The 244,935-nt window shown below is 54.5% G+C and overlaps 9 protein-coding genes and 1 non-coding gene across 25 annotated transcripts; 5 read left to right on the top strand and 5 right to left on the bottom strand.

Annotated features, from left to right (window-relative positions):
• The first annotated feature begins 17,075 nt into the window (after window positions 1–17,075).
• LOC119107307 (uncharacterized) lies at window positions 17,076–28,524 on the top strand. The gene is made up of 3 exons (XM_037230731.1): window positions 17,076–17,223; window positions 26,130–28,089; window positions 28,464–28,524. Exons 1-3 carry the CDS (start codon window positions 17,148–17,150, stop codon window positions 28,522–28,524), a joined length of 2,097 nt encoding a protein of 698 aa, XP_037086626.1. The 5' UTR covers window positions 17,076–17,147.
• A 2,009-nt stretch (window positions 28,525–30,533) lies between these two features.
• On the bottom strand, window positions 30,534–50,252 carry LOC119107528 (uncharacterized protein KIAA2013 homolog). Of its 7 annotated transcripts, XM_037231000.1 has the most exons (16): window positions 50,145–50,160; window positions 49,806–49,860; window positions 45,048–45,110; window positions 44,307–44,431; window positions 43,624–43,976; window positions 42,447–42,583; window positions 41,879–41,996; window positions 41,418–41,543; window positions 40,953–41,141; window positions 40,266–40,436; window positions 39,227–39,366; window positions 38,647–38,796; window positions 38,187–38,311; window positions 36,591–36,762; window positions 33,534–33,558; window positions 30,534–31,852 (listed from the first exon to the last, which is right to left on the bottom strand). In XM_037231000.1, the coding sequence occupies exons 3-16, from the start codon at window positions 45,101–45,103 to the stop codon at window positions 31,820–31,822; spliced, it is 1,920 nt and encodes a 639-aa protein (XP_037086895.1). In that variant the 5' UTR covers window positions 45,104–45,110; window positions 49,806–49,860; window positions 50,145–50,160; the 3' UTR covers window positions 30,534–31,819. The 7 variants fall into 7 exon arrangements, with proteins under 7 accessions (XP_037086895.1, XP_037086893.1, XP_037086894.1 ...); XM_037230998.1 differs by having other exon boundaries at window positions 49,806–50,252; XM_037230999.1 differs by lacking the exon at window positions 49,806–49,860 and having other exon boundaries at window positions 50,145–50,243.
• A 2,256-nt stretch (window positions 50,253–52,508) lies between these two features.
• LOC119107122 (DNA polymerase iota) lies at window positions 52,509–55,356 on the top strand. Its single transcript, XM_037230494.1, has 2 exons — window positions 52,509–52,528; window positions 52,676–55,356. The coding sequence occupies exon 2, from the start codon at window positions 52,702–52,704 to the stop codon at window positions 54,961–54,963; it is 2,262 nt and encodes a 753-aa protein (XP_037086389.1). The 5' UTR covers window positions 52,509–52,528; window positions 52,676–52,701; the 3' UTR covers window positions 54,964–55,356.
• Window positions 55,357–55,388: 32 nt separating this feature from the next.
• On the bottom strand, window positions 55,389–80,218 carry LOC119107123 (uncharacterized). Of its 3 annotated transcripts, XM_037230495.1 has the most exons (13): window positions 80,069–80,218; window positions 79,034–79,417; window positions 78,105–78,229; window positions 77,611–77,754; window positions 62,686–62,896; window positions 61,787–61,822; window positions 60,458–60,597; window positions 60,274–60,309; window positions 59,515–59,553; window positions 58,766–58,846; window positions 58,302–58,353; window positions 58,035–58,093; window positions 55,389–57,549 (listed from the first exon to the last, which is right to left on the bottom strand). In XM_037230495.1, exons 1-13 carry the CDS (start codon window positions 80,214–80,216, stop codon window positions 57,469–57,471), a joined length of 1,536 nt encoding a protein of 511 aa, XP_037086390.1. In that variant the 5' UTR covers window positions 80,217–80,218; the 3' UTR covers window positions 55,389–57,468. The 3 variants fall into 3 exon arrangements, with proteins under 3 accessions (XP_037086390.1, XP_037086391.1, XP_037086392.1); XM_037230496.1 differs by lacking the exon at window positions 61,787–61,822 and having other exon boundaries at window positions 79,034–79,423; XM_037230497.1 differs by lacking the exons at window positions 59,515–59,553; window positions 60,274–60,309 and having other exon boundaries at window positions 79,034–79,423.
• Window positions 80,219–80,373: 155 nt separating this feature from the next.
• Window positions 80,374–92,437, top strand: LOC119107308 (tuftelin-interacting protein 11). The gene is made up of 15 exons (XM_037230732.1): window positions 80,374–80,455; window positions 82,300–82,540; window positions 82,777–82,870; window positions 83,381–83,396; window positions 83,433–83,616; window positions 83,973–84,240; window positions 85,008–85,200; window positions 85,874–86,095; window positions 86,438–86,646; window positions 86,860–87,101; window positions 88,022–88,233; window positions 88,620–88,721; window positions 88,974–89,085; window positions 91,343–91,554; window positions 91,946–92,437. Exons 2-15 carry the CDS (start codon window positions 82,342–82,344, stop codon window positions 92,189–92,191), a joined length of 2,511 nt encoding a protein of 836 aa, XP_037086627.1. The 5' UTR covers window positions 80,374–80,455; window positions 82,300–82,341; the 3' UTR covers window positions 92,192–92,437.
• Window positions 92,438–95,297: 2,860 nt separating this feature from the next.
• On the top strand, window positions 95,298–126,153 carry LOC119107681 (uncharacterized). Its single transcript, XM_037231212.1, has 4 exons — window positions 95,298–95,653; window positions 105,659–105,803; window positions 118,389–118,523; window positions 124,265–126,153. Exons 2-4 carry the CDS (start codon window positions 105,718–105,720, stop codon window positions 125,889–125,891), a joined length of 1,848 nt encoding a protein of 615 aa, XP_037087107.1. The 5' UTR covers window positions 95,298–95,653; window positions 105,659–105,717; the 3' UTR covers window positions 125,892–126,153.
• Window positions 126,154–126,449: 296 nt separating this feature from the next.
• Window positions 126,450–137,265, bottom strand: LOC119107680 (serine/arginine-rich splicing factor 7). 6 transcript variants are annotated; one of them, XM_037231211.1, is made up of 6 exons: window positions 137,157–137,265; window positions 130,127–130,207; window positions 129,646–129,778; window positions 129,150–129,362; window positions 127,364–127,471; window positions 126,450–126,814 (listed from the first exon to the last, which is right to left on the bottom strand). In XM_037231211.1, exons 2-6 carry the CDS (start codon window positions 130,170–130,172, stop codon window positions 126,766–126,768), a joined length of 549 nt encoding a protein of 182 aa, XP_037087106.1. In that variant the 5' UTR covers window positions 130,173–130,207; window positions 137,157–137,265; the 3' UTR covers window positions 126,450–126,765. The 6 variants fall into 6 exon arrangements, with proteins under 6 accessions (XP_037087106.1, XP_037087101.1, XP_037087105.1 ...); XM_037231206.1 differs by having other exon boundaries at window positions 129,646–129,799; window positions 137,157–137,264; XM_037231210.1 differs by having other exon boundaries at window positions 137,139–137,249.
• Window positions 137,266–137,591: 326 nt separating this feature from the next.
• On the top strand, window positions 137,592–149,332 carry Rpn9 (regulatory particle non-ATPase 9). Of its 2 annotated transcripts, none has more exons than XM_037231214.1 (9): window positions 137,592–137,652; window positions 139,138–139,247; window positions 139,516–139,629; window positions 140,268–140,457; window positions 140,977–141,113; window positions 143,989–144,103; window positions 144,785–144,973; window positions 147,950–148,147; window positions 149,128–149,332. In XM_037231214.1, exons 2-9 carry the CDS (start codon window positions 139,150–139,152, stop codon window positions 149,224–149,226), a joined length of 1,140 nt encoding a protein of 379 aa, XP_037087109.1. In that variant the 5' UTR covers window positions 137,592–137,652; window positions 139,138–139,149; the 3' UTR covers window positions 149,227–149,332. The 2 variants fall into 2 exon arrangements, with proteins under 2 accessions (XP_037087109.1, XP_037087108.1); XM_037231213.1 differs by having other exon boundaries at window positions 137,630–137,766.
• A 196-nt stretch (window positions 149,333–149,528) lies between these two features.
• On the bottom strand, window positions 149,529–177,264 carry LOC119107683 (nicotinamidase). Of its 2 annotated transcripts, XM_037231215.1 has the most exons (9): window positions 177,095–177,264; window positions 172,662–172,791; window positions 172,372–172,428; window positions 170,662–170,766; window positions 168,796–168,930; window positions 153,432–153,560; window positions 151,963–152,131; window positions 151,027–151,169; window positions 149,529–150,590 (listed from the first exon to the last, which is right to left on the bottom strand). In XM_037231215.1, exons 1-9 carry the CDS (start codon window positions 177,193–177,195, stop codon window positions 150,513–150,515), a joined length of 1,047 nt encoding a protein of 348 aa, XP_037087110.1. In that variant the 5' UTR covers window positions 177,196–177,264; the 3' UTR covers window positions 149,529–150,512. The 2 variants fall into 2 exon arrangements, with proteins under 2 accessions (XP_037087110.1, XP_037087111.1); XM_037231216.1 differs by lacking the exon at window positions 153,432–153,560.
• On the bottom strand, window positions 168,232–168,305 carry TRNAN-GUU (transfer RNA asparagine (anticodon GUU)). Its single transcript has one exon. It is a non-coding gene; the product is annotated as a tRNA-Asn (tRNA).
• Window positions 177,265–244,935: the final 67,671 nt, after the last annotated feature.

A 244,935-nucleotide genomic window follows, 5' to 3' on the forward strand; every position in this document is an offset into this window, starting at 1 on the left:
GCAACCCAGAAACTAGAGGGGTTTAGGTCCTATGAAGGTCAGGGCTGTGAAGTGGGTCCAGTAATCAGGATGGTGTTCAGTAGGTGACAGAAATATGCTATAATTTATACTTGCTGACATTTGCAATGCTGATGTCACATAACGGTGGTGATAAAATGTTTTTGCAATGCCCCTTAGATCAGTGCTTTCCACAAACTTTTAGTCAAGACTTACCTCGCATACTTAACAATGTAAAAACCAAATAGCTAGGCTTAGGCAAATACCAGTGGTAAGCAATGTGGCCGGCCGCAGCATCTTGCGACGAGCAATCAGCCGGCTACACGGCGTTTTAAGTTGTGCCATGTGAGACCGATGGCTTGAAACGCTCGCCACGCGGCTTCGGTTTGTGTTATGTGTACACTGCGCCGGGCGCCTACTCGACATCGGTGCGCTGAACCTCGCGCTCGCGTGCGCCGAGCTCAGGCGAGGACACATTGCGCTGAATTTTCGAATTACTTGGGCGTGAAAAAGTGTTCAGGGGTAATTTTGTGTTAGATGTTCCTCGTAGCGTCATGATTCCTTGAAATTATGTATTGCCACACACACACACACACACAGAGCCATTTTATGCCGTAAATTGGCTCTCCGTGGGCTGGAATTGCGGACACCGTCCATCGAACTCCGAGTGCTGGAATTTACGCCCCATGTGCACTGAAATTTCGGCCGCGATGTCGCTGCGTCGCTGCGGCGCGTTATGTGTTCAGCGTAACCGTTCAGCGGAACGTGTACTTTTTGCGGTCCACCCTGTCGGTAGCGCTAGGAAGCCCTGCCGATTAAGCAGACTTGTTATCTGTGGATCCTCGAACTTTGCCCTGAGAGGTCAACGGTGGACGTTAAAGCGATACATGTAAAATGCTCATACGAGGCTTTTGGCTGCCGAGAAGAATAGCGGCTTTAGGGTAAGAGTACGGGTATTGGTGGCGTAGGTCGCGCACATTGCCTGCCGCACCGTAAACTTAGTGAACTGACCGGTGACAGGTGTGAGATAAAACGCTTTTTACTGTCACATGTTGTATGTAGAGCTAAATGAAGGTAATAGGGTTTTCAAACTGTATTTTGCATCTTCTAATATCAGTACTGTATGAGTTTTACTGCTACAGAGCGTCTGTTGAGACCCTGCCAACCTGTCAGTTCGCTGAATCCTGCGGCGCGACAGGCGGCCGTGGTTGGAGGAAGTGCCCGTGTGCGAAATTGGCGAGGACAATTGCTTCCGATGTTTTTTTTTGGCGATCTGTACAGCCTTTTTCAGCAAACCATGCCCTATTTCATGAAAAAAAATTGCATTAAAATTACGGCGAAACGGTATTAGGGCCACACCATACACCCACTAACCGGACGTTGTTCATTGATCAGCGCCATCGTTTGATGCCGTGGCGCACTGCGAACGCCATCGCCAGTATGAAATCGTAACCGGGACATGCGCACCGGGGACACCAGAGGTACAGAGATCGGATTCTCCTCCGTGTCCACTCTTTCTGCGAGGATGAGAAGCAGGTGAAGCCATTTAGCATAACGTCTCAGCAGCTCTGCGCGACCGTTGAGCCCCGATGGTAACATTCGGTCGTGGGCCGCACTGACCTCTCGACCCTCTGTGTATTCAGAGCCACTCTGGTCGTTCAAAAGCCGTTTTTGCTGATCAGTGTACTTTTGGCTGCTGAAGAGTCCCACTGGGTACTGACGAGCCTCTTGTGGGTGGGATGTATCTCTGAAAGCTTAGGGACTTAGCTGGTCGTTCAAACTCCTGGTCAAGAAGGGAAATTTTGAACGTTTGCGGGCCATTCCGGCCATCGAAGTGTTTGGTTGCTGATGGCCCACTGGCCGCTCAGCGACCCATTTGGCCGCCGGAACATATATCTTTAATCAAATAACTTGGACACCTGTTTTAGGGGGGGGAGGCGATAAGTGATTAAGGGCTTGTTACGCTACTGAGGGCCGCCCTCGGGTCACTCAAAAGCCCCCGGACGAGTGAGACGATCTCTGAGTTCTCAGAGCTCAAGGTTCGCCCAGGACCTCATGAGGAACTCAAAACCCTTTATATCCGCGTGACCCTCTGTATAGTTGCATGAGCTTCTGTATGTAAGGGGTGATAGAGGCTAGGCTCACCGATGGCTGGTTTGTATTATATTAGTGGAAATACATGCCATTTCATTGTTCAAACGGAGGGAAACCATTAAGCGTGAGCCCGTAATTTCTGGTACCTTCGGTTCGTTAAAGCATGAAACTGTGTTCTAAAGGTGGGTTGCAGCCGTAAATGCTTGTTTTTTGTGTTTTGCTCCGCGTGACAAGAATCTGAAACAACCGACATTTGTATTCCTCAAACAGTTCTGTGATCCCCTTTTCCGCAACTCCGATGCATCATTCTTCCAGCACGCCTCCACCACCTTTCGCTCAGCACTTGTAAAGTCGCCTTCACCTCAATCTGAGCCCAACCCCGAGCCCAATACATTCCTCCTTCCTTTCTAGGCAGCCCAGAAACCCTTTCCAAACCTGTACAACCAATTGCTGTGGCGCATCGAACGGCGCCCACCAGGCAGCACATGCCGTACAAGGTTTGGAGCATGCGTTAAGTATGGTGGAGAGTATGATGATGGTTGGGGTAGGGCTCTAAGCGCACACGTGGTTGCCATAAGGGAACATGGTTTCGAGGAGGCCTGCACGTTTCACGTCATCCCTCAGTGAAAGCCGCCACCGGTTGCTTTTGTGATTGACTTCCCCATGCTGTAGGGCCGCTGTGCCTACGTTCTTCGCAGCAACAGATATTCCGGCACTAGCTGAATGATATTGTATAAATGAAAGTTTCGGTTGTGTGCATGATATGGCAAGTCGCGGTGACATAACAGGCTTTCGGTGATACGCCGATTTCTGCTTACGATGGTGGGCATCGATGCCATTGCCAGTTCTTGTCATATATTATCGCGTTAAGCTGCTGTTGACAATTTTGGTCGCAGAAATTTGGTCGGCGACACAACATGCATTTTTACCACCCCTGCTCTCCGACACCAAGCGGGTCGCCCCATCCTGCTGAATTCTCTGATATCTTCCTCAGGTTGAAATCTCGGATTACCTCCCTGCGGCTCTCTGACACCAAACTGGTGTCCCTGTCCTGCTGAATCGCTGTTTGACCAGTTGACCAGTCAAGGGTTCGCATGCCCCTCTGAGGTATACCACTACGGTCCGCTTCGCAGCTCGAGGACTCCCAGCAGCGGACGTTTTGAGCGCGGGGCTAACGAGGCTCCACACGGCGCAGTATGGCGATGAACAAGCGCAGGCTGGATGTCGATGTTGGATGCAATTGTGTTTCAGCGCCGAGGAATGTTCTATGCCAGCTCACCAGCGAACGGTTCATGTTACCGCCCAATCACCGTGCACTTCAACGAAACGTTTTCTTCATGGTCTTTGCAGATTTGAACATGATTCTTGGGAAGTCACAGCCACCGGAGCAACTTGTTTATTTAGACGTTTTTTCCCAGGTTCCATGCTTTAAAAAATAAGTTGCAAATAATCGTTCCAAGAAAGGCGTCGATCACAGAACCAAGCAGAATGAGGCGATAGGCCTCAACTACGACAAAGTGTGACATCCCAGAATGTTCAAAAATAGATCAGGCATGCGTAGATAGATAAGAATCTGATCTAAATCGAAAAATATGCCAAAAAATTACAAAATTCGAATTACACAAAGTTTTGATGGAAAAGAACACGACACATCCCCGGCAGGTCATCCTGCAGCCTGCCGAGACGACGCAGCACAGCAGTCTCACTTGAACTTTCAACTGTCGTTCCCGCGCCGCCAGTAAACGGGAGCCGTCGGTGGAGCCGCCGCCACCCGCGTTCCTCGCGACATCTCTCTGAGTTTTCTCAAACTTCTGCTGCGCCGGCGGCCATCTGGCTCGGTGTCCGTTGACGCCACGGGCCGCCGGCGGTTTGGGGGTACGGATCGTCATCACTGGCCTTGGGCGCGTGGGCTTTATCGTCACGTGCGTTGCCGGAGCTGGCGCGGGATATGCGGGTGCGTGTTTCTTCCGCCTCCCTGTCCTACATATGTGGAGTCCTACGCGTCCGACGCCCGCGCGCCAAAATAAATATTATATATGGAACGATTTAGGTGCGCATTTTTTATAAGACACCAATTAGTACACGTTAGATATACGTCATATATATATATATATATATATATATATGTATATATGCATATATATATATATATATATATATATATATATATATATATATATATATATATATATATATGCACTTCTATGTATGCATGATATTATCGTGCCGCGTAATACTCGCCCGAAACACATGCCGGAACTTGCCGGTACCTTTGCGAAGCTTACAGCCGAATTTTAAAGAATCCATATTAATGAGATGCACAGCAACATGTCGTTCCATCCGTGCTATCTTATTTCTGCGTATTTTGTATCTGTCAAGTCGCTCATTTTCAGCTTATCTGCCTCCTACCACGCACTTGGACGCGAAAACCCCGAGGAAGCTCCGTCCCGATTTCATTACTTGGCAGCGCGCTCTTTTCCCCGACTAATCGCGGGTCGTGGGTTTTTAGCGACCGCGGCTGTGCGGCCAGTCGGGTCGTGCCGTGTCGTCGTGCGGCACTTCAACAAATCGTCAATTAATTTTTTTCTTGGCCTTGATCAGCTCATGGCTTATGGAATGGCAGGGTTTTAATGATGTTATTATGACGTCATGACCGTCAAGATGACTAAAATAATCTCCCCGATGTACTTGCCTCCACTTTCGCGGGCGTGTAGCTCAGAAACTCGAGGGGTTTACGTCTTAAGAAGGGCAGGATCCTTAACAGCATCGCAAGGTCTTCAAGGTGGCTATTTCAGTTCAAAACCGCAGAGAAATGTGGAACACTCCCTTTAACCATAGCAACGTTAAAAGCGGTGTTCCAAAAATCCCCGAACACACCATTTGTTCAAATAGGTATTGAATGTTGTGGTAACCACTTTGTGTGATTCTGACGGCATCCACTCGTTCTCAGAGCAGCTCTTTCAGAGCGGCTGTAATATTATGTTATGTAATGCTGAGATGACCAGAGTCGTGTTCGACTCCGGCTTCAGTCGGAGCCGCACCAGGAAGCAAGTACATTTGCATGGAGCCTGAGTACGGCGGATCCCTCAGAAAAAATTGTGAGTTGGAATCAGCGTTGAGGCAACCGAGACGTCGGTTAGTCGACTGAAGAAGGCAAGGGATGGAGGCAAGGCAAGGGATGTAGGTAAGGCAAGGGATGGAGGCAAGGCACGGGATGTATTCACAGGTTGCCAGGTGTTCTATGTGTAAAATTGGACGTCAACATCATCATCATCATCATTAAATAACGATTTTGTTGAAACAGATGTCTATATGGGTCTCCATGAAGGCCATTGTGCGGGTGATCTACAGCGGTCAGATCAGTGATCTGCACTAGACTTGACTCCGTCTGAATCCCTTTTGTGAAATAACTACAAAGTTTCGTTAAAACCGCTCCCAGTTCTGCTGAACCCAGATGAATTGGAGGCTGTTTAGAAAGGGTAGCTGCCTTTTACTATTTCGCGTCCAGCACGCATCAGACTATGTAAAAAGCTAACATCTTAGCTATGCAAATAAATGTTTCCAAGTGGCTTGTGTTTTCCAGTGCGCAAATTGGAGCCCTTGAAGTTAGATTGTCTGTATCAATTATTCTCGAGAAACGCCTCTTGAATAACACCAAGGCCGTGTAATACGGTATGACCATCCGGCGATTTTTCTGGCTCTTGCCCTCACTATTACAGTGACGTCATAAAGTCGCGGCCTGGCATCGCCGCACAGCCCACATTACCGTCGCGTCCACCACACTGGTATACCTACGAACATGTGCGTCCGGCGCTCGTCACAGCGCGCTTCAGGAAGCGCTCCCAGAAAACATGGAACGAGAATCTTTGCCACGCTTGGTGTATAGCAGCGAACATAGGCGTAGGAACCGAGAGCCTGTGTGCCATGACACCCCCACTTTCTGAGAATGGCAAACATTGGGTCTATGGCGATGCATTGAAGTAAGCCGGCCTACAGCTGCTCAGATTCAGCCTGGCGAACGTGCCCAAGGCCGGGCCGTCGCCAAAGCAGGAGCTGAGCGACACCGGTGCCATCATCTGGACTGTCAGACTGAATCTCAGCACTGTGCAGTGGCGGCCGGGTGACACTGATTGAGTTGCGATGCGATTGAGGTAGTTTGAGACGACGGAGGTGGTGCGCTGTCCTATGCCTGGTAGGAAATGGAGCATCGTGGACATTGCAGTATTTCATATTGCATTAAGCATGACACGAAGCCTTCGGAGGTGGCGGCGCATGGCGTTAATCAATACCAGCTCTGTCACGCCATCCTGCCACTTCGCCAGCTCCGCGTATGATGGCGAAAGCACAAAGCGAACAGGGATAGGAAGGGAGAGAAGACGGGGACACAACTACATATTTTTGAGCTTAAATGTGTAGTTATGCGACATGATAACCCCGTCTAAAATAGCCCAAACGTATCTGAGGAGCTGTCTATGGCTCAGACAGGCACATGTGCATGCGAGACCAAAAAAGAAACGCACAACAATAGTCACTTCGCAGTGCTCACGTGCAGTCGCACCCGTTTAGCTGTGCGCCTGGCAGCAGTCTGCCCAGTCCTAGCCTGATTAGTCAATCTGAGGTGCAGATGGATGCGCGTCGTCACCAGTTTCTTCGCGATCCGCTTGTTCAGCCCGGAGTATTATTCCAGCAGCAGCTTCGTGAGGCGGTTGACGACATCAGTGTCTCGGTCCATGCCTCTGCCCATCACTGGCTGGAACACGACTTCAGAAGCATCAACAACGCTCATGCAGACCGGTGACGGTACCATCAGACCAGCCCCACTGATCGTGCGCATTCAGCTGTCTTGCATACAGCTGGACAGCGCCTCTCGGGTCGATATCGTGCACACTGTAGTGTTCCATACTGCGTCAACTATGCCACGAGGCCTCCAAAGGTCTCGGCGTATGGCGTTAATCAATGGGTCCTGGTCGAGGTGTTTGCAATTGGCCGCCACGAGCCCGGCTACAAAGGCCAGTGCCTCGTGTTCGATGTTAAAGGGAGCGTGTCACATTTGTATGGGTTTTAAACTAAAAAGGCCATCTTGAAGACTTTCGGTGCATTTTCACCCAGACAACCAAGACGCCATAATAGCCCATTCGAATACTGGCATTACATTAGACATGTGGCGATCAAGGCAAATGAAATGAATTGTCGAGTCGTTCATATCTGGTGGTCGTGATCATGAGCTCCTAATTTAACGGTCGTCAATTGGCCCGCAACAAGTTGTGTAGGTTGCGATGATGCAATTGAATAATGGCGTTATGAAGAACACATTTACTAAATAGACAAATATGTTGTCAAGAGCAGCCTTTTCCACTTAGAACTAAACCAATAGTTATGAGTGAGCTTGTTTCATCATATCTGATTCTTGCTTTAATATATTCGAATGTGGAACATTCGCTTTAGCCTCGTCCACCGCGTCGCCTCAGCAGAGGCCATTCTCGTTCCCCTCGCCGTCACCGCCACGGAGTTTGTCCTCGTTCGACTCGTTGACCCCGTCGTCCTCACCAACTTCGATGCACCAACCTCAGGGGGCTGGCGCGGCCACTGCTGTTTCCTGACGCGAAAACAAACAAAAATACACGATAATAACAGCACGACCCCCTAAGGCTCGTGAAGACCACCTTCTCCCTGTCAGGTAGATACGAGGCCTAGTTTTTAGGCACAGTGAACACAGCTTTTTACCTTGATATTGTTGTATGTAATTCCGGGGTTTGGAGATCAGGAAAACTAATTTGGTTTGAAATATCAAATACTACCATGGGCAGTGACATGAACAGCAAACAGCGACTATTTAGTAACAAAGCTCGCACACAGTCGATTGAACATGCACGGTACACTGCTGAAGGAATTGCTTAAGGCACAAGGACAAACCAACATTAATAGCTCATTGATACAACTGTGACCATCGTAAAAAATTTAACTCCCCTCCCCTCCATCGCAAATCATGGAAGCCCTTCCACGTCGTAAGTTCTGGATGCGCCTCTAAACCGTCTCTTCCCCAGTGCAGCATGGATAGCTCTGCCGCCTGTGTGGAAGTCAGGCCCACTTTGTAAACAAAATTATGGTTGAAAAAAATATCGTTCAAATTTTGCGCCGTAGTCCTCAAACTGCACAGACCGGCATAGATCGTGCATGTATCAGTGACGGTGAATTGGGTTCAACAAGGTCATTTGATAAGACAGACGGAAATTTCCTTTTTAATCATATGCATACTCGCTTAGGTGTGCCGGGGATGTCCAGTTGTATCGCAGGAACTACACCTGATCGCAGGCGTGGTTCCACATGGGGCACAAGATTGGCCGTATCCAGATAACCAGGGTCATACGCATTGTCTTGAAAATTGTCAGAGCAGATCCCCGCATTCTCCGCTTAACTAGTGTCAGACCTACAGCAACGATGCACCCGTGTTTTTAGAACAGTTGGAACATTTTTTTGGAAACGTGCAAAATAAAATATCTTTTTTGTACCGTTTAAAATTCCTGCACGAGGCTAGTGCATAGGATGGCATCTTGCTACTAAGAACGGTTTCATATGCTAACTGTTGCTCAACGCTCAAATGCCAGTTTGAATTTCTCCCACCCGCGACGTAAAAACACGCACCGAGGCCACCTAACAATACAAACTTGATACGACACTGTACGATAGTAGACAAGACCAACTACAACATTTCTGCGTGACAGCTGTGTTCTAAGCGACGCAGCCGACGTTGCCATGCAACGCCGCGGGCCCGGGCGACTTTGTGGCGTCTCGCCTAACATTTATGAACCGCCCACTCGACCAATTTCTCAAGCAGTGATGACAAGCCCCCGGACTGACCGAGATTTGCCTGTGCCCACGAGGGGCCCATGGCGACCGATTGGCTCGGTTTTCTGGATGTTGTTTTCCACTGTAGAGAATGTGCCATAATGACTTCCTAACCATTCGTTTTCTTCGAAACATTGCTGATGACAACATGACAACGCTGGAGGTTTCTTCGGCCGGGACTCAGGGAATGGAGGAAACACCCACGAAATCACCTTACTGATTTTATCGCCTTACCTTATCACCTTACTGAACTTAAAAATCGAGCTAGGCTACGTTGTGTGCTGACTAGGAATAATTATATGGGTTGTTTTGCTTTCACTGTATGCTTATTTCAATGTACGATAGAACGAACGTGCACTGCGAAGCGTGCACACCCGCTTCATTTTGAACGTTTTGGAAGCAAATATTCAGCTCCGTAGCAAAGCAAAGCACTTATGTTGTTTCCTTCGTACCACTTGAGCACCACCGCCCGTTCCTCCTGTCACTTGGCGATGGGCATTCCTTTAGTTTAAGCGCCTGCCCGTGGCTACAATGACTAAGAAACCAGTCGGCTGCGTCGGGTGTGCGAGATTTCCGCCTGCACGGGTAAGGCGGAGCTTGTAATGAGGCATGCTACTCTCACCTCAGTCACGGCTTAAGGGCCCGAGTCATAGTCTCGTGCAAGCATGCAGCAATGCCGTGCGCTTGGGCGGAGCCTCGCATCGATTCGAGGTCTGAAGACCATGTTTTCCTGGACCGCCAGTGTAGAATCAAAATCACAAAGACGCCAGCAAACCATAAAAAAACAGCATAAGCTGCAGATTGAGCTGCTCCCCAGTCTTCCCAAAACTCTTACGAAGCGTTCCTTGTCCCTGGTCAAGCTTTACGGCGTCTGAGTCTGTTAAACCAAGCTTCTTTGGCGCGGATAAAGATTAAAGATAGATGTGTTCACAGACTGCCAGGGTCGCAGAAACCGATGTTTGGCGGTTCCCGATGAGCACGTACGGGAATAGAACACATTTAATTTGTGTTATCATTCACGTTTGAAGTGAGTGACGAATACATCAAAAGGAGTGCGCGCTGTTATCAGCAATAGATGGGGAAATGGGCCGACATCATTCCCATTGACAGCCCGGGGGGGGGGGGGATGATTGAGGCAGACCACTCTAATAGACATGCAACATAGGAACAGCATCGACACCCATGCACAGAACCTGGGCTGGCCCCGCTTCCTAGCGGCTTGATGGCCGAAAATTGTCCATCGGTCCATTGCTGTTGCATGGGAATGTTAAAGGAAATGTGCCACGTCTGAAGATATTGAAGCGAGTATCACGTATGATAAAACAAGCTCAATTTTGACTATTTGTATACTTTTTAAGCGTAAAAGGCTGTTAAAGACAGCACCATTCTGTGTTGAGTAAATATGCTCCTCAATACGTCATGGTTCGATTACGTCACCGTATCTTGCACAACATTATTTGAGAGCCAATTGACGGCTTTTTTACCTGGAAATGGCGCCCACAGACGCCTGACATGAACGCCTCGGCAATTATATATTTGGCCTTGATCGCCGCATGGCTTATGGAATGCCAGGATTTGAATGATGTAATCATAACGCCCTGAATGCCAACACAACTTTGAAATACTCTCCCCGATATACTTTTCCCCACTTCCGTGGGCTTGTACCCCAGAAACTAGAGAGCCTTAGGTCTTAAGATGGGCCGGATTGTAAAGAGCACCGGAAGGTCTTCAAGATGGCCCTTTTTTATAAATTTGGTCCGAATCCTTTGAATGGATGGATTTCTGGGATCAGCGCTCACGCTAAGCAGTGCTTGCTGTGTGAGCCCTGACCCCCACCATCCGATCGCGCAGTTCCAGGCAACGGCAGAATTTAGTGGCGAAAGCTTAACGTGCCGCAATGCTCGGCACGGTCCGTCCTGCCCTCTGACGTCAACTGACCTTTAGCGCGACCGCTGCCACCGGCCGCAGGCCATACCTGCCAAGGGCAAATAGCGAGCGCCCTAAAGCGACTGGAACCCATCCCACCACGGATGGGTGGGTCGGAATTGCAGGCGCTCTAACCAACTGAGCCACCGGGACGGACCTTTCAGCTCAAAACCCCATATAAATGTGGAAAACCCCCTCTAAACGAAAAATTTCACAAAACACGTCTTGAGACCATCCGACACACACAACGTCTTGAGATTAGCATGAGACTAAAACTGAAACAGCCCAGCTATTTACGTCACATGCCGGCTGGTGATGTCACTAGACGGTACCACATGTCAGCTGGTGACATGTGATGCCGTCTGGTGACACAACGGCTCTGGATCGATAGCGCGTGGCGCGTTAGCACGCCAGATAGTGATATTGTGCTCTATCGTGTTGCATTGGTTCGTGGTTTGCTAGTTCAAGGTTTACTGGCTCACTGGTTTACGGCTCACAATAAGCGTTGAACAAATAAATTACTCCTGGTCAGTAATGTGTTTTTTCATGGCCCGTAGAGTGTGTCGGTTTCGATTCGTTACAAAAGTTATCCAAAGCTCAGGCCAAGCATGCATGTTCAGTAGGGTGTGTCATCAGCAATAAAACCAAGTGAGACAAAGATTTCCCTTGGCGTTGGAGCCCAAAAGTACACGGCATAGCAAAAGTTCTTCCCAAAAAACTTAGATTAGTGACGCGCAAGGCGATCGAAATATCGCCTTAAACTGACGCGCAAGGCGATCGAAATATCACCTTAAACTGACGCGCGAGGCGATCGAAATATCGCCTTAAACTGACGCGCGAGGCGATCGAAATATCGCCTTAAACTGACGCGCGAGGCGATCGAAATATCGCCTTAACCTGACGCGCGGCGTTGCAGTCACCGTGTGCTGGGCGGCTCCGGCCGCCGCAGTTAACACCCATCCGCAGGCGGCAAGCGATGCAAATGGCTTCGCGTGTGGAAGCGGTGTTACTGAGCGCTTTTTAAGCCGTCGCACTAAAACGTCCCCATCTAAGGTCAAATATGCGGATCAGGCACTGCCCCATTGATTGTCATGCGGCGGAAACTTTGTGTTGTTGATTATGAACTCGTACAAGTACGTTTGTTAGTATCGCTTTTGGTTTGCACTTCTCTGAGCTCACTCACGAGCTGCAAACAAAACTATACATAGCGTGTGACTCAGAACATATTACCTGACGTACAACTTAAGACATCTAGCAAGGTCTTCAGTCTGCACCACGAGCGTGGACGGGGTGTAGGCCGACCCCGTGCACGTCTTGCTCCTTGCCGAGCTTGCGTATTCGATGCACCGGCCAAACAACAGCTGCTCAGAGACCGGAAGCCCGAAACGTGTGTTTGCGGAGATCGCACAGTAACGGAGGTGCCGTCGCAGCTAGATTGTTCTATTGTCGAAACTCCAGCGCCAGTCCCAGACGTCCTCGGCTCTGTGATGGGGGTCTCGCTCTGCTCTGTGACGCGTGCCGGGGCACTGCTGCACTAGCCGCTGCCAGGCTTGTTGACACGCGGCGCTGCCTTCCCCATTCGATGGGCTAAACGTCTCGAACTTCCCTGCCGCCGTGCTGCTGAACCAGAAGGCAGAGACATAGCACGCGTTGCCTGGGGGAGCGCCGAGTGCTGGTCAAGCGGTCCGCTCTCCGATCTCCCTCTTTCAAAGAACTGTTCTGCATTCGGACAGCGGGCGGACGGCGTGGTGCGGCGGCGGCGGCGGCGACAGCGGCGGCTGCCTTACCGTGACCTGGTTTTACAACCGCCTGCGCCAGACGCATTTAAAGGGATGTGATAGAAGCACAAAAATCATGTAATTGCCGAAAGAAGACAGAGTGCGTTTCAAAATAACGCATACAGTTTCAATTTGCGTATTGATCAAATAAGAAATGAACATAGATAAAGATCCGAACGATTGTATGACAGATTGAGGTCAAAACGGAAGTCTGATACTTTGCGGATATGATAAGTTAATATTTGCCAGCTTACCTTCAGGGCAGATATTTCTCAGAGCTTACGCTGGGGAAAATCTGGCGTTGCCGGAACTTGGCCATGATGAGGTCATATCGCGTCTCTTTCCCCATCTGCGCCGAACACGCCCCGGTGGCGGTGCGCACGGGCGGTGTGAACTGGATAGAGCGGGATGGCCAGCGGAACCTGCACTTTATCCCGCTGCTCGCCGACGCTGAGGTCTCGCAGTAGGGGTTGTGTGACTGGTCTGCGCCAGGAGTTCAGTACGGTGTCCTTACGGCCTCCAAGTTTATCACTGGGATGGCGAAGACCCTGGACTGAAGAGAACCCTCGGTTTGCTGCTCACGCGCGGCGCGATAATAAGAGCCGCCTGTCCACGGACCACATGGTTCTCGTCCCCACCATGTTCAGTAGCAGCTGTTCCGGGGGGGGGGGGGGCAAGTACCCGTTACGCTGGAGGAATGGCTGCACCGTGACCTGTGTGTGCCGCGGCAGCTCACGGAGCAGCACGATGCTCCGGAAGAAGTCGCGTGAGCCCAAGTCGCAGCTGCTGTTCTGCCGGATGGCAAACCACACCGGCACATAGTGGCCAATCGCGTACTGGACAAAGTTCTTGAGAGCGCTGCTGGAGGTCTCGGTAGAGATGTAAGCAACGAGTAGGCGAGCGGCCAGTACCAACCATCTGAAAACATCAGCGAATAGATAGGGACAATTCTTGACGAAGTAGGCTTTGGATCGCATGAAAATTATTGCGCCTCTTTGGTGTATATAATTATGACTATTTTCAGTCGTTAAATGTTGCAGAATACATAACAGCAAATATGATAGTAAGCATGAACCTACGAGCAAATGATACGACATACCATGGCGCAACGCGAGATAACAAGACAATGCTCAACATTGTCTTGTTGTCTTGTCATTGAGCGCATGAAATATCAAATGATGCGTCATAAAGTTTAATCATGCGTTACCATAAGCTCAAAGATAATGCGCTTTCATAATTACCTGGCATGGTTTCACGGCCCAATTCTTCGCCGGGTTGTGGCGGTTCAGACGGAGTGGTTTTAAACGCCGGGGGCCAGCAGGTACAGCAGCTGCTAGTCGGTGCTCAGCTGCTGGATCATGTCAATCGGCAGGTTCGTCACGTGTTCCGGCATAGGTTCGAATGTCACAACATCTCCCTCCCAGACCTCTCCGGCGCGGGTCCTGCCGATGGTCCAGAGAAAAAATTGGTCCCGTGATCGTGCCGTCCAGGCTCAGCAGCGGGTGCCGAATGTTCAGCTCGTTGCCGTGCAGCTGACAGATGAACCAGTGTACGAGTGACTCGGTGGCTAGCTCAAACAGCCAGAACACGCTGCCTGTTGCCCCAGTATTAACGAGTGTGCCATCCCATTTGAGCACATTGACGTGACCGTCGCACTGCAGGCTCACGGAGTGTCGTTCGTTGAGCAAGTACATGGCGAGGCCGGACTCAGATGTGAAGTGAGTCACGCGGCGGCTGCCTGGCTCAGCGATGACAACGACGTGTTTTTCGACGGCGTTCGCGTGTGTGGCTTGTGTAGGTTTTGTCTTCGCGGCCGTCTAAATAGAGGATGGTCAAACCTGATTCGTAGATTGATTCAGTATTTTGATGAGCAGTCTCTTCTCTCACTCTATCTCTTGCGCAGCAGATCTTCTTAGTATCTACGATATTTGATTTCAAGCGGCCTCTGCGGCGGTCTCTGCTGTCGTGTTGGAAGGCGTTGATGATAGTAGCAGCGGCCCGGTTCGAGCCACCGTAGCTGTCAACCGGTAGAGTGGTGCTGGTCAGATCGTTAACGTTACGATCTGCAGTGACAGCGGTCTCACCCGGAGCGAGCAATCGGCATCGTCGCTACCTTCTACCCTGTACGGAGCCGTGGCATAATCCGTTATCCGTTATCCCTCATCCGTTAAACCGTTATTGCCCACACAACAAGCATATAAACTGTAAATCAGCATCACAATGATGCGTTAACAATCGCAACCTTAGACTTTTCCCCGGTCTACTGAAGCATTTTCATAACTGCACGGTTTCGGTTTTTACCAAAACTTAATGCTTTTTAATGAGAACAAAATATTCGCTGTTTGCGCAACGTCTTGGTAGTGATCTTCGCGATATACATTTCATACTTAATCCGCCAGGTACCAGTAGTGTGTAAAGTGGAGAGAACGAAAGATTGAGAATTGTGGGAGGATGACTCAGCGCTTCATGTAGGTGGCGGTAGTATGAAATGCGATATTCTTGGCCTATCGAAGAAAGAGTGCTTTTGCTTCACGAATATCGACATCGGTGCGGTGCGACAGACCTGAAAGTTTATTATTAATCCATGTGCCAAGGAAAAACCTTGTCGCAGTTGATTGCAAGAGATCCTCCCCCTCGATGACACATCCAAATGTCCAGTCTGCATCTAAACACGTGATGAAACTCCCCATGCATTCTGAGGGCTTGTGACCTTTAACGTGTGACCTATAAGCTTCTGATGGGATAGATTTCTGAGATCAGTGCTCACCCTAAGCAGTGCCCGTTGTATGAGCCCTGATCATGAAATTCTGGCTCAGCGACCGGACTTTAAGACGAAAGCTTTGCGTGCCGCAATGTTCAACACGGCTTGTCCTGTTCTCTGACGTCAATCTAACCTTTAACGCGGTAGCTGCCACCGGCGGTAGGCCATCTCAATCAGGGGCAAATGGCGAGCGTGACGCGGAAAGGGAGAGGGGAAGGATAAAAGGAAGAAGGGAGACGGGAGGGGAGAATGGAGGGGATGAGGGGGATGAAGGAGAGGTAAGGGATGGAGGAGATGGTTAGGTAGGGGAGATGGAGAGGGAGAGGGAGGATGGAGAGAGAGAGAGAAGAGAGAGAGAGAGAGAGAGAGAGAGAGAGAGAGAGAGAGGAGAGAGAGAGAGAGAGAGAGAGAGAGAGAGAGAGAGAAGAGAGAGAGAGAGAGAGAGAGAGAGAGAAGAGAGAGAGAGAGAGAGAGAGAGAGAGAGAGAGAGGAGAGAGAGAGAGAGAGAGAGAGAGAGAGAGAGAGAGAGAGAGAGAGAGAGAGAGAGAGAGAGAGAAGAGAGAGAGAAGAGAGAGAGAGGAGAGAGAGAGAGAGAGAGAGAGAGAGAGAGAGAGAGAGAGGAGAGAGAGAGAGAGAGAGAGAAGAGAGAGAGAGAGAGAGAAGAGAGAGAAGAGAGAGAGAGAGAGAGAGAGAGAGAGAGAGAGAGAGAGAGAGAGAGAGAGAGAGAGAGAGAGAGGAATAGAGAGGGAGAGAGCGGGAGGAAGGGAGGAAGGGAAAGTCCGCGCCTCTGCAAGGCGTTCCTTAGCTGGCCACCGCATCAGAAAAGAGGCATGAATGTCAAGGGCAGCGAGTTTTGCGCCCGGCCTCACCACGTTTACGTGAGCCACACATCCCAGCAAAGTGATCGGACATTCGGCGCCCTGCGCTCGCGGCATGGCGGAAGCCGGCGTCAAGCCGCCACCTCGGCAGTGAACGTTCGTCGGTGAACGTCCGCCGCGCACGCCGCGCTGACCTCGGCACCGACTGTTGCACAAGGTGAAAGACGTGGCCGCAGGTCCGACGTCACCGGCCGCCGAGAGTGTTCGGGCTAGTGGGCTGGTAGCGGCGCGGTGCGACGTCTGGGCGTCAGGAGGGGTCCGTTGGAAAGAGCCCTCTTCGTCATACATCGGCGACATCGACTTGATTTGGACGAACGTGGAAGGAGCGACGTGCACGGTATATGCACATTCAGCCGTGTGCTACATGTCACTACATGGCGCAGTTTTGTTCATCGCCTGGCTCAGGAACTTTGCAACTTACAGCCACGTTAACATGGATATAGTCCGTGCCACAGCAGCCTCCAAACCATTTCGAATCTAAAACGTCATCAGCAGCGCGGGTCGGCTCGATTTGACGGACGACACCCGCACACAAAACGCACGAGGTCGCGGATGCAGCAGCGCGACGTTCTCCGACATACCGGCGAACTCTCGCGCTTGGCGGCTTATCTGCCGCGACGCCTCTCCGCCGTCACCTTGGACTAGATGGCCTGCCCACGGCGGCGGAGCGATGTCAATGTCGGCGTTGCCTAACCTCGACCGGCGCCCCGTCGAGCGCCTCCCGCCGGCCCGCATGCCGTGCCGGTCCAGCGACGAGCCCAGAGGTGACAGCTGCCCCGCCATCCGGTCTGGCCGGCTGCGGGCGGGGGCGGGGGCCGGCAGGTCGGCCAGCCGGCGGAGTAGTACCGCGGCCGGCACTCTGTGAGGATGGCGCGTCACGTCCGGAGCCCGCCCCTGCTGCTGCTGCTGCTGCTACTGCTGTCACTGACCGCACCCTATGGAGGTGAGTGCCGTCTCTGCGGCGCATTTCTAGGACACATGGTAAGCATCAGTTCTGTCAGTGGTACTGCCTCGTTCATGCTGAATTCAAACTGGGAACGTGTAATTTTATCCGTGTTACAGTGGACCGGCTTACCGCAGACCGGCAGGCACATGCATAATATACAAATAAGGTACGACACAAACATATTTTACAATGTTGTTTTGTGGCCTTTTTGTCTTACAAATACATAACAGTATGAAAACCAATGTACGGTAGCGATAGCGAAATTCCTGCGTCTTGTAAACCGTTTGGTAACTGTCGCCACCCTATATCTGGAGGTGCCAGAAGCGCTGGAGGCACGAGCGCTGAGATGTGCAAGTGCATGCGGCGTCGGTACAGCAATCGGAAGCGTGCAAGTCGGCCCCGAGACATGCTCCTTGCATTTATGACACGTTCCCCCTGACTTGGGTGATCCACACTAAAGATGTAATATTTTTATCAAGGCGGTTTGAAGCGAACCTGTTGTGGTAGCAACAGTTTAGATAATGCGTGACCGGGGCCAGGGTGGGATTTTATTTCCATCTTTACGTCTTTATGTATTGCTGACGCTTTGACAAATGCTCGGACACAAGGTCGGGGAACCACATGAGGAGTGAGGACTGAGACTGAGGAACAAGTCTCAAATTATCTGTAAAATCTGGGTTTGCGATGACATCTGAGTTCGCAAACAGCGAGGTCAGTGAGGTTTTCCTTGCACGTCTTACGTTGTTCATTGATTAGCTTAGCATAGCCAAGGTATCTAATAAACTTTCTTAATGTCATGGGCATAGCCGTTTACAATGAGGCCGTACTGCCGACGTTTTCTACATTGAATGAAAAAAACACGCACTCAGGATAGCAGAAAAGCTCGAGTCTCAAGCGGACGTTGGGATCACTGACTGCATGTGTCAGCCCCATTCAAAACGCGCTCAAGTGTGGAGGAGAAGATACTAGATGCGGGCCTTCACCACCCGGTGAGCTTTGACCAAAAGATATAGTTATGAAGTTAAAGAAATAAGTATGCACGGTATCTTTGTCCGGTCGCCCATATATGGCGTTCACGAACACGATTTCCAGACATAGCGGCCGTCAATTGGCTCTCAAATCAATGTTATGCGAGGTGCGATGGCGCAACCAGACAATGACGTATTGAGGAGCATATTCACTGAATAGGGAAATTGTGTTGTCTAGAGCAGTTTTTCTCACTTGCAAGTATACTAACAGTTATAAGTGAACTTTTCATCATTTTTGGTGCTTGATTCAATATCTTCAAGCGTGGAACTGTTCATTTCAGTCCGCGGGCTCGTAATCTGCGCTTCAAACAGCTCAAAAAGTGTCTCTAATTCGTAATAGCTGGTGCCGGCCCTCGGCAGATGCCGCCATCGTCATGATGACAGCCGCCGCGACAAGTGCAGTTTTCGCGGGCTCAGGACGCACCCTGGGGTCAACAAGAAAGGAAGAAGTATAGTACTTTTAAAAAGCGTTGAAAGCGTCATTTGGACATGAAAATAGCTAAATTCATCTCATTGTAATAGCTTGATGGTGTTACGCCGGCACTACCAAGCGCTAGCGCCAGACGTAAATGATCCAGAGGTGTCATCAGAGTATGTTTATGAAATATTCCCCAAAGGCGGGACACTCACTTTAAAGGCAATTGAAACCTGTCAACTTGTCGCCCGCATATCTCGATGCCCCGTCAGAGAGGTTTGACGGCTGTTATGATCATGCATTGTTTACGACAACAATGTCAATCACACTGGCGCGTGTGCATATTTGTGTGGGGAGCGGCACCGTTTCGGACACAGCAATGGGGGTGGCAAGGTACTTGTGAGCGGATAGCGTGTACAACATGTCAGAGCTTTGCAATTTGGCACTGCATTGCATGAGCATGACATTTTTTTCGCTCTAACATTTCACCGGCGCTCACCGGCCAAGCGAGTGGTCTTTACTAGTAGCCACAAATCAACGAATGAGCAAAATACGAATGCACGAAATTCGTTAAGCATATCAATCGCTCTGCTGTACCGGTCATACGATGCAGGGATGCAAATATTTTCATAGTGCAACAGATGGCATGGTACAATATAAAACATTATTTACGGCACGCAAAGAACAAAGGTCATCAGAGCTTCAACGTCATGGAAGTAATGGATGGACCTGCTTAGACCCGAAAACTGTATTGAATTATGTATGTGGTATTGACTTTCAAGCATTCATTATTAATACCCATATTAGTCCTACCTGTCCCGAACAGTAGACTATTACTTTGCTGCCGAGCGTACAGTGATCCGTAGCGCATACGAAACGCGACCATATGGGTCAAGCCTTACCACTTAGCAAATGCAGGAACTCCGTGGATGGGGGAACCGCGAATAATGACGCCCGAAATTCGCTCGCTTTGAACTTGTTCATCGCTGCGGGTTAGAACACAAGAGGATGAGAATCCAGAAAAGTGCATAGATGCATGAGAGGCGGCATCTGAGGCACAGGCGGGGCCACCAATGATGCATGTTGCTGGTGACAACCACGAGGTCGGAGCCTTTTTCTGTCAAAAGCCCTGTGTGTGCACCTGTAACGGACGACGTGTATGGCGCGCCCAGCATCGCGCATTGTTCCCCTCCCTCCCCCTCCCCCCCCCCCCCCTCTGTACCACCGTCGGGTTGTATGGTTATCTCAGGCGGTGAATGTAGCGATTGCTACCAAGCGGCAGCCATAAAAGGGCCGTATGGACGGAAGCCAGGCTTCAGGAGTTCCGTATGACCTCGTTTGGCTTGGAGATGCTGTTCATTCATTTTCACATTCACATTCACACATTCACATTTCACATTCATTCACACATTCTGTAGGCTCTCTCGTCTAGTACGCGACTCCGGAGAATCTTGCTGTGAGCCGGTGACGTTCCAACCAGATATTGAGGGAGTGTAACAAATCCCGTCCTGGCTGGGGGGTGTACAGGATTCACAGGAGAGGGTTCCCTTGGCGCGCCGCTCATCCCTCGCTTGCCTGCCCGCTCGCCGACAGAGAACCTCTTGCCCTTGACGTGACCTCTATAGTCACAGTGTGCGTAGGTACTCGTTGCGCCGTGCCTGCCGGAGGATGTTGACGCTGTTTCCGCGCCCTGTTGCCTCAGCTGCGACCGAATTTCTCCTCTCCGGTGAGCCCGGTCTACTGAAAACCGCCGGTCACGGTCGACAATCGTGACACTGGCGAAACCCACACCGTGTCCTGGACGGCAGACTCATCAGGGGCACGGCGAGCGTGCAGGCCGTCACCGCTGACTGCCGCGAGCAGCGCGATCTGGGACAACCGGAGCGCCGGGCCGGGGACGAACGCTGCGCGCGCGCCCAGCCGCACCACGGCCTCGGTGGTGAACGCGCGCCGGCTGGGGGAGGGTGAATTGACAGTAGTTTTCCGAAAGATGAGCACGCTATAAGAACAAGCTCAAACAGAGAAACACATACGAGCTTCCCCAGCACCTACTACGCAAGCAGAACGCTGGCATTGCTTTATTGCGTTGGTTACATTTTGTCTGCTGTTTTCACCCAGAACTAGCTGGAGTTCGAAGCAAATAAACCAAGCTCTGCGTATAGAAGATGATTTTTCGCAGTGATGTTGGAAATAGACAACTTCAGTGAATTTAAAGGAAGTGTCCCAGCTTTGGGGCAATTTTCAAAAATATACCGTGGTAAAATTTCAAGGTCATTTAGTGTAAAAAAACTGGGTAGCGCCATTGCAGTACTGTCGAGATTTGATCAAGATATAAATTACAGTTATTTTTTAGTCAAAATTACGCTGTCAACGCTATGTTACACCAATACACTTCTTCGCTTGGCAGCCCCAGACATATCATTTATGCAGCGACGAGCTCCAATTTCTCTGAAAAGGTTTCTGAGGTGAATTATGGCACGAGAACATCGAAAATGGCCTTTAATTTGCAACATTACGTGACCTTCAAGGCTAAAAGCTGGGTAAAAGGATGGAGAACTCGATATCACCAAAAAATTACCGGCCGATTTGAAAGCTGCAGACATCAAAATATTAACAAGCTAGTGGCTTGTTATTATAAAATAGTATTATATTATATTAAAATAATTATATAAAATAAAAAAGTGGCTTGTTGTTATAAAATATTAAAGGCTAGTGTCCGTCGAAAAGTCTTGACCTTTCAAGGTCACCTTTTAAAGTCAAACGCGGGCTCAAAGGAAAAGCTCATTATCGCCCAAAAACTACCGGCCGATTTTAGCTTGCAAACATTAGAATATTAACATAAGAAAGAACTAGCGCCCGTCAAAAAGTCCTAACCTCTCAAGGTGACCCTTCAAAGTCAAAGGTATGATCAAAGAACGGGGAACTCATTACCACCCAGAAATCAACGGCCGATTTTTAACTTTCAAATATAAGAATATTCAGCACAGAAAGAATTAGCGTCTTCAAAATGTACTGACCTCTCAAGATCACCCTTCAAGGTCAAACACAGACTTGGAGAACGGGAAACTTAATATCACCCAAAAATTACGGTCCGATTTTTAATTTGCAGACATCAGAATATTCACCATAGCAAAAATTAGCATTCGTCAAAACGTCCTGACCTCTCAAGGTCAACCTTCGAGGTTAATTCAGGCTCAAATGTCACCCAAAAATTACCGGCCGATTTTAAACTTACAAGCATCATAATATTCACCACAGACAAAACTGATGTCCGTCTTAAAGTCCTCACATCTCAAAGCCTCCCTTCAAGGTCAAACTCAGACTCAAAGAACGGGGAACTCAATATCACCCAAAAATTACCGGCCGATTTTAAACTTGCCCTGACCAGAATACTCACTACAGAAAGGACTAGCGTCCGTCAAAAAGCCCTGACCTCTCAAAGTGACTCTTCAAGGTCAAACGCGTGCTCAAAAGACGGAGAACTCAATGTCGCAAAAAAATTACCGACCGATTTTAAACTTGCAAGTATCAGAATACTCAACACAGAAAGAACTAGTGTCCATCAACAAGGCCTGACCTGTCAAGGTAACCTTTCAGGGTAAAACGCGGGCTTAAAGGACTATACCAGTTTGACGGACGCTGGCTCTTTCTGTGGTGAATATTCCGATGTTAACAAGATTAAAATCGGCCGATAACTTTCGGGCGATGATGAGTTTCCAGTCCTCTTGAGCCCGCGTTCGACCTTGAAGGGTCACTTTTAAGTTCAAGACTTTGTGACGCATGTAAGTTATTTCTGTGGTAAATTTTCTGACATTTGTAAGTAATTTGACCTTGAATTGTGTCAGAACTTTTGACAGACACGAGCCCTTGCGCTTGTGAATATTTTGATGCTTGCAGTTTTCAAATTGGCTGGTATTTTTCTAGTGATATCGGACTCCCCGTCCATTGACCCAGCTTTTGACCTTGAAGGTCACATGATGCTGCAAAATAAAGGTCATTTTCGATGTTCTTGTGCCATAATTCACCTCGAGACCTTTTTCAGAGAAATCGGAACTCGTCGCTGAAAAATCGATGAATAAATCACTAACTTAACGGACATGCCCCAGAGTGTTTTCCGAATTCCGAAATTCGGCAGTTGCGACGGCCGTCGTTATAACTGCATGACGACGGCAGGATATGCTGAGGGCTGTTGTCAGTTGTTACGGGTCAGAGGTACTGCTCTCAACTGTTTAAACCGGTGAAATGCGGGTCTACAGGCTTAAAAGTGACACCTCCACTGGTATGAATACCGTCAGTACAACCGATCGCTTGTGATTGACACAGCGGGTGCCAGGGGCCAGTCACCGAGAAGCGCATTGGTCGAAGTTTGAACCACTTGCGTAACTACAGAGCATGCGATGCTTCCTTACCCAAGACCAATGTGCGCTTCGAAAATAGCAATTGTGCTAAACGTCATAGAAGACAAATCATAGACACACCATAACGTTTCGTTGAGTTCTCAGGTTAATAGCCTCATGTTTGCATGACTTGTCCCCTGAAAAGTGTTTCCTGCTTTTGTCGCATTCTTACACAATCGTTTTGACAAATTAGTGTGTTACAAACATTATAGAATAAGCACGTTGGAAAAAGAAAGCAATTTAAATGCATCGCTTTCACAGTGGTGAGCAGTGAGTCCAGTGAGGTTCCTCCGGAATGAGCGGCTACTCTAATTTGACATTCTGAGCAATGCAGACGGATTGCAAGAAACCCGGTATTATCAATCAAATCGGACACGTCAGATGCAACAGTAAGAAAGAAACACAAAAAGGTGGCATGCACCCTTTAAGCGTTTCGATACGGACAAATCATAATGCTATCGAAAACCATGTTGTTATTTGCCTGATGGAATTATCCTCCTCACTTCTATGTCATTAAGATGCCATTCGCTCCTGACACGTTGACAATGATTGAGTGGCTTGAACAGGCCGACCCTAGATTGAGCGCGCCAAGGCACGCCCTGATTACCACAGGTAACGGGCGCCACCATTTCGCACAAGATGAGCTGGCATCGCGGTCTGCGCTGTGACCACACCCTGCACCATCCCCAAATCGTGACATCGCGGTCTGCGCTGTGACCACACCCTGCACCATCCCCAAATCGTGACATCGCGGTCTGCGCTGTGACCACACCCTGCACCATCCCCAAATCGTGACATCGCGGTCTGCGCTGTGACCACACCCTGCACCATCCCCAAATCGTGACATCGCGGTCTGCGCTGTGACCACACCCTGCACCATCCCCCAATCGTGACATCGCGGTCTGCGCTGTGACCACACCCTGCACCATCCCCCAAATCGTGACATCGCGGTCTGCGCTGTGACCACAACCCTGGCACCATCCCCCAATCGTGACATCGCGGTCTGCGCTGTGACCACACCCTGCACCATCCCCCAAATCGTGACATCGCGGTCTGCGCTGTGACCACACCCTGCACCATCCCCCAATCGTGACATCGCGGTCTGCGCTGTGACCACACCCTGCACCATCCCCCAATCGTGAACAGAATCCAGTGATGTATACGGAAACCTGTGGAACAGGAAATGTTTGCAGGCTGTGGTTTTACCGACTGTGGTTACCGGTGCTGTGGTTTTACCGACGTGCGACCTGTTCAAACTTGCAGCGCTTTCCGGCAGAACTGCAGAGTAGCACCGAGTCCGTCCCGGGGGCTCAGCCGGTTAGAGCGCCCACCTTCCGATCCGCCCACCCACGGCAGGGTGGGTTTGCGTCGCTTTAGGACGCTTGCCCTTAACAGGTATGGCCTGCGGCCGGTGGCAGCGGTTGCGGGAAGGGTCAGTTGACGTCAGAGGGCAGGACGGACCATGCCGAGCATTGCGGCACGTTAACCTTTCGCCAATAAATTCTGCCGTTGCTTGGAATTGCGCGATCCGATGGTGGGGGCTAGGGCTCACACAAGCACTGCTTAGTGTGAGCGCTCATCCCAGAAATCCATCCACTCCAGGGGTTAGAATCAAATTTATGAGAAAAAATGTACCGGAGCAAGCCAACGGCCTCGAATCTTTCGCTGAACAATTCACGGCAACGGTTCTGAAGCCGCGTCCTGAAATGGCAACAGCCGACCAAAGCATGCGCTCTTAGCAACTCACTATCGTCACGTGCAAGCCGGACCTGGTCCTTTTCATTCAGCAGTGTGGGTTCCTTCTACCGTCGACGCCTGGCATCCACGCGGGCTCTCCTTTCCGGTCGGGCGGCGGTGTGGAGCTGAGCTCTCGACCCCCCCCCCTCCCCTCTCTCCCTCTCCGGCCCGGCGCCGCGGATGCGGGCTGTTGTCGGTCTCGCCGCGGAGCGCGTGTCGAGCTGCTGACGCTTCACGCGGGCGCCGCCGTTTTTCCGCGTGGGTAAGCTGTGGGACTGACTGCGCTAATCCCCTTACGAGACGGGTGTGTGTGCGGGAGGGAGGATAAGCGGGCCGCTCGGGAGCACAGCCCACCTCTAGCGGATTCCAAACAAACTATGCCCGGGGCCGTCACGTGACGGTTGTGCCTCTGGGAGACTGCTTGCTACGGGCTGTGTGGGTGAGATAGAGAAAACCGACGTGGAGACTGAACGCTTGAGCCGCTCCGTTGCGCGAAATTTCAGCGCGGCGACGGGGAAACCGCGTCAGATTTTGCGCCCAGTGAACTCGTAAATGGCTGAAACGCGTCATTGTTAACCTTGAACGGATAAAAGGCGGACTTTGGTAACCTTGAATGTGTTGTGAAAGCTTCTGTTCGTCCACAATACGATGCAAGCCCATATGTATACAAGGAAGGTTGCGACACTGCCAGCCTTAGCAAGTAGCGTAACGTTCCATTGTCAAGCTGACGGTATCACAGGCGGTCAGAGAACAAACTCCCACCCGAGCTCGCGGGTGACCACAATCCCAATCACGACGCGACTGGAAGACGTACTGCTTGTTGACACTGTGTGGTGTGGTGGCCGCGATCTCACTGGTGTTTTCCGGTCTGCTCGGACGACAGGCATACTCGGACAGGCCGTGAGCTCGTGCGATGACTACTGGCTAACTCCCACTGGCCGCCAGGACCGATATCGGACCAGAGCGATGGTCAGTGACGAGCCGCTGGTTTGTTCCAACAATGAACCCCACAACAGACCTAAGTGGCTCCCTTGTTTCCAGGTGTGGTCAGAGCCCAGAGCCCGCCACTGATTAGTGACCAGTCTCCCTTGTTTCCAGGTCTGATCGGAGCCCAGGGCCCGCCGCTGAGTTCGGACCAGTCTTCGTTATTTTCAGGCCTGGTCACAGTCCAGAGCCCGCCGCTGAGTAGTGACCGGTCTCCCTTGTTTCCAGGTCTGATCGGAGCCCAGAGCCCGCCGCTGAGTTGGGATCAGTCTTCATTGTTTTCAGGCCTGGTCACAGTCCAGAGCCCGCCGCTGAGCAGTCATCAGTCTTCCTTGTTTCCAGGTGTGGTCGGAGCCCAGAGTCCAGAGCGGGCTTGCGTGGTGAGCGGCGCGGAGCGCGCCTGCCGGGATATCTCCGCCGCCTGCTCGGCGCTGAACTGCGGCACCAGCCGCGTCTGCGCGGTAGCCCTGAGCGGCGCTCTCGTCTGCCTGCCGGCCAGCGCGCGCGACTTCAAGAACTGCGGACCGGAACGCCTGCGGCTGACCCAGCCCTGCCCGGCCGACTCCGGGATCATGGGCTTCGGACAGGGCTGTACCTTCTGCCGCGGCGGCAACCCGTTCTCGCCGGGCCCGGCTCCCCCCGGCGGCGTCCAGCCCGCCCCGCCAGACCTGCTGAAGGTCTCGCCGCAGCCGCCGAGTCCGCCGCTCCTGTCACGACGGGCGTGCGTGGTCCGGCACGTGGGCAACGGCGAGTTCAAGAACGAGTGCGTCGATATTGCGGCCCGGTGCAGCCGGAAGGGTTGCCCGTCGGACACGGTGTGCGGCCTCGACCTGGACGAGCGGATTCAGTGCTTCCCACGGTCTGTGAAAGACTTTGAGAACTGCGGCTCGGAGGTCTTCCGACTGTCACAGCCGTGCCCCGCGGACGCGGGGATCAAGGGCTTCGGAATGGGCTGTAATTACTGTGTAGGAGGCAACCCGTTCTCGTCAGGTCCGCAACCTCCCTCCGTCCCGCCTCTCGTGAGACAGGCAGCGGAAGGGCCAGGGACCGGGCCGCGGCCCCCCAGTCCCCCCACATTTGGAGCTGCCAACAGGGCGTGCGTGGTGCGTCACATCCGTAACGGCGAGTTCAAGAAGGCATGCGTTGACATTTCCACCCGATGCGAAGAAAGGAAATGTCCGCGAGGCACCGTTTGTGGGCTCGACTTGGACGAACAGGTCGGATGTTTTCCAGAGTCTGTGAAAGAGTTTGAGAACTGCCGGTCAGAATCATTCCGACTCTCCCAGCCCTGCCCCGCGGACGCCGGGATTAAGGCCTTTGGCATGGGTTGCACATTCTGTGTGGGCGGCAACCCGTTTTTTCCCGGTCCCGTAGCCCCCTCTCCGCCCAGTGGCCGACCTAACGGGAGGCAGCTGACCGGTGAATTGAATACGTCTGGATCTAGCCCACTGCAGGCAGGCACCGCTTGTGTGGTGGTTTACGACCGCGACTGGCAGCGGAGGGAAAGGTGCATTGACATTTCGGAACAATGCAGTCAGAAAGCCTGTCCGCAAGGCAGCGTGTGTGGACTCGACCTGGATGAGCAGATCCAGTGTTTCCCGGCGTCGGTGAAGGAGTTTGAGAACTGCGGACCGGAGTCGCTAAGGCTTTTGCAACCGTGTCCGGCGGATGCTGGAGTGCGAGGCTTCGGCATGGGCTGCACCTTCTGCAGGGGCGCCAACCCGTTCGAGCCAGCGGGCCCGCCCCCGCCCGAGCCGGGTCTCCCCACTCCCACTCCTCTGCCACCCACCGGCGAGCGGTCTGGACGGGCGTGCCTGGCGACGCCGACGGTCACCGAGTGCCGCGACATCTCGTCCGAGTGCCTCGAGCGGGGCTGCCGGGCCGGCTCCGTCTGCGCGCTGGGGCTGGACGGCACGCTGCGGTGCCTGCCGCCGTCGGCCACAGAGTTCCAAAACTGCGGGTCCGAGTCGCTACGCCTCTCGCAACCATGCCCGGCCGACGCGGGAATCCGGGCCTTCGGCATGGGCTGCACCTACTGCGTCGGCGGCAACCCGTTCGCCGCGCCGACGGCGTCGCAGCCGCCGCCGCCGCTGGGCGAGCGCCCTCTAGCCTGCGTGAGTCGCATCACCGGCGCGGGTGAGATGCGCCGCGGCTGCCTGGACATCACCGAGCTGTGCCGACGGCGCGGCTGCCCGGCCGACCGCACGTGCGCGCTCGACGTCGACGAGCAGCCGGGCTGCTTCGCCGCCAGCCAGCTGACCGTGCGCAACTGCGGCTCGGCACGCGAGCGCATGGCGCGGCCGTGCCCGGCCGACACCGAGGTGTTGGCGTTCGGCGCCGGCTGCACCTTTTGTCGGGGCGCGGACGTGCCGCCGCCGCCCCCGGCGTCGGTTGCCGCCGCCCCCGTCCGCGCTTGCATCGTCACCGGCGCGCTGCGTCGCTGCGACGACATATCGGCACAGTGCGAGCGACTGGCCTGCGCGGCCGGCAAGCTCTGCGCGCTGGCGCCGAGCGGCGCAGCGCGCTGCTTCGAGTCGGAGCGCCTGGCTGACGCCAACTGCGCCTCGGAGCGGCGCCGGCTGGACCAGCCGTGCCGGTCGGGCGCGCGCGCGATCGCCTTCGGTCCCGGCTGCACCTACTGCGGCCGGCCGTGAGCTGGCGCCGACGCCCGGGCAGCGGCGGATTTGGCAACCGGCTGCCTTTTACGGTGCAGCGCAGTTCTGGAAGACAGGACTGACTTGCTATTCGGCGGAGGCGTACGGGACGGGCTTCTGACGCTCGGTGTGTGTTTCTGACAGGCCCGTAGCCGCAACAAACTACCACGGGGTGTCTCAGCGTCTCAACAAAAAGCGGACGTTTGGTGTGAGCAGTGCCCTTCCTTAAACTTTTTTGACAAGAACATTTTACCCGTGCACAATTTGCTGTAGACAGCCCAAGAAAAGATTATATTCGTAAAACCCGATTCCGGTTGCAACGGTTGCAAGTACAACGGTTGCACGAAAGGCTAGGGATGCACCCCACATCCCAGAGGTTGCACGAGCACCCAATGCCACCGTCTGGCTACGAATCTGGTTTCTGAGCTTCTCAATTTGACACGACGCGGCGAGCTTTCTGCCGGCCAAGACTTTACATTGACTTCTAATGGGATTGACACAGGGCGGGGCGGGACGAGGTTCACGCGGGACATGACTGGGCACGGGGCGGAGCACAGCTATCACGGGGAGCACCATACTGAGCCGTGACAGGGATGATGCCGCGTCACCGCCCGGCCGTGGGGAGGTGATGTTCCTGACTTTGGATAATAAATGCTGCTGATGGCCTGACAGGCGCGCGCGCGCGGCGGAGCGTTGCCGCTGGCAAGGAAGACGGCGGGTGTGCCGCTGGCATGTTCGGGCAAGCCGGGCGGAGAGAACGCCGATCAACGTACCGGCTAACAGTGTTGGATAGGGCACGTTTGTATTCAACACTCGTAAGATGTGGCTGCATGGCTAGCGCACACGTGCTCAGCACGACATGCGGCGACAACAATTTAACATTATTGAAAACATCGTGCTTTGGTCGGACATGTGTTGCTTGTGACGTGTTCCCATGTCGTTGGTAATACAATTTCCAATCACTACATCAGCCTTACCGATCCCGTTGAGTGGTAGTTGAAACGAATGGGAGTGCATTTGAGTTTGCCATTCGGTACGTCTATTGGTTTTAATGGTCACATCTGTGGGCTGGACAGCTATTCCCATCATCGCAAAATGACAGGTCGGATCTTGGTGACTTGTTTTGCAATGTCGTGAACGGAACGTTCCAGCTGAATTCATGCATCATAGTGATTAGCGTTTCTCACGCCGTTTGAGAACGATGTCGCGAGTTGTTACGACGTGGAAAGCATTATAAAAGAACGGGCCTCATAATTTTTCGTTCTGGAACATTTCAAACGTTGACACTCAAAGCTTGCTCTCCGGCCCAAACATTTTAAACATTGTCACTTTGAGCTTGGTCTTCGGTCGTAGTGCTGCGACCTAAAATGGCGCAGAAATGAAAGACCCAAAATCGCCAATTGCTCCATTGACCTCTGATAATGTATTTTCTTCTCGGGTAAGCCCGTTCACTCTGTGCGGTAGATAGCTAACCTACCGTTGACGCTACTGCCGACGAGGGCCATCCCTTACTTCGCCACGGGAGGGAGAAGTGTGCTAGGTCATGTTTACATTGCAAGGCATAGCACCAACCACTGCGTGTTTTCTTTCCATATCGAGCAAAAATAAAAACACACCGATGCGTGGCGGGGAAATACGGATGTTTTCAACCATGCAATGGGGGCAATAACTACTTGAAATGATGCACACAGGCCTGCGCTGCTGCAGCGTTCCACACATTTCCCTGGACTGAACCAGACGGTTCACTTCCACGTTTGGACTCGGTGTTCCCCAACGCACCCGTGTCGCACTTCCTGACGCCACCTGTATTTTCCTCCATGTGACTCCGTGTGTCATGAATAATTGTTTTCGGATGATGCGCGGCTCCTACCGCACCTGTAGCATGGCCAAAACTACGCGGAATTATGACGGCGTAAAGAGGAAACTGTTACCAAGTGGAAGCGCGCGGTGTTAACCAGCAGCCTACGTCTTAATGTTGTAAACTCTTCATCCAAAACGACTTTTTTGCTGGCTCCAATCTCTTCCTATTCTTAATTCCAAAGTCCAAGTTCTGTCTCGACGACAGCAAAACTCGTTTCAAGGCGAACAGGATTCGTTCCGAGAATAATGGCCGCTTGCTGGCCTTTCACATTCCGATAGTCAAGGCGCACCAGCGATGTTAAATTTTAAGGGTCAACTGGCTTCCAAGGTCCCTTCATAGTCCATGCTATGATAACTGTCACGTTTGCAAAATGGAACATGTGCCAACGCTTGCTTCAACCCAAACGCATTCATGACATCACCTCATAAAACACAAGTTTCCATGAACGAAGTAATATCCATAAAATCAAAAGGGTCATTCACCAAGCATCATATTAACAATCGAGTCATCTGCAATACAAAACCAACCGCAATGGTGCGAAACCACAAAACCGGCCGCAGATAATACAGGAAATAAATACAGAAAGAGTTAGCAATAACATAAAGGACACGGAAACAAACGCCACATTCTCCTCGCAGCATTCCGTTCCAGTCAAGCACACCTCGGTTACACCTTTGCATGAATTGCATTCGTACTAATCACAACGCAGAGGCTCTCGGTGAAATTATTGGTGTGCCCAGCCCGAGACCACCGGCCCTCGGAAACGTGCCGCAGCTGCGTGCATGACCCCTCCCATAAGCGAGAGATTGGGCACGTGGAATGGGCGCATGCGCAGATTGTGAACTGGCACATGGCAGGACGGCGAGGATGCGATATTACTGCACGGCGCCGGCCACTTAAAAAGCCGCTCAGCCCCAACCTCAGCGTTGAGGGGCCTGATAACCGCGCACCTGTCCCTAAGCTGCCTGCAGCCCACCTCCACCGATCCCCAGCCTCGCCCACAGAGCCGTGGAAGCTCCACACGTGCCTTCAGTGCGCTCAGGACACGCCAAGCGCAAGTCTAAGGCCTCGCGAACACGCCGCTGTCCTGTGCGGCGATCATGACGGCAGCATGTACATTACCAACATGGCCACACGTCCGGGCACGGCCAGCCGCGGCTGCCATGCCTCGATCCACGTCACACTCCCACTCAGCCACCCCCACCTCGCAGTGTACGCAGGGCGGCGCACGAGTCGCGAGTGAGCAAGCGGACACCGCAGATGTGCACCCCGGCGCCTCCACTGCACAACAGCCAAAACGCACAACGCAATCTGGAAGATGGTCAGGCGACTGTCGAGTGCCAACCCGAGAGCCGCGCCGGTGCGCGCCGGAACCGGGCTCGCCGCGCCCCGTTCTCGTGACGTCACAGCTCGATCTCCCGCGGTCCGGTCCGGCGCCCCGGGCGGTATCACAGCAGGGCCGGACGGGCCGCGCGAACGCTGCCGCTGCCGCCGCCGCCGCCGCCGTCACCGACATCTCATCGCACCTTCACCGATAGTCCGAGTATTTGCTGCGGGCGGCAGACGGCGGGTTGGTCAGCTGCGGCCGCCGTCGGCCGCTGCGGTGCGGCGGCGGGGGGGGGGGGGGGGAGGGCAAACAGTGACGGCGGTTGGTGGCAGCGCGGGGTGATGTGACCGGTACAGGGGGCACACGGCCCGACGCATGCGCACACAATACGATACAGACTTATGTGAAGAGGTCCACCAGCCAGCACAGGGCCGTGCCGCACGGTACCGGGAAACGGGCAGGCCGCGGCGTTCAGAGACCACCGGATGCCACGGGGGCAGCCGAGAAGGTACAAAGGTCGTACAGGGGCAAAATATCAGGTACATGAACGCATACGAGGGGACAGGGGCACATGAGTGTGTGCAGGGACATAGAGACGGTGCAGCGACACATGACACGGTATGGGGGGGGGGGGGGTACGTGATCAAAGTCAGCCCGTCAAGGTCAGTTCATCGCGTACAGAGGTGCAAGCAGTGGTACAGGGACACACCAACAGGAGAGAGAAAGGGACAACAGACGGTAAAATGAACTGACATAGGTCACAGGAGTTCAGACCATAAACGGCACAGGGGCCCAGCAAGCGATGTCGTACAGGAACAAGGCTGGACGATAAAGATAATAGGCCAGTAAATCGGTCGGCGGGAGGGTTTACCGTCTACGCATGGCTGGGCAACCCCATAAGAACGGAGCGCATGCAGTGGAATGCCACGTCCTGGACCAACCGCAGTGCAAACGCGACGCGCAAGGAGGAACGGGTGCGGCCGGGCACGCATATCGATTGCAAAAACACGTGTAACTAGGTCTGAGTCGGGGCATACGTGAATGAAAAATATAACAGACACCATACTTTAATCACCGTTCAATGTTCTAACATTGTCTCTGTTTACTGCTACGTACGACGACAGCCAGGTAATTCCGTATCATGAAAATGCTTCAAGCTTGTGCTGTTTTGCGGCAATGGCAGTCGGCTGTTACATGAAGCGCGGCTGTCGCATGTGTAGCAGACGTTGTGCGATACGGCAGTGTTAATAAGAAAGCAAGCGTTCACCACCGGCTGACTCTGACCAATGCTAGCAGTGTTCTACAAGCAAATTTCCCAATTGTCCAAAACGGCGAAGGTTGTTGACAAAGAAAGGCATTCGCATTTTGCGAAAAAAACACGGTAACTACTTCCAGCCACGTTTATGTCAAGGAAATAACCAAGCCAACATGAGTCCATGTGAAGTTTAATTAATTCAAGAATAAACTTCTGAGGAAATGCTTTTAATGTGAATCCTAGGAGCAAAATAGTCGTGATGCAGACGAAATGTGTCCCGAAGCGACCAGATGAGTTTTATCCTCGATCCCCCATCCACCAACGGAAATCCTTCCACAAGTATGGCCGATTTCGTCCAACAGTCGTACAACCGGACAACCAGCTCGCCAACAAAAACAGCCAGGTAGCCCAACACCAAGCCAGCTGCAGCCAGAATAACGCGCCGACTACGCCACACCCAGCCAACCAGACCAGCGCCAACGTTCTCAAAAGCCGATCCTGCCAATGCCCGGTTGTGAGTGTACAGCCCGGAGACGGCCCTCGGGCCCGCCTGTCCCCGCCGACCCTGCCAATGCCCCAGTGAGTGTACAGTCCGGAGACGGCCCTCGGGCCCGCCCCCCCTGTCCCCATGCGCGGGTGCATCACGTACCGATCTGTCACCGCGCCAGTACGACCTGAAACAGCAGCCGGACGACGCGTCTGAGAGGCATGCACGCGTCCGCCCGGCCCGCCGAGACAGGGGAGAAATCAGCGGCCAGCCGGAGAGGACCAGTGCCGAGACAGGGGGAGACATCAGCGGCCAGCCGGAGAGGGCCGGCCCGCCGAGACAGGGGGAGACATCAGCGGCCAGCCGGAGAGGACCGGCCCGCCGAGACAGGGGGAGACATCAGCGGCCAGCCGGAGAGGGCCGGCCCGCCGAGACAGGGGGAGACATCAGCGGCCAGCCGGAGAGGACCGGCCCGCCGAGACAGGGGGAGACATCAGCGGCCAGCCGGAGAGGGCCGGCCCCACCGAGACAGGGGGAGACATCAGCGGCCAGCCGGAGAGGACCGGCCCGCCGAGACAGGGGGAGACATCAGCGGCCAGCCGGAGAGGACCGGTGCCGAGACAGGGGGAGACATCAGCGGCCAGCCGGAGAGGACCGGCCCGCCGAGACAGGGGGAGACATCAGCGGCCAGCCGGAGAGGATCGGTGCCGGGAATATGGGAGATAGGGGAGACGGGGGAGATAGGAACGGCCAGTTGGAGAGAGCCGGCGCCGATAAAGGGGGGGGGGGGGGGGCAAGGGAAACAGGGGTGAAAGGGGGAGACAGAGAGGACAGGGGGTGACAGGGGAGACAAGAGGAGACCCGGGGAGACACGGCGAGACAATGTGAGATCGAGGGAGACAGGAGGAGACTGAGGGAGACAGGCGCGGCCAGTCGGAGGCCGGGCGCGTCGAGCGGCGCTGGGCATGCGAGAAGACGGCGAGAGCGACGAGGCGGCGTGGCGGAGGCGTGGGGCGGCGTGACAGAGGCGCGGGCCGGCGGTGCCGCTGGCGGTGACCATGCCCTGGGGACGGACACCGTTGCTGTGCTGAACCACAAGGCCACGGCATCAGTCAGCTGAATAGGGAAATATGTCTTCTTACCGGTTTGGAAATCGGCTCTAGTGTATGGGACCCGATTTCCTGTCATCATAAATAAATCCAACAGCTGAAAAACTTGCAATGTAGAGCTTACAGGGAATGCTACACATTTCAAGGCATTGAAGCAAGCATCAGATACAAAATAAGCTCACTTATGACTAGTGGTTACCTTTAAGCGGCAAAGACTGCTCTTGATAACGTGAGTTCTCCATTTACTAAATATGATCCTCAAAACGTCATTGTTTCGATTACGTCGCCGTACCGTGTACAAAGGAAGTGGGGAAATGGAATATTCCACATTTAAATATAATGATACAACCATCAGATGTGATCAAATGAGCTCAGTTACAAATGTTGGTATATTTCTAAGTTGAAAAGCCTGCTTTAGACAACACCATTTCTCTTCTTGGCAAAAATGCTCCTCTAGACGTCACCAATTGATCGCATCATCATGCCTTGCACAACATTAATTGAAAGTCAACTGACGGCCGGTATGTCTCGAAATCGCGCTCACGAACGCCAGATATGAACGACGGGATAATCCAATTTTCGTTTGGCCTTGATTTCACGATGATTTGAATGACACGGTTATAGCGTCATGGATGCCTGGGTGCCCATAAAATAATCTCCCGGAATAGCCTGCCCATCTTCGCGGGCGTGTAGCTCAGAAACTAGGAGGGTTTATATCTTTAAAAGGGCAGGACTAAGAACTGCACCGCATGATCTTCAAAATAGCTATTTCAAATCAAAACCCTATACAAATGTAGAACATTCCCTCTAAGTTTTCTCAATATTGCTTAAATATCAACGCAGCTGCTTTACACCGGTGCCTGCAGAAGAAGCACCGATAGCGCAACCAACAGTTACGGATGCGTGTTTTCCTCACGCCCTTGTTTTCACAAGGTCATCAAGTTGACACTAGTATGCGGCAGGCGGCACGACCATGCGCGCGGCCTGGGCCCCGGGGCGAGGGCGAGGGCGAGGTATCCCCCTCCGGTGTCGCGGCGCCGCGTCCCCAGTGAGGCGACAGCGTGAGCCGCCGAGCCGAGACGGCCACAAGCCGGGCTAGCGCGCCCGCAGGCCCGCACCCGTGCACGCGTCGTTCACCGCACGCACCCGGCACGCACACACACACACACGCGCGCGCGCGGCGGGCGGGCGCGTGCCCGCCGGCAGCGGCGGCTCACCCCGGCCGACCGCGGCGGCAGCGGCGGCGGCGGCGGCGGCGCGCCCGGGCTACGGCACCACACCGGCACACACGAGCGCCAGCAGCACGCGCAGGGACCTGGCGGCCGAGGGCAGACGCGCCCGGCCGGCCGGCCGGTCAGACATCGGGAACGGCAGGGAAGCGGCCAACGCTCGGCGGCCGGCCGTGCGGCCCTTTCTCGCTCGGGGAGTGGACCCTAACCGATGGCGTGGTTAAAGGTGACCATTAGTCTTGTTGAGATAAGCAAGCGGGCTTCGAACAAAGCCAGGCATGCACCGCGTGTTACAGAACACAATTCCGATGCAGGCGCAGAACATAATTGTCTCACAGAACCAAATGAAACTGCAAACGCCGAAATTCAAACGAAAGATGCTAACTCGGTACAAACGCAACGGCACCAAATCCTACAGTGGACATTCTCCTTCAGACTTCTAATCCAATCAAGTGAGCCCAGTCAACGTGATCCAGCTCGCAGGCCACATATCAAACACACACACACGCACCCACACCCACACGCACGCACGCACGCACGCACGCACGCACGCACGCACGCACGCACGCACGCACACACACACACACACACACACACACACACACACACACACACACACACACACACACACACACACACACACACACACACACACGCGCACACACACACACACACACACACACACACACACACACACACACACACACACACACACACACACACACACACACACACACACACACCACACACACACACACCAACACCGGCGCGTCGATGGGCGCCAACTGGTCAGCACACCTGCGCTGATCACGACGAAGACGTACGAGGCAGCTCGCTGCTGCCTCTTCTCTACGCCGACAGAGCGCAGCCCATCCACTCACCGCGTGCGGAACTTATCCTGGCCGCCACAGTACTCATTGATGACGAGCTTGACCAGGAACAGGTGGAAAACGCCGATCAGCAGGAAGATGGACACCCAGAAGAAGGTGGGCAGGCCGCCCAGCGCATGGCCGTGCCGATGCAGCGCCATCAGGTGGTGGTCGTGCGCCGGCGCTGCCGGGCCGCACACACTGCTGTCACGGACGTCTCCCGGGGGCGGGGGACGGGGAGCGAATACGGCAGCGTCTCCCGGAGGCGGGGGACGGGGAGCGAATACGGCAGCGTCTCCCGGGGGCGAGGGACGGGGAGCGAATACGACAGCGTCTCCCGGGGGCGGGGGACGGGGAGCGAATACGGCAGCGTCTCCCGGGGGCGGGGGACGGGGAGTGAATACGGCAGCGTCTCCCGGGGGCGGGGGACGGGGAGCGGATACGGCAGCGTCTCCCGGGGGCGGGGGACGGGGAGTGAGCACAGCTGTCTCCCGGGGGCGGGGGACGGGGAGCGAATACGACAGCGTCTCCCGGGGGCGGGGGACGGGGGAGTGATACGGCAGCGTCTCCCGGGGGCGGGGGACTGGGAGCGGATACGGCAGCGTCCTCCCGGGGGGCGGGGGACGGGGGAGCGAATACGGCAGCGTCTCCCGGGGGCGGGGGACGGGGAGCGAATACGACAGCGTCTCCCGGGGGCGGGGGACGGGGAGCGAATACGGCAGCGTCTCCCGGGGGCGAGGGACGGGGAGCGGATACGGCAGCGTCTCCCGGGGGCGGGGGACGGGGAGTGAGCACAGCTGTCTCCCGGGGGCGGGGGACGGGGAGCGAATACGACAGCGTCTCCCGGGGGCGGGGGACGGGGAGCGAATACGGCAGCGTCTCCCGGGGGCGGGGGACGGGGAGCGAATACGACAGCGTCTCCCGGGGGCGGGGGACGGGGAGTGAGCACAGCTGTCTCCCGGGGGCGGGGGACGGGGAGCGAACACGGCAGTGCCTCTCGGAAAGTCGTGAGCACGCTGGCGCTGGTCGGGTCAGCTGAACCACGAGAGGCACCGGACTCCGGCCATCATGGCTGTTTTGTGCGGCTGCTTCACCATTTCCACTGTCGACCTGGCCTAAGCTAGCACGCTCTGACTTGACGAAGGCTCACGGGCCGCACAATTGGATGCGACGAACCCATCTCTAAAGGCACACGGACCGGCGCGTAACCCATCGGTCGCCTAAGCAACGCCTCACCAAGTAATCACCCTGAAAACATAACTCCCACATCAACACGAGGCAGGGGCGCTGGCGCCCTCAGACCGCCGCCAGCGCCCATCGGCCAACGGGGGACCGACGCTGGCGCCCTCAGGCCGCCGCCAGCGCCCACCGGCCAGCGGGAGACAGATGCTGGCGCCCTCAGACCGCCGCCAGCGCCCATCGGCCAACGGGAGACCGACGCTGGCGCCCTCAGGCCGCCGCCAGCGCCCACCGGCCAGCGGGAGACAGATGCTGGCGCCCTCAGACCGTCGCCAGCGCCCAGCGGCCAACGGGAGACCGGCGCTGGCGCCCTCAGACCGCCGCCAGCGCCCACCGACCAGCGGGAGACAGGTGCTGGAGCCCACTCACCGACGTTGACCTCCTTGACGTGGATGGTATGCTTGAGCTCCTCCAGGTGCTGCCAGTCGGAGGTGATGTACAGCACCGGCGTGGGCGGGTCGGTCAGCTTTACCGGGAACCGAGTGGGCTCCGACCTGTCGCCGCACACAGCACGCCACCGTCACCACAGCTACACGCACCACCAGGCCGAGTGAAGCTGACAATTCTGCAGCCGGGTCCATACAAACGCACGTGCGGGGCGAAATAATACGACTTTTAGACAGTGAGCGGGTATTTAAAGGCCAGCGCGGTTTGAAAGGCCCAGCTAGTCGCTCATTCCACCAGAGCGTGCCTAATCAGCGTGACAACTAAGGTCCTGAGAACACTTTGGCCCTGGCTGTGCCCGACTTCCTACTCCTAACTCCGACCCATCCCGCCTGTTCAGCCACCATATGCCCCCCACCCCTTCCCCTCCCAGCCGAGCCCGTACCCGAGCCGGACGGGCACGTCCAGACAGCCGGCGTCGCAGCCGAAGTAGGACTTGTCGCTGCGGTCCAGCGTCACGTCTATGTGTGCCTTGTTGTCGTCGTCCACCGACACGCGCAGCGTCACGTGCGTGCCGTTACCAAAGTTGAGCCGCCTGCCGGAGCGTGCGGGGAAGGCTAACGAAGGGTTACGTGGGAGAGGGGGGGGGGGGGAGACTGGTGGCCGGAGCTGGAAGAGCCATAGGCGGCCCGAGCGCCCACAGGGCGGCCGAAGCCCACTGGGACCCATTGGGACCCGGCGCTGGAGATGGCGCCGGACACGCGGGGCCTGCTGATGCCTGCGCACGTAGCGCAGAGGAGCCGACACCAACGCTACAGCAGGGCCGCGACAAAACGCCGGCGGCGGCGGCCCGCCTCTGCGCGGCTCCGGCGCGTGTCGGCCGCGACAGAACGCCGGCGGCGGCGGCCCGCCTCTGCGCGGCTCCGGCGCGTGTCGGCCGCGACAGAAGCGCACCGGCGGCAGCGGCCTGCTTCCGCGCGGCTCCGGCGCGTGTCGGGCCGCGACGCCGCAGGCCGCCCGCTCACCGGAACACGTAGTCGCGGTGCAGGTCCTTGGGCTCCATGCCGAACTCCAGGTGCTGGTTAGAGAACTTGAGCGCACCCATGCTGAGGATCATAGCCTGCATCACACCGTCCGCGCCCGCGCCCAGCATGTTGTGGCAGCCCTGCGCACGCGCGGCATGAGTCACATGGCGCACGGTTTCTACGTACGGCTTGATCTACCCGCATTACTGGATTCAATGGCGCAGGAATTCTTCATTGAATGTAAAAATTGCATTACATTTGAACTACTCCACCCTCGTGCCATACGCGGTGCAATGCACCTTAGCTATAGCACTCCCACATCGCTTAATATGACATTGCAATTATGACGACAAAATCATAGTTGTTAGTGTTGGAACTGCCTGTCATTACGTAATATAAGGCATCCGTTACATGCGAGCCGCATTTTAACATTTTACTGTTCATGGCATGTTTGTAAATGAGCAAGGACGGTCTCAAAACGCTACTTCTCACACTTTTCCACGTCAAAATAGGCCCGGTTAAAGATGTGAAGAACCCATTGTTGCCACTGCCGCCTGCAGTCGTCAGAACACCCAGGAGAATCAAACACATGAGAAACATGTCTTACGCGGCCTCATCGCAACAAGACATCCCTCGTTGTCACAAGCCACAGTGTACAGCCTTCCGTGTCCCAACAACAACCGATCATCCCGGCCTCCCCCCCCCCCCCCCCTCCCCTCCCTACGCCGACGTGTCCGGGCCAGTGCTCCTGCCCGCGGCACTTCCCTTCCGACCTGCCCGTGGCGCTCCCCTCCGACCCGCCCGCGGCGCTCCCCTCCGACCCGCCCGCGGCGTTCCCCTCCGACCCCCCCGCGGCGTTCCCCTCCGACCCGCCCGCGGCGCTCCCCTCCGACCCCCCCGCGGCGTTCCCCTCCGACCCCCCCGCGGCGTTCCCCTCCGACCCGCCCGCGGTGCTCCCTTCCGACCCGCCCGCGGCGCTCCCCTCCAACCCGCCCGCAGCGCTCCACTCCGACCCGCCCGCGGCGCTCCACTCCGTCACCTTCTTCTCCAGCAGCATGAGCCAGAGGTTGGCCGTTTCGAGCACGTCCGTGACGGAGCGCAGCGGCGACCAGAGCCGGTGCGCTTGCAGCGTGTGCAGCTTGTCGCCATAGCAGCCCTCCGTGTACTGCAGGTGCGCCCGGTGCTCCGGCAGGCGGGACAGGTCCGTCGTCTGAGGGCGGCGGCACAGGGGCGCGACGCTGGATGGTGCGCAAGGACCGGTGACGGGACACCACAAAAAAGCAGGCCGGGTGCGAGGTGCAGAGGCGTCGCGCCACAGGACGCTTGTCTCGAAGATGCGGGCATTGCGATAGAATATCCATCACTTAACAGAACTGAAGCTGTGTCGCAAAATGTTTTTTAATCGCGAGCGAGGTAGGGAGCTGGATGACTTGTACGAAACCAAATGGAGACCTGAAGTCTCAGTGCTCGATGATACTCGATACGTTTATTACTCAAGACACCTTACGACTGGTTTACGACGCTCGCATAGTGCTCTAGTGCTTAGTTCCACGACAGGGAATCAGACTGCAGCAAAGAAAGACAAAAATCTGGCACTAATACGGCACACAAATTCCGCAAGGAAGACACAAGCACTTAAGTACCGTAACCCGATGCCCCCCCCCCTCCCACCTTACACCCCTGCGCAGATCCTGATCAAAGGGGACCTCTGAAAGCCGACCCTCACCTTCTCGTGCAGCGGCGCCCGAGCCTGACTCATGACGTAGTAGAGTGTAGCGTTGATGACGTCGCCGTTGATGACATCATCGGCCAGTGAGTGCGAGATGGCAAAGCCGGAAGTCCAGAGGCGCCGCCAGACCTCTACATGGGAGCTAAGCAGGCGGCTCGGATCCTCAGAGACACCCTCCGTGTACACCTGACGCACGGAGAGTGGCTGGGGTCAGTGACGGGTCACTGACGGCCATCCTGACCGCGATGCCAAGTGGGCGGAAGGGCAGACATGAACGCGCCTAGTTGTCATTACTGACATATGCTACGCGCGTGAAGTGCGTCACCAACAACACAACGACCGCCACAGCAGTCGAGCGTCAGGCGCCCACTTGCCGACCTTGCTGACGCCCAACATCCAATGACCGCCGGCGTCTGACGCCCGGCCGCTCCGCCGACACCAGCGGCGGCTGCGCCCACTGACCGCCACGGTGGCCTGCTCCAGCCGCAGCTCGGTCAGTTGGCGTCGGGCGGCCTCGTCCGATGTCTGCGGCTCGGTGTAGTTGACGGCAGTCAGACAACGCACTGTCACCAGGCTGGACCCCTTCACCTGGCGGAGGAGCGGCCGGGGCGGCGTCACAAGCGCGGGCGGCGTGGGACGGGATGGCCGCCGGCACCCGCCTCCTCTCAGGCTGGCGAGAGCAATATTTCCCGCGAGGGGGGCGCACCACCGACATGGCTACCGCCATGCCGTTGGTGAGCCGTTACGCCGCATCACGGCGTAAACCAGGCCAGTGAACGCGTGGGATGAAACGCAGGACCTGATCAGCAGTCCAGCACGGCGACACACAGCTCCTCAACAATGTCCCGGCTGTGCTGACCGACCACACGCCCGTCCGGCGGCCCACAGACGGGGGCCAGCGGCCGCCGCCGGGCGTTACACACCGTCACGCTGCCTTCCATCGTCGACGAGACGACGACGACGCCGCGGTGCTTCTGGTCGGCCGTGCGTACCACACCCGTCACCACCACGTACGGGTGGCTGTCCTGGCCGTGCACCACACTGAAGGAGGGGGGGGGGGGGGGGGGGGAAGCGAGCGTCAAAAGCGCCACGTCCTGGCCACGTGACCCGGCGCCGACAGCTGACGGAGCCGGCAGTTGGACCGTCTCGTTATTTTCTATTTGCTTTGCCTGCGGCTCAACAAGACAGTGCAGTTACCATGACCGACAATATTTTACAGCTGGCACGCGAGCCAGTTGGGAAATAGTATACTGCCAGTGCAGAAGAGAAAGACGCGTCGGCTCCGGCACCGATGTGGCCTGACCTGCCTCGTGACAGCCATCTTCACCTGCTGTTGTTCCTTCTCTCCTGTTCCGAAGACTCGCTCCGTGTCGCCCGCGTCCGAGCCTCAGTCGCCCTGTCCTACCTGCCCCGGTGCTGACCAGACCCCTGACCAGACCCCTGTGTCCCGCGTGACCCCGGTGCCTCTCCGCGCGCGCCTCGCCGCCTCACCTGTCGCGGCGGACGGCGGCGCCGCTCCACTGGGAGACGCCGCGCTGGCGCAGCTCCAGCATCTGGTCAAGCTCGGTTGGGTTCCGCACTTTGATCTCCTGCACCAGCAGACCCGGTAGCGTCCGATGCGCGAAGTACTGCCGGCCGGCGGACAGACGGACGGCGGGTCAGGCAGCAGCGGGGATCACACGGCTGAAAGGGGATCACACGGCAGGCGGGGGATCACACGGCTGGCGGGGATCACACAGCTGGCAGGGGATCACACGGCTGGCGGGGGATCGTACGGCAGGCGGAGGATCACACAGTTGGCAGTGGATCACACGGCTGGCGGGGATCGTACGGCAGGCGGGGGATCACACAGTTGACAGTGGATCACACGGCCGGCGGGGGATCGCACGCCAAGGCAGGGGATCACACGGCAGGCGGCAGATTACACGGCTGGCAGGGGATCACGCGGCTGGCGGGGGATCACACAACTGGGAGGGAATCACACGGCCTGCGGGGGATCACATAGCTGGCAGGGGATCACACGGCCAGGCAGGGGATCACACAGCAGGCGGGGGATCCCACGGCCGGCGGAAGATGACACAGCTGGCAGGGGATAACACGGCCGGCGGGGGATCGCACGGCAAGGCGGGGATCACACGGCCGGCGGACGGACGGCCGGCGAGTCAGGCCGCAGCGGGGACCACACGGCCAGCGGTGGATCACACGGCAGGCGGGGGATCACACAGCTGGCGGGGGATCACACGGCCGGCGGACGGACGGTCGGCGAGTCAGGCCGCAGCGGGGACCACACGGCCAGCGGTGGATCACACGGCAGGCGGGGGATCACACAGCTGGCGGGGGATCACACGGCCGACGGACGGACGGCCGGCAGGCCAGGCCGCGAAGTTTTGTTTTTCTTTGACAATCTGAGATCTATCCCAAAATCTGTAATTCAGCATACGACGACGCACAATCTCACTTGAAAAATCACCAAAAACGGCGACATGCAAGGCATTACGCGACATGCGTGACAAGTAGGGAACGCCGGAGGAGCCTCTGAAGAGTGCACCTACTCGTATATAGCCACACCACCACAACCCGCTCCAGGCTGCGCTCGTCACTACCGTGGGTAACCCCTCCCCCCCCCCCCTCTGTGGACGATTGTCCAGCTCCTAACCCAGCCGCGTACCTTGTATGTGACGTCCAGGGAGCGGTCACCCATCGGATAACACTGCAGCCGCTGCACCACGCCGTCCACGTACTGCACCACCACGACCTCTTGCGGCGATTCAGTGGCGCCATCTAGCACGGCGCTCACCACTGGCATGAACGGCACGCTGGCGTTCAGCGTCCGCTGGTCACGCGCGTACACGGGCGAGTCCTCGCTCGCTGCCAGCGCCACGTGGCCGTTGCCCACGTACGGCACGTGCTGGTGGTCGCCGGGCCGCGGCGGCACGTGTGACAGCACCGAGTCGAGCCGGGCTAGCTCGGCATCGAAAGCGTACAGCCGCTCACGGATACACTGCCGAGGTCCGTCGGCGGCTGCGGCGGGACGACGCCTGGTCAGCCGGTGTCCCCCGATGGAGCAGTCATTCCAAACCGCCACACGAGACACTAGTCCCATTGCGGGCACGGGCCGTGCCTTAAGTGTAGTGCACCACAATCAATTTGAAAGAATGGAATACTGCCGAGCACTCAAGTAAAGCGCCGAACAACAGGTTGAAAACACACATCTTGCGAGCAGAGAACATCTCGACCGCTGATACTGTTCAACATCACAAACCCCCAACAGCTGCGAAAAATCCACACGGACATCAGTACAGCCAACAGCGCAGCCAGGCAGGCCGGGCCGGGCCCAGGCCGGGCACTTACAGTGCACGTTGGGCAGCGGGAGCGGCCGCGGCCGGGATGAGCCGAGCAGCCAGCGCAGCATACCAGGACCCACATACAGGACGAACGCCGAGGCCACGATCACCAGAAACAGAGCCCGCCGGGACCTGCAGAGCACCGGCGGCCAGGAGAGCCCAGCACAGCGAGTCCCTGTCCCCAGTGGGAAGAGGCCTTTCCCGATTCGTACTCAGCGCAGTAAATTAAAAGCGGCACGCGTGAATACTAGGCACAGCTGTGCCCATCACGAGCAGCCAGGTGTGGGCGCCGTTCATGTGAACACGGATCGATACTCGCCATTACACGTAAGCTCGAACCGAAAGAACACGTGGTCGCCTGTAACACCTGCTGCCGTCGCGACCCGTGAGCGGTTTTGGGGGTCACGTGGCATGCATCATTGAAGCGCCGTCAGGTTTTCACAGATATCACGGCCTAACAATGTATGGATGTTAAGTACCGCGCGCACATCCAGGGTGTCTGTTTGCGTTGGCCACGCCCCAGGGCTGCATTCTTTGAAGTCAAACAGTCCCCATCATCAAACGATACCGACGTCGTTTGCTCGCGCTATCTGGCGCAGCACCTAAGTTTGTGTACGCAGGTCGACGTGAGCTGACCTTGCAATGCTGACAGCATGGCAGCCAGTGTGCATCGCATCAATCACACGCCGATGTGGAAGGCGGCGGGAGGCACGTGGTGGCTCGTGACCATGTATCCAGCACAACTTACGAGATGTTGCCCTCCACGAGGCGCCGGCCAGCCTTGATGATGTCCTCAATCGCCATGATGATGCTGCAAAACACCGACATGCCCGGTCACTGACCTGGCCACCTACTGGCAAAGTTAGCACAGCGGGGCAGAGGAGCGATACACGCGTGTCATAAGATCTGCAGCACCCGGCACTGGCTACACCACACGCACCGTCAGAACAGCGGGGTAGAGGAACGACACACGCATGTCATAAGATCTGCAGCACCCAGCACTGACTACACCACACGCACCGTCCAAATAGCGGGACAGAGGAGCAATACACGCATGCCATATGATCTGCAGCACCCAGCACTGGCTTCACCACACGCACCGTCAGAACAGCGAGGCAGAGCAGCGATACACGCGCGTCATAAGATCTGCAGCACCCAGCACTGGCTTCACGGCAAGGTGAGAAATGTTCTATGGCTTTCTGGCTGTGCATGCGTTTTTTATTTCATGAGTGCCATGAGTGCTAACGTGTTGATGAGCAGTACTCATGAGTACCACATGAGTGCGAAACTATCCGAGGCGTAGCGGGGGGGGGGGGGGGGGGGGGGGGAGTGAAGACGTGTTGGTTTTCTGAAAAATCTGCGACGTTCCTCCACCAATATGCATACAGCAGTATTTGCGGATAACCGATTTAATGTGTTGCCACATGCGGTGTCATTAGGCAGCATACTTTCTTTAGGACCAGACGTCATTACAACCAAATCGAATAATCTCAATGACGGAATGCTTCCCTTCGAAATTGAAAACATTAGTATTCAGGCCCTTCCATGATACTTTGTGCAAAGTTTAAGACGCGCCTAACATAACGGCGGATGCTTCACAACAGTACACCAAGCTACCGCCTTAACCAGCCTTGCGTGGCGGCAGCATCGTCAGTTGAAACAACCCTGCCATCTCTTACTTTCTCCCTGAACGTGGCCGGGACTTGATGCCCCTGAGATGAGACATCAAAAGCGATGGCAGCCACGAAGATAAAATTTCCATGATAATCATATTTTTGTCACGCGAAACAAACTTCAGAATGCTTTAAACGCATAAGTAATACACATAAGCGCATTAAGATGCTCATCAAGGTTCGCAAGATCTCGACATGATTACAGACCCATCCCGTCTCCCCGAGGACCACTACCGAACAACTCATCATTTCCACTCAGCCAACCGCTTGTGCATACCCTGACACCCTGTTTCGACACAGCAGAACACAATGCGTCATGCATTCGGCTTCTAATGTTCCCCTCGTTAAAACAAGGCGTCAGCGAAATTGACAAAAGTGGCGCGGCAGACCAGCATAATTTGGTGATTTGTAGTTTCGTTGTAAATATATATATATATATATATATATATATATATATATATATGTGTGTGTGTGTGTACGCGTGCTTTAAACTTCGACAAACGAGACCAAAATATTGTGGCGTGTCAATTTGTTCAACAATTCACGAATTTTGCAATGCATCGCGCGCAGGCAATCTCGTGAGTAACGTCCCGAATTGAGAGAAGGATCGTTACTTTCGTACCGGGTGTCCCACAAAACGTGCGACATTGGTTTTATCAATCAGAATTTTAAATAAACACGACTGCCTAGAGCAGGGTGTATGTAAATATATTGATATACGAGCGTGGAACTATCACTAAAGCTTTACACCTGCGAGGGCAAGCACTCCATGCGCTCTAATTTCCGTTGAACACGCATGACTGCACATGGCCGCGTGAACATGTATGTCCAACGACATCCCGCACAAGAAAGACTGATCGCTCACTTCAGGGGACCCGGATATGATGTACCCACACATAGGCATCATATCTACGCCCCAGATGTGGAACACACTCGATGTCAGACATGGTATATAGCAAATGTCTGGCTTAGAAGGCGAATCCGAAGTCAAGACAATGACATCAAGCTCAAGTAAAAACCGAAACCAGTGGCTTCAAAGTTTGAAGCCACTGGTTTCGGTTGAACTGGTTGAAGCCACACAACGAAACCGAAACCAAAGTCAGTGCCGCCCAACATGGGACACGCGGGGTAACGCCGAACGCACTGTCTTCAAATTCCGAAGTCAAAGCGGAAGATGGGCCTTGTGCACCATAGGGCTTCGCGAGACGAAAAACATGTTAAGTCTGCTAAAACCGCATAGGATCAGAGACGTGATCAGGGTTTGGTGGAGCAGCTGAGGGTCATACCATAACGAATCGAGTATTTTTTCGAGCTATCGACTTCGTCTTATGTGTTAGTGTTTGTCCATGATGTAAGAAAGCAAGATCTTCAGTACCTGGTTCTTTCCGCATCGTGATCTCAGAGTTCTTAGCTGAGTTCTCGACCTTCGATATACAGGGATGTGCTGGTTAAGCGGCGTTATAGTGCAAACATTGATATATTGGTGGAACTGGACGTTGCAAGTCAGGCGTATGATCATAACCCAAGCTTCATACGTTGATTACTGTTAACATAACGAACGCTCGCGCTGTGACGTCGTTTAGCCAGTCTTTCCCGCCATATTGAAGGTCGTCTTCCCCGCAGCGGAGCTCTGAGCCGATAATATCAGTATTTGTACAATGTCTCAGACAGCTATTCCTTCAGCCATTGTCCGGTGCTGATTGGTCACGGCACGACGGGCTGGTGTTGGGCCTTTTGCCATGTATACGCCGCAGCGTCCAACAATAGCAATGAAAAGTCCGAGTTACGGCACGGAAAAAATGTCTTTATACAGTCAAGTCATAAGTGCAGTGAAGCAATTACTATGATGAAGGCAAAGTTGAAGATTACATGAAGTCCCAACTTGAGCTAAGATTTGAAACACTTTAAAGCTGAAGCAGCCCTCAAAACGGCACAACACCGAGGCAGAACCTAACGGTAAAAATGGCGCGGGAACCGTAGTCAAACGCGAAGCCATTGGAGAAAAACCCCAGCTTCGCGAAAGCGAAGCTGATCCGCGAGGCCGGGTTCGTTGTCATGCCTGCCAGCACCATGCTCCCTGTCTGATGTCAGTGCCAAAGCTGATGCAAGTCTCTATGAGCTGGCTACTGACAAAACCCCATCCAGGATGGAACATATTACAATCAGCTGACACCTGTGATGTCTTGTGTATCCACTCCAAACCCAAGTCATAATGTCATTGCACAACCATTTGGCCATAATGTCTGAATATCTGCAAACCAGATTATTTGCAGCAGCCCTTGTTCATACAAGGGCTTCTCTTCCAGACAAGATCCTCCAAGATCCTCAGATTATTTGCAGCAACCTTTGTCCATACAAGGGCTTATCCTCAAGTTCCAGACAAGTTCTAGATATTTAAATGCAGAGCACATCCTTGGAGACAACAGGAACTCTTGTGTTTGAACAAATGAACAAAATGGAACAAAATTAACAAAAAAAAAGACAAAAAGAGCAATTGATTCCCATAGAACCTCAGTGTTTTTAGTCTGGGAAAGCCCTGCATAACTATGCCAGAGATGTAGACCACAGGTAGTGCATACCATGGGTACCCTGTAGTGACTGCCATCCATGACAGGATGGGAGGTGAACAATGCCATGCAGCCTCAGCAGCTGAGAGTATTACAAAGCCTCAATGGTAAGTGCATGCATCTACAAGTATATAAGCAACCTCAAAATGCAGGCATAGGGAAAAGTCTATCTATAAATGTTGTGGCAAGCAACACACAAAGGACAGTATAAAAGTATGTATATGATGCTTGTAAGGCATGTTAGATCAGAAGATTTAAGAAAATGATAACACACCTCTATTCTAGATGATTTTCAAGTTCCCTGGCTTTGCTTATATCTTGCCCAAAATGAATTACAGTTTACAGCTAACTTCTACAATTAATCACAGCATTCATGCTCCTGAAAGTAACAAAATGAAGGTTTGTACAGACTCAGCACATTAGAAAGAGCTAACTTTATGACCTACCAATCAAAGCACACCCAATTGGGGACAAGGTGGCATTGTCTTGGTGCACTCAAGCTGGCCTGCTTCCTGAAAAAATTACTCACCACTTAAGCAGCAGAGCTTTGGCTTTGTTAATTAGATGTAGGGAAATAGTTTTTATCCAACTTGATACCCCTCCTCAAAGCACAAACATACAACATTGAGATGAAAGTGTGCCAAATCTGTAGAAAACTTGTTTTTGCATGTCAACTTATGATGATCTGTCCAACTTTCCAACATTACATTTAAATAGAACTCCTATTTCCTTTGTTCTCCAATATAATGCCTGGAGCATTGTCCTCATGCTGGGACAAGTTTTGGTCATTGAAATTCCTTGAATCTGTCATCAAGACCAAAGGACAATATGGCTTTTTGCAAAGGAGTCACTTATCAAAGTACTTATGCACTATGATGCACATGCATATACTCCCATCCTGATAATTATTGGTTATAGCCATTGGAATGTTATAATCTGATGACTAAGCCTAGTACCACATAGACCATGTATATATGCATAGACCACATAGACCATGCATTATATATATTATGATTTTTATTAATATTGCCAAAATTATTTCCACAATTAAGATAGTAGATACCTCTGACACCTTATGGGGAGATGGAAGACCCTTAACAGGTGCATTATTTTATATAGTTATCATGCCTTTGGTAATCTTTCACAATGTCATCCCACCTCTTTATAAATTATTTCCATACTCTTTGGCACAAGTAGTGGCGAGGAATAGAAACACAAAAGGTCAGTTAACAAGTTAAAAGCCCAGCACAAGCATCATGGCCACACCTCAATGAGAACTTGTGATGCGTTCATTGGTGGTCATTGCGGGAGGCAGACAGCTCTGGAACCAGTAAGATGAAAAACACTTGTAGCAATGCAAGGTATTTTGTTATGCAAGACCATGGTTTCGTCCGTGAATCTCCGAACCGATTAATGATGAAATTGCGTTGCGACAAATGCCTGCTTGAGGTGTCGGCCAAAATGTGGACTGCTCAACTCCAATTTCCAGCTAAATACCATAGAATTATCCGCACTGATGACAATACATTCATGAATTTGTGGTCCAAACCGCCAGGGTTTTGTTAAAAAGTCGTTTCCACAGCGCACGTGCAGCTCGTCACGAACCTACGTAACACAAGCGCGCTTCAATTTGGTCTGAGCACGTCCACCGAGCGACGATTACTCTGCTGTACACATTTCAGCGCAGATAAGACAGCGTGGCGCGATTTTTCATTTACGGGCGCTGATGCCCTCGTGACCCGAGGTGTAGTGGCCAACCCGTGGGTCGCGGGGGGTGTGTAACGCGGAGGGCATGCAATAATGGTAGCGCGGGGCCGGACTTTTCTATTGTAATGCGTTACTATGTTGCTGGTCTGATTTTTAATATGTTGTGAGTCTCGAAGTGGCTTGTGCTTTCATGAAACATGCTGTGCCTGTAGAGCAGTTGAATGCATAGGTATAGATTATATAGTTATACAGTTAATTTATTCAGGAGTTGGAATTTTCGGTGTAGGTGTACTTTCCTACCTAACGTTAGAAAAAATTATTGCACACCATTCGTCGTGTTCAAGGCGGCACATATCGTAAATCATCTCAAAACAGGTAGAATCATGCTCCTACCTTCGAATTTCAATAACTTCGATGGCGAGCTCCCGAGCGCCGCGCGCACCGCACCGCCTGGACTCCCCAGCGCCGTTTCTGCGTTGCCGTTGCGTAAATACAATATTTCTGCTTACCAAGAACTTTACAAAATGTACGGGACCAGGGTAAACCATTCGTCGTGTTTAAGGCGGAACATATCGTAAATAATTTCAAAACAGATAGAATCATGCTCCTGCCCTCGAATTTCAATAAATACGATAGCGAGCTCCCGGGCGCCGCACGCCCCGCACCGCACTGCCTCGACTTCCAAGCGCCGTTTCTACGTTGTTGCGAAAGCACAATATTCTGCTTATCAAGAACCATAAAACATGTACGGGACCAAGGTAACAATAATAAAGCAACCAAAATCGTTTCTTATCGAGTTTAGATACATTTATGGAACACGCAGGCCAGAATAGTCCAGAACATATCCTAACCTAACCTAACCTAACCTAACCTAACCTAACCTAACCTTACCTAACTGAGAATAGACCAGAACCTAAGCTAAGCCAAGCTAAGCTAGCCTGACCTGACCTGACCTAACCTAACCTAACTTAACCTAACCTAACCTAACCTAACCTCCCCACCCTATATCCCCTTCAACCCAGCATCTCATTAGGCATCCATGTTCCATGCCATATAAAGGTGCCATATAGTGAGCTTTTATTTAGCTGCCATGTTCTCATTTTGCTTTACATTCCCCACTCAATCCCCCTGCAACCCATGGTCCCGTTGGCGTCGAGGATCAAATTTCATGGATTCTTGCTACCTTGTCCCGGTACATTTTTATGGTTCGCAGTAAATATGGTTTATAGTTATAGTATGGTTTATATAGTATAGTTTATAGTTATAGTTCTGGTTTATAGTATGGTTCGCAGTTAATATGGTTTATATGGTAAATATGGTTATGGTAAATATGGTTTATGTTTAGTAAATATTTTTATGGTTCGCAATTAGGTTATGGTTGTCCTGCCTTAAAAATGACGAATGGTTTACTTTGGTCCCGTACATTTTGTACAGTTCTTGGTACGCAGAAATATTGTATTTACGCAACGGCAACGCGGAAACGGCGCTGGGGAGTCCAGGCGGTGCGGTGCGCGCGGCGCTCGGGGGCCCGCCATCGAAGTTATTGAAATTCGAAGGTAGGAGCATGATTCTACCTGTTTTGAGATTATTTACGATATGTCATGCCTTAAACACGACGAATGGTGTACAACGATTTTTTCTAACGTTAGGTAGGAAAGTACACCCTGACCGAATTTTCCTTTTCACTTAAGCTGCCCACTCCCCACCCACCTTGGAATTGAGCACCCCCAACTTTTGGGGGAAAGCAGGCTAAATCTTAGGGAAGCCCCCATTTGTTGGCATATTTTGAGGGCATGTTGAATCATTTTTCACTCTGCCTCTCCCCCCAATCATTTTGGGAAGTTACACCACTAATATTTCATGCCTATGAGTGCTACCTTCTAAAGCAGGAGAGTAAATTGTTAAATCTGGGTGGTCAGGGCTTATAGGCATAGGCATTCTAATGACTTAGGGTGTCTGTACTGATCACCAAGGCTTGATTGACCACTCTATGTTTCTGCCTTTTGTTGTCTATGTACCATACTGGTGTTAAGCAGGCATTTTTGCTTCATTTTAGTGATATAGTCTATAACAGAGTATGGTGCATCAAAAACTGACAGGAATGGTGTTGTATGATGTGTGAGGTCTCACTGATTCTGGGCAGCAAAACCCCACTACTGGGCAGCATTCTATAGGGCAGCATCTATATAGGGCTTCAGGTGTAAAATATGAAGGTCAAATTGTCATGTTTTAGAAACTACACCATGTTAGCATACACAAGCAGGGAAGGATTACAGACAGAGGTTTCTGGTTCTGACAATCTCACGAGAACTTTGTGCAGTTACAGTCCATCTGCATTGCGGATTCTGCATTGTTCCTCCTGACCCATGCACCATCCCCGACAAAACCATAAGTGCACTATTGGTGCTGACACATCTTGAAATTTTCAGGCATTTCCTCATTGCTACAAAAAAGCATGGCTGAACCATTTGACAGTCTGCCCTCCGACGACGATTCCGCCGAGCCAGAGGAGGTTTGGGGCACGGCGGCCGCCGGCGATCCCCGTCCCTCCCACCGGCGCTGCATCGTGCACATCGACATCGACTGCTTCTACGCGCAGGTCGAGATGCTGGAGCGTCCCGAGCTGCGGGAGCTCCCGCTCGGCATCCAGCAAAAGAACATTGTCGTCACCAGCAACTACGTGGCGCGTGCACGTGGCGTCGGCAAGTGCTGTTACGTCGCCGAGGCGCTGCAACGCTGCCCCGACCTGGTGCTTGTGAACGGCTCCGACCTGACCCGTTACCGGCGCATGTCGGCGCGCGTCCACCGCGTGCTCACGCGCTTCTCACGCCGCGTCGAGCGGCTCGGCTTCGACGAGAACTTCCTGGACGTGACGGAGGCGACGGTGGCGCGGCTGGCGACCGAGACGCCGGCCAACGCCGACGGCCACGTGTTCGGCGACCGGCGCGATGGCTGCGCGTGCGGCTGCGCGCCGCGCCTGACGACCGCGTCGCACGTGGCGGCCGAGGTACGGCGCGCGCTCCGCGACGAGCTCGGCATCAGCAGCTGCGCCGGCGTCGGCTTCAACAAGCTGCTGGCCAAGCTGGCGTGCGCGGCGCACAAGCCCGACCAGCAGACGACCGTGTTCGCCGGCGGCGTGGACGCGCTGCTGCTGGGCGCCGGCGCGGCGCGCGGCCTGCCCGGCGTTGGCGCGCGCATGGCCGAGATGCTGGCCGAGCTTGGCGTGCGCTCCGTGGAGGACCTGCGACGCGCGCCGACTGAGCGGCTGCGTGCCGCGCTCGGTCGCGGCGCCGACACCGCGCGCGCACTGGCGTTCGGTGCCGACGAGGCCGAAGTGAAGACGTCGTCGGCGGCACTTAGCCTCGGCGTTGAGGACGGCTTTAAATGCGTCGACAACGTGGGGGAATGCGAGCTGAAGCTGCGGGAGTTGGCGCGCCGCGTGCTCAGGCTGCTGCGCGAGGACGGCCGACCTCCCACCGTGCTAAAGGTTTCCGTCCGGCGCTACCACAAAGACAACTATTACCGCTTTCGCGAAAGCCGACAGAGCAAGGTGCCGCCTTCGCTGTTCCCCAAGGCCGTCTCACACGCCGATGACATCGAGGTGGTCGACAGGGTCGTGGCGGAGGCGATGGTCCTGCTGAAGAAGATGCTGAAGAACGAACCCTTCCATCTGACGCTGCTAGGCCTGATGGTGACCGGTTTCTCGGAACCGAGCGAGTCGGCGCAAGGAGGCATCTCGAGGTTTGTGCAAAAGGCGACCTCGGTACCGGTCAAGAGGAAGAAGTCGATCGACTCGGCGGAGGATGATGATCCGGCGCCCGGAGGGGTGGACAGGGCTGTGTGGGCTAGCCTCCCGTCCGACATCCAATCGGAGCTCCTCCAGGAGCAGAGCTTCGGTTTCAGCAAGAGGCGTAAGCAGCAGTCGATCGCAAAATACTTTGACGGAGCCTCGAGTTCGACCTGTAAGCTGGAAAGTAACGCAAATGTGGTGGCACTGGACACGGGTCCCGACGTCCCGGAGACCGTCTGCAGGTGCCCTCCTCGACGCAGCAGTGCGTCGCCGGTGGAGGTCATAGAGCAGCTCGACGGTGGTGACAGTGACCTGGACGACCCGGGGTCGCCGGTGGTCTCTCGCTCGGCCGTCAAGCACGCAGTGGACGTCGGGTCAGTCCCGTGGAGCCCCGCGATTCCTACCAAACTCGCCGGCACGTCTGAAATAGCGGAGAGAAGAGACCCGCCGGACGTCGCCGCTCCCGGGACTGGCACCTCCGACAATCCGTCGGGCAGGTCCGGACCATCTCACTCTTCGGCGTCAAAACGCCGTGCCGCAACGGACCCTGCTGTCGAGCTTGTCGACCTCGCGGTGCCGGAGCTGGCGGACTCGACGCCTCCTGAACCCGACCCCCCGGCAGAGAACCCCGCGTCACCGGCAGACCCATCCGACTCCCGGGCGGTGGCGCGCGGGCCGTCCCCGCCCGGTACCCGGCGGGAGGTGGGGTGTGCGGGACAGGCACCGAAGGCTTGCGGTGTGCCGGCTCCGCACCCCTGGGACCAGGACGTGTTTAGTCAGCTGCCGCCCGACATCCAGTTCGAACTCAAGATGGCGCAACGGGCTGAGCGGCGGCGGTCCTGCGCGCCGTCGCCAGCGCGGTCCAAGGACAGGACGCGCACCGCGGTCGCCAAGAACGGGCTCATCATGAGGTTCTTCAAGAAGTGATTGGGTGTCTCGAGGCCGTGGACTGGTCGGGTGGCCAGTTCTCATGCACGTACTCTGCTGTCTTTACTGATCGTGGAACATGTGTTTTCGATCTGTTGGAGGCGTCGGACGATCGTCGATAACCTGCCGCTGCTGCTGGAGCGGCCTCGCTCGCCAGGTCGCTGGCACACCGGTCTTTCCATACAAGTGCCATGCACGCGTCATGCGTTTGTCATTAACGTCATGTCACGCTGATAGGCATGCCGCCGCGCTTTGAAGCACCGGCGAGGCACCCACGGGACCAGAGCTTACGCATCTTGGATCCAGAGGAGTTGAGAATGAACGCTTTACTTGTCGATCCTTGTTTGTTGAGCCTTTCCCTCTAGTCTGGTATGTCCTCAACACGTGTCTTGCCAGCGGCCTTTCGACGGAAGAGACAAACGCTGTCGTGGTTCGCTATCTGTATTGCACATCCGACTAGATTCCTTTAAATTCGTGTTGTACAACCGACATATATGTCTGCATCCAGCCTTAATCGGACGACCACGTATACGAGTCAACACGCCACATATCGCGTTCGTACACATCAAGAGCAAAAAGGTTCAAAACAAAATGACTAAGTACCGACTGGATCCGATACTTCTCTACGAGGATCTGCACACTGGTAGCACTACTGTGTTCCTCAAGCGCGCCTTACGCGTATGGCACGTCACGTAAACTCGCTGATGGCCACTTTGGCAAACACCAGCAACAACTGTAAACAGTCCATGCTACAGGTGAGGACACAGCTACGGCCAGATCTACAGCCAGCACCCATGGTATCTACGGGTCACAAAATATTTGATCTAGGCACAATGAGAAAACGGGATTAGTAACATTAAGCAATATGAATGTCTCTCGCAAAAACGGGTGGCGTAATTGGGTAGGAAATGGACAAAATATAACAAAACTGGACAAATCACTCCGGAGCCTCGGCACCATCGGAGCAGCCCCGAGCTACAAAACAGGACACATCCTACAGCAGTTGACCGCACCTTCAGCTGTAAGATGGTAACTGCGTTTGCCAGGAGCATTATTCACATAGATAAGACAGTAGTAATAGTATTATTCATCGGAGAAAAATCACGGGAATGGAGATATGCATGGGCTGATTGACATTTCGACGACATGCCTTTACCGAGACAAGAGCAGAAGTGAATTCAAAATTGCTTGCCAATGATCCTACTCGATTTTTCAGTTTTTTTTTAAACACCGAGGCACAGTTTTTACGGGATACCAACATTGGGGGAATTAAACGAGCAGCAGCTGCCAGCCATTACCACGATACAGTGCACAGCCAGGAATTAGAACGCGCGAACATACGTGTACACGCAAACGATTTCTAGTGAACACGCGTCACGCATCACGCTTCATTCAAACATGCAAGCGAGTTGAAGTAAATAGACCTCGCACATCACGCACCAATTGTGCGTGCAAGCGATTTCAATTGAACGCGCATCGCGCATCACGCGTCGGGCATGTATAATTGGTGTGTGAGGCCTGTTTACTTCAACCCGCTTGCATGTTTGAATGAAGCGTGATGCGTGATGCCTGCTTAGGTGAATTCGTTTGCATGTACACGTATTTTCGCGCAATCTTATTCTTAGATATGCACTGTATCTGGCTGATGATTATATTCTTAGATATGCGCTGTATAATGGCTGGCAATTGCCCCTTATTTAGTCCCTGAATGTTGGTGTCCTATAAAAGCCATGGCTCGCTGTTTCAGAAAAACCTGAAAAATCGAGTAGGATTATCGGCAAATAATTTGGAACCCACTTCTGTTATTGTTTCGGTAAGGACACATAGCCGAAATATCAACCTATATACATCTCCATTCTCGTGCCTTTTCTCCGAGGAATAAGGCTATTACTAGTGTTTTATCTATGTAGCCCCCGCTGGTCCAAACCACCGGCCAGCATCTGCACAGATCTGCAACATCTGCAGCGTCCTGATGTCACCGGCACGTCAGGGATTGAGTCACGCCTGATGGGAGAGTCCGCTAGGCCACGCAACAACCAAACGCTACATCCGCCCACGACCTTTCTTGCTACTCTCCCGTTGCGTAACCTCACGGGTTTCGGTGGGCAGGCGAAGAAAGACCAACGGTGCGTCATATAACTGGTGCAGACGGGATGCATAGAGGTGCGCGGTGCGGCGGGTGTGAGTGACGGGACATCCCTCATGCCCACCGACCTGCCGTGCGTCACTCAGCTAGGGCACACAAATCCTGCTGTTCGTGTGGCACTCGGCCGACCTCCATGAGCACCAAACATTCGAAACAGAGCCCGATCCGCCGCTCGTTCAATAACCAGACCAGGATCTACCCGTGGTCCGGGACCAAGGGCGGTCCGCCCGTGGTCAGCGGGCCGGGCGGGGGTCCACCGGCGGTCCCGGACCAGGAGGCGGGCGTTAGCGGCACAGTCGGACAGCTGAGGCCCGGGCTCCGCTAGCCGTCCCCAGAGGCGGTCTCGCCCGTCCGGCCGCTCACGAGTCGGACGCACACTCCCGCACGCCGCGTGCGCCGGTGCCGTCAGCCGGGTCGGCCGCGGTGCCGCCGACCGGCACCTGGTGAGACGCGCACCCGGTCAGCGGTCCGTCATAGGGGGACAGCACGGCACGGGTCCGGGGGACGGGTAGCCGGCTAATCAGGAAAGGTGCGCACATACACTTACTGTAGGAGGAAGCGTACTTCACGTGCGTCGCAAATTACGAGACGCGAAGAACACATGCTACGTGTAATGCTGCCAACCTCACACTCGGGTCGCTGGACAGTCGGGGGAGAGCAGCATGTGGCACATACCCAGAAGGGGTGTTCTAAGACCAGTTCCGCTTCCTTAGACATCTCACGTGCATTGGCTACGGCAATGTTTACGGACAAATCAACTTAAGAAACAGCAACACTTTAAAACAAAGCAGCAAAACATTACGGGCAGAGCGCATTAGCGGCATCACAGGAAGTCTGACCACAGTCACCACAGGCCAGGCTAGTGGTCCCACGAGCCAACAGCACAGGCAAATATGAAAATTAACCATACGGCAATGCTACCAACCTTCTTATCTCCATTAGCCGTGCCCGCCCTCTGGTTCTTCCCTGTCTTCTTTTTTGCCGCTGCGAAACCATTCGGTGCATTAACTTCAATAGCGCACATAATTAGGTCACAAAAGAGCGAATTACTCAAATAAGCGCTTCCATGCCAGTTTCCGTGCCGCCGTTTCCGTTAGTCACTATCACTGCACCGCAATGACAGCTTTGTCTCGTCATTATACCCCTCCTAACATTGCAACAAGGCAGATGTGGGACCTGCGCACGGACTAACCCTGGGCTGCTCTGTCCACATCATCCTCCAGTGAAGCCAGCGAAGCCTCCGTCTGAAAACAGGAGCTGGTTAGCACATCAGCTGGTCGGCTGTCAGCACATGAGCTGGTCAACTGGTCAGCACATTAGCTGGTCAGCTGGTCAGCACAGTGGGGCTGGCGACGTCCGGAAGCGACGCAAGAGCCCAGCTGGTCCCGGCCGAAGCGAAATCAAACGGCAATCAAACAACAATGTAAAAATCAGGCCACGCCCCTCACCCATCACCAGGGCGGAGCGCTACGCTTGTGAAACATTGAGAAACATCAGCAGCGTTGCGGGCTTAGGCTGCGCTCGCCAGCTCTCATCAAGCTAATCTTCACCAGAGGCTGGCGGTGTGTTTTCCACAGCACAACAAACATGACAAGCAGGGCCCAGCGTTCGCTGTGAGGGACGGGCGCCAGTGCAGACCTCTGTTGCGCGGCGTACCTGAGCGAGCGACTCCATGGAGAGGGAGCGCTCGGAGGCCATGCTGTCCGAGGCCACCGAGTCCATCGAGCCCCACAGATCCTGCCGCATGGGAGGCCGGTCAGTGACACGGGTACGGAGAGGGAGAGGGAGAGGGAGAGGGAGAGGGAGAGGGAGAGGAGAGGGAGAGGGAGAGAGGGGAGAGGGAGAGGGAGAGGGGAGAGGGAGAGGGAGAGGGAGAGGGAGAGGGAGAGGGAGAGGGAGAGGGAGAGGGAGAGGGAGAGGGAGAGGGAGAGGGAGAGGGAGAAGGAGAGAGGGAGAGGGAGAGGGAGAGGGAGAGGGAGAGGGAGAGGGAGAGGGAGAGGGAGAGGGAGAGGGGGAGAGGGAGAGGAGAGGGAGAGGGAGAGGGAGAGGGAGAGGGGAAGAGGGAGAGGGAGGAGGAGAGGGAGAGAGGAGAGAGGGAGAGAGAGAGGAGAGAGAGAGAGAGAGAGAGAGAGAGAGGAGAGAGAGAAGAGAGAGAGAAGAGAGAGAGAGAGAGAGAGAGAAGAGGAGAGAGAGAAGAGAGAGAAGAGAGAGAGAGAGAGAGAGAGAGAGAGGAGAGAAGAGAGAGAGAGAAGAGAGAGAGAGAGAGAGAGAGAGAGAGAGAGAGAGAGCCGGCTGACAGTGCACGCAGTATCGCCGCGGGTTCGCCACCGCACCCATACACACGCCCGCACCGCAACACACGAAAGGCAGCGGCTCTGCGCGTCGCGACGGGGCGTGGTACACACCTCTGGGTCCGGCTGCTCGACCTCCAGGTCAGACGGCGGCTTGTAACGACACGGAACATCTCTGTACACTGATGGCATACACACTAACAGTTTGCGCGGACAGTTCCGTTGAGACCACACGACCCGAAGGCGGCCCACGAACTGGAGGCGCCGATCATGGCCGGGTCCGAGGTAATGTGATCATCACAGTCTACCAGCAGATGCACGATTGCCCGAGCTGACAAACGGGCTAGTGACAGCACGCCCTCACAGGAACACAGACGTAGACTCTACAGAACACCATCTGGTATAAAAACCGATCACCACAATCTCAATATCTAATCACCACAACTAAAGCGTTTCTCCCGCAAGTCAAACTTGGGTCGTAGCTGTCAGCCATACACGACGATATATTGGCTGCCACGCCATTGACCCAACCTTTAACAATGTGCAAAGCAGAATACTTCCCTGACATCAGCGATCACAGCGTACAGCGCACATAATAAGGACTCATCCGTTGAGCCCGCTTCTTCAGCTCTTTCCGTGTTCGTGTACAACTATTTACAACTCGTGTATGCAGTATCAGGCATGCGTGACTATATTTGCAGGCTGTACGTCATTTCTTGGGCCAATAGTCCAAAAACTACTGATAGCACCAGGTCAGTTTACCCTAACCATCCTGTAAAAACGTACTTAACGACAACCACACCAAATTCAGCGACTCAGCTTGTGGACTATGCAGATACAACGGATCCACAGATTCGAGTTCATGCAACTCACCGAATCCCCACCAAACTGATCCTCCTGGACCGCGTCCTTGGCCGCGTGCGCAGACAGACAAAGGTCAGTCAGCCTGCCCAGAGCCAGCCACGGCAGGGCGCCAGCGGATCGCCAGCTTACCATCGACTCCTCCCACGCTTCAGACAGGGGCGACACCAAGCGCTAACCACATCACCTGCCTCACCTGCTTCAGCGCCTTGATATTGGAGCTGATCTTGGCGACGTTCAGCTTCTCCGACACAGTGCTCATCTGCTTCATGATGCGCTCCATAGCCCTCTCCGTCTCCTCCAGGCGGCGGCGCAGCTGGTCAATCTCGGCATCCTCTGAGGACACCGAGGGCACGGGCGCACGCTACAGGAGCTGTATGATGACAACAATCAGTCTTGAGCATTCTCTGGGGTCATGGCCCAGTTACGATACCCCCTCCAGGTAAGGATCTTCTGAAGGCATGGGGACACGGCCGTTCTGCATTCTCTGAGAACACGGAAGACACCGGGTGAAGCATCGGCGTTGTATGAAATACAGAAAATATCTCACAAAGGCGAGATCCGTCAAACAAGCCTGCGTTAACCACTGCGCGTCTGGGAAACCAGAGGTCTGGGTTCGATTCCCCGCGATGCCCGTCCTTCCTGCCCGGGTAAGAGACAGGCAACGCCATATAGCCTCAGCAGCTGAGTGTGTCGTAAAGCCCCATGACAACGACGACGATCTGAACCTTCCGAAGATATAACAGCTCGACGCTCCTTGAGGACACGCACGTATGTCAACATCTTAGCACATCAGCAACAAACAGGATACCGTTGGAGCCTTCCAGAGGCGACTGTATTTCATTAGGAATAAACTGAAATGCGTGAACAAAACATTAATCAAATGAAGAAATAATATAAATTAAAATGAATAAATAGATCAATGAAGATATCTGAATGAATTAACAAAATTCATGCACGTACAAAATGAATGGATTTATGTACAAATGCAATCAAAGAATGAAACCAATGAAATATCTCATATCAATTTGAGCAGTATCGCATGCCTCAAGCACATGTGAGCCACGGCATCTCGCCACCTGAATCGGCGCCAAGCAAGACCACTTCATGTTTGGAATATAGTAATTGGAATTCCAACATGAAGCTCTGCTAAATTCAGAGCCAGGTGCAACGTTCTGTTCTGAATTACTCACGCGCAACACAAGTGCGGGAACAGTAACAGGTAATAACACCACACGACGCATCCATCCGGCAACGATCAAAGCGACTTCGTCAAAACAGGAAAAACCGGCCTTCGCCTCCACCATGCGAGCACTGTACAGCAGAGGTGTATATGGAACTGCGTACCCAAGCGAAACCAGCTAGCCACGAGCTGCGCCTAACTCAAACTTCCGACGCAGATGCGCCACAAGATGAGCGCACATCACGCGTTATGTGGAGCTGATCCCACACGCAGCGTGTGGCCCAGCCCAAGGCTGACCAGCGGCCCGCCTCCGCGTCACCGCGTCACCCCACCCAGCCTCACTTTCATCGGACGTCTGTTCGGCGACGGTCTCCAGCTCTGAGCCGCGAGTCAGAACAGGCGACGGGTCAGAGCGCTACGGTTTCCAGCAGGATACACGAGCACGCTGACACACCACGGACAGCAACGCCAGCGGCACCTCAGACCGGCAGCGGCCTGAGTCTCGAAGCACGTCATCTCAGGGAGGCAACACCAGTCCCCCTTCCCCCCCCCCCCATGCCACACATCATCCATGAGAGGCATCTGACCCGATCCCTGTCCGGGCAACACTGCACTCTGGTGGCACACACCGAGCAGCCATAGACCAGTCCCCCCCCCCCCCTGCCAGACATCACCCAAGAGAGGCATCTGACCCGATCCCCGCCCTGGCAACACCGCACTCCGGTGACACATGCCGAGCAGCCACAGATCCGCAGCCCAGCCCTCCAGCTGCCCCCGTTGGTGTGTCGGTGACAGATCTGACTCTGCCTGCCGCGGCGCCTTCATCGCTGGTCCTGTCCTACCCACCTCACTCCAGCCCCAGCCGCCTCAAGCGTCCCCCCAGGACCGCGGCGCCGGCCCAAACCTCGCCGGCTCGCGACGGAGTGATCCGACCTCAGCTGGTGTTGGCTCGTATCGGCAGCGGGGAGAGGACAGGGCTCGCTCGGCAGCAGGGGAGGGCGTGCCAGGGACACTGCACTGGCCAGCTTGGTGCATTGCATTTGAATGACGCTATGACGAGCGGGAGCTGGATAAAGTAGCGACCAACCGCGTCGACCAAGTTCGACATGACCTGGGACCGTACCCGCAGAAGCAAGTCTGTACAGACGGCAGATCTGCAGTCACAATGGAAACCAATAGCGGGGGACCTTCCTCGTACCATCCCACCCCCGGCCGCGCCCTGACCCAGCGGTGCTGCTGACCTGCGGCGGCGCTCGAGGCCGGGGTCGGGGCCGGCGCCGGGCGGGGCGCCGTCTCGGCCGGCCGCCGCACCACCACCGGCCGGTGTCGCGGCGCCGCCCCGTTGGCCGCCGCGCGCTGCGGAGTGTACGGCCGGTACTCGGTCGTCAGGTGGAAGTCCTTGATGACCGGATCCTTCGTCGGCTCGCCGTCCTCCGGGTTTTTAAACATCACCTGCCGAAGACAAGTTAGCGGAGCCCCCTCACACACGGCCGCAGGACAGCGGTCTTTGTATACCGAGCGGCGTCTCGCATTAATGAGTTGCCGGTGTATGTTGGACGACTGAATTCAACGAGGTTTTAAGCCTGCTGCCAGGTCGTTTTTTAAGCGATATGGGCTGTCTTATACTGTTTATGCGTGCATGCGTTTATATGTTGCTCGTCCCTGATCATTTTCCGTTGGTTTTTGACATACAGCTTTATCTTTCAGACTAATGACACGCAACACCCACGTATGTATGTGGAGTGTCAGGGGATGTCAAATAAAGTGCAAAACAGAAATTTTGATGATAAAAAATATATTCGTACCGCTATCAGCAATGCCCGGCGCAGAATTCCTGGAACGGCAATGTGATATAGGGGGGGGGGGGGGGGGGGGCACGCCATCGGGGTATCACAGGAAGGAAATAAGCGGGCCGATCGATTGGCTAAGGAAGCATTGGCGTCCCCTCACATCACACATTTTCTTCTTCACCTATACTAAAGCTACTATAAAAATGACCATCCACAACTTGGAAAGACAACTTCGGTAACGACAATGGCCACAAAATGCTGGAACTCAACTTCATGCCATAAAACTTGAAATACCACCTTGGCCATCAGTAAACCAGACAGCCCATTTAAAAGAAAAGGTATTGACATGCCTTCGAATTCGACATACAAAGATCATACGTGGTTATTTACATTTGAAACACCCGCGTCCCCTGTGTCATCAGCGTGGTCGTCCCCTTTCGGTTAAACCTATTTTGCTTGAATATGACAACCTGCAGCGCCAGCGGGAGACACTGGAAGTATATTGTCGTCAACACGGCGTTGCGTTTTCGTTACAATTTCTTCTAGGTCATGACCATCCACAGCCATTTGACCTTTTATTCAATTTTTCAGCGTACCGAAATGCTTCGATTGTTGTGAAGGGGTGACGATATAGTAGGGTTACTCCTCCCCCCAAACACACCTTTTATGTCATTGGAGCTTTACGACGCACTCAGCTGTTGAGGCTATATGGCGTCGCCTGCCTCTCACCCTGGCAGGAAGGGCGGGCACCGCGGGGAATCGAAACACATATTTTAGTTTTAGTTGAAATAGACCTTGTTGAGGCGTGAAATGGTCAGAATTGGCCAAAACGCCTCAAACCAAATAAAGTAAAACAAAGTGAGATATAATACACACTGTACAACCTGACAACGGAGTGTTTCTCACTCTTCGTGATCCGTCCCTCTCTGGACGCATTTCACTTTCTGTCAGTCTGGGCCGGCGTCACCTTGATGCTGGCACCCATGGTTCACACCGGACCAGCACAACCACCGCAGCAGCGCCACAGGGCAACTACCGCCATCTTTCTCTGGCGCCGTCGAAAACAGTGACGTGTGCGACATTGCGAACCCGACGTGATCTACCGACGCGTCAGCTTAAGTTGGCCGAGAGCGAGCCAGATAGTGCAGCGATGGACACGGAAGCCTAGGGCCGTCGCACCGTTTGCCATCATTTCGGGCTTCCTGACTTCTCAACTGAGGAAGCAGAGCTGTGGCTGATACAAGTCAACTACGCCTTCGACGCGTCCGAATCGACGATCCCGCCTCCAAATTCAAACCGCTTGTCGCGAGTCTTCCGATGTCCGTGGCTGCTCAGGCTCGCAATGTCATCATCGAGCAGGCCGGAGACTACAGAGCCTTCTGCGAAGCGCTGCATCAGCGATTGGCCATGTCCCGTGCCAACCGTCTGGACGACCTCTTACGCCATCAACAGCTCGGGGACCAGGCTCCATCCCAGGTTGTACGTAACATGCGTGGGCAGTCGGCGGCAGGTGACGCCCCACCCCACAGCGGTCTTTTGAGAACGTTGTTTCTACAACGGCTTCCCCAGACGGTCCGAGCAGCTCTCGCACTGCTCCACATCCCTAGATGATCTGGCCCGGGCGGCAAACCGTTTTCTCGAAGCCTCGCTCTCCGCAGCTGCTGCCGTCGCCGCCCTCTCGGTGTTGCAAACCAACGCACAGCCACCCACGTCGCTGTCTACCGGTCATCCAGCTCTGCATGACGTCATCACCAGCCTGACAGCCGTGGTTAGCAGACTGGAGACGTCGAGTTAGCGATTGGAAAAGGCTGTAAGCCGGTCGCAGCAGGTCGGACCCACAGCTGATTGGAATCGCCGACAGCAGTCCACATCGAGACGGCGCCGTTCTTCGCAGGTGGAGGACCGTATCTGCTACTGCCACCAGCGCTTCTTGTGTTCAGCCCCGTGCGTGGAAGTCCCAGGCGGAAAACAAGCAGGCCTGAAGCCGCTGGCGCCCGCAACTTCAGGCCGACTGCCGCTGACGCAGCTGTTCTTCGCCGAAGACAGCCGGCTTGGTCGGGCGCTGCTAGTGGACACTGGGGCATAAATTAGCGTACTACCGCCTGCCTCCCTGCCACCCGGTTCCGACGTGACGCCAACACAGCTCCCTCGGTTGGAGGGCCCCGCAGGGGCACCGGCTTCGGTCGGTGTAGGGGACCAGCGCCCCCTCGGGTCCCAGCTCCGGTAACGGGTGGACAGCGCAAGCTGTTCCTCTCAGGGCGTAGCGACCCTGCCGGTACGTGAGCCCCTTCTCCTTGTCCCGCTCGTTCCCTCCCCGTTACTCATTTTCCTGCATCCGGCCCACTCATCACTCCTCATCCTCGTTTTATCGGGGTCGCCGTGCCCCCTCGCCCACGTCCCCGGGTTGGTCGGATCCTGGTGGCTGAGGGGCGCGTCGTGCGGGTCAGTCACGACGCGTCCCAACACTCCACTTTGGCCAGGATATCCGGGGGCGTGGGGGGCCCGTGGGGCCCCACACGGGTCTAGCGGCTTGTCGCTCGCGTTGCGGTTGGGTGCTCCTTGCGGGTCTCCGCTTGGGGCGCCTGACCGCGCGCAGCGGCTGAAGTGGTCAAGGGGCGGCGGCGCTGAACCACGGTCAGGACGGGGAGGGGTCTCCCCGGTTACACCTGGCCGTGTGGGAGGCGTCGTTCGCCGTGTATAGCACCGGGGTAGCCCTGGCGGTAACCAACTCCCGAGGGAGTGTTGGGCCGTCCCCCTGTTGGGCTCCGAGGTGGGTGGGGAGCCCCGGCGCCGAATGCTTGGAAAACAAATTGCATGGCTTCTCAAAACCCAACAAACACCCGGCCTCCGAAAGGAGGTCGGACAGCGCTGAGGCCCAGGTGCGAGGGGGACTCGGCCCCCCCCCCCCTTGTCCTCGGATTCTGATCTTCTCCAGCGGAGATATAAAGCTTTCCACCCTGTCACCGTTCCAACGACGCAACGGTTGTGACAAATTTGGAGACATCACGAGGTGTGACAAGCTGAGGGATGGCAACATCGAGGTAGAGTTTGCCAGTGGTCTGGAGGCCAAGCGTGCATTAGGAGCGAAGGAGTTCATTTACAGTATTCGTGATGAGAACGGGAAACATAACAAAACCTTATCTTTGATAGTTACACCACACAACACAAAAAACTCATCTAGAGGCGTCGTAAATTGTTTTGACCTCCGTGATGTAAGTGAGAGCGAAATCGTCGAGGAGCTTTCGGAGTTCGGCGTAACCGCCGCGCGTAGAATCCTGGTCAGGAGAGGACGAGAACTGAACGCTACCAACATCATTCTCACTTTCAATCGTCCGGGTCTACCATCAGATATCCGCGTGGGCTATGCCCGCGTGAAAGTCCGTCCTTTTGTTCCCAACCCAATGCGCTGTTTCCAATGTCAACGGTTCGGCCATACAAAACCCCATTGTCGCAATAATCCAGTATGCATTAAGTGTTCATCCACCACTCACCTGAGTGACAACTGCGCCGCTGACCAGCCTTATTGCGTCAACTGTGGTAAGGACCAAACACCACACACTGTGTTTGACCGTTCATGTCCAGCGTTCGTCAGAGAAAAGGAGGTACTTTCGCTAAAAGCGTCCAAAAACATATCTTTCCGAGAGGCCAGAGACCTGTACGACGCGAGTCATCCTAAGCTCTCGTATGCATCGAAAGTGAAGACTGCTTTGCCGCACAACGTCATCGAGCAGATGACTGTCATTCAGTTCGTGGGACTCTTGAGATCTTTTGGTCTCACTGTTGTACCATCAGCGCGTACACCGGACTCCCAGCCAGCAGTCCGGACCCCCTTCTCGCCGGCCGACGACTCTGTGGCGGATGTTGGCGTCCGGGCTAAGCCCCGTGCTCCATCCCCGGCGTCTGGCCGGTCAGCACCCTCCGTGTTGCCGACTCCCCCGGCGCCGCTGTCTCCTGCCGGAGAGGAGGGTTGGACGATGGTCCGGCGCGTCCGTGGCCCGCGGGCTCCACCGGCCTCCACATCGGTTCCCTTGCCACCCTCGTCCGCCTCCGCCTCGCGTGCTCCGCTGCCTTCGTCACCTCCGACACCACTAGCGAACGCATGCGGGCTGGCGATAGAAACGTTGGAGCGGCACGAGGCGGACAGGCGCGCCCGCGATGCCAAGCGGGCACGCCTGGCCGAACAAGAACGGGCAAAGGCGGCGAACCGTACGTCTGGGGCGGGCAAGGAGTCCGTCCCTCGCAGCGGTGCTCCATCGCCCCGAAAACCAGTTGAGCCTCCCGCTGGTCCTCAGATGTCTGGCAGGGCTCCATCCCTGGGTCCTACCCCTCCACCACCCAGGATTGGGCACGCTGGCACAAAGCGCCCCCCAGCCGGTCCTCCGTCTCCATCCGACGGAGGAAGCGCAAGGATTCGGCCCAGAGTGGAGCACCGCTATGCGGAATCGAGCCGTACCTCCCAGACCCAGGTGTCCGGTCCTGCAACGGGCGCAGCCCAGTTCTTTTGAACCATGTCGCGTCTTAAGGAGTGACTTTGACCCCTTTTTAGTGCGCCCCTTTGCAGGCTTATTGACAGTGATATTCTGCGCGCTGTGCTGGTGAGCTAGGTGTGTAATGGCTACCCTCACTTCTTAGCTTTATGACAAGTATCTTACAGTGGAACTGCAGGGGCGTGAGAACTAGTCTACACGATCTCAGAATCATTCTGAATGAGCGCTGTCCCGCCATCGCCTGCATACAGGAGACCAAACTGGCACCTGGCTCTCATTTTACTATACCGAGCTACACCGTACTGCGTCGGGATGCGCCAGCTGACCCAATTGCACATGGCGGAGTTCTTTTGGCTGTGCACCACAGTGTCTTTGTCCAGCGCGTCGTCTTACACTCTGACCTGCAAGCTGTTGCAGCTAAGATACTTTTCGGGCGTCGTGCAATAACCGTCTGCTCGCTGTACCTACCTCCTGGTATTCCATTTCCGACGGCAGAAATGAGATTTCTGGTGACCGAGCTTCCTCCGCCCCTTCTATTGCTGGGTGACTTTAATGCTCACCACACATCTTGGGGTTGCGCCCAGACCAACACTCGCGGCAGGCATTGCGAAACTTTTTTACGTGATGAATCTCTCTGTCTTTTAAACACCGGGACCCGAACTCACATGCCGCTGCCGTCAGGTCAGACATCGGCGCTGGACTTGAGTTTTTCAAGCCCCCAACTGGCGGTACACCTGAACATGGTCCGTTGACAACGATTCCTTCGGCAGTGATCATTACCCCATCTGGTTGTGCTACCAGAACGGAGCAGCTCTCGGTTCCAGGCCACAACGGCGGAATCTTAGAAAGGCTGACTGGGATGAATTTCAGGCACGGGTGGAAACCAGGTTGGCTTCCGTTTCGGCGGATGTGCCTGCATCGATAGAAGAACTCACCTCCACAATCTTACGATCGGCACAAGAAAGCATTCCACGGGCATTCCACTCTGGTGCCCCACGTCGTCCCCCTGTTCCGTGGTGGACGGACCAGTGCCGCGACGCTATACGTGCGCGTAAAAAAGCCCTGCGAGACTTCGATCGACACAGCACTACGGACAACTTAATCGCTTTTCGACGAGCTCGGGCGGCAGCCCGACGCACTATCTTGGAAGCCAAGCGTACGTCTTGGCGTTTATATGTGGGCCAGCTAAATTGCCAAACGCCGACTTCGGTGCTTTGGGCGCGGGTGAAGCGTTAAGCAGGCCAACACTCCCCAGTGCCGCACCCCGTACTTCATATGAATGGCCAGGACATACTGGACCCCCCTAAGGTGGCGAACGAAATGGCTCGTGCGTTCGCGGAGCGTTGTGGGCGGACAACTGCCGCTCCTGATTTCATACGCCATCGTGCTCGTTGCGAAGCAGCCCAGATAAACTTTCATACAGACGAAGAGTTTTCATATAACAAACCTTTCACAATGTTTGAACTGATGTCTGCCATTAGCTCTCTGCGCAGCGTGGCGGAAGGCCCGGATTTAATTCATAATGATATGCTCCGGCGACTTCCACTAACAGCAACACAAGCTATGTTGCTGGCATTCAACCAGTTGTGGGAGGCAGGAGAATTCCCCACCTCTTGGCGGGAGTCGCTCATAGTTCCGTTGCTGAAACCTGGCGAGAATGGGAGGAATCCATCTGACTACCGTCCAATTGCGCTGACCTCTATGTGCAAACTCCTGGAGCGGATGGTTCAGACACGGTTGTCTTGGTTTTTAGAAAGCAACAGTATCTTCTCGAGCGCGCAGTGTGGTTTCAGGAAAAACCGTAGCACCGTTGATCACCTTTTAGCCTTGGACTCAACTGTGCGCGTTTCTTTTAGGGAAAGGCGACACGTAGGAGCTGTGTTCTTCGATATTGAAAGGGCTTACGACACCACCTGGCGATATGGCATCTCAAGGAAGCTGTTCCAGTATGACATACGCGGAGCTATGCTTACTTTTCTTGCGAACTTTCTTGCTGACTGTTTCTTCCGCGTCCGTGTCGGTTCCGTATGCTCGAAAAGATACACACAAGAGAACGGCATACCCCAGGGCAGTGTACTAAGTGTTGCGTTGTTTGCCGTCATGATAAATGATGTTGGGGACAGTCTTCCCCAGGCGATTGGTCGCTCGCTTTTTGTTGACGACCTCGCCATCTGGTGCAGCTCTGCCACAGCAGCGTCCATGTCGCGTCAGTTGCAGTTGGCGGTGGCTCGCTTGGAAAGATGGGGCATGCTCAACGGGTTACGGTTTTCCACCTCGAAGACAGTTTCCGTCCACTTTTGTCGACGAAGTCGTCAGTGTCCCGACATGATGCTTAAGCTTTATGGACAGTCGATCCCCTGCAATACGGCGGCACGGTTTTTGGGATTACATTTTGATAAGCGTTTGACCTACAAGGAGCATCTTACCACTCTACGTGACAAGTGTTTTAAGACACTGAACATACTGAAATGTGTGGCACGAACATCGTACGGAGCAGATCGGAAAACACTTTTATCATTATACCGTTCACTGATACGCTCCAAACTGGACTATGCTTGTTTTGTATATGATGGCGCCTCTGAGTCCGTAAAACGCACATTGAATGCGGTCCATCATGCTGCGTTGAGAATCATTACTGGTGCATTTCGTACGTCTCCGACAGCCAGCTTGCTTGTGGAAGCCAACGAACCTTCGCTGGCTGCCCGAAGACAGCTGTTGGGGATGCGGTACGCTTGTAAGCTCGCGCAATTCCCGAACCACCCAACACATGACGCTGTGCTCTCACGCCACATATCCCATGTTTTTCAGTCCGAACAAGCAACACGTGCGGCGTCGTTCTGTGTGCGTGTTCGTAATGTTCTTCTCGAGAGTGGCTTAAGTTTTCGGGGTGTGGCACGCCCACGTAGCCTGCCGACCGCTCCGTGGGTGATGGTATCGCCAACTGTCGACGTCTCATTGTCGGAGGTTAAGAAGCAAAATATGATTCCGTACGTTGCCAGGTCAACAGCTTTGAAGCATATCGAAACATATCGGGGGTTCAAAATTACGTATACAGACGGCTCGAAAACGGATACGGGCGTTGGTTCCGCTTTTGTGTGTGGTCCCGATACGCGATCATTTACACTGCCAGCCCATGCGTCCGTGTATACTGCGGAGCTTGTGGCCATCATTAAGGCTCTTTGCTTTATAGAGGTGGGCGAAGACAGTCTGCACGTGACTTTATCGGATTCACTACGTGCCCTTTCGACACTAAGGCGTTTTAACCCGGTAAATCCCCTTATCCAGGATATTTTACTGCGTCTCGACACTCTGTACCGGGTTGGCAAGACCATAGTACTTTGCTGGATTCCGAGCCACGTTGGCATTGAGGGAAATGAGCTGGCTGACTCTGCTGCAAGGCGTGCTACTCGTCGTCCCTGTCGCAGCATTTCCGATACCCGCCACAGACCTGTACTCGGCCATCTCTTCCTTTTTGCGCGGGGAATGGCAGAACGCATGGGATGCGATGGGCACCACTAAACTGAAAAACATCAAGCCGATTGTTCAGGAATGGCAGTCATCCTATCGAAAGTCTAGACGGGAGGAAGAAATCCTGTGTCGCTTGCGGATTGGCCATACTTATGCTACACATCGATACCTGCTATGTCACGACGAACTACCACGATGTCGCCACTGCAACACCACGCTCACAGTGGAACATGTGCTCATATGCTGTCCCATACTACGCGTCGAGCGTCTGAGGTTCTTTGGCCCGGCGGCGCCGTCCCTGACACTCTCCGATTTACTAGGTGACGACTCGCCACATATCGAACATACCCTCAGGTTCGTATCGCATGTTAAGTTCTGCACTTTATATACACCTGCCTGAATAGTTTATATCGCGTTGAGGAAGTTTTTAAGCTGCCGAAAGCTTCGTATCAATGACGCGTTCCTGACACAACGCAGCCATTTTCATTTCCGAGTAATATACATTTTTTTAGTCATTTACCGCCGTAGGCCGTAATATAGCTGTTATGGGCGCAAAATGACCACAGTAGTCGACGCGCCCTAAAACTCCAATTAACAACAACTCGGTTGGAGGCTGCCAATGGTACCGCAGTGAAGACATTTGAATGATGCCGGCATGCCGTCCAGCTCGGCGGCGGGTCCAACTTTGAATGGTAGTTAGTTATCGCCGACGTCGCCACTCCGATCCTAGGCGCAGACTTCCTTGCACCTCACCAGCCGACGGTTGACATGGGCCTCCGGGTCCTGCGGGATGCACCAGGCCAGGCTTGTGCCCGCGAAACTCCGGCCACCATCCGCTTATTGGGACTGAGAACCGTCTCCAGTGCGGCACCTGAAGGTTCCCTCTACGCCTAGCTGCTTCGACAGTTTCCGCGGCTGACCAAACCCCCAAGTCCAGCTCCGGTGCGCCACTCTCTGACTAATCACATCATCACAACTGGACCGCTGTGTGTCGCGCGACCACGGCGCTCGCCCCCGGATCGTTTCGAGATCTATCGGGAGGAATTCAACAAGCTGCATAAGCTCGGCGTCCTGAGGCCATCCAAGAGCAGCCGGGCCTCACCTCTGCACCTGGTACCGGAATCTACTCCCGGAGAGTGGAGCCCTTACGGTGTTTGTCGTGCGCTGAACGCTGCCACCGTTCCGGACCGATAACCGGTGCCTTACCGGCAAGACTTCGCCGGTCACCTCTACGGCTGCGAGGTTTTTTCCCAGCTAGGCCCGGTCCGCGCATATACCCAGATCCCGGTGGAGCAGTCGGATGTGTCGAAGACCGCTATCACAACGCCATTCGGACTTTTCGAGATGATCCGGTTGCCGTTCGGTCTTCGTAATGCCAGCCAAACCTTCGAACGATTCATGGATGAAGTGCTGCATGGAGTGCCAGGGACATTTGTCTACCTGGACGACATCCTGGTCGCCAGCACGTCGGAGCACGAGCATCTCGAACACCTTCAAATGGTCCTCGAACGACTCGACAAGTTCGGGCTGGTCATCCATGAAAATAAATGTGTGTTCGGGACCTAAAAAGTTCAGTTTCTCGGCCACGAAGTCACTGAGCTCGGCATCGCCCCTTTCCAGACAAAATATCTGCGGTGCAGGATGTTCCGGAACCAACTAAGGAGAACCAGCTCCGGCGTTTCATCGGAATGGTGGCGTACTACCATCGTGCTGTGCCCGACGCCGCTGCTCTACTGGCCACACTCATCAATCTGCTCAGCAAGAACGCTTCGAAGAGCCCCGCCCCATCGCATGGTCTCCCGACACTGAGCAAGCGTTTCGTCGGGTTAAGCAGCATTTGGCGCATGCTACCCGACTCGCGCACGCGACACCGGGTGCGCCCCTAAGTCTGCAGGTCGACGCTTCAACACTGGCGTCGGAGCGGTTCTTCACCAGCTCGTAGCTGGCCGTTGGGAGCTTCTGTCGTTCTTCTCGAAGAGTCTCAAGCCGGCGGAGACTCGTTACAGCACTTTCGTCAGAGAAATTATCGCCGTGTACCTGGTGATCCGGTACTTCCAGCACAGCGTCGATCGTAACTTCGCCATCTTCACGGATCACAAGCCCCTGGTGTCCGCGATCGGGTCAAACTTATTACTCGCGCAGGGAGATCCGGCACCTCGACTTCATCGGGCAGTTCTCCACTGGCATCAGACACGTACCGGGCAAGGACAACATTGTCGCTGACGCACTTTCACGGACCATCGCCATGCTGCAGGCACTGCAGCCCCACTGGACGACCTGGATGCCCTGGCGGACGCTCAAGGTCAGGATGACGACCTTCCAACCTTCATCAGCTCATCGCATCCACCGGCCCTGCGTGATGTTCCGCTGACGAGTGGCTGCAAGCTCGTGGTGGATGAGTCTACGGGCAGGCACCGTCCTCTAGTGCCAGAAGCTTTCGGCGGCAGTACTTCCACCTTCTGCACGGCCTGGCACACCTGGGAGTTCGCAGCACGCCAGAACTCGTCTCCCAGCGCTTTATAGGGCCTTCTAAGCGTCGCGATATCAAGGAATGGACACGGGCGTGAACCTCGTGTCAACGTGCGAAGATTCATCGGCACACACCCGGGCGCCGACACACGGCTCCACGCCACTGGACGCTCGATTTGGCGCTGTCCACATCGACACTGTCGGGCTACTGCCCCCGACGGATGGTCACGCATACCTGCTTACGTGCATCGACCAGTTCACCCACTGGGTGGAAGCCATCCCTGTGGCGGACATCCGGGCGGTCATGATCGCCCGCGCCTTCGTCGCCGGCTGGGTGGCTCGGTTTCGAGCGCCGGCACAGGTCACCACTGACCGCGGCGCCCGGTTTGAGTCCGGCCTGTGGCGACACCTGTCGGCGCTTCTTGGCTGCACCAGGCATGGCACCACCAGCTATCACCCGCAGAGCAGCGGCATGGTGGAGAGGTTCCACCGACAACTGAAGACAGCTCTGCAGGCGGCAGATGCGACCACTCGTTGGACCGATCTCCTGCCACTGGTTCTGCTGGACGTGCGTTCAGCTCTAAAAGAGGACCTGGGTTGCACGTCTGCGGAGCTCGTCTACGGTACGACGCTCCGGCTCCTAGGGGAGTTCCTCAGTCACAACCCAAGAAAGGTACCGCTGGATCCGGCGTCCTACGTCGACCTCCTCCGGCGAGCCATGAGGCAACTCTGCCCGGTATAGCCAATACTTCTCGGACTGCACCCATGTTTTCGTCCGGCGAGACGCCTCCCGCGCACCGCTAGAGCCGCCCTTTGACGCCCCATTCCACGTGTGCAGTCGGTCATCGAAAGCAGTGACCATCCGGCGCAAGGACAAAGAGGAAGTTGTCTCTGTCGACCGCACCCAGCCAGCTTTCCTGAACGCACTACCGAGCTGCGAGACGCCATCCGGGCCAGCTCGCCCGCCGGCTGCAGGCGCAGTTCCTGTGGATGGCCCGCGGCTGGTGCTGCTGCCGTCACCAGGGCGGCAAAACCAGACCACTACTCCGTGCGTGCCTACGCGGAGCGAGATGCGTTCGGATCTCCCCGGACACCAGACGCCGCCGCGCAGCGAAACCCAGCGCTTCCCGCCAAATGGGGACGGTCCGACGCACTCAGTTCGTCCGGCCGGCGAAGTGGTCCCCCCCCCCCCCCCCCCCCCAGTGCGGTACGGCGTTCGACATGTCACCTTCCGAGAGTGACATGTCAGGGGAGGAGGTGATGTAGCGGCGCTAGGTCAAAACTGTGACGAGCGGATAACCGCCAGGTGCTTTGAACATCCGTAGTGGCAAAGACTACGCATGTCTGGTATTCCTTGATAATTGTACGTGTTTAAAGTTTGTTCTTACGATGTGTATGGTGGACAGTTTGTTCTTACGATGTGTATGGTGGACAGTTTGTTCTTACGATGTGTATGGTGGACAGTTTGTTCTTACGATGTGTATGGTGGACAGTTTGTTCTTACGATGTGTATGGTGGACAGTTTGTTCTTACGATGTGTGTGGTGGACAGTGATGTAAGCGTATATGTCAGGGACTGGCCATCACTGTTTGGTGTTTGTCAGTCCGCTGAGATCTGGGAGACAAGCAGACCTCTGGAGGATGTCATCCCTCTCCTTGATATGTATGTGGGGAGTTGTCCAACATACAACAAATACTGTGCAGCCTGACAACGGAATGTTGCCTACTCTTCGCGATATGTCCCTCTCTGGACGCGCTTCCCTGTCAGTCCAGGCCGGCATCACCTCGATGCCGGCACACATGTTTCACACCGGATCAGCACAACCACCGCAGCAGTGCTGGTCCCGGCCGCTCGGCCGCAACCAGCCGGTTGACAGCACGAGTCCTGAGGCGCAGGTGATTACGCGTGTGTCGCACTGTACGGGACTGTCAACTGATGAAAGCAACAGGGCAACTACCGCCACTTTTCTCTGGCGTCACCGAAGATAGTGACGTGTGCAACAGTGAAACAGGGATTCGAAGACAGCAGTCCGATAGAGATGGCAATGCGACTTATGCCACGTCTGAGCACAGTCATGGGCATCCTCATATGGTGTGGGGAAAGCCGGGCCCGGCAACACCTTCCTGTGTCGAGTAACCATCGCAGATGAGAAATGATTTGAGTGCCAGGAGCAAAGTGATAATATCCACCAAGGGGCACAGACGCGGCCAGCAGGAACACAGGGTGCCAGATCCCAGAAGGATCGCACGAACGAGGCACGAGGCCCAAAAGGGACATGTCACCAGTCTTAGAAATTAAGTCAAAGTGCGGTGTAAAATTCACTTTTCCTCGGGTGTTGTCATAGGCTTTATATATGCAGCTTATCATACGCTGCAGACGTCGCCACGCTTGACTGATGGAGTCTTCAATGCGTCGTCCGCCTCCGACCCTTCAGACCACAGGCTGACCCTCGTGACCCTACCATGACCCAATGACCCCCTGACAGTGCCGTCGCGAGGCGCCCATCACGTGCCGCGCCGCCGGTTGCATCACAACCTCGCGTCCCCTGCCCAGACCCTCAACTCTCGGCAACAGGGCCCAGTATCTGCCTGGCGGCGGTATTTCGGTGTCGGCTGGCGACAGGCCAGGAAAGCTGAACCGGAGACGGAGGGCCGCCGGCGGTGACACGGCCCGGCACGCGGCCGTGCGTGACGACCGGGGACTGGCCGCTCTCGAGGGCCGCGGCGGGCACGGGCCTCACCCACGGCTCAGGGGGCCGATGGGCACGAGCCTCACCCACGGCTCAGGGGGCCGATGGACACGAGCCTCACCCACGGCTCAGGGGGCCCAAGCGCGGTGCGCCACAGGGCGTGACGAGTGCGTCGCCGGCGCCACCATCAGAGGTCATGCTGCAGACGCAGGGCGCTTCCGTCCGACAACAGCACTCAAATCAAGGACATGGATACAAGGTTTCATTCGATGGCAGGTGAAGCCTACCTCATTGAAACACGTGGAAGTCAGAGCCAGTTTCACTAACTTCGGTTTGTCATGTAGACAGCGGCACATGCAATCTGGTGAAATTGCAGCCAAACAATCCTTACGACTTTTCCAACGACCGCCAGAAGCTCCCAGACAGCAGCGCTGCCAGATAGCCTTCGCCGTGACCCGCTCGGGAGGCGGCGGCGGCGCCTAGAAGCAGCGCCGGTACGCTGCTGCCAGTCTATTCTTGGCATCGCCCGTCGCCGCGGACTACATATCGGCCGCAAGCAAACAACTAGCGCCTCCGTGGTGACTCTCCGCGTCCCGAAGTCGTCAAGAACAGATCTGAGCACCGAGACCGAGCAGTGTCAACAGGGCCTCCGCAGAGAAGCCCCACCGCAGCGCCAGGGTTCGCAGCACGTTTCAATCGATCAATTTCAAACGGCCGTGCCGGCATTTGCCGATGCATCTGTCTATAACGAAGCGGACGTGACCGTCCGGGCCGGATCGTGTGGAATTCGTGCCGGTATGCCCGGCTGGTCGTTCCATTAGAGGACGCCCGCCTTCTGCTGTGGCCCTCAACCGCTCAGTCGCGACCGCGATCAATGCCAAGACAATTTGACGCCTTCCTCTCGCTTTGCCACAGCAAAGCAGCTGGATATTTATGAAGGAGACGCGCTGGCTGGGTGCCAGATTACAGATGAACCATGCACCCTGCTCTTTGTGCCAGCCACAATGAATTTGAGAAGCTTTTGCCAAATGTATGGAATTGGTATGGGCGACCGGGTCTAGTCACATCAATACAGCCATGCGGCCTGTCCACTTCGGCGATCTTTCACTGAAACCCACACCCACCACTGCGTCTCTGGTTGTCGTTACCGTCGCATTGAGTACGGGCATATTTGTGCTGCCAACCATCACTGTGGGGGCACGTGATTTTCTGCATACGGTCAATGTTTGACGGGACGTCCCCACCGGCAGCTACCGCTCCCACCTTCATGATGGTGTACACGAAGAAGAGGACGATGCCAATGGTGTAGATGGGCATGATAATACCCATGGCGCCGGTGGCCTTGGTCGACTGAGGCACAGCGCCGTAGCCGCCGGGCGTCGGCCGGCTGCCCGGTTGCGGTCCCGGCTGCCGGTACAGGGCGAAGTGGGGTCAGGTGCCGATCCCAGCGACGGCAGCCGGGGCCACACGGCCGCCCGCGTGACGACAGGCGCCGAAGATGCTTCGGGTGTTTCGTACGAGTTAGAGCACGTGTTAAATCACTCTTTTGAAACGCCATGACTTTCAGGACCGCAGGATACAAAACAATAGCTACGTTACGAGTAAGGTTGACCTCAAGATGTCCGATAAGAAGCATCCATCACCTTACCCACAACTTAATTCTCGTCAAAGGCCTCATACCACCCACACACAACTAGCACACACCCCACCATCCGCACACCACCCGGCCGCCCGCCCGCCGGCCGCTTGCAGCTCACCCTAGCCATGCGGTCCAGCACGCGCTTGGGCTGTCGACCCATGGCGTGTGCTGGACCGTGCGACGCGTGCGGCACGTCCCGCATGCTCGGGTGCAGGGCGGCGCGCCGCTCGTGGTGTGCCTGACCTGCGGACAGGGCCGGCACAGCTTAGGCAGGGTCAGCATGAGCCAGCACTCATCAGAGGCTCGAAATATCGGTCAGGCTGGCCTGGACAGGGGGGCGACATTTGCCGCAGCTGCAGTGACGGCAGTAACGGACAGAGTGTGCTGGAGACACATAGGGTCTTCATGTTCAGACTGCGACGATGTCGATGTCCAGACTCTTCATGTCAGCAAGACCGTCGTCGCCAATGCTCACGTACGTTAAATTCATATGTGCGAATGCATGTTATTTCAAGCATGTTCACTCAAACTCACTCAAACTCAAACTCAAACACACCCAAACAAGGCACAGATGACACGCTGGAGGTTAGTAGCTGGCCTTGTAGTGACTGAGCTACAGCGGCCTATCTCTACACTCTTGAGGTATTGTCTAGAACATCATGCGATATGGCCCGAACACAGGCGCAGGCTCAGAACACAGACCAATGTAGAAGGGGGGTGTTATCGAGGCATGGTCTTAGAGAGCACTCCACGCCACCCGACCTGGCCATGTCATGTCCAGGCGTGTCTCGGGACTGCCCACGTCCAGCACAGTTCCCCAGTCATGCGGTATGTCCAGGCGTGTCTCGGGACTGCCCACGTCCAGCACAGTTCCCCAGTAATGCGGTGAGTCCATCAGGCCGCCTGGTCTACACCACCAGGGCGCCACGCCACGCTGTTAGCGAGACGGCCCGCCGTCACCAGTCCCGCGAAGGCGGGGGGGGGGGGGGGGGGGCGTGCGCGGCCGTGCCGTGCGGTGAGCGCGCGCCGCCGAGAGTCGCTCCCTGCCTGCGGCTGGCTGCAGCAGCGCCCGCGGCGGCCGGACTTCCTCCCGCCGCACGCCGTACGTCGTCTCCAGGCAGCGCGTCAGGTTGGCTGTGGCCGCGTCGCCGTCGTCGCGGCGGTGCATGGCGCGCCGGTACCGCTCGAGCGCCGGCTCGTCCAGCAGAGTGCCGCAGGCGCGCGCAAGCTCGTCCCGACACCAGCCGGCCAGGCCCGGTGTCCAAATGTCGTGACGCGGCTCGGGTGGGAGCAGGAGGCGCGCTGTGTCCTCCCGCCGCCGGTCAGCCCGCCACTTCAGCTGGTTACACAACTCGGTGAAGTAGAGTGCATTCAGTTCCTTTGTGAATGTCACTGGGTGACAGCATGGAAGGATGCTGGGCTGGTATGTGCCTGAAACTGTCATCCAAGGACCAGCCATACTTAAAGCTGTTGAACCTAAACATAGGCTGTAAAACATAATTGTAAAAAACATGCCTGCCTAACTGAAACCAGTAAATATATTGCATATGCATCAATCAGTACAAAAACATCAGCAAAGTTCTAAGCAGCATTGTAAATGTCATGGCCACTGCAAACTTACCAATCATATGGCTGACAGGAAAATGGTTTTCCACTCAATGCTTTGACTCACTTGATAAGAAAGCAAAAAAGGATGCAAGGTATGACCCAGATTATGCCCAATGAAATTTCATATGACTGTCAAACCTTCAACTGCTTTAGTACTGTATACACCAATCATACCTATATCTAAAAACAAAAAGCTAGGGAAATGGTTAAAGATCAGCTGCAAATTGGTGACTATGCAGGTCATAAGGCAACCTTGCTTAATTTTGCTGGTGCTTGAAACATTACTCCCAAAATTGGCTTAGCACGAGAATTAAACACTCATCGCTTGAGCACCTAGTTTGAGCCCTATAATTTGTTCCTCTACATGGAGCAACACGACGGAAATACACAGACATTTCATTCCTCCTATGGACAACAGCGGCCAGAATGGTGACGCGCCGCGACAGGCCGTACAGTTGCCCGCCTCAAACTCACCTTCTTGAGTCGCAATATCCGGCGCGGATGCGAAAGACGTTTGCAACATCGGGTAGAATATCCTCGGCCATAGCAAAGCGAAGCAACCAACCACTAATGACAATATTAGAACACTTCTTCCCGAGCTAGCCCCGCCACCCAAATCCATCTTTCGAGTGACTCGATGTTATGATTGAGAAGAGCAGCCATATCTGAGGAGAGCCAGGATATAAGCCTCTACACAGCTAGCGACTTTCTAGCAAGTCGGATATGGAATCATCACGTCGCTTGCATCTATGGCGCAGTCGATGCTAAGTTTGCGTAGTAGTACAGTCCGCCGACGTTCGAGATTCCAATTCCGTGGGTCTGGGGCGGTTCAATCAGGCTCGCGGCGTTGATGGTGGAGCCAGGTGAGTCGGCTTTGAATTGGTGTTGTTAATTGCTAATGAAGGTTCTTGCAGACATTCGCTCAGCAAGGCAACAAGTCACTGAGGCGAAAAGCTGGCCATTACTTGTTTTGTTCGCTGACTTATCTGCTTTCTTCTGTTGCCAATCCCCCGGTGGTGCTACAAATTTTAATTCAGTTTTTGAACCAGGCGTAGAGAGCAACAGTCCGTCCGTCTTCCTGTCAATATCTGGTCTGGAATAATCAATTTGTTTGTTGTGCAGGACACACACCTTACCCTATGGCGGCCGGGAATTATAAAAGGCCGCTGGGCATGTCCGTTCCGGCCCTGTCAGGCTCCTGGTCCTGTAGAATCAGTGTGGAATATCATGCATGATGTTAGCCCAGTGTATGAAAAGTCTTAACTTGGACTGTCCAACCAAGGTTGATGAGACCGGGTGGGAGAGAGGGTTCCATTTGTGGATGACCTGCATGTTGAGTGAGCTACAACTGACAAGAGTCCTATCTGGGGGTTTTCTTATCTTTCATTGGCATTCTTGTCTTCTCTGAGTTATGTCTCATCAGGAACTCCTCATCTGACAGTGACATACCTCATCAAACAATAGTTGGCATGCTGAAACCATGTCCCCCTGTGACAGTAGTGCAGTGGAGGGCAACTGGAGGAGTCTGAGCTTCTCAGGGCATGGTGGTGCCTTACATCATGGACAAGATGGGTATCACATTGCTGAACCTGTTCCAACAGCCTCTGGTTCAGCTGGTCTGGTCCTTCAGGCACATGCACATCATTGGTGCATTGAACTTTGTGGATGCTGGTATCAAACTTGAAGCAGAGCAAAATTCATCAAATTTTCACATTCTTTTCAATTGAAGTAATGCTTTGAAAGCATTTTTGCATGCAGTGATAAATGCTTCAAACATTTGCTCTCTAGCACTGAAATTGGTGGTTTTCTGTGTGTCAAACTCCAGAGCACTCAAGGGAGCTCGGATTTACTGTGTATCTGCATAACTGCTACCCCAGCATGTGTGGTGTGGCATGTATTTTTGTATTGCATATCATGGAGCTTCTTTACATAAGCTGAGCTGAGCATAAACTGAGCATTTACACAAGCAGTAACCATTGGGTGAATGTTCTGAGGTCTAGGGCTAGTGTTGAAAAATTAGTCCTGTCATGCCAGATATCAGCATGCACTTTTTGTATGACCTCAAACAATTGTTGTGCAATGAAAGTGCTGTACTGTTTTGCCCTTTCGCCTGTGTGATAAACCAAATTCTGATTTCTGGGTCCAGAGTCAGACCCGCAACTCCAGTAGTGTTAATGGCTGGCATAGTATATCAAACATATATTGATTCTAACCCTACTGACCTAGTTAAGCAATTCTGAGTTGGAGTGCCATTTTGCCAAAGATACTGGTATATACCATGCATTACATTTCATAACACAGCTGTGCCATGTGAGTCTTATTATTGCAGATGTTGTCGAGCACCATTTGACATTTTTTGGTGAGTCATGTTAGAATGGTTTTTGGTGTGCACATTCATCAGGCAGAGAATGACACCACTCCATTAGGATGGGTATTAGAGCAGACTGGAAACTTCTTGCCATACAACATAATCACAAGCCTCTTAAACATGCAAAATCCAGCCATGGTTTGTTACCCATTCATTTGTGTGTGGCTTAACTTTATTCCTTTGTTTCTGTAGAAATGAGGATGCATATAAGACTTTTGTATGTGGAGAACAAACTGATCTGTTGATTGGATTGTCTCCATAACCTGCCATCAAAGGATTGGTATCAGGCATCTACCCCTGGAAATTAAGTTTCCATAATAACATTTTTGCCCTTTCAGATTTAACTGCATTGGTCTCCAAGCTGAGCCACTGAGCCAGAATGGGGGACCAGATGGAGGCTTTTGAGGTGACTGACCAGGATATTGAGTGTGAGTTTAACCCCAGCATGCGTCGCGGCTTCCGCCAAACCCGCGAGGAGCAGATCTATGGCGTGTTCGCTGACGATAGCGGGGATGACAAGCCAGGCCCCTCCAAGATGGCCAGGAAGAGCTACACAACACCAGTAGGTTTTGTCAAAGGTGAGTTGTAGCCATATACTTGTGCCATTTCCCTGTCTGCAACATTGTTAAGCTCTTGGAATCAGCATTTAAGCATTTCAGGCAGGATGTGAAGATGTGTGGTTGCATGAAACCATAGGTGCTGAATGCATCTTACATATGTGCTATTTGTATTTTGGGCATGTGTTACCTTTGTTTCTCCTTGTGGTGACAATCCCCTGAAATGGCTTAGTCTCTGGATTGGACTGCATTCACAGGAGGTGTTCACCAGGTGGGAAAGAATGAGGAGCCAGCAAAGAAAGAAGAGGATGATGAGGATGATGAAGGTTTTGGTCCTCCCCCTGGCTCAAGGTTTGTGGTCACTTACCAGCTGTCCCCATTATCTTTGGCACCTCCCACATTGAGATGAAATCATAATCATTCCTTCAGAATTGGCCTTAAGCTCTCACAATTATATGAAGTTGTTGTGCTTGGTATCAACAGTTGTGCTTGTCATCATCTTCCTGCTCGTGGACAATCAGTCCATTTTTGGAGAACCACTTCCTGCTTCCCATGGTCTTTAGTAACTCCTCAGCTTCTGGCAGCCTCAGTTCTTAAGCCCATAACTGTCATCAAGTATCCATCAAGGCCTCCCGCACCCACCCACCCACCCATTTCCAGCAGTAATTGCTCGCCCCAGAGTTTCATTGGCACCCGCCTTCTTGCATCAGGGATTTCTTGTGGTACTCGCCGCCGGCCCTTGCCCAGCTCTCGCCACCGACCCTTCGTGTGACCCCAGCCAGTGATTCCGATCGTCTCGTCGGCGACGACCCTCGGCGACCCTCATCTGCGCCGCCAGTGACCCGACCCCGTCGCCGGCAGTGACGAGGACGAGGCGGCGCCGCGGCTGGGCGCCGGCCTGCCGCGCGCTTTTGGCTCGGCGCCGCGTCAGCGCCGCTTCCAGACGGCCAGCCGCGAGGAGGTGGCCGGTCTGCGCAGCCAGGCCGGCGCCGGCCCCACCGCCGGACTGGGCGACATCGGACACTGGGAGAAGCACACTAAGGGCATCGGCGCCAAGCTGCTCAAGCAGATGGGCTTCCGCGAGGGCGGCGGACTCGGTACGTGGGCGTGGCGGAAGGCATGTGCAGCGGTGGGCTGAGAAGTGGGAGAGTGCGGGATGGCGTGCACGCTACTGTCGTGGGAAGGGGCACACTGGGATGAGCACGGTGTGTGTTATGCCTTCCGTGGTGTGATGTGGCCATCAATAGCTGTACTCAGCGACCTCCGTTGTTCGCGCGACCCAGTTAGTTGTGCACAGTCAGATTTCATCGGCTCAATGAATTCCAGGTTTTCACATGAGAAGACGACGTAGCAGTCGGCACTTAGCATTCGTACGCTAACACCGCTACGGCCACCTCACCGCTACCGCCGCCCCGTCCTCTTCGCATCTAACCCCACACGTCGTCGCCCGTAGGCAAAAACTTGCAGGGCATCTCCACGCCGGTGGAGGCAAAGCTGCGCAAGGGCCGCGGCGCCATCGGCGCCTACGGCAAGGAGAAGCCGGCGTCGCGCGCGCCGGCGTCCGACGACGCTCCCGACCAGCCGGAGCGCGAGTTTAAGGAGAAGCTGGGCCAGTGGCGACGTGGCCCGCGCCGCAAGAAGGTCGACTACGTGTATAAGACGCTGGACGAGGTGCTGGAGGAGGGCAAGACGCGGACGCTGAAGCCGGCCGTTGCGACAGGGTGAGGGACGACTGCGGGCCGTGTGTGTGGGGGAGGGAAGGTGGGAGGAGGCGACTGCGGGCCGTGTGTGTGGGGGAGGGGAGGTGGGAGGAGGAGACTGCGGGCTGTGTGTGTGTGGAGGGGAGGGGAGGCGGGAGGAGGCGACTGCGGGCCGTGTGTGTTGGGGGAGGGGAGGTGGGAGGAGGCGACTGCGGGCCGTTGTGTGTGGGGGGAGGGGAGGTGGGAGGAGGAGACTGCGGGCCGTGTGTGTGGGGTGAGGGGAGGTGGGGAGGAGGAGACTGCGGGCCGTTGTGTGGGGGGGGGGGGAGGTGGGAGGAGGAGACTGCGGGCCGTGTGTGGGGGGGGGGAGGTGGGAGGAGGAGACTGCTGCGCAATAGTGGGAGCGAGGACGGAGCAGGGGATATTTTAAAGATTGATCGCTGGACGCCGTGGTTCGGGGTTTTGTTGTAGTGTTATGCGAGTTCGGTAATAACAATGTCAGTACAGTGCTCAGCTAGCCTGGTCACGTGACCAATTAAACTGGCGGTCGAGACATGTTCAGACGGAGCTGCACAGGTTTTGGTCCAGATGCGTTGGCGGCTAGTGTGTTCAAGAAGTTCCTCTCGGCGATTTCCGCCGGTGTGTGTGTGCAGCGGAGTCTTGTACAGCCGTCGCGTCGCTGCGCTGAACGAGCACGGCCTACTCCCCCGCACCTCACACCGCCTCCGGGACCGGCTGACGGCGACCTGGCGTGACCCGCGTGCCGCTGACGCCCCGCCCGCACGCAGGAGCGGTGACCTGGCGCGCGTGAAGGTGATCGATATGACTGGCCGGGAACAGCGCGTGCTCTCCGGATACCACGCCATCCATGGCCAGCGAGCGCCGGCTGAGCCGACCGACGAGGAGACGGTCGGCCGGCGCGTCTTCGAGATGCCAGAGCTGCTGCACAACATCAACCTGATGGCGGATATCTGCGAACAGGTCGGCCGCGGGCGCGTGCATGGCAAGCGTTGGTGGGGAGCATTGTCGGACCGTGCTGCGTGGGGTGGCCCTGACTTGGTGGGGAGCATGGCCAGGGCGTGCGGCACGGGGTGACCCTGGTTCGCGTAGGTTGTTTTAGCCTGTCAGTGGTTGTTGTCTTGTTCACGTGGTAGATGGTAAAAGTGAATCAATTATATCTCCCCGATTATAATCGCTGTTATAATCGGGGAAATATCGCTTATGCGACTGTCGATATCATTCGCCGTGATTCGGCATTAAAGCACATATCAAAAACAGGAGATGGAAGGCATTGGTGAGGTCTCCTTTCCCAGTGCACATCCGTCTTGTTTGTGTTTTAGGACATGAAGTAATTGAATAAAAAAAGGAAATCTGTCAGTTGTTGCGCTTGATTCTAATAGCGGCTCTTATTAGACCTCTGCATTCAGTTTGACCCTCAAGGCCGTGTTTGACCGTGTTCAGACCCTGAGGCGGTTCCTTCCAGTAAAACGCATCTTTCAAGGTGATGATCTGCTAACTCGCCACGTGACCCCGCACAGCGCATCTCCTCAGCACGCAATGTGCGTACAGCCCTGTGTATGGTACCCACGGCTGTCTTGCGACCGTCTCCACCGTGTGGCCGGACGCAGACGGCTGACCCCGCGTCCTCCGGCAGGACATCCTCCGAACGGACCGCGCACTGCGACACGAGCGGGACCGCCAGGTGACGCTGGAGCACGAGGAGGCCGAGCTGACCGAGGCCATCAGCCGCCAGCAGCACCAGGTGCAGCGGGTGGAGGAGGTGGCACGCGCCGTCGACTACCTTCAGGAGCACCGGCCCGGCACCGACGCGCCCAGCTCGCTGGACGTCGTCACCAAGCTGTTCAAGAAGCTCAAGGTGCGGATGGAGACGGTGCTGACACCGGCGCTAGTGGCGTGGGGGGGGGGGGGGGGGTTGAGCGGGCAGTGGTAATAAATACTCCCTGGCCCTGTGGTGGTCCACATATCGGCGGCGCATCAAGCTTGCCAGGTTTTTGCCGTCATAAAGAGAAGCGAGCACTCGTACTATGTGTAGGCTTTCATGGTTGCGTTTAGTACACCGTCACGTGTTGTTTCAAATGCGCTCGCGTAGCCGTACTATTTATGGACTTACCGGCTTTATGTAACTTGGTGCGTGGAAGCCGCGTCAGCGGGATCACGTGCCCGGCTGATATGACTCTGACTCTGACTCTGCCCGCAGACCGAATATCCGGTGGAGTTTGACGTGTTCGACCTGGACTACCTGGCGCCGGACTATGTGTTCCCGCTGGTGCGGGACCACCTGCAGCACTGGAGCCCGCTCAACAACCCCAAGTTTGCCTCGGACGTGTTCTCCGAGCTGAAGGAGGCGCTGGAGAACAGCGACCGCGCGCTCATGGAACAGGGCGTGCCTGTGGACGTGTACCACAGGTGGGGTTGGGGCGCACGTACCGTCGACGCACGGACCGGCGGCGGGCGGCGACGCGACGCAGCGCCTGCCTTCGGGCACGGGTGTGAGTGGATGCACCTGCCTGAGATTGTTTGATGTCTGTACGTGACTTTTTCGTCATCAACCCCTTCAGACTTCTGCGTGGCCTGTGGACATATTCTGAAGCGCCTTCCCCCTCCCCCCCCCCCCCCCAGACTGCTGTGGGAGGTGTGGATGCCACCGGTGCGCTCGGCCGTCAGCCTGTGGCAGCCCAAGCGGCAGCCAGAGCTGACTCAGCTGCTGGAGCATTGGCGGTCGCTGCTACCGCGCTGGATCTTCGAGAACATCTGCGACCAGATGCTGATGCCTCGTCTGCAGACCGAGGTGGACGCGTGGAACCCGCTCACGGACGCCGTGCCCATCCACAGCTGGATCCACCCCTGGATGCCCATCATGGGTAAGGCGGACTGCCAGGCTCACAGACGCCGTGCCCACCCACAGCTGGATCCACCCCTGGATGCCCGTCATGGGTAAGGCGGACTGCCAGGCTCACAGACGCCGTGCCCACCCATAGCTGGATCCACCCCTGGATGCCCGTCATGGGTAAGGCGGACTACCAGCTCGGAAGCCGCGGCAAAAAGGCAGCTTCGAGCGCCGAGGTGCCGTGCTCATGCTGGAAAGTGCTCGTCAGCTGCGCCGAACGCTGCCTAAGCTGCAGGCAGCACTACAGCTGGCGTGCAGTTCTATGGATGGTTAAGCTGTATCGCACTTGTTGGTTGTATTCGTGGTGAAAGATCTGCAATCAGTTCTGTTTGCGGAATGCAAGCTTGGCAAACAATAATTTTACGATGACTTGTGCCATCACAGATACACATCCTGCCCACAAGAGATACCAGGCGAACGCTATCACACATAGTTTCAGCTTTTCAAGACACAGTGTGATGGAGTATTGCTCTGTCCGAATGGTTGGTTTTTTCAGGCGGGGTCTCCAAACAGCACGGAGCTGTTTCTTTAGTCTCCGCTTTCGAATTCACCTGACTTCAACCGATGCTGCGTTGTTTTGACAACGGCGTCAGTTTTGGTCCACGGGCTAGTTGTGGGCGTCCGTGACGATCGTGATGCGTCCGTGACCATCGTTATGCCTCCGTGACCGTCGCGAAGCCTCCGTGACCATCGTGACGCCTCCGTGAGCATCGTAACGCCCCCGTGACTGCCGTGACGCCTCCGTGGCCAACGTGATGCCTCCATGGTGGTCGTGATGCCTTCATGACGGTCGTGATGTCTCCATGACGGTCGTCATGCCTCCGTGACGATCGTGGCGCTTTCGTGACGGTCGCAGCGCGTCCGTGATGACCGCCTTTCTCCCCCCACTGGCAGACCAGCGCCTGGAGACGGTGTACCCAACCATCCGGCACAAGCTGGCGAACGCGTTGCTCGCGTGGCACCCGTCTGACCGTTCTGCGCGCCTCATCCTCTCGCCGTGGGTGGGGGTCATGGCGCCTGGCAGCCTGGAGGCGTTCCTGGTCAAGAACATCCTGCCCAAGTTGCAGCTGGCCATGTCCGAGTTGGTCATCAACCCGCACCAGCAGGTGACGTTGGTGGCGGGAGGGGCGTGGGGAGACGCCCGTGCGTCAGGGCACGGAGTGGTCAGGGACGGTAGCTGTGTTGTGTTGAACAGTGTGCTTTGAAAATTGCTGCACTTCTTGAGTGGATCGTGCTGCGACTCTGAGTTGGTATAGTCCGGTAGCTTTAGAAAAGGACGTATGGTGCAGCAGGAGATTTTGTGCGCGTCCTCCGCAGTGGCCGCCTCGGGAGTCTTTGAGTCCTCTCCGAATCCGAGGATGTTCATGACGGGTCGTCACAGCTACATGGCCTTTTCACGAAGTCATGCTCGCTGTTGTGTGTAGTGCGATGTCTGCACAGACATGTCTACCACTTCTCCTGATTCACCCTTTGTCAATTCGTGTGTGGTCAGGTTTTGGACCAGTGGAACTGGGTGATGGACTGGGAAGATCTCCTCTCGCCTGTGCATCTGGTCAGCATCCTCGGCAAGATCTTCTTCCCGAAGTGGATTCAGGTGAGGAGCACCTGAACTGGATGCACGTTTTGGCTCGTTCCATGCTGATAATCATTCTGGTGTCAGAAACTGTTTTCTGTCCCTGTTTTCGAAAGTTTCCTGAATCGTTTGACGGTCCCTTTACGCGTGGTACATAGCTGTTATCGTTGCGTGTGGTATAAAGCTGTTGCCATCGTGACCACATGCCATGCTGTGACGCGCCCCTGACCTGGCCAGCGTCTATCCTCGGTGACCGTGTCGCTCGGCCGCCAGGTGCTGGTGACCTGGCTCAACCACGGCCCCAACTACGAGGAAGTGACCAAGTGGTACCTAGGCTGGAAGCAGCTCGTGCCCGAGCGGCTGGTGGGTCACGCCGTGGTGCGAGGTAAGGCCGCCGCCTCACCAGTCTGGCGGGCACACTGGGGGCCGAGGGACGGCTGGCGGCGCGCGCGCCAGGTGCCGATGCGCGCAGGCGCGTGGGCGAGCTGGACACGTTGGAGCTGCAGCGTTACGCGAAAGGTGTGGGCATGCGTAAGCTGTACGTGCTGCGTACAACCTGCGGACCCGTTGCTATTCAATTGTTAGGGGTTGAAGAAAGCCAGGCTCGCAAATTAAGGGGGTTTCCCACATTTGTATGAGGTTTTGAACTGAGATAGCCATTTTCAAGATTGTTTGGTGCGGGTTGTAGCCATGTCCTTTTAAGAGTAAACCTCTTGACCCTCTTGTTTTTTAGCTTGACGCCGCGCACTTGTGCGGACCACGTCGCGCAGACTATCTCAAGTTCACCAAAACACGCAGGATGCCATAGAAATGTCACGCGAATGCTGCCGCCTCACTGGCCACGTACTGTCCAAGGCCATGACAATACGATTGTCAAGTCATTCGTGTCTGGCGTGTGTCAGCTCGATTTCTGCATCAACGGGTACTGGGACGTTTCACCTTCGTGATCAGCGCTCTTCTGTTCGCTGTCCATTAAAAATGTAGGTAAGAACGTTGTCTATATTCGCCCACATGATAGTCCAACTCGCTCGCATTATGATGTTATGCAGAGTCGCGACGCTGGTCGTGGTTGGAACTGGTCTGGTGCTACGCAGCATGCGTCGGTCTGTATATACTGCGGGGCCGCGGGCCGTTAGCGAGTGACCTCGCTCCAGAACGTTCGACGGCGCGCAACTCTCGTGTGTACGTGCTTGCATAACAAAGCAGCAGAAACGCCTTATGCAATTCATCAGTTAGGTTATCTAGTACAGTGAATAACACAGACCAGCTACGAATGGACAACAAGGTATAAATTGCTTCCCCGATAGCGAGCAGAGAAAAATACGCGCAACCTCAGGGATCAATTAATAAACAAACAAGCAAACAAGTCGTTGCACCACACAAGCATTGCAGCGTCCCGCGTTATATCAGTTGGTCTTCGATTAATGGATGTGTTGAGCGCGAGTTTCGAACACGATTTGGTTGTTGTTTACTTAGATTAGAGTGCTGTTGGCCAGTAGCGACTAGTTCATGGCTATGGAAGGAAGGAGAATGGATAGCGGTCTGTCGTGCGTGCTCGTGCGAGCTGCGTGCTCGTGCGAGCTGCGCAGTGACCCTTCTGCAGGTTGTGTGCTTTGCGCTTGGACTAGCACGAGTCACGCTTTAGGCTACATAATGCAGGAATTATCATGTTGTGCGCTGCGCAATACAGGGCAATGGGCAGTGGTACGAGTTATGGCAGGAACCAGTCTGGGAATCGTGTAGTTCGAGAATAGCGCCACACCCGAGGATGTGGATGCAAGTAGACGGTATAAAATCACGGGAAAATATACAAGAACGCCACGGGAAAGGACGAAAACACGAGCAGATAACGTTGTTGAAGATAAGCAAACACGCTCCATCGCACACCACCACCTTTCAGCAAGTTAAAGTACTGTAACTGGGTCAGCTCGTCCGCTGCAGTGGCGATTCTGTCACGACCAGTCTGGCAGCGACTCTGACGTCATAAAGACGTCCGTGACGTAGTCAACCGACGGCATATCGAGGAGCGTGGTGACTAAATAGTGAAATGTTGTTTAGAAAAGCCTTTTGTACTTTAAGCAAGCCAACAATCACAAGTTAAAATGTCATCGTATCTGATGCATGGCTCATTATCTCCGGATTACCATATTAATGACATGTGGAGCATTCCATTTGACTACAGAATCCGTTCGGATTGTTGGCTCCTTTAATAGGTGTGTTCTCTTCATTAGGGCCTTACGACGCGCCCAACTGCTGAGGCCATATGGCGCCGCCTGAATCTCACTCCGGTAGGAAGGAAGGGTACCGCGTAAGGTTGCACCTCGTGCATCTGATTTCCCATACGCGCAGCTTAGCCACTACGCTGTCGATACCCCCTTTCAATAGGTAGCTTTCCGTAGTCATTTTGGCGAGAAATAAGTGGTGGGTATCAGACATTTCTGTGCTCGAATCTGTGCTGTCATGCGCTGAATCTGTACCCTCATGTGCCGTCCTGTCATGCGTGACAGACCAGGCTCACATCCAGCACATCGATCTACGCGCACGCTCTGTAGGCACGCGTGATATTCCATCCCCAGCATTGTCTTACGCCCGTGCACGCCGAATTAGAGACCCCATTCAGAAAGCGTTGTGTCCGGTTCCAGAACACCTGAACACGGGCCTGCAGCTGATGAACCGCGCCGCCAGTAACCCCGGCCAGACCGTCTCATACAAGGAGCTGAGCCAAATGCTGGCCAGTGAACAACCGCCGCCGCCACCACCGCCGCCGCTGCCGCCGCAACCGCCGCCGCCGCCGCCTCCGCCGCCTCCGCCCCCGCCGCCGCCGCCCTCCACCACTGAGCTGCGCAACAGAGGGGTGAGGCGCGGACCGCTGCCAGCGCCGGTCGCGGCCGAGCTGCGTGCTGGCAGTATTAGTTAGGGCCGCTAGATGGCGGGGCGCTGTGCGTCGTGGTTGTGCTGATCCGCCGGTTGAGGCGGGCGCCTGGCTGTCAATCACGTAGAGTGATGGACCACAGCTGGTCAAACGTGGTTGAAGTCAACCCGCAAATACTTTTCCACGTTGATCTGCACCCACCAACGCCCATCATTGTGTGTTGAATCCAGATGGCAGGGTCTACGTCATGGAGCGATTCCGCGTGCTTGCGCTGACTAAGGCAAGCTCACGTGGACGTGTGTGCGTGCTCTGACCTGGCTTGCATTGTCTAAGCATGACGTGGCGGGTTACACTGACCGCCATCCATCGGCAGGACCTGTCGGCTGCGGTTCGCGCGTCGTCCGGCTCGGTACCGCTCGGTTTCCGCGACCTGCTAGAGCGTCGATGCGAAGAACGTGGCATCCTGCTGCACCCACTGCCGGGCAAGTTCCACGAGGGCAAGCCCATCTTCCGCTGTGGCAGTCTGCACATCTACCTCGACCGCAGCGTCATCTTCATCAGCGAGGGGGGCGTATGGGTGCCCTCCTCCCTGCAGTCGGTGCTCGACAAAGCGTCCTGAGGGTGCCCGTGACGCGACCGGTGTCTGTGACTGTGCGAGGGAACACGGAGCGTACCCCGACCAGGCCGGCGGCTCGGGTGACGCGCCGTCGACCGCGGAGACGTGCTCTCATCTCGTCACGTGGAGCACGCCCCGCTGTATTTGTTATGCGTTTTGAGTGTTTAATGTCATGACTCATGTGCTGGTCGGCCTCGGATGACGGCCGGGCCTCCCAACATAAACGGCGCGGGACGCTGTCTCTTCGCGTGCCGGCGTCTTCCGCTGCTAATCGACACGAGGAACGGAGCATCACAGTACGCGGTCCGGAGAGAGCGGGGGCGGGCGGGTGGACGCTCCCCGGTCCAGGAGAGCGCGAACTGACCGTGAGGGACCTTGACCGGACCTGCTGTGTTTGTGCCGGAGCGGCTCAGAAACCCTGCTGCGTGTCACGGGCGGCAGGATCTGTGACGGGCGCGCTCCATTCCCGAAGACCGGGTCGAGCGACGGCTCGGCGCACTGGTCGAATGCTCCTCGTAGCGCGCCTTCGCTGCCGAATGACGACATCGGTGGAGAGTGTCACGTCGGCTCCCAGGTCTCCCAGCGGTCTCCAAAGTCCCACGCCTGGAATGTGGCCGATCCGGGGCTTGCCGGCTCCTGGCTGCGCCCGGACCAGTCAGCGAGCGAGCATCTGTATATTTTTGCCATGGCGCCCGTTAAAGCGCAGTTAGCGCGGTGAGTCGCGGGTCGGCGCGGCTGGCTCAGAAACGGCCAGTCATCGTCCCCGGTAGCTGGGGCGTGGGCGGCGCTCGGCCTCGCGCTGCCGTGAGTTCCGGATGCCGTGCAGCGGAGCAGTGCCGGCCGCCGGCGACCTTGGCGCGCGCTCTCGCCGCGCCGAACGCAGTGGGGTCAGAAGGTCGACGGGCCGCACGGACGCGGTCCGACATCAGTCAGTGGCGCGCCTCGGGGTCCCAATCAGCACTCCATCATCGCGTCGCCGCGAGCTGACACATCTGACTGACGGCAGACGCCAGCATGGAGCGCTTCAGAGCCCGAGCTTAAACGGGGCGGAAACCGCGAGCACCGGGCGCCCCCGCCCGCCCGCCCGCCCGCCGGCCGGGGCCGGGGCCGGGGCGCCCGGCGGTGCTACGTTGCCCGTGCGCGCGCCGTCCGCCCGCCGGCCGGCCACGGGGGCGCCCGGCCGTGTTACGCTGCCGTGCGCGCGCCGTAGTCGCAGTCTCTCGGTTTGCGCGTGCGGCGCTGCCGGTGGTCCCCGCGCGGCTGCGTTGAGATCCCCGCGGATCGGGTTCCCGCGTTTCGGTCGGGCGCGCTCGGGCTGGACTGGATTTGACCGCTGGCCGGCCGGTGCACCGGAGGGCAGAGACGCAGGCAGCTGGGGCGCGTGACCTGGTGCGGGCGGTAGACATAGCAACGTGCCGAGGAAAGGTCGGCATGCCGCGAATCGACCCTGCAGCTCGGCGCGGAGTCTCGCAGACGGCCCCAAATCAGCTAACAACACATGTTCCCTTGCGTTGTTCGCAAGAGTCTGGCATGGCACAATTCGTATTTGTGCGCAGAGGTCTGTTTTGTGCTTTCTTTTCCAGTGAGAAAAGTTGCTTTTCTTGTGCATATCCCGTGCATGAACAAACTGGGAGAACAATACTTGTGCTTCGTGGGATTTCAAGCATAGGTACATGTATTTTAGAGCTACTGCTGATGTTTTCGGATACAACCTTCGCTTCAGTCATGACTGTCGGCGCCATGTCTCATCCTGTTTTGTTCTGGCAGTTTCTTTAGTTACCATTATTTAAATTTTCGGGCTAGTGACTGAAGAGGCGACGGCAGATGCATACGTTTTCACACATTCAGCCTACTCACCGACGCAGGGCGCACGGAAGGCAACTACTCTTCCCAGCCACGAATACAGGTTTTGTGCCGAAGCTTAGTAAGCGTGTTTGTGACAAATGACCTCTCACTGGTCAGCGATTTTCGCCGAGTCTAAAGGGGCTTCAGTTATGAAGTGAAACGTCTTCCCAAGCGATGAGTCTCCCCGGTGTAAGTTCACGCGATGTAATAAACCAGTGGCGCAACAAATGCACGGCGGGTAATGGCCTGAGAAAAGATCAGAGGATTCGGCGATTTTTTACAACTTGGGCATGGTTTGCGGACCGCGCGTTACGAGCCGTGCCTGCAAGCACTGCGCCAGTGCAGCGATCGTCCGCCGCTCCTGCCAGCCGGCGGCCGGAGGCTGCCGCAACCTGGGTGACATCACCGCCGTGGCGCCAGTCACGGCGACTCGTGACGCTGTAAAGCTTCACGAGAGCAGAGAGAGCGGCTCGTGACAGGTGGGCAGGCCGGGCCACTCTGCACATCTCAGCCAGGCTGCCAGAAGCTGCACTTCTTCTGGACGACGTGGCTGTGACTGACAGCATGTAGGTGTCGCCCCCGGCGGCGATAACGGCGTGGGATATGGCCACAGCCGGATCCAGGACTTTTGCACCGGCTGGCGCGGCCCCAATTATTACACGGCGTCGCCCAAGCTGCGGTCATACTGACAACTTCCTGCATGCGTGTCGGTCGTGTTATTCAAAGGACGGTGCGCGCTTCTGTGCCCTTTGAACGCGTTGCTGTCTGTAGCGGCCTCTCGTGCGGCAGCCGAGCGTCTCCCACGGGTGGCAGAATCGCTGTTGCTCACAGCAAGCTCGCGGGGTGGACGCCGGATAGGTAGGGTCGGCTATTGTCGCGCCTCTCCGGCTTGGAGAAACCACTGCTCTGTAACAGCCCATTCCGCGGTATTTTTACCGGCGTGGACTGGTTTCTTTCTGCGCTCACAATGAGACAATCGACCACAGGTCCTGTTTTCCCCATCACTCGGAGTGACGCGCCTAATCCGCCCCTTTTAGCCGGCGCCGCGGACAGAAAACCCGTCGGCACGATCACCCCCCCCCCGCCCGGATGTCCGGGGGCATTCCTCCCTCTCCCGCCTAACGCCCCCACTCCCGCCCCCGCTCCCACCCCTCCCGCCCCGACCCGCCCGCGGCCACGGGCGACCATGAATAATTCGAGCGCGCCATGTAAACGAGCGTGCCGACCTAATACGGCGGCGGCGCAGACGGCGTCGGGGAGCCGCGGTGATCGGCCGCGCCGGCTCCGTCGGCCGCGTCGGCTTCGACTCAGCGCCTGCGCACGCGTCGCTCGACCGAATATAGAGTTGTGATACTGGAGCCGGCGGCCGGCTGCGTGCAGGGCGGTCGGAGCGGCGCAGACGCGCGCGGTGGGCCGCGAGCAGCACGTGGGGCGCGCCGCCTCGGGTGCACGGCCGGCGAGTGGTGCTGCAGTGCGGCGAGAGGACTGGTGGGGCGCGGCTGTGGGGACTGCTACAGCAGGACGTGTCGGTGTGGGGACAGAGGAGAGATGGCCTGACTGGTGTGCACCGCGGCAGCAAGACGTACCCGAAGGATGACCGCGCTGGCCTGCGCTACATAGGTGAGTGGGGTGCGCAGTGGGTCTGGGGGACACATGCAGCCAGAAGTGTCGATGAAAGGCTGTGAGAGACTAGCACAGGTCATGTCCGTTTGCAACAAATTAAAGGCACTCAATAGTTTCGTGTTTTTGTTAGAATGCTGCACTGCAGACGCACTGCAAAGCAAATAGTGAGACGGTTCAGAAGGAAAAATACCACAAGAGGATTTGGGGAGTTTCACAAATTAATGTCGCGTCGCTATGCTCGATTGAAAGGAAGACTTTCTCATCATCAAGGAGGAGATTGGTTCAACCGAAGGCTATTTTAAGGCTGATGTGTAGACGTCCGAGAATCTCCCGAGAATTTAAGAGCATCTTTATTTTTGCCATTCATTGGATCCCGATGTAATTCGTCTGCAGAATCGGCTTTCGTGCTCGGAGAACTGAGGGCTAGTATGCCTTATCGCAACTGGTTGTATGTCAAAACTTCGTGCTCAACTGTTTGCCCTCGACGTCGACTGAACTCACTTTTCTCCCCTCTCTTTCCCTCACCCATTTCTTTCTCACCTGACCGTAACTGGTTATTTGTCAAAAATTTGGGCTAAATTTTGCCGTAGACGTATCTCGAAGGAAATAGCGAAAGGATGACAAGAATGAAAGTTATTACGAGGGAATCAAGAAAAGTTTCTACAACCATCTTTTTAGTAACTGTGCAATTCAAAAATGTTAACCGCTTGTCCCATACGCTTAAATGGTGTTGGAATTTCAGAATGGTCGATACTCCCGAATAAGTCAGCATTGATTTGCATAGTGCGCCTTTCCATGTTTATGAGTGCAATCCGTCTCACCATTCGCGTCTCCCATGTGTTACGCTGCAGAACTTTCCCTTTGCCGCACGGTCTGCATATGTGCGTGCGTCACCTTAGCCATCAGGTAGTGCTTAACTGCGCGTCTTCTCCAGCCGGCCCATCTGGTTGTCGGCCAGTGATGCTCCCACCACTTATAAGGCGCATGATACTGCCGGGTAGGTATAACGGTCGATCAGTCGGTCAAATTTCATCAACGCATGCCCCGCCGCACAGGTGATGTATGTCAAAGCATGAGCCCATAGAACTCAAACAATCAGGACCAATCCATGCATTCCGTGAACTGCAACTCGACGACGATGGGTGGCAGCTAGTTGTTCAAAGGGAAAAACTATAGTGTACCATGTACCATGTTAAGTCAAGCCTACGACCAAACGCTCGAACCTAAAGAGAGGTGAATTGCTTTTTTCCGATTCACCAAAGACACGAGGATAAAATTTAAACGAAACGAATATGTTTCCGGGATACACTTGGGATACACGGGATACATTGCCTATACACCGGGATTCAAGAACAGCTTGATCGCTTATTGGCTACTTTTTGGCTACCGTTGCATATATGTACACCAATAGCTGTGCCCTCTAGACTGTCCACTATCCACTTGCGACTGCTCCTGATGACCGGGGGCAGCCAACCCTTTGTCCGATTGCCCCTCTAGACTGTCCACTATCCACTTGCAGCTGCTCCTGATGTCCGGGGGCAGCCGACCCTTTGTCCGATTGTGGTGGGAAATACCAGACTCGTGCTAGCACCTTTGATCTCAGCTCGTGATTGTGACATCAAGAGGCCATTCAAAATGTTCCAGTTGCTCGCTTTCAGATTGGTGATAAATGCTACTAATCTGGGTGCGGTGCACGCATTGTAAGTTCAACGGCGGCCGTAAAACCGATTCAGGAATCTCAAATGACATTCAGCTAAACGTTTGGCATCGGTCAGCTCAGTTTTTGAGATCATCTAGTGCCGTCCATAGCATCCGTCATGGATAGCCTGCAGTCCGCATAACCAATGAGAGAATCTATGAACATGGTCAAGGATGCATTGGATAACGATTTGTTGGGCAGACATCATGAAATAGAGCAAAGTTCAGGGAAAAGGCTCCTTTTAATTACCATCGATGAAGTTGGCACACAAAGAAGCCCTCCAATCTAGTCGGCCCATTCAATGCGAAAACTCGAACTACGCTCAGCGCAGCGCCACTCAGCCGTGCCGGTCCACGGCTGCACTGACGGGCCATCCCTGCCACGTTCCAGTGGGCGCGCGTCCCGTGCATTAGACAGCGATCAATCGCCTCGACGGTGTCCTTGGAGCCTGTAACCAGCCCGCTGAGCGTCTTGTGTGGGATGCCATGCGTTGGGCGGGGCAGCATGCAGAGTGGCTCGGTCGGCGGCTCCCAATGGTCGTGGGAGGATCCTGCGCGACACGGCGAGGCCTCCCGAGCCCGCTCAATACTCGGGCCACCTCCGCAGCGGGTGCGACGGTCAGTTGACTCATGCTACTTGCGGACTCGCGGCCCTGACGGGCGGCGCGTTCTGACGGCATGGGCACGTGCGTGAGTCGCCCGGTCTGAGATGCAGACTTCCACGCGCGCATCAGAGACCCTTTCTGCGTGCGACGAGAGTGACGCCCCCACGGTGGCTGTGATGTCGTTCCATGTCTCTCAAGGGAGCGTGAACGGCGCGATGGCATCTGCGGCACAGCTGCGACACAGGCCACTGTGGGGTCAGCTCGTTGGTTGCGGCGTGGCGCTGTCAACACGTGACAGGAGAGGGCGGTGACGCCGTAGCACGTGACCAGGTTAGCTCCGAAAACGAGCAAAAGCACGCCCCCGCAACCGCAAGGACAGTGGAACGCAACAGGCCGTTGCATGACACAAGATGCGCCTGGCAGAAAAACGTGCTGACAGCCAGTGGACGGGTTGAGCGTATTTGGGGAGTATGACCATGCAGAGGCAAGCCGTGTTCGCGGCCGATGCCTGTCACGATACAGATCAGCGCTGAAGGATTTATACAGGCACCGTCCAAAAGCGTCGTCCATAGAGCACAGAGCCAGTGGCAACATCCGTAAAAACACGCCCTTCCGTGTGCAAGCCGACAAAGCTTGTTGATTCCGCCAAACTTGTTAATCGGGCATTCCTGGAAGGCGGCCATGCCGGCTGCAGTTGGGGCCAGGCGCCGCCTGCTGTCTTGTGCGGAGTTAGGGCTCAGTGCGCAGAGACGTCAGCTGTGGTTAGAGGACAGCCTCGGCACGGCATGGGCAATGGGGACGCTGTCTGCCCCACTGACACTCGGTCGGGAAGAGGAAGCGCTGTCTGTCCCACCGACGCTCTGTCGGGGAGAGGGGACGCTGTCTGTCCCGCCGACGTTCTGTCGGGGAGAAGGGACGCTGTCTGTCCCACCGACGCTCTGTCGGGGAAAGGGGAAGCCGTCTGTCCCACGCACGCTCTGTTGGGGAGAGGGGACGCTGTCTGTCCCACGGCCGTTCCGTTGGGGAAAGCGGACGCTGTCTGTCCCACTGACGCTCTATCGGTGGGGGGGGGGGGGGGGGGGCTGTCTGTCCCACCGACGCTCTGCCGGGGAGAGGGGATGTTGTCTGTCCCACACACGCTCTGTCAGAGGGAGGTGACGCTGTCTGTCCCGCGGGCGCTCTGTTGGGAAGGGGGAACGAAACCGTTGCTAGACATTGCTAGAAACGGTGAGAATTATTCTCAGGCTCAGAGGCGAGGGACGTTTTGACGGCAGTACCGATGCACACTTAAGTCTGAGTCTTAAGTGTCAGTGTGTCAGTGCCAGTCTGACAATCAGTAAAAGTCAGCGACAAATGTCAGTCACTGACAAATCGTGGGTAGAACACGTCACTAAGAAAGAGAAGATTGAGGAGGAACTAACCAAACAAAAAGCTACCGAAGAGCTGAGCGGCAAGTGCTGAAGAAAACCGTACATTGGACTAAAACGGACAGTTCATGACCTGCATATACTCATGGTGAGTTCGAAAGTGGGTCATCATTTGTGTCAATGCCCACGACAGTTACTGGACTATTACGGTCATAGCGTGAGTAATACTGCCTTTTTCAACGACAGGGCACCGGAAACCAAGTTACTTGGCTTGACAAGCGTCACGCGAGGCTCGATTCTTGCGGAACCACTGCTGAATATCGAGCACATCTACACTTGCTGACCAAACAAAACCATGTGCTATGCTGTTCATGTGGTGTCAGATCCCCGTTTCTGGGCTGTCTTCTTAGCGGGGGTTCGTGGCGAACCGAACACGCGTGAGCCATAATTTTTTCAGGGGGGGTGGGGGCGGAGCTCGGTGAATAGCAAGTATGAGTCACGCCGATCTTTAACTTTGGTCGGGAGTCCTGTTTTGGGGCTTGGAAAGGGCGGGACCGCCCCCCCCCCCCCCCCCCCACCACACACACTCTCCCCCTTTGGCCGCAACCGTGATGTCAGCTACGCATTATGCACTGAGAATGGGATGTCTCATGTTCCGTGATCGAGCAATATATGAATAATTGGGCAGAGCTGCCCGTGATGCATATCCCGTCCGTCACATACAAATGATGAAACTGTCATATGCAACGGCACTCCATTACACGGTGAATATCTTACATGCGGCCCGACTCATGGGTCGGTGATAGCATCTGTGAGCTTGTCATGCTTTGTCCTTTCACTGCAATAATGCAGCTGGAAATCCCATGTCGTATCCACTGATAGCAGGAAGAATATCGGCGGCTGCCCCGGACTGCCCGCCAGCTGGCGGAGAAAGGCTCCAGCGGTTCGTGCTGCGGCTCCGCTGCTACTGCCGCCGCTGGCACCTCTGCTGGGGCTGCTGCTGGGGCTGCTGTTGCCTCCGCAGCTGGTGCCGCTACTGCTGTCACTGTCGGACTTAGGCGAGTGCCGTCTTTCGTTTAGATGCTCCTCGTGCGCGCGCTCGAATTGCCTCTTTTACAGCTGCCGTGGAGACGAAAATAATTTGGCCCGAATTAAAAACAATAATCAGTCCATAAATGGGAACCAAAGCTAAGAAAACATTTCTGAGAGGCCAACGTTCTAGGATTCAATCGACTGAGAGGCGCATTTTCTGTTTCAAGTCGATTTTCCGATGTAGGGAATCACTTTCCTCTCGTAATGTTCAATTTCGACACCCTGCCACCATCCGCTGTCAGCGACGCCGCCTGCCGTCTGTAATATCACCATCAGCACCACTGCCACGGTCGCTCCTGCTGTCTCGCTGTGGTTTCGCGTCAAGCGTGGCGGTGCCCGCCCGTCACCTCTCATTTGAGGACTCGCTCCAGGTAACCCCACCCCAGCCCGCCTCCTGCGACATAGAGCGGCCGCCTCGAGCCCCTCGCGCGCAGGGTGCACCCCGCGGCGTAACGAACGGCAAGTTTAGACCTTATCAGATGAGGCCGCCGGCGGCAGCCCGGTCGGTCACGTGACTCCTGCCGGGGGAGGGGCCGTCCGCTGTCCAGTGCGACAGACACAGCATGGCCACGCGACTGTCGCCCAGCGGCGGTCGTTCTTTGGTGGCCAGCCTCCGGTTGTCCGCCGACTGTCAGTCGACGAAGCCTCCGGTTGTCCGCCGACTGTCACTCGACGAAGCCTCCGGTTGTCCGCCGACTGTCAGTCGACGAAGCCTCCGGTTGTCCGCCGACTGTCCGCCGACTGTCACTCGACGAAGCCTCCGGTTTGTCCGCCGACTGTCACTCGACGAAGCCTCCGGTTTGTCCCGCCGACTGTCACTCGACGAAGCCTCCGGTTGTCCGCCGACTGTCACTCGACGAAGCCTCCGGTTGTCCGCCGACTGTCACTCGACGAAGCCTCCGGTTGTCCGCCGACTGTCACTCGACGAAGCCTCCGGTTGTCCGCCGACTGTCACTCGACGAAGCCTCCGGTTGTCCGCCGACTGTCACTCGACGAAGCCTCCGGTTGTCCGCCGACTGTCACTCGACGAAGCCTCCGGTTGTCCGCCGACTGTCACTCGACGAAGCCTCCGGCTGTCCGCCGACTGTCAATCGACTGTCCGCCGACTGTCAGTCGACCAAGTTTGAAATCCTTGGTAATGCTTTTGTTATGTCTGTGAATATTCCACCATTGCCTGGCCCTCACCTTATGTGCAACAGAAGCGTGGCATAACCGAACATACCACTGTACAAACGTGCCCATATAGGTTAAGGCTCTATGACCTTTAGGCCGATTGCTGGCTCATCGAATAGCCAAGATTAACTGCCACTAAGATGCCTTTCACTTCGCTCCTGATCTTTTGAGTTGGGTGTAGGTCACAAATGGGGCTTCTTTCATGGGACCTCTCAACTTGTTGAAACCGCCGGAACATAGGGATGCGGCCGGTTTTTTTGGTGGTGTGGGAGATAGACTTGAGGCGCGCGCTGGTTTCGTTACATGACTTTTCTGAATGCTTGTCAGCGCTAAGCGGATTACCGGCTGAGAACTTAGCTCGTAGATGACCTGAAAGCAGAAGACACCACAACTATTTGTAGGTCAGATATCCTTGAACGTAAGAGTGCTGGCAGTCCGACCGAACATTTCGGTAGCAGCGACGGGGCATCCCGAGCATTCAGTGCTGAAATTCCTCGAGCTGCTTCAGCCGCGCGCCCCGAAAAGCGCCCGCCGCCTACATTACCGTTGTTCATGCATGGTGTAGATGTGGTCCGTCGCGTCCCAAAACAGGCGGCGGTGTTGCAGCGCTGATCTGTAGGGCGGGGGATGCTCCCGGATGTCTGCACTGGCCGCGGCGACAGTGACCGCCCCAGCCGCTGGCGCGCTGCGCGCCGGGCTCCAGAGATGGCGCCGGCCTGCGCCGAATTAGTCCCGATTGGTAATCAGATGCCGACCGATCCGCCCCATATGGTGCTGGAGACGCGCGCGCTCGCGGCAGAACGGGTCCAGACCGCTGGCCGTGCGATGGCTCGTTCAGGGAACTCTCGACGGTGGGGAGGGGCCTCGTAAGCCTGTTGAAAACCGTGCACGAACGCTTGAGCTCTGCAGGGTCGTTGACCAGCTTACCAGCTCTTTTGTTGACGATCTGTGCCATTTACATAACTAAAATGTAAACGCGACGTGATTGTAAGTGCGAGATGCCCCACGAGGACGTAGGGAACCCCCGCTGGGCGTCGGCTCTGGCTCAGAGAGAAGGTTCAGAAGCCCACGCGGTCGTCCGCCTTGGCTCAGCGAGAAGGCTCAGAAGCCCACGCTGGCGTCGGCTCTGGCTCAGATAGAAGGCTCAGAAGTCCACGCGCTTTGCGTCGTAGAGGCGTGTTCCACCTGGATGTGCGTTGGGAAACGGGGCACATCCGTCAGCTGTCGCCGCGATAAGGAGTCGGATATGTCTAACGCCTGTGCACGAGACAGCGGACACCTTGGCCCGTTCGCAAGGCGTCTGACAGAGACAGCCGACCTCCACGGCCGGCGCCGGACCCGAATACCGGGCGACCAGCGCTGTCGACAGCGCACGGGCCAGCTGGCGGCCTCGGGCCCGTGGTCTCACCAGTCAGCAGTCCCCACGGCGCATGTCAACACGGGCGACAGGAGGTGCGATCATTCACAGGAGATGTGGTCGCCTGTAAGGGAACCATATCGTTATGGATGGAGAAAAGTTGTTGATTTCAGGGAAGGAGCTGCAGCCTCTGTGCTAGGGTAGTCGTGACTGCTCGCGTCTTGCCAACCGGAGGAGCCGATGACATCACCGACTCACCGCTGCCAGTCTTCACGTCCCCATGTGACGTCACCGCTCCTCATGGCTGCGACGACGCCGGGTCCGCGGCTGAACATGATCTCTGCCACGCCGCGGCTGTCCGCTCAGACCGCGCCTGGCTCGCGGGCGGGGTCGATCCCTTACACGTGTGTGTATGTTTGGCCTTGAGGCGTCTGGCCAGTGAGCCCGGAGCTCGGCCGATCCCTGCCGCGACCCGACGTGCACCGCCGCGCCCGCCGTATTTACAACGCCTGCGCGTCATTGCTCAGCAGTTCGCGATTACGTCGGGCAGGCACGCGAAACGCCACGCGTTTAATGGGACCTCCATCTGTCGCGGCGGGGAGCGTGCCCAGTCCTGAGACGCGGGGCACAAAGGCCAGCTGACCGGTAGAGACATCACGCCGTCATCACCGATTGCGACGATCTTGGCGTGCCCGGAATCCAGCGATTGCCGGAAGCGATGCTCAGTTTGGAGTCCGAGCCATTTTTTATGAGGACATAAAGCCGGCTTTGGCGTGGCCGGTCGCGGGGCGGGTATGACAGGCACGCCGCTGGCCAACAACCACTGCGGTCTCCTGGGCGCCCGCTGCGCCCCGGTACTGTGCCGCAACGGGGAGAGAGAGAGAGAGAGAGAGGAGAGAGAGAGAGAGAGAGAGAGATGAGAGGAGGAGATGATGAGATGAGAGAGGAGAGAAGGAACGAGAGAGAGGAGAGAGACGGAGTGGAGAGAGAGAGAGAGAGAGATAGAGTCTGGAGATGAGAGAAGGAGAGACGAGAGAGAGAGAGAGAGAGAGAGAAGAGGAGGAGAGAGAGAGAGAGAGAGAGGAGACGAGAGAGAGAGAGGATAGAGAGAGAGAGAGAGGGAGGCCATTTAGAGCACGTCCTGGCGAAAACAGAGGGGCGAGGTGGGCCGAGCGGTCGCCGCCCATGGGCTGGGCATCGCGTTGTCCGCCGACAAGTGTCCGGTTATCTATGGCGGCTGCCCGGCCCGACGCCACACTTACAAGAAACCGTACTCGGCGTCTGCGGGTCAATTACTGTAGCTGGCCGCTCATCTACATAGAGAGCCGTCAGCGCCCGGCGGCGAGCGGGGCAGCCAGCGCCGTGGCACTCCACCCCGGTAACGACGCCGCGCCGGGGCGAGAGGGAAGGGGGGGGGGGAGGGGGGTGCGGCCAACCGCCTGTCCTCTTCAGCGGAGGCCAGTGGCGAGGGCGGACATGACAGCCGCCGGCCGAGGATAGCTTCGTCGCGTCCGGGTCTTGGAGGCGGGAAGGCCGGGGGGGGGGGGGGGGGGGGGGGAGAAATGCGACGTCGTAGGTTAGATCCTGGTGTAGTGGACAGAACGAACGTCTGCGGCTCGACCCTGATAATAAAGAAACTTTCGCCGTGTTAGTTTCGGGGACCGAGTTTACAGGAAGCTTACATGTAACATCTAGCGTACCTTCCCTGTGAACCCCTGCCGACCGTGGCCAGTGTACAATCAGCCTTACACCGTTTAGAGTTGTCTGTTGTTGTTGCCCTCATTACCGGATGTCTGTTCCCATGATAGGTCCGCCGTCCACAGATTGGATTGTTAACTCGTCGATGTGATGGTCTGCGTGCACGATTATCAGCTTCTCCAGCTTTCCATGTGTCTGCTCATCGAACCAAGATGCGTCACGGGGTATCTTACTGCCTGTCCGTCTGCTCGCGTTTCCGCCCGCTTGCCTTCGCGTGCGTCTCTCCACATGCTCTTCTAATCACATTCCGTCCCCCTTCACCGGCCGGGCTGTCCGCTGGCCAGTGAGGCCGCCTATCCGCCTCTGGAGACGTACGTCTGCCCATCTGTCCACCCGACTGTCCATCTACACGACCGCCAGTCGACCCGTTCGACCCCCCCCCCCCCCCCCCCCGTCCGACTGTCGTGACAGACGCCCGTTTCGCCCAGCCCGACGTGCTTCGCCGTCGGCGACCGCCGCCAGCGTTAGTGGGAGTCGCCTGACGGCCATGTTTGACACCACGAGATAGGCAGCCGGCCGGCGCGCGACTCATGACCCCGGACCGAGTGTCCGCACGCTTTCCTCGATCCACCGTGTGTGGTGGATCGAGTTTCCTCAAACCGCTGTGCACTGCAGCGACGCCCCATCCCGACCGACGGCGGCCGCACAAGCCGACGCCGCTCGGTGCGGTCAGGCGAACTTTTCTCGGCATGCAAATGGCGCCGGCGCGCGCGGGGCGGAGTCACGAGCGTCTCCGTGTGGGGAGACGCCGCTCCGGCCGCCTCCCGTTTTGGGAGGTATGCAACACTGCACAGGCGGAGGCGCGCGCCGCGATCGGCACGGCTGCCCCCTGTGACGGGTCGTGTGCCGGATATGGCGGCGGCTCGGCGGTGTGACCTGCTCGTTTGCGGCACGAGCAGGCGTCGCCGGGTCGCGGGGGACGCGAACTCACGGTCCGCCCTCTCCTTTTCAGGAACTATGCAAGATTGCGATGGCGACGGTGACATGACTATCAAGAGCACACACGCTGACATGGCTCCGCTGGGCTTGCGGTTTCCGCTCGACTTTGACCTGAGTTTGGGTCAGATGACGCAGGACGAGACGGAACTCAATTCGAGGTGAGCGCTCTTCGTCCACTTGTTTCAACAGACCGGTATCTAACATCGGTGACAGAATAAAATTGAAACAACGAGCTCAGATATTCCATCAGTAGGCATCTATGGCCACCGCCCATTCCCTAAATGGGATCGGGTTACCGAGCGCGGTTGAATGCCACCTTGGATATGCATCGGCTGGGTTCAACCGAGTGTCCTGGACGGTGGCTGGCGCGTTGCCATAAACACTGATCGGCACTTCCATACTCCGACTGCGGGCTTCATCGACCTGTCAAGGAGTGACACAAGCACGACAATTCTCAATGAAAACCGCACGCCACAGAACTGAATAACGCACCACATGAATAGGTGGACTTGTTGGCTGATGACAGACTCGCATAAAGCGTGGTCGAGATTGGTCCACCTTTGCCAAGTCATTGACCGAGGTTTTGCCGTGGGCTTTCGTCTCGGCGGCTGCCGTGGCCACTCCAGTGATGGCTGCTCTTGGTTCAGCGTCGGCATCTCATGCGTTGTGGCCGGAAGCTATTAGTGACCGCCTTCAGAAGCCACCCGGGCGTCAGCAACTCTGGCATGACGAGAAACATGGAGCGCCGATTTTACGCCAGCTCAGTGGCTTGTCACGAGACATTCCAAGCATAGCGCCTGCGCAGGACATTTTGTCCACCGTAATGCGGCGTAATCATAATGAGCAGCTTGACTTGACTGAGGAAATTTCCTGTGAATGAATGGTGCTCGTTGCTAGAATCCATGGATATCAGGCATTTCAAGTGTGGTTTACTTTTTAAACTGTTAAGTTGTTTCGGTTAATGTTAGTATTTTGTTTGCTGGATGTACAGATAAACAATATGTTTCGGTTAAAGTTAATAATTTGTTTGCTGAATGGACAGATAAACAACACCCGCATCATGAGACATGAGCGACCACGAAAGGGACATGCTGCGTGGTGATTTGGCTAATAGGCCGCACTGATACCCAGATCAACGACTTTCTGTGAAAGTGTTCGTAATTTTGCGGTCATCGCCGTTTATGTTTTATTTTATGACATGCCTTGTGGCCTTTGACCTTTTTATGACCTTCAACCTTCTTTATGACCTTTGACCTCCCTTATGACCTTCCCGGAGTCCACCACAAGCCTTCTGTACCTTTACCTGCGAGTTGGCTGTATCTGCACCTGTTAAATCGCCGTCATGCAACATCCACATCAGTCTGTGCACCGCAGCTTGCAGACCCAGGTATCTGTGTGTGGGCTGGCTGTGTCGCCTTAGCTAGAGTCGCCAGTAGCGAAGAGCCGAATACGGTGTTTAACGTTCTCACAATTGAATGGATCGGAAAAGCTAGCCGATCACAAATCAGATGTTTCGGTTTTCATTGTTCTAGCTCGAGTTTGCAAGGAATGTTGGTGTTTGTCATGCGACAATGATTTCAAAGGTTGATTTAAAGATATTATGGGGTTTGCCGGTTTAAGCGGATCAGTTAGACGGTTAAGGAGCCTAGGAATATAGTTATGAGTGCGACCGCCGCTTGTTAAATGTATTAATCCGGCTTATTGCCTGCAACCATAGGATTACGAGGGCTCCCCAATCTGTACAAGTATTCCAAGCGCGATCTGCCTCTGAATTTTGATGTTCTTGCCTGAGCTCGGTTGCCTTTGTACCGTACTGCGCGGGTGCGGGCCACCAGGCACCGGAAGACGGCAGCGGCTCAGACAGCAGCGGCGGAAAATGTGCTATGGTAGGTGAGACAGTGGCCAGACCTGCTTACATTTCAATTAACCAAACCAATGCTGACAATCACCACTGAAAGGTATCTCTTATAGTGAACCATTTTTCAATGGCGAAAAATACATGTGGCACAACTGTGTTTCACTGGGAGACGTGTTAGTAGCCCTATGTCCACCATACCGAAACAAACATACCGATAGCTATATAGATATACACTGTGATTTCGTGGCCATCACTGATATGCTGATGATGGTTGATATCTCGATGAACTGACAATAACGAAATATAGCTATGTAGGTAGTGTTGAAAACGATGTTGGTTATCACTAGCGTAAAGCTACTAATACATGTCTAAATGTATGTAATAATGGCCAGCAACACAAATCACCACACCCAAAGCAGTCGTGTTTGACAGCAAAGAAGGTGGTGCAGCAGCACCGGCAGCTGCGCTTGTCTAGCTCCTACGTGTTCACTGCTCGTGATTCTGAGCGCTACATTCCCGCTGACTTTTTAACTATCCGGCTGCAGATTTTCTGCTTTCCCGGCGCTACACCCCGGCGCCCTTGTCAGAAATGGGCTGAACAGTAAGAAAGTGGTGACCGATGGAAACCGTACATTCCTCGGCGTCGCGCCGTTCCCACGGTCTCCCGACACAATGCGGTCAGTGGGGACGGGCACCGAGACCGCTTTCCACGGAGCCTTGGCTTAGCTCTAGAAATCGATGGCTCACGGGAGCGGCGAGCCGATCGGGCCTCTCTCCGCGCGCGCTGCGTGCTGAGAACCGGTCGCGCGCGGCGAACCTGTCCAGCTTCCGCCAGCGGCGGCCGGCAGCGGCGCTGAGGGCTGATTCACGCGCGGTTACTCACTCGCTGACCACCTGCCGGTCACCAGCGGGGTGGGCCTGGGGACGAGATCGGTGAGTCTGGGCCCTGGCACGTGACGCCGTGGCCTGGGAGGCTCGCTCGCTCGCTGTCCGTTCACGGTCTCGTCGCCTCCGGCCCTCCGGGACGTTCTCTGGTCCTCCGGGACGTCCTCCGATCCTCCGGGACGTCCTCCGGTCTTCCGGGACGTCCTCCGGTCCTCCGGGACGTCCTCCAGTCCTCCAGGACGTCCTCTGGCTTTCCGGGACGTTCTCCGATCCTCTGGGATGTCTTCCGGTCCTCCGGGACGTTCCCCGGTCCTCCGGGACGTCCTACGGTCCTCCGGGACGTCCGAACCGCGACTTTGCATCGCTCTGCAGGGCCCTTCCGTCGCTCGAGGATCCGTCTGCCAGTCAGCCCGGCACACACAGGAGCCGAAGGAGCACCAGCGACCATCGTGGTGACATCAGCTGAGGATTTGTCACGATCCTGGCAGTTCGAGAACGTGGCGGTTATTTTGTTGAAGTGTCGGGCTTCATGATGCATGCACTGCGGTAGCCTACCAGCATTGCTAATCCACCAACAAAATGCACGAGATGCGTCGAATTCTTGCTTCGAAATTCTGCATTTCAATAGCTAACAAATGCCAAGGCGGAAATATAACCACTATCTGTCACCTACGCTTGTATTTTATTCATCCACATGCCACGAAGACATTGCCGAATGTTTGGAAGCCTCACATGTACAGTCCGCTGACTCGGCATTGAAAAATACGCCTGCATTACAGAGGTGGCTGCCGCATCCATTGCTGTTCTTCCTGACAGCAGCCGCGTTCCGATCCGACCGCGGCGCGCGAGATCGTCGCACGTGCCACCGCCACGCGCAGTGTGTGCGGCCTCTTGCGCCACGGTCGTGCCGACAGCGTCGCGTCATTTGCGGACATCGCTGCTGTCACTAGCTGCAGGAGCCTGCGCCGCGCGCACCATTACCAACACGGACCGGGCGAGCGGCCGCCGCGCGGTGGAGCGAGGCTGCTCCGGGGGGTCCGCGCGCCTCTCTGCAGCCAGGGTGCAGGCCACTCGGCCGTGCTGACTCGCATCTCAGCTCCGGCGTGGACCCCAACGGGTCTCTGGGCGCGTGGGAACCTCGCGCCGACCCGGCGGCGCTGCAGCCGCCAGTCCAGCGCGGCCGCGCTGGGCCGCGCCGGGGCTGTGTGATCCGGCACTGATCTGCAGATCAGATCTGGCGTCCGCGGAGGTGCGCTGTTACCGGCCGGAGTTGCAGCTAATGAATACAGCTGCCGGCCGGTCGAACCCGACGCACTGTCGGAAACGTCGCACACTTTCGCCTCGGCCTCCGCTCCCTCCGCTGATGCTGCCAGCCGCCGACGTCCGCCTCCGCCTGCGCCGCCACCGCCTCCGCTGATCTTGCCGCTGCCTCCGCTGATGCTGCCGGCCGACGTCCGCCTCCGCCTGCGCCGCCGCCGCCTCCGCTGATGCTGCCGGTCGACACCTCCCCGGATCGGGCCGCCGCCGCCGCCGCCGCCGCCGCCGCCGCCGTCGGCGGCGGTGGCGGCGGTGCCCCGTCTCAGACCACTGCACAGCTCCGCTCTGCCGCGGCGCGTCTCTCCGTCGCGCTGCCGCTGACGCGCGCCCGCTGGCGACGGACCCATTACAGGCGAGCCGGCCGTCACGGCTCACGTGGCGGGCCGCCGCGCCGGCGCCGCTGGTCCAGCCGCCGGCCCGCGCACCCTGACACACCCCAGCTGCAGGTGATTTGCCGCGCTGGGTGCGGGCTCTGCAGGGACACGAGCAACCCCATCCACCGCTCCCGGCGCTTGTGAAATCGGCGATGCCAATGTGGTGCTGGTCGGCCTTGGTCCGCTCAGGTGCCTGGCTCCTTCTTGATAAGTGCTGTGGCTGCATGTTTGGAAATAGTTTCATTTGCATTGTTTCGGATACCTAACGTATTCCAGTCGGGATGGGAATCGATGCTGTGTCCGTGGCCTGCATTGCTAAGCATTTTACTGCCTGGGTAATCCGTTGGTCTAAAGCTTGCCGTCACGAGACTCGTCTACTACTCGCTGAATCGATCACTTCCGTATCTGCTTAAAGTCACATATGCTCACATTTCAACGGCCATGGTAATAGCTTGCTATATTGGTGACCATATAGCCCTTATGCGGGACAATAAGTCATCTAGCCCGGTGAAACTGACATATACAGGCTTTCGGAGACCAATGACTGCTAGACAGAAGTTGAAACTCATTCGCATTTCAGCGGTGATTCCGGCAACAACTGCGTTGGAGAAGGCTGATCGCTGGTGGCTCGTTTAAGATGCAACCAGGTGTCGGCCATTTATTGCTTGCTCTTCAAACCACGAAGCCCAGCCTGCGGTGCACGGTCCAAATCCTATGTTTAACGTCCAGGGCAGGCTCCCTTCAAGCCTGAGCCCAAGATCCGGACGCTGGCCGGCCGCCGTTGCCGGGTCAGGACGCCAGGTCACTTCAGCAGGATCAGTCGCAGGATCCCAGCCGCTCATCTCCGCTCCGTGCTCCTCGCCTCTTCCCGACCTCGAACCCGCTTGCTGCGGTCCCCGGTCCGACGTTCGAGTCGGTGCTCCGCTGGTGCCGCCGCCGCCTCTCGTGGCGCGGCCGGACCGCCGGGACGGACCCGGCCCGGCCGGCTCGGTCGCGATCCTCTTCAGGGTGTAATAACGGCCAGCCTTGGCCGCCGGCGCACGCTGCAACGCACCGCGCATTCCAGTGCTGTTTGCCGTTTCAATTACCGGGAAGCTATTTGGCGGCGGAGATTAGAGACTGTGTATTCTGAAGTCACGACGCAGTGAGGATTTGTTGACTTGCATAACGGTGCAGTGACTCGTTCGTAAACAGTACGGAACATGCTGCGCCTGGTAGACAAAGGCATATGCGGACATGTCACTGACGCAAATAGAGAAAGAAGCTTGCATTGTAGCCAATCTCTGTAGCCAATATCCCTGCTGACAATGCATGTGGTCTCACGTTTACGAGATGATGATGGTTATCGCATTTGAATGGCAAGTTGCGGCATGCCGTTTTTAAGCCTGTTGCGTCAGTAAGTGCCTCTCCAACACAGCATGCATCCCTACCGCGACAACGCACGATGAAGTCATGTGGTCTTACACATCGCTACATGCGGGATCAAACAAATTACGCCCCCCTCCCCTCCCCCATTGCACGTGCTGGCATCGCTTTAACCCGGTGTCATGCGTGACTGGCGAAAGACAGTGAGCTGGGCCGACGGGACCTCGGGCGCCGACCTCGGCTGACGACACACGCTGTTTCTCGTGATCGGCGTCCGGGAGAGGCCACGCCGCCTGTCCAGCAGTCACGAGCAGGCCGGCCCGGGCGCGCCGGCCGCCCCAGCCGCGCTGCCAGCCGCCCCTAATCGCCGCTGCACGAAAACAGCCGGCGCCTATCGGCGGCCATCAGAGCCTTTCTTTCCAGCGGCCGGCATTTGATATGTCCTTAAATGGCGGCTCAGGGCCACGGCGGCTGTTTACAATAAATCTATTTGGCAGTGTGGCCGGTGTACGCCCTGCGTTTACAAGCGGCGGTGGGCGGCGGCCGAGATTACGTCCGCCCACCGCTCACACCTCACCTCCGCCCGCTGCTCACGTACCTCCGGCCGGCGCTCACACCTCATCTCCGCCCCCTGCTCACGCCTCACCTCCGGTCGCTGCACCCCAGCTCGCTGCTCACAGCTTTCCTCTGTTAAATGACCACACCTCACCATCGCTGAATGCTCACGAACCGCACATCACACATCTGCCCCACATTGTCGGTCTGGAAGGGGTCGCCTGGCCACTCAGGTCATCATAGCTGACCTTGGGTCGTTCCCGACGCAGCCAGCGGCGCCGAGCGGCCCGACCGCGGTGGCCGGCCCATTACACGCGAGGTAACCACGAGTGGGCCTGCTTTGATAGGCGCGCCGATAGTGGGGGCGGGGGTCGCGTTAGCCTTTTATGGCGCCCGGACGGGCGCAACGCCTGCTCAGAGAGCGGGCGCACAGCGGGCGTGCATTAATTACCCAATTAGACAGGCAGATCGGCGCGCAGGCTGGCGATGGACGACCCGGCGGCGCCGTGTCCGCCCTGCTTCACTGCCCCGGCCGGCCGGCCGTCACGGCCGGCCGGCGGCCGCCACCACCACGGCGTACGCGGCGTCTTCCGGACGCGCGTGACGCATGGTGGCCTCGTGCCATGTCTCGCAGTGGGGATCTGTGGGTCGGGCGTGTTCTCCGGCTCAGTCACGACTTAGGGCCGGTGTTGCGGGTTACAGGTCATGCTATGAATCCTGATGTGTGTTACGCTTCCCAACCACGTTGTTGGCTTTCCAAGCCCTGGTCGCATCTTCGACCCGCCTCAAGCACTCATCCCGGGCCACTTCTCCACTTTGCACGTCACGCTCCCAACCCAATGTCAAGGAGGCCATCGATCCCACTTTTAATACCCAAGTCACGTCTCCATGTGCCGTCAGAGCAGCGCGCAGACGTGCCGTGACGGCCCTCGACGCTTCCGTCCGTCCACAGGAGGCGCTGACTACACAGCCCCGCCCGGGAGCCGCGGCGCCGCCCGCGCCGCCCGCCGAGCCGATTAATTGCCGCACCATATCTGCGGCACCCCATTCTCATCCGCGTGGCACGTGCATTCATTGTGATGCGGCTCCTGGCGCGAGCATCATCAGCTGACGGGTCGGGGGGGGGGGGGGGGGCGCTATGCTGCACGGCCAACTGACAACCGGTCGCCGCGAGCAGGCAGCCGGCGTCTACGCGGCCGCCAACGGCTCCGCGATCATATGCTGCGTTTCTCACCGCCCGGAGGCACAGCGCCGCTGCACAATACAGGGAGGAGTGCGCGGAGCCGGCGCGCTGTCGTGCCTATCCTCGCCAGCAGCCGGTGAGGACAGGAGGGCGATCGGCGCCGATAGCGGCCGTGTTTGTGTGGCCGCGGATTTGTCATGCCCGGCTCGGCCGCGAGCAGGTGTCGCATACCAGCCTAGTCTCGATAGCCGCCGAAGGTGCGGACCGGACGCAGCCGCCGCTGTACATGGCGCGTGACGTCAGCACAGCCGGCCGGCCGGCTCCAGGTCACGACACGGCTGCATCGGCGTTTGGTAGCGGCGGCGATAACAGCTGGAGAGCGCTGCAGGCAGCGAGCGCGCCAGACGCCGCGGCTGGAATGGTGGGCCGGCGGCATGACTTCGAAGCTGAACGCCAGAACACTGCGCCCAGCACGGAAATATCCGTCCATGTACTGTGACCAGCTCGATTTAGGGAGATCGAATTTATTTTGTCGCAGCAGGAAATACTGCAACTGTCTGTTCAAACCAGCTCCGGCTCAATTACACGAGACGACTTCCAGTTTGGTCTACTGGACGCACCATGAGGCGCAGTCTAACCCCGGATGCCGGCACGTGATAAGGCGCCATTCATCACGCTGGTTCAGAACTGCGGCCCGTCGGAGATGCATAGCATAGAACAGAATGGTCGACGCGTATCATGCCTGGGTTTACCATGAAAGGATGGGTGATCCAGTATCCTAGACTGTGGTAAATGACTGCTCATAGCGCATGACGAAGCAGCTGAGGGTGCCAGACGGCTGCAAGAGTAACCGCGGAAGATGACCACTCATCTGACCTCAGGCGACGGGTAATCGCCCGGGTGACCTCATCTCGCTCAACCGAGCGCCGCCGCCGCCTTGTTGCACCGGTGACCTCACCTCTCGTTAGCCATATCTGTCTCTATCACCCGCTCCACCCCGGCGGACCCCGCAGCGCACCGACTGGGAACAGGTTTGTCCGCGATCCTACATACGGCGCAGCAGTCACGACGTGTGGCCACCATGACCGCGACAAGTGTCCCAGCCCCATTTCCAGCCCCATTTCCAGCCCCATTTCCCCGTTGCCGTTTCTCGCCCAGCTGAGAAAAGTCATACAAAGTGCCTTTAAGTCGCCCGCCGGGCCTCATCCAGCTCGCTGCTGATCTCCCCGTCCTGCTCCGCTCGGGGCGGGCTTCAGAACCTGCCGCGCTCCATCGCTCCCCAGGCGGGTACGGCGCGCCATGAGCCCTCACCAGCTGCACCGATTCGGCCACAGACCCAACCAGTATGGCGGCGCGATTTTTCCGCGGCCAACTGCCATAAGCGGCGATAGGTGTGCCGCTGAGAATGCCCACTAATCCGGCCGGTATTCGGATGCGGCGATAAGCTGGGTAGCGCCGCCCGCTGACGCCGCCGCGCGTTAGGTGAGGTCGGAGGTCAGGCGAGGTCACTGCCTGCGGCCGTGGGGCATGGAGTACGTTGGTGGTTAGCCCGGATCCCTGTCAGTCTCGGCTTTTTAAAGTAATTGTCAAACTCAAAGAAAGGTTGCTAGTTGGACCCAACGTGTCATCTGTTACCATTTCTGGCCGAAAAGGTCTTCTGAGCCGTTAGACCAGACAAAGCAAAGCAAGCTTCCTCCTCTCACAAATAATCCTGTGCGAATCGTCGTGATGTCTAGCTGTACGGCCATTAAGTGAACACGACTGTCGTCCATTTTTGGTGCGCGTATGCCGATGTACGCGCCGATAGACATCTCAGCGTGTGCTGCAGCTGTCATCAGAAGCCACGCGAGACGAGCTGGCCGATGACAGCCGCAGAGAGAGCGTCGCCCGTCTCGCAGCAGCTGTCGCCGCTGCCGCCGTGCTCAGCTGCGTATGACGTCATTGAATGCCGCGCTCAGCTGTGTGTGACGTCATCAGATCTTGCCGGCAGACCACAGTGCACTCCACCGTGCATGCGGAAGAGTGTTGAAGGCAGGGGTCAGGAGTCAGGGCCGTGTACGCTAGAATGTCCACCATGCCGCCGCTCCTGGTCTGCGGACGGCTGTGTCTGCAGACAAAGTCGTGACAGGGGCGTTCGGTTGATGAATAACAATGCAATAAGTACACGCGTAGCCGCCGCCGCCCTCTACCCGCCGCTCGTACGCGCCTGGCCCACCGGTCGGCGTTCACCGCCTGTCGCGGCAGCCACCACCGGTGCCCGGAGAAGCACGGGTACACGTGCACCACGCGGCTTCCAGTCGGCAGACGGCGTCTGGTCACGAGATGGTCCGAGAAGCGGGTCGCCATGAGCGCCGCGGCGTCGGCTAGCCGCGCTCGGCGGCCGCGCCGGTGCGCCCCCGCAGCGCGATCCCCGGCGTGATGGCCACGCACGGACGCCCTCCGCCGTCTGTCGGGCTTCGTTGGGGCGGCCACGGGCGTCGGTTTTGGCGGCTATTATGCGATATCGCGGGCGGTGATGTCACAATTGATCGTCCCCTGGAGAGCTGTCTATGGCTAGGTCGTCTCGCGGCTCATTATCATAGCTAACTGATGGGATGATCATGCCGTGCCATGCAGTGTTTGTCCGCCCACGCCGCTCAGTCGAGCAGCGCGAGTGGAACGGCCGCTTTGGCATGCGCTTAAGGTGTCGTTCATTCGGTGTAATAGCTAGATCAGTCCGAAATACAATTCGTAGCACATTATTCATTGACAATCCATAAGCATACCCATCGCCGCTGACTTCTGCAGGTGGTCCTTACACGCAACGGTGTGTTGTAATTCAGTATATGCGAAGTGCTCATTTTGGCGACCTTTTAGGCTTGCACCGTGATAGTGGTCGCACTTTGTATATGAACCACAACTGATAAACACCCCAAAGTTAACACGCAATATAGATTTGTGGTTCTGTGTTTGACATCATACTGTTTCAAACGGTATGATCTCAGTCCCGGAACCACAAATCGCATGCGACCAAGAAACCCTTGCAGAAACACATGGAAACAAGATCGTTGTAGAGAATACTAAATCGAGTGCATCTCGATCTCCGTGAACCACCCCAAGCGGACATGACGCCATGAAGTCTGCGAAACTGCCTTAATCATGTCGTGTGAGTGACAGGCATAGCTGGGACGCCAGCCGACAACCTCCTGGCCCCTCGCTCGATCATGTGCCGCCAGGTCGGCAGCCAAGTTAGCCTTTTCCAGCGGCGCTGCATCGCATCACCGACTTCGCCGCCAATCTGCCGTCAGACAGGCATCCCAGTCGTGCACAGGCGCCGGCTCTATCCGAACGGCAATTGCCAAATACGGGCCAGACCATCTTGTCCGCCGTGACCTTCAGTTCGCTGTTTTGTGAAGTCGGCTAATCGGCTTTGCTTTGACAAACGACAGGCCGCATGCTCGGAATGTGTGCCGGCATGGCCGCTGTCACCGGGGACAGGCGAGGTCCGCCCATGGGCCCGTCCTGTCACAACACGGACCACCCATGGCACAGGAGGCCCGGCTCCCTGACCTGCCCCGGCGGCCGGTGGTAACAGCCAGCTGGTCACGGGCGCCGCGCTGTGGGATTATGGACAGCTACTGGGCTGCTCGCGCCGCACCAGCCCGAAGCTCCAGCCTGGTGAGATTCCCTCCACGCGAGGCAAAAGCCACGACGGCCTCTCCCAATCGTCTCAGTTGGCCACCTGGAGGGGAGCCCTTCCCGGGCGCCGAGTCAAGTATTGGGAGCCCTGCTCGGCGCCCAAACATCACGCTGACGGATCTGCTGCGGGTTGACGTTCCGTTGAACTGAGCGGATTAACACCATGCAGGGGTGTACGAGGTCCATTTGCGGAATAACAATCCGTCAGTTCGGATCAGGCACTGTTGCGGTGACGACGTCGAGTTTGGGATAGGACAAAAATACACGTGAACTAGTCGGCTGCAACCATAGCTTTTTTCGCCCGCAACCGTTATCATTCGCCCCCGAAATGGCGGCCCCCCGTCTCCAACGCAGGTATTTGCCGAAAACTGGATGCGTCGAGCGACCTTCTTTTTCATTTGCTGCACGTTTGTTTGTATGCATGTATTTACTTCGTGCCGCCATTTCGAGCAGCTTGTATTTTTGCACTGCTCGATACATGGGCAATCTGAAGATCTCAGGCCTTATTCAACAGCAAAACTGTCAGAGCTGCTCCGCTTGCTGTTCGAATGTCTACGGCGCTTCAGTCATTTAAAGTACGGCCGTATCTGTTAGTGCTGTTCAGCACCTGGTGTGCCTGCTGCAGTGTCGTGCCCAGCTCTCCCACAACACCCCTCTCTCCGGGCCTGCTCCCGATGTCATCGCGTTCCGCTGCGGCCCGGCGCCTGGCGCGCTGGCGCGGGGCGGCAGACGCGTGCGCGCCAGGCGCGCCCGTGTTGCGTGTTGTCGCTGTCGCCTTGCCAGGCGGCCGAGGATTGCCATCGCCGCCCACAGAGCCGCGACCTGGCGACGGCTCAGCATGGGCTTTGTTCGACGCCGATCGGACCGCGCTGGCGGCCCGGCGCTGTGGCGCAGCTCCGGAGCAATGAGACATTGTTTTGTGTTGTGTTGACGGAGAGCTGGAAATTGACAGATAAGATTCCAGCTAGTACCTCCCCACGTAGGTCGCTCGTACCTTCCTCACGTACCCCGCTCGTACCTCCCTCACGTACCCGCTCGTACCTGCCCCACGTCCCTCGCTCGTATCTCCCCCCACGTACCCGCTCGTATCTCCCCCACGTACCCGCTCGTATCTCCCCACACACCGGCTCGTACCTCCCTCACGTATCCCGCCTGCATTTTCCTCACGTGCCCGCTCGTACCTCACCCACATAACCCGTTCTTACCCCCTCACGTGCCCCGCCCGCATCTTCCTCACGTGCCCGCTCGTACCTCACTCACATACCTCGCTCGTACCTCCCTCACGTACCCTCCTCGTATCTCCCTCAAGTATCTGCTCGCACCCCTCTCACGTGCCCGCTCGTACCTCCCTCACGTGCCTGCTTGTACCTCCATCACGTACCCGCTTTTGCCTCACTCACGTACCCCACTCGTGGCTTCCCTACGTACCCTCTCGTATCTCTCCCACGTACCCGCTCGCCTCTCAGCCTGCTGCACTCTCATCTGCCCCGCTCGGCAGGTGCTGACGTCCGTCCGCGTTCCGTTCCAGCTCGTCCATGAAGGGCTACTCACAGAAGAACTACCACATCGGCGACGGCACGCTCTACAGCGTGATGATCCCGCACCAGACCAAGCAGGTGGCCAGGACGTACCGCGGATCGACGCCGGGCCGCGGCAGGGGCAGGTGAGCAGGCGCTCACCACTCGCATCCAAAGCCGCTGCTTACCTCCGTGCTTACGTCGGCCGCGCTGGCGGCTCTCAGTGGCGACATCCTGGTCTCGAACCAGTTCATTTGCTCTCAGTCAGATGAGCGCTTGCGGCTCACGCGTGCGATAGCTGATCGGCATCGGCATGTTGATAAAACACCGACATTTCGGACCGGATCAGCACCGCACACCATTTTCCGCTGGACTGGAAACGGGACGGTTTTCTCCGGAACGGTTTTCGGGACATGAAAGCCCGACTTTCAACAGGGTATGTCTGACATCTGACATATCAGGACATCTGACATATCAGGGCAACGTCCAGACATCGTCTAGTCATGACCCAGTTGCTCTCCATGCGACTTCGTCCGAAAGTTTAGGACTGCTCGGCCATAACGCCGCGGAATTCGACGTCAAATCATCACATCAGCCCGAGACGTGTCTAAACTCGGCGCGACGACCAGCACACCCCACTCCCTTCCCAGGCTTCAGCCGGGGTTAGGCCGCCAGCTCTCCGGGTCGAACGCCCGACTTCCGGCACTGCCATCGGGATCGCCGCGGGCTCGGCCCAGAATAGCCCCTTGCGACTCCTTTCCGGAGAGGACGGACTCCCGCCGCCTCCCTCGCGCGAGCGCTATTTCAGCGCACGCGCACGGCCCGACGGCGCGCTCCAAAAAGGGCGCGCCGATTGTCGGCGGCGCGAACGGGCGTGCCGATTGGTCGAGACGCCGGCGCGTTGGTCTGTGGCGCCGCGGACGTTCTCGCTGCGTGGAAATAGCCGTGTTGTGGAGCGCACGATGAGCGCGCTGGATCCCGCCACGTGGACGGAGACCACTGGGACGGGGGGGGGGGGGGGGGGGGATTCACTACGGGTCAGGAGCTTAGTGATATTCATGATGGTTTTTGTAAGTATTTCCTTTCCACGCAGCGCCATAGCAATATTTATCTACAATACAACATGTAATTTGTACATGATCAGCATACATTCTGGAAGTGCACGTGTCTTTAAACACATAAAACCTTTGCAGACATGATATTACGACCTGCAAATGGTGGCGGAGGGGCATGGGAACATACTAAAATGCCGGAGGCCGAGCCTATCTTTGAGGCTCATTTTTTTGGCATGCATAACCATAAGATGGACCATATCAAACTATAGCATCATTAACCATATGCATTGCCATGTTAAGCTTTAGCCGAAGGTGCAAGGAAAATGACCTCCTGGTCCCCCGGATCCTGCGCTTGTGGGGTTTGCCGGCTCCCCATGCTCAACCTCCCGGGACGCGGCTTGATCACCAGGGAGAAAGCTGATGTTCGGGGATCGTGATGTACAGTGGTGCGTCATTTGAACAAACAGGCGTTTTACGAATAGTGTTTACAACCTCCCGCAGCTTCCGGGTGGATCGCATTGCTGCACGAACTTCCTGTCGACGCAAAATCATCGCGAGGAAAAGCCCCAGTGGATCCTTGTTCGGCCGCGCCGCGATATTTTTAGACAATCAATAGACGGATATGACACAACCACGACGAATTTGATCGCTTCACAGTGTTGTGACGTTCGCCAACGGGAAAGAGTTCTCGTGTGGCCGTCAGGGAAAGTCGCTTCTTAGCCAAAGCATTGGGCTAACGCTAGCGTCTGGCTGACGCAGGCTGTGACGCCAGCCCAACAGCGGGGGCTTGGTGGCCTTTCCCGTCGCCTCGGGACACTGATACGGACGCTCACTCGCCGGCACTCGCCGAGCAGTCACCACCGCGACCGGCGCGCAGAGCAGCGCGCCGGTCGTGCGGCGCGCCGGCCGCTGCGCCGGGGCGCGTCCGGTCGCCAGGCCCGCGCCCGATGACACGGCCGGAAATGCCCTCGCCGTGGGAGGCGGGCAGAACTTACCTCTCGGCTGCGCCGGTACCTGACTGAGTCACCGATGGAATCCGGAATCGCCCGGGGAGCCGGAGCTCGAGCCGCCCAGGGCGGGGTTAGGTCAGCAGCACCGCCTCCGCCGCGCGCCGGGCTCGTCTCAGTGCGTGCGGCGGTGACGGCCGCGCGCGCCGCGGAGGCGGTCGTTTGGCACCACCGCCCCGCCGCGCGCCGTTCACGCCATTTCGGGTGGCGCGCCGCCCGCTATGCATACTATTACGGCGCGGCTAATTATGGGAGGAGCCGGCGAATGACTTAAAGAGGCAGCTGAACCAATGGCATATATGGCAGCGGATAGAGCGGTCCTCGGTCGCCGCTCTTGTGGCGTTCCCTCGGACGCTGGCATATTCCGAGACGCCCGGCTTCCACGCGGCACCTGCCCGGCACCTGAGCTACCGACCGCCTGTTTATGTGCGAGTGGCTTCTGCAAGGGCTTCAACACATGCTTACCGATTCAAATAATCTAAATGCTCGAGCAGGCGGTTGCACTCAAAAGGGGGAGGCATCCGTGATAGCCAAAGGAAGGCAAAATGCGCTGGAACTTGCCAGACCGTCAACTTAACTGCAATGCCACCCTATTTCATTGTGACACATGTCGCAACCAGACCACTTACCGAGATGGGACTATGGCCCACATATTTACGGGCGCAGACAAGGTCGGCCTTCCTCCCTGATGCCACGCCATCAGCTGGCGAATCCGTGTTGGGGTAAGTGTCCGTGTCCGTATCTGTGTCCGCTCATAACGCTATTGGTTTCAGCTCTGCCTCCATCAAGCTTCCCATTTTCCAGCGGTCGTGATGGTCTAGGTAATCCCACGCCTTTGCCTTCCCACGCCTCTCCAAACCGGCTCAAACCAGGCCAAAGGAAGTTGGTCCTTATCGAACCCAATTCTTGACAGGGAACTTGAAAGGTTTATGCTACAACATACTGTTTATGATCGTTGATAAGGACTGTGTTTAACTGTGGTTAAAGAGTTCCTGGAAAGGAGATTACGATTAGAAAGTCGTAATCCTGCTAGCGGCTCGAGGCATTTCTTCAGAAACCGCCAACTTATCGCAACCGCGCTGACTCAACCGGATCCGACGAAAGATGATCTGACGTTATTTGAACACATCAGCTCGTAGTCTAAGCAGTGTGACATCAATGTTACGCTGGTTATACAGCTAAATTAAATGCAAAAGAGAAAACTTTGACGGAGCTGTGTCAGTCCAATGGCAAAAACAGCATTGTATTTAAAAGTACGTTTTTTTAGCGAACGCGTTCCACAAGACGCGCGATCCCACTGCCGCTGTGCGCGCCTCATGGATGTCTTGCATGACGCCCCGCCGCGCACCGCTTGTGCATCGCGCTCCCGACCGCGGCGCGCCACGAGCGCAGCGATCCGCGGGCTCCCCTGCGCCGCCGCCGTCTATTTCGATCCGTGCCGCGGGGCTCAGGACGCTTCCCGAGCCGTGTCGTCGCGAGCGACGCGTGCCGTGCACGTGCGACGACGCCGCCGACGCTGCCTGGCTGCCCTCCAACCGCCAAATACGAGCAGATCGTGTAACCGCCGGCCGACCAAAATAGCGACTTTACACCGGGCAGGCGCCGAGAATAGGCCGGCGGTAACAGCCGGATACGGACATCGCCCGCGGCGGCGGCGGCTTCGGTTGCAGGCCGCCTGCCAAGTAGTTCCGCCGCGTGCCGCTGGGCGGCGCGCCGTTCGCCGATGGGCCGAATCCGGCCGCGATGAACCGACGTATTGTGTTTCGTCGGGAGGGAAAGAGGTTGCAGGGTGGGGTTCGAGGGAGGGGGGAAGATCTGGCAGGACGAGGTGGCGACGGACGGAAGGAGCCGTTGACAGCTGGATCAGGTCTGTTATCGAGGAGATCTCAGATGACAAGCTGGTGCGCGATTTCCTCGGGGTTACAAAGCTCTACACGCTTGGAAGACGCGCTCCGATCGTTCGCTCCGTCACGGCTAGACCGTTGGCAGCCCAGGCATAATCATGTTGTAAAAGTTGAATAATCGTTGATATGTGTGACTATCAGATTGCAGCCCACACACTACCGTCAGCGATAAATGGGGCTTCTGAATTAGAAATCGTGCCGTCCGTGGCCCGGAAACCCTACCTCCTTTCTGTACCGGAACGGCTGTGCAATGCACTCAGTGAATTTATGATGTTCATGACGGTGGCACTACACAAGATCGCACGTAATACTTCCGCTAAGGGCCAATTCAGTCCACGCGAACTGGTCAGATCAGAATCGGAACTAATGCGAAGAGCGTGACATATAACGGTCGCGTTTGTGATGAGACCCAGTTTTGTTCACGATGACCCGGAAAACAGGCGTTACCTCAGTACCCGAGTGAGGTTGCCGTTTTAGCTATGCAATTATTTTCATGCAAACCGTTAAGTCAACTGAAAACTTTGCCGAAAAAAGATTGTGGACTCTAGCTGATTTAATATACGACGCTGATTCCTCATGAGAAGCTAAGCCCGCTCCCGGTCCAGAAGATAGCACGGACACGTATAAGCACATCCCGGATCTAGCACAGTTAAGACAATTGGCACGCGTCCAATTTCACGCTAGCACCTGTATGCAGAAACACCGGCCAGGACATTTCTCTTACATGCTACGCGAGTAGGCGCAAGTAGCATAACACAACTTGTAGTCCGGGCAGCATGAAGGTTTGTGCCATGTGCCAAGGAAGAGCGCACGCTCCCCATTAAGATCGTATGCGAGAACTTCGTGCCTTTTATTGCAAAGCATGGCGTTAGCCAGGAGATTGCAAAGGAAAGAGCGAATACAGAGAAGACATGTATTTGCATTCCGAAAAAGAATCTGACGACCCAAGGTCGGGATCCTATCTCTAGCAGTCCGATGAGGTTCCTGGATCCAGCCTTGGAATGCACTCATGTCTCAACCAGGGATAAACGGGTTATTGCTCCAGCCAGCTCGTGACCTGGGGGGTCTTCACCTTCGGCAACCGGGGTTCAAGTGTGTTGGGATACACGGCCTGTCGGACCTTTTGGGGGCCAGACAGATCCTATCGTCTGCAGATCGTGTGGTCCGTGCCACGGTCGGACGCGCTCGACCACACTGAACCTGTCACCTCGGTTGTTAGGCAGCAGCACCGCGCACCCGACCCGCTTGATCACATCAGATGCGCGTCAGGCAGCGGGAATGCGCCCGGCATGTCAACAGCCCCGTCAGCACGCCGCCGTTCGCCCCGCCGGCGATAAGGGGACAGGCAGTACGTCAGGGCCGCCAGCTACGGCAGCGCGCGCGGCATCCTGCACCTTCAGACTACAGCACGCCACGGGGGATGGGACGGCGGCATGACCGTATGCACGGGATTTGTCGGGACCCGTGCATTAATTCAGCGGCGCGCCAGCATCCCCGACCAATCGCCTTTTGCGGACGACGTCGGCGCCGTGGATAACACGAGCTTCAGATGGAAATGAGGATCGATGAGCCCGCCTGAAGGTGCATCAGCTGCAGCCGTACTTGATCGGTTGGCACTCGACGAACTTCATCTCACGGCAGGTCGACCTTTCGGCCGCCCAACCGGCCCAGTCGGCTGGCGCCGCAGTCACTTGGAGCCACTTGACAACCCGCGCATTTCCCTGACAGCAGGCAGTGGGCACAAAGTTGGCATATTACGAGCGATAAGATTCATCCAGGGCGGCATACGCATCCCTAGGCCGCTTTCTGTGCAGAGCACATTGGTACTTTTCGCTGAGGTTGATGGCCCAGCACAGTTGCGCGACCTCAGCACAGCCGCGCCCTCTGCCGCCGCCTCTCTAACTCGCGCCTCCTCCGGCAGGGGTCGCGGCCGGGGCCAGGGCACGCGCGGCCGCCGCCAGCTCAAGTTCCACCATCAGGCGCTGCCGCCTGAGTACCTGGACCACTACGTGCAGCGGCTCAACCAGGAGGCGGCCTCGCGGCTGGCGCAGGAAGTGACGGCGCAGGCGGCGCGCGCGAGCTCGCCGCCGGCGGCGGCGGCCGGGCCGCATCCGCACCTCACTCCCGACGTGCTGAGTGCCGCGTGCCAGGCGGGCCGCCGCCACGGCGGGTCCACCGTGCGGCCAGAGACGCTCAGCAAGGTGGCGTCCGTGATCGCCGCCAACTCCAAATACCGTCAAATCCTGCCGCGGCCGGCGCCGAACCGGGGCCGTGGGCGGGGCAGAGGGCGGGGGCGGGGCCGGGGGCGCGGCTCGCGTGCCATCCCCGGCTTCATCCAGGAGGTGCACGGCAGCATGAACAAGGGTCAGGACAAGATCCTGGTGGAGAAGTCGTCGTACGACGGAGGCAGCCTCTTCCCAACCTCGGTGTCGGCGCACCTGGTGAAGGCGATCCCAGGTGCGTCGACGCCGGCGGCGGCCGGCTGTGAGCCGCCGGGCGCCGCCGCGCCGGACGTGCAGGCGGCGCTCGCGCGATTGCAGACGCTCGAGGGTCGCCAGCGCAGCCGCAAGCCGCGCAAGGCCGACATCTGCCACATGGTGGATGGACGCCGCTCGCCACCCAGCCCGCCCATGTCCATGCTGCAGACGCTGCTCAGCGCAAAGCCAGAGCCGGGCGATGGTGCCTACGGCTTCTACAGTCGGCTCAACGAGTACCTGCCGCTGTATCAGCGGCTGGTAGCCGGCAGCGAGCCGCTGCAGCAGGAGGAGCCGCTCAACCTGTGCATCCGCGACCTCAGCCTCAGCGAGCGGCCGGCGCCGGGCGTCAAGCGCGAGCCGTCGCCGGACGAGGCGTGCTCACCGCCGCGCTCGCCCGAGCCCGCCTGGGCCGGCGACTACGTCTTCTGGCCCGAGGCCGGCGTGATGGTGCACCCGCTGATGCTGGAGCACCACTGGCGGCAGCGGCGCCGCGACGCCGCTGCCTGGGCCGGCGACGCGCCCGCCAGCCCGCCGGCCGATGGCAACGACGCCGGCTCGAGGCGCAAGAAACGCTCGCCAGTCCACCTGCCGGCCGGCGCCGAGCCCACCGACTCGGACGTCAGCATCTGCAAGTTCAAGTTCAAGGGTGGAGCCAACCCCAGCCTGCAGGAGAAGAAGAAGCTCTCGCTGAACAGCGACGGCCAGTTCCGCTTCTTCCAGAACGAGCGCACGCCGCCGGGTGAGCCGCCCCCGCTGCCGCCGCTGCCGGTGGCGTCCACCAGCAGCGAGCGGGCGGCACCCAGTCCCGAGCGCAAGCGGAAGCGGCCCGGTCCGGCCGACCCGCAGCGCCAGCTGGAGAAGAAATTCTGCGAGCAGGGCTTCCTCATCCAAACGGCGCAGACCGAATCGGCCGAGGGCGCCACCTACTGCAAGTTTCGTCAGCTGAAAAAGTTCACACGTTACCTGTTCCGCAGCTGGCGCGACTACCTGCCGGAGGCGGGCGCCGCGGCCGGCCTGACAGCGCAGGAGGCCGACGAGGGGCCGCCGCCGCTCGGCGGGGTCGACTTGTGACCGCCTGCTGTCGGGTCGGCGGCTAGTCGCACTGGAGACGGGGGTAGGGGCTCGGCAGCCGCAGGCGGGAGTGCGGGCCAGTGAGCGTCCGGTGTGTATTATGGAGCGAGTCGACGCGGGCGAACGGACCAAGCGAGCGGCGCGCCGCCGTTGTCATTTGTTACTGTTATCACATGCGAGGAGGGACACATGTGCAATGCCTAGTCACGCGTTTGCAGTGCCATTTCAAGCAATAAACGGTCCACTGTGGCTTCACATAACGCCCGTGCCGTTTCCACCGGCGGCAGCTGCCGGGCTCATTCACCCCTGCTGCGGACAGTCGCCTGGCAAACACCAGCTCCACCGCCGGGCTGGTTCACCCCCGCTCCGGACAGTCGCCTGGCAAACACCAGCTCCACCGCCGGGCTGGTTCACCCCCGCTCCGGACAGTCGCCTGGCAAACACCAGCTCCACCGCCGGGCTGGTTCACCCCTGCTGCGGACAGTCGCCTGGCAAACACCAGCTCCACCGCCGGGCTGGTTCACCCCCGCTCCGGACAGTCGCCTGGCAAACACCAGCTCCTCGTCAGCCATGTATTGACACCGAAGAAGGGCGCACGCGCGGGACGGCCGGCCGGCGCGCGCCGTGCAACTCGCACGACGCTCGCTCCGCGGGGCTGCTGCCTGTCGCCAGGTAAGGACGACGCCGGCGTCAACATGGCGAACATAAAACGCCGGCCGCGAGAGGACGCGTCGGAGCCGGGAGTAGTGCGCCTGGTGGCCGCCAGGGGCGCTGGCGACGCCCGATGGCGAGCGATGAAGGCGGACCGCCGGGGGTTGGTGAGCCGCCGGCCGCGGGTGAGGGCGAGGCCGGCGCGTGCGGCACCGCCGCCACATCAGTCGCGGCGCGAGTCGCCGTTCGCTCGCGGCGACCGCGAGCGAGACCTGCAACACGGAGGAAGGGTCACAGGGCTGGCGCGCACAGCACAATTGACACAGATGGACACTGGTAACACACTCGACACCGATGGCTCGGTTACACACATGAGCTTGACTCAGCGAGGTGCAGTAGGCTGCAGCACAGTAAAACCATACAACGTAGATCTCCCCAAACAAACGAAGTTCAGAAACTCAGGGTTCAGAAAAGCCCACTCCACATAGCATTATCACCGAGCAGCCAGCACGTCACAAACGGTGGGCATTCTTGAACTCAGCGTTCAGCACTTGAGTATTCAACATTTGTAGTTCAACAACGGCATTTGAGTATTCAACAATGTTCCACAACATTCAGCTACAAACCAGCTTATTCTATTCTGTTTTCTGTACCAACCAGGACAAAACAGGATCGAACTTCAGCGGGACACTTTAAACACATCTCTCCGAAACGCCCCCGCCGTAGGCCGACCAATACTAATGCGCCGGCATGCTCAGCGGCGCCAGCAGGCCGACAGTGCGGGGTACCGTTCCCTGCCCTCCTGCCAGCGGTGCACTAACCTGGCCCGATCGCGGGAGCGACTGCGCGTGAACGAGCGCGTGCGCGACTTCCTGTCACGGGAGCGCGAGCGGCGGTCGCGGTCCCGGCTGCGCGACCTGGAGCGAGACCTGGCGAGCGGCGCGGGTCAGTCGGTCGGCCGACGGAGGCCGCGGCCACGCTGAGCGAGCGCCAGGCGGCGGCCAAGTGCGGACCGCCGGCTCGCGGCGTGTCGCGAGCGCGGCGGCGGACGCTCGCCGAAAGGTTAGGCTGCGCCGCGCTGGCGGTTGGCTCGATGCACCGCGGCAGCCGCGCTGCTGGCTGCGAGGAATGGTCGCACGGAAAGGGTCATGGAGGTTTGGGTTGTCACGGATCGGAGAACAGCAGAACACGGTGCAGTCACCGCAGAACACGTCAATGCTGAGACTTGGCTCTGAACAATGCAAGCCAGCTGTATGACAAATATGGCATGAGATCCATCGATTGAGACAGGTTGGATCGCGAAGTGCTACAACTATTTTTTTTCAATACGCAACGAAGTGATGCACGAAAAATAGTTGCAAACTAATCCCAGCTTTTGTGAAGAACATACGAACAGCACGATCACGCGTTCTTTTCAAGAGGCTCTAGTGCATCGAACAACCAAGACATCAAACACTGTAAATGCTTCCAAGGTTTTTTATCTAATGAACCGCACTTCATGTCTTTCTAGATGACTCTGTAACACCCATAAGTTATATACAGAACTCGTCATACATACCATAGCGGAGGAACGCACCCCTCAGTACATTTTACATCTCCGAATACCCTTACAGAAAATTTGGAATGCTGCCGAGACTAAGTTTTTAGTGGAAACCTCTGGTTTACATCACAACCACAAAGCAACTACCGTTGGTGGAATCCTTCCAGCGGCGATATCTAGACCCGCATTAATCCCACACCACGTGGTGTTCTTATACCATCCTAGATTGAACGAGGACGCTACGAGCATCGCTGTAGGTGTAAAGAAAACATTACACCTGAAACGTCCAGAAAACGAGAAATAGCCGCACTGCTCCTGACGATTCGTGTCAGGTGCGCTGCTAGACGTCTCTTTCTACCGCAGCCTTCCCTAATCTTTTGACTGTTCACCCTTATCAACTGCAACATTGATTCTGCAAACAGTAAACAGATCAGGAGCAAGCTAATCATGCTGTGCCTATAAAGTCTGGGGAAAACACCGTGGGAAGTAAACAAAACATCACGGAGCTTGATTTTCAAACTTTAATGCTCAAAATTCACAGTTGGGATAGTGCCCCAGAGTCCAAACAAAAGAGACAAACGCTGCAAATCCCCGTTCCGACACCTAGCCACCCCCTGGCCTCTCTTTCCGTCTACATTCACTACCTCCGTTCGACCAAGAGTCCGTCAGCGCGGCGGCCGCCGCCCAAGGCACGCCGCCCGCCGCCGGGCACCGAGGCGGCGGGCGGCCCTCTCACCGCCGGCAGGGCGGACGCCGGACGGCCGGCCGGCGGTCCGTCAGTCAGCCGTGCTGGTCTACAGCCGCCGCTCTGCGAGCGAGCGAGGCGGCAGAAAGGCGTCGCGCGCGCGCGCGCGCTGGCGGCAGGGGGTGGGTGTGGACTCGGGCAGAGGGCGGCCGCTGCCGGCTGTGAGTGGTGAGGCGACTGTGCGGCTGACAATCATCCCCTACAAAACGTCAGAACAGCACGTCAGCAGGCAGGCGGCCGACACCGGGCGCCACACATCGCTCACGGCACGACCGACTGTGACGGGGCAACACTCTGCGGCCGCGCGCCGGCCACCACGCACCTGCGACTGCCGCTGCCGATGCGCCGCTTGCTCGGGCAGTCGTAAGCGTAGTGACCGCGCTCGCCGCACTCGTAGCACCGGTCGTTAGGGTTGTAGCCGCCGCCGCTAAAGCGGTTAGTGTTGCCAGCAAAGCGGCCACCGATGGTGCCGCCGCCCCGGTTGCGGGAGCGGCCTGTAGACATCTCGACTGAGATGCGCCGGTTGCAGACGGTCCTGCGCGGTGAGAGCCGGGTCAGCGCCGGTCACGGCCCGCGGTGAGAGCCGGGTCAGCGCCGGTCACGGCCCGCGGCACGGACAGAGCGGTTAGCTGGCTCTCGAGCGTACGCCGGCGACAACTCCCAGGAAAACGAACAAAAGCCAGCAAGAACCTCACTCATGAAATGCAAATGCAAATCTATGGCCACTAGGTGACCAACGGGGGTCTTATAAAACAGCAACCAAAACTTAAACTCCACAAATAAAATGGGATATCACCAGTTCATCGTTCTCTGCTCACCTTCCATCCAGGCCCCGCACGGCATCACGGGCGTCTCTGGGGTCCTCAAACTCGACGAACGCGAAGCCGGGAGGGTTCCGCGCCACCCACACGCTGTTCAGCGGCCCGTAGTAAGAGAAGGCATCCTCCAGCTCTGTTTGGGAAGCATTGCTACCTGAAATTCGACATGAGATGGCCAGATGACCATGATAGCCTTTCCCCATTAATGACACTATATAGCATGGTGTGGTCCACCGGAAAAGCTTTGCAAGAGCACACCAAAATTATGTAAAATACTGACAATGCGTGGTAATTGCCTAGCATTTCAAAAATCCCTGCAGCGAAGAGAACCTGAAATTTTGATTTTTGATCTTTGAAACCAGCAGACAGATAATAATAAAACTTATCACAATATATACATCTGCATGAGAACAAACCAGTAAACAAGCACCCAATGTGGCACTGCAATAACTATAGAACTCAGTGACCCCAGAAGCCTTACCTAGGTCACCAACATAAACCTTGCAGTCTATATTTGAACGGGACATTATTTGTGTTCAGCCACTGCTGTGCCCAATTATGTCTGAAAAACAGAAATACAGTTAGCTACACAGGGACAAGTGACAGTCTGCACACCATCAGCAGCTTACAGTGGCCTCTTGACTACTTCACTGTTTTGATCACCCAGGAGATGGATAGGTATCCATGCAAATACTTCACCATGAAAACAATGTATTTTGGGCAAATTCAAGCAGGAAAATGCGTTTCTACAATTAACTTTGTCATAACTTAACCATTCACTAAGCCAAATTAACCATTCTACCATTCATCCTGCCATTAACTGAGGTTAATGCATTTTAGCCAATACATGCAATTTATCCTGACATTCTCTCTAAAATCAAATTAAAATGTCTTAATGTATTCATTTATTTACCTTTGTATCATAAGAACATCTATAACATACAACAAAAAATAGTCCTGGTTTACAGGTGGAACTCTGCATGTCATGGAGAGATTTTGATGCCAATGTTTCTGAACATTGACATCAGAGCCATGGGCACTTTGCAAAACAAAAGCAGCCTTCAAATCATAACATGCCTTCCTCCTATAATCCTATATGTTAAAAAATGCACCTCAACCCAAATTTGTCCAATAATTTTTCTGACCATGTTGCACCTTAGGGTAGTTGAGATCAGCTTAATACAAACTGTTTCGCTCCTCAGCCAGTCATGTCAGAACTTCATGCAGTATCAACACAGTACTGTCCGCACAGTCAACCTCAACAGTGTCAACTATGCAGTGTCAAACTCAACACTGGCTTCCCTAGTTTAGAAACCAACCTCTGTATTGTTGCTGACAAACTAGTTGCCATATGCAAAGGTTTTATAACTGATTGAGAAGTGTCCATATGAAATGGAACTGCACAAGTTTCATATATTATATTATTGTTATAGAAGCTTATTAGAAGGTACCTAATCTCCATGAAAGATTGGGACAGATTGAAAGGGAGCACAAATTAAGCCCATGATGGGGGATCTTGGAAGCCTCCATTCATCACTTCAGTCTGATCTGCAAAAATTCATCCAATGCATTATACACCTATGCAACATTTGTGCACTAAACCCTATGCTTGTGCCAAATTCCAGCCAAGCCAAATTGAAGAAATTTTCAAATTATTTTTGGAAAATGCTATTGCTATGCTATTTTGGGATGAAATTACCTACACAGTACCACAATATCCTAAAACATTGGTGGACTGTGTGCTGAAGTAGGTGATGACTGCACAAAGCCCTGGGAGCCTGCATTTATGGAATACATGCACTGTAATTTTTTTTTCAGTGGTGCAGCCAATACACCAGACATGTTCAGCACAACCTTTTTGTGCTCTGAACAGTTTTGGAAACTTTGGTGTTCCTTGCTGTTTTTAGCCCCAAGACATTTTGTTCTCCACAAACATACACTACAAAGAATACAAAACTTGTTCTCCATGAGCAGTGTGGGATGAAGGCAACTTGTTCCTGAAACTTCGACAGCGTCGTGTTACAGTCACACCACCAAAAGAGGGACACTGCTTGCGGGTTTCAGCCAAATCTTTCTACCATATTACACACAATCTTTCCTATCAATGCATTCAGTGCCCAGCTCCATTGTTCCTCACCAGCACATGCTTAACCCAGCTACCATCCATCAACGCACTCAAACACTGGGTCCGAGCCCGCATTCAAAACAACAGTGTCTAATGACGGACCGGGGAGGAATGAGGGAACAAAGAACATCTTGTATATGTCAGGAATGAACTGTTTCTGGATTGCACATGGAAATCAATGTAACACAATAACAATGAATACAAAAGTACATGATGTCACACTAAAGTACACCCCAAATATAGCATGAGCTGATCATACATTAGCTGACAAATTATTTTCAATCCTTTTAAATAACATTTTTATCAAATTTGCATTTGAAGCTATCAAATCTGGGGATTGTGTGAAAGGTATAATGGCGATGTTAAACACCATGCCAAACACTCGCTTTGGGCACGCGGAAACCCACAGCTCCGCGAGTCCCTGGCTCTTGGGGACGATTTAGCATACAAGAAAACATATTCTTCACCAAGAAATCCGAGCTGAATACATGATGAAAATGCATATCAGGGGCATCAAATACAAGCATGGAACTTTTTCTACCAATCTACAAAGCATCACCAAAGAACATGACCTCAGTATAAAGCTTAGGCAGGGTTTCTTGTTCTCCATTGAGCAGAACTTTTGGTTTGTATTTATAAATTGTTTACATTTATAAGATCTTCATTTCAAGTCCAACTGGGTTTTGATAATGAATAATTTTTATAAAATCATTAAGGTCATAAAAAGCAATATCAAAACTGATTAGTAACTTACGGGGGCTCCAACATTTTAGACTGCTATTCTGTGCACACCATTCATGTAGCCTTCCAGTGTTTTTTTTTTTAAGGAGCCACATGCGGAACCATGGTGGGTGGTGATAGTGTGATTGGTTGATAGCATGGATAAAGGCAACATATGAATTCAGCTCGGTGTCATACACTGAGAAAAGTATTGTATCAGACTCAACATCAGTGAGCAGATGTGGCAATACTAACTTTGTACAGCTGGATTACCCCATAAGGGGGAAATAATTCATCCCCCCGGTTACATTGACCTGGGAGCCCGATCACACAGCAGCTAGACATCCCAGATGGTGTAGTTTGGTACATAACTTAATGGAAAAGATGAGCAGAGAAATTTCTAACCAGTGTGGGAAAAACCTCCGTTTTCTGGTGGATGTGACACCAGGAAATTTTGTACTCCAGGCTCTTGACCAGGTAAGAATGGACAATTTTTGTACTCCAGACAAACGCTGCAGTCGCCCCACAAAGCAGACACCACTGCAAATGTATGAGCCTGAGTATAAGTACCAAGGCAGACAGTTTTGCTTTCTTGATAGCCAGGAGGGTGCATGAACTTTGCTTTCACAAAGTGAGTTATAACTTTTATCTGATTTCCAGGGACCAAACATATGGAGCACCAAGAAATGGAGACAAGCATCTGCAATCCTGCAGGAGCTGGCCAATCCAGGGCATTCTTGTTAATGTCCTTCATCATTGTATTACATGGGTTAGATGCACTTGTACAAGCCTATGCAACTCCTGAATGGTGATGACAACTCATGTGAGTTACTTCTGTGGGAATGAAATAAACTGAAATATGAAATGTGCTTGTTTTAAGTACCTACCGCTGCCACATACCTTGCATGTCATTACCTGTGGGGAAAATAGATGGCGCACCTGAGTAAGTAAGAAGACCGCATTCTCCACGACGCACACACCCACCGATAACTTTCAAGAAACGGGCAAACATATCACGGCTCTGGCTCCCACCACGCGACGAACCCATCGCCTCCCGTACCCGAAACCAGCGGCAACCCAGCCTCCTGCAACTGACGAGTTATATGGCGCACCTGAGTAAGACCGCATTTTCCACGACGCACACACCTACCGATACCTTTCAAGAAACGGACAAGCATATCACGGCTCTGGCTCCCACCACGCGACGAACCCATCGCCTCCCGTACCCGCAACCAGCGGCAACCCAGCCTCCTGCAACTGACGAGTGCATTTTCGAGCAGTGAAGGTCCGCGTCGCAACAGACACCTACAACAATATTCGTTCGACCAGAAACCACTAGCAGCACCAAAATCACCGCTGGCACATCTTTTTCAACTAGGTCATTCAAAGACTCGCCGAGCAAGTCCAGCATGCCAACTATGCTCTTAACTTACCTCATATTAAGAAAACGTGTTAGCGATTTTACCAAAGGACGTGCATCTTGCAAACAGTTTGGTGGGAAAATTCCAAAGATTGCAGCATTGCACATCCTTTTCAAAGCGCTTGTTTCATTCCTGCTCCTGCTATACCAACCACCACTCACCATCCAACTTGCAATTAAACTCAAAATCATAGCATTCAAACACACCACATATCGGCACTTTTGAGATAGAATCATGACATTAAATGGCACCCAAATATCACGTTTGTGGGCCGCACTTTTGGTGGTAACGGCTTCTTTTGGGTTCTTAAATGTCATCGGGAATTACGTTCCCAAAATCGGGAGTTTGTGGCATGCAGCATTCCAAAACTTATTACTATTGTATAAATGATAGTAAGTCAACCACTTTTTCAGAAATCGGTAGATGCCGGTCTTTGAAGATTCGAGGATATCTTACTTATTTAACAAGGGTATCATGTCTCCAGGCTCAACCAGTACCTATACTTGTACGATAGAGATGGTCCATAACCCGGTGGGAAAAAATCGCAGTACTTGGTTGCCCCTCTCACAATGGGGCCTATAGGGAGACCCGGGGAGAACAAGCTGGAGTACAAGCCGGAGAACAGCAAGTTTTTAGCAAAGTTAGCCAAATTTAATTGAAAAATTTACGTGTTTTGGTATCGTCCAGATACGGGCCTTCCTCAGAGGGTGTTGAAATGGCATGATATGCCTTAGAATGAGAAATATCTATAGATTTGTAGTACAGGTACTGCATTATCTCGGCGTTGTCTTGCGCCACCAGAAGATAATATATATTTGTAGGTGGAAAATAGCAACTTTAAATGCACGACTGTAAAGCTCTATGATTTTTCTACCACAAACTTAACAATTTGTGTTGCTGCAACTGCATAAATGGTTTTTCTTAGACTATTCATCACAGCCTGTCATTTCAGGACCAACCCGTGGTACTTGTACTTGGTTGCCCATTGACGAGTGCTAGAATGCCATCACAATGTCTGTGAATGCACCAGAACTCCTGTGCATGGTTTGGTTGTTTGTCTTGATGTGGTGGGAGTGAGGAGGGCGGAGGGTGAGTGAAGCTGCTTCGGATTATGTGCATGGTAGCTGCGAGGTTGAGGTATTCAGTGAGACAAAGTGGAATTGGTTGTCTTCAATTTTCACACAGCATGTATCCACACTTCTAAAGTTACTTGGGATTTAGTTTTGGACCGCTATTAAGTCATTCCAAAAAAGGTAAATAAATACTGGGGGACTGATCTATAAATGTTTACCACTGCAGGCTGGTGCAGAATCACCTTGGTATAACCTGCTCTACCTACAGCATGGTGGGTAGGTACGTAGGTACTAAGGTATCTATATACAACATAAATGCTAGGCTTGGGTTTCCCATGTGGGATCAAATATGAGGCTGGCCTCTTTTCAGCTTGTGGTTATAATTGCTGTAACCTGACAGGAGGCAATGCTGCCATGTTCCTTGCTGTCAGGCATAAGGTCTTGCAGTGACAGTATTAAAATTGTCCCTACATAAGATCATAGGGAACTTGGAGAAGAGGAGAGGGATAACAGGAGGTGCAGGAAGAGAGGAGGAGCAGAAGTGGAGGAGGAGTGGAAGGAGAAAAGTGACAGAAAGAGAAGGTGAGGAACTGAAAGAGGAGAAGAGCAGAAAGAGAAGGATAGGAAGAGGAACACTTTTGGTATGTTTATATTAATTATGTAAAGGCCAAAAGGACAACATGTTAGTGATGTCACATACACAAGGCTTTCATAGACAGTTGCATCTGCCTAAGACTCATTAAAAAACCAGGGTGTGATGCACAGTGGTTGTCCGCAACTTAGTTTGTCAGTAAGCAGAGGATGCACCTGATTTATCATTTCGACTATTGTGTAAGTTTGCATGTAGATAGATAATGATAAGTAACTGAGCTTTGTATGATGCACCTGTGAATGCATATGTATAAAGTTTTGTTGTTAACCTCTCAACTGTATATTTCTTATTAACATGTACCATTAAGCAATCTTTGCATGTATAGGTGAGCTAGTAGCACTACAGAGATATGGATGGGATCAGTGTGGCACCCTCACTCACAAGAAGTGCTCCATTCCACGGAAATGCAAAATTGCATGCTGACACTAATTTTTGCCAGACAAACATTGGGAAAATGTTGACCCATTAAAGGCAGTATGTGATGTACTCCAAGCAAGGCCCATTGTGCAGACACTCATTCCACATTAGACAGACCTTTGCTTGCAGGCAAGTTTGTACTCCGACCACAACAATTTTTGTACTCTGCCACCAGCAAAAAAAACTAAATTTCCCACCCTGTTTCTGACCCCAGGTAAATGGTGCAAACCATATTCTTGCTGATTTTGAACAAGTTTCTTCTCAAAGTTAGGGAAGGGGCTGGCATCCCATCCAACTAAATGGGAAACTACACCCCTGGTCCCAAATTATATGTGTCTAGGTCAGTAAAAGCTTAGGCAGGCATCAGCCTGAATTGGCACTCACATCTTTATCATAGCACTGTCAATATCAACCAATTTTGATCAGCTTCATGGCCTGAAAACAATAACATAGGTGTGAGGTTCACTCATACTGTACTTTTGGTTGGTTTGTGCTCAGTCTTAGTCTCTGCTCATGCTGTGAGCATAGACTTACACAGGAATCAATTACTCAGGAAGCAAGAAAATTAAGGAATTGCAGGCAGCCAATCTCTAATGATCTTTGGCAGTCACTGAAACTAGAATATGGTGTTTACTGCAATCTGCTGCCAGAAAATGTCCTCCAGTGCCAGCTGTGAATATGGTGTGAATTTACCTGGGTTATCTTTTCTCGCTTCATCTGTGGTTTTGTTATTTTGTTCTCTCCCTAAGAGCCAAAACCAAAGTTCAGAGACTCTAACCCTCAGCCCCCCAAAGAAAAGCAACACTTAGACTACACTCTCAAGGATGCTGGGCATGTACCCTATACACTGCTAATAAAACAAAAAGCAGCCTGACAATATGCAATATTTAACCGAGCTGACCACAAAAGTTAAAACATTATTTTTCATGATTTACGGCTGGCGAGCGAAGCAGCCATGCATTACAGACGTATGACTGTCACTCTATCGCAAATCATGTAGCCAATATGGGGTTGACCGAAATTTCATACGCACAGAAAACATAGTCAAGAAATTCGCACACAATTAAGACAACCAGCATACCAACCGATGCAAGATTACGCACGACAATCCCCGGCGGTCCACAGAACGCGCGCGCACGGCTGGGAGCACGCATTCATCGATTATGGCGCAGCGTCGATTTGCAGTAAACAAGAATGGTACAATAATGCTATTGACATTTCCTGCGATGTTCGCATTTATCTAGAAAGTAGAGTTATCATGATAAGGCAACTTTTAAATTTGTTTATCAGAATTTAAAGGCATCATTTCATCAATATAGAACATATAGTTGAATCATGTTGAGCATTAGATATGACCTGGCTGGTTAGGAAACTGAAAGTCAGATATCATCATTAGAGCCATCTGAAGATAAAAGCAGTTTTTGAAGATTTTTCACAGAAAGGAATTTGAAGTCAAAATCGGAATCTTTATCACAAGGTATGTTACAATCATTCACCAATGCTCTTGAGAGTGATGCTGATATGCTACAAACATGACGCTGCAGTTTCAGGCGTAAAAGACAAGGCTCCTCGAGAGTAGAGACGACGGGGTTTCGTGAGGTAAACTGAGGCGGTGTCAGACGACGTTAAAGCGTTGGGCAATTTTTGGCAGATACGCGGTTGCGGTGCAGTGAACCTGACCCTCGTCTTTAAATCATTTGGTCGCAGACCGAGGTAGGTCAGAATAATCGTTCTTTAATTTTCTCAATGCAATCTGCAATATACTGACTGAGTCTAAACCTGACAAATTTTGAACGGACGCTTCAAGTGTTAGGGGCGCTCACCGAAGAGCCTCGTATTTTGTTCGTATTTGCTGGTACATAACCATTTCTGCATGACATGCATACTTATACGAACGCTTGAAGCATCAGTTAGCTGTAAGAAATGTGGTAACGTGGCATAACCTGTATGGCAGGGTGTGTATGTCTTAAATCAGACCATGGCAAGTTGGGGACATGTTTGCTACCAATGTGAGGGCTTAGAGAGCTGATTTTTCAAGTACTTATGATAAAAAGTTGATTTCCATCAAGAATGCTTCACAAATCATGTTGCAATGATATACAGGTTTTGTACAAATTGACCCTGTATGTGTTTGGCATATAGGAGCACAAGTTTTCAGGTACTAATGATGCACGGGCATTTGGCACAGTGAATGGCTTTGTTGCAGAGTAGTATCAGACCTAAGTTACTGAAAGTATCACAAGATCTGAAAATTTTACTTTATTTAGCTGTGGCAGAGTAAATTATTATCAAAGGTTTATTGTAATCTTTGCATTTCAGCAAATGGAAATATAACCTATCATCTTGAATGTTGCCTCAAAAGTCAATCATGGAGACCTTGGTTCTGCTGTTTCAAAAATTAATTCCAGTCCAACAGATAGTTATACAATTTGCTTTTACATCATGCTGCATGTTATATTTTGTTATATTTTGGATGCACAATACCTTTGAAACAGTGCATCATTTTAAGATTGGGGTTTGTGTACCTACAATTTTCAAGTGTTTTTCTTGGAAGCTACATCATGGTGTGCTGTTACCAGTTTCATGTAATGCTGTTGGCATCCCTGATGATCCTGTTTAAAAAGTATGTCATGTTGACAGACTATTGTGGCTGTACATGGTATTTTGAGATGCATGTTTATATTCTGAGTCATATGATTTGGACAGTAGGGAGATTTGAGTTGTTTTAAATTGGGCTTATGTTTTAATGCCTCTCAAAGGGCTGAAAAATTAAACATCATTGTGTTGCAACATTTGGGATATATTAAAATCATGTTGAACATAGTATTGTGCAGCCTGAAAGGTTGGATCTATGAAGCTTGCTAAACTGCACAACAGCCAAACCAGCAGTCAGAGTTTGGACTAGGTACTGACCACTAGAGAGAGAGAGAGTTTGGAGAGTTTGGACTAGGTATTGATGTATAATTGATTCATGTCTTCTCATTGTATTGGTGATCTGATCATTTTTACCTGGACCAGTCTGCATTGATGTGTGTTGGGTTTATTTGAATGTTGCTGGGTAATTATAGCAATTTTGTGTTTCAGTGAAGTGTGAATATGTCTGCTAAGGCACTTAAATACCTCCTGGAACAACAGACTGCAAACAAGGAGCTCTCAGAAACCTGGACCAAGCTGGAGGAGCTCTACAATAAAAAGTATAGTTTCTGTCATCTCATGTCTGATGAATGTATCCTGATTGTTTTTTGTGGGTGGCTCTTTGTTCAGGGAACCTGCTAAGCTCAGCTTGTTGCATCCACCCTAAAACCACCAACTGTTGATGACCAATATGGTGATATTTGGCTGGAGGCAGTATTGGTGTGTGGATTATTGATTAATATCTAAAAAGTATGTTGCAAGCAGTTTCGATCATGGGCACTGCTGTAACATGAGAGACTGGTGATCACTTTTTGCCATTGCTTGCAGGCTGTGGCATCAGACAACACTTCTCCTGCTGGAGGTCATCAAACACCCCAGTCTTCAGAAAAATGATGAGCTGCTCAAATTGTACCACAATTTTGTATCTGACTTTGAAAACAAGTAAGTATGCTTTGTTTCTTGAGGGAAAAATATATTTGCAGCCCTGATTGTGGTGAAATGATGGCCATGTTACTGGGTTTGGACAAGGATAGCATTTGAGACATTGAAGGGATAACTCATGGTTTTGTCAATAATCTGTGGGTAGCTCATAACTTACCTAATTTATGATGCCTATGTGTGTTAAGTTAAATGTGATGTGTGTAATATGGCAAACATCAATCATTTTCCACGAACCATGGACAGCTTGTGCTGACAGGCATGCATGGTGTGATAAACCCCATCCCCGCAGTTCATTGTATCCCCCTCTCGCCCTGTGCAAACGTGCCCTGACGCAGTCCTCACCCTGTGTAATGGTGCCCTGGCACCACCCTTGCACCATGTTAACGTGCCCTGGCGCCTGCCTTTGTCCTGTGTAACCTTGTCCTGGCGCCGCCCTCACCCCATGTAACCATGCCCTGGCGCCACCCTCGCCACATGTAGCCGCGCCCTGGCGCCGCCCTCGCCTCGTATAACCGTGCCCTGTCCCGCCCTCGCCTCGTATAAGCGTGCCTGGCGCCGCCCTCGCCTCGTATAACCGTGCCCTGTCGCCGCCCTCGCCTCGCATAACCGTGCCCGTGCCCTGACGCCGCCCGCGTTAGGATGAACCACATCTCGCTGGTGGAGATCTGCGGCGCCGCAGTCAAGCAGCTTGAGGACTCGGCCGCCGCTATAGCCTTCATCGAGAAGATCGAAGTCAAGGTCAAGGCCACTCCGGAGGCCGTCGTGCTGTGCAAGGTCGTCCTGGGCAACATCCGATTGTACAGCGGCAAAGACACGGCCGCGACCAAGGTCAGACGGGGGCTGCGCGGCGCGTCACGTTTGACGAGGAGTGGCGCGCCCGTTACCACTCTGGTGGGCGACGTTTGGTGGTGGACACTGGTTGGGATCCGATCATATGCATGGCTGATGTGTAGCTGCGTGACGGTCCGTATGGTGGGTAGTCATTCTGCACTTTTTTACTTGAATTGGAATGTCACGAAGATAAGGAATAGGAAGATGCATTATGTATGAGTTTGAACGTTAACGTGACGGTATTCTTAGTTAAAGCCTGCTGATGTTGTGCATTCGCGATGGATGGTATTTTTATTGTCTTACGTCGTTTCATATAGAAGCTCAATAAAACATTTATGAGGTGCCGAGTTATCAATGAGATGTCGACTCATCTCGCCGCGTCGCACTTGCTGTTGTCGCACTTGGACGCGTCGCACTTGGACGCTTGGATGCTATGATGCTGTATGGTCTGGAAAACGACGCACCCTTGAGCCGCATCACATCATGGTCGTCGGCTGACGCTGCCGCCGCCTGCAGAAACTGATCGAGGACGTGGAGCCGATGGTGGACGACCTGCCGCGTGTTAGCTTCATCCACGGCCGCTTCTACCTGTTGGCCAGCGGCTACTACAAACAGGCTGGCATGCACGCGCAGTACTTCCGCACGGCACTCCGGTGAGGCGGCGGCGCGCTGCCGTGTCCGAGAACGCGATGCGGTGACGGGGGGGGGGGGGGGGGGCTGGGTCAGTGTACAACAGCATACTCAGTGCCACTTCGTCGTCAACATGTCCATTTGGATGAACTTTTTGGTGATAGTGATGTACAATCCTGCTCTCCTCAATATTCTAGAACGAAGCCAGTGCCTTTCTTTCCAGGCTTTGTGTGCAGCATTATATTTGACTTAGAAAGAACAAGGATGTCACAGTTTTTGTGTGAGATGTAAAAAATCGTATCTCGACCACTTAAATGGTGTTCCACGTTTGTATGAGGTTTTGAACTGGCATAGCCATGGTGAAAATAATTCGGTGCAGTTCACAGCCTTGCCCTTCTTAAGCTCTTAAGCCCTAAAGCCCTCAGGTTTCTAAGCTGCACGCCCGCAAACATATGCAGACTATTTCGTGCAGATCATAACAAGGCCACCCAGGCATCCGTGACGTCATAAGAACGTCATTAAAATTGTTCCTTTCCGTGAGCCATGCAGCGATTAAGGCCAAGTAAAACTTATTGTAGAGTCGTTCACATAGATAAAACAGTAGTAATCACCAGTGAGAATGCTATTCCACCACAATGGTTCTATCGGGCTTAACTAGCAATGACGTAAATCATCCTAAACAAGAAAAAACATTCTTGGTAACTCAACCTTACCATCTTTATCATAGAAATGCCAACGCTTCGGCAATCAGTTCAAAGCAATGTTACAGATTTATTAATTTTTGCACGCACGTGCATTTCCAATCACAAATAATAAAAAAGTAACTACTGTGGACATCACATATCAATGTCGGGACTACAGCACTGCAGGCAAGGATATGTCGACAACACGTCATTGACATCATCAATAGCCCTTGGTACGTTTCGGTAAGAGACTGATGACAGTATATGACAGTTTTTGCAGCATATCGTGTTTTGGTATTAATAATCTGTCATAAAAGCTGGCGATCGCTACGTTGCGTAACAGTCCAGCAAAACTTTGTCAAACGTTGTGAAACAGTCCTGCAAAACTTTTCGTACGACTAGTACTACGACAGAAAAACCCACAAACAAGCCATTCACTAATCCGCCACCCAACGCAGCGCCCGCAACGAGAATGGCCGGTTGGCGTCAGCTCTAGTGTGTTTCGAGGTATTCTTTAGGTGCGGCTGCCAGATGCTACCAAGTATTGCTGTCGTCACAAAAACCATGTCATGACGCCATCAAGCAATGACGTAATGGGGTGCATTTTAACAAACTTGGAAATTTTGCTACTTAGGGTTGTTTTTGAAGGTTGAAAGCTTACCAAGAGTTACAAGTAAGCTTTTCCCATCATATCTGATGCTTTTCTCAAAATCTTCAAATGTGGAACGTTCCCTGTAAGATTTGGCCGTCGACTTTTTATAAAAATTCACGTATTTTCGTGTCTGGTTGGTCCTGTGCTCTGTAGATGATTTTGAGCTCTGAAAGGGGCTTATGGTTTATACCTCTCTCGATTTCAACCTGAGCGTGTTTTGCCAGAAAAATAGTCACCGAAAGGGGTATTCCCTGTTTTGTTTTTAGCGTCTCACATGTGAGACACCTGACACCTGGGAGACGCTTAAAACATAACAGGGAATACCCCTTTCGGTGGCCATTTTCTTTTGACAAAACACGCTCAGGCTGAAATCGAGGGAAGTGTGGATCGTAAACCCCTTCTTAAACTCAGTCATGTACAAAGCACAGGACCACCCAGACAGGAAATAAGTGAATCTATTCTTATAAAAAGTCGGGAACCAAATTTTAACATACGGGGCTCATCATAGCCGATTATGCGAACGTGGTGTGTGCCTTTATGTGTGATGGGTGCTAGCTTAAAGTCGTTTACAGGTGTAAGTGATGCCTGACGCGTGATGCGCGATGCCTGTTTAGTTGAAATCGCATGTATAATTGAGGCGCGATGTGTGATGCCTGTTTTCTTCAACTCACTTGCATGTTTGAGTGAAGCGTGACGCGTGATACATATTTGTTTCAATTCGTTTGCACGTACACGTGTGCCCGCGTATTTTTATTCTTAAATAGACACTGTATCGTGGTAACGGCTGGCAGTCGCTCTTTGTTTAATCCCCTGAATGTTGGTGTCGTGTAAAAAAATGTGGCTTGCTGTTCCAAAAACAAACCTGAAAAATCGAGTAGGATCATCGGCAGGCAGTTTTGAATTCACTTCTGCTATTGTTTCGATAAAGGCATGTAGCCGAAATACCAGCCCAACTACATCTCCATTCTCCTGGTTTTTCTCCGAGGAATAAGGCTATTACTACTGTCTGATCTATGTGAATAATGTTCCTCGTTTATGCTTAAACAACTTACGTCGAGTCGTTCATATCCAGCGTTTGTGAGCATGATTTCCAGATATAACAGCCGTCAGCTAGATGTCAGTCAAACTTGAGCAAGGTACGATGGCGTAATTTAACAATGACGCATTGAGTAGCATTGTGACTAACTAAACGGATAATCCGTTGTTTAGAGCCGTCATTTCGGCTTCAAAGTATATCAGTTGTTGAAAGTGAACTTTTTCATCATATCTGATGCTGACTTTGATATCTTGAGATGTGAAACATTTCCTCTAAGAGCCGTCCACGTCACATTCGTCAAACTAGGTGGGCCAGCCACTGCTGTCACCTGAAGTCATGCGCAGTTCTGAAAGAGGAAACAACGAAGATCGATTTTCAACGCAGGAAATCGATTGTGACATCCTTTGGAACACTTAGTGTCAGTCTGTTAAACACGCAGATTTCGGCATTGTCGAATCGCTCGCACTGTCGCCTTCACACCGGTGCACCGGATTCTGACCCTGACCCTGCGCCTCTCATCGTCACAGGTTCCTGGGCTGCACCGAGCCGGAGGAGCTGAAGGAGGCTGAGAAGCAGGAGTACGCATTCTACCTGGCGCTGGCCGCCCTGCTCGGAGAGGGCATCTACAACTTCGGCGAACTGGTGCGGCCGCTGGGCACAGCGAACTTGCAGAGCGCAGGGCTGCTCTGTCGTGCGGTAGCGGGCAAGGCGCTTGCCGTCCATTGTTCGGGGCTGACTGATCGTTCGCGCGCCGTGGTCCTCAGTGCTGTCGAAATCCTTTGAAAACTAGCGGTGTCGGAGCCTTCTCTGGAGTGTTCGTCTTGAAATAGTGTTCGCGACGCTCGCAAGGACTCAGAGCTTGTGTTCAGGATTGCACGGAGTCGGTTTGGGGCGAGCTCAAAGTGTCATTGCTGTTGACCAGCCTCGGATGCCACTGGTGGTGAACTGATGCACGGCATGCCGGCCTGGCCGTGCTGTGCTGAGCCCGATCGGTGATGGGCGTCTTGCCACCCGCTACACCGCCATGCCGAAGGGATCCTGCGCCCGGTACGGGTGCGCTAGTAGTGTGCTGTTTTCGGCTGCTACTGCACCCCATCACTTTTTGCCAACTTATGGATTCACGTTGGTGTTGAGAACGCATCACAGTGCTCTTTGCGAGTGTTTCCCATCTCATCTCCCAGTGGAGCATCACTCTGGTATTCCCCACCGGTCCCAACCTGTCCCGAGCCAGTCCACTCCGTTACTTCCCACAGATCCCACCCGGTACGCCACTGACTGACCCGGCGCTCGCGTCCTCGTCACCTCGCGTTGTGTCTCCGCCAGCTGGCGCACCCGGTGCTGGAGTCGCTGCGCACCACGCCGCACGCCTGGCTGGTGGACCTGCTGCTGGCCTTCAACTCTGGCGACCTCAGCACGTTCGAGCGGCTGCGCCCCCAGTGGGAGCAGCAGGCCGACCTCAAGGCCAAGCAGCTCGAGCTCCGCCAGAAGATCTCCCTGCTGGCCCTAATGGAGGTGGGCGCGGCATCTTCCGTTGGTCAGGACATCTCCCTGCTGGCTCTCACGGAGACGGGCCGTGAATCTCCGGGCAATCTCTGTTCGCTGTGACGGAAGTGCACCGGGGCACCCGAGCTGGAAGACGAGTCTGTGGGATGGGAGTGATGTGTAAATCGAGCGTGGTTCCATTGGATTCGCGCCAAGTTTGCTCCCTTAAATCATCTGACGCCTGTGCATTGCGCCCTTTGGTTTACTGTTCTTTTTGTGCCGTGCTTTTTAAGTGCAAAAATGTGATTCTGGCGTATTCAATTAAATGCGCTGCCTTTTTTGCTGCATTAAGCTGATGAAATTCGACTTTAACCTGGAAGATTTTGACGAAAGAGTCGAAAGGAACACCAGCGTAATCAGTGTTCAGACCTGCGTGTAGCAGAACACCATTGTATTCCACCTTAGCCAGTAAGCCATTTTGGACTCGGGCTGATGGGATGGCTGATATTAAGGCATTCATTATTCAAATCCCCTCAGCCGCTCAGCCAGCCAGCCTCGTGTTGTCTGCTCAGTTGTTTTGTCGTTCGTTTCCCGTCATTTGGTCGCACCCAGTTGTGTGTGCCTCAACGGTACTTTTTGTATGGAGGATGAGTGTCTCTGCGCATGCGTCATGTGCACTTGCGTATACAGTGCGACTGAAAAGCCAGGTCGTTAAATATTCTCCCCTCACGATTGTTTCTCACGCTCATCAGCCAATCTAGCTCCCCGCTCGGGCGCCAGGCCACGCTTACGCCACGTTCTGACAGCGTGATCATGAAGGGTCCTCACACTGCCATGGTGGCGGGTCATTCTCGCGACTCCGTCCCCGTGGCGACCCTGTGATCGTCCCACGCCCGCCTGCCGCTGTCAGGGCCGGGACAGCGTCGGCCGGGCAGAGTATCTCCCCGCACGTCGCGCGCTGCTCTGTCGCAATCGTGACTCTCGCAGTCGCCACGACAACCATCGTACCAAGGCCGCGCCGCTGTGTTACTATGGTGACCGTCAGATCACTCCCGCCCTGATATCACGGCGGTGACTTGACGGTGGCGGCCGGCCGTCCAGTCGCGTCTCATTGTCACGGTGGCGGTCGGCCGGCCGGTCGCGTCTCATTGTCACGGTGGCGGCCAGTCTTCCGGTCGCGTCTCATTGTCACGGTGACGGCCGGCTGTCCGGTCGCGTCTCATTGTCACGGTGGCGGCCGGCCTTCCGGTCGCGTCTCATTGTCACGGTGGCGGCCAGTCTTCCGTCGCGTCTCATTGTCACGGTGACGGCCGGCTGTCCGGTCGCGTCTCATTGTCACGGTGGCGGCCGGCCTTCCGGTCGCGTCTCATTGTCACGGTGGCGGCCAGTCTTCCGGTCGCGTCTCATTGTCACGGTGACGGCCGGCTGTCCGGTCGCGTCTCATTGTCACGGTGGCGGCCGGCCTTCCGGTCGCGTCTCATTCACGGTGGCGGCCAGTCTTCCGGTCGCGTCTCATTGTCACGGTGGCGGCCGGCCTTCCGGTCGCGTCTCATTGTCACGGTGACGGCCGGCCTTCCGGTCGCGTCTCATTGTCACGGTGGCGGCCGGCCTTCCGGTCGCGTCTCATTGTCACGGTGACGGCCGGCTGTCCGGTCGCGTCTCATTGTCACGGTGGCGGCCGGCCTTCCGGTCGCGTCTCATTGTCACGGTGGCGGCCGGCCTTCCGGTCGCGTCTCATTGTCACGGTGGCGGCCGGCCTTCCGGTCGCGTCTCATTGTCACGGTGGCGGCCAGGCTTCCGGTCGCGTCTCATTGTCACGGTGCGGCCGGCTGTCCGGTCGCGTCTCATTGTCACGGTGGCGGCCGGCCTTCCGGTCGCGTCTCATTGTCACGGTGGCGGCCGTCTTCCGGTCGCGTCTCATTGTCACGGTGGCGGCCGGCCTTCCGGTCGCGTCTCATTGTCACGGTGGCGGCCGGCCTTCCGGTCGCGTCTCATTGTCACGGTGGCGGCCGGCTGTCCGGTCGCGTCTCATTGTCACGGTGGCGGCCGGCTGTCCGGTCGCGTCTCATTGTCACGGTGGCGGCCGGCCTTCCGGTCGCGTCTCATTGTCACGGTGGCGGCCGGCCTTCCGGTCGCGTCTCATTGTCACGGTGGCGGCCGGCCTTCCGGTCGCGTCTCATTGTCACGGTGGCGGCCGGCCTTCCGGTCGCGTCTCATTGTCACGGTGGCGGCCGGCCTTCCGGTTCGTCTCATTGTCACGGTGGCGCCGGCTGTCCGGTCGCGTCTCATTGTCACGGTGGCGGCCGGCCTTCCGGTCGCGTCTCATTGTCACGGTGGCGGGCCGGCCTTCCGGTCGCGTCTCATTGTCACGTGGCGGCCGGCCTTCCGGTCGCGTCTCATTGTCACGGTGGCGGCCGGCTGTCCGGTCGCGTCTCATTGTCACGGTGGCGGCCGGCTGTCCGGTCGCGTCTCATTGTCACGGTGGCGGCCGGCCTTCCGGTCGCGTCTCATTGTCACGGTGACGGCCGGCTGTCCGGTCGCGTCTCATTGTCACGGTGGCGGCCGGCTGTCCGGTCGCGTCTCATTGTCACGGTGGCGGCCGGCCTTCCGGTCGCCGTCTCATTGTCACTGTGACGGCCGCTGTCCGGGTCGCGTCTCATTGTCACGGGTGACGGCCGCTGTCCAGTCGCGTCTCATTGTCCACGGTGGCGGCCGGCCTTCCGGTCGCGTTCTCATTGTCACGGTGACGGCCGGCTTGTCCGGTCGCGTCTCATTGTCACGGTGCGGCCGGCCTTCCGGTCGCGTCTCACTGTCACGGTGACGGCCGGCCTTCCGGTCGCGTCTCACTGTCACGGTGACGGCCGGCTGTCCGGTCGCGTCTCATTGTCACGGTGGCGGCCGGCCGTCCGGTCGCGTCTCATTGTCACGGTGGCGGCCGGCCGTCCGGTCGCGAGCTCTGCCCATCGCGCCCTCGACCGTCACCGGCACGCCGTCGTCCGCCGCCAGATGACGTTCAAGCGCCCGGCGCTGTCGCGCTGCGTCACGTTTGCCGAGGTTGCGGCCGAGACGCGCCTGCCCGAGGACGAGGTGGAGCTTCTGGTGATGAAGGCGCTGGCCCAGAAGCTGGTGCGCGGGCACATCGACCAGGTCGACCGCACCGTCAACCTGGTCTGGGTGCAGCCGCGCGTGCTCGACAAGAACCAGGTGAGCCGGGGGCGATGACGCTGGTGGCGCTGCGGGGGCTGCGGGGGCAGGGTGGGTGGTGCGGGCGGTCCGCGGGTGGGTTAGCCTGCGGCACACCCGACGAGACGCAGGAGTTGGCAGGGGTGCCGGGCTGGCGTCGCCGGCGTTCTAGGGCGGCCTGGCGCAGCTGCGCCGTGACTACCTGAGACGACCAAGAGGGGTAGACTTGTCCACATATTGCTGGTAAGGAAAACTCCAGACCCCACACTTGCAGTATGAAGTCAGGGAGTCACCTGCGCTCTCTCCTGGCAGCCAATTCAAGACTCACCCGGTGGTCGGCACCGGCGTCGCCACTCTGTGACGTCAGAGTCGGAGCGTCACGGGCGTCAGTCGGTCACGTGATCCCGGGCGGCGAGCGGGCCCGGGATCACGTGACGCCGCTGGCGTGTGGTGCCGTGAGCCACGCCGCTGCGTCAGCGGCCGGCACGGCAGCCGGGCGCCGCGTGACCCGGCCGCACCGGCTCCACTGAGCGACAGACCCCGCCCCAGGATGGCAGCGCACGTGCCGGTCGGCTGACGTGCGCACGCCAGTCACGGCTGCGCTCCCTCTCTGACGTCACCGCGTGGCGACCCCGCTACCGGTACCGCCCGCCCGGCGGAGCATAATCGGGTCGTCTGAAGGGAACAAAGGCCAGCCTTTTTATTTTCATGCTACGGTGTTTGCTTCGGGATTTCGCTCGCCAGCAGCGGTAGGAGGCATCGGATCACGCGTTCTCTTCCCTGCGTTTGGATGCGCTACCTGTTTTTATGCCGCTGGCCGCGGCGGGGCTCACAGACATGTGCCGTCACGCGGCGGGCATCGACGACCCAACTGCTGAATGCAAGCCTTACTACCAGCACTCGTTGCTTGTGAACCGCCCTGGCGCCAGCGGCATCACAAATACTGCGCAAGCATGCCCTGCGCCAGCGCCCACCGCTGACGTCACACCTGCCTGTTCCAGCTATCGTCGATGATCCAGCGACTGGACGTCTGGTGTCGCGATGTGCAGAGCATGGAGATGCTGCTGGAGAACAAGGCGCACGACATCCTCACCTACTGATGATGTCATCGCCGACGTCACGCCGTCCGTCCGCGGCGCGGCGGGCGCGTGTATTCAATCTGTACCGTGTTCCCTTGCGTTTCATAAAACACAACGTGGCGGCCAATGCGTGCACTGTGAGCTGGTGTGACGACGCAGCTGGATGGGCGCCAGACGAGCATGTGCCACCGTGCCCCGGAACCAGTTCACCGCCATACCGTGCCACGGCAGGAGACTGGTTCAGAGCGCCTGAGAGCCCCGTCATCCCTGCTGACGGTAAAGCCAGGCCAGGTTCGCGCCATAGAATCGGTGACAGGCGACACTCCGCGGACGGCTTTATTCCACATATTCCACTCGCGCACGACAGAGCCGCGGCTGGGCAGGGTCGAGCGGACCGACCCTGGATATGGCGAGATCCCCGCACCAGACTCGAGATCCGGATAGCTTCTCAAGCGGTGCCCCGCCGCTTGAGATCGGTGACGGTGACGCGATCCTCGGCACGCGCTTCGTGGTACAGTTACGGGGTCTCGCGCGGACCTGAGCAGGGCTAGACGCTCGGGAGGAGGGGGGGGGGGGGGGGGGGGGCGTCCAGCCCCACTCAGCTCCGCGCACCATTGCCTCCGGTAGGAGGGGGCTGGCGTGAGGTCCCAGTGGAACACACACACGATGGCTGACACGGCTCGCAGCTGAAGCCAGGCAAGCTTCTCCAGAGAGCAGCGCTCGTTTGAGGACACTGGGCGCCTCCCCTCCCCGCCCACCGAAAGGCGTCCCGAGTTTTCAGCTCCGTGTGATTGGGTAGCGTGAGTGCTCGCGTTATTCAACGGATCTTGCTAGGGGGACACAAAAATGCCGAAGTCCATGCAGTGACACGATTACGAACTGCCGGGGGCACAACTTAACCTACACTTGCGATGGCTTCTGCTAGCCTCAGTCCTGTCTTTCATTCGCCACTTCTGTTTTGCCAGGGATCACCATACTCGCACTACGTCGTACAGTCTTATCGGACAGACCGACAGCGGGCTACGTAAGCCGTTCACGTTTCAGGGAAGAAGGGCGCTCTCCGCTTCCCGCTGCGATCGTGCATCGAACACGAACTTGCGCTCGAATCTCGCGGTCACAGAATTCCCCACAAACTGGAAAAACATCAGTATGCGACTTCCTCAGAGCAGGCCGCTATCGGCCCGGCAGCTGACAGCATGGCACGCGCGCCCAGCGGGCCTCCTCCCGGCAGCGGGCAGCGAGTCGACCGTCTGGCCAGCGGCCGGTGCGACGCCGTATTACAATCCGCAGGCGGGGCCGGGCGACACTCACTTCTGGGCCAGGTCGAGCGCCAGCTTGTAGGCCAGCTCTGGGTGGCGGTCCCGGCCCAGCGCCATGTTCCCCACCTGCCGCGGGGGAGGCGAGCGAAGGTAAGAGGACGGCGGTCACGGGAGGCGGCGAACGCGCGGGGGCGCGGCCGCTGGAACAGATCACGAGCTGGGAAGATGCGCACGCGCAGCGATTTCGACTGGCGATCGTCATGGCAACGTAGCGAGTGGGCCTTCCCTCGGTCTATAAATATCACAGCGATCTGGGAATGCGTAGGTCGGCGGATGACGGAAGGCGACTCTGTGGCCAGCACGAGGGGTTTGCCGGGGCACAGTGCCGATATAGGGCCATCTCGGAGGATGTTCGCGGCGCGCGGATGCGGTCCGGAGCAGGCTGGCAGCGCGAAGTACTCGCACCGACCGACAGCGTCCACAGACGGGGCTCACGACGGTCGCGTGGCGCAGCGCACCGGCCGCTCGGGGGCCGGGCCGACCACGTCCAACAGACACCTGCCTTGGCCGAGTCGACGACGACGCCATGCTTGCCGGCGAAGTTGCGCTTCATTGTCTCGATGTTGTCGGCCACCACGCCGCGGCTGGCATCGTCGATGATGACGGTGCGGAATCCCTCCTCCCGCGCGTCCGACGCTGTGGCTCCTGGATGAGTGCGAGAGGAGGGACGGAGTCAACGGTCGCCCCTGGACGTGGTGACAAACGGGTGGTTGCTGGCGTCGGTCAGTGATAATACAGGGTCAGACATAGCACCGCACGTGCCCAGAACAGCGGTTGATCCGTCAACAGCGAGCGAATAATGCAGCGAGGCCACAGATAGTGTGATTAATGGCCCAGCTCGCATTTCTCGAGCCTCTCATAGATTACGCATTGCGAGTTTGACTGTGACAGATTGGTTCGAGAACATCCTGCCATCGTGACTCGTGATTGCTGCTCATGATTCATGAGCACAGTCAGGAGGTTGGCCCTGTACTCGCAAGTGGACATGGCCGCTGATCGCGCTCGCTGGCGACTGCGTCCATCACCGGCGGCGGCACCCAGGGCCAGTGCACGACGCCGCTATTCGGGCTGTTAATCACGACACGGAGCACACACAACAACCACCAGGACACCTCCACAACGCAAGAACGACGGACAGACGTCATCGCAGGTCACTATCAGCGGACATCACTGCAGACGCGACGCATGCAGACACCGCTCACAGACGCGACAGACGCATCTGGTCGATGCAACAGACAGGCATACGCCGCCAACAGACTGTTAATCAGACAGTCAGACGGCGTTCGGCTGTCTGACACAGTCCGTCCCATGCCACCAGCGCGCAGCCTAGTCGAAAACGCGGGCAGACACCACATGTACGCAGCGAGACGGATGGGCGGGTAGACGCCGCCCCAGCGGACACGCCCGGCGCCCCCAGTGGGTCGATCAGGCGACTCACCGACGCAGACGTCCGTGGCGAGGCCGCACACGAATACGTCCGTGACGAACCGCTCGCGCAGCTGGCCGGCCAGGCCCGTTGATGACTGCTTGGCGTTGTCGAAGAACGCCGAGTACGACTCGATCTCGCGGTTGCAGCCCTTCTTGATGCAGAGCGAGTCGTCGATAACCTGCGGCGCGACCAGGGTTCGTCAGCGACGGGTTGGGCCGGCCCCAGGGGTGAAATGGAGGTCAGGGCGGCGAGAGGACGGCGCGGCGTATGGACTGCTGTCTGGTCGCCATATGTCGCCATATGGATGATCCGCGATCTGGGGAGCAATCCGCCAGCCGAGGGCAAGGCCAAAGGGCAGTCTGCAAAGATTAACAAAAGAGCACTCGGCAATCAGCTCTCAAATCCGAAGACAGCAAAGCTGAGATTAAACGGCAGGCAGCTCAGGCGCTCGTCCAGGTGAGTTGTGTGGTGATCCGGTGTAGACAGAAACAGTGGGGAAAGATTGGTCATCGCCCCGGGACCAACCTCGATTCGCTTCCCCATACACTCTGGCCAATGCTAGCAGCAGATGAAACATTTCCAGGTCGCAACCAAGCATCACAGGTAACTAGCTTTTTAATTTTTGTCGTTTAAAAACGGTGGAAATGAGAGACACTTGTCAAAAGTGCCGATTTGGGACATTAAAAGCAAGGGCTTTGGCCGGCAGTCAGGGGTACAGGTGGTGCAGTCGGGGGTACAGGTGGTGATACCCATCAGGCTGGAGTCGTGCTCCTTTTCCTTTTTTGTTGCGACGACAAACGTACGGAAACTTGCATACAAGTTGAGCTCAAATCTGATGCCTGTAGACTGCACAGGTGACTGGGATTCTGACGGTCCATGTTTAGCACGCTCCTCGCATAATCTACACATACATGAGTTAATTTAGAAGTGCAAGTAACCCGAGCTATCTGTAGGGCCGCAACGCGATTACTTGGATTACCGATGGTTTCAATGACGCAAACAATCCATAGCGTCGAGTAATAACAAAACATACTTAACAAACAACCACTAAAATCGAGTTTATCTGTGGACGGACGAGATATCATATCTAGCCCCATTCACGCCCTAAACGCAACCATCACTTGCTTCCACACGATAACGCAAATGCGCGCTCTACTGATCGATAAACTTGCGGTGTCATCCAACGGGGCCACCTTTGCACAACTGGACTACAGATATCTGGTCACCTCAAGCACGATGAGGGTGCAGCAGGGGACACCATGTCTGACCCGCAGAGGGTGGATTGCCCCCATCGACCTCCGGGTGCGGCTAGGTGCCATCACCTCTGATCAGCTAGGTGCAAATCACTCACTGTGATGCCACAAATCACGATGGGTATTTATTTCTTCCGGCCCCCAGAGACCACCACCAGTTCACCTTAATGTCGTCGTGCAGCTGGGCGCCCCCGTCTCTACCTGAAGACAGCGAGTTCGGCCCACCTTGAGATCGGGGTGCAGCTGGGCGCCCCACGAGTCCTGCACGCAGTGGGCCGGCCAGAGCACCTGCTCTCGCACCGGCTCGCCGTCAAAAACCACCTTGTCGTAAGTCTTGGCGTCCGCCGCCGCCACCTGTCGGACGGAAACCGAGACCGCACGGCTGAGAGCCGGCCGGGTACGATGCCTCTAGATATCGTCCGGGTTAAACCACCTCACGATATCGTCCGGGATACGACACCTCACGATATCTTCCGGGGTACGACACCCCACGATATCGTCCGGGGTACGACACCTCACGATATCTTCCGGGGTAGGACACCCCACGATATCGTCCGGGGTACGACACCTCACGATATCTTCCGGGGTAGGACACGCCACGATATCGTCCGGGGTACGACACCCCACGATATCGTCCGGGGTACGACACCTCACGACATCGTCTGTGGTACGACACCCCACGATATCGTCCGGGGTACGACACCTCACGATATCTTCCGGGGTACGACACCCCACGACATCGTCCGGGGTACGACATCTCACGATATTGCCCGGGGTACAACACCTCACGATATTGCCCGGGGTACAACACCTCACGACATCGTCTGTGGTACGACACCTTACGACATCGTCCGGGTTATGGTACTTCACGATATCGTCCGGGGTACGACACCTTACGATATCGTCCGGGGTATGGCACCTCGCGATGTCGTCCGAGGTACGACACCTCACGATATCGTGTGAATATGCATATATATATACAATATATATATATATATATATATATATATATATATATATATACTTCAAGGCTCGCGTCAATGCCGTGGTCGAGCGTCAATGACGACGCGAACTCTGGTGTTGTTCGTGACCGGGGAGGCGGGGCATCGCGGGCCAATGGTGCCTCCCGAACGGATGACCTCTGGCGTCACGCGGCCGGCGTTCGGGAAGCCACCGGGCTCCAGTGACCCTGCTCCACCTGTCCCGCTGTCGGAGCCAGGCACGAAACATTGGCTCGCGTTACCCATTATCTCCCAGTCGGAGCGCATGCTTTACTGACTGCTTCTGCGACGCCTTGTCATGGTGGTACTCCCCTTTGACCTTCACGGCGAGCCGATGTGTGTGCATGACTCACCGTTCGTTGCTATACTCTCGCAAAACAAAACATACAATTCGTTATTAACCGCGCCACCTATCCCCTTACACCCAAAGGACTTCACCTTGTGGCTTCACGACGCGCCTCCCCAGCGGGAGGACGCCGCGGCCGTCAGTCATGAGTAGGCCCTCCAAGCGCGCCCTCTGGCCGTCACTGCCAAACACCCGCACAACCCTGGCCCGGGTGCTCTGCGCGGGCTAAATGTAGCAGATTTCTGACTGATTGCGTGATAGTTCATACTTGTGGAGACCTCGTTCGTGCCAGTCTTTCTCGCTAGTCCAATGAAGATAAATCTTGTCAAACAGCTTGTACTTTCTGGTCACTTACACGCGCCAACACTCACACCACAACGTCCATTCACACAACCCACAGCAGTCTCGCGTTTTCTGAGCACCGACAGAGTATGAACATACACGGTCACCAATGGTACGGCTTATACAATGTGCGCATCGGGGATGATTCATGGTCGTAGGGTCAAGAAATGACGTGAAAGTTAACGAATGAAAAACGAGTACGACGTCGTCCGATGGTCGCCTAAGCCAATCAGAAATTGGGCATTGCCTTGCGATCCCAGAACTATCTAATGCAACTGGCGGTTGTTGAGATGCTGATGCGACTTTTTTGAGGGAGCATCAGACAAAATTTCGGAAGCCAGGCATACTTCCAGCTCCGATGGAGCAGATGGAATGCGATCAGCGAGCTCTTTCCTAGAACGTTTAGACGCCTTCCAATACTCTTCTCGTCCCAGAGACTTTCAATGATTCTAGAGAATTAACGTGTTTAAGCATCTGGAGGTTTATATAATTTTGGAGATATTGGCCACCCAGAATTCACGTCCTAAAGACTCAGAAGGATTCTAAGGAATTACGGTGCTTAGACATCTGGAGGTTTATATAATTCTGGATATATTTACTACCGAGAAAAACTTTGTCTCAGTAAGTCTCAGTGCTGGAGGTTATGATGGCCGCGGAAGTAAGTCATTTTTCAACCCTCGGACAATGTCACGTATCTCAACAGTTCACGAAAGCCGACGGAGTCATTGCCTGAGCAAACCAAACGTGCGTTGAACACCGCCTCGTCACTTCTCAGCTTCAGTCCGTGCGATAAGAAGCGCCTTACGGCTGCCCGTTTTACGGTATCAACATTGAGCTGACACAGCTATCGGTGTGGACTTAACAGCACGCGTTCTCATGACCGATGAGAACTGAATGAGGGGTACACAAGCCTGAGCATGTTCATCTAATATTATGTAGTTTTACATCGACGAAATTTGTGAACGTAACTAATTGCTTTGCGCGTAACGACGCAACATGTATGAACATTCTTAATTGCTTGGCACGGAAAGACGAAGAACGGATGATATGTGACAAAATCAGTTACGGCCTCTTGATGGATAATTGCCGTCTGATGATGGCAACGATGAAAACGCGACATGTCAGTGATAAAGGGGTGTTCCCTTGAGAACCATTATGAATAAATTAGACGTGCCTTAATCGCATGCTTATGTGACGCAACATAACTGATAAGGATGATATTGAAGTACAGGGAATAACAACAAGAACAGCTCAGGTGATAAACGCCAAGAGTTGCTAGCGGGGTTATTTGCCGAGTGAGTGGTGTGTTCCTCCCACTCCTCACATGGTCCGGTGAGACTGTTTGGAAGCCATGCCCACATGGTCCGGTGTGACAGTTGGAAGCCAGGCTATCGCGACGCCTTTTCCCTGATAGCCCTCACTACTAAGCCTCCCGCACGCATTGCCGCGATGGAAGTATGTCACGTAAGCAGACCACGAGGTTCGTGTCCATTGAAAAAGACAAGACGCAAACGTGTAATGGCATGCGTGATGAATGGCGGCAGATGAATGGTGCAGTGTAATGGGAGAAAGTCAGTTATCGATCATCGCATCTGCCTTCCAGCATCATGGACGAATTATCGTATTTCCTTGACCCTTACCTGTGCCATGCTAAGGTAGATGGGGAAGGGAAAGCATAGTTCAGTGTTGAAAGTGCCGATGTTGCGGTCAACGTATATATTTGTATACATGTAACACACGCACAATAATCACACTGGAATGGGTCGCAGACTGCTATAGAAACATGCCTTCGCACATTACATCCCCAGCTCCCTATCATAGCCAAATATCGACCGAAAACCTGGCGTCAATCGAAGACCTATCCGGCCGATAACCTGCGCCAGCAATAGCACCATTGACAAGGGCAGTTGGTCCGGACAAGCGTTCGATCTGCACGAACGCACCGCCTCAAACATTTCATGGACGTGTACCTACTGCGCCAGTACCTGCCACCATTTTGGGAGCACTTGAGCCACAGCATTGACAGTTGAAGAAGTGCAGAAGTTACATTTCCGTTGTTTTGCATGCGTCATCGTCGATTGACTGCGTTTAGGAACCGCAATGTTTGTCTCGTCCTCGACGAAATCGGCAAACATTTTTTTGGTAGATCCGCTTGTGCTCCAGACCTAATCACCCTGAGCCGGCGCAGCGCACACGTCATGGGTGGCATCAAACCCGACGCCATCTCGCGACGCCGACGCCAGCGGCGTGCAGGCCTCGGGGCACCCCGCTGTCGTGTCGGTCACGTGACCTGGATCTGGCGGGACCCCGAGAGGCTGGTGGGGCAGCTGGTGGGGCTGTCACAGCCAGTCGGACGTGGCCGGGCACAGCGCGTCTGGCCGCAACCCCAGACCAGCCGCCGTCTGCACACTTGTGTTGGACCGAAATTATTTGAGTCGACCCAGGCCAGCTCACATGTATTAGGATCCCATTCAGCTCATAATTCATAGCCGTTCCAATTCTTTTTTCACCCCAGCTCAGCTCACTGCTTGCGTTTATCATTTGGCTCCCAATATCAAATATCCGATTCAGTCCCGGCTCGTGGCCTTATAACTCTTTCAGAGAATGAGAAAGAGCAAGAGAGAGAGAGAGAGGGGGAGAGAGAGAGAGAGAGAGAGAGAGAGAGAGAGAGAGAGAGGAGAGAGAGAGAGAGAGAGAGAGAGGAAGAGAGAGAGAGAGAGAGAGAGAGAGAGAGAGAGAGAGAGAGAGAGAGAGAGAGAGAGAGAAGAGAGAGAGAGATAGAGAGAGAGAGAGAGAGAGAGAAGGAGAAGAGAGAGAGAGAGAGAGAGAGAGAGAGAGAGAGAGAGAGAGAGAGAGAGAGAGAGAGAGAGAGAGAGAGAGAGAAGAGAGAGAGATATAGAGAGATAGTCTATATATATATATTATACATATATATATATATATATATATATATATATACATATGTATATTATGGCATGAAAAACAGGTACAAATAGCCCTGTAGCAATTTTATAGTTAAAAAAACCTCAAATGCAGTGCATTAAACAAAACGTTTCCTGTAACCTGTTACAAATAATCTCTCCCACGCCTCAGGTCTAGGCTAGCACATTCTACCTGGCACCTACGGCCCAGACTTATTAGTTATATAGCGTGCAATGCAGACTTGCTGTTTATTTCATACAACCTCAGCAATAGTTTACTTACAGTAGTTCAAGCAGTGAATAAGGGATCAGGTGTGGATCACGTCATTATTATGACGATTGACAACTGAAAAATATGACCAGCAGTTGAATTTCATACATAGCAAGCAATCTTTCACTGATTTTAGCATAGGATATGGGAAAGTAGGATGTTTGCAACATGTAACGTCCTCTGGTTCCTGGCTGAGATTTGACAGACTTAAGCGCAGGATCACAATATTGTGCTTTCTGCTTAAAAATGAGAAATACGAGCTTTGAGCTGATCTTGCGGAAAGCCTCACAACTTTTGATCCATGCTTTTAATTTTGACACTCTAAAATGGTCTGTTCATTTGTCTGGGGCTCACTGTGGTTCCTCATGTTTATCATTATTACAATCTGGGTCATACGGCTCACTGACGCGGTGGCGTCACAAATGAGGGGCTCACGATTCCGCTGATGTAGTTCACGAAGGAAGTGATTCAGTTGATAGCTCAAAGCCGCCTTTTTTCTCACGAGCTGACGCGGCTCCAAAAAAGGATTCACTCCAAAACGATTGGCTCGTGAGGGAATTAACGATTCAGCTCGAGTTGAACACAAGCCTGACCGTGACTATATCAGGTACAATCCGTTCACCGGATTGGAACGGAGGATTGTTTGTAACGGAGGTTGACACATTTTTAGGCCAGCATTTGACGGTACGCTGACATGGCTAGGTCAGGTGTGTCCAATTCAGACCTCAAACCTCACACCTCGATGTGAGTTTTGTCGAATTCGTCTTGAATTCGTCTTTCATTTTTCGTGAAAAATTGTGGTTTAGCAGCATCCATTCAGCGGACGGCGGATATCGCTCATTATTGAAAAAAAAACACACGTCCATTTTCCCTCAACGAGATTTCTTCTGGTGTATTTCACCTGCAGCCAACATTTTGTCCCAATATTTTGTCAACAACACTGCAAAGTAGATATCACTTTTGCAACAAATGAGGAAGTTTTGACCAGCTTGCGAATGCCCCAAAATTAAAGCACGTACGATGAGACTCAAGAGGGCTTTTCAGTGCCAACGATGGTGAAGACTTGTCCGGCGCTCCACCGCATGACATTCTGATCGCTTTGTGACATCCTCAAAAGGTGTCACTCTCCCTTCCAACTCTCCCCTGAAGTTTGTCGCAGCAGTCTGTCCTGCGCCCATTTAACGCGATTAATCAAACGCACTTCCTGCAGAAGCCATGGTGCGTAAATTTCACTTACCCGGCGTATCTTAATTAGCAGACGTCGGTTCGATCACATTACAAACTCACGAAATGACGTACTGCCGCCAACTTTTCAGAAATACTTTGACGAGGAAAAGGCCAGGAACGAAGAGCCACAGCAGCAACGCAAACGTGTTGATGGTCTGTTCAAATTCAATTCAAAATTGTGAGAAGCGTCAAGGAACACTGGATATGAGCGGTGGGTACAACTGCCGATGTATTGCGATGGTTCGTAGCATTGCACATGTGGCGATCAATGTGCGTAATGAATATAACAAACAGGGGCGCAGCCAGGAATTGCTTAACGTGGAGGGCAGTCCAATGAAAGTTCATCACGATAACTTCTTACTTTTATCACGGAGCCATCTACGGCGCTTAAAGGAGGCGGACCTGACCGGGGAGAGAAAAGAGTGCTTCCTTTCATTCGCTACGCCACTGACACCGACGCTTACGACACTAACATGACGTTTTTGTTGAGTATAGTAACAACCAAACTTGTTGATAGCTCCACCAAGAAGCATTGAATTCAATACAGTTTCCCTTTCCTTTAAGAGGATTTGCTTCCGATAACAGACGTGCTGCGAATCAGAGCAGCGCGCTGATTCGCCGCGTAAGCTTACGCAGTTTTCACGGTCTGCGGCACCTCAAATAGGATGTTAATAAATCACGTCAATAAATCTGTCGATATTGACATCCCTTTTGCAATGAGCGTTGATCAGGCCCAGTTGATTCCTGCATTGAACCCCGGTCCCTACACGTCGCCACATGCGCTGATCAAATCTAACTTATCTCGATATGCAGAACATGTATGTGTGAGGTGACACATACCAGCTGAAAGACGGAGACTTCGCGGCCACCGCACATCTCCATGGTCTGGACTCCACCGGCGTGGTCCGTGGGGTCCAGACCTCAAAACAGTTTGGACAGACTGGATTCTTTTTCTGACCATGTAACACCATAACACTAAACGTGGTTACGTCTGTGCACATTTCGAGATCAAAACGTTTCCCTTGTGCATTTAGCTGGTTTAAAATCATAGCCTTCCACCCGAACACGGCCCCGAAAAGATCCATAGATGCGATTTCAGGCAACGCATTTTTACTTCCTCGACGTACAAATTTTCCCGTTACGTAATGTATGTCCCAACCGTCGCTTGCTAGATACACCGCAGTTGATACATTACATCGCAGGGCATCGGCAATCATTGACCTAGCCTACTAGCCTGCCTGCACTGTATGAACAACGCTTATTGCCCTCTAGCCCGCGGGACAGCCCCTTGTCTTCCCGAGCTGAAGGCTTTCACGTTTCGCCGACTGCGGCAGGAAAGAACCAGGCCTGACCGACGTCCCTTTCCCAGGCGTCCAATTACCGCACCACTTCGAAACGAGCATGCGTGTAAAGTTTGCCGCTTCTCATGGCCTTGTTGACGCCTGGGGCCTGCCTGCCATCCGATCGCCCGCCACCGCCGGCCGTGCGAGTGGTCCGTGACGTCAGAGAGCCGCGGGACATCGGCGACGGTGGCGCTGATGTCCCGGAGGCGAAGCAGTCCCTCGTGGCGAGGAGCAGTGGTGAGAGGCGCCCGCGACACGGTGCGTCCGCGTTACCGCAGATCGAGACGCAGCGCGGACACGTCGACACCTATCGCCCGAAGAAGACGGATTCACAACGCCGAAACCTTCGAAGCGAGCCGACCCAGTCCGGCACAACGGTGGAGGTCGGCAGCGCGACAAACGTGAGTACCTGATGTGATTTGTATCGGTGCGTTATCGTTGGTTCATTTGTGGTTAGCGTTGTGCATCACGCGCGTCCAGCGTTCGGAGGATGCGCACCGGCCGTGAATGGATGGGGCGAAGCTAAGTGGACGGGCAGGGTATGCCACTGCTGGAAGATGTTCGGTGCGTGGTTCCGGCAAGAGAGTCTGCCAACATCTCCAACGCAGAGAATTTGACGGGGTTTAACCAGCTGACGTCGCCGGTATTGACTACGGGCTGCTGAATCAGCTGGTATCCAAGCGTGTTGAGACGCTCCCTCGTTTCGAACCATCCGGATCCACAGCGCAGTTTCGCGTCCGGCGCCGGAGATGTGTTTTAAGGGAATGCTTCACCTTGATGTGGGGATTGCACTGAAATAGCCATCTAGAGGACCTTTTGATGCAATTCACAACCATGCCCTTTGACCCAAGAGACCCAAGACCCAAAACCCTCTGGCTCATATACGCCCGCCGAAGTGGGGAAAAGCTTATTGGGAGACTACTGCAAGGTCACCTTGGCATTCATGTCGTCATAAAAACGTCATACCATCGCAGCTATATTACAGACTGTTTTCTGCAGTGTCCTAGAATTGCCGACTTTGGGTGTAAAGCAACGCCTTATCAGCAATTTTTCACTCCTTTTCCCCATATTTTATTTGAATTTTTCACTCCTACTTGACATTGCCTAATCGCACATGTCAAACCCATATTTCCCTTACTGAGGTTTTCAGATGTCATCCAAAACCGAGCTCACTGGAAACCACCAAGCAAAACCAGGCTCTGCAGAACCTGGACACTGGCTATGTTCTGCTTCACCTACATCTAAATAATGTCTATGTATGCACAGAGCAAGGGCGCCAGGTACCTTCAAGCCCAATAACCCCAGTGACTCCAACCGCTTGCACGCATCAAGTTTGGTTTGTTTACAAAATGAGTTTCAATCGGTAGCTGTGTGCCAAATGCAAGGTTTTCATGCATTGATTTTTTTGGTCTCACCACCACACCACGAAAGCAGATCTGGTGCAAACACCAGCAAGGCCTGGTAGAAAATTTTACTCAATGTTTTTCTTTTACCCGAAGAAACTTGACCACTAAATTGCATATCCCGTAATGCAGGCGTGGAAATTCAAGAAATGTCTTCTAAATGAAATTTACAAGATGAATATCACCAATTGAACACTCATATCAAGAGATTTTTGGTAAAATCAGCTGATTACAAAATTTTGCCCAAAGTATCGGTCTTTATATTTATTTGACCACTTTTGTTTTTCTTGGTATCATAGGAGTGTGATGCTATTTTATTCCTCCTTCTTATCCAGTTGCCTTAAGAGGTACGATCTGTTGCTTAAAATATTGGCCAATTTCTCCGCATGAAGCTCCAACTGCAAACTTGCACGTATTTTATACATAAACTGGATTAATTCGCCAGCTGCCCGAACATGTTTGATATTCACCCAAGAGTGAGCAGTGCACAGGGAATGGAGACAATTTGAAGTACGGAACTTATTTTTGTCCGTCATTTTTGCCCTGTCAAACCCTCGGTTAACCGTTTTCTTGGTTCATGGCGGTGCTCAATAATGATAAATCAAAGCCTAGTGTCTAACTCACCAGGTTTTCCGGCAAGGCTATCCTAATACCGCCATAGAGCTTTGGGATAGACCTGACGCAGCTAAAACAGAAGTGTTTGATGGCGAAATTCTGCCCTCTGGAGATGTTCATCATGCACACCTCTTACTTGTGTCACATGCTTATCTCGTATGTTGGTGGCCATGACTGATGTTTATATTTGGGGGGTGAGTGGATGACTCTGCCAGCAGACCATGCACGAGATACTGAATTTTTGTTTTGGGGGAGCAGGAAGAAGCCAGTAAGTCTCCTGTGGACCAAGTAACTGCTCACCTTATCTGCTTACCTTATCTGCTTTCAACCCATGATTTGTAACCAGAGTTAGCCATTTTCTATTTCAATCCAACGAGTTTTGTTCCAAGACAAATTATGATGCCACAAGGCATGCAATGGGCGAAGTGGTCCCTCATGGTTGCTTTAACTAGAATTTTTCCATAGTTATCATGGTTGGATGTCTGGCAAATGACTGTACTGTATATATGCACTTTATTTTTAGCACGGGAATACTCTGAGCTGCATAGCAATTAAAGTATGAGGTAAATATCAGTATGTAGCAAATAGACCACTCCATTTAAAATGTGAGGCCAACATCTCAAATTTTGTCATTAAATATGAATATACAAGCCTAAATAGACACCTTTGCTGCAGCTGAAAAGGCAAGCAGCAAAAACGAAATGACCATCTAAAAGTTATGTTACTTTTGGAGGAGAAGATTATTTTGTGGAACATACCCATTATTGCCCTTGACAGAGGTTAACCGTGACAACCAGAGTAAGTTGTTCAGTGATTTCAAGTGTTTTGATTTGTATGTTGTCAACTTGTTCTGATGTCAACAAGCATGCATAAATGAACAGAATACAAATGCAAGTTGAAACCAGCCATACATTAACTTAATCATGTTTTTATCACAAGTGCTGCTGTCAACAGATAGCTGAGTTGAGATGATGTTCGACATATAGGCTTCTTTAAGCTAGGTTAAGAAGTGAGTTGAGATGATGCCCAACATATGGGCTACTCTAAGTTAGGTTACGTTGGCTAAGTGCATGGCAAGTGGCAAAACGAACTGTGCAAGAATCACTAACTCACAACTGCTGCTGTGATACAAACAGATTAGACAAGATGCGATGAAGTAAGGCCTCTTTAGGTTGGGCATAGTTGGGCTACTTTCATGGAAGTAAGCACTGGCATTTTGTAATAAACAGTAACAAAATGCTTGTTTTCCCTGTTTCCATCTTAACAGACGACAGAGGTATGTTTGTTGTTTGACTTGAATGGTCTGATGTGTAGAGGTCCAAGGTTTTTTTATTGAGTTCTTTATGCTTGTTGAATTTTCTGTTGTTATTTTGTTGTTGAATTCCTTTGCTTTGTTTTGTGTTTAAAAATTTTGGAAGGCAAGTGCAAAGTGCAGCATCAAATTCTTGGTGTTACATAATTGTGTATGCTTGTTACACTGTCATGAAATTACTATGCTTAAATGTATTCTGTTCCACCGCAATAGCCTGAGATGTTTAAAAACAAAACCGTTTCGTCAGGTTTATGATATTACGTCCACGCCAATTTGATATATATGTCTGTTTTCCGAAGCATGAGTCACTAGCTCATAAGTTCCACTTTTTGTTAATTGAATTTTTCGCTCCCGCACGGTCTTTTGCGATGAAATTTTTCACTCCCACCCTAGTTCAAAAGCGATTCTTGCTCACTAGTTTTCTACTTCTGATCAAAACAGTATGGCCGCTGATACACTCGCAAAAGAGATGATGCGGCACACATGATGCTATGCACGGAAGGTGATTGGCTGTTAGTAAGATTTTGCTGCTGAGTGCGTGTCGCGAACGTAAGCTTGAGCACTTTCGGGTTGTGCGGCACTCGTCGTGAACGGGGCATATTTCCTTATTTCTAGGCCATAGGTCGATTTTATAAAAAAAAGAACGCGACAATCTCCAAAAAAGTATGGCACCGAAAAAACGTCACTTCCGAAAATCTGATAAAAAGAAGATGCGACGGCAAATCTGACTACATTTTCCTGCTGGCGTTTTTTTCTTCTTTTGCAGACCTATTTCTGACAGGCAGCTCGGTTGGCGCCTTGTGCATCGGGGCAAAGCCTTCAAGTACAGCCTCTTGAGCTGCATTACTATGAATTCCCGTTGGGACTGTGTTTTGAAGGCAGCTTACACTGAAATGCGGTAAAAGAACCGATAACCAGTGTAGAAATTTGAGAGAAAACCTGCAATTTGATAGTCCCGCGGGCTGTGCAAGTGTCGGACCGCACTTACCTGACAAAAGAGTGTGAATCAGGAGTTAGAAATGGGTGTGATCTCTGTTGGTGCGTGCCAGTGGCTTGCATTGATCTTGATGTGGTGGGGTGTGTGCGTGCGAGGTTTGTAATTCTTAGAGAGAGAACATTATTTTGGTATTCTTTAAGTCTACTCACTCCCAACAAAATTTGATTATCAATATGTACCTCTATCTTTATGTTTGTGACGAAACATGTCAAGGTAGTGACGCCTGCAAACTGAACATAAAACACTAGCACCTATGTTACAGTGGTGTACAAAGGCAATTTGCTACTTCATTGTGATCTTGCCAACATTTGGAACCTATTGAGGTATTACAGCATGTAAATAATCCATTGCATGCCATTATATTACCAATTCATTTTGGCAGTAGGGGCTAGTCTGCGCGGCTCATTAATGCACATGCTTGGTATAAGCTCACATGACATGGCTTTGCAACATTGCCTTTCCCTTAAAAGTTGTGAAAATATGGCGCTGTATTAAGAAACACTGAATAAAGATATAAGATATAAGATGCGCATACTACCAGCTTTATAAATTTTGTGGCAGGCAAGCACTACTTGTGAGTCATCAATGTCGTAGTCACTGCAACTTGTGTGAGATGTTGGAATGCTGAGAAAGGTGGAAAAGTATTGCTGTTTGTCTCTTAGATATGACTTGATAATATTTTACCATGAGTCTTGTGTGCATTGGCAGCTTCATCGCCTCCTTGCATTTTGCCCATCTAACCTAAAATATATGTGCTTGTCATGTCCCTAGCCTTGTGCAAGGTCAGCAGGTTTGGTATGTCATTTCACTACGTGTGATATTTTCTCATTATCTTTGAGAATAGCGGCCTGTTGGGTGCAACATGTTGCAGGGCTGTGGAAGCGGACAACGTGTTTGCATCCTACGTTTTGTCACCTACGTTTTGTGGATTCCCAAAACAGGCTGAGGAAATTATGTCACTTATTGGTTGTGTGCTTTGCTGAACACCATCTGTACAATGCATCATGCCTTTTTGGTCAATCATATGTCAGATGTGGAGTTAATACAAGAGTGCACGCTTGACCGACAACCCGCGCACCGCACGAATGACGGGGCCCTACTAGAAGTGAACAGCATGGAGGTCTGTGAGGTGGGTTTCGGAAGTGAGACACAGCGTTGTAATCCATGCTGCAGCAAGAGGACATCAGCGTTCAAAGCAACAGACTGAAGATTCGCGCTATCAACGGGCGATTTGCCCGAATGTCGGTCACTTGTAAACAAGCCTGTCCACAGAGAACTTGCGATTAGTTCCCTGTCTTGGAAAGGGAGTCATGGTTCCATTGGCCCCATGCACTAGGCCCGTCAATGTACTCAAAATCCATCGGAGGTCCTTCGATACCTGTCTTGTTTGTCGCGGGGGATATGGCGAAAACCTGTCAGAAGTACGCAGGTCCCTGATGTGATTTCACTTTTGTCGTTGCATAGCACATGGGTTGTTAAATGCAGCATCCAAACCGCGGGAAGTGCGAACAGTAGGACATAACTATTGTGAACTGCGACTCATAGGGTAGAACGGCTTGATGCCTAGCGTTAAGTCAAAACGCCGCTCCTCGGCTTCGGTACTAAAGGTGTGCAGTGCGATACGCCGGCTGACAGAGCGGGCTGGGCTGAGCCCAAAACCTATTTAAAGCACCGTACATTACCCATAGGACTGACAATCCTGGGGCCTCAGAATTGCATTAAGCCCAAATTCCCACGTTAGAAGCTCTCAGAATATTGGGATCTCCACGCCGTTTTTTCATTCAAGAGCCAGGTTTAAAAAGCGTCGCTGGTAGTATATGGAAAGCAGCAAAGAAGCTTATGATGTTGAGCACGTAAAAATGGAGAAATCGTGCACTTCATGTCCAAAATTCGTATTGTAACTTGTGAATCCACGCAAAAGCCAGCTGCGTTTCTTGAGTATGAATCGTACTCGGCATCGTTTCATACCGCGTCAGCTCCCTGCTCGAGTTCGTCTCTGGCGCGCCGTCCCTCACGCACGCGACGCAGCAGGTTATGTTACCCGGGGACATGCGACACCGACTATCGGGGCGGAGCAGGCCGAGTTCGCGTCTGGGAGCGAGCATGTCCTGTGGCGTCTCGTGGTTGAGTGACCCATGAGGCAGACTGTGCATGTTGGGGCATCCTCAGCGAATGTGCGCCTTTTTGAGAAGCCAACGCTTCTAAACATATTTAATTTTGAGGAGATGAAAGCGAGCGCAGTGTGGAACACTTTCTAAGAAGTCATGGCGGCAATACAGCGAAGCGTCGTGTCTGTAAAAAGCTGCTGAAAATACCGGGAGGTTCCATCAAAGCACTTGACGTCCACCTCAACAGTAAGCATGGTGGTATGAGTGTGGCTGGACCATCCTGGTGCAGGAGGGCACATCACGACGGTAACAATTAGGGCGCCGGCTCCGCGCCTTCGGCAGCGGCTCTTAAAGGATTTCGGACCTTCGATTGCATTACCTTTCTAAAACGGACGACGACCTGGATGTTATCCCAGGTAGAACGGACGCTCAGCACTTAATAGTCCTGCGTTGGCTGGGAATACATAACCAAGATGGCCGTCGGTTACTGAACTTTGTAGGACTTCCATTGCCCTCGTCGGCATGAACCACATGTGACCATACAGCGCAGTGTTGACGGGGAACAAGAACACTCCCAAGCGCAGTGTTGGTGTTATTGGCGCCTCGTCCATGGCCCCGACGCCACTCACAATGCATGAGAGCAGGCATCATTGAGAGGTGCCCACAGGGCTGTCCATGTGACTTGTGACAGTGTCAGCCAAGAGCAACGATTTTGCCATATCGTGTCCTACGTGTTGTATTTATTCGTAGGCCTGGACAACGACAGTTTTGGAGATGAAGGCTTTCCAAGGTTAAGAGTACGTGGCATCCGATTCCACTAAGTGTAGTAATAATGTCGCCCTTCAAAGCTGATTATATATGCAACAGGATCATACGTTGGCAACATGTTGAGCACAAAGGATGAAATTAACTGAAAAACTGGGTTACTGGAAGGTTCGAACCCGCGCCCTACCGGAAAGGATAATGTCCATGTCCAATGCCCGCCATGTCCAAGGACCACAATAGGAGAATTTCGGAAGCAGAAAGGAGAAAACTGTTCTCATGGCATGTGAAACGTGTGGATTGCATTACTTTATGTCGCATGCAAGTATATCAACTCAAGTTTCAAAAGAACCCACGACATGAAAAGGCAAAAGCACCGCCCCCGGGTGGGCTCGAACCACCAACCTTTCGGTTAACAGCCGAACGCGCTAACCAATTGCGCCACGGAGGCAGCTGCTTCCCGGCACTTGAAATGTGATCCAATTGCAGAGCGCAGCCGAAGTTATACCACCACCCCCACAAACGCTCCTTTTTTCTTAGGCGACACTATTGCCTCTGGTTTTGAGTAATAACATGTAATTTCCTAACAGTCATAAACCATAATAGCCCTACTTAATAAACCCTGCTTCGCTTCGCGGCGGGAGACCCGAGAAGGCGTGGCTCTAAAGCGTCGCCAGGCGGTAGTACCCTATGCCCCGCCCGCAAGTGGTTACATAGCGTCATTTTTTGGCATTCTTTTGAACACTGCCCACCACGTCGCATAAAGAATCATCGACGATATTCAAATCCCCCTTGCGCTAAGTTCTGGCCACGCCACTGGCTAAAACGTGCCGTCTTGAGTGTCCAAGTGGAATGACTCATTCATGGATCCAGTCACGGAGCAGAGCACCCATCAACGTCAACATCATCAACAGGCAACCTTACATAACACGCCAACTTACGGTAGACGACGAATGCATGGGGAAGTTGGCGACGTTGGTGATGAAGGAGATGTGGTCACTTGGATGCCAGTCCAGCGAATACGCAACCACGTCGAACTTCACAGTTTCCAGCAGTAAGTTGATCACCGGGATGACCTACAGGAGCGCACGCGTCATCAGGTGCCACGTCACCATGCGCTTCCGTGGGGCGACGAATAACGGCTGACACGCCAGTCGCTATACCGCCCTTTTCATGAACATGCTATTTGAAATGCGACGGAGCGGCAGATGAAATGCAAATTGTTTTGTTTCAAAGAGGAAGAAGACGACGGAGAAGAGCATATTACCTTTATGCATGGACACCATAAACAGCCGTTGACGATCAATGTCATGTACGCTTACCCGATGGGCTACCATTCTAGAGTCCTGGGATATTCGTGTTCGGGACCATGCCCTTTGAGGTCTGTTTTATGCACGTCTAGACTTAGGCCACTTGACGTCCACTGGGACCATGTCGAAAACGAGGTCCCGTACTCAGCGCGCCACGACTGACGTGATTCGAGCGGACTGTTCCAAACGCGGTCCCCCCGGGAAAGGTCACATGTGTTAGTCCTGTACCGAAGCCCGCGTCTCGCAGACATTCCCGACGCTCCTGACCGTCGGTGGGACAGAGTCGGTGGGAGTGCTTTGGTGTTTCTAGGGCGTGGTCTGGCTAATTCATAACATGTGTCCATACAGGTTCGCGGGCCTTGGTTGAAAATGATGTGAAAAATATAGATTTTTGCCATAAATCAGTTCCCACGTAAAGCCCCTGTATCGTGTTGTAGTATTCAATTGGAAAGCTATTGCGTCATTGATGATTTCCGAACTTTAGATCGTGCTTGTAAATTAATCTTACCGAAAAGACTTGTCAATGAATCTTAATGAAGCTACTAACAACGGTTCCTAGCTATAAACGACATCTAATTCCTCTCAAGGATATGTAGAGGCTTGATGCTTACCAACGGAATGAGAATGAGCCAAATCTATTCAGCATCATGCGGTCCCATCTTAACTCTAGGGCGACCGATCCATCCAAAAAGATTGAAATGCATGAACATGAGATCGACTTAAATTCCCTTCCGCGGCATTATTTGATACAGGCCGTTCGCAACCCCACTTCAATCAATGATCTGCGGCGAGAGCGCCGCACCAAAACGGCCCCGACCGCTGACCTTGAGTTTTCATACCCCGCGGCGGAGACTGCCCCGTCATAAGCCTATGAACCCGATCAAAGTCCTCACCATTTTAACAAAACAACTCGGACCGAACTGAGCGCGGCACGCCAGCCGTCGGCGCGTGCACGCCCCGGCCCGATCCATTCCACCTGGCCAGACCCCGAATTAAAGCCAGCGCCACCCAAAGGAGCTGCACAATTTTAATCCGATTGACAGGCTTCTGAGGTAAAGAACGATCGGATGCAACGTGAAGTTTGTTGGTACCGGTTTCGTATTTGTTTAAACTCCATCCTTGCTCCCACGAAGAATAGTTGTCGACCAAAGAAGACCACTTCAAATTTTCAATGACCGCCGAGGGGGAATTCTCGCAAAGCACAACGCCATAATGATCGCGGTGATAACGTGATCGGATGTTAAGTTTGAAACTTGCCAACTGAATATCAACCACTAAATCAACCAAAAGCAGTGCAACCAGGAATCGCATAATACCATCAAGAAATAAGTTCCAGCTTTGACTTGCATTTTCTTGGAAAAATTTCGCAGTTTTTCAACCCGTGGCCGACGTTTCAATGAAGCCTGCGTGCCTGTCTGACCCAGATCAAAAGCGGTCCCGGTCACAGCCATCGACCATTACAACTGCACCGGGTTGTCAGCCGTTGGCGGAACCCACCTCGTCGCCTTTCTGCCCGGCCGGACAGTTACAGACTGCCAGAGAGCCCGATATGAAGTCGTTCTGCACGTCCACGATCACCAGCGCCGTCACCGGTCGCACGATCTAAGAATCAGCCGCCGCACGGTCATCAGCGTCACATTACCACCATCAGCGGGATCACCAGGGGAATCACCAGCACCGCCACGAGCGCATGTGGTGAAACGTGCGCAACGAGGTCCGATCAGCCAGGGGTGCAATACGCGTCGCAAACAAGACAACAGCAATTTCACGTCGATTTGAAGGTGCCGCCCGTTTAAAGCCAGCAAAGGGCTCACAGCAACGACCAAGAACAACGCCAGCACCGTTCAGCAAGAATTTCGCTCGCCAGAGCAAATTGCCATGATAGACATGCTGAGAGTGCATATGAATCATATGAGGGGTGATGCCAAGCAGTGAACATATCTCATATTAACGCCAGGCTAGCAAAACACAACTTAGTGCATGCTTCGAGAAGCATGGCTTCGGTCAACTGAAAAATTCGTACAAATTCATACGTGGGGATTGATACCCACATCATGTCTGGAATGAAATCCCTCAAATTTATCATCGCTTTGTGGCCAGCATTTCTCGCTTCAGGCTCCTCGTCAAACCAACGGCCTCCTATCAAAGCAATCAAGGAAGCTCAGTACGCCCTGGACACTGGATAAATATAAACTCGAGGGCTGCGGTTTGGCATACCATAGGATAATCCCTGCCATGTCCGATTTCTCGGGCTGCTTCATCAGCATGCGCGAGGCGACCACGGTTGACATTGTTGACGGCCCTGCGAGCGAGTCCAAGAGGGAGGGCTCTTCCAACGTGTGTAGTGTGCGGGCAGAGCGCGTGGGACAAACCCAGAGCTAGACAGGCCTGTGCAGCCGTGTGTGAAATGGCTCGGCGTGGATGTAGAGTACTGATCCGTCTGAGATGAATACTGCTCAAATGGCGGTGACCTAGTGACCGCGGACGGTGCTGGGCCTCCACCAACCGCCGACGGGGTTATCGCGGGATTACTGGATCGAATAGACCGGGCTTCTCGGATGCCTGTCACAGCCCGCCAGCTGTTGCTTCGAGACGACGGGTACCAACTTGTAATGTACTTACGTGTCCAAAGCATCCGCCTAAAAACGGAATTCTGTGCCTGCCGTGAGTTCCACTCACTGTGCTTCAGCGTGTTCTCGTAATTTAGAAAAGCCTGAGTTGAAGATTGCCGGCTGCTTGGCCGGCGATCACGTGACCAGTTAATGTACGGCATGAACAATGTTGTTAACATAAACAACGTTAATGAAGTTACACGACAGTCTCGAGTCGTGCACCAAGCAAGTCACGTGTTCGGCCTAGAGTTACGAGTTGGCATGAATTAGGGCCACATAAATAGTTCTTAGTTTAATCGATAGAAGATACGCCGTCTCCTGCCTCCCCGGCCGTACCGTCTGCTCCGCTATATGACTGCAGAGCGTTACCTTCATTGTGTTCCAGAGCGTTAGCTTATTGTGTTCCTCATTGGAAATGAGCGTCACGTAGTGGTACTCGCGAAGGTAACGTATTTTTGGTACACATATTGGTTACGTAAAACCTAATTTTTCGTTGCTCTGAAAAACCGTGATGTTCCGTTGTTCTGAACTCGTTGATGATAAAAATACTTTTGGGCTTGTAAACGCCAGGTACCGTGGCGTTTTTACTACATACCGTGGTAATCCATTCGCTCCAACACCTCTGGAACTCATCCTTGTCGATAAAGCCGTCCTGAGAAAATGCAATTACGTTAGGTTCCTCCACGTCTGCGCAGTCATTTCAACAACACGCCACTAACATAAGAATAAGTGTTCATTTCCGATGAAAATGTTATCTATCCTGAATACTCCACGATAGTGCATGCGATGTAAAGGCTGAGTGGGTTCAAACTAGAGTTCAGTCCCACTCATAAGCTCGCTAAGATTGGGGCCTCCTGGACCCAGACAGCGTCGGATCCTGTTCACCTCGTTGGTGTCGAAGACGCTGAACATGTGAGCCAGCTTCTTGGTCTCCAGCGGGTACGGCTCGCCGGCCTCGCTCCGGAACAGGGCCCGGCACAGCGCCCCGAACTCGTCCACACTCAGGCGGCCGTCTCTGCAACAGCCGTAGATGCCGTCAAATGCCATCAGCGCCAGCATTCGCTGCTACAATAAAAGGCCAAACCTTTACGGAGCTATTCTGACGCAAACTTTGCAAAGCTGTTAAAACGCAAGGAAAAATCGCCACGCTGAAACAGACACCATACGAATCGCACGAGTACTTTCTACATATTTGACCTGTTCAATAACAGGCAGCAAATTCTGATTCCGTTAGAAGTTTTCCAAACCAAGCAAATCTAGGACATCCAGATAAGCTGTGCTGCATGATTGTTGTTGCTGTTGGGGCTTTACAACGCATCGAGCTGCTGGGGTTATATGGCGTCGCCTGCCTCTAACCCTGATAGGAAGGGCGGGCACCGCGGGGAATCGAATCCCGTACCTCTGGTTTCCCAGACACGCAGCGTTTAACACAGACGCGTTACCAATCACGCTACCGGCACCCTTGTACTCCGTAGTTCTGCCATATGTTCCCCTTATACGAAATGCCGGTTCAGCGGACTGGACCTGCTTGTTGTATTTACACAGACACACCAATGAATTATCACAACATACCAAAATGACGCTTCTAGAACGGAGGGATTCACATATATCAGTGACACATGCTGCAACTTCCACTAACTGGACTATAGACTTTTCGTGCACGTCAAATCCTTCACGCTGGCAGTAGCTTTTCGGGAGGAAATATTTCGTTTGCTACTTCGTTATTAAGTGCACCAAAAGCATGACTGGTGTTTCTGAATTCCACCTCGCTCTATTAAGCGCGCTTCCTTCGCCAAACGAACGACACGTAATGAGGCGCTTACAGCAAACAAGTAACTGATGCAATGCCTCGTTACAACTCGCATCCAGCCACGACCCTGCCAAATGACGTCATGTCCAGCAGCGACGCCGTGCCCACCAACGTTCCTGCTGTCACACTGAACCCACGGTCCCGTACTGCCCTTCCTCCCACACGGGCATCCTCCCCTGTCAGCCCCAGCTCGCGTGGTCGGGGGTGGCCTGGCGAACCTGACTCGCGTGCTGCTACTCGACGCTGCCTCACCACTGGTCGCGGCCACGTCGGCGGAGAGGATCGCCCGGGACGCCCCGCCACCGGAGAGCCCGCGATGCCTGGAAGTCCGGGAGAGCCCCCGATGCATGGAAGTCCGGGAGAGCCCGCGATGCCGGGAAGTCCGGGAGAGCCCGAGCGGCCAGGCTTCCCGTGCTGAGTGTGTTACTCCAAGAGGCGAAGCTGTCACGGTCGGTGCTGGCACGACCAACCATGCACCGCAGCTCCGAGTAATGTCCGACAATGAGGTGACTTTCCCTGCACGAAAACTCAAAGACGTTGTTTCCCGAAAAAGGGGAGCACCCTCCATCATGGCTCGTCCACCACTGTACATCTGGTCCGAACAAACCCGCTCACGACACAATTACGATAGCTCATATATCTCTAGGAGAGGAAGCAGACACAAACGAACCAAGCCTCGGCGACGGTTTGTAGATAAGCTTGGCGCCTGCGCTGGCTGCACCGAGGTTCTAAGCGGAAGCTTTCAGTTACTGGGCATCTCGTGGAACACATTCTGATGATTGTCTGATGATGACATTCTAAACGGGGATGTAGTTTTGCGCTCACTCGGAGGGGCTCATCCTGCTCCAACTTTACCGTCAACTGCCCCTCCCAACCCCTACCCCACTTCAAAGGATGTGTGTGGGGAGGGGCGGGGAATGGGTAGAATAAGTTGACAAATGGCGAGGTAGCTCATTACTTTTACCTGCCCTCTTCCCCCGCCTGTCTTACAAAACTACGTCCCTGACCCTTAGCGTTATCCCCAGCCCTCTCCCTCTTCCCCCGCCCGTTTTACAAGACTACGTCCCTGGCCCTTAGCGTTATCCCCCGCCCTCTTCCTCTTCCCCCGCCTGTTTTACAAGACTACGTCCCAGACCCTTAGCGTTATCCCCAGCCCTCTTCCTCTTCCCCTGCCTGTTTTACAAGACTACGTCCCTGACCCTTGGCGTTATCATCAAATTTATCAGAGTCCCATGGTCGGTTCTTAGTCTCCGAAAATGGTCGTTGTTTGTTTGCTGCCTTTATTGCGTAGCCCAGAACATGCTCCATGTGTTCGTAACATAATCTCTCGGACGTTTTCACGATTAAGTTGAACCGGTGTCGACAAAAATGCTTGAGCACGAGAGCTTACGATGGAAATTAAACGCATTTTGAGACATCCCGTTACTGAAAGATGTTGACATGTGTCCTACAGCGCGCTTCAAAGCAATGAAAGAAAAAGTTGAAGTTGCTCGCGTTTTTGTTCCAAAATGTTGCGCATTCCGCCGCTTCTGAGGTTTCACACATTACATGGCACCAGCAGCAGTTGGCTGCCGTTGAAGCGCATCGCTATCACCCGCTCAGGACGAGGAAGTGACCCGTATGCGGCGACCAGTACAATCAGGTACGCGCCAAAAACTCGCTGTGTTCAGGTGATACCAGCGCGCGCAGCAGCTTCTTTAAGGCACACACCTCCACACGTAGCAACAAAGCCGCTGTCCTACCGTAGGGCAGCCGCCGCCCCAGATAGGACTAAGTCCACAGCTAGCAGCAAAGCTACTGGCCGACCCCACACCCGGCCTCCGCCCCGTCATGTGCTGCTCGGAGCCGGCAGTGCACCCCGCGCGGCAGGGCTCGAACACACGTGCACTCTGGGCCTCGGACGCGGATGCGTTGGCACGCTACCGACCCAGGAGCAGCCACCGGCGGAACGCGTCTCCATAGCTGAGGAAGCGCGCCTGTCACAGCCGTCAATGGCTCATGAGAACCGGATCAGAACACGGCTCGAACCCCACATGATCTGGAAATACGGCGCCTCGGGATGCAGTGGGAAAGACTGATGTCCGCGCTGGACATTTACGGCCGTCACGTCCGTGATGTCTGTACATTAGTGCCTCACACGAGCCAGCGACATGACGTGATGGACCCAACCCAGCCTCACATCAGACAAAACTATTCACCTTCTGCGAACCATATTTTAGCGCATTTAAACGGAGATGGGCCATAAAATTCCAAATGACAAGGTCCCGCAGGCCCAGAAATACCCATGGGTGACAAATCAAACGTGTCCGAGAGCAATGCGAGCACTTTATGGAAGTCTGAGGGCAGCTCTTGGCACATAATTGGTATTGATGACAACGCAGAGGCGAACAGCAGCACCAAGACGATCAGCGCACATCCACACTGATCCAGCGCGATGCAAAACGTCGAGTGTCCCAGCGATCAGGAAGGTGCGCGGGGGTCAGGTATGTCCGCGGGGGTCACATAGGTCCGAGGGGTCAGGTAGGTCTGAGTAGCTCCGAACTTCCCGTAATTAACGGGCGACGTGAGATGGACATTAAGTCTATGTAGGTAAAACGATGACCTAAAACAAGCTCGAACTATTGCTGCGACCCACCCATTGATTTTTGATTAGTGCCTGCTACGACCTGTTCCTGGTAGTCTTGTTCAAGTTCCTCTTTCTCTCTCCAACGATGGAAGCACCGAGTCTATACGATACTTGTACGTGCCAGGGCCGGAGGGGCGTGCCCAGCGGTATCACTCCAGCGTTTTGGCGCCACGGAAATGAGGCGCCCCGCCGCGGCGTTCCTTCGAGGAAGAGCCGCGAAACAGGAAATGACACGTCCAGACAAGCGTATCAATTGCCAGGGTGCGCCGAGGACCTGAGAGTTTTCCAAGATTGCCGTCGAGTGCCGATTACCATTGCAGAACCTTAGACTCTGAGCGTTTGATAACAGACTCAGATGTTTATGATCTTGTCTGCTTCACCAAAGGTTTTATTTGCACTCTTGTTTGTTCATGCTACCGGAAAGGACACATATTCACATCACACACCTATTTCCACACATATTTCTACACGTATTTAATAACCCATACGTATTTTGCTGAATTTGGCTGCTAGAAAGTAGCAAAAACAAATAACCATAGCCACACACTTAGTTGCAACATGCAATGAGCCAATTGTAAGTCATAGTGACGTCACGTGAATTGTTAGCAAATTGGAGACACACACACACACACACACACACACACACACACACACACACACACACACACACACACACACACACACACACACACACACACACACACACACACACCTTGTTGACAGCGGACCAGTCCCCCAGAATAAGACTGCAAGCAGGCCGCGTGACAAGTGAACGTTAGCTGGATGCCATGACTGCATCACGTCCGGTGGGCTTTCTTGTAAAGTGTTTGAAACCAATATTGACCGTGCACCGGGTCCCGTTGTCCATAGGCTGTATCTCACCTGTCTACGTCGAATGCCTTAAGGCACGCGTCCATGCCATCTTGCAGCGCCAGATTCTCGTCCGATCGGTGGAAGAAATCGTCCTTTTCCGCCCCCTCCATCGTCGCTGTGCCCTGCGCGACACCGACCGTGCCCCCAGCTGGCGTGAGTCACCACACTCCACGCTCGCCGCCCAGCGCCGTCTGCGGGCATGCGCAAACCCCACGCGCGGCGCTCACACGGACCGACAGCGCTGCAGGTAAGGTGCTCGAGCAAGACCGGACAACAGCGGCACCTATGATCGGCGATTGAGACGCGAGCCACGACAAGTCGGTCACTAGATGACAGCACGGAGCGGCCAGCTATATCGATTGCGGGCGTGGACGGCGCCGCGCCGGTGCCGGGCCCGACGCGACCCGGCCGTCGGGCCGCAATCAATACACAGGCGGGCGACGGGCACAGGTGGCTCACTCGCGGCGCGGCGGAGCGGGCGACATGTGCCCAGCAGGTCAGTCTGGGGTGTGGCAGGTCGGCCGGGACCGGGGCAGCGCTGGCGACACAGAGCACACGGCAGAACCGGGCCACCCGCGCCCTGCGTTAAGGCATCGGTGCCGGCCTAAGGCCAACACCCGCCCTCTCCAAAGCGTTTGTTGACGGCGAGTGTGTGGACCATAATGTTTCCACAAATGATTGTCAGGCATGCATTCTCATTTGTTGAAGTTTATCCTTCAGCGCCTTGTGGCAGTTTCTATAGCAAGGTGAAGCGATTTCAAGCTTTTCCTGGGCGTTGTGAACCTGTGTACACCTGGCAAACAATCGCATTGATCACGCTTGAGAGCAAATCGATAGAGACCCCAAAAAGTTGGGGGATTTTTCTATGCACGCACAACTTACAATGCCGTATTGCGATATTGCTATGTTCCCGTATTACAACGCAAACTCGGTAACACAAGGTGTTTGCGTGACTTGCACACTGTGCTTGTTTTGTTTCGAGGAAATGGAGCATGACGTAGCTACATTTTCTGCGTGTTCCGCCAGTCCCAATGTTCCATTTTCGCTGACATATGTGCCTTATGTCTGCGGAAAGTACTGATGTCCAGACAACACGGTGCAGTTATTTGATGGACAAGGTCGCCTGCTCCCTCCCTCCGAATCAAGTCCTGCGAACTGTTTCCATGGCCCGCTCGTCTGCCCATATAGGTACCATAAGTATCAGTGCCGTGCATGAGATTTCCCTGCTCGGCGTAGACTGCTGACTTGTCATGTTTGCGTCGGACTTAAGTAACAGACCCGGCTACAGCTATGTAGCGAAGGGCGATGCACCCGGCCAGCAATGTGCTTTCGTGAGGTACGGTGAGAAACGATCAAAACAGCATTAGGCACCAGCTTAAGTACCGGTTTCATCAACCTCGAATTTCGAGCGCCTTAATTTACCGACGTCTGGTTTCTGACTGTTCGTCGAGGTACGATTTATAGCAGAAAGGTTATCTTGCATGATGAATACACTGTAAGCCTGATCTAGTGAATTTTACTTTTTGTACAAGGCACGTCTCAACTACCTTGTGTGGGGCCGAGAGGCCTCGGACCCTGCGGCCCCACGGCCCAGCGGTCCGCGTTTGTACCGCGATCCCATGGTCTAACAGCCCGCGCTGTCGCTACGGCCCCGCGGCCCAGCGACACGTGCTGTCGCTGCGGCCCTACGACCCAGCGGTCCGCGCTGTCGCTACGGCCCAACGGCCCAGCGGCCCGCGTTCTCACCGCGATCCCACGGCCCAGCGGCACGTGCTGTCGCTGCGGCCCTACGGCCCAGCAGCCTGCGCTGTCGCTGCGGCCCAACGGCCCAGCGGCGCGTGCCGGCCTCACCGCCCACGGCCCAGCGGCCCGCGCTGTTGCTACGGCCCCACGGCCCAGCGACACGTACCGTCGCTGCGGCCCTACGGCCCAGCGGCACGTGCTGTCGCTGCGGCCCTACGGCCCAGCGGCCCGCGCTGTCGCTGCGGCCCAACGGCCCAGCGGAGCGTGCCGGCCTCACCGCCCACGGCGCAGCGACACGTGCTGTCACTGCGACATCACGGCGCAGCGGCACGTGCTGTCAGTGCAAGCGCACGGCGCAGCGGCACGTGCTGTTACTGTGGCCGAGTGAGGAGCACCCAGACCCCTTGCACTAACGCGGCACGCTTTAATAATTGACACCTAGTACAACGTGAGCCTGCTGGGTTTTGTTTAAAGCATGCAGAAGATTTGCGTTTGGCGTACCTGTCCGCTGGAGCATGCGGAAGATTCGCGTTTGGCGTACCTGTCCGCTAGAGCAGGCGGAAGATTCGCGTTTGGCGTACCTGTCCGCTGGAGCAGGCGGAAGATTCGCGTTTGGCGTACCTGTCCGCTGGAGCAGGCGGAAGATTCGCGTTTGGCGTACCTGTCCGCTGGAGCAGGCGGAAGACTTGCGTTTGGCGTACCTGTCCGCAGCAGTCCTGCAGAAGATCGGCTGCCTCGCGGTAGATACCTGAGATCGAAATGTCAACCACGTCGGTCGAAATCATCGTGCAGATGTGCAGAAGTATTGCATGTTTGCCCTCGATCGCTGGGAGGCTCTGTTTTAAGGCTTGCTTTAGGTAACGGGACATTTTTTTATTGTCTGTGTATGGTGTAAGCAGAATGCGGCGATGAAATCGGGTTCACCAAGAAAACATTGCACGCCCATCATGATGGCGTGCTATGAAGGCCACTAAGCGACCGGATCCATTTCATCATTTGTCATCCATTGTGTCGTGCTGCTAATGGTGACAGAAACGTGAAGCCGTGTGTGCAGTCCAAACACCACGGCTGTCAGTGGGATTTGACACGGACGTTTAATTTAGCTGCTTTGTGCCATCAGCGTCCATGCTGGGTCATTCCTGAGTCGTGCTGTCTACCCGAACATGGCAAGTGATTTCTTTGTGTGACGTTTCGTGGTAAGCATTTCCCAGGGTCAGTTAGTCGAATCAATTCGCAGTGTTCAGCCCCGGTTGATGCCCGAGTGTCAGGAGCGAATGGCCTATTTCCGGAGGAAATCTCAAGTCTGGCCTATTTTCGGAGAGCATCTCAAGTCTGGCTTATTTCGGGAAGTCCTGACCGAACCCTGAAGCGACGCTCGTGGTCGTTGGAGTCAGAGTAAAGGGGTCTGATGGGGATATCAGACCGGTTTCCGGTCTAGACCGGCCGGCCGTCACGCGTTCCGCCGGGCCCAATCCAGGACGGTCCATTACATGCCACCCACGCCCATCCACCATTTTCGGCCCATCATTCAATCGACTGCAATCATAAGTCGAAACTTCACAACAGCCATGCCTTTCCGACTTCCATGACATTTCCCAATTCCGTCCAGAGATTCGGGGAACATGACATGATCTCGAGCAATGCCGCCCAAACGAAATCAGGCAGCCAGCCGCCATGACACGGAGCGAAACCGCTGTTTCGTTGGCAACACCATCAGCGACTTGCACCCTCGGCGAAGGTGGGCTCGCTCAGGCTAGTGTCGTGCGCCGTGATAGCGAGCGCTGCGCCATTCACGCCACGTGCCCGGCATGACGCCCTGACGACGGTGCTGGCGAAACGGACACTGCGTTCTGCGAAATCACGTGATGTGGAAAGCTGCTGCCTGACGAAGGCTCTGAGGGGACGACCGCTTATAAAAGCCATATGGAAACATGGCAGGAATAACATGCGGGTGCTTGCACCGTTGTTGGCCGCTCATCGTTAAACCGCTGTACATTGTCTTCACCACATGATGCGAGGAGCCCATGTAAAAATCGGATAATGTCTGGATTTGAAGAACGGACGGTGTTGACCGATCGATATCATGATCTCTGTTCGTGACCAAGACCCGCCACGAAATGTATTAAAGCTGAGCACGGATCCTGGGTCCAACTCCTGCAAGATACGGCGATCAATGTGGTATGCAATAGGAAGATATCCGTTGCAATATCAACGAAACCCGGCGTGCATTATTTGCCAGCGCGGCGGACTCCCGCATGAAAATAGCGTCGAAAGATTGAGCCCGCTTTGGATTGCTCCCCCGCCACCGCTTAGACCCGAGCGGCGCAATCACAGCTTGTTGCGGCCCTCCGAAGGCCTCCTCGGCCGAATGGCAGCCGCGCTGACCCCTTCTAACGCCGTCCGCGAGGCAGCCACGAGACTGTGGGCAGCCCCCGCCGGGCCGGGTGACACTGGCATCCCCGTTCACTGGGGTGCGTGTCCGCCGCGTGTGGCCCCTGGATCCGATGCCGGCAGGCGCTGCGTCTCTGGGGCCACGCCATTTCTGCGCTTTGCTGCAGCTGGAGCAAGCATTGAATTCGGTGCATCACAGCGTAGTCACATGCGAACGCCTTTGTTTGATTTCCCGATGTAGATGTCGAGTGCCATAAGGCACCAGTAGTGATGTTTGAAGAAGAGGTGCTCGCCCGAGAAGGGCTTCTTCTTCTCACATGGGGTTTCCTGCCACTCAAGTTTGCTATCTATGACGTCACCATCCGCTAGTGCCTTCGTGCTACTTTTCACCTCATCAGCTTCGTATACTTTATTTCGTTATTTCGTCAAGTTACAAGACAGTCTTTTTTGTCCCGCATTCCACATATTGACGGAATAGCCGTTGCCTGTAGTAATACTCCCTCAGGGGTTCTCTTCAGGGTAAAATCCTGAGGACTCGGTTCAATTCACAATGCTTCAAAGTTTGTGTCTTAGGGGCGGTTCATGGGAAACTTCACTAGACATTATCCCAGGCCACAGCATTGCAGCCGAAGACAGCTGTTCAAAAGGTGGAGTCTGAAGTGAATCTACAAGAAGTGGCAACACAAAGTGGTCAAAAACATCGACCGAAAGAACTCACTGTTATTGTAAGCTTAGGAACATGCAATACACATGAGAAGAAACATGGGCTACCATAGGAATGTTCCACTCGGGTGGAATATTTTCGGGCTGGGAGCTGCGTTGTGAATCGTTGTTTGCTCATTCCAGCGAAATCAATTTCATTTGATGGAATGAACTTGCACTTGAATGGACACCCACGCGCACCGGGTTGGAAGTCTCCCTCCACGTGACCATCCGCCCTTCCGCGCCCGCAGTCCGGCGCACAGGCCCGTGACGTCACCGCTCCTGTGACGTCACCGCGCGGCGATGGCAACCGAGCGGCGGCCGATCTGCCCGCGCCTCATCGACTACCTGGTGATCGTGGGCACGCGCTCGCCGTCGCGCCAGTCGTCAGTGCAGACGCCCGAGCTGCTGCGACGCTACCCGCCCGACGAGCATGCCGACTTCCCGCTGCCACTGGATGTGGTCTGTTTCTGCCAGCCCGAGGGCTGCATCACGGTCGGCCCCAAGAAGACCGTGCTGCGCGAGGCCACCAGCTTCGTGTTCGCGCTCACCAACAAGGACTCAGGTGAGGCGCGGAGGGCAGGCGTGGTTTGGAGCCTCTCGCATGATTTCGTCGAATTCGTTTGGAAGTTTGAGCGAAGTGTTAGATTTGTGGGTTCCATGTTCACGCATTTTACGCAAACGCATTGTTAAACACAACTTTGCCCGACATTATTGCCGCTGTTGATATGCAATGCATTCGTCTCTTTGCGCTTTCGTGAATGCACGTGCAAGTCAAGCGGTGATTAGACGCAGCCGTGATCATCCCACCCTTACGTGACACGTTAACAATGGGGCCATCTGCATTCTGAAAGGAACAATCGCGTCCATCTTCCGCCTCGATGGGAGCCAATCAGGAACACAGACCGTTGGGACGGGCGAATCACTTGCACCGCCATCTCGAAAACAGTGACGGCGAATTAAAGGAGCAAGGGAACGGGGGCAGCTGGTCGCAATCTTTGTAAATTTTAGCGTGACCCCCATGACGACGCTTAAGAAAAAGGCGCGGCGAGTCTGTACGAGTTGCCGGGACTGGGTACCGTCTCTGCCAGCGAAGGCAGCGAAGATGGGCCTCCGTTGAGATCGGGTCAATCTAGCCCGTCCGCTGTCTGGCCGCGCCCAATCAGGCTGCACGGCCCCGGCCAGAAGCCATCGAGTGGCGTGGTCCGTGCGGACGCGCCGCGGCGGCGTGACGCTGTCAGCGTCGCGCTGAAGAGCCCATTGACGTCATTGCTGGCGTCACGCCTAATCGAGGCGGGAGCAGTGTCCGGTGTGGGCAACCACGCCATTGATTTGCCGCAGAAAACATCAATGGCTGGCGCAGACGGTCGAGCTCGGGGAAAAAATGAGGACGCGTCAAAATAGCGCCCTCTCCGCTCCCTGGGTGAAAATCGACCCATTCAAGCAGTCCCAAGTGCGCTCAAAGCGTCGGGAAATTGTTGTCCGCGCACTGACTGGGTTCACGTCTGGCTTCAGACTCTTCAGATTCTCAAATGCCACTATCCCGAAAACAGTTCTGAGCGCCTGATTCCGGGTATTTTCCGAACCGCCGAGCTGCCGAGCTGGCAGTGCAATCAGATGGCTCCAGTCAGCGTCACGAAAACGACCCTCGCACAACTCGAGGACCTGCCAATCAACACGCTGCAACGCGCTGATGGTGGTGGGCGCTGACGCGTGCTGATCGCTGATGCCTGTTGATCGCGCTGATCGTCCACGTCTATCGAGCGCGCTGACACAAAGGCTGACAACGGGCTTCCTGCACCACGCAGGCAAGACGCGTTATGGCGTGTGCATCAACTTCTACCGGCCGGTAGAGCGGTGCGGCGCGCTGCGGCGCGGCGAGCGAAGTGCCGGCTCGAAGCGCGACTCGTGGCGCAAGAGTGTCGACCGCAGCCCAGACTCGGCCTTCTCCAGGTGAGTCCTCCCTCGGCCTCGCACGCACCCCCACGTGTACGGTTCACTGGAGAGGTGCTGTAACATATGACGTCATAGTAGGCTGCGCCCCACATATACGCGGCTGTGAATTGGTCAGAACGGAGAAGCTGTTTTGAGGCCTGTGATGGCATAGGCGCAGCAGTTTGGAGGTGGTGCTTGTCAATGAGGTCCGGACCTCCGGTAGAGCGTTTTCACGGCCACGGCTGAACAGTGGGTGCGTGGATGGGGGCGAGGGCCAGACACCCAGCACCTGTGGAGTCGGCAGGCACCACGGCGGTGCCGACGCCGTCTCGCGGTTCGCCGGAGCAGCGACAGCTGGGCTCAGGTGCGCCTCCAACAGCAGTCAGCTGCGCCTGCTGCTTGCCCGAGCCCTGCGCTTGAAGGCTGTGTGACGTCAAAGACCGGCGCTCGGTCGACTGGAGACGCGCGCTGAACACACGCTGCGGCTGCGACCAAACCGATCACGTTGGGGCGAGCGCCACGCTCGGGAGGTCATAGCCGGCGAGGTCTTCGGCGCACCGATAAGTCAACTGCATCGTTGCGTCGCGGGGCGTTTTTGCTGTTGCCCTTCGCGTTTGGTGTGAACGCTGTTGATCTTTTCAGCTGCCTCGTAAATGACAGATGCATCAGCCCGGCCTATTTGTCGAAAGACGGAATGGAAATGCCACCATATGAGCTGGGCGGCTAACGCCTACAACAGCCGTCGGCCATTAAAGGCAGGTCCGCAGGAAATTCAAGGCTCTGCTGCGCAACTTGATGGAACTTATTCCCAAAATATGCTCGATGTGAATGCAATCACCAGCCACTGCTCGCAATCGCGCAGCGCTTCAGAGCTCAGCACTGCATTACCTAGACTGTTGGACCGCTGCGGCGGCTCCAGCCACTCTTAATGAGTCTTTGCCGCAGGGCACTCACCATGTGCGGCGCGGACGCTGCTGATCCTCAAGGGAACGACGCAGTGGTAACCGCGAGCGAGGAGGGAGCGGACCGACGCCACCCCTCACTCTGGCACCGAGGGAGTGGGCCGACGCCACCCTTCACTGTGGCACCGAGGGAGGCGGGCCGACGCCACCCCTCACTCTGGCACCGAGGGAGGCGGGCCGACGCCACCTCTCACTCTGGCACCGAGGAAGGCGGGCCGACGCCACCTCTCACTCTGGCACCGAGGGAGTGGGCCGACGCCACCCCTCACTCTGGCACCGAGGGAGGCGGGCCGACGCCACCCCTCACTCTGGCACCGAGGGAGGCGGGCCGACGCCACCCCTCGCTCTGGCACCGAGGGAGGCGGGCCGACGCCACCCCTCACTCTGGCACCGAGGGAGGTGGGCCGACGCCACCCCTCACTCTGGCACCGAAGGAGGCGGGCCGACGCCACCCCTCACTCTGGCACCGAGGGAGGCGGGCCGACGCCACCCCTCGCTCTGGCACCGAGGGAGGCGGGCCGACGCCACCCCTCGCTCTGGCACCGAGGGAGGCGGGCCGACGCCACCTCTCACTCTGGCACCGAGGGAGGCGGGCCGTGCGCGGATGATCTCATTATTAGGAGTGCCTCTGCACACTCAGCATCAGCTTAGTTGTGTGCGTCAGCACATCATCAGTTGAAGCTCGGTGTCAGAGGCTTACAGCGACTTACATCCGGGTAAACATGCTCACTTTTTGGCACAGCTCGAGAATTAAGCTGTGTTTCCTTTATATTTCGGTGCGTCCTGTGCTGGTAGTGGCTCAGCATAGTTTCGTAGGATATGCTATGCGATGCGTTCATCGTATTGATTATCTTGCACGAGCTCCGCCAAACATTTGATGATATTTAAGGGGGTGATATGACGAGAAAGGAATCAGAATTCCCCCTTGCCCATCTTCAGGAAGGGCAGCATCCCTGGCCTGGGTGCTTCATCACTTGTGGCACATGTGCAACTGTACCGTCATGCATGCGCCTTGTTTGGATCGGGTTGGGGAGCTGAGCTCGGCAACAAGCCCTCAAAATATGCTATCGCCTCTCGCTAAGAGCACTCACTGAAGGCGCTGTCCATCCCTGTTGCTCAGCTGTCATTGGCTTTGGTTAGATGAAAAGACTGGCGTCATGCTGCTGGTGAATCGTGTCTTTACTGCAGTGTTGCCTTCACTGCCGGAGATACCCGCATAACGCGTGGTATCCCACGGGAGCCACAAAAAACCTGTGACGCAGACCGACAGGCTCTTTATCCGCGTCGACGCCGCGGTTTATCCGTGATAGCCGGCGTATAGCGTCGTCAACGGCACCGACGACGTATCGGAGGTCGGGCTCGCGCTGCCGATGAGGAACAAACAGCACGCCGTGGACGCCGTAGGGGTGGCCGGAGACAACTGCGGACGGCTTTGCTGGCTCGGGCTAGGCCTAGTTAGTCGTAGTGCGGAAATATTCATACTCGAAAGCGGTGGTGGGAGACGGCGGCGCGAGACGGATGCAGGAATGCTCTAGGGAATCGCTGCCGTCAAATTACCACATCGTTTCAAGGAATCGAGGAAGACTGAAGGGTGTGGTCGGGTCCGCATATGGCGGGGGCTGGCAGCGATGGGTCTATATGACGTGTTTCGGTTTATTGTTTGTGGCCCCACCCGCCCAATAATGTCATAGTCCAAGATTAAGCCTTAATATCAAAGTTACTGTCGGTCCATATAGGTGACGCACGAACCGAATCGGCTCGAGCAGTCCAAAACTGTTACGACCCCGAATCCTGTTTGGAAAGTGACACGCTTGGTCCCCTTCGCGGCGGGAAGTGCGACTTACATCGTTTGCTTGAATTGGACCTTTTTTGACAGCGATCTGCGCGTACATGACGACTGGTCATTTCTGGATAAGGGGGTAAAATAATTCTGACTGCCATTCATAGTTACTCAGGCTTGTATGTCTTGGCTTGCTAGCATAGACGGAGAGGCAGATATACCACGGCATATGCACTTCTATTTGGCATCCATCAAAACTATTCACCCAGCGTGGTTGTAATCAATATTGCAGGCAACATTGACTTCTGCCTTCCGCTCCTTCAGTCCTGATCCCGTTAACTGTCATCTGATGTCGTTGGCTACCATTGTCCATCTGAAGACAGGTTAGCCTCATTCGTCGCTCCCTAAGGCGCCTACAAATAGATGGCCGAGCCCGTAGAGTCTCTCCCTGAAGACCCCGCCGATCGATACCGATGACCCAGTCTTGAGCTTTCGTCGAAGCCATCTGTCGACGTCCTATGTAATGCCGACGTCGTCCTTCCCCAGCGACCACCGCTCCATGGCGGCCCCGTCCGACTCGGACCGGGACGGGCCGGGCCGGGCGACGGCTGACCCGACCCGAGCGGCCGGCCTGCCGGCCTCGCCCCGGGCGGTGCCGGGTCACGCCGACGGCGAGTCGGCCGGTCCGCCCGGCCAATCCCCACGCTCCGGCCGCCGGAAACAGGTCAGTCGCCGACCGGGGAAACAGGTCAGTCGCCGACCAGGGAAACAGGTCAGTCGCCGGCCGGGGAAACAGGTCAGTCGCCGGCCGGGGAAACAGGTCAGTCGCCGGCCGGGGAAACAGGTCAGTCGCCGGCCGAGGGGATAGGTCAGTCGCCGGCCGACGATACAGGTCAGTCACCGGCCGGGGAAATAGGTCTGTCGCCGGCCGGGGGATAGGGCAGTCGCCGGCCGGGGATACAGGTCAGTCGTCGGCCGGGGGATAGGTCCGTCCCCGGTCGGGGAAACGGGTCAGTCGCCGGCCGAGAGGATAGGTCAGTCGCCGGCCGACGATACAGGTCAGTCACCGGCCGGGGAAATAGGTCAGTCGCCGGCCGGGGGATAGGTCCGTCCCCGGTCGGAGATACAGGTCAGTCGCCGGCCGGAGGAGACCAGCCATATCCCCTGCGGAGGACTGCCCATGGCCGGAGGGCATGGCCCCGGCGCCAGTCCTTGCCTGCTCCCATTCTGACTCACTCCCTGACCAACGCAGGGCTGACTCACCGGCAGCGGCGTCGGCGCCGGTCTGTGTCACAGGGTTGGGGGGGGGGGGGTCGGGGGTCACGTTCGATCGGTCCCACGGTGGCGTGACCGGGGCCGATTAGGGGCGAGCGTGGCCCGGCTGTCCGACCGCGGCGACTTGAGCCGACATGGCAGAAGTCGGCCGCTAACCGCCGAAAGTGACGGCCCCACCAGTGTTGTACCGCTGTCGACACCGGTCAGCTTCACCCACCGGGCCGGGACGTTCCACTGAGTGTGGCCACAGCTGCGCCGGGCTTAAGCTTCGCTCTGACGGGGCACCGGGGCAGCTTTAATCGACGTGGCAGGAGCGAGTAGGTGTCGACTGATATGTGGGAACAGAATGAAGATAAAAAGATTCATAACGATTGCTTGGCTAGATTATGTAAGTCTGAACTTTTGCATTGACTGTTGATTTGAATTCAAAGCTGTATTAGTTCATCCACAACTTTGCATCGTAATATATATACAACTAACCCATAAATCGTTCGCTACGGAGCTGCTGTTCGGTGTTGGTGATCTTTAGCCGAAATAGAGGAACGCATAGTCTCAAGGTCCCCAATTGGTGTAAGAGGCTTTTTAAATGGATTTCAGGTCACGCCCCTACTGTCGGGGTCCTTGATGTGACCCACAGGGCCTAAAAAGAGAGGGCTGAAGGGCGCTCCGGGCCCTTCAGCCTTACAGTCGGATCCTTGATCTTCAGTCCCGGGGGTCTCTTCGGGCCGCGTGAACACGGTTCCTGGTCGACTCGAGACCACTCGCCGACACGAGAACCGCTATCAGGCCGCTATGTGGCCTCCTGACCGACATAGGAGCCCTTATTGATTCAGAGATCCATGCCAGCTGCGGGCCCCGGCTTTGTTCTTGCTGGAGAAATGGGACCCCAGCGCTCAGACAGAAACCGAGCAAACTGTTTGGTGCTGATGATCTCCGGCCGAAAGGGGGGCCCGCGTTGTTCTAGGGGGTCTCAATCGGTATAAGAAGCCCTCTGATTGACGCTTGAGGTCACGATCCTGCCGGTTGGTGTCCTTAATGTGACCTATAACAAAGCCTTCGGACCCTTAAGCCTCCCAATCGGACCACTGGTCGTCAGTCCTGAGGGGGTCCTTTGGCCCTGTTCGGTTCCACTCAAGCACTGTCCCTGGTCGATTCGGGACCCCTGCCAATACAGGACGACCCGAGGACCCCTGTGATTCCGGACGCCGCACAAGTCTGTGTGAATTTATTCTGACCGGCTTACATGAGTGGTTTCATGTTCGGCATGCCTACCAAGCATGTCTTAAGTGATAATGGCAAGGCGCAAATGATTATTTTTCATTGAAGAAATGACTGAAACTGGCTTCGGCATTTGTGAATCTGCGAATCACTATTTGCGACGCCTGTTCTCAAACAGAACCAATAGATAACAAGAGCAACTGCCACTAAATTAAGAGCATATTGCGTTAATGCAGATACACTCGAGTAAGCATTTTATAGAAAGATAGTCTGGCACCCCAGCACAAATCTTAAACATTCCTGTTGATGTTTCAGTTTTTCAGCCATTGAGTACAACAAATCGATGACCGCGATCCTACGCAGCAGTTTCCAATAAAGATCATTACAGCGTATGTTTGTAGGCTGCTGAAGTTTGACTTGTGCTTTCTTAACAAGCTGAATAATGGTGCTGATGCCAGTGTAAATTGCCGAGCAGCCGAACACGCTGCGAGGGCACTTGGCCGCGGCGTAGTTGTACCAGTAAGTGGTAAACCACACCCGTCACAGAAAGTTTGGATTGGTGGCGACACAAATCACACCGAACCGCTCCCGTCAACCAATTCACCCCCCTACTTATATCCTGTAATCAGCGCTCATGTCTTCCGATTCGGTGCTAAAGTTCACGTGGGACACTATGGCCTATTCTAATGCACCCTGAGCGGAAATTGCACGGGCGATATTGCTCCAGGCGATGAAAGTCAGCCTGCCCAGCGGAGCGTTGCGAAAGGAGAGACGAAAATTGAACGCAACTATTGAAACTGTCATCGGCGCACCACGCAGCAATTCTTCGCACCATTATGAAGATAAAGTAAACCACTTGTCGGCACTCTAAACGACTCTGAACAACGACAACAAAAGTGCTGGCACATGACACGACAAGGCAAAAGAGGTCGTCTCACCCACACCCGGACCCGCCTAGAACACGTTTCCGCAGGTCCTCGTCAGCAATGTTGATCCGTATATCATGCGTCGTACATTGGGTCAAGTTTGGCGCATCATTTGTTTCGTTTCAAGTGAATCGGGTGCCATGTTTATTAACTTTACAAAAAAGGCTGTGTTGGTTTTGCCGTGCAACTGATACCTGCCGCAAACGGGAAAGGCTATACGATGTCAATTATCTGAAGCTTCATTTGTTTCGAAAGGGACGGTAACGGCAAAATCCGGTTACCTCGCTAGCTAGAGTTTTTACAGAAACCATAGCGAACAACAATACACAATGCTGAATGTTGTTCAACTTGTTTCAAATACGGCGATGATGGGCCGCATTTCATGGCAGTGTCGTTGTGTTTCAGCGCACCAAACATCACACGCTGACGTCGCTATGCATCATTTCGCACCACCCGTTCTTCTCGTCGTTTAGAGAGTGTCTGTTTCTGCTGCGAAAACTGATCGACGCCTGCAACGAGAACGCCTCACCCAAACGGGTCGGCGCCTCGCGCACCAATCAAAGGTCAGTCTGGGGAAGACGACGACACCATTCACCAATTAAGCATAAGCTCGAACGTGTCTGCCCCAATCAGAATAGGCTGTCCTGATCCTCTCAACAGTTATTGATAATATTTCAACACGTGTGCCTTTAGCCGACATGAGTCGATGCGATACCGAACACGTTGAAATGAGGCCGGTCTGCGCCGACCAAAGATAGACTGACACCGGTCAAAGCACAAGCACACCCGCTTGTTCTGAATTCGGCCCGATCAAAACCAATCACAGCTTACGGCGAGCGACCAAGCACCAATCGCGCTGCCTGAGCGCGGCGTGCATCAGCCAATCACAGGTTACTGCCGCTATTTCCCACCGGGGTTGGCGCACGTGTCTCCAAAATGTTCAATCGCCTGCGACAGTCGAACCGTTGGCGGCAGAAGCGGCGCTACTCGCATCCGGCGCCAAATACAAACTAGTCTACCCTGGGCCGCCAAGCCGCGAGTGCTGCCGCGGGCTACGCGTCTGCAGAGGCGTTAGACATAATGCAGCCACCTCTGAAGCTAGAGACGCTGCAAGCATATGCTGCTGCATGGGTAGACTCTAGGGTTTGACGGCATGTATTAATTTTTAAAAGTAAATTTGGCTCATTTCCATTAATTGTACCGAAAGTACAGATCACTAGACATAATGGAAAGTAAGAGGTCGAATTAGAGTCTTGGAATGCGCTGAACCGGGCGCTATGAAACCAAGTGTGCCTGAGGACAAACAGCACATTAAAACACGCAAATAGAACAGCATTCTGCTAAACACATGATCGGGCAATGCTCCACTGGTGGCGAATACTGAAACGTGGGTGCAAGAAGCGCCATGAAAGAGACGTCGGCTTGATCTTCTGAAAGACGCTGCTGCTGTTCGCAATGATGTTCGTTCCAAAATAATCCATTCCAGGCAATGATGTGGAAAAAACAAAATTCAAAGCAAAATTCAAAGCAGTGTGAGGAGTAAACGATGCTTCGTTGCTTATCTTTGTAATATTACTCAACGACTGCGGGAAAAAGGAAAAATGTAAATATTATGCGAGTGCTGGCCATTCCGAGTGCCCGATCTGGGACATTGGGTGCCCTAAATACATAAGCCGGGACAATTCGTTACAAAACAACTCAGTTTTAGACTGTGAATAATTGCGGAGTGGAGAAATGTATTCACAACTAAAAGCGCATGCTTTTATGGGAATAACTCTAGTAAAATGCCACCCTAAAAAGTTTTACATTTGGATCGTGGTGGCATGTCTCCATTGTCCCTTAAATCGAAAGGTAGATCACTAAACTTTTGATTTGAGATGGCTCAGTACTGTAACCTTTTCGAAGATGACGGTAGAAAACACGAGCCATCGACAGCATGCACACATCAGCCTCATCGCCACATCAGCACACATCAGCCTCATCGCCGACGCTGCCCTGTCGAGACTTCGGGCAAAATCAGGGCCGTGCTCGTCCTGAGAGCAGCTGCCGTAGATTATAACACCTCTCGGCCGAACCGGCGGATCCCTCACATCCTTCAGCGGGCTGGGAGTGCCGGCCCAGCGGCGGATCCATACCGGGCGCAGCTGCAGCCATCGACCGAGTCCTGGCGCGGCGGCTCGTCTTGAGCCGGCACCGGCGCCGCGCCGCCCGCCTGGTGACCCGGCCGGACGTCAGCAGACCCGCCGGTCCGCCCCGTGACTTGCCGCGCTCTCCGGCGAGCCGTCTCACCCGCCGCCGCCGCCACTATCCGGCCGCCGCGCCGGTGCCGTTAGCGCCGTCCGCGACCGGCGGCGGGAGCTCCCTGCTCCCGGCGGTAGCGGCGGCGACGGCGGCGGTGTCGGCTCGTAGCGGCTCGTGGCGGCTGCTGGCGCTGGCGGATCTGGCACGACACCATCGACCGGGTCTCGGCCAGCCGCTCCTATTGCTGGGCCAGAACGGAGCTGGTGGCGGCAGGACGGCGGCAGAACGACAGCCGGCGCCGCGGTCAGGTCAACAGCGACAGAACAGCGACTCCAATATAGCCTCAGCAGGTGGTGCACGCTAAAACATAGTGAACAAGACGGCTGCCAGAATACCGGCAGCCATCAGGGGAACAGCGGCACATTAGCAAGTTACCGTTCTGATAGAACCGCGGCAGAACACTGCTAACGTAGGCGTAGCGTAGGCGAGAGCACGAAGGTGACTTCGGCAAAACGGCGGCAGAACAGCGCCCGGAGCAGGCTTCGGAACAGCGGCTCATTTGGCGGCACGTGGCATGGCATCCAGGTGAGTGATGCCGTGTCACGCGCTGGTACGCCACCCCCTTGGGCGACGCTGGTCGGTCCCTCAGCTGTCTGTACACGGTGGTCTTACTAGCGGTGTCGTTACTGTACGGCTGTGAGCTGGCGGGACGGAGCGCCGTGATAAGCCGCCTCTTGGTCTGCGTCCTAGACTGCCCGGGCTGGTCACGGTTTTTATCATTTGAGAGCCCCTGGCTTCATCATACTGGTTAGGCCTGCTTTGGGGCTATTTTTCACAGTTTAGGTCATGCGGACGCATTTTTTTTTACAATGTGGGCCACGGGCTTTTTTCATTTGCTGTGCAGTGCCGAAGGACAGTTATTGCACTTCCCAGTGGTATTTGCTTACACAATTACATACTCCTTAGCTGACGCTTTTATTCACTATCCACGCATACCGCGCCTAATGACAGTCATTTTTCTTCGTATTGCGTTTGGCCATGCCCATGCGTTTTTACCCATGCAGTGGCCTTCTTGCGTATTTCATTATCTGAGATTTTCGCGGCTGGTGTTGAGTCTTGCGAAGCAGTCGTTATGCTGCATCTCACTGCGTCCCAGATTGGTCATTGGTTAATGTGCTGATGTGCTGTCAGCCTCAGAACATCCGTCATGCTATTTCATCTCTGCGCTGCCACCTCAGTGAACTCACACCGTTCCTACTGTGCTTCCTGCTGGACACTTAGTGCTTTTCTCCTATCCCCGCCTCTTTTTTGGTACTTGTCCGTCTCGTGTCCCTGTATTTGTCATTGTCCTTGTCCTTGTGCTTGTCCTTGTGCGGGATCTCATCAGCGTCGGCTGCCGTCTAATGGTGGCCGCCTCGACCTGCACGCTCTCCGCTGGGTCCGGGCTCCGCACGAGGCGTGAACGCTCCCTCTCAGAGGCGCCGTCCTGCGCCGCATCGTGGGTGCATAGGCCGACCTCGCGTACCGCGGCCGACTCGTCGAGGGCGGGCAAGGGAGTGCGTGCTGGTGCGCGATCCTTAACAGCCCTGTCACTTTGCGGTCCTCGTAATATGTGACGAACAATGCCCCGTTGTTGGATGCGGAGTGTCTGTCATTCTCCGCGGCTAGAGAGCACGTCACGGAGCGTCGGGTCAAGCTGGTGTGACGGGTGCTATCTGCGGATGGGAGCAGGGAGTGGATGGCCGTTTCACTTACCGGAATTATTCAGTGCCAGTGCGTCAGCTAAGTCTGATGTTTACCGCACCATTTCTGTTGGTGCTACTGGCATTTTTCAAGCGCTGGTAGCTTATCAAAACAATCTCTCAAGCCGCTGCTCAGGCTGACAACCGCACGACGTCCAAAACAGTGGGTTTAGTACCCGAACAAAATGTTTGCGTATTGATTGCTGAATAATTTCCATTGGTCACCTGCTAATGCATCAGAATGTGTATTTTGGGTGAAGATGAGCGAGCCCCAGGGCGCATTTGACGGGGCATTTGCAGCGCGGCATGCTTACAAAGCAGCACATCCCATTATAAGCGAGTCTATTTCTAGTATGCCCGAGCTCGTCATACCGTTATCCGGCCGAACGGTTCCGCAGCCCACATATATATAGATTAGTGCCGGCTGCCCGAAGTGAGCTCTGCATGTGGATGGCCCGGGACTGCGTTCGGCGAACTTACCCGTCTCCGTCCGTAGCTACAGCGTGTATGCGGGCCCGGCGGCTGCACGGCCGGCACGGCACCGCGCCCCGAGCGCCTCTCTGAGCCCCGCTGCGGCCGCTCTCTGCGACCTGGACCACCTCGTCAGCCGGCGGTGTGGTGGCCGATGGCCGCACACGGTCGCGAGGGATGGACGTGACACGTCTGCGGACCCGGTAACGGCCGCTATCATGCGTCTGGTGGTATCCCGCGCATTCTGGGGGCGCGCGATCCGTGGCGTTCGTATTCCTCGGCCTCGTTCTCGGGGATTTATCTGACAACCGGTTTGACGGCGCTATTGTGGAAAGATCATTTAGTCTGTTTGCATTACGGTCGCTGGGTAGGTACCTACCGCGCTACGGAAAAATGTTTTGGAGTTCAACATTTAGCAAATTGCTGATTGTTGGTCTGATTCATTTTGTGTTTTTCTTTTTGTCAAAGGTCTAGCTGTACAATTTTCAATCCTCTTCATGCTGTACAATTTTACGAGCTTTGGTCTGAACACTGGCCGAAGGAAAGCGAGTGCCAACCGGAAGACCTCCATGATGGCGGTGTGACGTCACAGTGTAGCACGTGGCATCATGGTGAAGGCAGGGCGGAAACGTTCAAACGTTGTAGTTTCTTGTGACTTGTTGGAACTTAAAGGCATCGGATTAAATCATAACATTCTGCTCGTGTTGGGAACATCAGGAAGGATGTTGGCAGGTGTGTTCCCTATTATACATTACCATAAATTGATTCGATTATGCATATGTGAGATAGCCATCATCCCTTTGACGGCGTCTTGGAAAACTGGATATGTGTCAGTTCGAAAGGGTATTAGATGCGAAACAGTGTGGTTCCAAAACGGACCCGGTTGCGGCAGTGAGCTCAACCAACCGCCCTAAGCTCGCAGGGGCGAGCTGGAGGATTTACGTACGGTGGAAAGCCCTGTGACTGGGTGAACTAAAGACGGAGATACGCAGGTAGGGCTGCCTTTATATACTTTCGGGGGAATCCCTCGATTATTTTCATATTTTCTTTACAGGTACGGCGATGTAGAAAAAGACTCGAAAGCCCGAAATCGCTCTTAAAGGCGTTCATTTTATTCGAAAAAAGTGGCCCCGCACACTGACGTCAGCCCCCGTCTTTGCTTGAGCAATCACCCCGTTTTGCGAGACTTCCTGGCGTGAATTCGGGCCGGGACAGTAGAATGCTATACCGCGGTGTTCTGCAGCGCTGCGGCACAGCCTATGTTTCAGGTGGCGTTCGCTTATTGTTTACCTGGATTGGCCCGCTAACGCAGTCAGCGCTGAAGGGCCCATCTCGATGCTGAAGCCAGTGGGAAATCAGGGATTAAATGTAGACTACATGGCATGACGGACTGTGTTCCACATACGGCGCCGACGGAAGGCAGACAGTATGCCTCAGCTTTTGGTTTGCTTATGTATGACATCCTGTTATCGTAAGCTTATTCCATGAATGTTTCATTGCTCTTGATGAAAACAACGTTGGACATTGCAAAATATGGTGTTTTGCGCCATCATCACCTGGCCTGCTCATTTGTGTTGTCAACACTGAGATGTGTCGCTCCACACCAGTAAGCCAGAATCGCTTTTGAACCAGGGTGGGAGTGAAAAATTCCATCGTAAAAAAGATCGTACGGGAGTGAAGAATTCAATTAACAAAAGTTGGAACTGATGGGTCAATGGGAGATGCTCCAGAAAACAAAGACCGACGTTTCAGGTTGGCATGGATGCCCCTATATCATAAACACTACAATATCATAAACACGACAATATCATAAACACGACAATATCATAAACACGACAATATCATAAACACGACAATATCATAAACACGACAATATCATAAACACGACAAAGCTGCTTTTGTTTTTTTAACATCTTAGGTCATTAAAGTGAAGCAGAATACATTGAAGAATAGTGATTTCATAACAGTGTGATGAGCATCAAAAGCTATATCACACGACTGTTTTGATGTTGCATTTCGTATCTCTCTTCCACAGGTTTTTTTTACATAAAACAAAGCAAAGGAATTCAACAACAAAACTACAACACAAAATTCAATAAACAGAAAGCATTCAAACAAAAAAGCCTTTAACTTCTGCACATTAACACATCGCCAAGTCAAACACGACAGACATGCCTCTGGTTTCCGTTAAGACGGGGTCAGGAAATACAAAGATTATGTCACTGTTTCTTACAAAATACCGAGGCTTAGTTCCATGAAAGTAACCTAACTAAGCCCAGCCCAAAGAAGCCATACCTCATCTCATCATGTTTAACCTGTTTGTATCACAGCAGCATTTGTGTCACTGGTTCTTGAAAAATTCCTACTGCCACTTGCTAAGCAATGAACCAAATTAACTTAACACAGAATAGCCCATATGTTGAATATCGTCCCAACTCACGCCACCTTTTTGTTGACAGCAGCACTTGTGATAAAAACATGATAAAGCTTTTCTTTGGCTAGTTTCAACTTGTGTTTGCAATTACCCCAACTTTACCAACTTAAATTGTGTTTTCGCTTAATCTTACTTAGAGCAGCCCATATGTTGAGCAGCACCCCATCTCATCCACCTTTTTGTTGACAACAGCACTTGTGATAAGACTTTTTAAAACTTATTTTAAAACTTATTTTTGGCTGGTTTCAACTGGTGTCTTCATTCAGTTCATTTGTGTCATCTTTTTGACACCAGAGAAAGTTGACAACACACGAATCAAAAGACCTTAAATCGCTTTGAACAGGTTATTTTGATTGTCATCGTTGGCCTCTGTCAAGGGCAATAATGGGTATGTCTCACCAAGTATTCTATTTTCTCCAAATGTAACATGACTTATAGATGGTTACACTTGTTTACTGCCTACCTTTTCAGTTACAGCAAAGGCACCCCTTTAGGTTTGTTTATTCATATTTAATAACAAAGGATGAAATGTTGACCTAACATTTTGAATGGGATGGTGTGACTATTTGTTACATGCTAATTGTACCTCATATTGTAATTGCTATATAGCGTAGAGTATTCCTGTGTTAAAAGTATAGTGCATATCTACACTACGCTCATTTGCCAGTCAGCATGCCATGACAACTCTGGATAACAGCTAGTTAAAGCAGACATGAGCGACCACTTCAACAAATTTGACGTAAATAATCAAGAGTGTGGAAGGAAGTAGATCATTTACGCGACTTGTGGCATCATAATTTGTCTTATCAAAAAACTCGATGGATGAAAACAGAAAATGGCTAAATCTGGTTGCAAATCATGTGTTGAAAGCAGGTACGATAAGCAATTACTTGCTATACAGTAGAAACTTACTGGCTTTTCAAAGGCAGACTTCTTTCTGCTCCCCCACACAAAAAGTCAGTATCTGTCGCTTGGTTTGCTGACAGACAGGGTCATCCAACCCACCCCCGAAATTTAAATATCAATCATGCCCACGAACCTACAAGATTCAAATTTGAAGCAAGTTAGAGGAGGTCTGCATGATACAACAGTTTCAAAGGGGAAAATTTCGCTATCAAACACTTATGTATTAGCTGCGCCAGGTCTGTGCCAAAGCCATGTAGGCCAGATAACGTGACGTGGTGAGGTAGTGAAAATGGAATGGCTTAGATTTATCATTATTGAACTCCGTCGTGAACTCCAAAAAACGGCTTACTGAGGGTGTAACAGGGCAGAAATAGTGGTAAAACTAAGTTCCATACTCTAAATTGTCTCCTTTATTCCCTGTGAATTGTTCACTCCTGGGTGCATAGCAAACATGCTTGAGCGACTGGCAAAATAATCCAATTTGTGTATGAAATGTGTAAAAATTTGCAGTTGGAGCATTTTGCGGAGAAATTGGTCAACATTTTAAGCTATAGATTGTTTCTTTAAAGGCAATCAAAATGAGAAACTATAGAGACTGATAGTTTTTTTAGAAAATTTTTGAGCAGCTTGTTTGACTAAGAATCTGTCAAAATGAGTGCTTAAGCAGTGGTCTTCAACTTTTAATTCAATTTAAAAGACATTTCTTGCATTTTTCACTCTTGCGTTTTGGGAGTGGTGCAATTTGGTGGTCAAGGTTCATTGGGTAAAAGAAATACGTGGGTTAAAATTTTCTACCAGGCTTTGCTCGTGTTTGTACCAGGCTTTGCTTTGGTGGTGTGGTGCTTGTGTGGTGCGATAAACAATGGGGATGTGTGGAAACTTTGCATTTGGCACACAGCTGTAAATTGTAATGCGTTTTGTAAACGAACCAAACCTGATGCATGCAATCGGCTGAAGTCGCTGGGCCTCTCGGGCCGCAAGGTACCTGGTACCCTTGCTTCGTAAATACATCGACATGATTCAGATGTAGGTGAGGCAGGATATAGATATAGCAGGATATAGATGTTTAGGTTATGTTGAGCCTTATTCATGCTTAATGGTTTCAAGTGAGCTCGGTTTGGAATGACATTTTAAAACATCGGAAAGGGAAAATACGGATTTAGTGTGTGCGGTTAGTCAATATCAGGAAGGGGTGAAAAGTGCACATAAAGATGGGGAAAAGGAGTAAAAATTCCCCTTCATAGGGTGCTCCTTTACACCCAAAGTCAGCAATTTTAGGACACTGCTTCAAACTGCTAGGTGTAATGGGGGGGGGGGGGGGGAGGAGCAGTAAAGGAGAGGAAGTGTTTTATCGACATTGGCCACCATAATTACAGTTTGCCTATCTCACTCACTCCAAACATCGCTTGTCACCTTCGAAAGCTAATACTTGACTTTACAGAGGCGGACGATGGCTTCCTGTATAGAACACAGCGTCGTTTCTGACCTCAGTACCAATTGCGCCGTTCCTGGCGTGCCTACGCTGATGGAATGACCACGTTGAAAGCCATTAGTGTCGCCAGTCAGGTCAGCAGCCAGCCATTAACCACCCGCCGCCGCACTGCTGCCCCCCCCCCCCCCCCCCTGTTGACCGCCGAGGGCTGGAGCCTGCATTCCCCTGACACCCGAAACCCGCCTGGTGTCGGGTGTCAGGGACGCCAGGCACGGCAGGCAGCGGCAGCTATCTCGGCAATGATGTGAAAAAACTTGCGCCCGGTCGTGCTCTAGAAATCCGAACGGTTCGAAGAGAATCTCCACGATACATGCAATACGTTCGGCTGGAGGCACGTGTGTTGACCAGAAGGGGCAGACCTTGGAATAAAGACGACTTCAGTCCCGATCCCACCCGTGCCTTGGTCGCGTGAAGCTTGTTCGCTACGTTTTCACGTTCAAGCTCCCTTCCTTGCTCAAAATTGACCCACCAGCAAGGAGCAACATAGCCATTATATTCCGCTCGATTCGTCCGTCACTTGTGACGTCTTGGGCCAGATGGTGTCACGCTCGCGGCGCCCTGGTCACCACAGCTGTCAGCTGCCCTGGTCACCACAGCTGTCAGCTGCCCTGGTCATCACAGCTGTCAGCTGCCCTGGTCACCACAGCTGTCAGCTGCCCTGGTCACCACAGCTGTCAGCTGCCCTGGTCACCACAGCTGTCAGCTGCCCTGGTCACCACAGCTGTCAGCTGCCCTGGTCACCACAGCTGTCAACTGCCCTGGTCACCACAGCTGTCAGCTGCCCTGGTCACCACAGCTGTCAGCTGCCCTGGTCACCACAGCTGTCAGCTGCCCTGGTCACCACAGCTGTCAGCGCGGGGCCGCAGAACACGATTCCGCGGCTTTCGATGATGGACGGGGTTATCCGGGCGGTTCAGTGATCGCCGGAGGCAATCAAACTGGCACTGGCGTGCCCCCGCCTCAGCCCTGCCGTCCGTGCCGTCCGGCGACGTCATGACCAGACCCGCCTCCGCTCTGCCGTCCGTGCCGTCTGGCGGCGTCATGACCAGACCCGCCTCCGCTCAGCCGTCCGTGCCGTCTGGCGACGTCATGACCAGACCCGCCCCCGCTCTGCCGTCCGTGCTGTCTGGCGACGTCATGACCAGACCCGCCTCCGCTCTGCCGTCCGTGCCGTCTGGCGACGTCATGACCAGACGCGCCTCCGCTCTGCCGTCCGTGCCGTCTGGCGACGTCATGACCAGACCCGCCTCCGCTCTGCCGTCCGTGCCGTCTGGCGACGTCATGACCAGACCCGCCTCCGCTCTGCCGTCCGTGCCGTCTGGCGACGTCATGCCCAGACCCGCCTCCGCTCTGCCGTCCTTGGCAATGGTGGAAAGACCCGAATGTGGTTGTTCCCAGTGACGCTGATGTAGTAGGCATGCAACATATGTGTAATTCTCTGCAGGTTGATCACGGATGATGGTTGTTCAATCAACATGCATGATCGCACTTCAAAATAATTCCTCATTTTGCATCCCACTGTATGCTGCATTTCTCAGCGGTAAATGCGATGACTGACGCAGTTGACGAGTTGTTTCCGCGTGTCTAGGCATCGAATGTAGCGAATATCATCCCGTACATTATGTACTGACACATGGGTCTCCCAACGATCCAACACAGCGATGCATAACCCGCATGGCGGCACATCTGCTGATGACATGGTATCCAGCGTCACTCAACTGGAAGCCGGTGCTGTCCCGGGCTCTCTTAATTACCCAGTCAGCAGCCTCCACGACACTGCGCCATGCATGAAGCCCCGGGCGAGCAGGCGCCGCCTGGCCAGTCTGGTCGGCGAACGTCTGGCCATGACCTGTGCCGCCGCTGGCGATCACCGCCAGCCCCCGCCCGCCCCGTGGCAGCCTAACGACGGCTGGGCAGGGGGATCGGAGGCAGAGGCGGGTGGGGGGTGAGGGGAGAGGTTCGTCCGGAGGCTGGTCGATGGCCGCTGGCGGATCAGGCCATCCGGAAAACCAGAGCGAGGTCACAGGGCTAGGCGGCGGCGCTGGCCACCGCTGGGCCAGCGAGGCCGCACCCAGCCACCTGCGGCGCTGACCTGGCCTCGCGCCGCCGATCTAGGCCGCGGGGCTCGCCGCAGCCGGACGGCGCAGGCCGAGATCTCATTTGGTCATGCTGGGCAGCTGATTAGCGGTGATGGTCTATCGATGTTCCTGGTCAATGGACCTCTCCCTCCCTCCACTCTCTTTCTTTCTCCCTCTCCATCCCTCCCTCTCCCTCTCTCTCTCTTTCTCTCCCTCTCTCTCTCTCTCCCTCTCTCTTGTCATCTCCCAGTATGGTCGACACCAGCTCCCGTACTCTCCACACCGACTCCCCGCAGGGAGTCGGTGTGGTCTTTACTGACGGGATGTTACCTCTCAGTGTGGTCGGTACCAGCTCCCATGCTCCTCCCCACAGGGAGTTGGTGTGGTCTTTACTGACGGGATGTTACATCTCAGTGTGGTCGGTACCAGCTCCCATGCTCCTCCCCGCAGGGAGTCGGTGTGGTCTTTACGGACGGGATGTTGCTTCTCATTGTGATCGGTACCAGCTCCCATGGTCCTCCCCGCAGGGAGTCGGTGTGGTCGGTGCTGACGGGACGCGGCCAGGAGACGCCGCTGCCATCAATCCTGCTGCACGACGTGCGGGAGATCGAGACCTGGATGCTCCGCCTGCTTTCGGCACCCGTGCCTGTGCCCGGCAAGACGCGGGTAGAGGTGAGAGCCCATCAGCGCGCGGCCCGACCGCAGCTGGCGCCTTATCGCGCCTCAATGGATTCAATTTCTGCGCGGCCGGCGAGTAATTTATGTCGGCCGTCTGCACGAACGTAATGCCAGACCGGCCGCGCGGGCGAAGCGACGGTGCGTCCGTGCCGAGGTAATGTCAGACCGCCGCACGCGTGAAGCAGCGGTACGTCCGTGCGGAGGTAACGCCAGACCGGCCGCGCGGGCGAAGCGGCGGTATGTCCGTGTGGAGATAACGCCAGACCGGTCGCACGGGCGAAGCGACGGTGCGTCCGTGCCGAGGTAATGTCAGACTGCCGCACGGGTGAAGCAGCGGTACGTCCGTGCGGAGGTAACGCCAGACCGGCCGCGCGGGCGAAGCGACGGTATGTCCGTGCGGAGATAACGCCAGACCGGCCGCGCGGGCGAAGCGACGGTGTGTCCGTGCCGAGGTAATGTCAGACTGGCCGCGCGGGCGAAGCGACGGTATGTCCGTGTGGAGATAACGCCAGTCCGGTCGCACGGGCGAAGCAGCGGTACGTCCGTGCGGAGGTAACGCCAGACCGGCCGCGCGGGCGAAGCGACGGCATGTCCGTGCGGAGATAACGCCAGACTGGCCGCGCGGGCGAAGCGACGGTATGTCCGTGTGGAGATAACGCCAGACCGGCCGCGCGGGCGAAGCGGCGGTATGTCCGTGTGGATATAACGCCAGACCGGTCGCACGGGCGAAGCGACGGTGTGTCCGTGCCGAGGTAATGTCAGACCGGCCGCATGGGTGAAGCAGCGGTACGTCCGTGCGGAGGTAACGCCAGACCGGCCACACGGGCGAAGCGGCGGTGCGTCTGTGCGGAGGTAACGCCGAATGTCTTCACGACCGTGATGCCAGTGCGTGCGCACGGTCGTTGCTGACGGAGAGTGAGAGGCGACACCTCACCCGACACCACCGCGTGGCGCGCCCGGTCGGCGGGGGGCGTGACGCCGGCGCGCGCCGTGCGTCCGCTGCGAGTCTCCTCCTGCTGCCGCAGATCGAGCTACTTTCGCCAGAGCTGCATCCGCCGCTGACGTTCGCGCTTCCGGACCACACGCGCTTCTCGCTGATCGACTTCCCGTTGCATCTGCCGCTGGAGCTGCTCGGCGTGGACACGTGCCTGCAGGTGCTCACGCTCATCATCCTCGAGTACAAGGTCAGCGACCAGCGTGACACCGACCACGCCTGGGAGAGGGGGCGCCGGAGATGACAATATGGCGGCTGCTCTTCCGAGCGCGAGGTGTTGCAAAACGACGGGCGGTAGCCCGGAAATCATTTACGCAGCGTGCAGGCGTCGATTGCAGTTTTTTCCGAGCGTAGTCACGTGATATCAATGCTTTATTCAGGTTTTGAGCGTGATTACCTTTGACGTGAAAAATGCTTGTTTGTAAGAGCGCCACGTGCAACGCGTCCTGATCATATACATATGCATAATATGCATACCGAATGGGAGTGTGTCGGACGGGCCCTGGCCCCAGTCGGTGTGGCGAATGCACGAACCATTGCCGGTGGCAAGCGAGGCTTTGCCTTTTGTGTCCAGCCATGCATGATAAGCTCGGCGTGCATGACTTGAACGTGCGTGGTCTATTGATGCTCATCTGTCAGGTCCTCAGTCATCATCAGTCATCATTCAGTCATCACTCACCCTGCTCGATAGAAACACATATTTTATTCACTGAGTTCGTGAGGCCAGTTGATGTTTAAGAGCTAACTTTACATCAGTTGTTCTGTCAATACCCGAACTCCACAAGACGGGTCCCAACACAGTGTTATTATGAGACAGCTTGTAATTATCAGGATCCATTGGACGAAAATATTTCATGAATGAATATTAACATCATATTTCGATGAGACCAAAATAATGTTTGAATTACAAAAGTTATCCAAATTGTGTTTGGTGCACGGCATCGAGATCCGCTTCCTGAAGTTTTCATGGATATTTTTCCTTTTTGGGATGTCGTGATTTCCGTATGACATACCACTCCTGCTGAAATTTGTTACAAAGTAATGATGCAATCAAAATCTCAATGGAAACAGTACTTACATAAGACAGTAGTAATAATATTATTCCTCGGAGAAAAAACAGGAGAATGGAGATATAGATGGGTTGATATTTCGACATTATGCCTTTATCGAAGCAATAACAGAAGTGAATTCTACTCGGAGCGGTGTTAAATTCTACTCGGAGCGGTGTTAAATTCTACTTGGAGCGGTGTTAAATTCTACTCGGAGCGGTGTTAAATTTTTTACACCGGTGTGGAGTTCTTCGTAAATGCACTGAACAACCTACGTAATTTGGAAACAGCTCTCATGTCAAGTGGATGTCGCGTTAGTGGCCACGATGTGCGCGTCTTCGCCAAGTTCGATTTTGTCTTAAGTCCTGATCCGTTAAGCACTGTCCGGATTTGCCAAGGTGCGTTTCTTAATAAGCTGTCTCAGAACATGGGCGGATGAATCAGGTATTTAACTTTCCTGGTGTTGATATATCAAACCTGCTTGATAACTTATTGCTAGCCTATAATTTCTTTCGTCATCTAAGATTAGAACAGGTTTCCAAAATGCATCGATATGACTGTCCTGAAAAGGTATTATCAATATCACATAGAATCAGTGTTTGATTGATATCTTTAACTGTGACATTGGCACTTTGGTATAAGTTTTTAGAGCTTCGCCCTTAGCATATTTTGGCAGGCTAGAATTTCAAACAACTCATCGGAATGTTGGCAACGTGTTTCGAACCTGAATGGTGGATAAAAAGTCCCGATTCCTTCCGGCATCGCTCTCTGTTTATATTCTAAGAACTCATAAGCGGGGAACACGTCAGCTGTTGGAGCAAGCGTGGAAATTGCTTAAGTGCAAGCCGAGGGACAGAGCAGCATGGTAAATGACTTTTGAGGTCGTTAGCTTCAGGGCATCTGACAGAGTTCATTGGCCGCCAGAACTGTGTGAGCTGACCATGTTATGCTGAACATTAGCCGCGTCCCTGGGGGCCAATGATCCTGTTGCCTACTGCTGCTTCGCTGCACTTTCAGTAACGTTAATGAGCTTAGCTCCAACGGTGTAATGACTGGTCGGTCCCATGGCTCGTCGCTTCCAGCAGGGACTTTCCGGCAAAGCCAAAGCTTTTGCCAAGCTAAATTGATATCCTGGTGTTTCTTGCAAACTCCGACAAATTGCTGGTAGCTCTTCAAATAAAAGCATTTAAAACTGCTGTTAGAAGGACTAGAATGGTTGTCGGCGTCGGCTTAGCACAAAGAGTGGAGTCATTTTGTAAAGATTTGCTCCAGCTTTCCAGGTACTGTTTGCTCTGCTGTCAATCAATAGCTGGGTGTCAGGGAAGGGAGCATGCGAACTTTGCCACACAGTGCCAGCAGCCACATGCAGGCGGCTGCTACGCCCAGTAACACCTGCTTCAGTCCCGTGCTCTCGGCGGCATCCCGTCACTGTTCGCTCGGAGCCGTATTGAGGAGAGAGCCGTGCCACTTCAGGTCCCTGACAGCCCAGAGAAAGCACGGAGACCCTTGAGGTCACTTGCAATTCAGAGGTAGCTCAAGTACGGTTTAAAGGACAGGTCAGGTGTGTGGTAGCTCAGAGATAGCTCGGAGATGACTCAGACTGCCGAAACATCAGACTCGGTTTAGAGGCAGTTCCAAGACAGGATGGGGAAGCTCAGACCACTGAATGCTCATACCCAGTTCCGAATCAGTTCAGCTGGATCTCACAGGTAATTCGGAGACAGCTTGGTTTACCGCCAGCTCAGGGACAGGGGTGAGGCTGACTGCGTAGGGGTATCTACCCAGGTCTTGCTTTCTTTGGTAAGTTAAATAACGCTTTTAACTTTGGTAAGTTAAACATGACGTGTCACTTCGATGGTGGTCCGAAAATAATTCTGATTTATCACATTTTAGAAAAGAAAACCAACTAAATTTCCACCGAAGGTGAAGCCGGTTTTGTGAGGTAGAAATCTGCGTGATGATTTGTAGTTGCATCGCCGGAATGTATAATGCTGGAAGATTTTGTTTCACACCCAAATCGATGCATATTTAGGACTCTGGCGGTTCGTTTAGCGTACGGTCGCCAGGTGAAGACGAGTCCCTGAGCCATTGTTACCAAGCCAGGATGTCCAGCCTCGCTGTTGTTTAGACCAGAAGGCCCGAAAGATCCAAGTCTCCTGTGATCTGAAGGCAGTGTCAAAACACGCATGAACATTTAAGCATGGCTCGAGAACACTTCGCTCGTTTTTCACTGGGTTTGCATGCCACGACTTCATCGTCACACTCGATTGTACCAGTCGACTACTTGAGCGGCTGTCGTGACCACGTGTCTCGTTTCAGCTGGTGATCCAGTCCCGCGACTACAACGCGCTGACCATGTCGGTGATGTCATTCGTGGCGCTCATCTACCCGCTGGAGTACATGTTCCCCGTGATCCCGATGCTGCCCACCTGCATGAGCTGTGCCGAGCAGCTGCTGCTGGCGCCCACACCCTACATCATCGGCGTGCCGGCCAGCTTCCTGCTCTACAAGCGCAACTTCAGGTGGGCCGCAAGAAGAGCGGGCGTGCCGACGGCGCTGGCACTTCAGGCACTTCGGCGGCGCTGCGGGCTGCATTGGCGCCGGAATCGGCTTTGGGATAGCTTAAGCTCGGTTTTGGGAGACATATTTGGCTATACTGTGGTGGGCGCTCTCCGGACCTGTGCGGGAAGCGTAAGCAGGTGTCGAGATCGACGCCGAAGCAACACAATTTTCGTCGTGTTAGAATGTAATGAATTCCTTTGACCATATGTAACGCGCCGGCGTCTGAGATGAATGTGCCAGGTCATCAGCAAATCGACTCGACTGTTAATCACCGATGGCAACGTATGCCCGCATATTAATTACTGACAGGTCATACATTGACTAAATGGAATATAGTCATGCATAGCTGATACTGGGCTCAGAGTACCCATGGTGGTCGGTGCCCATAAAACCCCGATCATCATTGCATGGCTGGTTCACGTTTCGTGGAAGCTCTTGTAAGCGGGAATAGCAGGTGTTAGTACTTTTTCTTTATTTCTTTCCAATCAACTCACATTGGATGATGTTAAGTTTCAGAAAGTTGAAGGTTCATCTTCCCCTGGCCCTCTGGTTCCCACGACCCTGAGCTGCTTTGTTATCGAATTAAACGCTACATGTTGGGTTTTCGGAGCTCACAGAGCGGTTTGTCTCCTTGACTGCTTCATCGGAATCGATTCCATGAGAGCCGATTTTGGAACTGGGCCGTTGCCGTCGTTGGGAACTGAAGTCGACTCGGAATTATTCTGTGTTGCTCAAACCGCATGCACGGTGAGTCGGAGTCGCAATCGATTCCGTGGGAGCAGAATCCAGCGCTTTCCTAGCCCACCCCGATCTTTTCAAATGTGATGTGAACCATCGCTTGGAAAAAGGTTCATGTGTAACGGCAAGTGTTGGAGGGCTCGCTGTCACTCCACTATCCCCATATTGCGTGCAATGGAACTTAGATGATACATGCAGAGCAAGCCGCTGCTACCCCCGCAGTTGTTGGCACGCTCCCGCTCTAATAGGCCAACAACAGCACATTGGCTCTGAGTTGTACGTGGATATCAGGCTGCCCGGCTTGAACGAGCCTTTATTTCTCTGTTGACATAACAGATCGCTTTGTTACGTAGCTCGATATCGGCCCGAATTAACCACAGCTCTGACAAAATATATTTGTTGGTGGCGTAGCTCGATATCGGACCGCATTAGGCCCAGCTCCGACCCGCCCCGACGCCGCGCGCTTCTACGCCGCTCCGGTGCCAGCACGCTCGCGGGCGTCCGTTCCTGTGCCGCACACGACGCCGCCGTACCCGCCGAGGGCATGGCCTTTCTCGCCGAGAGCGGGCCTCTCCCGCCGAGAGCATGGTCTCCCCCGCCGAGAGCATGACCTCTCCCGCCGAGAGGGAGGCGGCTGCACAACTTTCCTGGTGTGCAGCCACCGTGCTAATGTCGCCCGACCATCGGCGTCACGAGCCGTCCCCAGGCCAGACATCCTCCAGAGAAACGGCCTGTTGTCCGCACCACGCAGGTCAAACCGCCGCCAGGCGCCGCCACGCATCGCGAGCGTCTGCTCCTCGGGCGCCGCTGGGGGCCGAGCGGCTCCGTCTGCCTCCGGGCACCCGTTGTCGTCGCGCTAGGACGGAGTGGTGCGAGTCGAGCTGGTGGAAGGCGCTCTGAGCTGCGGGAGAAAAACAGACCCTTCACCTCGCAGCCCCCCGCGGACTGTTCGCGATTAGTTGGCTTCCGGGCTTCAGGTGGAATGGAACGGTGTAGGTCGCTTCAAAGACGAAGCGGCGGTAGACATGCCTGTACTCGGTGCTGTTTGGAACGTTGGGAGACCAACGGAAAATGGGAGAGGAAATCGACTGGAAGCTTCATAAGTCTGAGGGATTGCACGATTGAAGCCATTCACATTGCCGGAATGCACGCAACTAATTCGAAAGCTGACAGCCAAGTGACCATTTTACATGGTCCTATGTCTTGCATTTTGGTCCTTGCATGATTTACGTCGTATCGATGTTTTCAATATTTTTCCCAACTCCAACCGCCACCTTTTAAACGTTCTGCTCAGTGTTCTCCTGTCTACATAACGCGACAGTGAGAACCCTCCATACTGCCGTCGCTAAGGCGTGATGTGCCCGCCCGGCCCCACCCCACCGAAGCCATGCGGTCGGCTTGCCGTTGTTGGGCTGTCCGTTCTCGGGCGGACGGCTCGCTCGCGCCCCGCAGCACCACAGCTGCGGCTGCGGCAGCGCGCGTGGGACGTGTCTGCACCTGACCCGTCCTGGCTGCGCAGCCCAGTGAACAGGCACCTGCCGCACAAGCAGACACACACACACACACACACACACACACACACACACACACACACACACACACACACACACACACACACACACACACACACACACACACACACACACACACACACACACACACACAGACACACACACACACACACACACACACACACACACACACACACACACACACACACACACACACACACACACACACACACACACACACACACGCGCACGCACGCACGCACGCACGCACGCACGCACGCACGCACGCACGCACGCGACGAAATCCCATCAGTTTTCGTTGTTTTCCGCCAACGTTTAGATCTTTTTCGAGTCCACACTGCCCAACTGGGGGCGCAGGCAGGGGAGGGCACAGAGGGTACTAACGCCTCTCCCCCGCAGGCAGTGGACTTCTGTGTCGGCCAGAGACCACCAGTGAGGTGCAATGGGTCTCGTGTCGACCTGGGTCCCCATTTCCCAAGCTTCCCAAGCTGGGTCCCTATTACCCCTTGCATCAGTTTGGGCATTCGGGACAATGAGAAGCCGTGTATCCGTCAGGAGACCTGCAGTGGTAAGCACAGGTTATGTGAAGGTCATGGGCTCCGAGAAGGCCAGAGCTGTTTGCTGCCCAGGGAGAGGGGAGGGACCCCGGACGTCAAAAGGCCTTCCGACAATGAAATGGCATGTTGAAAATGACAATGAAAGAGTTCACAATGAGACAATGGGAAGGCCCCGTGCCAACCAGAGGGCCCCAATGCCGATCAGGAGCCCCTCCGCCCCATATTGACCAAACGCCCGTCAAACAGACACCGCCGGTCCGGGAGCGTGATTCGTATGTCAATGTTGGAAGCGATCCCGAGATGTCACCGAATTGGTTGCCTTTTGAGCTGTTGCAAATACTGCGAAGCTACTCGTTTCAGATCAAAGAAAGCTTTGATATTTACAGGGACTTGGATCGGTTCAAGAACAGGCTTATTCTTCAGGACCTTGGTTTTGCATGAAATTCTGCTATCTTGTTACGTGGTCTGAGGCATTTATGGTTTGCTGCCGCGTGCATAATTTTGCTGGCACTTTTATACTTGAATACGGAATAAGACGGTCTTTGTTGCGCTTTTCGCAATGGCAGAAAATTATATCTGTAAACGAAAATGAAGGGCCTTTAAATGGACCCATGAGGACGTTTGTCGAAGTAAGTGCTGCGCTCAGAAATGGAACACACATTCAGTGACTAAGACTAAGTATAGCTAAAGTCATTTCTGCGCTATAGCCGAACGGTCGGTTATTAATAATGGGCTAATTTGTGGATCGCCATGCCATCGTTGCTTAGCCCCGGCCACACCAAAACTGTAGGCGTCGCTGTTCATGCCGCGGTAAAACCACATCGCCGTGATGTGCCGCTTAGGGCAACACGCACCTCAACGAGTCGTGAGCGATCGTGAGCGAGTCGTGAACGAGTCGTGAACGAGTCGAAACTTGTACCGTGATTGTACGTGTCCTGCTCGAACACGTGGCTCAGTGGAACGTGGGTCTGAACGGGGCGTGCGTGCATTGGCCACAATGCTCTCCAATGCGATGCGCGTTCATAAACTCGGCAGTCAATGCCAAACCTTACATCATGTTAACCAGAGTTGTTTTCACGCCAGTGATCGTTCGGCTCGCCTGCTCGTCCATTCGCTGCCTTGCCTCACCCCACGCGTGTGAGGACAGGCTGCCCTTTGCCCAGTCGATACCTTGCCTCACCCCACGCGTGTGAGGGCAGGCTGCCCTTCGCCCAGTCGATGCCTTGCCTCACCCCACGCGTGTGCGGACAGGCTGCCCTTCGCCCAGTCGCTGCCCTGCCTCACCCCACGCGTGTGCTGACGGCTGCCCTTCGCCCAGTCGCTGCCTTGCCTCACCCCACGCGTGTGCGGACAGGCTGCCCTTCGCCCATTCCCTGCCTTGCCTCACCCCATGCGTGTGCTGACGGCTGCCCTTCGCCCAGTCGCTGCCTTGCCTCACTCCACGCGTGTGCGGACAGGCTGCCGGACGACGTGTGGCTGGTGGACCTGGACAGCAACAAGGTGCTGCCGCCGTCAGCGATGGAGGAGCTGCCGACGTTGCCCGAGCCCGAGTGCTCGGTGCTGAAGACTCACCTCCGACAGGTGAGTGCTTCGCAGTCAGGGTCGTGGAGCTCACCTCATCGAAAACGGGCACCGGATGGGACATCGGCGCCAGTGCTGAGGAGTCACATGCTGATTAGTCATGTGCTAATTAGTCACGTCACGTGTGTTCTCGGAGATAAGCCGGGTAAAGAAGGCCTGATCCGGGCTGGCTCTTGGCTCCCGGGCCTCGTCATGTCCAGTATCGTTGCCGCCGCCCCGTTCCCTTGGTCACGACGCATTATGCAGCGGCAGTGCAGCGTGCACTTCCCATTTGCGAGGACACGTTATCCGTCGGCAAAGGTCTGTTTTTGCCGACCACGTCACGAGCAGTGCGTGCCAGCGGTGGGCACACCACTGCTGGTCGTTAGACAGGGACGCAACGTCCGCGTGTCTTTTCCGGTAGATAATGCCCATTCGGTTCAGAGCACGCACTGCGAGCTCAGTGAACTCTGGCACCTGATGCCCACTTCAATCAGCCTGTTCACTGTGCACATGCGTACCGCGGTATTGCAATCGCCTTGGCACACAAACCCCTCACGTCAATACCGCTGCCGCGAATTCCTCGGTATCTCCACCATCGATCGCCGGCAGGGGAGCGGGAGGGGAGGGGGAGGGGGTCGTCGGCTGCGCCAGCCTGATCCGACTGATGAGAGACGCCATCTGATGAAAGCCCGGCGGCCGGCCCGTTATCACAGCACGCTCATCAGACCCGCCACCGGGACCAGGAGGGCCCAGCAGGGCCTGCAATAACGGCCGCAACGTTTCCACGGCCACGCTGGTGTCCCTCCCTGGGCGTGAGTGTGTGGGGCTCCTGCGAACCCGGACAGGCTCGGCGGCACTGCTCCGTTATCGGCGTCCTGGACAGAGCGCGTCCTCTCGTGGCCGTGACCGCGGTGACCCGGTGATTCATCCCGCACGCCCCGCCGGTCACCGACCGGGGCCCGCTCCAGTGATCCATAGTTAGCCCGCACTGTTAAGGATCTATTTTAGCCAGACGCGGGCGCGCAGTCCTACGCCTCCGTGTTCCGCCTGCCCCACGTGTTGTTCCGTTCTCTGTAACTTGAACTCGCACCACCAAGCCAAGGATACACACATTCTGAGGTCTGCAGTGTTTGTAAGGTAACGAAAATCGAATTTCTGGTACCTTCATAAAAATGCACCCTTATTCAAGGTAAATAAGGATAATGCTCATATACGAGGACACACCATGCAGGCAAAATCGCGGCATGTATCGCGCGTGTTGCGTGATGCGCATCGCGCTCTTTTAATTTGTTGGCAAAAATCCAGACAACGGGATTTCTACCTCTAGCACAGCACACGTGAGTGCTAAGAGAAGTTCAGGTGCACCAAGCCACTCTCGCTTTCTTCTGTCTTGGTCCCATCTCTCGCTCTCGCTCTCGCTCTGGCTCTGGCTCGCTCGCTGTGTGCCTCTGACGCTGTCTCTGTCTTCATATCTGGCTTTGCCTTTCTCTGTGTTCATTCCGTCCCTTCTACCACTGCAGCCCTCCTACCCCTACATCCCTCCTTGCCCTTCCCTCCTCCCGCTCCCCTCTTCGCCAGCTCCATCCTCACCCAGCCAGCACCTTTGTAGGCCGCCGAATCGCCGCGCCGCACCGGACGCCTCTTCGGCATCTGCATGCGAGGCGCTCTGTCGCTGCGGCTGCGCTGCCGCCCCTCTGCGTCGCTAGCGGCCCGCACCTGAGAGTGCCGCGCTGTGCGCCCGCCTAGCCGGGCGTGGCGGCGCGCTGCTTGCAGCGGCGGTCCGTGGCAGCAGTGCGCCAAATGAGGGCAGCGGCGCCGGGCGATTGTCATGCTGGGATGACGTGGTGCAGTCTGGAGGCCCCAGGTCGGCGTGTTTGGAGCCAGTGTGGTCGAAGTGGAGGTTTCATGGCGTGGATGGGTGTTGCGCGCCGTTGTCATGTCTGGGTGAGCGGGCTCCAGCGCCGGTGTGACTTTGCGTCAGAACGTCGCGACGTGTTGTGACGTTGTTTCGGTGATGCACGGCTCAGGGGCTCGGTGTAGTCTAGCCCTGTGACCGTCAACCTGGTGACACAATGACCCAGTGACCTGTTGAGTGTTTGTCAGCGACCCACTGACTGGGATGACGCTTTTAATCGCACCTACGGCTGTTGACGATCTGGAATTTGAAGTCGCAGCTGGCTCTTGGAGTGTTCAGCCTCTATCTGCCCCTATTCAAAGGCGATCACATTGGTCTACCAGCTGCAGCCTGTTCATTAGCCAAAGCCTGTCTGGACCGCAGCAAGTGACACCCGCCGTCTACGTTTTCGCGTGCTGCCGTCCCGCCTCACCAGACCTGTCTGTCGGCTTTTCTTGTTCACTCTATGTCCGCGGCCGCGCGGACTTCGTACTTACACACTCCTTCCCTTTCTGCGCACTTGCCAGGCTATTCACAAACTGGACGAGGTAACCGGCGACCTGGAGCGGCTCCCTTACCCTGCCATGGCTTGGCGACCGCTCTGGTAGCCTGCTGCTTAGCTTTAGCGGGGAAGCTGCTTGTAGAGGGTCACAGGTCCCGGCTGGGGTTTTTTATTATTTAATCTTTGGTGCATGCACCCTAGCTTTCTTGCCTGATTAGGGAACAATCGAGAATTGTAAGACGTCGCACTGCTGGCGATTCGAGTGAACGGATTTGTTTACCGTGGCCTATGCGCTTTTCTATATGCTTGCTTACAGTATTCCAATCACAGTTCACACTTCGCAACACAAACAATCAGGTATGTCTTTTCCCCACTGGTTTATTGCCCACCACGATTACGGAAATGTACATACATTTGACTCCCTTCGTGTTATTCACGCAAACAAGTTTTTTAAAGTCCATATTTTCAACTGGATTGCTGTCTGTTACGTGATGATTTGTTTCTTTCAAAGGCTCATGCAGATTACAAGCTGTAAGATTGCAAGCCCTCACAATCTGAATTGAATCCAGTTTTAAGCAGTAACACCTTTCTATGGTTGCGTGACGTCTCATATCGAGCCGCCTATTTTAAGCTGGTGTGCCTCTCGGGGACAGGTAGTTTTACCTTTAGATACAGAGTTTGCAGTCTTAATTCATTGCATATCGGGTAATTATACGGTGAGTTTTTGTGCCATGAGTTTACGCTCGGTTTTAGTATATTCAAATAATACATTTTGGTAGTCGGCTTTATTACTTGAATCCAGAAGTTTCTAGCCACTCCTTGCTAGTCGACTGTGAGAAACTCACGTGTAACTTTAAGACTAGCTGGACAGTTTTTGGCCACCTGGAGAGCGTCTGCATGGCTGCCCGTCTGTCTGCTGGTGCGGCGAAATATTCATTTATGGTGACGTCAGCTTGTTAGTTCGGACGTGAATGCATAGCGACGCAATATAGACCCGCTTTTCGAGCCGCTTCAACATTTATTGATTCGGGATTAGTCCAGAAATATTTACAAGTGTCAGAAAATGTCACTACTGCATCGGTTTCGTACTGTTTAAAGATCATTCGATGCCGCAGTAGCATACGCTGCGACGGTAGGTTACAACTCATGCATGACCACGAAAACAACCAATTTATACTAGAAGCTTCTCACCTTTTGACACATTTCCGTACCCACTATTATATCCTTGACACATCGGACATTATGTCTAGGACAGCTGCCTATTATATTGCGTATTATATTTTGTCCTATATTTTGTACAGACTGTGCAAAGACCTTCACAAAATATTGTCTTGGTTGTAGCTCACCACACAGCAATGAAGGCATCGAAATCCAGAACCAAACATGTTCTTTTCAATGCCACCACCCCAATGGCACTTCTAGGCTTTTCGGAATGTCGTGATCGGCCGGCTCTAACGCCAACCTTATTGTTTCAGGCACTGAGCAGCATGTCCATGGTGCCGCAGCCGATCAAGAACCTGGACCAGCTACCGCAGGAGTCGGTGGAGGCCCTGCAGCAGGCACCGACCGCCAGCGGCTCCGGCTACAACCCGCTCATCTACGGCAACGACGTAGACAGCGTCGATGTGGCGTCGCGCGTCGCCATGGTAACCGACGTGCGGCAAAGCTGCAAGTCGAGCCAGGTGTAGCGGTGGGGCACCCTCTGGAGAAGATTGAAAAGCCGGCGGACGGGCGGGTGACATTCGGAAATTGGGTCAATGCGGCAGACGACCTTGGAAGCAACGGGAAAGTCGTCAGGAATAAGCAATATGGTTGGAGCATTCGCGAATGCTTTTTCAGAGATTTGCTATCTCGTCTGTCTGTTTTCCCGATGCTCTTTTCTCGTGTCAGATGCCAATTGGCTATTGACAAATGATCATGGCTTTATGCGTCGCGCGGAAAAAAATGAATGCGTTTATATCGCTTTATGCGAATTGCTCGTTGGCTTTTAAAATAACAATGCTCGCAATTGCATGCTCTCCCGACGCCCTTTTCTCGTGCCAGATGCCCATTGACGATTGACAAATGCGCATCACTTTTTTCATCGCGTGGAAAGAATAGTCGCGTCAATATCACTGGAAGCGAATCCCTCTTTGCGTTTTAAAGTTTTAAGGCTCACAATTAAACATGTTGGGAGAATCAGCGGGTTTTGCGTTGTCTTCAAGTGCATCGTATCAAGCACTCGACAGGAACTCTTTAAAAATACACAAGCCCTTGAGTCATAACCGTGACTGCCTCTCATCGCCAGATCCGGTTCTTCAACTCGCAGAACGTGCTGGCCAACTTCACCGAGCACACCCGGACACTGCGTCTGTACCCGCGGCCCGTGGTCGCCTTCCAGATCAACTCATTCCTGCGCTCGCGGCCGCGGGTCACACAGTTCCTCAACCGGTTGGCTCGCACTCAGGTCAGAGGGCATGACGCCGGCGCGCGCCCGTGCCCCGGGGCGGTCACATGGGTCACGGCCGGCCGGCCTATCTACGCCATTGTCTCGAAGTGGGGAGTATCGCGCCAGGGGTGCGAGACGGTTCATCTCAGATTAGTACTGGTAGTACCATAATTTCATCAGTACCATAATGCATGGTCTGCATAGTCTATTTAAGTCACAGTGAAGCTGTGGTGTGAACGCAGGTTTGCTTAGGGGAGAGGGAGTCGGGAAAGAGGAGAGGATGAGGCACCCCGTTGGTTGAAATGCCCTTCATTTATCTAGCTTTTCTTTCCCTGTCTTAACGTCCATGGTGTCTCCACTTTCTACTGATCATGCTCTGACTTCTGCAGTATTATTTTGCAGGCCCAGTTTTCCTTTTATTTCCATTTGAAGAAAGATCATGTAAAGTCCATCAAGTTTCTTCAAATAAGAATAAAGGTACGTTTAAGCTTACATGGTGGTGCTGCTAAAAACGAAGTATACTCATCACAATACTAAAGCATCATGAAGGGTGAGGTAGGAAGGAAATACAACATAAAGCATGCTAAACCAACTACCTAAACACCACGTCAGTCAAGTACGACTCCTTTCGCGAAATAAAGATGTTGAAGCCAAACCGACGCAGTGAATTAAAACGAAAACGAAAGAAAGGAAGAGCGCTGAATTTGGGAACTTCGCGCTCGTCGCGGATAGGCAAACATCCCTCCCGAACGTTAGCTCAACGAATTTCTGCTGCTCCTGTTTGTTTTCTTGTCGCACGCTTTGTCATTCGAAGCGTTTCCAAGACCACAAGTCTATAACAAATGCCGGACACCGCTGTCCAACTTCTATGCGGTGGACTATTCTGGCTTCCCGTCGCGGCGGCTCAGTTTTCAGCTCTGACGGCCGCGGGCGCCGGCGGTCAACAGCCCCCGCTCTCCGGGCTAGTCCGACTTCCCACGCTTCCAGGCCGTTGGCACCGCCCAGCCTTGAGCGCCGGCGACAGTAATGCGTCCCACGCAGTCGGCAGGCCGGCTCACCGCCCTCAAAGTCACGATCCGGCCCCGGTCATTCCGGTTTCGGGCCATTTGAGGGCACCATGACAGTGGGCGGCCGCTCGCCTCATTGCCGAGCAGCTCCCGAGCTCCCACACAGATCCGGCCGGGCCCGTCCGGGGAACTCCCGCCCACCTGCTCCGACGCTGCTCAGTGGACCATGTATTATAAGTTTTAAAGTTTTGGCCCTAGCCATTTGGCCGACAGATTTTTAGGATAGAAGCGCACGTCGAGCAGCGTGTTTTGCGGCGGTCCTGGCCACACCAGCTGATCGTGAATTTACCGGTCAGCGGCAGCAGGTTGTGCGAAGTAGAATCTACCGCAATGCTCGTCACGATCACTCCCACCTCCTGACGTCACCTGTCTTTCAGCGTGTCGCTGACATCAGCCGCATGCCATCCCGGTCAGGGGCAAGCAGTGAGCGCTTAAAGCGACCCTGGACCCTTCCCCGCCACCGTTGTGTGAATCCGAAATCAGGCGCGCTAACCAACTGGTCTACCGGGACAAATCAGTCATCAATCAGTTTACAACTGATGTCTTAACGCCGCTTGGGCTTCAGAGGCGAATTTCTGTCCAGCCTGCAGTCGTCGACTCACCACGCCTGAAGTCTGTTGATTGGGACCAGTGCCGCTCTGCTAGGTACGCAGAAGCAGACAGCACGCCCCAAGTCTGCTGTTGTGGACCGTGCAACTCTTTTAGTACGGATCGGACACCTACCATCCCCGAACACTGTCGATGGTCTCATCTGACGCCTGACAGCGGGCCCATTCCCACTCAAGCCGTGGTGAGCCGACGCCGACGCCGGCGGTGGCGGGGCTCCGTCGACGTCTGACCTGACGCCGTGCTGTCGGCCGGCCCCTGCGGACGGCCGGGTCGTTCAGGTCATTTCTACAAGCGGCTTAGGCGCTTGGGCGCAGCTGCCTGCCTCCGTGACGCGCCAGTGAGAGCGCTGGCGCCCATCTCACGTCAAACTGGACTGCTGTCTGGGCGGCGGCGGCCGGCGCGGGCTGCGGCACAACCGGCCGCCAACTAAGCGGGCGTCCGCGGCCAACTTTCGGGAGGTTTGCGGCCAACTTCGGCGCTGTTTGGTGGCGAGGCTTGCCGCGCGGCGAACGTAGCGCGGAGAGCACCCGGGCGAGAACGTGGACTGGGGGAAGGGAAAAAGGCGCGCAGTAGCAGGCTCGAGCGACGTCTAGACGCATCGGCAACAGTTTGATAATCTTCCGATGTCAGACAGATCTCCATCCTTCTGCTGTGGCCTCATAAAGTCACGCTTCTGCTGGGCTATCTGGCATCACGAACTCTGTTCACAACGCACAACCGTGTAAGCTACCTAGGTGACCTTGTTAGGCGATTCCAGGTTCGCCTTACTGACAAGTGTACTAATGCGATAAATCTGTCTCATGTAATGTTTTTTTATTGCCCAATTAAAATGTTCACACGTTCTTTCCTAGTAATTGTCCAGCAATTTTGTTCGCATAAAACTACTCTTAATTCCACTCTCCCAACCGGCCTGGGCCTACCTCCGCCTCTGCACGCCTGCGCTGGCCACCATCGTCCGATAGAGGCCAGATCGTAAGCTACCTAGGTGGTTCACGTTTTCAATCGATCTCTGAGAAAAATAAATGGTAGCTACAATAATGCGATCGACTACGGATGAAGCAGGGAAAACTTTGCGTGCATCTTACGGTATATCGTTGTGAAAGCGGGCGGAAGCAGCGGTTATGAAACAAGAGGATCGATGTTTGTCTGCGTTGTTAGGTATGCTTTGGCTTGCAACGTGATTGTAAGTGATCGTGTGGCACGTAATTTAAATATAATTTTGAGTTAATCAGTGTCTTACATACCTCAATTAATTGCCTGTGGTGCTGGTATTACTGTCAGACTCGGTCACATAAGCAGAGGATGGTGGCTGGCTTTTTATGGGGTGCGCACCTTCCGTGGTGCTCAAATAGAAGTTGAGTGGTGTTCAAAGGAGAAGTTTATGCTGAAGTTAAGATATTTCTGAAACCTCAGCTTAACAGAGGATTTGCAGTGTCCTAGGGTTTCCTGTTGAGACGTCGTACGGAGTCCCGGGGAAGCGTCCCGGGAACCCCCATAGTTTACTTGGCGCTTGCACTTTTTCGTGCCCTTCTTCTTCTTCTTCAAGCGTCTTCTTCGTGCCCTACACACACCACTCAGAAATAATTATTCAGGTGGGAATTCAAACTCCACCCACATACCCTGCATCGCCGACCCTCCGCTCACCCACTGCGTGAGCCCCCCTCGGAAGCATCGTGCCCATGTACTGCGAACTTGACAACGCGACAAATTTAGAGATGAATATTTTTGGGTAATAGCCCGGGAGGTAAAAACCAACAGTGAGCGCAATCACGACAGCATTTTATATGCGGAACGTGATATTTTGGCGTATTAGCACAGTGTTTGTTACATAAAATGAAGCTCACCCGACAAATTAAGAGCAAAGTCGTCTCCATGGTTCACTCGACGCGAACAAACCAGTGTCTTTAACCTTGACAACAACTAATGGCCGCTGCCTAGTTTAATTAGCATATTTCATAGCTGGCTACAATGTCACAATTTAAACCTCTCAAGATGGGACTTGCAGAAGGTAAGTTGCTTATAATTTTGGGTAAAAAGCTATATGTTGCTTCAATTTACCTGAAAGTTCCTTTGCTGTAGCCGATTGATTAATCATGTGTAAAATCCAGCAAGAGCTAAAAAACAGACAAACTAAGCTTCCCACCAAAGGTCACGTGGGGCAGCTTAAACATGCTGTGCGCTGTGAACGGGGCTACGGTCGCAACGCCAGGGCCGCGGAGGCGTGTCATGGCGGTGTGGCGAGTAACCTCTGCGAAGTCTGGGGGACAATAAAGCCACGAACCTCGGGATGGATCCTCGGACACAAGATCCGAAGCCTCGGGATGGATCCCCGGGCACAAGAGCCGGAGCTTCGGGGTGGATGCTTGGGCACAAGGTCGGGAGTTTCGGGATGGATCCTCGGGCACAAGATCCGGGTGGCTGGCTCACATCCGCCGCCAGCCGCCAAGGTTGCGTACCCACCCGGGTCACAGACAGCCTCCCACGGACGTCTGTGAAGACCACGCCGGTAATTGGACGGCGGTTCAGCTGGCCGTCGCGTCCCCCGCTGACTGTCAGGGCCGTCCGGCACCAGGTCGGAGTGGACCACAGCCCCTTCTGGTCGGGTCCGACGGGAGCCGACGCGGGACGCCCCGGGGCAGACGAGTTCTGGCGGATTGCAGGCGGCCGGTGCTTACGTCACGTCGCGGATCGGCTGGGGACGTGGGCGCCACAGACGTGTTTTTTTATTCGTTTATGTGTGCATGTTGTCAGCGATGCCCGTAAAGCCCAAATAAGCCCAATAAAGCCAAAATAAGAATAAGAATAAGACGCCTGTTTTCCTATCAGCGTGGTTGGACAGCCGCTAGTGCAACTGAATTTTGTTTTGGGGTTCCCTAAAGACAGATTTCCTTGCAGAATTTGGTCGGGTAACATTTCATCACCCGATTGCATGCTGTCTGTTCAATCAGCCAATGGTAGCCCATATCAATGCAACATGAAACATTTTTAATAGGCACTCTGTTGACACAAGGGCAGTCATGTGAAGAGAGTATCCCATTGTCTATGCAGAGGTCAGTCCTAACATTAAGTTTGCGTTGTTTCTGGCCCTTTGCGTGCATTGAACTAATTTTGTTATATTACAAACACACTACGTGTGCACGTTCGCATTATTCGTGCATGCATCCGTTATTTGATTGTGTACCGCTGTTCATTGATTTTTCTGTAGCTGAACGCACCAACATCCATTACATGTATACGAAATTTACTGTCCCTTATGATTCCGTGGACTAATGCTCCAAAAAATCACCGACCGGCCTCCCTCCACTACACATAATTTCTGCAAAAGCCTGTGGCTTTAACGTTTTATTTGTGTGAGGGCAGCAGCTGAATAGGCCTATGCCATGTGGATACCCAGAGTATGACAAGGAAGCATTAGCACACGTCAGCAGCCATGCCCCCCCCCCCCAAAAAAAAACACCCCTGCCTAAGTGCTCCGCTGCCTTCTTTCCATTGTTGTCGGCAAATTGCATACAGTACCTGTGCGCTTGACAGACTGTCGTGCTGTGGACGACTGATGACCTATCGATAATTCGTACGGCAATAAGGAACAATTAACAATGAATGTATTGGGGCCAGAATTAATAACTCGTTGCCTGTCTGCACAAGCAGCTGGACTCCATTTTCCAGTATTGCTGCGGCAGCTGCGCACGACAAGCCGCGTTCCTTCCGTAATGTAACTGTTGGCGTTATGTGGTGATCCATCAACAGCGGCAGGACGCCACAACGCTAACCGGCGCACATGGTCGGGCTTGTTTAACGGAACACGCCATGAAGCGCCGCGTGACACTGCCGCGTCGCCTTCCGCAGGCGGCCGAGTACCTGGCCGAGTGGGCTCTCTCGCCGACCAATGCCGCGTTTCTGCGCGTCCAGACGGGCGTGTTTGACCCGACCCTCATAGGTGAGCCTGCCCGCCGCGCCGGCCGCTCCTCACGCGACGCCGCACCGGCTCACCACCAGCCGCCTGTTCGGTTCGGGCTCGGGTTTGCTGGCGCTCGCACTGAATGGGTAGTTCGTTACATGCATGGGTTCGCCACACGCGGCTGCTGACTGATGGGCGGGCGGAAAGGCGGGACATGCCTACACTCATCGGACATCCGTGTGGGGTCCGGGGATGAAGTGCGGTAGCCCATGAATAGCTTTCTGACCTTGGCGGGCAGCTTTAGTTAAGAGCATAAAAGAGCTTGAAAAGAGTTAAGAGCTTTAAAACAAAGTTGCTGAATGTGTATAAGCTTTGGATGGGAGGCTTCCACAAGGGCCAAACCAACCGGCAAAGGAACAAAACTAATGCATGAAGAAGCGACCCTAAGGCGGAGCGTTCTGCGGAGCACAGCCTTGTAGCAAGCAAACACGGTGCATGAAATTAGATAGTTGACGAGTGGCTTCTGTAATGCAAATCACAATCAGGGGTGTAATTTCGCAAAATGACTTGAGGAGCGAGGGAGAGGAGTAGCAAAATGTCACGCAACCTGCCCTCAAAATTCGCCAAAGAAGGGTTTCTCGCGGATTTGGCCCGCTTTCTTGTCAAAGTTTGGGGAGGGGGGTCTGGGGCCCAAGTTCGGAGGCCCCAGCTCGCCCCCAACTGCATAGGAAACTACACATCTGAGCCCAACGCGGCGGCTCCGCAGCCGGCTGACCCGACGGGATGCCGCGGCCGGCAGGTGACAAGCCCAAGTGGTACAGCCACCAGCTAGAGGCGATCCGGTTCACAGTGTGGAGTGACGCCGGCAGCCTGGGGGCGGCCGTGCGCGCCGCCGCCTCCCAAACGGAGAGCGTGCCTACCGACGAGTCCGGCAGCGACTCGGACGGCGCGCCCTCCACCAGCAGCTCCTACTCCTCGCTCAGCGACTTCGTTTCCGAGATGCAGCTGTCCGACCTGTCGCCAGGTGCGGGAGAGGGCCGGGTGGGGTGGGGTGGATCCGCCAGGTGCGGGAGAGGGTCGGGTCGATTGGGATGGATCCGCCAGGTGCGGGAGAGGGTCGGGTCGGGTGGGGAGGATCTGCTGGGTACGGGAGAGGGTCGGGTCGGGTGGGGTGGATCCGCCAGGTGCGGGAGAGGGTCGGGTCGGATGGGGAGGATCCGCCAGGTGCGGGAGAGGGTCGGGTCGGGTGGGGAGGATCTGCTGGGTACGGGAGAGGGTCGGGTCGGGTGGGGTGGATCCGCCAGGTGCGGGAGAGGGTCGGGTCGGGTGGGGCGGATCCGCCAGGTGCGGGAGAGGGTCGGGTTGGGTGGGGTGGATCCGCCAGGTGCGGGAGAGGGTCGGGTTGGGTGGGGAGGATCCGCCAGGTGCGGGAAAGGGTCGGGTAGGGTTGGGAGGATCCGCCAGGTGCGGGAGAGGGTGGGGTGGGGTTGGGTGGATCCGCCAGGTGGTGGATCGGGATGGCCTGGTCGGGTGGGGTGGATCCGCCAGGTGCGAGAGAGGGTCGGGTCGGGTTGGGAGGATCGGCGGCCGGCCCCAATGGATCTGAATCAAGAGCTGAGTAAACACTCATGGCCGCGGGCTTTCTCGAGCAGGGTTCACCGATGGCGAAATTGTGTGGTGCCATCCTTTACATGAGACTGTTTCATGAGATGAGAATATTTAACGACTGAATTTAGGGGACGGCCAAATTCTCTCTTCCTGTTTCCTACCAAATCAAATTCAGTTTTGGTCGTGTGTGGGAGGGCTGTGTTTAAGGTTAGGTGATGAACCTTTCTGTTTTGATTTGGATAGCAACCCTTCTCATAAGGTCCATTTCCATGCCGGTCACGACACTAGCATCTTTTGCTTGCATTTGCATCATATTTAGAGCTCCAAAATCAGCAATCAATCACGTCACCAGCACCACCACCGCCGCCATTTGCGGACATCGTGAAATATATTGGCTGCTGGCAAAGAACACTTTTGATAGACAGAAGCGAGTACTTTGTTATCCTACCGTACCTTGAGAAGTTAAGTATGGTTCAAGCTGCGCATTGCCGAGATGCTAACATGTCCCAGAGGCAAACGGGGTCCAATCGTGGACCCCCATCCCCTTCTGACGGCCACGGGCGCTAATCGGCGAGCGTCGTGGCTGCCGCAGCGGTGCTGGAGCCGGCCGGCGGCAGCGTCGTCAGCGGCATCGACACCAAGTCGGTTTACACGCCACCGTCGGCGCTGCTCGTGCCCGGCGCCGGCCGCTCGTCTGACTCGGCGCACCAGTCATCCGACGGCTCGTCCACCCGCTCGTCCATCTCGTCGCAGGGTGGCGAGGAGATGCGCGAGACGGCTGACGAGGACGAGGACGAGGAGGAGCAGTCCGTCTACCCCATCAAGACAGATGCGGTGGTGAGTGCTTACCTCGGCTGCAAGCAGACAGACAGGTGGGCTGGTCGTCGCTGTGGAGCGTCAACATGAGCGCCAAGGGTGTGTCGACGCTGCGGGGCTATTGCAGCAGTCTGCAAAACCCGAGCGGTTAGGACACTTAGCAGTCAACCGCCTTCCTTTTTGGAAGTCAGCTGTGCGCTTTTCCCTCCGTAATGCATGCACATATGCACTCTCAAAAAAGACGAGCACTCAAAAGCCACTCCGGTGAAAGCGGTAAGCCGAAACGAGGCTCGTGCTGAGACAAACTTCATCATAACAGGAGGTTGGCGTGATTTCGTAGGTAGCTCATTGCGGCACCAGTGAGGAGGTGGTCGCTAGGTCAGATTGGGCCTTTAAAAGTGTCCGTATGCTTTTAAACCCCAGGTAAGCGGCTGCTCAAACTGTATCGCAAATTTATGATTCCCTTGCTTGTTTCGTGGGATCCATAATTTTCCCCAGCGGTTCGTGAGAGGGCGATTACCAAACAGATCCAACGCTGGATAATTTTGGCACCGAGCTCACATCGGGCTGCCTGCTCGACTGGACGTTGGGTGGGACGTTTTGACGACGGAGAAACAGGTCCGCTGCACCGCTCGCGGAAAATTGTAGAAAAGAAACGAGACAAATGGGAACCGTGTTATCACAAGCATAGGGCATCCCTTGAAACGAGCCCCCATGTGTTTTCCTTTCTGTTTGGCCTGACGTAATCCCGTTTGGTTGGATTTGCGGTGAGCTGACCGGCTCAGGCTGGATTTACTCTAATAGCTGTTCTGGGTGGTGCCGTCAGATGTCGGAAGTTGGATGAAACAACGAGGATTACGCTGAGAGCTGATTAGTGACAAATAGACAAAGGGGGTGGCATGCTCGGCAATTACGTAGCTTGCAGTCAGATTTTAGTCAGGTTGCGCCGTAGACAAATCCTTCGCTTGATCACGATTTCAGCAGAAGCACTAAACAAGTGATATCACCCACTGCCTAGACAGCAGTTAAGCATAGTTAAAGCCGGAACAGTGCATGATGTCATTAAGTGGAACAGTGGTATTCTTTCGACATTCGTCACGCTTTTCGGGATTAGTTAGGGAAAAGTTTTGAGCTTCGTCTGGAATCCTGTGGGAATTGTGGGGAATTCAACGATTCGACATGAAATCAAACTTCGGACTACAAGAGAGAAATGTTTCGTTGTGTGTCGTAGATAATGACAACTTTTAATAATACGCAGTCGTACGCACTTTCAGCTGATTTTGTGTGCTGGCCATTTGTAATTTTGTTCTACTGATGAAGTACTGCCCTGATCGAATTAAATACGCTTACATAATATGGCATACATCCATTGAGCGGAAATTTATGCGTACCTCAGGCGCGCAACAACAATTTAATGATGAGAAGGCATGTGGTGGTCCTATTTATAGCACGTGAATTTTTCACCATAGACATAACAAACCTAACCCTTTGTTACTGCTTCAGCGCATTTCTATGAGTGTAACTGAAGTAGTTTGATTTTAGGTTCAATCTCGTACGTGTATGGATCATGTTAATTGTTCAGTATGAGTTGCTGAACATAATTTAGTGGTGTTAAGCATTGTCGATATGATTCTATTGTTGATTACAATTGTTATTGCCATAACACAGTTGAATTGAAATATGGGGTACGACGCAACTTCAGCCAAAATTTTTCGCACACCGACCGCAAGTCACGCAAAAATAGCAACCTACATGAAGCAGAACTGTTTTAGTCTGAAGTACTGCGCCCTATATCCACGGATCAAAAAGTAAAATTGGAGTAAGCCGTATAATTAAGCCGCATTGCTCGTCCCCAAAACTCCTAGCCGAATCCCTTAGTGTACTTGGATGTTTGCCTCCTCATAGACGCAAATCATATAAGCTTGTCGCGTAGAGCAATGCACCTACTAGCGCAAGCGCGCTCCTCTCCTCATGATGAAAATTCCTTCGTTACTAACCCCGCTCCCCCCCCCCCCCCCCCCCCACTCGAATACGTGCCACCGCCCGCAGCTGGCATGAAATAGTGCCTTCGGCGCCTGAAATCGGCCTCAATAGGGACGCCTTTACTTTCCAATCCAGGGCGCTTAAATACAATGCTGCAAATGCTATACAAATGCAAATGATATCATGCTGTTTGAATTAAATACTCTGTTTAAATGCCATACAAATGTAAAACGTGAAATGCTTTTCATCAAAACAAAGCGGGTTTGATCCGTTGAGAAAAAGTGAGGCGGGACAGGCCGTCGGACCGCTGGCTCAGCCCAAAATCGCTTATAAAAATTGCCACCGCTGTCACTCGTCTTACAAAGAACTGACGTCTCATGATTGAAATCAGGATCTACGAACGAGGCTCGAGCAACAAACCAAGGAAGACACGACACTTGCATGGAGATGTTAATACGGTATGCTTGTCAATCTTTGTTACTCTATTCCCCCGTAAATGACCTGTGCTCGTGCTATGCATATACGATAGCGAGGCTCACATGTTCAGTGATGTATCGGTCTCCTGACAGTATTTCATGCCCTTGAACACATGCGATACGACCTCGCACGACGGCCAGCCGGATCGCTCGGCGCCCGTGCGTCGGCCCGGGTCCCGCCCAGTCACCCCACCCCCTGACACGCCGCCGCCACCGCCGGGTCTCAGGACGCCTTCTGGAAATCCATGGTGCGCCACTCCAACCTCAAGTACATGCAGCCGCGCGCGGCGGGAGTGCACGCGGCCGAGGCGCTCGGCGAGGCGGCCGTACCGCCGGCGCAGCCGCGCTCACTGCCGCTTATGGTGCTGAGCGCCTGCGAGCCGCTGCCCGAGCTGCAGGAGCCGGCGGTCGACGAGCAGGAGTGGCAGCCAGAGGGGCAGGAGCAGGAGCCGGAGCCGGAGGCGCAGAAGCCGCCCGCGGCAGCCGGCGAGGCGAAGCGGTCGTGGTGGGGGCGGGTGTCTGGCCTCTTCTCCAGGACGGTTAGCGGCCCTGAGCGAGTGGCGTGCTGTGTGACTGGCCGCCTGTTGCCATGGTGACGGGGGCACGCGATGGTGCTTGCTGCTGTGGTCCTGGTGGTTTGGTTCTGCCGTGCTATGTGGAGCTGTGTGACACGTGTCTAGTGCAGGCTTTGTCCTTCGTGTTCGCTGCGTTGTTTTCCAGAATCGTGTTTTATTCATGAGGCAATGCTTACTGGTTTGTGCTTATGCAGCACCTTGTCTGCATTCATTTATGCTGTCGTCCATGCATTTTAATCAAACTTTCAGGCTCTTCATTGCTCTAAAATCGCTTACATCACACGAGGTCGCCTTTTGTCCACCCTGGGTATTGAACAATATTGAATTCAGAATGAACCACGCAGCTTGGCCGAATCAGCATTTTAGCGACACAAACCCGTTCATCTCCATCAGTGGCCAGTGGCTCTCTTCGCAGCACTGTGGCCAGCTGCTCAAGCATTCACTGTCCTGCCTCCAGCTTCCGATGCGCTTCGGCTCAGACATCTTTGTATAAGTGACATTGCAACTTGCCATCAACGATCTGCGCACGCACGTCATCTTGTGTGGTTGGTGAAGGGATTTGCTACTTTGGAATGCGAAGTTTGGATTGGTTGGATGGGTTGGTATATGCCCCAGCCCTCGATACGTTTGATGAGACTCGCGACTAGGGAATGTAGCCCTTACCAGATCTGTCCACGACTTCTCACGGCCCGGAGTGGGTTTTCACTGGGAGCTTGGGTCGCTGGAAAGCCCAGTATCCGGTCAGAACCCATCGATGCCTTAAATGGCACAGAGCTCCACACGACGTGGCCAGTAAATGTGCTCGCGTCTCCCCGTCCAAACCGCCCCCCCCAAAAAAAAAACATGAGCAGGGCTCCGGTCACATCCCGTCAACGGTGACGCGGCCTTACAGCACGCGACCACGCCCCCGCACGACCCCCGCTGACGGCGCGCGCCTGCAGGACCGGCTGGACTCGATGTCGGTGGACTCGGACACGGCGTCGATCGCTACCACGCCGCGGACGGTGGTCTCGACGCGTCGCCAGAGTCCCACGCCGTCACTCTCGTCCGACACGAGCTGCAACACGCTCAGCTCGGAGCTGGCCAGCCGGCCGCCGCGCCTCGGCAGCCGCGGGGTGAGTCGCCGGGGCCACGGCCCACCGGTCACGGGACCAGGGCGGGGCTGTAGACAACCACCGCTTGTGGGGTCACGACTTGCAAATCTTTGACAAAAGTTAATATTAGGCCTATTGCGCGCTAAATGTTTGGGACCTGAAGGCCGTGGACACCCCACTGGGACCCGAAGGCCGTGGACACGCCGCTGGGACCTGAAGGCCGTGGACGCTCCGCTGGGACCCGGAGGCCGTGGACACCCCGCTCGGACAAGAAACCTCAGACTCTGGGTAGGGGGTTGAGATTCCTAAGTCAAGGTCGCAAGGTCAAACTTGCATCGGGTCGAGGTCAAGGTTCTGAGGCCAGGATGGCAGGGTGAAGATGCACGAATAGAGGTGTTAGAATCAGGGCGCTGAGGTCAAAGTGTCGCGTGAATGCGATCGCACTGAAGTGTCGGGGCTCAGGTTCGTGAGGTCAAAGTTTCGAGGTCAAAGACGGGCGCGGGTGTGACCGGGAACCAAGTTTGTCGGTGGCCATGTCAGGGTCAGTTTGACTTGGGTCACGCTGTCATGACCAAGGTCCAGTGAGGTCAGTGAGTCAGGGGTTACAAGGGGCCAGGCCAATGCCAGCGAGGTAATAGGGTCCGCTCACGGAGCTCAATGAGGAGGTCAGACCGCACTTCAAGAGTCCTTTGTTGACATTCATAATATCATTGTCCTAAACCGTTTCTCCTGCTCACCGAAGCACATCTAATGGTAGTAGGATGTTTCATGCCGTGCAAATAGGATGGCTGGCTTATGGTAGCGAAATTAACGGTATTTTTAGTTTCGCGCAGCCTGTTATCATACCCATTCTGATTATTACCCCGTATTTTTGTTTGGAAATTTATGTCCGTAATTAAAGGCATACGTGATGTGTCTTTAAGCTTGCTGAATGATGGACATCAAAATTATCTTGCCCGATACAAGCATCGGCATAATTTTCGAGCACAACAGGGCCAATTAGAAAAACGGAGGCTTTCTGCTGTTTCATTGTTATGCTCCGTGTCTTTTCACGAATTCTGAAGAGAATAAGGCCAACGGTTTGGGGTGAGACGCTCCCATCCTGAAATGATGTCGCACGTTAGTTTGTGCAGTGATGATGCGTAAAATACCCTGCAGCTATCATCTCTCTCTCTCTCTCTCTCTCTCTCTCCTCTCTTCTCTCGCTCTCTCCTCTCTCTCTCTCTCTCCTCTCTCTCTCTCTCTCTCTCTCTCTCTCCTCTCTCTCTCTCTCTCTCTCTCTCTCCTCTCTCTTCTCTCTCTCCTCTCCTCTCTCTCTCTCTCTCTCTCTCTTCTCTCTCTCTCTCTCTCTCCCTCTCTCTCTCTCTCTCTCTTCTTCTCTCTCCTCTCTCTCTCTCTCCGCCATATTTGGGTTGTGACCATCCGTGAGTCAGAGTTCGTGTCCAGGGTCTGTAAAGGCTTTCACCTGTGATGCCGGTCCGTTCACGTGTTGCGCGCGTAGTTCAATGCGTATTCAACACTGGAAGTAAGTCCCAGCAAACAATGTGTGTGCAACATGCTTTTCTGGCTCATTTGCCGCCAAACACTGCCCACAGTGAGGAGGCCAACCGATTCAGCAATTAAGTGCTCACGAGTCAAGGCAGGGCCTTTCTCACTAGATCTCCTCAAGGTCGTTTTTGCTTCGGACGCGTCCTTACACCGAAACTTGCTTTCACAGTTGCATTAACCAGATGACGTTTTCTCCTGACTCGCGAGCCATCTCATTATTGGTAACATTTTCGCGTATAATCTCCCGGGTCAGTTGGACACCAGAGACCGCATCGATATCCTTCACTGAGACTGCCTCCCACGATGTGAACCTCCGCCGGCGTCCACAAATCACTGCGACCGTTTCTCACAAGGTGATCACCACCGTGTTCCTCACTGGACTGCCTCTCAGAATCCAGCCGCCACCCGTGCCTCCTACCGGGACCGCTTCTCAAGAGCCAGCCCCCGCGAACGTCCTTCTCACCGAAGCGGCCCTCCCACTGGTCAGACCACCGAGGGTTGTCCCTCACCGGCGCCGCCCTCCACGGGCCAGCCCCGCCGCTGTCCATCAACAAGGGGCCTCTTCTCCCGAGCCAGTCCCGACAACAGTCCCTCAGAGGGCCGCTCCCTCACCGGCCAGCCCCTCCTCAGGTGTCCCCCTCGCCGGGGCGCCAGCCGGGCGGTAGCGGCGGCTCGCCGGGGCCTCCCCTCACGCCGCGCCAGAGCTCGCAGACGTCCATGTTTGAGCAGCTGACGGCGCAGGCGCGCGGCCTGCGCCAGAACAGCCAGGACAGCCTGCTGACCCAGGTCGACAAGGTGCCCGGTACCGCCGCCCTCCCTGCAGCCCCCCACCGCCTGGTGTCGGTGTAGCGGCTGCCGCGCGCTGGTGTCGTCGCCTGCTGCCTGACTCGGCGGTCCGCGGTGCAGCGGGCTTGCGATGTGACCTGACCTAAGGTCACTGGCTTGTTGGTCTCGGTGTTTAGACGGCTACGGTAACAAACGACTGTCGTGATGATAATTGCCGCTGATTTTCTGCAGGCTATGGAGCTGTCGCTTTCGATGTGCCCCAGCTTGCTGCCCACGAGCCTTCCTTCAATCGTTCTTCAGCCTTTAATCAGTATTCAAAGTTTGAGCTCGATCTGGTACCTCTTCTCTACAAATATCCCATTTCCAGTTTGCCCCCTTGCCTTGCAACCTTGCACTCTGTGTCTTCCCCTCCTTCACCATCGACCTGCTGTGTAAGCCGTAGGAATGTTCCTGCTGTCTCCTGACATACCATGGCCCAGCTAGCTCGTCGCATACTGAGTCTCGATGTTCGTCCGATTGTTCGTCGTTTGTGCGTGGTCCCTCGTAGTGCCAGTATGGTCGTGGCCGAAATGTCCATGCATATAATTATGCTTCGCCAGACGATGCCACCTGGACTCATTTACCAGTCTTGATCACCTCTCCTGCTGGCTTCAGTGCCAAGTCTTGGTATCCCTTTCGTCTTCGTGTTCCTTTTGTCTTCGCTGTAGATCTGTGGATGGGGTAAGAGCTTTGCTGCCACTGCAACACTCTGAGATGAATGTAGCTGGTACGTGCGTACATCTGTCATTCCGCTGTCGTCCTGCAGGAGATGTTCAGCTGATTCGTCGGCCGTGCCAAGCTTTCATGTTTTTTTTTTAGAATCCGATTGTGGTGCGGTAGTTTGATACCATTCTGATGTGCAAACCTTGCATTAAACGAATGTTTGACCTGCTGACGTACATAAGTTTGCAAGTACTATTACTACGGTTATACCGCCATTTATGCTTTCTTCGCTTTCTTCTTATTTCCTTTCCACCAGATCACAAATGTTGCGTGGAATGCTGTCAGACAGAGATGTAAAGCGCTGGTTTCCCTTAAATCTGCTGATGAGTTCCTATAGTCAGGCCGCACGAGTAGTTACGCGAATTTACATTTGTACATAATATATATATATATATATATATATATATATATATATATATATATATTAAATTTTGTTAGTGAATAGTCTCCCGACCGGGCGATGTAACGTACCAACCTGCTTTCAGCTGACTGGCCAAATCAAAAGCCAGGTGGTGGAGAAGATGGAGGTGGTGAAACAGCACAGCGGGGAGGAAGGTAGCCTCCTGGGACAGGTACGCTGGGGGGGAACGAGTACATTGGGTCGGTGCAGAGATTCTCAGACCACGCGCTGCTTACATTGCGGCGCCCAGTGTAAGTAGAAGCGGTGTGGTTCACAACCGCTGGAATTGATCGCACGGCCACATGCCCGCCGAGCCTGACCGCTGCGGCGCTGCCGGCCCCAGGCGCGGAAGGAGGCCTCTCAGTCGGTCCACAAGGCGTCCCAGTCGGCGCGCGAGCTCTCGCGCTCGGCCAAGACGGCCAGCAAGTCGACGTTCGAGGACCTGACGTTCGTCGGCAAGGCGCGCTTGGGCGACATCACGCGCAGCGCCAAGGAGGCCGTCTCAATGAAGGGCCTGCTGCCGGCCGGGCGCGAGGGCGGGGCGCTGGGCCGCCAGGACTCGCTGACATCGGCGGGCTCGGTGGCCTCCGAGAGCGGCCCGACGCGACTCCCGTGCTGCGCAGAAGACGGGCGCCGCAGGGCAGAACCGCGACTTCCTCAGCAATGTCAGCAGCGAGCTGAACGGCATCGCCCAGCAGACGTCCAACCTGTTCAGCGATATTTTCGGTAAGCCCTGGTGGTGCGTAATGCTTGTTGGTGATTGTTATATTCCGAGAAGAGCTCTGCATTGTGCTGGCAAACGTTTTATCATTCCCGTAGAATGTTTGCTGCGTTTTAGACCACCGACGAAGAGCAACCAACTAACATCAACTTTTATCATCTAGCATCGCCTGCTTTTGGCAAGACTTGCTTGACAACATTGAAATCAGCTTTGCTTTTTTTAGGCCTGAGCTGTTTTTTGCAGGTACGAAGGGCAACAGCAGCAAAGCCTCCCCGTCTTCCTCTACGTCACTGGCAGTGCCTTCTCTGAAGCCGGCGAACCGACCACAGCCTTTCGGTCCGTTTCCAAAAGGCCGGCGCGGGTTGGTTGAGAAATCGTCGCTGATTCGCCACAGTACCAATCAGGTGCAGAGGCAAGACTCGCGACAAGCGGCAGCTGTTTACGAACAGCGAAACACGACGACCACCGAGAATCAAGTCTTCCTGAAAGAGGTCAGGTTTTCTTGTCTGGTTCGAATAACAAATTATTTTTCATGTAGCTTTTACCAAAAGGGAGATACCTACATTGACGGAAGTTTTTATGTGTGCACACTTTTTCATCTTCTCATGAGACGTTCATCTTTCTGCCGTTTCTGACGTTCATCATCATCAACGGAAGTTTTTATATGTGCACACTTTTTCATCTTCTCATGAGACGTTCATCTCGTGACATTCTCTTGCAGTGTACAATTCCGACATTGCAAAACTACACGTTTTATTGTATGGGCTTGACATAGTGCAGTCACGCCAAATAGCTTATTGTCCAGCGATAAATTGAAATGCCGGTCATGCACTGCTTGTTTAGGTACCACAGGACAATTTTTGCGCTTTGCCTTTGCACATTTCCTCTGGCCAGGCCGACTGTGTACGCTCTTTGGCCAACGCAGCAGTCTCGTCAGTCCTCAACTCTGTGCGGTACATCGTTGAGGCCTGCATGCTGACCTCGTGCACCGTCGCCCACCTGCAGGTGATAGGTCAGGTGCTGGAAGGCGAGGGCGTTGGCTGGCTGAAGCTGAACCGCGTCAAGAAGTTGATGGAGGACGAGAACTACCGCAACCTGGTGGTGTCGCGCCTCAACCAGACGCTCGACAAGAAAATCGGGCCCGACGACCACATCGACGACGTATGCGTGCCGCGCGCAGTGTGGCGCGGCATGCTGAAACTGCTGCTGGCCGTCGTCAGCGGGCTGGAGCACACCTACAGCGAGCACGGCCTCGGTGGCATGGCGTCCGCCTTCCAGGTGCTGGAGATCGCGCACACGCACTACTGGAGCAAGGAGCTGCGCGAGCCGGCGGCGCTGGCTGCCGTCGGCGTGTCGGCCGCCTCCAGCCCGTTCGGCAGCGGCGAGAACCTGCGCTCGCCGGGATCGCCGCACGGCTCGCCGCTGCTGCCGCACTCGCCGCAGCGCGCGCCGCCGCCGCACCTGGACGTGACGCCCGACATGTCGCGCAAGTCGTCGTCGGCGTCGGTGTTCAGCGACGGCGGGCGGGGCCTGGTGCACGACACGCTGCGCAGTCCCGACGACGAGTCGACAGCCTCCGACATGCTGCGTGACCTGCTCGTGCACAAGCGTCAGCTGCTGCTCAACAAGCTGACGTCGGCCGAGTCGGACGGCGAGGCGCCGCGCGGCAGCGACGGCAACATCTCCTGCAGCGGCAGCGAGGCCGGCAGCATCATCACCAACCCCAGCTACTTGAAGGCGCGGATATGCAGCAGAGTTTCCGCTCGACAGTGAGCGACTCGGAGTTGGACGGAGCCCGCCCACAGCGTGGCCGCGCCGCCAGCGTCTGGTCCAGCAAGTCCTCCTTCAGCACCGGCTTCCGCTACCACGCCGGCAGCATGATCAGCACGTCCAACACGCCGTCGCCCGACGGCTCGGCGAGGACGTATCTGTTCGAGGGTGAGTGGCTGTTTCGCTGTGCCGAGTTTTCTGGCTCTTGTGCAAATTGAAGCAACCCTTAGTTATGTAATTGCAAGTTTTGAGAAGACAATATTTGTTATGACCGGTAACAAGGAGGGTGGAATAACGTATTTGGCAGGAAGCTGGAACCCAACGAAAGATCCAAACTGGAAGCTATTTTTCGTCATGTCACGTAATAGCGAAGTCTGAGATGCAATCATTTTCCCACAGCACACTTTCTTGTGAGACATGACAACTGCGATGGTAACGGCGCCCAGTAGCCACAGTCACAGCCTTGGATCGAGCTGGGATCTCGCCGGCTACTGGCATAGGCGTCTCCCGTCACCGCCGTGATCACCCCTGGGTCAGCGAGCGCCCCGCCTGCCGCAGGCCTGCTGTACAAGGACCGCTCGGCGCTCTGGGACCAGATGCCGTTCTGGGAGGACGCCTTCCTGGATGCGGTGGCCCAGGAGCGCGACATGGTTGGCATGGATCAGGGCCCCGGCGAGATGATGGAGAGGTGGGTCGGCGCTGGTCGAGGACTTCGGTTGACATCAGCTGATTTGGGGATACCTCGAATGATCTCGACCCACCTCGACGAACTTAAACTGACTTTGACTGACCTTAGCTGACCTTGAGTGATCTCAGCTGACCTCAACTGACTACGGGCGACCTGAACTAAGCTCCACCGGCCTCAAGGGGCCTAGAATGCTTACGAACGACCCCTGCTGACCTTCGTCTGACTTCCACGGATCTCGGCTGGCATGCACAACATCCTCATCAGCCTGGCCTGGCTGACAAGGATATTCTTACAGGGATGCAGCTGCACACCCAGTGCATGGTAAAGGTACGCCGATGCTCGGCAGGAAGGCATACGCAATGAAGAGTGGAAACCCGCGTCGAGCGATGCTATGGGCTTACTTGAATAAATTCACCGCGCCACACACTGCCTTGATTATCAAAAAATGCGGCTACAATCGTAAAGGCGCCATCGGTTTCCATACAAAAAATTGCGATCATACTTCAATGGAGTGAGCTACCCAGTCGGCGCGGAAAATGGAGCGACTGCCAAATTTCTCCACGCCGCAAACTGATTACAGCAGATAAGTTAGGCGACAGTTCTGATGTGACTATCAGGGCAGACGGACGGCATTCAGTCGCCGACGACGCAGCGCATGCGGGGTTGCAACCGCTGGTGGATGTTAGACGGGTATCTCTGCGGTCAGGTACAACTCTTTGTCCGACACCGAACGCAAGCGGCTGGAGCACGACGAAGACCGCCTGCTGTCGACCATGTTGTACAACCTGGTGGCCTTCATGGTGATGCTGAAGGTGAACAAGCAGGAACTGAAGCGCAAGATACGCCGCCTGCTGGGCAAGAGCCACATTGGGCTGGTTTACAGCCAAGAGGTCAACGAACTGCTTGACCAGATCGGGAACCTGGTAAGACGGCGCAGTGATTGGATCTGTCACGGGAGCAGACTGCTGGTATCTTATGAGGTCTCGGACGTCTTTTGGCTTTTGAAATAGAGTACTTCGTACCGGTATATCGGCAATAGCTGTCAGAACGAGGAAGTGATAACGTCGGTTTCAACCGCAAAGGTCCGCTCGCATTTGGGCGAACGTTTGACCTTTTCATGCGTCGTTACATGACGCTAGTGTTCGCGTCATTGCTGTAGACTCGGCGCTCAAGACGGCGTTTTCACTGGATCCTGCGCCTATTCCAGCACGGCAATGATATTGACCTGCGGCCACTGGGCTCGCGGCAAATGCACCGACAAAGCTTCACTGTCCACTGCGGCACGGACGCTACAGGTGTGTCAACGCGCCTGCCCCCAAACGCAAAGAGACTCGCCGCGGTCAATGTAGTCACCGTGTCAACCTATGTCGGCCCGTCCTCTACGTTTAATCCCCAGTTTCTTTAAGCGTCTTCCAAATTCCATGCGTGCGTCCTGTCCTCGCAACCTGTGCATTTCATTCCCTCCCCAAGCAACTGCAGCCTACGAGCGTGTTCCCCGAAAATCATGAGCTTGATGAACGACGGCACCCCGGCCTTGGAAACTTAAACCCATCTTCGTCGGGCTTAATTACGCCGGCGTAACTGCGCCCCGGCCGCGACCGGGCTAACGCCGACCCGACGGCCGGCGAACAAATCCCCTCTCCAGGGATATTATGACCGCAATCTGGCCAGCAGCTGTCCATGACTTGAAAAGTATTGGGCACGTGGTACCCCCAAGGGAGGGGGGGGGGGGTATTTATGGCTAGCATCCGGTCTTAAATTAACAGGACGTCAATGTAGGCTATTCAGGATGCCTTCAGAAATCCCTGCACATACCCCAGCTATTTTCCTACAACGTAATGAAATTACGACAGAAAATAAGCTTAACGAACATTTTTGAGGCACGTCCTTTAAATAAGATTCATTTTAGCTATTTATTTCCGTAGCAAATTTGTTAAATTATGACTAGCTCGTTTTCACATGATGTACTTGGTTTTTCACGTGCACATGTTGCCTAGATTACCTACATAATTCAGCCTTCCAAAACAAGTTGAGACACATAAAGCATGGGAGTTAATTTTTGTTACTCAGTACCACTAGGTCCATGTTTAAACTCAGAAGGGGTGCGAAGATTCGAGCCCCCAAAAGCGTAGAGCACTTGATTATCGTGCCTGCTCTGCTTTCAAACGCTCCGGCAACAGCACGCCCCATTATTTTTAACGCTCCGTTACCAACGGACCCATACATTCAGGTGACCTGGTATTTATGGAGGTGCGGGAACGACGGTCTAGTCCTGAGAAGCGTCAGTGGCGTCATTGTCGGCCCGCTGGTGGTTTCGAGAGGCTGGTCAACATGACATACTCGCCCAAGAACAAGATCCTTTGTCTCTGGCGCCGCAACGGCGGAAAGACACAGCTCCATAAGTACTACACCAAGAAGGTCAGTGCCAGGGGGGTCTTGACCGTCGCAAAAATCACCAGTTCGTGCTTCTGAGCGCTTTTATAACAGTGGACTCGTCCTGCGACAGATGTTTGTTGTGATGTGTTGTAATTCCCCGTACGGCGCTGGGTTCTGAGAAACTGTCTAGAACAATACACAGCTTCCCTTTTGTGAGCCAACGTGCCATTTTCCGACTTTTGCGCCATAAACATCTCATGTACGAGACACGGCTTTATGACTTACTTTAGTGTGGCTCGTGAGCTAATCCGCACTGAAAAGGCGTCGGCAAACAGCTTGACCGAAAACTGATATTGACTTGGGCGCGAAATGAGGACGAGAACCGATAACGACCGCCTCCACCAGCGCCTGCTTGGAAGTCTCACTCAAAAATCACAGCATGGCCAGCACAGCACGGATGGACCAATGACGCTGGTTATCCTCCCTGATCTTTTACCGCCAGTGCAAGGACCTCTACTACTGCGTGAAGGAGGCGATGGAGCGGGCGGCGGCACGCGGCGCTGGTGCTACGCCAGGCCTCGAGCTGGGCGGCGAGTTCCCCGTGCAGGACATGAAGACGGGCGAGGGCGGCCTCCTACAGGTCTGCATGGAAGGTGTCGGCCTGCTGTTCGCCACGTCCAAGGTCAGTGCGCTGTGCCTGCCATCTACCGGGCGGTCGACGAACCGCCGTCCTGCCATCTGCCGGCCGACAGGCGAGTCGCGCCCTGCCATCCGCGTCGAACGGCTCAGCTATGCGTGTGGCAGGCGTACGCGTCGCGACGCTGTCGCTCCCTCTCTCACAGCGTGTCCGGCGCCCACCCCTCCTCCGTCCGCTCCCGGGTGCCCACTCCCGCCCGGGCTGCCCGGCCGTCCGTCCCGGTAGATGGCAGGGGCGTCCTGGCGGCAACCATCAGTGCCGGGGCGGTCCGCAGTGGTGATCTGGCCTGACCGGGACCCGTTCCCCGCTCCTCCCCGGACCGGTGCAGCGACGGATGGCTGCGGATGCGCTGTCTGGCTCTGCAGTTAGCACCAATGCATCGGGAAATGGAAACATTTGCATTGGGTTCATCTCTCCTTTTCTTCTGACTGTCAGAATGCTCTACTCTCGCCGCAAGGACCTCTCGATTTCTCCTCTCTAACTTGCCTGCCTCGGTCATTTCTATGTTCGTCGCATGTGCAAACAATTGCCAGTCTCTATTATACGAACTAGCCCTCACTTGCTCCGGAGATGAGTGGTCGGGGAGCTTTTGAGATGGTCCTTGGTTGTGAGAGGCGTCAGGTGCAGTGCGGCGAGCTGGCCCTGGGTCTGATCGGGCCTGTCTTACTTACATGCTATCGCGAAGGATTTCGAGGTACAGACGTCTGGTGGTTTACACAGACCGGCTTTAGTGACCCTGGATAGAATAGCTCCACCGCCGCGCGCCCGGCACGCATGCGCAGGGCCGCGGACCGTCACGTGACCATCTCTCAAAGTTGCTTCCACTCTCTTCCCTCGTAGCGGCAGGCTTCCATCCCGCACGGGTGGACTGGACCTCTGTAGCACCGTGATCTGATTTCTGCTCCCTAGTTTTGAACTGCGCTCAGTCTGTAGCTAGAGAAGCAAGGACATTGGGGCCTCTATGGACTCAGCAGTATTATGTGAGTGCTTTTCCTGTGCATCACTGTTTTTACGTATTATCTGTAATGCAACAAACATTGCGCTTCCATATCGCTCGAGACGATCAGGCCTCCCTGCCGGGTATTTTCGAGGGCTATTGAAAATCTTACATTTTTTATACCGTACCAACGCTAGTAGATGTGTTCAAAACCGTATGTAAACCCAATGCCCCATACTGCGCGACAGACGTTACAAGCACGTGTAGTCCCAGCAACCTCTCCTGAGTTTATGGGATGTCATAAACAATATGTCCTGAACTTGATGGTTGCATAGACAGAGGCTAATAAAACAGGTAGTCCGTTAAGACTGAAGTGTGTAGTGGTCTACTTAGTAATCCCACAAACGTATATAAACATATGTGGAACACACATGACAATCCTCAGTCCATGCAAACTATGCCATTCAGTCATTTCACTTCAAAATTGTACGATATTTGCTGACGGGATCCCAGCGCGTAGGTGCAACACTTCAAAACTAGCACGGTCCACAGAGCATCTTTCCATGCAAACGCGTCTCACTCCAAAGCACCGCATTATGGCACGGTACGGCATAACGGCACGCGCTCACCAGCTTCTCGACGCCAGATACCCCTTTCTTCATTGGCAAGCGGTTTGCCGGTAAAGTTTATGTGACATCACATGTAGCTGTGTCACACCAGTTCGCACATGGGACTTTAAGTCGTCCTGTGCGTCGAGGCTGTGGCGTCACAGGTAGCTGTGTCACACCAGTTCGCACATGGGACTTTAAGTCGTCCTGTGCGTCGAGGCTGTCTGTGGCGTCACAGGTAGCTGTGTCACACCAGTTCGCACATGGGACTTTAAGTCGTCCTGTGCGTCGAGGCTGTCTGTGGCGTCACAGGTAGCTGCCTTGTGTGATGATTGCCAATGAAGAGCGGGCCTGGGCTCACCCAAGCTCACCAGCTCACTACCTCACCGAGGCCGCTCGCACGCTCGCCGCCCGCTTTAGCAATCCCGGCTGCTGCACGCGCATGCGCGCATGCGCCGAGGTCCCTGGCGCCATCCGGCACCAGGGTCGGTTGGCCATTGGTGGGACGAGTCGGAACATCATACCCGGCGATCCTGCAGTCCACCACTCTGATTCGTCTGAAATTGTACCGGATTTGGTGGTGGGGCGTTTGCGAGCGGCTTTTCGTTTCGATTGTTCGTGTGCATACTGCGCAAGAATATGTGCTTTAAGACTGATGTGTGGTGCTGTCGTCTCCCATCCCCGCGTCCGATATAGTTACTGAAACCAGAACCACGTCGACTTGTCCATTGTTCGGAATTTCAGGGATCCCGATCCTCCGTCAAGAACGTCGTCATGCTGTGCCTGCATGCACAGCATGACAACGTTCCTTACGATCCGATGGTACAACACGCGCGGCATGAAGCTTCTATATCTTTGAGAAGGCCCTATCCCTCCCTTGTCATTGTGTGTATCGGTGTCTTCAGTGAAAACGTAATCACTGAAATTTTGTTGGAACCCCAAAACACGAAAAACCTTGATGTTTTGGTAAAGCATATTTGTCACCGGCACGTTTACAATTTCGTATCCGTTAGCCACCTGTTTATCAATGTCGAAATAAAGCCAAAGATACGCCGCCTTCATTTTTAGTCAGGTCGTCATAAGTACTCTTCAAGATCGACACCAAACTGGTATGGGTTCGGATAATAACTGAGGCAGTCATGAAGTCAAATATGTACCAGTGCATACATATAAAAGAAATGCAATTCGATCGTGTATCTTACGATATATGTACGTACCAAATACTAAACATGTGATAACGAAATAACACAAACACGGTCACTTGCCACGGCAGCAAATACAACACTTAAAACACGCGTGGTGCGTGTTAAAGAACACGTCCGATGTATCTCCATTTTACTCAAGGCAGTATCTTCATTTTACTTTGCCGCGCGCCGCTGCATCAACATCGGCTCTGTCCGGCACGTGCTGGCCGTAATCAAACTTCTGCGAACTTCTGCGGTGATGAATGCTTCGAGCTCCTCTATCGTGCACACGCTTCGGCTTGAGGTGCCTTCATACCAAATATCTATGGGGCGTAAGTCCGATGAATGAGACGGCCCACTCAGTTTTTCTTTCGATGAGAGAATCCCCCGCCGAAGTGACCAGGAGGTCACTCTCGGAAGCCACCCTCTTTGCCCCGTGAGCTGTTGCGCCATCCTGCTGAAACCACCGTGACGGAACTCTGCCATCCAACTCCCTCCTCAAGGCAATCCAAGTCTTGCGTCGTCGCCGTCTCCAAACCTGCATGGACCGATAAGAACGCCATTGCCGAATATGTACCAGACCGCGCAGCTCGGGGGGGGGGGGGGGGGGCGGACCAGGCAAGGCTTTGCTAGCGAGTCAAATCTGTTATTATGGTTAATAACTTGACCATGCAGTTAAAAGCGGGCCTCATCGGAATACCTCTTGATTTATTCTCCTTTCAAGCTTGGCGGCCCGTTACACTGTCTGATGTACTAGCTGCAGAACTGAGTGCGTGCGGTACCATCGCGCTTACTTTGGGCCTGTTGTTCCTGCACCTTGCAGGCAGACAGCCCCATGTCTGCACTTGTCGGACGTTGAGCCGCCGTCTTGCAGCGGCTCAGTTCCTGACCGAGCACGGACTTCCGGAAGCTCTGCTCCAGAGCCTCCCTGGCTTCGGTGGCGCTGGCCACCGACAGCTCCTGACCGAGCACGGACTTCCGGAAGCTCTGCTCCAGAGCCTCCCTGGCTTTGGTGGCGCTGGCCAGCGACCGCTTTGACCGTTGACGGCTGCTTTTCTGCATTCGGAGGCTGTCCACAGACCCATAAGACAAACATCCATTATGATATTCAGAATTCTGTATCTGATCGGTTTATTGGTCTTGAAAGATCAGTTGAATGATTGCTGCATTTTCACTTCTGATTTGAACAAGATCAACGAGACAACCTTGTTTTCTGTCTACTTAACTGGTGCCGTACGTTCATGTAGTGCACGCGTGCACAAGATCAACGAAGACAACCTCTGTTTTCTCGTCTACCTTAACGGCTGCGTGCAGGGGCGTACGTTCATGTAGTCCCCGGGGGCACGCGCCCCTGCACAAGATCAACGAAGACAACCTCTGTTTTCTCGTCTACCTTAACGGCTGCGTGCAGGGGCGTACGTTCATGTAGTCCCCGGGGGCACGCGCCCCTGCACAAGATCAACGAAGACAACCTCTGTTTTCTCGGCTGCCTTAACGGCTGCGTGCAGGGGCGTACGTTCATGTAGTCCCCGGGGGCACGCGCCCCTGCACCAAATATATCACATGTAATAATCCCCTGGTCAGCTAAAAATGATAGGCTGGCACGTAAAAATGAGAGGATGGCTAGCATCTAATGCTGTTTTACAACTCATGAATGATTACGCGAGCCCGCCGTGAGTTAAATTGGGTTTTCAGATAATTTTTTAGTCGTGGCCACCTTCGTTGTGAAATCTTACTTAAGTCCCTGGCTCCATAGCTACTTGCATGCCGACCTGTGAGGTGAGTCTAGCCCAGGCGATGGTGAAAGTCTGGTAAAAGAAAATATATGATGGCTGGCTTCATATAACGAATATAATTTTGCTTCACCGGGGTCCCTGAGTTCGAAAAGGAGGCACGTCAATTCCTGGAGGAATTCCCGGTCTTTGAATTTTTCGCCTTTTTTGACAAGTAATGAACAAAGCCTTGGTTGGCTAAAGTGGTCGCGTTTTAGTTAGCTGTTAACCGAGAACGGGTAACCAGGAGTGACGTTCCCTCAATCCCAGCGATGCAATCACCACGGGCTAATACAAACATGAAGCTGCATCACTACTAGCTAACAAGTGGAAGCAAACGTAAAGATGAAGAGAATTTGTGATAAGGTGCAAGCCTGGCGGGATCGAGGTTGTGCAATATATATGCAGAATAATCATGAATGAGGTTTTTAAAGTAGTCGTAGCGCAGCCAGTCAGCAAATGACAGCTTGCCAAACAACCTACCCTATACCTATATATATATAAATTATATATATATATATATTATATAATATATAATATATATAATATAGTATGTATATATATATGAGGTGTCAACTTTTGTAAATTATTGGGTAGCCGAAACAAAGGCCTGGCAACCTACCCCCTTTTTTCACCGGATTTAGTCCACTTAATTTTGATTTAGCGCAATATATGTCTTCATTTGTATAATTTATACAAGTCTTTAGTTTAAGCAGTAAAGAAGTCACGCAGGGTTGGATCCAGGGAGCAGACACTGGACGCCCGCGTCTCTTCTGATCGGCACGTGGAGGCGCCCCTTTAAGGCCACCTTAAGGCGTCGATGGTGGTGCTATTATATGGCAGTCATGGGAGGTGGCACGTATTTCGGTTATGGGGGACGGGACGAGATTAGCCATGGTGGACATAGACCATCCCCATATTCCAGAGCTTTTCACTTTAATCTCAAAAACCATTGCGTGTCTTGTGGCGCTAGGTATGTGAAATTTATTGCATCGTTCATCCGCCCAGCTGTTAAGATTTTTGTCTTGTGGCGAGTGCAGTCACGGCTTTCTATTATGATAGTGGTACGAGGCGCCTCTACGGAGAAAGTTCAAAGAACATAGTCTTTGTGTTATGATCATCTTTTACCCATATTTTTTGTTGTATTCCAGCCTAAAACCCTGGGGGGCCAAGCCAACATTGGGGGAACTCAACATTTGGGGGCCAGGCCCTCGCAGAAGAATACAAATCGACACCCTTCATATATATGTATATATATATATATATATATATATACATATACATACGTTGCCTTTTCGCCACGCTTTCGACACACTGGAAGGCAGGTAACAACGGTGGTGAGACCGTTCACCCGCTTTTGACTCAGGCGCCTAAAGTTTGTTTGTGATCAAATACAACCTCGAGAGGGTGCCCAGGGGCCTATCATGTTTTTTTCTGTAGTCTTAGGTGTGGTACCCCAAAAGCCTCCTCTCCCGTCTAAATATTTAGCCGCCTTGTTAGGAGAGAACCGCCGATGTGTCGAAGGCCAGAGCCTTGCCCTAGTCAGTGCTATAGGCACGCGGCCCTCATCCTGCTTGTTCAACACCACACTTGAGCTTTGATTCCAGTTAAGCGATTCAGACCCCACTTCAAACCAGTGATGCCGATTCGGGCTTACTCTGACCAGCAGAACAGAATTTGACTAGATTTCGACTCATGGTAAAGGACTAATCCGGGAACGGCTTTCGGTGGAGTCTTTTCCGGCGATAGTGGCTTGAAAAATAATTCGCTTTTCAGGTTACAAAAAACCTATATATTACATCACTTCGATGGTAAGTCGCTGATTATGATCAAACGCATCCAGCGCTCATACTTGAAACACCAGTCCCTGAATGTATACCGCTTCTTGAGCTCTTGTGTGTCGACGCGTCGATGGTCTGGCCAAATAAAATGCCATCTCACGACAAAAGCGCAAGGAAATTGTCCCCTTCCGAGCTCAGCGCATCTCCGGCTAATTTGACGTGATTCCAGTCTCAACCAGCAGTCCAGCACAACTTTGTTCGGCACACGTGCATCCAGCTGGCAATGGCTTATTGACACGATAACCAGGCATGTACGTTGGAATACGACGCCTGTACTTACGCAATGAGCACACATCTCATAGTACAGCTCAGTACACCAACCCAGGGAGCATCTAAACAAACTCGAGTTCTAGACCGAGCGCACTCACTTTGTTTTATATCGTAAGGACTGCCATTGGACTGACAGCCCGCGGTCTGGAGAGCTGTGTGCCGTTACCTCTGGTAGTTGGTAGAGCTCCGTGCACTAATTTGGTTGTCCGCGCATCGCTGCATGACGGCATAGAACAGAGCGAGGCGCGAGTGACGTCACTCCACTGGTCGTCCGTGCGGCCGGGACCGCCGCCAGCCGACCCAGCGTCCTCACAGCCACCTCGTCTGTTCGCAGTTCTTCGTCCGGCTTGATCACATTCGCAAGTGCTTCACTCAGAAGGGAGGCATCTTTGTGCTGGAGGAATACAGTGAGTGGGCCGGGTGATGGAGAGCCGGCAGCGTCTCCGCGGTCCCGGCCCTGTGTCCGTCGAGGCTGGCACGCGCAACGATACAGACTACGGATCTGTGTTTTGCCACCGGGACGGGTTTTGTGTTGCTAGCCGTAGAGCATGCGTATCCCATGTATGGTTTT

This window comes from Pollicipes pollicipes, unplaced genomic scaffold, assembly GCF_011947565.3.
Source record: "Pollicipes pollicipes isolate AB1234 unplaced genomic scaffold, Ppol_2.1 Scaffold_6686;HRSCAF=7923_pilon_pilon_pilon, whole genome shotgun sequence".
NCBI lineage: Eukaryota > Metazoa > Arthropoda > Thecostraca > Pollicipedomorpha > Pollicipedidae > Pollicipes > Pollicipes pollicipes.

What these genes read in the sequence shown, in the direction of transcription:
- LOC119107307 (XM_037230731.1), top strand. Translation starts at nt 17,148, where the DNA reads ATGGCGCGTCACGTCCGGAGCCCGCCCCTGCTGCTGCTGCTGCTGCTA. An exon ending in ACTGACCGCACCCTATGGAG is followed by an intron (nt 17,224 to 26,129) that starts GTGAGTGCCGTC and finishes CCTTGTTTCCAG; the next exon opens with GTGTGGTCGGAGCCCAGAGT. An exon ending in CGCGAGCGCATGGCGCGGCC is followed by an intron (nt 28,090 to 28,463) that starts GTGCCCGGCCGA and finishes ACGCCCGGGCAG; the next exon opens with CGGCGGATTTGGCAACCGGC.
- LOC119107528 (XM_037230998.1), bottom strand. Translation starts at nt 45,103, where the DNA reads ATGGCGATTGAGGACATCATCAAGGCTGGCCGGCGCCTCGTGGAGGGC. An exon ending in CGATGGAAGGCAGCGTGACG is followed by an intron (nt 41,544 to 41,878) that starts GTGTGTAACGCC and finishes CTCCTCCGCCAG; the next exon opens with GTGAAGGGGTCCAGCCTGGT. An exon ending in TCATGCTGCTGGAGAAGAAG is followed by an intron (nt 39,367 to 40,265) that starts GTGACGGAGTGG and finishes GCGCGTGCGCAG; the next exon opens with GGCTGCCACAACATGCTGGG.
- LOC119107122 (XM_037230494.1), top strand. Translation starts at nt 52,702, where the DNA reads ATGGCTGAACCATTTGACAGTCTGCCCTCCGACGACGATTCCGCCGAG.
- LOC119107123 (XM_037230495.1), bottom strand. Translation starts at nt 80,216, where the DNA reads ATGGATTTGGGTGGCGGGGCTAGCTCGGGAAGAAGTGTTCTAATATTG. An exon ending in TGTGGACAGAGCAGCCCAGG is followed by an intron (nt 58,094 to 58,301) that starts GTTAGTCCGTGC and finishes ATGGTTTCGCAG; the next exon opens with CGGCAAAAAAGAAGACAGGG. An exon ending in CGGCTAATGGAGATAAGAAG is followed by an intron (nt 57,550 to 58,034) that starts GTTGGTAGCATT and finishes GCGTCTCACCAG; the next exon opens with GTGCCGGTCGGCGGCACCGC.
- LOC119107308 (XM_037230732.1), top strand. Translation starts at nt 82,342, where the DNA reads ATGGGGGACCAGATGGAGGCTTTTGAGGTGACTGACCAGGATATTGAG. An exon ending in CCTGTGGACGTGTACCACAG is followed by an intron (nt 86,647 to 86,859) that starts GTGGGGTTGGGG and finishes CCCCCCCCCCAG; the next exon opens with ACTGCTGTGGGAGGTGTGGA. An exon ending in TCTTCCCGAAGTGGATTCAG is followed by an intron (nt 88,722 to 88,973) that starts GTGAGGAGCACC and finishes CTCGGCCGCCAG; the next exon opens with GTGCTGGTGACCTGGCTCAA.
- LOC119107681 (XM_037231212.1), top strand. Translation starts at nt 105,718, where the DNA reads ATGGCTCCGCTGGGCTTGCGGTTTCCGCTCGACTTTGACCTGAGTTTG. An exon ending in GAGACGGAACTCAATTCGAG is followed by an intron (nt 105,804 to 118,388) that starts GTGAGCGCTCTT and finishes GTTCCGTTCCAG; the next exon opens with CTCGTCCATGAAGGGCTACT. An exon ending in CCGGGCCGCGGCAGGGGCAG is followed by an intron (nt 118,524 to 124,264) that starts GTGAGCAGGCGC and finishes CTCCTCCGGCAG; the next exon opens with GGGTCGCGGCCGGGGCCAGG.
- LOC119107680 (XM_037231206.1), bottom strand. Translation starts at nt 130,172, where the DNA reads ATGTCCCGTTCAAATATAGACTGCAAGGTTTATGTTGGTGACCTAG. An exon ending in GGTTTATGTTGGTGACCTAG is followed by an intron (nt 129,800 to 130,126) that starts GTAAGGCTTCTG and finishes GTCGAATTTCAG; the next exon opens with GTAGCAATGCTTCCCAAACA. An exon ending in ATCGGCAGCGGCAGTCGCAG is followed by an intron (nt 127,472 to 129,149) that starts GTGCGTGGTGGC and finishes GCCGCTCGCCAG; the next exon opens with GTCTCGCTCCAGGTCGCGCA.
- Rpn9 (XM_037231214.1), top strand. Translation starts at nt 139,150, where the DNA reads ATGTCTGCTAAGGCACTTAAATACCTCCTGGAACAACAGACTGCAAAC. An exon ending in AAGACACGGCCGCGACCAAG is followed by an intron (nt 140,458 to 140,976) that starts GTCAGACGGGGG and finishes CGCCGCCTGCAG; the next exon opens with AAACTGATCGAGGACGTGGA. An exon ending in TCTACAACTTCGGCGAACTG is followed by an intron (nt 144,104 to 144,784) that starts GTGCGGCCGCTG and finishes TGTCTCCGCCAG; the next exon opens with CTGGCGCACCCGGTGCTGGA.
- LOC119107683 (XM_037231215.1), bottom strand. Translation starts at nt 177,195, where the DNA reads ATGGAGGGGGCGGAAAAGGACGATTTCTTCCACCGATCGGACGAGAAT. An exon ending in GGAGCGAATGGATTACCACG is followed by an intron (nt 170,767 to 172,371) that starts GTATGTAGTAAA and finishes GCTGATTCTTAG; the next exon opens with ATCGTGCGACCGGTGACGGC. An exon ending in CCATGCATTCGTCGTCTACC is followed by an intron (nt 153,561 to 168,795) that starts GTAAGTTGGCGT and finishes TCCGTCCGACAG; the next exon opens with GTGGCGGCGGCGGACGCCAA.